General features: G+C 50.0%; 4 protein-coding genes and 3 long non-coding RNA genes across 23 annotated transcripts; 3 read left to right on the forward strand and 4 right to left on the reverse strand.

The window, feature by feature from the left end:
- Positions 1-10048: 10048 nt before the first annotated feature.
- On the reverse strand, positions 10049-152593 carry SEPTIN9 (septin 9). 11 transcript variants are annotated; one of them, XM_075770966.1, is made up of 12 exons: positions 151789-152593; positions 126717-126773; positions 69391-70047; positions 30170-30361; positions 26037-26165; positions 25545-25626; positions 24774-24911; positions 18271-18388; positions 15689-15784; positions 14741-14837; positions 13145-13196; positions 10049-12282 (listed from the first exon to the last, which is right to left on the reverse strand). In XM_075770966.1, the coding sequence occupies exons 1-12, from the start codon at positions 151808-151810 to the stop codon at positions 12147-12149; spliced, it is 1776 nt and encodes a 591-aa protein (XP_075627081.1). In that variant the 5' UTR covers positions 151811-152593; the 3' UTR covers positions 10049-12146. The 11 variants fall into 11 exon arrangements, with proteins under 11 accessions (XP_075627081.1, XP_075627083.1, XP_075627082.1 ...); XM_075770968.1 differs by lacking the exon at positions 151789-152593 and adding an exon at positions 138013-138043; XM_075770967.1 differs by lacking the exon at positions 151789-152593 and adding an exon at positions 137103-137133.
- On the forward strand, positions 111274-142589 carry LOC142604434 (uncharacterized). Of its 3 annotated transcripts, none has more exons than XR_012838309.1 (4): positions 111274-112250; positions 116600-116836; positions 136033-137866; positions 138908-142589. It is a non-coding gene; the product is annotated as an uncharacterized LOC142604434 (long non-coding RNA). The 3 variants fall into 3 exon arrangements; XR_012838311.1 differs by lacking the exons at positions 111274-112250; positions 116600-116836 and adding exons at positions 128967-134571; positions 135538-135614; XR_012838310.1 differs by lacking the exons at positions 111274-112250; positions 116600-116836 and adding an exon at positions 128967-135614.
- LOC142604435 (uncharacterized) lies at positions 150924-212068 on the forward strand. 2 transcript variants are annotated; one of them, XR_012838313.1, is made up of 3 exons: positions 150924-151158; positions 196161-196281; positions 208310-212068. It is a non-coding gene; the product is annotated as an uncharacterized LOC142604435 (long non-coding RNA). The 2 variants fall into 2 exon arrangements; XR_012838312.1 differs by lacking the exon at positions 208310-212068 and adding an exon at positions 202846-202954.
- Positions 182059-189247, reverse strand: CD7 (CD7 molecule). The gene is made up of 5 exons (XM_075770976.1): positions 188996-189247; positions 187390-187728; positions 185719-186066; positions 184242-184351; positions 182059-183218 (listed from the first exon to the last, which is right to left on the reverse strand). The coding sequence occupies exons 1-5, from the start codon at positions 189066-189068 to the stop codon at positions 183090-183092; spliced, it is 999 nt and encodes a 332-aa protein (XP_075627091.1). The 5' UTR covers positions 189069-189247; the 3' UTR covers positions 182059-183089.
- On the reverse strand, positions 190123-195807 carry LOC104643762 (uncharacterized). Of its 4 annotated transcripts, none has more exons than XR_012838305.1 (5): positions 195633-195807; positions 195140-195208; positions 194271-194393; positions 193271-193303; positions 190123-192131 (listed from the first exon to the last, which is right to left on the reverse strand). XR_012838305.1 is itself a non-coding variant. In XM_075770977.1 (5 exons), exons 1-5 carry the CDS (start codon positions 195769-195771, stop codon positions 192079-192081), a joined length of 402 nt encoding a protein of 133 aa, XP_075627092.1. In that variant the 5' UTR covers positions 195772-195806; the 3' UTR covers positions 190123-192078. The 4 variants fall into 4 exon arrangements, 1 of the variants encoding a protein (XP_075627092.1); XM_075770977.1 differs by having other exon boundaries at positions 195648-195806; XR_012838306.1 differs by lacking the exon at positions 195140-195208.
- On the reverse strand, positions 197272-203088 carry LOC142604433 (uncharacterized). The gene is made up of 3 exons (XR_012838308.1): positions 202948-203088; positions 198414-198581; positions 197272-197570 (listed from the first exon to the last, which is right to left on the reverse strand). It is a non-coding gene; the product is annotated as an uncharacterized LOC142604433 (long non-coding RNA).
- Positions 212069-261725: 49657 nt separating the features above from the next.
- On the forward strand, positions 261726-266193 carry UTS2R (urotensin 2 receptor). Its single transcript, XM_010297768.2, has 2 exons — positions 261726-261956; positions 264491-266193. The coding sequence occupies exon 2, from the start codon at positions 264636-264638 to the stop codon at positions 265782-265784; it is 1149 nt and encodes a 382-aa protein (XP_010296070.2). The 5' UTR covers positions 261726-261956; positions 264491-264635; the 3' UTR covers positions 265785-266193.
- The last annotated feature ends 20475 nt before the right edge of the window (positions 266194-286668 follow it).

Consider the following 286668-nt stretch of genomic DNA (forward strand, 5'->3'; position numbering starts at 1 on the left):
GTCCAGGTTGCGGCCAAGACCTAGTGCCAGTGACTGTCCATGTTGATGGCAGATCATGGCTGGTTCAGTAACCCCGTGCTGCCAGCCCTACAGTGAGTTTCCTTCCAGTAGCAGTTCAGCGCAGAAAACCCCCTCAACATCCCACACTCAAAATGGGCTTTGCTGGGTGAGAGGTGCACACGAGAAGTCCTGCAGGATGACAGGGAATTGATAGCAGCAGCTAGAGTCTGGGCTTGGCCGGGATGGCACTACCCAGGAGACAAAGATGTTTTGTGTTCACCTGTGCCTAGAGCTGGCCATTCTCATTTACATCTCTAAACACAGCACTTGATCTCCTGAGCATCCTATGGCCTTTACAAATTAAGGGCCAAGTTGTTCTAGCTTGGGGCTATGCTGCTGCTGTTCTTTGAGGCATTTTACACCCAGAGCTTTGGCAAAACCCACTGCTCAGTGCATCTTCTCCGGATTGTACCCATCAACCAGCCACATTGCAGAGCATCCCACAGGGAACAGGCAGGAGGACTTGGACCAGGATCTCTCCTCCATGTAAAAGAGGAGGACTGCTAAAGCAGCCCCCCCCCCAAAGAGGAACCTGCTGATCCACTGGGTCCTCATTCCTTCATCAGAGGGTCTTAAACTTGTCAAGATCAAGGGCCCTTTCATTGCTCGCTCCCCAAAGCCAGGAGAAAGCTGCAGATATACTATAAGCACTTAGGAGGAAAAACATTACAGCATCTAAAGGCACTTTAAATGATTTAGATACAAACTTGCCTGTAATAAGACATCTATTTTGGTTAATCTCTTAGTTGCAAATCTTGAAACTCTTGAACCTGCCTCAGGCTACTGTCAGCAGCACTTCATTTAACACTGCTTATTGGGAATAACTGCTATTTCCCACTGTAACCTCCAAACCTCTTAAAGTCTCCCTTATTGCTTTGCCCAAATATACTTGCCTTGAGGATACAGAGGGTTTTTTCTCGCTAAGAACTGTTAAGATGATTTGAACAAGCTGAATCAGAAGAGACCGTTTCCCAGGCGAAGCGGCCAAGGCTCAAAATACCTTCCCCATGATATTTAGGGAGTGATTCTCTTTTTTTTTGAGCATTTACTTGGGTTATGAAATCAAACGGCTGCGCTTTGATTACTCCTCACAAGCAAAGGAGTTGAAGAGACGGGGGTGTGTTCATCCTCCCAGAGACTTGCTTGGTATCAACCACCTCTGCCTGCACCTGGGGGACAATCCCACCTCCCCGCCTGCTCCAGGGATGCGGGGACCATCACTGCTCCACCATGCCCATGTTGAAAGCTCCCTGTGGAGACTCAGGGGGGGTGTGGGGGGGTGGGAGTAGCACCACCAATGCAGCACTTGTGTTTAAAGCTCAACCATGTCTTTATTTTAAGAGGATGCAGAGCCATGGTGGGTGCTGAGCTATGCAGTGCCCAAGCACTGCTCCAGCCCATCAGCCCTAGTGCTTGGCTCTGGTTAACAGGCTTAAACACAACCGTTCTCACTGCAGGCAGTTGGACCCTAGATCTACACAGCAATGACTGTATTGATGGGCTGCCACAGCTCCAACCCCAATAACTGACGGGAGATGCACTAACCCTGAAGCAGGGTCGATGACCACCCTGTCCTGACGACAGAGGGAGCAGCATTAAGCAACGACACATTTTGTCTCCAAGCAGTGATCACACATGTCCCAAGTAAGAGCAGCGGCAGCAGACCAGAGGTACAAGAGCCCTCCAAGCACGTGTTTTCGATATAGTACCTTTAACTATAATATGGGATTTTCAAGCCCAGTCCTGTGTCTGGGGCAATCAGTTATCTCTGCAGGTTTGCAGCCCCCGACAATGGTGCAACTTCAGTTACCACCTTCTCTTTACTGAGCGAGAAAAGGTCTGGCCACAAAGTACTTTTGGCCAACATGGCACAGGACAGAGAAATGATGGACCACAAGCCCTCAGAAAAGGGAACAGGCTCACACCATGCTGGCTCAGAGCATGGACAGACCTGACTTGGGACCTGCTTCTATTCCCACCAACATGCCTGAGAAAGTACTCCAGCATTAAGGGATCACAGCTCACAGGGGCTCAGAGACACTCTCCCATCCATCTGCACCAGGTTATACACAGAAGTTTTGATGCAAAAAAAAGAATCAGTATGAAATACGTATATATAAGGTGTACTTAAAAAAAAGTGTAGTTGTGTGGGTTCTGGCTGCTAACAGATCCTGTCTACCACATACATACACCCTGGTTTAGTAGGAATGAAAACAACCAATTAATCCAGTCCCTGCCAAACTATAACCAGCACAGCAGGAATTAGCACGCTGCCTGCAAAGCTAAATTGATATGAAACTCAGAGCGCTCAGCTTTGGCACACCGCAGCCCCCGGAAAGCCGCAGAGGTCTAAACTGCGTCTTTCCATCCAGCGCTCAAAGTCTTGTTCCCTCTGTGTCTCTCTGTTCTCCCCTTCCGCTCTGGAGCTAACCCTTAGTCTGAGCTCAGGTTGCAGATAAGAAACACTCCAGTAGATTTTAAAAAACCCCAGCTATTTCCCCCAAAGACCTCACTTTGCATAATCAAAGCCAAACACTCAAAACCCACTTCATTCTTACTCAAGGCAAAGCACATACAGCAAGGAACCCGCACAGCCCTGGGCTTTTGGAGAAAGCCATCTCATAGTACAAAAAGTGACATTTATACTCAAAGCAGAATAAAACCTCACTGAACCTACTTCTCCAGACATGGCAGCTCCCAACCACAGCTCCAGCTCTCGCAGAAGTCACCAGCAGGACAGACAGAGCCATCTCAGGAGCTCTGGGTCAGACCAGCCCCACACATCCCGGCTCAGAGCAAAGCTCTCCTCCCTACAACACGCCCTCAGCCCCATCACTGCTGAAAGCAAACAGCTGCTGCTGTTAAGCCCTCTGGAGAGTTTAGGAGTGGAGCACCTGCACCAGCAGCTGATAGCACTTACTGCTCGTCAATTAAGCTAATTTTGCACCAGGAGGGGAGACAACTGTGCAAGTGGCTGTCAGGCCACCTCCAGTTCCCTGCTCTTTGCACCGTGGCAGGAAGGTGTGGGCAGGTACCGGCGCTGGCTGCAGCACCTGGAGATGCCTCAGTGCCCAGCCAAGCCTGCCCGTGCCAGCAGCGGGAGGAGGGACATGTCGCAGTGGCCCCGCAAGCAAAGGAGGCTTGTAGAAAGAGCCCCTGGACACCTCTACCACAGCACAACTATTATTTTTGTGCTCTGTCTCGCCAGCAAACCTTGCGTGGCCCAGCGTGCTTTGTGGCCATGCAGCGGCGCTCCCTTTGTTGTCCTACAAAAGCCCACGTTGCGCATACTCCAAAGCTGACATTTATGATCTCACACACTGACCTGGCTGACAATAGCAAAAAAACCCTGTTTAAATCAGCTTTCTGCTGTAGCAAGAGCCACTAAGTGTGGTGTGCTCTGCTAAAAATAACAAAGATGCCAGATTGAGGTAGGGTTAGTTGGCAAGACCAGAATCTCCAAACCAGTGGGAAGTGTCCCAGCCACAGCTCCCGGCATGACCTCAAATCTGCTCGCTCCTCCACGACAGGCTGCAGAAGTGCTCAGAAAAGGAAACATCAAGCACCTGCCCTGTGTTTTTTCTTCCGTGGGGCTGAAGACGGGCCCGGTACCTCTGTCTACATGTGTTGGTGGAGATAAGCCATTGCAGCCAGTCCCGGGAGAAGGAGAACAAAGGGACACGGCGGGTGCCAGCAGGACAGGGGTTTCTGTCTGGGTGCAGAAGACACCTCCAAGGTGCCACCTACCTTCACCCATGGACGGGTCCCTTGGAGGCAGCTATGCTCAACATCCATAAATCTTTATAGCGGGACAGGTGGTCGTTAGAGATGCTTGTTCAAAGTCTTTCCAAATATTTTGTATCTTCATCCATCAGTTGGTTTTTCTCCTCCGCTAGATAAGCGCCCTTCCATTTTGGAGTGTTTCAGAAGTCATTTGCAGACATCTCAACTTGCTCAATAATTTTGTTCCTTATTAAATATTGCTAATGATCGGGTTTTAGACTCTTGGCCATACATCCACTTTCTGGTCTAGTATAAATTTTAATCTATCTTCCCTCTTCCTTCTATTCAAGTCTTTAAAAAATAAATTACTGGAATAAAAAGGAAAGCACCAAATAATTGAAAGGAGCAGCTAAAAACAGAAGGGAGGGAAAGCTGAAAAAAGTTATGATGATTGAAAAGTTCAATAAAATTGGAGGAAAGAAGGAAAAATTCCAATTGTTAATGGAACGGATGATGAAAAAGACCTTTTTCAGCTAAGTATGTTTAATACGAAAAATGTCAACAGGCTGTAATCATGATGCAGGCCCATTGCACTATCCTGCGCTGTTTCTCATTTGCGCAGATAAACAGGGCCCGCCGTTCTGCCTAGCTAAGGACTTTGAAAGAAATTCCTGGTCGGAACTGGCCCAACGCGCGGGGGCCGTGCTATCGCACCATGCTGGCTGTCATTGCTACATGGCAGCAGGTCCCTTCGGCGAGAGCTGTTTTCCCACCCCAGATCTGGCTCCCACCTCCACGGGCTATCCCAGAAACATCACCCCGCTCCGCTTTCCTTGGGTTTATTGGCTGGAGGTGCATTTTCTCCTGTCCCTGCATCCTTCTGCTAAATCTTTGCAGCTGATGTTTTCGAAGCCTAATCAATAAAATGTCAAACCCCATAAAAATTACTTGTGGGAAAAAGTTTTCTAAAAAAAAGAGAGAAAGCATAAAAGATGATGGTTTACAGAAAGCTATGAGCAGAAAACGGGAGGTTAGCATTGAAATGCTCATGCAGACGAAGCTCTAACAGTCTATTCCCGCCATAATAATGAGCACATACATGATTAATGAAAATATTTATCCTCGTAACCCACTGCAGCAAGTTAATATTTAATCCAAAGTCCACATGGAAGCTCAGCCTCTCCTGGTTCCTCACCTACCTCCTGAACTCTGCAAACTGACCCGAGATTTGCCTCTTTGGGGCTGATCTAAGAACCACGCTGTTTTTTTCTGGCTTTCTGCATAAGTACCCCACCTTTTGATCCTGTAACCGTTGTCACTTGGGACCTACAAGGTTTCTTAGATAATCCCAGAGAGTCCGTGCTTTGTAACTCGTCTCACTTTGATATTCAAGGCAAAGCTGGACAGCCCACACATGAAAAGACAGGCTTCCCTTTCTTCCCAGGCTTAATTTCATCTGCAAATTAAACATATCGAGACAGATATTTATAGAAGAATGTCCTGATCCTCCCGGGAGGGCTGTGGAGTCTCCAATGTGTAATTTTGCTTTAGGAATATGATTTTAATCTTGACTTTCTTCCAGGCCTGGTGGCAGAAGAGGAGAAGGGCAGGGAAGGGGGGATTGCTGGCGGCAACGCTCACCAAGTGCTCCTCAGCAATTGAAGCCTAAGGCTAACATGCTGTAATACGGTGTGGATGTACCCAAAGGGACTCAGGTTCTTTCTGCTTCCCTGTTGTTGTCCTCTGCAAAGCTATTTCAGGGCATAGTTCTTAAAAGGCTACAATTGTTACTTCAAAAAAAACCCAACCCAACAGAGTCTGTAAACTTTGCAAGCAAGAGTTTTCGCCTGTGACTTACAAAAAAACCCAAAAAAACCAACCCAAACAAAACACCAACAAGCCACCTTTAGAAATGGTGTACAGGTTAAAACACCTGCTAAGCCCTGCGCCTTGGTGATTCTGTGTGAGAGGGAGCTCACACGGCATCATCCATCCCGCTGTATCCCAGCCCCTCCATCCCACACTGTCGCTGCGGGTGGGCTCCAGCACCAAAAAAACTACAAAAAAAGAACGTTTTGGCTGACGTCGTTTTCAGAGAAGCCCCAGAGGGGAGGGTAAAGGGCAAAAAGTATCAGTCTTCCTCCAGCCTGACTCCTCCTGAAATCAGGTCTTGCTGCTATTGCTCAGAGCTACGGCAGAGAAGTGATCCCTGCCTGCCATCGGTGCTGTGAAAACCCCCCAAACGTTCGGTCTGCCATCCCGCAGCCTGGCTGAGTCGAGGGATCCCGGTGGCGAAGGACTTGCAGGAGCGAGGAGGTTTGCGCAGGGCAGCGGTGACAAACCGCATCCACTCTCCTGGAGCTGCTGCGGGAAAGCGAGGTGGGCACCGAGCACCGGCCCCTTCCCCTGGGCTCTGGGGACGGTTGCTGGGTCTCTTACCTTGGGAACAGCGGGGTCCACCCCATCGGACCTGTACAGCCCCCGTAAATCTCTGTGAGCCTCAGCTCCTCCTTGCAGGAGGCACAGCCAGTGCATGTGCCCGCCCAGGACCAGAGGCATGGAGCCCCACGGTGACATCCCCGACGGGCACGCAGCAGCCTGGGCTGAGCCCTGAGGGCAAAACTACAAACTCCTTTACACAGCAATTGCCTTTCTTCTGTTTTCCAACTAAGTGTTTTCTTCTATTTACCTTCTTGACAAAGAGTGACTTAATGCTGTTTTTCTTTTGCACAACATCAGTCGCTTAAACCTCCGTTGCCTTGCACACACATGCGTCTACGGCAAATTTGGCTGCTGGGAACCCCACTAAGAGGGTCTGGCTTGGAGTATGGCTTCGTTAGCGCAGGGTTGACTGTAATGACCAAGGTGGGGTGTCGTGCTGCTGTTTGTAAGGGCTTGGTGGGGATACCCAGCCCATCACCGCAGCACACGGTGCCATCCTTGCAGGATTATTTGTGATGGGAATAGTTCAGGGGAGGGAAACTTGCAGAAAAGATGGTTTCAGGAGTAATAAGAAGAGGGACTTTGGTACCTTACTGCATGCTCTGAGGTATGTCTTTAAGCTTCAGTAAACTTTTGGAGTCCCTGGGAAGCTGGTAATGTGCCTTTGAAGGAAGCATGACTTATGAAATTGCAGTTTTTAGCTTAGCTGGGTAATGTTAATGAGAAAATATCGTGGGCTGCGGGTGGAAGTCTCCTGAATCCCATAAGTTAGGAATAAATTATTCTGTTTTCCTAAATGAAGCAATGCAGTGCAACACTGCTCCTAAATCAGGGTGATGGTGAGAATTATTTATTAGTTTGTATAGGACCAGACACCAGCTCAGCCAGAAAAATACAACCTACACTGTAGCAAAGAGTTACAAACTTCAACTCGCTGTGGGCACGGAAGAAAAGTTTTGGCAGTGGTTTTGAGAAGGAGCAGGCAGGCTGGGGCCAGCACCCTGTGCAATGGAGGTGGCACAGGGAGGGAGACGGAGGGACAAATCCTCCTTTCTGCTGGAGCTGCTGCAAAGATGATCAAAAAAACCCAACCCACCCAGGCTTTCAACTGCAGTGCAGCAGCTTCACAGTAATTAAAGCTTGAGATCACCAGCTCTGCCTGTGCCTGCTGCAGCATGGCTGGCACATCAAAAGAAGACAGTTCCCATGAGGACAGGTCCCACGTCACCAAATTCAGGGTTTGATGCGCACGATGGGCACCGGTGTGTAAGAGCGATGATCCAGGAGTGTCTCTTAACAGCAGCTCATATTGAGCAGCTGATGACGCATCCCCCTCGCGTACCCCGGGCTCGCAGTGACTCGGCGATGCCCTGCTTTTTGGTAGCACAGGCTCATCCTAAGGGACCGTCCCTGGAGCAGGAGGTGGCCCTTTGGGGAGAGTGGGCTCCCAGCTCCGAGGGTACCGCGCAGCCACAGCATCCTCTCCTGCTGGCACCTGGCCTCTTACCCAGAGAGGATTTATTCCTCCCCGAGCAGGTCTCCAATGACGTTATTAATCAGGGAGACGGACGACTACAACACAGTTTATTATGTGCTGCGGATGAGTGATAAGTCTGGGTGCCGATGCCGGGGATAGCAATCAGGAGAGGGTGAGGGAAAGGAAGAGGAGGGAAGAGCAGCATTGTGGGTAAATATATGCACTTCTGGTGGTGATTACCCTCCAAGTAATTAGTTTTTAAATCAGGCAGACGTTTCAGGAACTACTCACTATGAGCTGCTTTAATTATTTATACTCCCTTTTATTCTTATTATTTATAGTCATCCTCTTTGGACAGTGATGGTCTCTGGGTCGGGCTGGTCAGGTGGAACCAGGATCCATCTCCAGCCCAGCCTGGCCAAGCAGCCATCTCCTCCAATGCCACCAGACACCCCGAGCCCCCGGCTGTGCTGGGGGGTCCTCCTCTCCCTCCCCCAGCCAGGCAAGGGGGAGCGAGCTCTGCAGAAAGCCCTGCTCGGATAGGTAATTAAACTCTCACTCATCTTCATTTCCCTCATTTGTTAAAGTGAGGCCACTCAATAAGCCATTAGTGCAAGGCCCTTTCTGTCAGCTACAGCATCGTTAGGCAAATTGTCCTTCGAGACAGCTGGGGAGGGCACGGGCAGGGGGAGCAGCCCCTTACCTGCCTGCTCCTCTGCCCAAACCCTCCCCATCCACCCCTTCAGCCAAGGCTCTGGGCAGAGGGGGGGGATTTTGGAATGGCAAACCCTCCCCCCAGCTGGGATTTTCCCAGAGCGCCACACAAACCCCTGCTCCATCAGAGCATCTGGTGTCGCTGCTCTCCCTTCGCCAACCCCACCTCGCCGGAGCTTCGTGACATCTGGAAGCCATTCCCTGCGCCATTCCCATGAATGGACCTCCGACCCGCCGAGCTCCTCCTCTGGGCTAAACAAAAGCCGCCCTTATTGCTGAGCTCAGGAATTTTGCCTGCCTTCCCCTCGCCCGAGTCACAAACCGTTTCTCAATCTGTCACCAGGAGAGCATCTGCCTGGAGGACCCCGGAGCATCCTCTGCCCCACCTCCCTCCATGGCTGTGGTCAGATATTGGCATTGAGGAAAACTGCAAAATCCAAACAGCAGCACAAGAAAAAAACACCGTATGGGGAAAAGCTGCTGCAGACGCGTCCAGAAGCAAAGCCCATGGTCCACGTTTGTAATTACTACAACTACACGTTAATTTTCCACACCCCCCCCCCCCCAAGAGCTTCTGCTCTGGGTCTTGCTCTGGTTACAGTAATGAGGACACCTTGATCTTGCTGCTTCTCCCCAGTAGAGCAGAGCTGTGGGGGTGAGGAGAGTCTGAGCTACAGTAACCACAAAACCACTGTATAGCACAAAAAAATGGTATTGCTAGACATTGGTTTAGCACTGGGGCAGTGGCAGGGCCCATCAACAGACGTTACTGCACACCTCACCGGATGCTGTACAAGATGAGCTGATTCACTGCTCTGAAACCCAGGTGCCAGCGGAAAAGCAGATGAAAAATGTCCATAAGCCTGTCCTGCACTCTGCACACCCATAGGAACCCAACCTGACTTCTGTCCTGCTGGTTTAGTTTTCATACAGTTCCAGAACCGCAGAATCCCAGAGGGGCTGAGGCTGGAAAGGACCTCTGGAGGTCATCTGGTCCAACCTCCTGCTCAAGCAGAGTCACCTAGAGCTGGTAGCCCAGGACCACATCCAGATGGCTTTTGAGTTCAGCTGACTTGGGGAAAAAATACAACAGGCACGTAAGAGATACAGACTAAAACACCAGACTGGACAGCGTCCTGGGAGAAGAAACATGATTTTCAGCAAGGCAAGTCCTCAAAGTAAAGCCAACTTCCAAGGGCACCCCGAGGCCAACCCTGCAGTCGCGAAAGGTTTTGAAGACCATCTGCCTGCGAAGCCGGAGCCACGTTTGTGTGACATGCAAGCTGCTGTCTGGCCTTGAACTAGGTGCAACCCATTTTATAATAAAAATACCAGCAGCTGCAGCGGAAAGAGCTTCACCATGGAAGCAGATGGAGGGGACCCACCTGCCTCCCTCGGGATGTGCAGACACAGAGGCTGTGCTGGCTCAGTCCCCAGGGCGCTCAGCACCAGCAGCTCCAGCATTTTGTAGCTCATCTGAGGTGGGAAGAGTTAAGGGGGGTTAGGAATGAAGGAAACATTCACCCCAAAGCCAGCAGGGCACAGCAGCTCTCCCATCACCTGCAGCCCCGCAGGGTCCGGGTAGTAACGATCGCACCATGGCTGGGAACAGACATTTCTAAATGAGCCTCCTTCTATTTGCATTCGAAACATTTATTTTGGGAAATACATATTAAACACTATTATTTATACAAAAATGGACTAAATTTGTCATAATGCTTATAACCCCCAAAAGGCCATTTTAATAGATCTGGATGAAGGGTTTGTTGTTTTTTTTTTTATTGTATTATTTTTTTTTTCTTCCAAAAACAAAATCAGGTTACAAAGGAGAAAGCGGCGTGTCTTGCTTGGCCCAGCTTGAGATATCAACTAGAGGAAAAAAAAAGTTTAAGATGACATTTGCAGAAGTGCCTCACACAAGAGATTTTTTTCTCCCCTTTCATAGTCTTTTTTTAGACGCTTGAAATATATATATTTTTTTCAGTTAATACACTTTTTTTGGTTTTGTTTTTGCTAAAATATAGCAAGTCAGCAAGTAGATAGTTGTTCTTCCCCAACAGCTCCGTTGTGCCGTTGTGGGGAGGGGGGAAAAAAATATGAGTCAAGGGGGAGAGCGGATTCTCCTGGCGATGCACCCCCCCCGTACACACCCCTTTGGTTGCTGGGGGGGGGGGTGTCACACGTGTGGGGAGCCCCTGCAAACCCTCCGCTGAGCAACGTTATCTGGGCATCCCCACCAAGATGAGAGCAACCTCCTCCTTCCTCCTGGTCACCCGTGCTGAAGAAGGTGGCTCTGCCCCCCCGCCCCCCCTCAGGGAGACCATTGGGTGGGCTCTGCAGGTGCCTTCCAGTGCTAGAGGATGGGACATGCTGTCATTTTAGTAGGTGCCCCCCCAAAAAAAGGTGATTTGCAGAAAGTTTTATCCCTTAGAGAGGATACGGAGACTGACGGAGCGGACAAGAGAAAGGCAAGCGGAGCCGGGGCCGGGGGGGCAGGACTGCAGAGCTCTGCTCCTGTGGCACGGCGTTATTTAGCCCACCCCCCTCGCAGGGTCTTATTTACTGAGACTCACTGAAAGAGGAGGTGCGGGGGGAGGCAAGAGCATGGGGGACCACGGGGCGCAGCACCCACAAACGCCGTCCCAGCCCTCCCCACGGCTGCAGGGCTCGGGCCGCACGTTCACAGTGCCCTCGCACAAGCAAAAGAGAGGAGCGTGATACACGTACACACGTCACACTGGGGATCCAAAAAATAAAAAAATAATTATAAAATACCCAACAGCCTCCTCTGACGTAGGGAAAAGCCCGAGAATCGCAAGGGTCAGACAAGACAACCCTCTGCCCCCCCTCCCACCGCTTTGCAGAGACGTTCCACTCTCAGCCCCCTTTGGACACACTCCGAGCCTTCAGTGGAAAAAAAACCAAAAACCCAGCCAACTGAATGAAAAATAAATACACAAGTGTTCCCAGGACGTCAGCCACATCTACGGTCCAAGGGAGAGGGAAAAGGAGTCTCTACAAAGCATCGCAGGCCTTTTGCAGGCTGCAGACAGACAAAACAAGCCCTCCCTCCCCTCTCCCACGCTATTGCAAGGTAGCAGTCTGAAAAGGCACTTCTCCCAAAGCAGGTCGCTCTGCCTGGCCGGGGGTCGGTGACAGGCGAGGTGACACCTAAACACTCCCAGTTTATTGCATGTAGGCAGGGTAGAGGGGTTGGGTTGGGGGCTGCAGAGGGCTCGGAGGAGGCAGCAGGAGACAAGGATGGCACCATCTTGCTCTCTTCCCACCACCGTACCTTGCTTCCGAAGGCTACATTCACCTGGAGAAACCCTTGCCTTCAACGGACGGAGAAGAACCTCTGCATGGAGGGGCAGGCAGGGCTCCCAGGGGCACCCCAACCCCACGGATCTGCTCCCCCGAGCTGGGCTGTCGGGCCAACACGGGGTGACAGCAAGAGCCCGACCTCCGCGGGGGGACGGTCCCCAACCCAGGGATGCTGGCCCGGGGGCTGAGAAGAAAACCGGTGCCACAAAGCCGGGGGGGGGGGGATGAGCGGTCGCCCCGCTCCGCACGACAGAGACGGCGTCTGGTTATTTGGTCAGTTAACATTGGCAGGGGGCTGGGGGGTGGGAAGAGGGACAGTGGCAGAGGATTTATATAAAAATAAAGGGGGAAGAGGGGAGAAATAGCGAGCGTGAGCGAGCAAGGTCCTGGCTACGGAGCGAGACGGTTACATTTCGTTAGCCACCAGCTCTTTGTCGGTCACGCCGTTGGAGAGCGAGCTCTGGCCCTCGTTCAGCCTCTTGACCCTGTAGGCTTCGAAGTGGATGTTGCTGGTAATATCCTTTATGTTCTGCATGTGCGTCCTGCGGGAAAGGGAGACGGTGGCAATCGCACCTCGCTGGGCACAGGTTTGGCCAGCCCAGCCCCTGCCACCCCAACCCCTGCCCCCCCCAACCCCTGCTTTCTAACACCCCCTCCTGCCCAAATTTCCCCTCCTGCTTTACGGTATCTTTAGGGCACGGGAGGGAAGCAGAGGCAATCGTGGGCAGCCGAGCCCAGCAGCCTTCACTGGCACCCACAGCCTGCGCTTGGGTGCACGGGAGTCTCTGCTGCATAAAACCCATCCGGGAAGACCCCGGTCCTGCAAGTCCCTGGGAGCAGGTTTTGTAGCCCCACACAGCGATCTGCCAGCAGCAGCTCACGTGTGCAGCGTTTATCTTGCAGCCAAATTTAGGACGAGCCCAATGTCCCTTCCAGCAAGCCAAGGGCGCTCAGCCTCCCATTCCCTGCAGCAGGGACGCCTCTTTCAGGAGGGACCGGTGACCACCCAGACCCCCCCGATGGCACGATCCTGGGACGCAGGAGGGTGATGTTTTGGGACCAGAGGTAGGATCTGGGGCTGGTGAGGAGGCACTAAGGCCAAAAGGCTTCCCAGCTGCTTGCAGGCGAGCTGGTGCATGCAGTCAGCAATCTTGGCGTCTGTCCTGACCCATCCGCTGCTCCTCTCCTCCCTTAACTCAGCACCGTAGCTGAGAAAAGCCCCCTGAAGCCATGTCCCATTGAGTGGGGTCAGCCCTCGCAGAGGGGGGATGGAGGGAGGGATGGGTGGGGGGATGGAGGAGCAGAGTGAAGCAGTGGCTGGTTCAGGCTGGGCCGGGCTCTCCCCTTTCTTTGGATGCCACCTGGTGACCGAAAGCTACAGGGACCGGGTGCAGTCCTACCGACCTGATGAGGAGGTCCCGCAGGTAGGCGAACTCACAGTGTGTCGTGTTCTCCACTGGTAGGAAGAGAGAGAAACCCATCAGCGTGCACTCGCGGCAGGAGGATGGCAACCACTGGGGGTAGAGAGGGACCTACGGGGCTTCACTGGCATGTGGAGGGCTGAGATGGGGGTTACCCCGGGGGCTACAGGGTGCAGGACTCAAGAGTCCTCTTTGCTGCTGTAAGGCTGGTACCCAGGTACCCACCCCAGCTCAGCACGGCCAACTGGCTGGTGAGGTCTCACTGAGCATTCCCAGTCCCTTCCAACCGCGTCCCACCAAACAAGGGAGCTCCCAGCAGCATCCCCCACCGCAACATCCCCTTCAGACCAACACAAGCTGAAACGGGCCCCAAACAAGGCATGGAAAGGGACAGGGTGAGCTTTGCAGTGAGCACCAGGCACGGCTCCACAGACGCGTTTCATCTATAGCTTCACCCCGAGCATCCTGTGGCATCCCAGGCACGTCGGTGACTGCTGCCCGGGTTGCCGGTGCTGTGGAAGGATGCAAAATCTTGCTGACGAGGGCTACCGCTGTCTGAACAGGGCTTGGAGCAAGGAGGAGTGTTTGCAAGAGGGAAAAAATCAAAGGGTGTTGCTCCACCACAATTAATCTGACAGCTCGCAGTTTACCAGGCATTTGAATTTAGAGGACCAACTCTCTTCTTTGATTTTTTTTTTTTTTTTTTACCCCAAACAGGCTTGTACATCATACAGAAATGGCAAGACAACAAATAAGGCTGTTCTGCAGAGGCTGCCCTTGGCCGTGGCTGGATCCCAGGGTCTCCCCGTGCTGAAGGCAGATGCCACGCGCGGAAGGCGAGTGGTTTAATGAAGCCCATTAAAGTCAGAGCTTCCAGGGACAGAGCACAAGAGGGCAGCAGAGCTTTAAAATACACGGATTTTCCTGGCATGACGGTTAAGCCATCCCTCAACACAGGATTCCTATTAAAGACTCATAAATAAGAGAAACCTATGAAATGAAGGGGAGGAAGAAAAGAGGGGTGGCACTGGAGATGTATCGTGGCTGCCAGAAACCAGGGACATGGAAACGTGTAGATGTGCTGGAGCCAGGAGTTTTCATCCTGCCTTTAAACCATGATTTAAAATGGGGGAGAAAAAAGGAAAGTGCCGATGGGATGAAAATGGAAGAGGGAAGAGATCCCTCGAGGGCACCAACCAAATGGTGGAGGGTACCGATGCCAGGGGAAGGTTCTAATCTGGGCTTGAGACACAGAGATGTCACTCGTGTGCCCTCACATCCAGCCATGAGGCATTTAACTCTGTGACCAGCAGAAGCCAGGCCAGAGGGGATGACAAGACACCCAGTAGTGTCCCCTCCGGGACTCAGCAGCCCCCCGAGGCGCACAAAGGCCCAGGAACTCAGTGCAGGAGCATTGGCCAAGGTGTTTCCAGTCCCCAAACACCGGGGAAGTGGTTTTCTTTGAAGGGGCAGGGAAGTACTATATAGACCTCGAATTCTACTGCTGGTTTTGGACCTCATCACCTTCTGTCAGGGCAGGGAGATGGGCTCAGGAGGCAGGGAAACAAGGACGAGGTACCTTCAATGGTGCCCCACTTGGTCTTCCTTCCAAGGATTCTTCTTCCATTAACCTGGTATTCCTGGTCACTGCCCACCACTGCAAACGGGATCATTTCCTGAGGAAACAGAAAACCAAGGTTATATTTTCCTCCTGAAAACCCATCAGGAAACCAGGCTGGTGAGCTAAGTCCTACATCAAGCTGTTTTCAGGAGAGTTTCATGGGATGAGCTGGTCTGTCCCTGATGCTCCCAAGCAGCGTTGCCTGCCAGGGACCGCAGGCAGCTCAGAACCCAGGCAGCAGCATCTCTTGCACATGTGCCCAGTCCTAAACCAGTCTAAAACCAGCCCCAAACCAGTCTAGCCCAGCTCATTGGCAGGCACCAGCGCATAGTCAGGGCAAAGGTATCGTGATGCTTCCCTGGGAATCGTCCCCAGCACCTGTCAGCCTGTGGCTCGGTGATCCAAGGTGGTGTCTTTGTACTTAGAGTCCCTAAAAGACGTTTTTCTTCCTTGAATTTGTCCAATCTACTCTTTTGAGTCAACAAACCGTCAGCTACTTCCTATGGCAAGGAACTGACAGCCATGAAAGCAGAGCAGCCTACGGGCAGATTACCTCCAGGTGCCGGGAAGGCTGCTCCCCTAGCCAGGGCTGGACAGACCCCGGCACTCCCTGGGGCAGGGCGAGGGGCCACAGGACCCTGCCCGCTGGGTGCTGAGGGCACCCGTGAGGAACGGTGCTGGGAGAAGGAACAGAGGACACCTTCCCCAGGTACCCTCCTCGCCCTCTTTCTGTCCCTGGTCTGAGCTCTGGCAGGATCCTTGGTCCTGGGCAGACCCCCTGGACAGGGGCACAGCAGCTTTGGGAAGAAAATAGGGGCATTTTGCCAGAGACCCCCAGGACATCACCAGCACCCAGAGCTGCAGGGCCCATCCAAACACGTCCAACCCACACCAGCACACACTAACCCTGAATTTCTCATTCACTAGCCGATCTTCAGAGTCTTCATCAAACTCCTTCTGAGGATACACGTCGATCCCATTGGCAAGAAGATCGGCCATTATCTAGGAGAGAAGAGCAGAGGAACATGTGAAGGAGACACGGGCAGAGGAGCTGCGCTCCCACCATGACGGCAGCTCCCAGCCGACCCAAGAGGCTCTCGTGAGCAATGCCCAGCAGCAACATCTCCCCTCTCCATCCTAAACGCTGCCCACCTTGGGGAGAGAGGCCTCTGGTCAACTGCTGCGCACCTACCAAGCGCTTGCCCTCCAATCTCTGCGAGAACCTGGTGCCAAGACACGGTTCAGGCTGAGCGAGATGAAGTTATATGAGCTGGGCGTTGCTTTGGGATCGCTAAAGATAGTAAGACAATACAAGCTGGACCAAGCAATGGGGAATGGAGCTGCCAGGCACGTAACCCAAAGTTAAGTTGCTTTCTGGTGTCTGCTTACGCTCCTTGGAAAAGGAGTTGCAGCAGTACGTGATCTGAAGGGACAGGGACGCAGACAGTTTGGAAGAGCAGCCTCTAAGGATATTGCCTCTCTGCAAGGGAAAGAGACGCTGAAATCTGATTCCCGGGTGGAGGCTCAGCTCACGGGGAGCACGGAGGATCAGCCTTCTCCAACAAAGCTGCAAACCCAAAGCCAGCCTGCGTGCCTGCTCCCATCGCTTCCTATGGCAATGAACTCCTCTGCATCAGCCCGACGTTGCAGGTTGGCAAAGGAAGCGGATCCAGCCCAGAGAAACCCCCCAGCTGGCATCCCACCCCCCAGCCAAACCCACACACTATTTTTAGGGGAACAACCCAACAAAGCCAACTCCGCAGGGCACAGGAGGCCTTTCAACTAACTCAGTGCAGCGCTGGCATCAACCTAGGCAGCCTGCAGCCAGGCTGGTGCTTCACCATCCCCTGCCCACCCCGATCCAAACCCCAAAACCTATCGTCTCTCCGACACAGCTACACCCCCAGATGCAGCTGGGGCTCTGCTTTCTGCGAGTACGCACGCAGGCGTGCTGGGGCAAAGGGAAAAGGTCCCGGTCTGTGCCCACCTGGCCCGGGTACCTGCCCTCCCGTTTGCACCAGAGCATCTGGAGCTGTGAGCGTAAGGAGGGCGAGCCCCTTGCAGAAGGGGCACTGCAAGCACACCATGTGGCTACATGTTCTCCCTCCGTCTGGAAGGATTTTGGGGGTCTGGTTACAATCAGGAACGCAATTAGAGACAGGGCGAGCTCATCCTGACGATGAGCCGGTGCAGAGCGGGCGAGCCAGGTGGTCTCCCCGTGCTCTTTTATTACACAAGGATGGCATCAGCAGCCAACAGTGCCCAGGTGACATTTTAGGTCCCAGACTGACTTTGTGGTCCCAGAGCCAGCCAGCCACCCGCAGGCACACAGATCCGTGCGCTCGTAACTTCCGAACGGAGCCAGCAGTCTGCAAAAGCCACTGCAGAGAGCAGACGTGGCACCGTGGACTCTCCCCACCACCCTCCTGCCCAGCTCCTCGCAGATCTCCGTGCAAGCAGGCTGACAGGCTGGTCAAGCCCAGCCTGGATTATCTCTGGGCTCCATTTCCAGCCATCGTCCAGCTCGCTGCAAAGGGAACCACGTGCAGAGTTTGGATTCAGCCCCCCAAACCAGACTGGCTATCTCAGTGCCTGCCCCTGCTCATCCCTAACTGGGAAGACACTGGTGTCGGATGGGGTGGCTCATCTTCTGCACGGAGACATCGAACAACCCCTGGCTAATGTGCCATCCTCTCCATAACCACTGAAGGTGGCCCCTAAAACTGCCCTCTTGGCAACACCCCCTTTCCCTTCGCTTCGGTTCCCTGCGGTTCAGACTCATGGACCAACGATGTTGGTGGCTTGCTCGCTCCTGCAGGCAATGCTGAGGCCATCACGCCTGCAGCCACGTCCGTCAGCTACACAAAGGGATTTACAGCCCCTTACCGAACCCCAAAGCGGGGCATCTCCACCTCTCGGCAGCACCAGGCACGCGTGCACAGAGGAAAGCCCACGCCTGGCTGTGGATTCAGACAGCCCCTCCTCAGCTCCCCACCGCCAGCCCCCAACCAAGGGAATTTCATGCCTTGCTTCCCCCATAAATCTTACCCAGCTGAGCTCAGCAAACCCACACTTTTTTTTTTTTTTTTTTTTCCTGCTTCCTGTATCGGTGCACGATGCCGCAGAGGAAAGGTTTTCCAGCCTCTGTGCACCATCTACCTCCCAAAATAACAGAAACCAGCCTGAAAATAACAACAACAATAACAAAGGAGGCAGGAGAAACAAACCTCGAGACTTAGAGCTCAAAACTTATCCTGCACTGACAAAGATCCAAGAGAAACACAAGGAACTGCTTGGAGCACAGGCTTTTCCTCCGGCCACGTGGGATCGCTCAGAGCTGCAGCCGGAGGAATGCGCCGGGCTCCGGGCCAGGCACTCGCCTTCCCAGCCCTGCCGGGGGAAGGCAGGGGGAGCAGGGAGGGGGAAAGGGGCACAAGGGGATGGGGGACAAGAGATGGGAGCCCCGATAAGAGCCGCCAGCCCCTTACCCTTTGTTTGAAATAGTCCCTCTCCTCCAGCGTTAACGTGTCGGCTTTTGCAATCACCGGGACGATGTTGACCACTTTGCTCAGGCGTTTCATGAACTCGATGTCTAGCGGTCGGAGCCTGAAAAATACAGCAGAAAAAAGGGGATTCGCACACCGACAGTGAGGCGGGGGCTGCTGCAAGTCCTTTCAGATAGGAAAAATAAAGACTTTTTCTTAAAAGCATGACAGCACGCATCCGTCTCAGAGGCGGTTTGCAGACAAACGCTTAAAACGTTTCCCCTTCAAAGTGCCCCGCTATCGCCTGCAAACCCTCGCAAAGCCCCGTGAAGCGGGAGAGGGCTTTTATCTCTGCACGGATGCTCGGCCACAGAGGACTGCGGGAACTTGCCCAAAGCTACACGTGTCCTTGGTTAAGCCGGGACGAGAGCACGGGCAACGTCGGCTGCGGGGCCAGCCTGCCCGCGATGTACGAATCAAAGCTGGGGAGAGACCACGGTGTGAGACCTCCGTCAGCCCTATCCAAGCTGTCACCCACGATGTGGAAACGGCCACGGGTGACTGTTCCTGCTCACACTCCCTCCTGTGCTGAGCACCTAGCCTGCTGTCGTGCATGAGCCAGGATTGCATCTCGCATCCATCAGTCGGGATTAAAAAAGGTTCTGCTGATTCTCCAGGGGCTCACACGGCACAGAAGAGAGGCTGCTTGTTCCAGAGGGCAAAAAATGTTAGAAAATCTCTGCAACAAAAGTCTCAGCAGAGGAAAGCTGCAGAGATTGCGTAACCCCAAGGATCAGCCCCTCGGGAAATCCCTCCCTGCTAAAGGCTCCCGCTGACAGCGGGGATGTGACCTCCGGTGCCACGCTGCTCCGTGTCCGAGGGCTGCGGTCCAGCCGCAGACAAGGATGAGGGCGCATGGCCGTCACCCTCCCTCGCTCCTCAGTCCTCCCCGAAGGTGTTCTTACTGCTGGGGGTTCCCAAGCCAGCCAGAGGAAAGCCCTCCTTGGGACACCTCCTCTTGCTGCAGGTCCCCCTCGGTGGCTCTGGAGGCGACGGGGACACACGCCCATGGAGGTCAGTTGAGCAGATGTTGCCCTGAAAAAGGAAACCCAGAGGTCCCAGGGGACACCAGGGCGCAGGAACACCTTCGGGGTGCTCATGCATTAAGGACCCTGTTGGAAATGAGCCCTCGCTGAAAGCATGCAGGGAGGGGGGCAGCAAGGCCAACAGCGGAGCCCCAAAAGCGAAGGGACACCTCTGCCACTTGCACATCCTTGTGACCTCCAGCGCCAGCAGGACCCGACCCGACTCATCTTTGGTGAAACTGGGGCAGAGAGAGGTGAAGCCACCTTTCGGAGGAGCCGTAGGCTTCAGCGGCAGAGCTGGGGCCAAGAGCGAGGCCCTGGCAATGGGGAAGAAACCAAAATAAATGGGACAGTGACTTAAAAAGCCCAGGCGCGCGCAGGAGTCCCGCGTGGAGGAGCACGGAGCAGAGCAGAGGGCTTGGGAAGAACACGGCCAAGAGAGAACCTACTGCCAACGTGCTCACGCCAAACCCCACCGTGGTCTTCTTGGGCCCTACGAAGGGCTCAGAGACTCCTGCAGACCCACCACGGCTTCTGCAAACTTAGCAAGAGTCACACAAGTGCAAAGGGGAAGGGGCAGATCCTGCTCCTCAGCAGTCACCAGGCTGCATCCCCACCCTGCAAGGCCACCCCTGCCTGGCTCCAGTGCTGAGGGCACCCCAGAGGGACATCCAGCCCCGGAGAGGCCCGCTCAGCTCCGCCTGATCCAAAAATAGCAGCCCAAGGCTGCTCCAGTGCAACCAGCACCAGTGAAGCCAGCTGAGCCCTTCCCTGGTCAAACCTGGTCCCATCCCAGGGATCGGGCTGGACCACGCCATGCCGACCTTCTCCCCGCACGCCAACGGCACGCACAGCCCAGAGCGCATCGTTAGCATGAGGACAAACGAGTTCCTAACACAGACTCAGGAGTTACAGCTCACCCTGGGCCCCAGGAAAGAAAGAGTTTGGCTATTAAAAAAGAAAAAAAAAAAGAAAGAAAAGAAAAAAACATAAGGAAACCCCCATGGACACATCTAAGCAGACTTGCTGCTGGCGAACATTGTTTGGAGCTCTGCATAATGTATTTCCCAGACCTCCAAGGAAGCAATGCAGTTATGTTCCTTTCCCAGCAGACTTCTTTCCCCTCCTCTCTCTTTGCTATTTTTCAAACAATTTTTCCCCTCTAAAAGCCTCTTCCCTACTGAGACTGTATTCCTGCCTCTTTCATCAGCTCTTCTTTTAGAGTGAAGACTGGGATGCACATGTAAGCTGATGCAGATGGATTCACAATCAGCCAGGCATCTGAGTTTCAGCTCGACTGACACGGAAGAGCCCCGTCACCGAGCCCTCACCGACACCCGGAGGATGCCGGCGGTGAGCAGGAGGCAGAGCCAGCCCACACCCCTGTTCGTGCCCACCAGCACCCAGGCAGGCACAGCGACCGTGTCCCACACCGGTCTGCACCCAAAGCCAGAAGAGCCCCAGGCACCTTTGACGCAACTTTCTGCTCCGATGGGCCTCATCCATGGAGGTCACCTCCCATGATCACATCCCTGCACCATCCTGGAGAAGAGGAAGGGAACCAAGGGACTCCCCAGAAGAGCAAACTCCATGTTTTTAGGATATTTTGCAAGTTTCTAGATATTCTACCGATTCCTGCTGGGTAGCCCCAAAAAACTTTAAGTGTTTAAAAGAAAGTGATTCTTTTCACTGAGAACAAGACCTGTCGCTAGACGTCACGTTCACATGAAGACACCAAAGGAGAACAAATGGCTTAAGGCGATCAGGAGTGCAGAGCTTGATTTGCACTAACAGCCCTGTACGGACCCAGGCTGAAACTGCCAAGGTCACGACGGGCCAAGCCCAGACCTAATTCCTCTTAAACTCCCGCTGCAAGGCACAGCCCAGGACAGCAGGGACTTCTGCTGGTATCTGCAGGGACCAGTTTCGGAGTTTAGCCACCACCAGTCCGCGACAAGCCACAGGCACAGCAGTGCTGGCCTCCACCGGGTATCTGAACTTGGTTCACCTGCACAAAACATCGACGCCAGCACCTGGCGAGGATTAGCAGTGAAATCCTTAAATATACGAACATGCAAAACAGCAAGAGAAAGCCAGTTATTTCAGTTCAGGTGCATGTAATCTGCTCCAAGCAGGTCACAAAAGAGAGGGTAGAGCTCAAGAAGAAAAAAAAAAAGAAGTCTGTTTTCTTCCCCTTCCCCAAACAGTCTCCAATATTAATAACTTGCAACTAGACACGTACACACTTTGGGCTTTGCTGGGAGGGGCTGGAGGAGCTCTAAGGGGAGTGGATGGGCTGGAGCAGGAGATGCAGGAAGGGCTCCAGCCCACCCTGGATGGTGCTGGTTGCTCCCCCATCCTCTCTTGCTATGGGGCCGGGGAAAGCAGAGCGGCTGGGGACACGTTATTTCTGCATTGCCTGCAGCCCCCACGCACGGACAGGATCTGAACAGAGACTCATTTCTGCTGGTTCCCTTGAAATGCCATTATAAGAATGAAAATTCACGGCGAGCTGCAGAGTTATTTCCTTTTGGTTGTGCCCCAGATCAAACTAACAGCAAGAATTTGAGACGTGCATTAAGCAAACACCAGCCCCATCACCAGGACCCATCAGCCTGTCGAGGGACCTGGGGGGCACCCGAGGGGGGCAGCTAGTGGGGAAAGGGGCAGCGGGTGGCGGTCCGTCAGGCAACAGCTCTGGTACAGGCAGAACAGGGGCTGCCGAGGCCGGGGCGGTGTTGCCGAGTCCCGTTTCAGAGCCGAGCGGTGCTTCACAGGGGTCAGAGCCGAGATATTTATTGGGTGGCAAAGAGCGGGGCTCGCGCGGCTGCAGCCAAAAGCCCCTGCCAGCACGTTACTTAGCCTTCGCAAACATGGTTTTACGGGAGTGTTACAAGAAGGACAGGGTGTGTGCGAACTAGATGGGTTGCAAAACCTGCCTCGAACTCCCTGTAAAGGGAGACTGCAGCGGAAACTTCTCTGCTGATTAACCCTTGAGCTGCCCAGATGGGAGGGCCAGACCGAAAAGGAGCCGAGCAATCCTCTGCTCCAGCCTCTCGATCTGTGTACCTGGTTAACTTCGGGGTTCCCCCCTGCCTTTTTATTTAAGAAAAAAGCAAGCTTTCGCCCAATGACCTGGCAGGCTTGGCCCCGGCTGCCTGCAGCATCCACGTGCCAGGGAAGGGACGCCTGTGCCGTGCACACCCACGTGAGCAGGGAGGGACAGGCGGACACGAGTCACCGCTGCTTTGGCTGCGTCACACGGTGAAGGCAGCAGCTCCCGAAGGCAACGCAAACAAGCAAACCCGTGCACGGTCCCAGGATGGACGGCACCAAGCGTCCCGAGATGGCACAGGCAGCACACGGGTGATGACACACGGGCACGCTGGGGTCCTCTGCAGCTGGGTGCGGATGTCCCTAGAGCCGGTCCCTGCAGTGCCACGAGCCACTGCCCCTGCCAGCCATGCTCCCCATCGCCTCCCAGGGAAACCAGAAGCACCGAAGCAAAGCCCTAGATGCCCTTCACATACACTTCCACGTGGGACCACGGACCACCTGCCTCAGCGGGGGCACAAACCTGCACTTAACATTGTGCGACAGCCCCATGACAGGGGGCCTCCCACACTCTCGTCCTCCAAAATGAGCATAAGCTTCTGCTACCAGCGCTGCCACAGCCGCTCCACCACGCAGGAGAGGTGGTCGCACCATCCATTCGTGTCCACGGACCATGGGCACTGCTGGGGAAAGCTTGTCCGTGGTGATAGGAAATGTACCTTGGGCTTCATAAGGGGACGGAAAGGAAACCCAACGCCTGCACGAGCTCTTGGAGAAGCAAAATTTCCTACTGACTTCTCCCTGCCGGTGGGGTTTGTCCCCCTTCCCTCATTCCTCGGCTTATCTCCATCCCGAGGCAGGAGGGGATGCGGGAGGCAGAGGCCAGCTCCGACGCCGGGGCAGGAAAGTGCAGCCCCCCGCGCCCCAGCCGGGCTATCAGGCTACAGGGAAGGAGGATCAGCGCAGGGCTCAGCAACAACGGCCTCCAACCGCCGGGCTCGCTCGAATATTGGAAACACATGTTCGCTGGAGAGAAAGAAAAAAAGCAGCCGAACTTCCACGCAATTGCTGTTAGCCGGCGGGTGAGAGAAACCAGAGCGCACGGCTGGAGAGGCTCTGGCGGGGGACACGGGGACGGGGCTCCGCACCACCCCCCTCCAAAATTTGCAGCCTCCATGCAGGTCAAGCATCTGCAGGATCCAAGCACTGGACGCACTTTTAAGGGTTAAACACCCAAAGCGATGAGAAAAAGCTCGAGCGTAGCAAATGCTGCAAATGCTGCAACGCTCCGACCTGCCAAGGCGGGGTCTGCAGATCAGGGCTGAGATAAGCGGGACCAACAACACTAGACTGGCCTAAAAATGTCATCTCCCTTTAAAATGTTTTCTGCTTTATCGTATTAAACCATAAACGTTTCGTCGGCCCCTCTGCTCCCAATCGACGGCCAGTTACACAAGAAGAGCATAACTGGCCCATGCAGTCATTTTATTCCGGCGAAGGATGCATTTTTGGTCTACCCACTGACAGAAGCAAAACAAAGTCCTTTCTATTGGAATAAATCTCTACATGGGGAAGAGGAAAAGGCTGACATTAATACAGCGCTGGCAGCTTAAGTTTGCTTTTGAAAACAGACCAAAAAAAATCCCCACGCAGACAGAGCCAGAAGTGGAAGGAATTGACACAAATCAAAAGGAAACTTAGGTCTCGTTTTGCATTGTGATACTTTAAGTCACATTTTTCAAGACACTTGAAGTGCCCCAGATTTTCACTTCGGGCTACGTGCCTAGGAAAAAAAATTAAAAAAATAGAACGAGATCTCAGCCTTTGATGCTGTCGCTTGAGAAGTGCCAGAGCCAGGAGAGCTCTGCACTGAATAAACTGCATCCCGCTCGCAGACTCGTCAAACAACCTACAAAATACCCTTAAAGGGTGCGGGTGTTCGCTCCCTTGGTAGCATGAGGACAACCAGCTTCTTCCCTTACAAAGGCAGGGGCACAGCAAAAACAAAAAAAAGTTCTGTTTGCAAAGGCAGCCTTTCCATCCAATTTCAGAGCTCAATGATTGTTTTCCATCCTCGGTCAAGGTGACCAAAGCAAAGCAAGCAGCTAACCGGAGCTCAGGGAGGCTTTAACAGCCCCTCAGAAGCAAACTCCATGTTCTTCCACAGTACAGCAGCTCTGCTGCGTTATTGCAAGGGCTGCAGATGCTACAGCCAGAGGAAAGACAGCTTCACGCTGTCCTCAAGCTCCTCAAGTCCCCAGGAAACACGGGGGGATCCCGAGGAAGACCCCGATGGCTGAGGTGCCCGAGACTGAAGGCAGGAGAGGGAAGGCCCGAGGGTCTGAGCGAGGGCGGCAGGGTACGTACGAGTGGCCGGTGGCTGGGATAAAGTATATACAGCAGTGCACTCGCGTGTCGGGGATCCGCTTCTTCCGGTTAATGTTGATTTCCTCCTGCAGGTACTTCTCGTACTGGTCATTGATGAACTTCATGATGGGCTGCCAGCTACAGAGAGAGAGAAGAACACGGGACGTTGGGTTTGCGTGAGGGATCTGGACCACCCTGAACCTCCCACCTGGCCTGACTGGGCGAAGCAGAGCCTGCTGGGCGGGGGATGCTCAGCACCTTACAGAATCCCATAAAACAAACCAACCAACCAAAGCACACTCACACTGGGAATGCTGTAGCTCCCATCGGCTCCCATTCATACAGCACCACATCATGGCACAGGAGCACGAGCAGCATCAAACCCCAGGAAGCCCAGCCCAGCTCAGACAAGGAGAAGGCACCTGCCATCGGCCCGGGGGGGGCCATCCCGCAGAGCCAGCCGCTCTCCCGGGGACTCCTGCCAGGGTTCAGCCTTCAGAGCCACATGAGCGAGGGCCAGGACCGGCCACGCCGGCACACAGCTGCTCCCGGCCGCGAACAAAGGTTGTCTCATGCCCGGAACAGCAGGATGTTTGTGGGCTCTCACAGGGTCCGGGATCAGCCCCGGGGAGCATGGCACCGCGCTGCCACCCACAACAACCCTCTCCCCTGCTCCCCGCGGAGTGCAGGCAGCACGGGACGCGGCTACGGCCCTCAGCACCCGCTCCGGGTCTGGATGCCCCGGGGCTCGGCCGCCTTCCCTCAGCTCACCAGTTCTCGTTGTTGATGTGGTCTCCAAAGCCCGGGGTGTCGATGACCGTCAGCTTCATGCGAACCCCCTTCTCTTCAATCTCTGAAACAGAGAGGAAAGCCGGTGTGTGAGGCAAGCGTCGAGGGGCACTCTGGCCAAGGCAGCCCTCCCAAAATCAGCTGGAGAGCTGCCCCCAGGGGAGCAACGCACCCTCACAGCTACTAACGGCACAAACCAGCCCTCCAAAGGGATGCAGAACCACATCTGCCCTGAAGTGCCACCCCCCATGGCCACCTCACTTGTTCCCTTCTATCACAGTTAAGTAAATGCCAGTGGATAAAAAGAGAAAATAGATGTTTTCTCAGCTCTGCAAGCATCTCTGGATGGTAAAAGCCCCTTCAGACAGAAAGGACCAGAGGTTTAGTGGAGGTCCACAACCGCCACGAGCCCCTGGAGACATAGGCAGAGCAGGACCAAAAGCCAGCCACCAGGTGGGATCTGCAGAGCCTCACCGTGAGTGATGGATTTGATTTCAATGGTCTTGGGGATCCGCTCTTCAGAAGTCGGCTGTACAGATTTCCGGCTAATTTTGGATTTGAAGAGGGTGTTGATTAACGTAGATTTCCCCAAGCCGCTCTGACCTGGAAAACAGCAGGATAAACCACAGTCAGCACTCACCTTTTTCAGGGGCCAGGGGATGGGGATGCTGATGGACTCGGCCTGCACCGGCTCTGTAGGAGGGAGGTAAGAGGTGCAGCTGCTTCTCTGCAGCCTCCCTGGCTCAAGGAGCTCCAGTTTATCCGGGCAGGAGGATGCTGTGGGCAGCAAGCACCTTCCCTGGCTCCAAAGCAGCCGGCTTGTTGGGAGTGAGCAGGGCAAGAGCCAGTTTCCTGCATCTAGCCAAAATCACAGCAACCCCGAGGACAGGCAGACACCGCCAGGGACGTTTTGAGGGCTGCGGTGACATCCTGTGACCCTGAAGAAGGGCACGAGGACCAGGATACCCCAGGAAGGGGCATCCCGACACATGTGTGCCCTTACCCTCCTGCAGCCTTTCCTGTCCAGCTCCACAGGGAAGACTGAGGAGCAGCTTGGCAAGCCCTTAACCGGACGGGACTAACGGCAGCAACAGCCTTCCAAACCTCAGCCCTGCGGCATCCGCTGCTGCTTCCCTGACAGGCTTGCTTTTGCAATCGGACCAGCTGCCTGCACAGACCCCTCTAAGCAGGTCTAAGCCAGGAGTTCCTCTGAGTCCCACAGACAACATCCCAGCAAGCACGTGAGATTCCACAACTTCAGAAAAAACAGCTTCTAAAGAGAAGCATTTTCATGCTTTATATCCCGGAGCTGAGGGCAATCTGTGCAGAAAGGACACCAGCCGCTCTCGACTCTCCAGACCAGTTGTCCCACAAGCTTGGAGAATAATTTTTCCAGAGCAAAGAAAACAAGAGCAACCCCTCAAAACCCAGGGGAGAGATGCCTGGGAGATGTCCCGTGCCCCTTGCAATCACTACAGAGCTCCTGTACGCACCACAGGGGCCCCTTTGACCCGGTTCTGCCGAGCCACCTTGCAGGCAGCTATCGCGGCACCGCCGCCGGCACGTCCCTGGCACCGTGGACTATCTCTAAGCATGAAGCCAGCAAGGATTTCACTTACATCCTCCATGGCCCTGACCCATCCAAGCTGCCAAAGGCACCCAACGCTAAGCCAACAGTAGGGTTAACCAGCACATCAGCACTGAGCGTCACCTCCTGGCCATCCTGCTCCCTGCTCAGACAGCAATTGGGAGCTGAGCTCACAACGCTACCCATGGCACGCTGCAATCCAGCGCGGGAAAACCCTGTTCGTCAGCCACTATCACTGCTGGGTTGCGGAAGAAACGCGTGAACCAGGCTGAGTTCTGGTGCTCCTCGAAGCTCTCACTGCAGTGCTCATCATTAAATGGAGCACGTGGGGAGAGGGGGAACGCGGGGCGACACAGCGCGGGGGAACGCGCGAGGAGAGCCTCGGTCTCTGCGTTCGTTCTGTCCAAGCCGCCAGCGCTGCACTGTCTGGAAAGGGACCATAGGCGAGAGCCGCCGGCAGCCACAGATGTGATGTCCCCCTCCAAACTGCGGCCGCAGGCTGACCTCAGCGAGCGACAGATGTGGCTGCACCCGACGGCCCCGGTGCAGGCAGGTGAGCGCAGGGCAGACCCGCTCCCATCTCCCCTGGTTTGCAGCCCAGCCTGCTTCCCTGAGCTCAAATCAGGTGGGGAAAGCGTAGTTGAGCCTCACTGTGCCCGGCCAGCTCTCCTCTCCTTCCAGCTGCTCCGCACCAAAAACTGAACACAAAAGATGTGCTTCGGTTTGGTTTTTTTTTAAGCTTAGACCTTTTTTCTCATCTCCACAACCTTAGAGGACACGGGACTAAGCTGACCTCAGCCCAGAGCTTCGGTTAGGCTGGAAAACCCCTTTTGAACAGGGACTCTGGCACACAGGGCAGAAGATTTTCAAAAAGCCCCATCGCAAGGACACGGTGCAGGCAGAGTGACCCATGCTGGCAGCAGTGCTCAATTCCCACCTCCCGTGCAGAAGTCACCTCCCTCCTTGCATCTCCCACCTGGGATTGCAATGATTTCAACGCAAGGACTTGTGGCTTAGGCTGGACGGAAATAAAGGAGCCAAACAAATCCCTAGAAGCCTGACCATCCCCTGGACAAATGCAGCAGGACAAGGACCGGCTGCTACGTCCCAGCCGCAGTGGAGCATCCCCTCCCCGAGGGACACCCCGCGAGGTGCCGCTCCTCCTGCATCCCTCCCTGCGTCTTCTGGGAGGGCCAGAGCTCGGCTTGTTTATGCTGCCACGAATTCCCCAGCCTGTAAACAGACAGCCCAGAGCCTGCCAAGGGAAGAACAATGTTTTCCAGCCGCGCTACAGCACAGGCTTTCATACCACACACAGTGCTGCCAAGGCAAAGCCGGGCCCTTTCCTGAACATCCCTCCGCATCTGCAAGGCAGAAAGCCGAGGTGCTGCCGTGGCACAGCCTGCTCACGGAAGGATGGGTGTCTCTTCTGGCAGGGAAATGGGGGCTCGGCTCAGGCGATCTCGCTTGCAGACTCTCAGGGTCAGTGCTCCGACCCCTCTGCCCCAGGAGTTCTGCTCCACTAGCAGCAAAGAGCTGGGTTTGTTAAAAAACCTTGCAAGAACTGGTTCTGCAGTAAGCTCATTTGAAGCAATCTCCCAGCCTGGGCAGTCCTCCCCATAGATCAATTTGGGTTTGAGAATATCAAAATGAGAAAGGCAGAGCATCAGCATAGCTCGCTGGGAAGCTACAGCACACTGGTATCTTTTCCAGAATTAGCAAAGTCTGGATCAGGCCCCCCCATAACCCCAGGAAGCCACCCAGGGTTGTGGGGGCTCCTAGCCCACGGGCATCCCTGCACAAACCTGCAACCCTACGCAACTCCTCGCAGGAGGAGGCGGGATGGCGAGATCCCACCGTCACACCATGGGTTCACTCTTCTCACCCCCCTGCACCTCCCCTGGGAGGTTCAGGCAGGGAGAGCTGCTGCCTGCACAGCTCCACCCCGGCGAGCACAGCCCAGCTCACGCAAGGGGCTCCATAGGCCCAGGGGACCACGGGCCAGACACCGGTAGATGGAAAAGGCTCACTTCTTTTCCCTCTCCCCCCTTGCCCAGTGTCCCGCAGCACCCGCCCAGCTCGACAGTATTCCCAGCATTTTGCTGGCGAGCGGCTGGTGCAGGCGCTGGCACCGGGAGCCCAGGGGCTGCAGGAGCGCAGACCCCCAGAGCAGAAGCTGCAGCCAGAGCAGCAACGATGCAGCCAGTGGCCTCTAGCTGAAATAAAGCTCCTTCATCCCACCCACCATTCAGACTCGGAAAACTAATGAAGACGAGCTTGTAGACAGCAGGATTTGGACACGCACCCTTCCAGCCCTCCCTCCCTGCACATGGACACCCTCCAGGATGCTCTCGTTCCCTCCTGTGCCACACCGCAGGTCCCCAAAGGAGCCACCGGCAGCAGAAGCTGCTCAAGCCGAGTGACCCAGCCACACAAACCCTCTTGCTGCTCTCGATTCCCACCAGTAAATCACACGCAGCATTTCTTCCCTGGTACTTGTAGCATGGCTGCATCTGCTGTCTGACCTGCTCAGCACAAGCTCATAAACACAAGAAAACTCACAGGCAGGAATTTTACCAGCAATTTGTTGCTGGAAACGCTAGCAAAGGTCAGGGCTCTGGTCAAGGCTCAGCAGCGCCCTGAGCCCCAACGTGCTCTCTGACTGCTCCAACCAGTGCAGGGCTCCCAGGAGAGCAGGCAAGGGAGCTCCGCAAGGCTTCGGGGAGTCCCGACACCCCTCGGGGTGTTCCCCTCTGGGACGTGCCTATGGGTAACGCACCCCAAGACATGGGAAGATGAGTTGGGACCATGAGCCACGTCACATCGCCAGCTTTAACGACAGCTGAATTCAAGCCAGCTCCTCAGGAGCAGGGTTTGCTGACTCCTAAGGCAAGGACCCCAAGGCTGAGACCAAGCTGCTGCTCCTGAGGAGGCTCCAGATGGGACAAACATCGTCTCAGAAGAACAAAAACAACTCGCCAAGCACGTTGCAGGCAGCTGGCGCAGGGGGAGAACTCACCCACGACCATGATGTTGAACTCGAACCCCTGCTTCATGGCTTTCCGTCTCATCTGCTCCAGGATGGCGTCTATCCCCACGTAGCCAAAGTCCGCGGCCGGTTTCTCTGGCCGCGTCGGCGCCGGCTGCTTGGGGCCGGCATCCCGCGGAGCGTCCGTCATGCCGGGTGCGTGGCTGGGAACTGCCTCTGGACCTGCGGAGGCAAAGAGAGGGTGCTCAGGGCTGGCAGGCAGTGCTGAGCACACCGGGATGCTGCTCCTGGCAGGGGATGAAAGGAGCTGCCTGCGGCATCCAAAGCGGGAATAAAGCACGTGCTGGGACTCAGGGCAGCGGGAGGCTAAGAGGAAGGAGGCACACGGAATCTTCCTTTACTTGTAATTACATTAAATTTGGGATTCCCCTTCTTAACTTACTGGAGTCACCTTGATCCCTGCCCACATCACCAAGCTTGCCACAGCAAAGGGGTGCTGCTACGGAGGCAGCAGGCACACCAGGTCCCACGAGCAGCCGATCCACCGTCACGGAGCAGGAGTCAGCACTGAGAAAGCCCAGGCACAAGTCCAGGAGTTTATTTAGTGAGTGACGAAGGCTTTTAGCAACAGGGCCCTGTGCCCAGGCGCTGCCGTTAAAGGCTTGCAGACCTACAGAGCCTGCCCTGCCCGCTCCTCTGCACCACTGTAATTACAGCACTATGCAGATTGCTGGTGGGAATGCCTTGCGGCCACGTTTCGGGGAACCGGATAGCTTTGCAGACACAGAAAAGTCCTCGGCATCCACCAACACGTGCCCTCCTCGAGCTCCAGCTGAGGCGGCACAGAGGCTGCTGGCCCCAGCTCGCTTCTCGCCAAAAAACCCAAACCCAACACATCTGCATCGGAACGGGTCATGCCAGACAACACCCACGCAGCCAGGAAGCTTTCGCGATCCTGCTCTAATTCTGCCGACATCCGCCCGAGGAACCCAAACCCTTCAGCTTCCCACAGACGGGGCGCTTGCCTCCCCTGCAAGACAGCTCCAGGTTAGCAAAGCACTTCAGGAGAAGCAAACGTACGCTTCCTGCCTCATTTAGCACCCTCGTAACAAAAATCGGGGAACCACCTACTCCCCCAGGCACCGGGCAGGAGCATCTGCCGCCAGGAAGGACAAACCGCCCCCCGACACGCTACCGGGCGACACAGTCTGCTCCCACCCAGCCCCAGCTGCCGCCTGGAGTGGATATAGCAAATATCCTGAAGGCAGAGCATGCACAAGGTCAGCCTGGTCCTTGCAAGCTCCTGGAGGCGTCAGCCGTGCACGGCAAGTTCCCCTGACGCAGGCGTGGAGAGGCAGGGTTTAGGAAAACCACTTCTGAGAGCCCTCCCCACCCCAGGCTGCTGCTGATCGATGCCCAGGTCCCTGCAACCACCAGCCTAAGCAAGCACTTTATTTTCATTAAGCTTTTTGCAACGCTTATTTATTATTTTTTATGATATTATTAATAAATCCATTGTTATTTGCAAAGGACTTTTTGCAAAATCCTCATCCTCATTCCTCCAAACAGAACATGACTCTCAGCTCATCTCCTCTGTTATTTCTGGCCTTTGACGAGGTGCTACCTGGTTTTTCTTTCCTTCCCTCCCTCCAAAGGGATTTGTCTGTAGGAGCGTGGCTGGTCCAAAGAGGCTCCTCCAAACACAAACCTGTCATCCCTTCTCCTCCGGCGACGGGTAGGAGCCGCGGGAGCAGCGTCAGCCCGGAGCCTGCCGCGGTCTGCAAGGCGGAAGCACTCATTTCCTGCGAGCGCAGCGCGCTTCCACGTGCTCAGATACAGGCCAAGAAGAAAAAAAATAATAAAATAAAAATAATAAAAAGCAAACCTAGAACTGATCCCAAAGACTGTTGGGTCACTTTGAACTCTTTATTTCCAAACCTCACTCCTAGCTGTTGCAGAGCAGCTAGAGAACAAACACGCCGTAGCTGACGCACACGGTAGCAGCAGGCTCCTCCCGGGGCACACACGATTCAGGCTACTGCACAGCTGGTAACGCGCCGCTGAGCTGCCCCTTGCAAAGCCGACCGGCCCAGCGTGCCCGAGGTCTCGCTGCAGATCCCAAATTAGCACCGTTCCAAAACGGCAAGGCCAAAAGTGGAAAAAAATCCCTACACATCACTAGAGAGACAACAAAATAAAAAAGACAAATAATAAATAATAAAAAAAAAAAGACTAAATCACGTGGAAAATACGCTGCCAGCGGCAGCAGTGCTGGGTTATGCAACGGTTTTAACTCCTGCAGGCGCCGCTTGCGCACACGGGAGAGCCCGAAGCGCGCCGGCCCTGCAGGACGGCAGCCTGGGAAATTGGTGCAGATAAGGGCCAGCAGCGCGCACAGAGAAATCAAGAAATTAAACAGAGCCGAAAGCCACCCTCTGGTTGCGATAAAGGCCAGGAGCATCTCCAGCACCTCCTGCCTGCTGCTCGTCTATCAAGCTCCGCTAACGAGCAACCGGCAGCGTGCCGAAGGGGTTGACCCCCTCCCCGGGCAGGGGGACGCGCAGGCAGACCTGTCCCCAGCACCCGAGCAGACGCTGCGTGCTGCCTCGCCGCGTTGCCTTCAGTGCAACCGGGAGGGCTCGGGACGCCCCAGCCCCCAGCAAGACAAAAGCCACAGGAAGCGCGGGGCGATGGCAGACAGCGGTTTGTCACCACGGAGCACGCAGGCGCGCTGCCACCCGGGATGCACTCGAGCAAAACAGCCGGCAGCGCGGCCCACGCTGCTTTAGCTCGCCTGTGGGGATAAAAGTGATTTAAAGGACATTTTCTTCTAGCACCTGGCTCCTGTTTGGGAAAAAAAATAAAGTAAAAATGAATGCATTGCAACCAGGAGGGTCTGCAGGACAGCGGGGATGCAGAGACACAAATGACCCAGTGGCACCAGCAGAATCCCAAGGGAAGTGCTGCAATGCAGACCTTCGCTTTTCTTTTTAGCTTCCCGGCACTGAGCTGGTCTTTTCTTAGCAAGGACCCAAGCACCCCTCTCGGCTCCAAGGGGTCCGTGCCAGCAGAGGCAGGATGCGGCTGAGCCGCAGGACCACTGTGCGGCACAGGCACACGGGGCTGCGGTGCTGGGTGGCAGGGAGCGCTCTCGGGAGACGCTTATCAAAAATAGAAAGATCCTAGAAATAAATTGGAGCAGAAGCGGTGGCTGCCCTGGGATGCGCCGCGGGGAGATCCTGTACTTGTTTGACCCGTTGTGCTCTCCGCAGGGACGGCGCCAAACCTGCGGTGCTCAGTGCCAGCACCGCTGAGCCGACCCCTCAGAGTGCTGCAAGGAGGGACGAATTAATAAAACACGGCACACTGGCAGAAATTCCTGATCGCCACCGAGTCCCTGGTAAGAGCAGGATGAGACCTCACGCACCATTGCTCCACCAGTGCCACCATAACACGGCTGCTTGCTCCTCCTGCGGGGAAGGAGGCTGGGGAAGGGCGCAGGGTCCTCGCTTTGCTGATGGGGACAGAGAGCCCAGCGCCCGCAGCTCCCTCCAGCTCCTGTGCTCCTGGATAAACACAAGGCAGGTGGCAACATGTGCTCGCGCAGTATTTAAGCCTCCTCTGCCAGGGAAACCCTCTCCACGCAGGCACAGGAGATGCCGAGGCCATCAGGGCAGCGCTGCACCGAGCAGGAACGGACCCACGGCGCCAGGCTGACTCAGGACAGCTGCTCCAAAGCTCGTTTTGCCAAAGACTCTGGGCTGTTGCGCTGTAATTAATGCATGTCAGACATAAGCCAAGCCCAACATCTGTGAAGGAGCAGATAAAAGGCACCCCCGCAGGGAGGGGAGCCCCGGGAGCCCCCCGGGAAGCCCCTCGCTCCTCCAGCCAGCTGGACGCTGTGCGTGGGCGGCCGCGGGATGGGCTTTGCGAAACGCTGCTGGCGAGGGGCTGCCAGCAAACCGAGGGCTTAGAAATGCTGCGCTGATGCCAGGCGGCTCCAACCCATGTCGGCTGCGAGGCAGGGACGCAACGTGGGGTGCGGGCTCACGCCGGGGCTGTGAGTCCTCACTGAGGATTTGGGAAAGGAGAACGGTGTTTCCACTGCAGATACACAAAGGTTAAACAACCCTCGCAGAGGCTGAACCGGGAACGTCTTGTGTACCCCAGGTCCCAGCTAGACCCAGCAGCGCTGCGCTCTGCTCCAGCGATGCACGGGGAGCGGGATGCTGGCGATCCGGGAGGGCAGAGCTGATCCTGGAGCGGGGCCGGTCACGGACCCGGCGCTCAGCGGCTGCGTGGAGCCACTGGAGAGGGGCCAGGAGGCTGCACCTCCACCACTGTTGCCCACTTCGTCTTCCCGGCCGCCCGCTGCATCCTCCCAGCCTCCTGCCACCAGATTCGCACTATTCGCACGATATACAGCGGCACACGCAATTGCCAGAGAAATGCTAACGCTTGCTGGGTGAACCGAAGAAACATCCTTGGGATGCAAGGAGCACCAAGCACTTGCCACCTTTTGGTGACTCTGCAGCTGGTTCTGCAGAGCTCCAAGAACCTCAAAGACCAGGACCCTGCGGCGGCGATAACTCTCCCTCCCTCCACGCAGCAGAGACTTGAAACAGTGTGGGCTTCCAGATTTGTCAGACAGGTTCACACAAACACAGAGAGAAGATTCATAGCAGCGGATGGCGGTATATCAGGGTGTGAAAACACAACCCGCTTCCCAGGCAGCTGAGCATCCACAGATGTTTTCAAGGGAGAAGTGCTAGACCGACTAACCTTTCAATTTTTGGGAGCGGTTGGGTGTAACAGAGACGCTTTTAGAACCAAAGAGTGAATTTATAGTTCCTGGCTACAGCCGGCTGGCGGGACTGCAGCAAGCACGGCCTCTGGGGCCTCTCCCCCTCACACACCAAGCCGGCAACCGCTCAGCTACGGCAGCTTTGGCATCTTTCAAGCAAGGGGGAATGGATATTTTGCAAGAGACTCAGAGAGGGGCGTAACTTCCACGGACTTTCCAAACCGGTACCGACCTCTCTCGAGCCAAGAGGTGAGAGCAGCTGCTCTGCCGTGCCCTGAGGATGAGGGCGAAGGCCTCAACCACCCGAGCAGGGACCTTGTGCGCCTGACCCCCCCCCGCACCCCTCCTGACACGAGCTACGGAAATGGATCCAACCCACGGAGGAGGTGGCAAAGCCACAGCTTTCCCCTCCAAGGGGACAGGAGGAGGAGGGAGGGAAGGAGACAGCAAAGCCGGGGCTGGAGGCAAACCCAGCGGGGCCCAGGCACCACCAACTCTCTTTGGCTGCCTGGTCAGAACCATCGCGGGGTCCGCTGACGCCGAATGCAGCGGATCCGTGCTGGTCCCACAAGGACACGTGGGTAGCAGGGAACACAAGGCACGGCTCGGTCCAAAACTGGGGGGGGGCAGCCAGCACCCTGGATGAGGGCTCATCCTGGCACACAGAGCTGCCACCGCTGCAGACCCTGCAGCACTGAACTGGAACTAAGGGACGTTTCTATTATTTGATTGCAATCATCTGAGCACAGCTGGCACAGCCAGGCCTGAGCTGGAGCCTGTCCCTCACGTCCCTGGGCACCAGGCTATGGTTTCAGGCTGGCCGCCAGCCCAGACCCACCTACCAACTGGTTATTTCCTTCTCAGCTTGTGTTTCCACCCAGGTGCCAACAGACACGACCTAGAAATAGCAGAGGATGCTTAACTACACTTCATTAGACCAAAACCACCCAAGAGTTCTCAGAGAGGCAGCCAGGTGCCTCCTGAGCATGCAAGATGCTCCAGGCACACGGGCTTTGTTTCACACAGGGGGATAAATCCATTTTCAGAAATCAAAAAAGGAAGAGCAATTCCTGCTCTGGAGCGAGCGCTTCAGTAGACAACCGGGCAGGGCCGCAGCACCGAGCCGCTGGCATGCACCGCACGCAGCCACGCAGGTTGAGCCAACCCCGCTCACCGTGCACGCTTCCGTCCCCACTCACTGTGTGCTTCCCCTTCCCCGCTCCGGAAACGGTGCTCTGCAGCATGCCCCTCTGCCGCTCACCCCTGGGTCGCTCTTTCATTTACAAGAGATGGAGGCTTTGCATCCCAGGCTCTCCACGAGCTGCTTCCCTTCCCAGCTTAACCCTCTGGCTGCCGCGGGCTCTGGTGGCGGGCGTTTCTGGGCTGGGATGCAGCAAACTCGTTCCAGAGGTCACACCGTGGTGCCAGCTCTGCCTGGACACAACCTCGAGCACTCGCAAACCGCTGCCTGTGAGCTCACACGCGAGCCCCCGTGCCGCCTCGGTGCGCCCCAGGTACAGTCGACCACCGCCCTTCCCCGGCTCAGACACGTGCCACCCTTGCAGCGCAGCCGGCAGTCGTACATCCTCATTTCTCCAACCACGTGAGGCAGCAGCTCTGAACCACTTACGGAGAACTGCCAGGAGTTGTTAATGCTGTTCTCCTTCTGTTTGCCCAGAGAAGTTTGAAATGAAGGAGATGATCATAAACAACCCCAAATCTTGCCTGCTCCAGTCTTAGAAACCAAGTCCCAAACACGCAGAGGTCTCCGGCCACGCAGTCCCAGTGGTCACCCTCCATAAGCAGCTTCCCCCCAGAGGTGGAACGAGAGCTGACCCCAGGACCAGCCCCGAGACCGGCCCTGCCTCGCCGGGGACACCACCGGCGCAGGGGAACTCTCCTGCACACCAATGCCAGCAAAAGCTTCTCCATCAACTGGCCCCACGCTGTGAAACGCCGGCAGTCAGCGTAGCCCTTGTTCCCCACAGACAGGCGCGGGGTACCCATGCTCGGGAGCACCCACACAAAAGCAATTCCCCGGTGGGCCTGGGGAGGGGACCCCCCGCCTACCCGCCATCCACCCTGGGCGATGATGCTCAAGCACAGGAGGGACGTGGAGACCCTTCCCAGCCCCTGGGCAAGAGAAAGCACCTCTCACCCCTGTCACCGCTTCTCTGCAGAGCTCCAGGCTGCGAAAACAAAGAGGCAGGCAGCGCTCCGCCACCTCCCTTGGCCCATGCCACGCTGCAGGGCACCCCGGCACAGGGCACCCCGACACAGGGCACCCCGGCACAGGGCACCCCGGCACAGGGCACTGCCCGGCCAAGCGTGCCCAGAGCTGCCGTGCTGGGAGCCAGGGCTGACCCCCGCCTGACCGAGTCACCAAAAAACCCAAACCAGCGGCACCGGGGTGGCCAGCACCCTGAGATACAGGAGTAACAAGCAAGGATTTACATCCTGGTTTTTTTTTTTTGACGATGTTGTTTTTTAAATTTTGGGGGGGGGGGGGTGTTGTTTGTTTTGTTTTCCCCCCTTTGTGTTGGGTTTTTTGGGGTAAGGGGTTTTTTGGGGGTTTTTTTGTTTGTTTGTTTAGGTGTTTGCTCGTTGTTTTAACGAAGGGCACTGCATCCCAGACACCCCGAGAGCCCGTTTATGGGGGGCAGCAGCAGCAGCAGGGCGGGCGGGGCCGCCGGGACCCCGCAGGAGGTGCCCCCCCCCCGCCCCGCGGCCACAGCCGCTATTCATCCCCGGACAATGCCGGCATCGCGGCCAGGCGGCCGCCGAACAACGGCCCCTCTTGTGGGGTGCAGGGGCGAGAGGGACCGGGCGGGGGCTGCGGGACGAACCCCCCCTCCCCCCCAGCCGCACCCGGGTACCCCTGCCCCGGCCCCCCCCCCACCGCGCTCGGGTGCCCGTGCCGGGGGCCCTCCGTGGGAACCGGCGGGACGAAACCCCCCGCGCTCTCAAGCTCTCACCCAGAATAATTCACCCCCCCCCAAAAAGCACTTCCCCTCCATCAGCCCCCCCCCCCCCGCGAAGCCCCCGCCCCCGGGCACCGGCGACTCACCCGCGGCGGCGGCGGCTCCAGCAGCCAGCGGCTCCCCGCCTCCTCCCGCCTTGCCCTCCGCCTCCTCCCCCATCGCCCTTCCTCCTCCTCCTCCTCCTCCTCCTCCCCCACTGCCCTCCTCCCCCTCCAGCCCGGCCCGGGGGGATGGAGCCTCTTCCCGGGAAGTTTGTTTCGCCGCAGGGCGGTTTCCATCCCCCAGCCGCTCCGAGCCTGGCCCGGGTTAAGAGAGGGAAGAGTTTGGGGGCGATGCGCAGCAGCGCGTCCCCCCACCCGCGGCCACTCCCGGGCCCACGCGGGAGGTGGGGGGGGGGTGTGTGTCTATGTCTATGCTGGGGAGTTCCACGGGGAAAGAGCCAGGCTGGGACAAACTCGGCAGGCTTAGCACACCGCCATCAGCAGCCATCCATCCCACTGCTCCAGGGATGAAGGGACAGGGGCACGTCCCAGTCCCCAGCACTCAGCACAGCCCTGTTGGCACCCGCCAGCGCTGAAAATTGTCATTTGCTCTCAAGCATCCTGAAATTCTCCCAGCAGAGACCGAAGCCCATCTCTGGTGGGTGTTAGCGCTGCTGACCAGGGGCTCACTTTGCTCTGTGGCTGTTTGAAGACCCCTGGGCTGCATCTAGCAACAGCCTACAGCCATCAGCCTGGCTGCTTTTTAAAATCATGTCAATTAAGCTGACTAAAGATACTATCTGTCTCCACAAGCCCTTCCTGCCTTATATCTTGATTACCAGAGCTTCACCACCACCTCTCTCCCACCAGCGGAAAGAAGGGCCCCAGCTGCAGGAGGGACGCAGCGATGTGCACGGGGCTGGGCAGGTGGGCTGCAGCAGCGCCAGGTCCCGGCCAGTCCTGATGTGGGTCGAAGCCCCCTCGGTGCTGTTCGGGGTGACGGTGGGAAGCCCTGGGCAGCAGGAGCGGAGAGCCCAGCAACGCCTGCGCCACCCAGACTGCGCGGCCGGGGGCAGAAGGGGCTCTCCCTCCCTCCACAGCCACGATGCAAAGCCAACCTGCCTCTTCCGGACCCCTGGTTCTGACATGTTACTTTAACCTATCCTACGATCTCGGGATATTTTTTTTCCCCTAGCTCCCTGCAGTTCTCAGACCTGCGTTCCCAGCGAAAGGCCTGTAGGCAACAAAAGGGTTAAGACAGATTTGCACATTTGCAGTCCTCAATACTCAAAGGACTCCATTTCCCTTGCGCAGCCCCTGCACGGCCCACAAGCCAGGGGCTACTACTTGTCCATCCTTTTTGACCCGTTATCAGCATCGCCAGCCACTGTCAAACTCCTGCTCCAGAAGCAAACCCTGCCCCGCCGCCCGTGACTCTCGCGTGGCTGTCACGTTCCTTCTGCCCTTCTGGACCGCTGGCAGCGGTGGCTCTTCCTCCTTCCCCCCAGCACAGCCACCACGAGCCAGGCTGGCAGCATCCCCTCCCCGCGATGCCCAGCAAGGCTGGTGTGGGCTGCCCTGGAAATGATGGGTGGTCAGGGGGGGCGAGACTTGTGTTCCCCCACTTCAGCAAGTGCCACAAATACCAATTTCTGAGAAACCTCCACCTCAGCACCCAGGCAGGAAACCCAGCCTCAATCTGCTTATGCTGCAGCTGTGCGTAGCTTTCTGCTGGATTACACCACTTTTTATGACTTAATAAAGCTTTAACCCCTATCAATGGGCATTAGTGTTTTAATCTCCCTAATCTCCAGGAAAATCCAATGCTAGATGCCAAACTGGGCTTGCCAGAGTAGCAGCTGGGTCTGTTTGCAAGTCACTCCAGCGTTAGCTGGAAAAAAGGCAGGAGCAGAGCAGGAAAGCAGCTCAGCCCAGCTCTGCAAAGCTCCACCGCGCTCACTCAGGTGCTGCGCTTGCACCGAGAATAAGGGGGGGACGACACCTCAAGCGCACGGCTTCGCAGAGGCGATCCACTCTTCATGTCCCTGCCGTTAAATTAACCACATCTGTGATGCTGTGCAGGTGCTAAGCATCCAGCATGGGGTTCACTTGCCCAAACCAAGCCCGGCAGCAGAGGGGTGAGCACAGGGTGCTACGCCACCTGAACCAACGTCTCTGCTCCTTGGTGTTGTTTTCACGTGTTGAAACTATGGGCATGTTTTAGTCTTGCCTGCGAGGGGAAAAATAAAACAGAAAAGTTCCCCCCTTGGTCACTGAAGCTCTGCAAAGACATTTGAAGCAGGACGGGAACTCACACTGCGCGCAAGTTGTTTTTCAGATTAATTCGTAGGAAATATTTTGTTTCAACTCGTATCTCGTCCTTCCCAGAAACAACCCGAGGTGGGGGAGCGAGCAGCTCAGAAGGACAATGAGCTGGCATCCTTGGCCTCGAAGCAAGTTAAGTACATTGGGCTTTGCTAACCGTGCTTGTCCTCAGGAAGGCTCTCGGGTGGCTTTGGGGCTGTTTGCACAGAGAAGGCACTCGCAGAGCGACAAATCGCCACCTCCAGGATTTGTTATCACAGGAGCATCTCTACTCCTGCACGGAAAGCAGGGCTCTACCATACTTGTTGTCCCACTGCACGTTTCTGGCTGCAAGACCTCGCTCTGCAAACAGGCAGGACGGGCTGGCGGAGAAGGAAGCAGCCTTACCCCTACACTGCAGATGAACAGAAGGATTAAGTGACTCGCCCAGAGTCAGGCAGAAAACTCAGAACAGAAGCAAGAACTGGATCCAAATCCCCCTACTCAGAATTTTAAAATCACAAAGTCATTGTTCTTCTCTTTAAAAACAAAAATAAAATTCAGAGTTAGGAGCCATTCCCTCTTGCTGTTTTAAGTTGTACCAAAGGATTTGAACTAACTACAGATCCAGTTCTTGGTTTTACAACTAATCCAAAACAATGATGTTCCTGCCTGCCTCATGCACTCCCACCTGTACTACTTTACCTGACATCTCTGCAGGTGAAAGCAGGTCCCCACGTCACCGCCACACTGCACAGGGCAGCGGGGCCGAGCCCCTGCGTCAGCGCAGGGCTGGTAGGACTCCGTGGAGAAGGTGCTCCACAGGTGCTCCAGCACTGATGCTCAGGAAAGGCTGGGAGGCCGCGGAAGGAGCAGATCACCAGTGACGGTTTCCATAGTACCCGAGTTTTGGGGAAAGTCCCAACCACCGTCCATTACCTCGTACCAGACCACTGCCTGACCGGACCACGCCAGCCCTGCTCCACGCCAGCAGCGCTGCAGCTCTGCCCTACGCCGGGCAACGCTCTGCCCTTGGCCAACTCCAACCACAGGTCCCCAGCTTTGAGGAAAAACCGACATCTGCAAAGAAAGACAGCCTCACCAGAGCTTATCAGCCTGCGAGGGAGACCTGCAGGGCTGCCAACAAACATGCTTCACCCCAAGCTGCCCAGCTCTAAGAAAATATCAAATCTCTTGAGCACAAGGAGCATGAGCAGGACGTCTGTTCTCGCAGGAATGCTGAAGGGACATTTCCAATTTGTACTGCACCGCAGCGATCACCAGTTAAAAGTGCGCCGTTAGGGCTTAGTAAATAATTTTTATTGTTTTAATAGTGCGGCAATGCTGACCACCTGCAAGTCCCCAATGACTTTGACGGATAGCTGGAAATCCTGCCAGCTATATTTATAATCTCAGATCAATAAGCAGAAGGAAAAGCACATCCAGAGACCTTGGTAAAGCACCATCAAGCTCAGTGGAAGGCAGCATGACTGAGAAAAGGACGTGGGTTTGCAGATCACGAGACCAAGATTTAATTTTTTAAACACTGAAAGAGAGACCATCACTTTTAGCAGGAGCAGAAACACTTTTCTAAGAGCCTGGCTGCAGGTCTGCAGGTGTTACCACCCAGGAAGGGCTCTGGCAGGTAGCCGCTGTGGTACCTTCTGAAAGTGCAGGGTAACTCTCCAGAAGGTCTGTAACAGTTAAGATGTGCAGAACGATGATATTTCCTCCCTTCTGGCTGTACTGGACTCCCAAGTCTATAGATGATGCTGCTGGGTTTTTTCTTTCAAGCTCCCTGGCTTTTGGCATTGAGCAGCTTCTCTAAGCAGCCCACGTCAGAGAGACATCTCTGCAGGTATCACGCTGGTTCCTTCGTAACAGGAGTAATTTAGTGGTTTAAATCTCCCTAGACAGAGACAGCAGTGGAGCAGCAGGTACCCTGGAGTGCAGGCGCTGCTGGGAACATCTCGGGGACCTGCAGGCTCCATCATGCAGAGCAGGGAGGTCCTGAGCCAGCACAGGGAGTGACCACCATCAACTCCCCCCACGCCTTGGCCAGGAGCAGGCAGCAGAGCCTGCCAGCATCACTGAACCGGGGCTGTTTCATCGAACCCATGTAACACATGGTGCCAGGACCGTTCCCACTCCCACTGCACCAAAAACCGAGGGCTTCTCCAGCCAGACACCACCAGCCCGCTCCCATTCTCCAGGAGGGAAGGAAGGAAGGAATTATTTCACATGCTGCATCAGCCAGCGTACGCAGCTGGCACCACGTCCTTGGTGTGAGTCACCTGCTCCCCGAGGAGGCCATCCCTCACTTCCCGGCGTCACATCCCAGTCCCCAGGGAGGCCATGCCTCACTTCCCCGTGTCGCAGCCCAGCAGTGCCCCTGCAGCAGTGTCCCTTCCTCCAGCACATTTCTTCTGCAGAGGATCTGCGGTGTCTGCTCGCTTGAGCCGGGAAGGCAGGAGGCTCCTCACTGTGCTTGAGCAATCCATCACTTTCCAGAAGGGAATGGGCTTTGCTAGGAAGCCACTCCAGGGTCACAAATATTTGGAAAAAGCAAGGAAAAAACCCAATTCCTCCCAACATGCCCCCCCCTTGCAGGGGTTTGGCCACTGATGTGCTGGTTCGGACAGCACAAAGCGCACTCAGCATCTTCCTGGCTGCTCCCCCCATGCCACAGCTCTGAGCGCAGGTTTGGCTCAGTGGGGACCAGTCTGCCTTGGCACCGAAACGCTGCAGCTCGAGAGTCACCAGGAGAGCTCTGCAGATGGCACAGCTCAGCCCTGCTGGAGGAAACGCACTTCGCTCCTTGGGCTGCTGCCTTTTCTTTACGAGCAATCCTCATCCCTCCTTCTCGAGGCCATGATCTGCTCCCCAGACACCCCCAGCCAGACTATCACGAGGGACAAATTACCCTCAAAAGGGTAAAGCAAAATCCTCTGTACATGGCCCTGCCAGCACCCCAGAGCCCCCCTCCACCAAACCCCGCCCTGCAGAGAGCGGGGGGACAGACGGACACCAAGGGGCACCTCGCAGGGGTCCAGCCCTCCTCCACCGCTGCCCTCTGTTTCTCTCACCACTAACAGCGTGATCAAAGCAGACTCAGCAGCGAGGGCAGAGGACGTTTGGTAAAAATAAATCACCTTTGCAAGGGGGAATGGTATGGAGTGAAAAATTCAGCCGCCTGAATTCACCCACAGCTCAAGCAAACTTTCTCAAGTAGTTTAAACTCTTTTTCACCCCAAAGTGGCATCTCTTAGATGGGGAGATGCCCAGGCAGTGGCATGAGGATGCTCCAGCGCTGCCCAGGCAGTGACATCCCTGGGGGGTCACAGCATCCACCTGGTACAAACCAAGCTGCAAAGCGGGTGCTGGGGTGTCCTAAGGGTCCCTGCAGACCTTCTGCACATAGACGCTGTGCGATGGATACGCGTCTGTGCAAGCTGTGCATAAAGGGCCTTTCTCCATCCTTTGTGTGCTTCCCCTTTTAAACCTTTACATTCCCTTTGGAGGTAAAGAAGAAAGAATTTAGGGCACCCTAACCTTGAAAAGAAGGAAAACTCCATTCAAGCTGCCAAGCTGTCTCCTGCAGCATAATTAATAGCAACCCATCCCCAGCAAGCTGCTTGCAGCGCCAGCTGTCTCCTCTGATGGAGGTGCTTTTCTGCGAATAATAGTGCTTTGTATTTTGATGGGGAAAGGTCAGGAGGATGAGGGGGAGGAGAAGGATGGGTGGCAGGGAAATGCGTGGCTTCCCCACAGCTCCCGGCGCCGTGAGCGAGTCCCACTCGGTCCCCATCTGCTCCTGGGGTCAGATCTGGGAGACGGCGGCACCCCTCCGTCAGCCTTGGGGCGATCGCGCCCTAACACTCAGCGGAGCAGAGGGCCACGGGGAGAATTCAGACCTGTGGTCTGCAAGCACCCTGCTGCCAGGAGGCCTGGCGAGCTCCTCCTGGTGCCACTTTGACATGGCCCAGGACCCCCCATGGGGAAATCCCTGCTCCGCTCTTATCAGCAGCCGTCCCGATAACAGCACAGGATAACAGCACAGGATCCGCGCCGCAGGGGGCCGGCCCGGCTGCTGGCAATTAAGTCCTCCAGCTCTCCTGACAAAAGGACGCTCCTGCCCCGAGCCCAGCGCCAGCGCCTGGCTGGGCACCAGCACCCCAGGGAGCACCACTGACACAGTAATTGCTTCTCCGAGGAGCAGACAGCAGCTCTCCTGCTCTCGCCAGCTGGACCCGTCTCTTTGCTCGCTGTGACTTCCGTCCCCTCCCTGTCCCACCCACGTCCCTCTGTGTCCAGCCTGGTGCTGCCCAGCACCAAGAGGGCTCTGGCCCCAGTGCAGGACTGGGGTGCATCTCCCTTTTCACCAGTTTATCTGGGGGAATAAAGAGAGAGAAAAAATGCCAAAGGCAGGCAGCAGAAAGCAGCGCCAGGGCAGGTCCCTGTACCACATTACATGCCAGGGTGGTCCCCTACCCAGGCATCAAGGCTTTGACACTTCAGGCCCTGGCTGTGCCGGGGAGGACGCAGCTCGCAATGCCCCCGCTTCCACCCACAGCCCCGTTGCTTAGCAAAGGGCCATTCATCACCACGATTGTGTGGGATGAGAAAGGGTTAACCCTCTGCAGCTGGGCCAGAAATACCATCCAGGACAAAGAGAGACTTCATGTCACCCGCATCCGCCCAGCACAGAAGAAGGGGCCTTAATCCGATTCCCAAAGAAAATGTGGCTTTTACAGCCTCGCTCGGCCAGGCCCCTCCAGCAAGTTTTGCAACCGCGGCAAGTGTTAACCCAGTTTGGGAGGGAGCCAGGAAATGGGAAATCACTTTTCCATGAGTTTGAGAGAAGGGAGAGCTGGGTGGAGGCGGCTGGACCCAGGCTGCGTCCCTGCAGCGAGACACAGAGGGGATGCAGACATCTTAGCCTAGCAAGGTCTGATGGCCCGAAAGCAACCCCAGGACAGCCAGACCTTGGCATCGATTCTCAGGGGTGAAAACACCACTGCAAATTCCCACTGGGTGATGCTCCACCATAGTGATCACTGATGGCAATGAGGTGCAGGGGGAGAGACCCATGAGCATCCCGACACTGCCCGGCATTTTGGGGACCACATCTCAGGATGATGAGGGTGAGCCAGCAGGAGCCAGGGAGCTTCAGGGTGTTAATGGCAGAGCTCTGCCTGCCTCTTCCCCGCAGGGACAGGGACCCAGGGAGCAAAGCCAGGGATGCTGCTGGGAAGCAGATGGTGCTCATGCCCGCTACGGATGCAGATAAACCGTCTTTGCCTTCGTGTCCCAGTCGATGCCCGGGCACACACCCCATAGCACTGCATCCCTCCCCACGTTACAGCATGGCCCTGACAGCTACGTCCCTGCAGCAAACGGGGTTTGCCAGCCTGGCCCCTCTGCCCTGGCTCCTGCCCACCTTCCCGGCCCCGCACCCTCCCGTTACCTCAAAATGCCACGTACCCACTGCCCACGGGATTTTTGGACAGGCACTCCTAGGATGCCACTGCGCTGTATGTGCAACGTTAACTCTTTGAGCCCAGTTTTTGTTATTATTTTTTAACAAACGCAGTAGCTTTACTGTGCACCTCTCTGCAAAGTGCCTACCAAATTTTAGAGATAAACGAAACAAAGTAAAGTTGTATTCAGAGATAAAGTCACAGCACCCAGCAGGCGTAACACTCAGGAGGGCTGTCCTTCCCTTTCCCACGTACCGAAGCGAAGCTCAGACACGTTACCCAAGGATCAACATTTCCAGCACGGGTTTTGCTCAGCCCCACCGTAGCTTCGACAGGGCTGGATACAGCATCACGGCCCTACGGAAATCACAGCATTTAAAACCACAGGCTATAAAAATTCCAGCGTGCTCAGAAAGGGGAAATCTGGATTCCCCATGGAGAGTCGTCCAGGAACCACCGCTGCTGGGTTATTAGCCACCAAGCCATTAGACCCCGCCACATCTGCTTATGTTGAGCTATGGCTAGTGTATACTGGTGAGAATATACGGGCTTAACGGCTGTGAGGTCAAATACATTCAGTACACCATCACCAGGGTACCCACGGGCCCAGCGGCCACACAGGTATTTTGCTTTGAACATGGAAAATTATGGACTGCAACTGCAAAAGCATTGACGGGGTCACAGCTCCCAGGGCTGTCGCGGCCCTCCATGTGCTCCAGACAGTTTCTTCCTACCCCGACACATCCTTGACTGCACTCAGGATGCCTTGACAGCAGGGCTGTCAGCCGGGCACACACCCTGGACAGCCGTACTCCTCCTGGATGCTGTATCCTACAATCTAGAATCACACCTGGACGGGGTGGTGGCACTTAGAGGTTCAAACATAATCACAATTCTTGCTTTTTTTACAGGCTGACACCTGAGCCGCCGCTGGTCTCAAAACCAAAGCTCGATCAAGCGTTTCCTGCACATGCAAATCTCCCATCACCTGACCCAGGCCCAGGCATCTTGCAGGGAAATTCAGTCAAACCACCCAACGGTCGTTAGTGCCCAGGACACTTAGCCAGCGCATCTCCTACAGCGGTATAAAATCTCTTCCCACCCTAGACCTGTACCACCGTCTGCTCCATCCACCGCACCCACCATCCGAGGCAGCAGAAATTCAATAAAATTAAGCAACTTGCTTAACACAAGGAATATTTAACCCAAAACTTGCCTGACACTACGGTAGGATGTTCCTGCGCTCCTCTGGTCCGTGCATTTGTGCAAGTTCACCCTTGAAAGCAGCGAGAGCGAGCCCAGCGTGCTGCGCAGGGCACGCGGCTGCTCAGCTCGCAGAGGGCTGGCCATCCATTGCTCCTTAGAGGGCTTTGGGGGTGAGATGGAGTGACCTGTGATTTACGGAAGGGCAGACACAATGCTCTGTCAGTGCCCTCCGGCCCTAAATGATGAAATCTCAGAGAAACCCTATATAAACAGCTCAGCGTAGGCTGAAAGCCACGGCACGGGGCAGCACTATTGCCCCCATTGGAGCCCAGTTGCTGCCCTGATCTGCCTTTGCAGAGCCAGAGATAATCTCGGCCCCGAATACACCACCCCAGATCCATCCCGACTGCTTCTTCCCTGAATGAACTGTGGTTGCACCGGGGATGGATATAAAAAGTCCGGTGCGAAACCGTCTGGCACGAAGCCTTTCCCGCACAGGCAGGATCAGCGGGTCGCAGTACAGGCAGGAGCAGAAACCCCTCCCGGCTGTCTCTGTGGGCTGTGAAGGTGCTGGGTGACACCATGTCACCTGTGTAGAAGGGGAAAAGGGCAATTCCTGCAGGCACACAGCGCACACGGCCTGGGCTGCCAGTGCCCTGGACCCTGCCCCTGCGGGCTACGGCATGCGAGAGAAACCGGGCACTTAGCAAGTCCAGAGGGTCCCCACCACGTCACTTAAACATGCACGTTCCCAGTCTTCCACGATCATGACTGGTGAGATAAGACTGAGGAGGTGCCATTAAAAATAATAAGAAAAAAATAAAAGTAAAAAGGGAAAAAGAGAAAGAGAGAGAGAGAAAGAGAGAGAAAGAGAGAGAAAGAGAGAGAAAGAGAGAGAAAGAGAGAGAAAGAGAGAGAAAGAGAGAGAAAGAGAGAGAAAGAGAGAGAAAGAGAGAGAGAAAAGAAAAAACAAGAAAAAAGAAAAAAAAGAAAAAAGTAAAGGAGGGGGGAAAAAACCCCCAAGCTCCCCAGCTGGGACGGTTTGCATAGCTACAATGCTGCGACACACGGAACAAAACCGCGGGCGGGGACCGCGGTGTCCACACGCAGCACACCCACGCGAGACCGGAGCGCGGCGTGACCCGGCTGCCGGCCCCGCGGAGCGCCCGCCTCCTCCGGAGCCCCAGCCCCAGCCCCAGCCCCAGCCCGCCCGGCCGCCGCTTCTCCTCCTCCCGCCGCGGGGCTGGGAGGGCACCGCATCCCCGCTGCCTGCGGGCCGCCCCCCGCGCCCCCCCCAGCCCCGGAGCCCCCGGCCCCACGCACTCACCGGGGCGGCCGCAGCTCCCGTGCGGGGCCGGAGGCGGCGGGGAGAGAGAGGGAGGGAGGGAGGGAGGGAGGGGGCTGGACGGGGCTGGTTCAAAAGAGCCAATTAAAGAGAAAAGCCGGGGGAGACGCTCTCGGGGCGGGGGCAGGCGAGGCCCGCTCCCCGTGGGCTGTCCCACGCGTGGACACCTGCGGCGCCGCTGGGGACTGCGAGCGGCCGGCATCCCCTCACCCAGGCTGCGGGGCCGGGGGTCTCGGGGGCAAGAGTCCGAACATCTCACCCCCTGGAAGGGATCAGACCTGCCCGGGCAGGCAGCTGGGCATCCTCAGCCCCCTGCCCTTTATTTTAGGGGGGGTGAGGATACCTCAGGGTGTCCTCAGGGCTCTGGGGGCCTCCAGCGCACCCCAAAGTGCACCCCCCTGTGCAGGCGGGGACACGTACTCTGGGCTCAAGTTTGGGGGTTGCTGTGTGTGCGCTGGGGCAGGATGGGCGAGAGGAGAGCAGGAGGGTGCTTTTGGGGAGCACTTCCCACGTGGGTACTGAGCCGGGGCGGGGGGGGGGAGGATTCCCCCGTTGGCCTGGTGTCCCGCACCCCCCACCATCACTCCCAAGGGTGCTCAAAAGATAGGTTTTTCCCCAGTGCTCATCAGGACAAGGGGCCATCAAACATCAGGAGATTCCTTCCCCATCGGTTCACAACCGACTTCCAGAGCAGAAACCCTGGAGAGAGACAATCCCTCCCTTACGCCACCAGACGTGCTCCCCGCGATCTACGGAAATGGGTTTCCCAGGGGAAGCAATGCAAGAGCATCTCCAATGCAGCCAGCAAAGCCGAGGCAGCCACGCGTTCACCCCGCAGGCGAGGCTGCAGCAGCCCCTTCCCGCTGCCTGCGCGGATGCAGACAACCCCAGCTGGCCCCTCTGGCTGGGGCAGGGCTCCCAAATGCCGTACGGACCCTTTTACAATCAGCACTCTCACCCTCGCCTGGCGTTGCCAGCAACCAGGGTCCCTTTTCGCTGCAGGGCTGCGGGAGCTGGGTGAGGGCAGCCTGCCTGCAGTGGGGTCCCAGTCTGCTGGGAGCTGACACCCCAGGGAGCCCCCATCACCTGGGTCACATCGGGGTTGTTGCTGCCCCGTTTCACCCCCAAGGACCCAACACTCGCCCACCCCCCCCGCCTGCTCAGGTGCTGAGACACAGCCCAGCACATCCTCATCCCACGGCGAACCCGAGCGGGCGGCACAGCCAGCTCTGCCTCCTCCCTTAGCGCAGGCCCTGACAAAGCATTCCCCTGCGCCGATGCCTGCATCACGCCCCTGGTATTTTCCCCTTGCTAAGCCACTGCTCTATTTTTTTCCCCTCCTTACCCTTCAACCTCCCTTGCACTCATCGCGTGGCCAGGGCTCTGGCTCGCCTGCTCCATGACTCCCCTCCGGGAGAATGTGGGGAACCCAGCACAGCCCTCGCCACGGCTTTTTATTCCCCGAGGCTGGGGAGAGCTCAGGCAGAGAGACTTACTCAGCCAAGGATTACGAGGAGGACAACACACGCTGCTGCAAGAGCCAAGGATGCTTCAGCACCTATTTCAGCTGCCGCCCCAGCGTGTCTCCCCCCCAGCTCCCAAAAAGTTTCGCTCAATTCTCTTCGTAAAGGTCTCGCAAAGCAAATCCCTCCTGGCTCTGTGCCTCCCTCACCACCAGGCATGAAAAGCACTCCAGTTTCTCCCCGGGTAACGCGGGTAAAAGCCTCTGACATCAAAGGCACCACACAAGAGTTATCCCCCCTCCCCGTCCCTCCCGTGCAGCAGTGCTGGGGCTGCCTGCCTTGAAAGCACGGCAGCCTTGGCGGTTAAGGCGCCGACTGCACTTGAGACATAGTTTGGATTTTTTTCTGTCTTTTTTTTGTTGTTGGTTTCGGGTTTTTGGTTTTTTGGGGTTTTTTTTTTAATACTCTGTCACAAACTGGGGAGCTGGGGGCAAATCTGAGCCAGGTTTTCCTTCGGGGGGCAACGTGAACAGCATGGTGCTGATGGGGGTTTGCCCGCTGTCTGGCGTGCGGTCACCCGAGGAAAAGGGGAATAAAAATATTCCCTGTGCCAGTCCTGTCTGCTCGTTGCCCAACATTAAAGGAAGCCACTAACTGTCCTGGAGCAAAACCACAAGCACCCTCCGAGCGAGCAGATTCACATGCATTTCTCAGCAGCCTCCGCAACTCCGTCCCTCCATCTGCAAAACAGAAACAACATCCCCCCCTCCTTTGCAAAGCACTTTGATATCTCTACAGCTAAGCAGCGCGAGGGAGGGGTGTTCACCTTCCTGGAAACAGGGAGCAGCATTTACACCCAAAACAACAACAGCCTCAACACAAAATACCGGGAGAGAGGGAGCAGTTGCAGACGCAGCAGGAACGGCCGTGGATTCAGAAGATGAGGAGGACTAGAAAATAGCTTCAAACACTGCAGGGATTTCAAAAAGTCATAGGACCACATGGTTTCTTGGCCCATTTAAGAGCGTTCTTCATCCCTTCATCCCACACAGCAGTTGTTCTTGCCAGATCACCGCCTGCCCGGGCTGCTAGGTTAATTTTATTGCTGGAACACTGAAACAACCTTCATTTGCAGGGGGGGAGGTGGGAGGGCTCTGCCGTTTAACACTTGGCTGCGTTCATGCTGTGATTAATATCACCCAATGCACAGATACCAGATGTTCTCGGGGCAGGCTGGAGCGTATCCTAAATTGCACCAAGATGGAATTTTTGGGCAATTTTCAGGGAGTGCTGAGGGCAGGCACTAATAGGAGAGAAGAGATTTACACAGATAGGCAAAAAAAAAAAAAAAGAGCCTGTGGGGTTGTGGCACCGGTCATAACCCCTGGGCTGGTTGCAATGCCACAGGCTGCACTTCTTACAATCAACAGCTTGTCATTTTGGGGGCAATTACTTCAATTCCTGTTCTTCAGTGGGTCACGAGCCTCTGATTTCCATGTATTCACAGCACAGAAGACTTCAGTTCTGCCCTTGCCTCTGCTGCTTCCCTGTAGCTCCAGGAGGGAATTGCTGGAACAGGAACAGCCAACTCTCGTAAGGTTTGACCTCTCCATGCTGCTTCCCCAGGGTCCCACCACAAGCCCACTCCAAAGCCAACCCCCCCCGACCAAGCGCCTCACTCCATCAGTAGCTTCTCCCCACCCCTCTGGGGCTGCCCGCTGGGAGGAGCGCCCCAGGGTCACCTACACGGGTGTTCGTTTAATTAGAACCAAATCCTATCGTGTTGGAGATGAGGTCATTCCAGCTTTTTGGAGGCCAGGCAGTGCCCTGGCATAGAGCTGACCTCGATCGGGGCGACTTCTGGCTCACTGCTGGGTGCAAGGTGATGGGGCGCATCTGCTCATGGCGAGTGGAGCTGAGACCGGTGGACTGTCCATCTCCAGCGTGACACAACCCAACTCTTGCTCTAGGAGGGGGAGCACCTCGCTGTGCCGAGTGGCCACGGAGCAGCATTTGCAGTGAAGTCCCTCTGCAGCTCACTGCAGCTCTGTGAGCACGGAGGGATTCAACCAGCAAATACCAAGGTCCAAGTCAGGAGGGAATTTGCTGGAGCATCTTCAGCATGGTAGAACTATGTGATGCCCAAAAACCTCACCATGGGACTTCAGAGACCTTTCTTCTCTTTGCATGGTTTCTTTCTGCTCTACATGCTCCCTGCTGATCCCACGCGTGGGCCATGGCTGATGTCCTCAGAAAATAAATACAGGCAGTCCCAGGACCTGCTGGTTTTCTCTTTTCTTCTTTGCCCAGGTTTGGGAGCTTGGAGCTGAGGTTTGGGTCGTTCTCAGGTTCCCCAAACCAGGTTATCCCCATACTTAATATTTAACCACACAGAGGTGGCCAGGCTGTGGTTCACGCGCCACGTTGACAGCGCTGGGTGCTGCTGATTATGTGACTGGTGGCAATCACTAGCACCAGTGTCACCAGGGTTCATACCACAGGAGACAAACTGGAGAATAAAAAGAGGGTCCAGGGCAGAAAAAAAATAGCGCTAGCTGTGCCTCCTGCCGTAGGCATGAAAAGAAGCAATGAGAAAGAGCATCTCCCCTCCCTGAAACTCCATCGCTCCCCGCTGCCAGAGTCAGGCACGCTCGCTGCCGGCAGGGAAAGCGCGAGAGCGTGTGCGTGTGTCCGGGCAGGAACCGCAGCAACTGCAGGCGTGAGAAATCCCACATCCCAAGGGGCTACCTTTTTGTTTCTGCTGAAACAGTAAGGTCTGGCTGACACCTAAAGCCTTGTCCGGGGGGTTCGTTAGGGCAGGAAGGAAGGGGAACCTCCCTGCAGGCTCCCAGTCTCTGCCATAAAGGACTTCACCCAAGTGAAGTCTCTCTCTGTCTCTCCTCCAGCTTTTCCCACCACAGACTCGTGTTGTGCATACAAAACCATCACTGAATCGTGAATTTACACCCAGAAACCAAAAGTAAAAGATCTCTGTTATTCACTTCTTTGAGCAAAGATTAAATCCAACCAAATACATCAGCTTTTGCAGACAGGACGAGCGTTTGGCAGCCAGCAGGAAAGAACGGGAACGTGGGAATTCCTCCTACGACTTGGCAACGGGCTCTTCCCCCGGCACGGGAGCTCTCTGGGGTCTGCTCAGCCTCCGCCAAGCTAAGCAAGCCCCTCATTCAAGCGCTCAGTAATCTCACAGGACATCCTGTAGCTCAAGGAGGAGTTTAGATGAGGGGCTGGATGGATTCAAGCTGCCTAATTGCTGGAGAGAGAAATAGGAAAGGTGGAGCAGCAGACCTAGAGCTGAGATGTCCTAACCTGCTGTTTGGAGAAACACCTCTCTTCCTACTGCATACAGAAGGTGTCTACAGCAAATTAGCTACCAAGTTGGCTGTGGTACGCTGTAACATGAGGTCTGCCTGCGATGGGCTCCATCGTGACATGAAAGAAGCTGCATTATTTCCAAGTCCCTCCTTTTATACCTAGGGGTGTTAAAAAGCAGCACGCCAGGCGAACAAGCACGTGACGGTCTGCACATGGTCCTCTCCTGGAAAAGACTCTCCCCAGAGGGTGCTTCTGCCCCTGCCCACGTGCACGTGGTGAGGGGACGTGCCTAGCCTGGCCCCTGCGTGCTCCCGGCAGCAGCATCACTCGGGCAAGCTGTGGCAAGCCAAGCTCTGCTGAAGGACAGCTGGGTTTTGGGTGCAGCCACCGATGGTGTTGGATGTGCGATGCAAGCTTCTACCCCAGGTCCAATACACTTGTGCTGGGCATCTTCATTCAGCACCACCCCACCACCAAGACAGGCCCTGAGGCTCTCTAAAGACTGCTGGGGAGACAGTCACCTCTAAGAAAGCAGAGCTTGGCTTTGGATGTGAATAAAAAACCCCATTTATTCAGACCTGCCATGCATGCTTGGCGCACGTGTTGATTTGGGGGGTCATTTGTACCTCTTTGCCTTTGTTACACCTAATCCCTAGCTTTACAGCACCCACAGACCTAACATCGTAACAGCAGATGATACTTTCTGGTCCAGTGGAAGGAGATCCTTTCACGGGACGTATTCAGAGCAACTCTCCTGGACACAAACCTGCAGGACACCAAGGGTCCCCCCCAGCCTTGTCTCCATTTCCTACAAGGACTGGAGAACGTGGCTAGGGGACGCTCCAGACTACAAGTCCCACTGGGTGCCCCACGAGTACCCGAGGAGGGGAGGCAGCACCCACTGACCCACAGCAACACGTGTCCCTGGCTCTGATCCACCGGGCACCACGCTCCCCACCAGCTTCCCAAACCCTCGTCTCGACACAGCCAGCACAAAGCAGCTGCCGAGCTCAGCCCCGTCACCCCACGAAACCAGAACAGCTCCGTAGCGACCCAAGCGCCGCTCAGAACCACCCTCCTCCCCAGGCTGCGATCTGCAGATAAAGGCAGTGGCTTTGCTCTGCGACACTTGCAGCCTCTTAAAGGTCACGGGCCCCGTTAGGCTTGAGGTTTTCGGTTCTGCAGAATACAGCTCTCGTCTCTGACGCCCTCTTGTAGCACAGAGCACTGCCGACTTCAGGATGTCCCTGGGGGCCCAGGTCCTCCCACATCCCTGCAGCACCAGGAACACTCTTGGGGCACCGACCATCGGTCACATTTTTGATCCTGAAGGAAAAGCATCACTCAGGGATCCAAGAACAGACCCCGGATCCAGAGTTTGGGATCATTCGAGCTGGGGTGCAAACTTATTTTTTTAGATGAAGGGCAATGAGAAAACCAGCTGTGCCTCCAAGCTCACCAAGGGAAAGCCTTCTACCTGAGGAAAGCCACGTCCTGCCAGGACACTGGACAACTCAAGCTCCTCCAACCCCCATTACAAATCGGTTCCATCACGCAAGGGGAGGGAATTTTAGGAAACAACCCTGCTGGAGAGAAGGGCTGGGAGAAGCTGCCACTACAACGCTCCTGTGGTCTTTTATGGCCCTGGTAATTCATTGGCTGGCAAGACCTGACAGAACCTGTGAGATACAAAGAGAAAAGGCACCTCTGCTCCAGCAAGGGGTCCCTGTGAGCAGAAGAGAGGGTACACACCAGGTATTGCTGTGTCTACCAGAAAAGTCAAAAACCCCACAGCTCAGCACCCCTCCTTCACCCTGTGCGCTGGTGAACAGGGACCAGCACCCCCATCCCACCAGACTCTTCCAGGAGCTCCAGCACACAGATGCGGAGCTTCTGGAAAGCATCCTTACCATAACCGCTTTAACAGCCCTCCGGGTTGCCAGGACCAGGAAATAGGTAAAGCCTAAGGCAGGAAGAACAGGAATGCAAAGTCAAGGCACAAAAATATCTGTTTTTCTCCTTTTATCTCACAGGTTCTGTGTTTGAGGACCAAGGAGTATCAACTCCTGACAGCTTGGCCAGGCCAAGCTCTCTTGGACTTTGCTCTTTTGAGGGCAAAGGCTGGGTGTTGGGTTTAGCTCTTGGGGGCTCTGGGCAGGTCCAGGACAGCCCCACTCTACCTGATGCGGGATGGATGTCCCTGCCCTCCCCATCCCATCCCGCTCCCCCTGCGGGGCAGCGCACACGACGTCTGGGCAAGGCAGGATCCCAGGGACTCAGGGAGACGTGCTAAAACTCACTCCTTGCCTTGGGCCCCAAACTGCCCATTCATTTCACATTTAAGACAAGCTGAGCAATCAACTTTGGCCTCCCTACAGACCTGTGGTCCGGCAAGACGAGCGCTGCCCTCTGCCCCGCACGGAGCCTTTCAATGAGCCATTTCCAAACCTCTTCCCAAACCTTTCCGTGCCTCTCCCACCGCTGCAGCCCCAGGGCTCCACGTCCCTCTGCGGGAGCCGTGGGAAGGAGGGCACGTCCCGCGCAGGGACGCGCTGCCCCGCAGTTACAAGGAGGGAAGGGCTGGGAGGGGGACCCCGGGGGTCAGCCAACAAGAATAAGAAAAATAAATCAACTGCACAGCGATTTACACAGTGGCATTCACTCCTTCCTGCAGACCCACATTTTCGCCACATCTGCTCAACAGAAGCTGGGGACGCTGAATCGCCTGAAGGGCTCCAGGACACTTCTGTGGACGGATGTTTCCTTTTCTGATGCATTCCCCCTCCATCCGCCCTCCCCGAGGGCACTCGGAGCCCCATGGACCCGAGGATGCTGTGTGGGTATCTGCATCGCTGGCTCCATCCGTGAGGTTTTGCTCCGGGACGGGGCACGCAGGGCAGCAGTGGGCTTTGACCCAGCACCATTTGGGACAGCAAAGCCTTTTCATCCCCTCCCTGTCCTGTGAGACCACCCTCCCGGACCCTGCACGGTGTTGCACGTAGGCAAATGGGGATGGCTCCAAGGCAAATAACTGTATTTCTGCCCCAAAACAGCCCCGGCATCTGCCCCCAAAGTCCTGCAGCCCCAGCGCAGCCTGCGCAGCCCACCCCCCCGCTCCTGCCCCCATAGCCCTGCCGGCACGAAGCAATGCCCAAGCTTTAACCAGCCCCAGCACGTTGTGCAAGAGCAGTGGTCACCGCTGATGTATTCCGGGGCTGCATACACAGCTTTCAGCCAGCTGGAACTACTTTGGGGATTTAAATCAGCCTCATCTTCCCCTCCCCCAAGTTTGCCGGCCAAAGCTTTCCCGGGGAAAAGCGCCCCATGGAAAAACCTGGGAAAACAAACAGGGTGTGCCTAGCCAAATCCCTAGCCCCAAGGGGGTTTAGTGGGGTTATGTGCCACAGGGAAAGGTGAGTGTCAGCAATCTGCACCGCCGGCCTCCCCAGGCACAGAGCTGCTTGCTGAGGGCGGTACTTACCCCTCCGGATCCCGGCTCCTGCCGAGCGGCCAGGGCTCCCACCGCCCCACGTGAAATGGTACAGGAAAAGAAAGGGTCAAGGAGAAAAGCCGGGGAGGAGGATGTTCGGAGCACAGCATAATGTTCCATTCATGGTAAACGCACCCGAGAAGGCACCCACATGCTCTGCTTCGGCTCCTGGAGCTGGAACAACGCCTCCCAAAGTGACTCAGGTCCCAGCACAGGCATAAGAGGTCTCATTTTTCTTCCATTATGAGCAATTTTATGATTGTCAGTGACTGTTAGGAGGAAGTCGGTGCAAGTGAGCTCAGACCAGCCCAAGGTGCTGCAGAGAAAAGCTCTGAACCATCCATACCCCGCTTGCTCTGCCTGCACGCCTGCAGCTCCCACCTCGTTCCTCCACTGCAACTGCGGGCTCCCAGCCACACGGTGTAGGTATTTTTGAGCCAATTGATAACATTTTGAATAAAATTACCTAAATCTCTATGCTCCCAGCCAATAAACTGGGGTTTGGAGAAGCTTTCCATAATGGGGCAGTAATCCCCGGTGAGCTGAATTACATCTGAAGATGCAACATCCACCAGAGAGCTCCAGCGAGAACCACCCTGCTCCGCAGAACCGCTGCCCTCCCCTCCTCACCGCCTGCCCTTCCCCACGCTGCCTGCACACAAATACTCTCATTTCTCTTCTACTCTCGTGCATCTCTGTCCCGGACGGACAGACACCAGCTGCTATTCCCTGCCTGGCCAGGTAGATGGTGCTCAGCCAGCACAAAGTGGGAAAATCATCCCGGCTGGAAGAATGAAGTTGCCTCTGATGAAGCCAATAACTCATCATGGTTTCCGCTGACAGATGCGGAAGGTCCCGCTCCAGCCCCAAACGGGACCGACTCAAATCCTGATCAGCTATTTTAGACTTTTGCTTTTCACTTCGGGCTGGAAGGTGGCAGATAAACTGGTAACAAATATTTCATCAAAACCAGTGCTTTCTCAACTCTCATTTTCTGCTGGAAATTCACTCCGTTGACACTTTGCCCCCCACCTTTGACCAGCTCTCCCCACACATTTCCCACAAAACCAAAACACAGCAAAGCCCAGTGGAGCAGGAAACAATTTGCCCATTTTTTTTTCCCCCTACAAAGTCGAGGGTGTGGGGGTTCGGGGGGGGGGGGCACCGGCAGGGTCCCTCGTCCTGCCGGAAGCTGGCGGGTGCAGGCAGCGGGGGGGTACGGGCTTTCCATCACATCACCCCAGGGTCACTCTCCTCTGCCGTGCCGGATGTAGGACGTCTAATATTTCTCCAGTTCTGTTTTAACACTCACACCATCTTGGGAGCAGGAAGCTTAAGCCATTTCCTGCAAGGCATTGCTCTGCCCTTCAAATATTTTCAGCCTCGGTGCGAGCTGTTTTAAAACCAAGCCTGGCAGCTGGAAGTGCGAAATCAGAGGAGGGGCTTGTCGAGGGAAAATTCAGTTTGCAAAACCTACCCAGTCCCTGCTGCTGCAATAAAAGAGAAAAAATAATTTTACATGTCTAAAAATGAGAAGGAAAAGCAGAAACTCAAACAAGTTCTCTGTGTGTCCCCCAAGGGACGCAGCACTGTTCCCCAGCAGAAAGCCGCAGCCACGTCCCCCTTGCCCCTGCAGCCCGCGATTTGAGGCTTCCCCAGCTTTGCTCTTTCAGCAGAGCCCAAATGACAGCTTTGGTTTGCTCGCCCTTCAACCAACTATCCCATAGACTGCCTGTCCCACAACTGGGCTGAAATAACCCCAAACAGATTCCGAGCAGAGAAGCCAAATACTGATTCCCTGAAGCTCCACAGAGCAATTTCGGGCCACGCCAGGGCAGAGCTGAAACCCCACGGAGCCAGGTCAGCAGAGCTCAGCCCCATCCCTGTGTCTTCTCCCCCTGCCCAGAGGAAGGCTCCAGCCCTATGCAGCATCCCAGAGAGCCCCTTTTCTGGAGAAGACCACCCTGGCCACGCTGCCCAGGGGTTTCTGGACAGAATAGGACCGAGACTGAAGACTTTTGGATGGAGCCTGTGCCAAGCAGCCAGGAAGAGGAGAGAGGTAATGTTCTCCTTTCTGCCTGCTCTGAAGCTAAGGACGGACACAGCCAACAGCACAAGCCCGGGGATCACCCCTGCTTTTGCAACGGCTTCGCAGAGGAGACGCAGCACGAACCGGGCTGGGAGCCATGGGGCCAGGAGGGCAGCAGAGCCAGGCTCTCCTCTCGCTTCTTCCTCCTCTGCTCCTCCCCTTCACAACCTGTGCTCCTTACTGCTTTCCTCTCTAACCAAACGGGGATTTAAATAAGGAGCTGGTTTTACCGCACTGTCTGAGCTCCAGAGACGTGCCCGGGTGAGGGCAGGGAGGTGCCAGATGGTGATGGGGAGCCCTGGGGCAGGAAGAGCAGGGTACGCTGCTGCTGGTCACACCAGGACTAGCTTCAGCCCCAACACAAGAAAAGAAAGCAAATCCCCCAGGATCCAACACAAACGTGGGCTCTGGGGAGATGCTGGATGATGGTGGCCAGGGTGGGAGGCAGACGGATGGCAGCCCATCGCCTGCTGCTGTCCCCGCCTGCTCCAGCCCACGTGTCACACGTGAGCACTGGTTATCTGCTCCCAGCTCTTCTTCTCTAGGTGACATGCATGGACACATGGCCTTGCTAGAGGGAAACAAAGCCAAGCCACAGGGCCCATGCACAGGTCTCTGCTTCACCGAGCTCCCACCCGCAGAGCTGCTCCTTTGCAAGACTTTTCTACCCAGGAACTGAAGTCACGAAGCAGAGAGGAAACCCCAGAGCTCCTTCAGGGCCACACAAGAACCCTTCACCTCCCAACCTCAGGGCATGTGTTCCTGGGCTGTAAATAAACTTTTATTTACTACACAAAGTAGGGCAAGGAGGACCGTTTCCCCAAGGGATGGTGGGAGGAACATCAGCATTATGGCAGGATCTCAGATTTCATCTGACTCCACAACGTGACTCCTGGAGACCTCAGCAGGAGCCACACAGGGCATGACGACACCTCTCCTGTGGCCACATCCCACCTAAGTCCTGCGTGTCTCATCCTTTCCAATCCAGACAGGAATCTCTCGGGCACGGCTCTGCCCATCAGGACAGAGGACCGTCAGGTTTGGAGAGAGCACAGCTGGAGCAAATTCACATCCCACAGAGCAACAGGCAACCGAGGTCCGTCTTCTACAGATGATCCACGATGGATCTAATGCTGCCCTCCAGGACCACCCGCGTCTCCCTGCTCCCAGCACTGATGTGCTATGTTATCAAGGTCTTCTCCGTGTTTCAGAGCGCTGAACTACCTAAAGGCTGGGCATCATCCTCAACATTCAACTGCGTCCTCTTGTCTTCTCCAAGGCCACCAAAGCGGGTAGACAGGGGATCTCGGGGGCGGCGTGACCTCAGGGAGGGCCTCAGCAGCCTGTGAACTCAGCCTCCCACTTCCACCCCCTTTATCTGTGCGTTGGGCTGCAGGAGGAAGTGAGTTCAGCCAGAGTTTGTCTAAACAATTATGTTTTATCAGAAAAGCTGCTCAGATCTACTCCTTTTTCCCAGGACAAAACTGGACAACTCCAAGGTAATCTCCATTCTCCTTCCTATCTGCACAAGATGGAAGCTGGGGAGGACGACATGAGGCAAAGAGCATCCAAACACCCTGCCAGCGCCTGGTCCTCCTCCCTCAGTGTCAGCAGTCTCCATTGCTCATAAATCAGGAGGCAGCATTCATCCCCACATCTGCTCCCCACACATCCCAAGGTCGCCTTCCAAATCCTTTTTTCCCCTCCAAACCACAGTTTTTTCAAATTTAGGAGAAAGCAGGCTGAAGAGCAGAGTAGACCGGAGAAGGTTTTGATACAGAAACCATTTGATACCCTCCCTCTCCTTCTGGACAGCTGAGGACCTCTCTCTCTGTAGAGCCACTCCAGCAAGCTGGGCAGAGCAGCTTCTCCCACCCTGCACCTCTGCAACCAGGACCAACAATTTCCTTATCACCAGCTGAACCTCAAAGAAGAAAGGACTCAATGCAAGGACCAAACCCGAGGCATCTTGCCACATTCACCACCTCCTTGTTACAAAAGGAGAAACTGGAGCGGGTAGAGGGATTCACCCAGGACAATGAGCAAGTGAACACCAAAGGCAGGATCCTGACCAGGTCCTCCTGCCATCCAACCTTTTGTCATCTCAGTGTTCTTCTGGCTCTCGGTCCCTTAACATATTTCCACTACAAGTGCTTCTGAGTTCCCAGTGCACACCCCAAGGATGTCACGCATGCAATGGAGGACAGCAACCTCTATGCCCTAACAGCATGAGCCTGTACATTCATAGCTTCAGAGACTGTAACCAGGGACTCATCCTGTATTTCCACGTACTCGAGCCGCGGAGAAGGGTTCAGAGGACACCACCGCTTCGGTGCATCAGTAGAAAGCAACACAGCCCTCCAGATCAGAGCAAACAACAAGCAGAGTGAGAAATTCCCATCCAGAGTCATAACATGCAGGGGAAGCAAACACAGGCAGGGGCTCCAGCCCAAGCTGGGTAGGGCAATACCTGTGATGTCCATCCAGATCTACCCATCACACATGAAATATGCCCCAGGTGCATTCACGCTGGAGTTGAAAGCAATGCCCTACAATTTAAGACTTGTGAGCTACCATACAGTTGTAACTGAGAAAGCTCCTTTCAAAGCTTATGTATCATTAACTTTTATCACTGCCCTCTCCTCCTAGGCACCATACTCTTTTGGATTCCCATCTAATCTTCTTTCCCTGAGATCTCCCCAAACCGAGCTTTCCTTTGAGAGAAGGAAGGAATGTCTGTCCCACTCTACACACAGCAAGAGAGGAGGAGAGGGGAGAAGACAGAGTCATCATAAAAAGTTAAAGTACTATCGATAAGCATCAAAGACAGTCTGACCTGTGCACTTAAGTAAATGATTGTCCACAGTGACCTGTTTGCAGAACAACCTGACACAAGGGGACCAGGTTTGCAAGGGGGGGGGTTGTCAAGCGCTATTGCTAACAAGGGATTAGTGGCTTGCACAGTTCTGTCCTGCTGCAACATCCCTTTTCACCTCCATCTCCTTGACTCTGGAGGGTAAATTTTTTCTCGCCCAAATGGAGATAATCTCCAGCTGAACTGATTGCATAGGCTCTCTATACATTCAGCAGAGAAAACCAAACCCTTTGAGGACACAATTCACACCAGCCTAAGGGAGACATCCAGGTGATTAGCTCAAGTGCAGACATCTCAAGCGAGACAGGCTGAATGTCACGCAGTACGTATGGAGGAAACCACGTGCTCCCAAGGGATCCATTGGGAGCGTTCCCTGCAAAGGTCTTGCTCACAGATGGATAAAGGCTGAATTCACAAAGAGACAAAAGGAGGTAGGTGCTCAGCTCCCACTAAATTTTTTGGGACTCCTTGGAAACACTCGCCAGGGACCACACCAGAGCTGCACCACGGAAAGCTTCTGCAGACCCAGAATTCAGAGAACGCCCAGAGGCTGGTAAGACCACCCAGCTCAGATGTAACCCGGACACTGTCTCTTGGGATGAAAAGCTAAACATAAATCCAAGGTTATGCTCATATTTGCTAGAGCATCAACAATCTTTTAACATCAAGGTGTTGAAAGATGCTTTGTTTCAGTCATTCTTCATCCCTGTTGTACAAATTGCCTTTACTATGCATAAACCAACCCACCGCTTCCACACAGAAGCAACTGCAGACAATACAAGTCAAGGAGGAACCAGGCAGCCGAAAATCCCCATGTTGTCGCTCCTGAGCTGGCACAGCAACCTTAGATGGCTTGTTAAATTTATTTGCTTTTCATAAATGCATAAACATGCGCAAAGTTTTGTTGTTTGCAAAATGTTTTGGACCAGACCCTTTGGCCCAGCTTTGTCTCTCGATATGTCCGGTACTATCTTTGTGCCAAGATAAAACAAAACAATTCAAGGGAGTGAAATATTTATGTGTGTGACCCTACAGAAATCCAGGGAACTTCTACACAGAGACCCATTCAGAAGCCCAACGAAATGAATGGCCCAAATTCAACTAACCCAAAGGAAAGCAGCCCTCTCCCTAAGTCCCTCCTTTAAAACCTGTAACAGATGTAAGAAAAATTGGGCCGAAAGAAGTCTGAGCACAGGCTGCAATCCAAGACCAGCTGCTTCTTCCATTTATAGCCACATTCACTCCAGCTTCATCGCAGCATCTTGGACAATACAACAGTGCCTGTGTGCCTGTTTGTTTGCTGGAGGAGTAAAGAACACAACTGGCTTGCTGTCAAGTTATCTTTTTTGCTCACAACAATGTTTGATCTTCTCAAAACAAAGTTATCTCTCTATAATCTCAATTTAGTTCCTCAAGTCCTCTCTTACAGTTTATAGAGTTGGCACCGTACCCAGCCTATGGTGTCCCTTCAACTACTGGCCAACAGAAACATCTCAGGCAGGGACAGAGGTCTAGAAATAGTTTAGAAGAAAATGATTTCTTAACTACATAAGGTTCATCACCATTGCCATCACTTCCCTCCCCCACCAGACAAGTCACAAAACGAGTGGTCAGGCTTTACAGCAGGAGATCAAAGCAAACTCTTTGTTTCATCTTGGTCAAGATAACGGATTTTATTTGCCTTATCAGCCTGTGGGATGATTAACCTAAATGTGAGAAAGCTTGAAGATGCCAAAGGAGTTGATGGGAGGGGAGCATGTTCCCCAGCACGACTGCCATGGGCTCCAGACGTGCAGATACCGCAAGATAAACAGAGAAACTCTTGGGTCTGGTTCGTACGCACCACCCTCAGCCAGGGCTGCATCTCCCATCGCCTTCCAGTGTCACTCAGACGTACGCAAATCCAACGGCAGGCAGGAGCGCTCACCCGCCTCTCTCAGCGCAGCAAAGCCACCTCTCTGCCCAGGGGCTGCCTGGAAGGCAGCGGCTGCCCCGGTTTGCGTGCGTGGAGGTGCAGAGCCAGGAGGGTCCTGCAGCTGCACAGGGCTCACCCCCCAACACAACGAGCACAGACCCCACGAGCCTGCAGAGAGCCGACGCTCCAGGTGTCGTGCAGTTGGTCACCTTCTGCCTGGAACAGGAGGCTGTGACCTCCACAGAGACACCTTCACCCTCAGACGCTTCCTGCAGGGTTCGGGAAGCAACGACATCGATGCGCGACCCAGCCCACAGACCCAACCTAGCGATGGAAGAGACCTGCCGGGTCGTTAAGCCCAGCACCAGGACGACTCTGCAGCCCAGCATCCGCGGGTTCGCCCTCTCCCGGTCTCAAACGACACGATGCAAGGAAGGGAAGCGGGAACTGTAACGTTTCCTATGGGAAACTATTCCTTCGCATAATGAATCTCCACTGCGGAGATCACTGCTTTTCCTACGGGCCCTCAGGGACTTCCAACAGGGCAAAGGAATTCTCCGTGTGATTGCACCCGGGTCTGGCTGCCTGCGCTGGAGGCTGGGGGCAGGCAGGCTCGCTGCCCGGGGCGTATCCTGCCTGGCTGGAGCACGCACGTGGCACCACGATGGCATCCATATACACTGTGCCCACGCAGACGTGAAGAAGGGGACATGTGAATGCCAGCGTGACCGGAGCTGAACACGATGTAATGACTTAGGGAACAGCATTGCTGGGGGGCAGAGATGCGCAGCAGAAGTACCATCACATCTACATCACCTCGCCTCCTTCCTGACATCCTCAGTGCCCAAAATACACCCCAAAAGGAACTGAGGTGTGCTCCCCTGCGCAGCCAGGGACAGAGCGCACGGTGGGAGGGGGGAAGCAGAAAGCGCCCAGCCCCCCGCTGCCCTCCCCGTGCAGGCAGGACGCACGTGGCGTCCCGGATCAGGCAGCGTCTCTGGGATGGAATGGGATCGTCTCCCCCGCACACGCTCCTGCTCCTTCGTTCCAAGTTGCTGGCGCTGCAGGTCTCCATTTTTCCAGATTATCTCATTTTTGGCACCTGAGTTCAGAAACTGGGACTCTGCCTTTCCCACTCAGCCCCTCCATTTGGGCTGTAGGCACTTTCCCCATTAAAAATAACAACAGCAACAAAAAAAAAAAAAAAAGGACTATCCGTAATGTAGCCCAAATGTGTCAGCTGGTTTTAAGGAAATGTTTCCCTACAGCTTTAATCTCTTTGTACAGTTAAATTGCAGTGCAGCTCAGGGAGCTGGAAATGATTACTCACTGCGTCTCCGCTCGGCCTCTTCGTTGCAGGGAACGTCGCTGTGTTAACAGTCGTCCAAATCCCTCTAACCCCCAGCTCCAGCAAGGCAGCCCAGCCCCGCGCTCGGCGGCACCCTTGCAGGACAGCACAGAAGAAAAATCACCCCAAGGCTTTGCTTCTCCGTCCCTGGGTGTCCCTGGCAGGACGGAAGCTTGAGGCTGGCTGGGGGGGGACACTGGGCTGCAGCCCCCACTGCGACTGCCCCAGCACACAGCGACAGGTCAGCTGAGTAGCTCAAAGTTTTCTTTTTTTTTTTTTTTTTTTAAAATTTTAGCTCAACTCTAAGGGAGCTTCTAAAATAGCAAGTTCTAAAGAAAAGGCTTTCCATAGGGGTCCAAGGTTGGAAAAAAAGAGTGAAAAAGTTGAATTGCTTCACTCTCGTGATGTCATCCTGCTTGATCTGCAGCAAAACAGGAGGGGGGACCCTGCTGCTTTTTAAGAGGCACCTGGCACCCTGCGTGGCTGTCTCAAAGAGGAGCATCAGGCAGCAATGGGACAAAGACTCCAAAAAAAGCCAAAAGCTCAGAGATGGTTCAGACGATTTTGCACATCACCATGGTGGGACACGGCTACCGCAGAGGAAGGTCAAGTCCCTGTTTTAGGTGAATGTTCCCATTATTTATTGTATCTGCATTGATCTATCTAACCAAGCTCCAGAGCACCCTTGTGAGAAAGGACCATGGGGGAGGAGAACTGTGGCCCTAGCAGTTGCCAAGAGCAGGAAACCGGGGCGAGGGCAGGAGCAGGCAGCAGTCGCGGTGGAGAGCCTGCCTTGCTGGCAGCGTGATGTCCCGGGGCCCCGGGCAACGTGACCACAGCAGCTTGTGTGGAGACAAAAAGGACCATCAGATCAAACCGGCTTTCACTTCTCATCTGGGATCGCTTCTAATCCATCACCTGAGATCCCAGAACTGAGCCCTCACCACAAACAGGTTCAGATTTGGGGGGAGCAGAGACAGAGTATTAAACCGAAGTGGAACACATTAACTTTTTTGAGACCAATAACGTCTTCCCTCCTGTCCTGACCACCACCACGCTGCAAGGCATGAAGAACAACAGAAGAACGAGCTGTTCAACCACGTATGCACAACGTCAGCATGAGCAACAGGAGGCACCAGCAGAAGGGGACGCTGAGGCAGGAGGACGCAGCAGGATTAGCCACGATGGACTCGATGCGGCACTTCCCAAGGATTTGCCTGTCCTGCATCCAGCTCAGGAGGAGCCCTCAAGACCCCTCCTTTGCAAAGGTGCAGCAGATGTCTCTGGATGAAGCATTGCTGCTCCCACAGTAATTCCCCTTCCCTCTCCCGGGTTGCCTTGCCCAGCGGCAGTGGAAAGGAGACCGGTGGGGCTGCCCCCCTGCCCAGGGCCGTGGGGCACATCCCAGGCAAAGCCGCTGCTCCCGAACAAGCCAGGGAGGAAGAAGAGGGTCAGAAGCAGAAGGCGATGGGGGGCCGAGCAAGCCAGCACCCCGCCAGCTGCAACACCAGCAAGGGTCACCGAAGCAGGACCCAGCTGCCAGGCGAAGGCACCCGCCACCCGCCTCAGCCCCCTCCCGCCATGCCGGCTCGGCAGCGCGGCGCTACAGGCAGGAACGCGCTCCGGCCGTGCTGGCACGGGCACTGCGCACCCTGCTCAGACCTGCCCCGCCAGCGCGAGGGAGCAACGGCCTCGGCCACCAGCTCCAGCCTGGGCCAGCGCCCCAGGGCCGGGAGCGAACCGCTGCCCACGGCAGGAGCTCGGCAGAGGTTATCACCACCCACAGGCGGTCACGCTTGGATATTAAGATTTGCTAAGTCCTACGCAGTGAAGACAGACTCCTTCAGTGTCCGAGGCTGCGGGTTCAGAAACAGCACTTGCCCTCACCTTTTTTTTATGTTTATTATTAATTGCTTGTGCCTCTTTCTGCCCTTTGCATATCCTCCCCTTGCCTACGCCCACAGCACAACCCTGCTCAGATTTCCAGCTGTAGCAATCCGCATCACCCGGTCACATCCCATCCCATTTCCTGGTCCCACCTCGGGGACGCCAAGTCCAGCTTCGCGTAGGATGCTGGTGCAAATGTACATCGCACCCGTGATGTGCACCCATGTCCCGACTCCCTGTCACCAATGGCCCAACTCAACGCTAAACCCACAGAAGCGCAGCCAATGCTCCCCAGGGAGAGCAGGAGAGCGTGAGGACTCAGAGATGGAGAACAGGGATGGGGAGGAACGTGTCTTGCTCTTCTACCCCATGAAGACACCTCCTGCCCTCCTCCCACCTAGAGAACCACAGCTCCAGAGCAGGCTCAGCCCACGCCACTCGCCGTGCCACCCTAACGAAGTTGAGTGCTATAATTACTCCTTTCCTTTGTGGTTTGCTCTGAACTGCCGAGCTCTCTGTGATTGCCCTTCTCCTCCGACCGGCCTCCTCCCGCACAAGACGCTCTCCTGCACACCTTCGGCAGCAGGACGAGGGGTTAAGGGCAAGGCAGCCGAGCCCTGGCAGCTGGGGGGAAGGCAAGTCCCACCACAGGGCTGAGGGCAGGTGGAGGCAGCTGCCTACATCCTCTGCTCAGCTGTTTGCACTGGAGAGCCACCGAGCAATGGGATCAAGGGGCATCCAGTGCCACGGGAGCATCTCTCGGGTGCCCCAAACCCCTGGAGCAGCGAGAGGGAGCAGGACTTCACGCCGCGTGTTGTCTCTGCTGCAGACATCAGGGAGCCAACGTTTTCACTTGGGGGGGTTGTGGTGAGCTGCAGTGGAGATGGCGAGCGTCGGCAACGTGCCTGCGCCCATCAGCAGGGCTCCCTGAGGGCCCCTGCGCAGCCTCCCCAAAACTCCTCCATGTGCTTCACCAGGGACAAGAAGAGATGCCATCCACCTGCCCAGCATCACCCCAGGGTGGGTGCTGTGGACCAAGAGGAGGAGCACCCTGAAACGGGGTCTTGCACAAGAGCAGCCCAGGACAACACGTCATGGCAATGAAGAAGGTTGGATATGACCGGGAAGGGTACACGGGCTCTGGCAGCAACTCTGAGCCGTACGTCCATGCCGACATGGAGGGAGAAGGAGCCAGAGCCCTCCCTACCCCTACAAGTTTGTCTCCCCGTTCTTCTTGGAGGCGTTTAGACTGAAAGCCCCTTTTGTACCAGGACCAAGGGCCGGTTCGCTCTGCAAGGCAGACCCCAGACAGCTGGGCTCTTGGGTAAAATTCATCCCCAGCAGCTGTCCTGGGCTCCTGGAGCCCTTTTTGATGCAAAGAGCCCTGCTTCTCCCCCTCCGCAGGCAGCTGGGGGATTCAGCAGCTTAGATGGTCTTCTGCTCTTAAAGTGCCCAACCATCCACAGTTCAGAGCTGGGGAAGCTCCGAGCAGCCCAAGCCCAGCAGGACAACGCTGAGCACCCACCCACGGGAGAAGATGGGTCTCCTGGGCACCAGACACATGGTGGCTGGGGACAGAGAGAGCCCCTAAGGGAGGCCCAGGCTGAACCCCATCCCTGGGCTGGGTCTCGGAGCTCAGCCATGCCCAGCTGGAGATGGACCAACTTGCTACCTGCTGCAGGCCTTTGTCCACCCTTTAAAACCCAGCTCAGAAAAGCCACACCTAAGCCATACACCACTCAAGTCTTATGGATCTGGTATCAGCTCCACCACTGACTCCTGATTTGATTTTAGACCATACACCTATGCCGAAACCCAGCCTCTCCGCAGACCCCATTACTACCCTGTGACCAGGGTGAGGAGATGGAGCAGGGAACCATCCCGTGGTGGGGCAAGACAAGGGCACGTGGTCCAGCTCTGGGGCCAGGCACGGACCTCCCAGGTCCTGGCTTGGCCACCACACGTCATCCCGCAACCCCCGGGAGAGGCACAGGGTGGGGAGGGGAGGTGGTGCCCTCCGACCGACTGCTGCATCCCTCACAGGGGAGAGCTCGTGGGTGATGGGGAATGGAAAAATAATTAACAGGCCAGAAGAGGAAAAAAAAAAATCTCCAAAACATTAGAGAGAATAAATGACGGCTGGTGGGGGAGGGAAGCTGGCTTTAATACGGGATTAATTGAAAACAAGATAGAGCTAATATAAGCCAGGGCTCCAGTTTAATAGTGGCTCTGGTCCATGATGTTATTAGACTTTGGCTCCAAGGCGAAAAATCTGAATCCTGCTAATGAAGAGGCGGTTTCTGCCCCACAACCATAAGCAACAATACTAAACAACAAGCCGTCACTACGACACTTCCACAACCACCGACTCTCCAGCACCTCAGAGGCTTTTCTAGATGCTACGCAGGCGGGTGGGTCCACACACGAGGCCTGAGCTGGCATAAGTGTCATTTTCTGCAAGCGCCTAGGCTTTTGGCATTTTCTTTTTTATTTTTCTTATAGGTTTGATAGCATTTTTTATGCAAACTGACAGCTCTTTCAGCTGGGATAAACCCAAGGCCAACAGCCATGTATGTAGACACATCTGAGCACAGACCCAAGACCAACTTCCAAAGGCATCACCACCGGAGCCGAAAGAGCAGCGCACAAGGCTCAGCATCCCCGCTGGGCTCTGAGCCCGCAGCGAGGGACGGGGGCAGGTTATCAGCCAGCGTCTCACCCAAGCAGCTGCCCGGAGCTGTACTCACCTTCTTCTCTCTTTGGTGGGCTCTCCATCGGCACCGCCTGCGGCTTTGCCTCTGCCTGGGGAGGCTGAGCAGCCAGGGGAGGCTCCGAACTCTCTGCTTGCCGTGCCGGCGGGGCTGGGACCTCGGCAGCCTTCGCTACCTGAATTTCCACGCGCTTGGTAGCAGTGTCGGGCACAGGAGCGTTGGACGTCTCGGCTCTTCGCTGGGGCATCTCCGGGATCTTTGATGCCGGTGCCTCCACCCTCCGGAGACCCGGCTCCTGGGGCTTGCCGAGGGTGATCTCAGTCCTCCTTGGGGTGGGCTCGGGGGGTTTGTGCCCCAACACATCTGCTCTTTTGAGGCCAAACCTTGACAACCCTGAGGTGGAGTTCTCCACCTGCTTGGATGAGATGTCAATGGAGATTTCTGTTCTTCTGGACACCGGCTCGGGCAGTTTGGGTCCAGAGAGCTCCACTCTCCTCAGAGAGGGCTTGGGTGATCTTTGGCCTATGGGGTCCACATGTCGTGCAGGCTCCGAATTCCTGGCGCCGAGTTCCTGAAACTTCTGTGTGGAGCTGGACACAGTGGACCTGAGGAGGGGGTTTGGGGTCCGTCTTTGTGGGGTGGAGGAATTTGAAGACTGATCTACCTCCTCGACCTCAAAAGATCTTTTCAGAGCTGAAAAACATGAAAAGAAGTTCAGAATTTAGTTACCATCTGCCTGAGCAACTCAAGAGACACTTACAGCCACTGCCTGAGGCTCACAACCCCACTCCTGCTCCTCCACCTGAGGGTTCACAGCCCCATGGAACGCAGGTGGGGACTGAGGGCCAGGCTCTGCCTCTTCAGCCAAGTTACAAACCCAGTAACAGAGCTGGAACCAGAGCCAGGAAATTCAACCCCAGAGCAGAAACCACCCCTGTGCTGCCCTCCATCCCACCCACGCCCCACGCGTGCTCAGAGGGGAGCCCCATGGCGGGGCAGAGCACGGCACAGGGCTCAGAGGCACCCAACACCTCCCTTTCCCTCACGCATCCAAAGGATGCGCAGATAAACACAGGCTTCCCGGTGAGCGCTGCCAGCAAAATCCGAGCTGGGAACAGGAAAACAATGCCAGGAGAGCACCAAATCCATACAAATGCAGCAACAAAACCAAGGTGGCAGCCACAGAAGCTCATTTCCTTAGAAACAATCCTAGATGTCACCCGAGCCAAAGACTGAAGTGCTTTGAGAACACTGACATGAGATCCCGATGCAAGGAAGGGGCCAACTGGGAGGCCTTAGGGACATCCCAAAATCTAAGCAGCAGCATCACCCTCATTTTACCAACAGGGAAGTTAGGAAGCAAAGAGATACGGAAGCAACATCAGACTGGATGTTCCAATTTACGCATGAAGAGGCAGCAGAGTCCCACCTTCATCGAGCCCCAGCACCGCACAGGATCTGGCCGCGCTCTCAGCTGCAGTAGAGCAGACGCACAGGTCTCCCCCGCACAGCGGAGCACCACTCAGACAAGTGCCTGTCGTTCGGCTCTGCCCGTCACATGGGTCCCCTCAGCATGCAGAGCTCCCCAGTCAGGCAGGCATCGTAAGAATGAAACCCCCCCCCAACACACACCCCCACCCCCTGCGAGCCAGGAGCGTGTCCAAGGAAACCTGATGGACGCTGGTGGCAGACCCTCGGCTTGGGGGCACAAAGTATCGCCGAAGGCAGTGGTGCTCCCATCCCAGCCATGCAGTTGAAGGCCAGTAGCTGCCTGACCATGTTCTGGCTCATGCCTGGACATCCACGTGTCCCCCACCAGCCCTTCCCACCCCACTCCAGACCTCGTTAAAGGAGCAGACGCCCTCAAGCCCAGCAGACCCTCTGCTCCACTCAGGAGCCAGCCAGGTGGGAACGAAAGGCTGAACTGCACGGGAAGGGGGGAAACACAGAGAACCGCTGCTGGATCCCATCTAAACACCCCGTGCCACCCACACCCCGTGCCACCCAGCACCCAGGCAGGCAGGGGGTCAGGGCAGGATGAGGCAGAGCCCCGGAGTCCCAAAGGAGCTCCCATGAGGCGAGGCTGAGCCGGAGTGGTGACAGCCTCAGCGGGACAACAACCACGCTGCTAATGATCAGTAACGATCCTTTACATCAAGAGGACAATATCAGTGAGATTTAGCCTTTAAAAACCCAGGCTTGGGATCACACAAGACGCCAAGAGCAGGGGGGGAGAGACTGGAACACAGTCTTCCCTCTTCCAGGGTTGTTCACCCACCTCCCAGCCACCCCTGGGGTGCAGCTGGAGGAGACCCACCACGCAGGAAGCACCTCCGCTGCTCCACAGGGCTGCTCTGACCCCCCGGGGCAGGGCCAGGGGGCCTGGAGACCTGGGGACCCTCCATCCCTCGGACACATCCGTTCACTGGAGAGGAGCCATCTGGCACGGCTGGGTCCAGGCGGCGGGACGGGGAAGGGGGGCCGTCCACGTGGCAACCGCCCCGGCTCTGCTTCGCCAGCAGATTGCAAACGCAGCTGCTGACACCCGCCGCCCCCCCTGCTCCAGGCAGGGCAGGCAGCAGATGCGGCTGCCTCCGTCCCGGGCAGCAGGGGCTGGGGACAGCGATGGCCCCGTCCGTGCCAGCAGCTCCAAGGGGTCCCAAAGGAGACGGTGAGGAAAGTAAGACCCTCGGAGCTGGGGTTCACGTGTGGGACAAACCGCACTACAGGGAGGCGCACGGGGGTTAAAGTGTTAGGATACAGGCTCTGGGCTGCTTTTCCTTTTTGGAGGGGAATACCCCAAACCTGCTAAATACGAACGTCAGGCTGCAAACCCAGGCAGAAAGGGCACTGCGGAGCCTGGGACCAGGAGCCTCCCCAGGACCCTCCGTAATAGTGACCCAGCAAAAGCCCCTCCCGGGAGCCCCTCTGTGCTGGGGTGCTGGGACGGGCTCCTGGGGAGGGGGTCCCGGCTGGCGTGGGCAGGGAGGGATGCACGGGGCGATTCGCTCAGTATTCACCGGATGGAAACAGCACCACGGCCGCTTTACAGCGACAAAGAGAGGAAAGCACCAAAGCACAACATGTAACATCCACCGTGCAAAACCCAGGAAGGACCCCACGAAGGGCATTTAGTGACAAAACAGTCTGTCCTGCATCTCAAACATATTCAGACATTGGTAGAAGGAGAAAGGGAGGCAGTAAAGAAAAATAAAGAACCTTTTCCTCCATTTTATCTGCTCTGTTTTCTGAATCCCACGGAGCCCTCCCAGCCATGTCACCACTCGCTCGCAGAGGCGAGATGCTCTCTGCGGCAACCTCTGTCCCACGGTCTGTGCTTGGCGCATCGCGTGCACTGCAGGTCCGTGTCAGCACCCCCAGAACAATTAATCCAAAAAATGTCCCACACTTGAGAGCTGTTCCAAAGTGTCCATAAATCTCAGGTCTCCAAAACTGAGCTGGAGCTCAGACTCTCCAGCACAGACTTTTCTATCGTTTTCCTTCTCCATCATACCTTTAATCCCGAAAATAACATTTCAGCTGTTTTTCCCCTAAAATCCAAGTTTAAAACAATGCACCAGTCAAGCCCAGTTCCCATCTTGCAGGAAAACAAAGAGAGTGGAAGGGACGACCTGATGGGGAGCCTTTCCCTGGCCTCGAGCAAAGCCGGGCGGGCAAGAGCAGCGGAGGACACGGCCCGGCCAGGCGCTGCCAGCTCCCTGATGGATGGGATCTCAGTTTTGTCCACGTCAGGCTTTTAAAACCTGCTCGTCACTACTCCAGCCAGCCAGCTCAGTCTCCATTTATTCCCTTCAACAAAGCAGCCTAATAACCCCATGACAGATGTGTCTGGAGGAAGAGTTTGAAAGTAAATGCTCTCAAGGAACCCGATAGCAAAGGAAACGCTGGCGAGCATCTTTCCTCAACAAATATCCCTCTGGAAATTTCTCAATACCACATGGTTTGGGGATTTCTTTTTTGACCCAATAACAAGCTTTGGATACAAAGAGCCGCACTGACCTCCGGGACTCATTGCATGAGCCACCTCCATCATGTCAGGTCCTTTGAGTCCCCCTGCCACCCGCTACTGCCAAAAGCAACGGTGGCATCGGCGACCGGGTGGTGGGTCACCAGATGGCAATGCTGGAGCTGCTGCACATGGTCCGTCCTTTTGACCTCAGACCCCTCGAAGTGCCCCAAGCCCAGGGTAAACCTGCCCACCAACACCAGCACGGTCTTTCTGGAGCACAGCCATCCCCTGCCCTTATCAAAGGGCTGGACTGAATACAACACCCCAAAATGGCTTTTCTCCAGCTCTTTCTGGGCCTCGCTGCAAAAAGGAGAAAAAGGTCAAAGCGCAGCCGTGAAAGAGTTCAAAAAAGCTGAAGGAAGAGCTGCAAAACCACGATTACAGCCGCAGGGGACTCAAGCCATCCAAACAACGCCTCCCGTGCCAGCGCTGTGGCCCCGACAGGGAGTAAGGGGGTACTGAGGGGCTGGGCAAGGAACCGCCGCCCCAAGAGAGGGTCGGAAATGGCTCAGCACAGTTTCTGACAGCAAAATCACAAGGACTCCCAGGTCCCAGAGGCATTCCCACCCCAATGGTGTCACTGATTTGCCTGGGGACAATCCAAGACCTTTCACACCCGTGGCTCTCTGTGGGATGGCGTGTCCATCTTGTGCCTCTGGTTCCACGGGGATTTTGGTACTCAGCTTCTCCTGCCGGCACATTTGGCCACTGCCCTGAGTCCATCGTGGTCTGGAGACGGTCAAACATCCCATGCACAAGAAAGGAGAGGGACTGCGACCCACAGAGTCTGTGTTTCCACACCCACTGCCATGAGTATGATCCTCAGGGATGCCACCTTCAGCGATGGTGGCCTTCGGTGGGACCAAGCACGGCTGCAGCTCCCCTGCTCAGCGTTGCCTCTCTCCTGCTCCTTGCACAGAGAAGAGAAAAGGACCTCAGGAAGCAAAACAACTCTCAAAAAAAAAAAGAGAAAAAGCTTAAAAATAGCCTGTCCTGCTCAGAGCCAAGAAAGGAAAGCAAACAGCCTCTGCTCCAGATGACCCTCCTCCCGGCTTCCTGCGGGGAAGCTGGCGTATTCATTACAGCAACAGGAGCCGAAGGCAGGGCAGTGCCGCGGGGCCCCGCACCCCGCTCCCACCCGCATGCTGCTGGGGTCCCACGCCAGCAGTCCGTGGCTAATGCTCCAGCTCCCCGTGGGGCTCTGGGTCTCCCTGTCCCCAACACCCTGGGCCAAGACGTCCCTGTCCTCAGCAGGGTTATCCCCGCTGTGATGTTTTCCAGGAGATTTTCAGTGCTAGCAGGGCTTCCCCAGCCCCACCAGCAGCAGCCGATCTGCTGGCCGGTGTCGGAGGCAGCTGGCAGGGAAAGAGGCGGAGGTGCCGAGCATCGCCCTTCCTCCTCTTCCTCTGGAGGTGCCCGTGCCGTGGGGGGCGAGCACAAACCCGTGTTACCATTGACATATGCTTCCTTTTAACAAATTCCAAACCAATTCAGGCAGCTCTGGCTCAATCCACCATCGCTGAAGGCAGCAGCTCCCCTCCCACAGCAGAGAAAGCCCGAAATCCCCTAAAATGCAATTTCCAAGCACTTCCTTTCAGACGGAACCTCTGCCCCTGCCAACCTCTGCCCATGACCATCACACCCGGGGGGGGGCTGGGAACTACTCGCCACGGTGTCCCTTTGGGGACGAGACCTTTGCAAAGCTCTCGAGGTAGCGGCGTTCTGCTCAGCATCACCAAGCTGCAGCCCTGCTCCACAGGGCCAGACGGGCAGGACGAGCTTTAAAAAATACCAATATTAATCCTGGCAGATGAGGTAGGCATGGACTTGCCGAGACAGACCTGATGCAGGCAGCTCTGCCGGCTGTGCACAACGGCATCAGCTCCTGCAAACCCGCAGTCTTGACCCAAACGTGGTCCCTGCCAGCCAGGCGCTTTTGGGGCAAGGAATGCGTGCTTTCAGCCCCGGCTCGAACGCTCCCCAGGCAAGCACAGGGCCTGAGAAGTAGCAAAATATTTACGTGTCTTTCTATTTTGTGCTGCAGCGCTGGAGATGTCTGCTCGGTGCGGCCGCTGCACCCTCCCGGTCACCCCATGGCCAGGCACCAGCAGGTCACACGCCACCAGTTAAAGCTACTCTTTAGGGATCTTGCAAATTGGGAAGAGAGGGCAGAGGTCCGGTTCAAATCCCAGTAGCTCATACGACAGCCAAGATTTTTTCCAGAGAAGTTGCAAGCAAGTGACATGGCCGGCGTCTTGTCTACACGCTCCTCTCCCAGATGATGAGTCCCTCCTTGGGGGTCCCAGCCAAGCCAAGGACGCCCAGATGCCATGAAAAGCTCTGGCTCCTGCCCAAGGTCTTCACATCTCCTGGTGGGAAGATGTGTAACCGCACTGGGGTTACACGGCACGCCATCCACCGTGGCTCATCCCACTCCATAGCCCGGCTCTGGGCACCCCGCAGGACCCAGGGTGGGTCAACAAGGGAACATCTGCTCCTTCTTTCTTCCCTTTTTCAACAGAATACCCAGTCGAGGGGATGCTTTATACAAGGAAACCTCTATGCACAGAGCTCGGGAGGAGACCAAAATAAACAGCGAGGGTAGCTGGCTCCTCTGGGACCCGCTTCGCAACCGGAGCCTCGGGCTCTGCCGCGGCCGCAGCGCCCAACTGCTTCCCATTAAACATCCTCTGTCCCTCACGTGGTCTCTGTAACCCAGGGGTTACGTTTGCTTGCTTGCTTAAGCACGGAAAGCTTTTCTTGGGTTTTTCGACACATAGGAGCCTTATGGGACCAGGGCAGCCAGGCGCCCCGTTATTTCACACGATACAATGGTACCGTTTGAGAGCGCTGACTTTCTCTAAACTGCTACCAGATGGTCACCTCCTGTTCCCGGGGAGGAAAGAGGGGGAGGCTGCAGGTCTCATCTTTCAAGGAGCTCTTGGAAACCTAACACAGCATTAACCACTCACGGCCCTGAAAGCTTCCCAGACCCCTGTCACCAGGCAGCAGGATGCTCACGGCGGTTTTCAGGCTCAACTCATGTGCACAGAGCGCGTTCGCCCACGTTACTGCGGGGCCACCTGGGTTTGGCTTAACGTCCGCGCCGCTGTTAAATAGCTGCTGCCATCCATAGCAGAGATGGATGCATTTTAGTGACCTAAAGGCTCAGTTACAGGGACAAGTAGGATGTTCTTCATGTAACTATAGGGTGTATATACACTGTATCGTAAACCTAAAGGTCCCGCAGCAGAAGGGGAAGGGAGTTGTACCCCTGCTGCAGAACCAATGCAGGAAATCTCCATCCCATCCTCAACAAGAAGGTGCTCCCAAACACACTGAGCCCCTCCGTGGGGTCAAAAACATGGGGCTGAGATGGGAAATTCACTGGCGGTGAGGGCAGCAAGCAACGCTACACGTGCTGGCGGGACTTTGCGAGTACACCGACAGCTTCAGAACAGCCCGAGAAATTCGGATCCTCTCTTACATCTGGAGAAATGAAGGCAGGAAATTTTAAAAGCACCTTTTCCAAAGCTACCAGTCATCCAATGTAAGAGAGAAGAGTAATCAGCGTTGCTGGATCCCCTCCCTGTGCTCACACTAGGAGGTTACATGCCTTTTTTTTACCAGTAAACCAACTTCGTTGCAATACATACACATAAACACATATATAAATATATATATAAAGACAATCTGCTGTTATAGCATGACTCTCATGCTACCTCGGGTCAGGTCATGACTGGTTTATACACAGAAAAATCCTTTTTCTGACTTACAAACAGCATTCAAAAGAAGTTGCAATAGATTGCATAGTCTGGCACGAATCGTGCGTAGAAGATAATGCTGGGAACGTGCTGCCAATATGCAGTGCCTTCCTCACCTCTGCAAACGGTACCAAGAGCTGAGTTACAGAGCAAATGTGAGGATAAATGCAAGTTCAGGGCTCTGACATTAACCAAAGCTTTTCAAGCAGCATTTCACTCACACGCAGTAAGGTACAAAACAGCCTCAGACCGATGCAGCAAACCCTCATTCACCAGAAATGAACAGGCAAAAGCAAAGTTGGGACTAAGAATAGAAAAACATAAAATCCACACTCAGATTAATTCAAAATCCCAGCTTTCCAGTCCCTCTAATGCAGTTCTAGAAACGTTTTTGCTTTGATTCTCCATTACACTTTGGTTTTTATAACCATTAACCCTCAGCAAATGCTTCCAGCTCAGACCAGTATATTTTACATCCCTTATATTCATTTCATACTTGTACAGAAAATTACATAAAATACAGGGTATCCAGCCCAGCAGATTACATTACTGGCTCTGCCACAGGCTCTCTGCAGCTTTTGCCTCCGGTCTGTGCTCCAGTTTCCTTTCATAAGGGGAGGAGGAAAGAGAGAAATAAATCTTCTCTGCGCCTCCCAGGGGACCGCAGATTTGGTTTGGTTCACTCATATTTCTAAAACACCTTAAAGTTATTACCCAGAAGGTAAAAGTATGCTGCAGATGGTCTTGCAGACCCCAAACCACCAACTTCCACGCTGGTACCACGCGGGGTGTAGGAAGCCATAAGCACCCGGACACCATCCCCCCGAGTCGTGGTGGCTCCCAGCACCCACGCAGGGCACCTCCAGCGTGACTCAGGTGGGCGAGCAGCGACGGGGGACTCGGTGATTAAATCATTAAGTGATTTTAAGGCTCCGCTTGAGAAGACGCTCTGATGGGTGGTGTTGCAACACGCTGATTAAAAAGCTACAGAACAGGGTAAATTAGTACAAGTGGGTAAAGGAGGGACCCGGGAGCCGTTCAGGCCCACAGCGCTGCCTGTGCTGCCCGCTAGCCCTGCCTGTGCTGCCCGCTAGCCCTGCCTGTGCTGCCCGCTAGCCCTGCCTGTGCTGCCCGCTGATTGCTGGTGCCACTGCAGCCAGCTCTGGTGTCTCTGTTGGAGGGGACACCCAGCACTGCAATGTCAGCAGTTGTCCAAACGTCCTGAAGGCTGGCAGAGAGCAGACCATTCCTCCTTTGTCCTCCCTGGTAAACTAAACATGCTTGAAAAAGGAAAAAAAAAAAATAAAAAATCCATCCTTTTCACATTTCCCCATATTTACACTTCCAATGACTAGATGAAAGAAAGACTGATGTCCCAACCCCAGGTCTCTCCATGCTCTTTCCCTCCCGAGCCAGTCCAGCAGACCAGTGCCAGCGTGACGCTGTGTGCCCATGCCCTCACCCCTAACCCCTGCCACAACTCCCAGGGCCGGGGCAAGCTGGAGAGCACCCGACCCACCAGGAGCAAGGGGCCGCACAATTTTGTGATGCTTACTGAAACTGCCACCTCTACTGCCGGGAGGACGGCGGCACAGATCGATGTGGTCACGGTGTCCCCCGCACTACAATCCACAGGAGACTGCCTGATGTCGGTGGTGCCTACACCAAGACAACAGGTTGGTACCCCACCCCAACTTGGGTGCCAGCAACCGGGCACCTGCTGCAGCGCTGGGAGGATGAGGAGGACAGACCATCATGACACCCATGGTGTCTCACCTTTCAGCGTGCAAAGAGCCAGCTTAGACAGACCCGGCACCTGGGTCACCGCTCCGAAGGTGTCCCCAGGAGCCCCAAGTGCTGAGCTCCGTCCAGCAACCTCACAAAAGCAATCAGGGTAAAAGCCTGAGTCACAGCCATCAGGAGAAGAGCTCTCATTAATCTGGGGGCAGCTTTTCAGAATAAGTTGAGGACAACAATAAACCCCTTCCTTGCCCAAGGGCTGCTCCTCACCAGCACCACTTGTGCAGCGGGGAAGGGAGCGAGGAGGGCTCTCCTGCACGGCACAGCAGGTGGATGCAAACTGCTGATGCCTCCATGGGTAAAGCAGAGGGGTGCCAGGACCAAATGACACCCTGCAGGTATGAAATGACACAACTCTAGCCCCGTGCTGAAGGGCATGACAGCCCACCCCTGTCCCACGAAGAGTTCCCCTGATGGACACTGACCCCCACCAAACAGGTACACCGCCATCAGGAACTGGACTCGGACCCATCCACTCATTTTACAGACTTCAAACAAGCTTCACCGGGATTTAGGGTCACTTGGCTTGTTGCCTCCATGTCCCACCTCTAAAGACCAAGAAGGTGCTAGAAGTCACTGCAGAGGAGGAGGGAGGGACGTTGGGAGAGGGAAAGAGCCTGCGTAATGGTCCTGCAGAAAGACGTTGCCTTAAATATCAATTATCAGTTAGAAACATGAATATCTGGAGTGATTATGGACTCTGAAGTCTCCATTATTGTCTTTGGATTGATGACAAGTCTCAGTCCAGGCTTTTGCAGCTGCTGTCTGGGTCCTGGCTCCTGGGAAAACGGGCTGAGCAGCTCCCTGCAAGGAATGGCTGCAAAACAGAAACTAAACCAGCACCCAGACAGTGCGGCCACAGCACAGCCGGAGGTGCCAGGACTCTCACTTAGCAGCAGGTCACTCAAACACATTAGGCATGACCCAGCATGTTCTAGAGGTGCTTCCTACTCACTCCACTGGCATAAACCACCAACAGGCAGTGAGCAAAGAGTAAAGCTGGAGAATTCTTATATTTTAGGTGAGCTTCTTACTAAGGGAAAGGTGCTACCAAGATCCCAGAGACTGACGAGTACTTGAAAGAGCCAGTATGATGTTCACGCGCCAAAACCTTGACCTACCTCCTGGCACCAGCAGTACGCTTGCACGGCCAAAGTAGTTACCCTGGCCCTGGTGTAAAGACTCATCCTCTCTTTGTCCCTTCCCATCCAGCCACTTTTGAAAGGTTTCTTTATGATTAGCGCAACACTGTGCTCACTTTGCCCAAGACTCATCTCAAACGGACAGCAAGACCTCACCTGTACCAGCCAACGCTGGAAACCCTCCATGCTGTCGCAGAGCCAAGGACACTCTGCTCCATGCTGCAGTGGTTGCCCGTCCCCAAGGACATGCAGCCCAGCCCTCTTCGCATAAGATGACTATAAACAATGACCTCTGGATGATCCTACATCCTAACAGGGGCCAGAGGCTATCCCCAGAGCCCAGCTCACGTGGACGGAGAGATCCACGTCCTGTTCTTCCTTTTCCCACTCCCTCACAACCTTTTTATTCCCAAGGAACTAAATATACACGGGGGGAAAAAAACCAAAACAAAACACCACAACTGCAGGTCTCCACTGCTGTAACCAGGCAGACGCAATTTTTCCACTCTGCGACTGAAAGGCCAGTCCTGCTGGAGAAGATACAACTTTCTGCTGGGGAAGACACAACTTCTGCCTTCCCACAGGCACCTTCCCCTGGCTTCTGACCCTCCCACCAGGCACTGATGTAGCAGAAAACCCCGGTCCACCCCATCCTTTTGTCTCAGATTCAGAAACACAGATAAAAAGAGTGGCAAAGAAAGAAAAATTCTCCAAAGTGCCTGAAACCTTGTCTTTGAGGATACCAGCTTTGAGGTGACCAGCTACCTTGGAGCAGCACGCTACCTCCATCAGCTGGGAGAGCAGCGTGGGCTCTACCCATGCTGGGCTGGTGATGAAGAGTACCAGAAGAGCCTAGTTAAAGCACAATTTCTTGTGATAGCCCAGGAAATCCAACAATTGACATTCAGAAGCTTTGCATCACTCCTAGGGTTGAGATGACCCGAGATATAATCTGAAAGATCTTTTTGCGTATCTTTTTCCAGGCACTGAACCTCCACACGCGTAGGACCGTTAGTCACCCACCCAGACTATCAGCTCACTCCCACGTGTGTAAGCCCAGGCGAGCGCTCATCCTGCAAACCCACGGCAGGGCTTACAGGAGAGACCCTGAATCCAAGTGAGACGCTTACGCAAATACAAAGCACATCCCCTCTCCGGAGCTTTTCACCATATTGAATTCAAGCCACATCACCCACATAACATTGCGACCATCCCTCTGGCGCGTTCCTGCTAATATTAGCAGCAGGGTTGAGTCCCAGCATCCGCAGCACGTGGGCAGCAGCTGCTCCCCGTGGCAGCAGGCAGCAGGCATGCCAGCCCCAAGCAGCCTGGGGGACACATCACGGCCACGTGTCCCAGAGACATCCCGGGCATTTGCTCAAGTAAATTTTAAGGACAAGCCCATGAGATTCATGCATGTAGAAAAACTTATTTCTAATACAGCCACCTCCTGAAAACAACCTGGCTGATATTTTTTTGTCTTTAATAACTTTTAAAACCCAAGACATAACTTAGCACAAGTCAGTAGCTCCTGGAGACACAATCTGTGGCTGAAATACTAGAAATATCCTGTGTCGGGTGGTGCAAGAAGTACGTGTCTATAGGAAAAGCGTCCAATAGTGGGGAAGAAAAAAAAAAAAAAAGAAAAAATAAAACAACCAGAGAAGCCTTCCTATCAGCACTGACGTGTCCTGGCAGGGCCGGAGGCTTCTTGACCTCAGTGCCCAGCCCCATGCAGCAGACGACCACTCTGACCGCAGCACTGCCGAGGCTCGCCCACCAGCGAGCACACGGTCCTCAGGGGAGCTGGGCTACAGGGAACGAGTAGATCAGGGATTAACGACCATCGACGAAGGCTGTCTCGTGGTTTCTGCCGGAGCGAAGCTGCAAGCCTGTGTTCCCCCAGGTTCTAGCTCCGGACATCACATTGAACCCCACCACACCACCCTACCACGCATTTACAGCCTCACTCTGCATTTACCACCTCTTGCAGCTTGCACCCGCTATGACATCTTGTGTTTCAATATTACGAGGAAACGAACTTGGCGCTGACTGACAGCATTGGTAAAGGCAAGGAGCACTCAGCATCACTGCTGCCAACTCAGCATCAGCGACTGCCAGCAAAAATGCTCCTCAGCTACCCCTGGGACTGTGCTCAGCAGCAGCCACATCCCACCGGGATGAGGGGCCGGAGCAGATCTCTTCTGTCTTACTACGAGGTAGTAGATCATGAGTGCGCAGTACTTTAAATCCTTGGCAGGAAGACAAGTACCATGCTGCAGAGTTATCTTTGGGTGTCATCACAACCAACCAAAGCTGCAACCAGGAACATCCGCCCCTCTCCGCAGTTGATCATCACAGACACCAACGCTCCTGTATCACTCAACCTGAGTAGGATCAGGACGGTTTGAGGCTCACACAACATTAACACGCTGCACAAGCATCCCACCACCCAGGTTGATTTACTGCTACAGGTTCCCTTCCTCGCTGTTCAGGGGTCCGTGTCTGAGACTCCGGGGAGCTGAGTGACCCACAGCCCCCTCCGAGGCAGAGGTGAGCTTGGGAAGCGCTGCCGCAACCACAGCTGAACCAGCCACGCTTCCAAAAACCAGCCAAAATCTATAAACCTGGGGGCAGAACTCTTATTCTCTGCAAATCCTGGCAAACCACAGACCTAATAATGCTCTCCCCCATTAGAGACGAGGAAGCTCTTGCCAGTCAAACAAGCAGGATTAGTGCCCTCCTCGCAGGACGTGCGTACTGCTGCCTGGATGCGACCGTTCCCATCGCATCATCGGGGGCAAGGAAGAACGCACTCTGCTGTGCTGCGTTTCCCTCTCACACGCTGCTTTGATGTGAAAACTAAACTGGAATTGAGTATCCCGTGCTCCTTCCCCCTCCCGAAAGGCCCCTGCATCCTCCTCGGGCTCACGGAGGCTGGCAGCTCCCACGCCAGCAGCCCACAGCCGAGCCCCAACTCCCTGCCTTCTGCAACCCAGCAGGTACAAGAAACCTGTCAGCCCTACGCCGGGGAGCGATGCTGTAAGGAAAGCAGGCAGGGATGCTACGAGAAAAGCAGGCAGGAGCGACCAGGGTGATTCGGGAGGGCAGGCAGCGTGTGACCGGCAAGAACAAAGAGGGCTCTGGCTGCCGGGTGATCTGGTGTTTCTGCTCCGCGTATTTTTGGCTGATCTTTCCTGCTTGGCCAAGGGCTGCCTGGGGCTGAGATACCCACCCAGCAGACACGAACATTGCATCTCCTGCCCTACAGGCTAGAAATTAATTGCCTTGTTCTTGGGAAGCTGCTATACAACCCAGAAAACTAATTAAATTGTGAAACAGTAGCCCGGATCCCTGCTCAAGGGCAAGGCCAGACCTTTTGGCTGCAGATGCACAGAGCCTTCCCCAGCCTCTCCCTCTGCACAGGCAGGAACTATAAAGCGCTCCATGGACTGAAAAAAAAAAATCGCACTGCGGAGCGGCTCGGTGCCACCAAGGAGCACACACAGCTCGAACAAGCTGCCCCAGGGCTCACAGCAGAGCCTTTATCATATCCAAGTAGGGAATTACTCATTCTTCAGAGATTTAAATGCAATTGGGGCAGGCGAGAGGAAAGGCTGTAATTACATCAGCGCTCGGGAGCCCTGCGGTGGGGAAGCTCACGAGTCCCCAGAGGACAGTTACAAAGGCGACGTTGAACCCCCAAGTGCCAAATGGCGTATTCGGGTCACTCTCTGTGTCCCAACACTTGTTAGTCCCAATCTTCCTAAGGGACGTGACTTCTCTCAGCCTGCTGCTAAGCCCTCCACTCCCAACTTTAGCTGAAGAAAGCCCAGGGTCCAGAAAAAAAGAGAACGTGAATGTGGCTAAACCTTACGACAAGGGCTGCAGAGACCCCAGCTCTGCCACCTGTTTCCTGCCTGACCTGGAAGAGGAACCCTCGTACTCTCAGCTTCCTCAGCCACCCAGCAGGAAAAACACCACCGCGCTCCTTCCCGAAGGCAAGGCTGGATTCACCAGGAGACAGGGAAGTCGTCTCAGCCTATAGCTACACGCACAGCCCCTGGATAAGCTTTCACCACGGCCCCCAGATCTCCGCTATTTCTTAGGGGTTTTTTTTTTCTAGAAACCACTGCACAAAGCTCAGTTTGGGCCGTTGCCAGGATGTGAGAGTGCGCAGGGACGGAGCTGCTCCTCCAAAGCTCTGCTCAGGAAGATGAGCTCCCCCAAGCCGATCTCTCAATGCCTGCTTCAGACACAACCCCCCACCCCTCTTCTGCCTGCCTTTAACTCTCATACCCATCTGGCAGCAGCACGCTTCTCCGCTAGCTTATTTTTTTGCCTGAAAAAGCCAACATGCTGGGCAAAAACCACAGACGCCCGGGGAGGAGGCATCCCTGTCCGCACGCCAAGGGGATTGCAAGGAGATACTCCATCGGAGAGCAAGGCAACGCTATCGGGCAGCTGGAGCTCTGCCACGGGACAACTGCAAAGCTTTCTAGGGCGGGCAGCTCCCGCTATGGACATATTTGAAACTTGGGTTCGTTATCCACCTCCAGCTACTCTAGGGCTGAGTTTGCATCCAAAATCCGAGAGTCGACAGAAGGGACGGTGCTTGGGGTTTCACAGACTTTTAGGCGTGTCAGGCGTGTGTTTTCAGCTAAAAATCTACGCAAACCAACTTGGGAAAGGAAGGAAAAGAAAAACATCCCGTAAGATCCTGCCGTAGCAGATAACACCCGGGCGCAACGCTGCTCTGAACAAAAGAGACCGCAGCCCGGCGGCAGCCCCCACAACCACCGACCCCCGGCTCCGGCTGCTGCCCGGGCATGGGGGCTGGCTGCCCCGGGGGCGATGGGGGCTGGCTGCCCCGGGGGCGATGGGGGCTGGCTGCCCCGGGGGCGATGGGGGCTGGCTGCCCCGGGGGGGACTGGGGGCTGGCTGCCCCGGGGGCGATGGGGGCTGGTTGCCCCGGGGGCGACGGGGGCTGGCCATGCTCCCAGCCCGACCCACCCGGGCGGGTGCGACCCGCGGTGCAGTCCCGGCAGAGACCAGGTTCCCCCCCCCACCCCGGCACCTCCGGGGCGGCGGCAGCGGGAAGAGGCGGGGGGACCCCGAGTGGGGCTCAGCCCCGCTCCGCCCGCAGCCCCCCCCAGCCCGGTAAGGAGCGCGGGCGGCTCCGCGCTGCCCCGCCGGGCACGACGGCAACTTCTCCCGCTTTTCCCCCCTGTTTAACCCGCAAAAGCAGCACCCCCCTCACCGCACCCCCAGGGCCACCCACCTTCGAAATCGGAGATGATGCCCTCCAGGTGGGCGTTGACGGCCGGGTCGGCCATGGCGGGACGCGGGGCGCTGCCCCCCGGCTCTGCGGGGCGCGGGCGGGCGGGTACGCGCAGCCGCCGCCGCCTGCGGCCGAATGAATGGCGGAGGGCGAGCGGCTGCGGCCGCCCCCCGCTCCGGCGGGCAGCCTGCCATGCCGCCCGGCCCGGCCCAGCCCGGCCCAGCCCAGCCCAGCCCAGCCCGGCCCGGCTCGGCCCGGCCCCCTCGCCGCGCACTGGCTGCTCCCCACGCCCGTCACGCCGCCCTCACACCCCCCCACACACCCCACACCCCCCCCCGCGGCGCCGGCCCCTCCGCGGAGCGACGGGCGGGACCCCGGTGGGTGGATGGGGCACCCGCGGGAGCCGGGCACGGCCCTGCCCGCCCGGGGGGGAACAGCTTGTCCCGTGTGCCCCCAGCCCGGGGAGGAGCACAGCGCCTGTGCCCGTTCAGCACGAAGGCCCTGGTAAGAGGTAACAGCCCAGGGGTGCCCCACGAACGGGACGGTGCCAGCCCAAACGCGGGGGTTCCACCAGCGGTGTTCTCGAGCGCCGATAACCCGTTCGCTTCGACAACCCATTCGCTTTTCAGTTTGCCCTTGGTTGGATAGGAGCAATTCGGCCACCCTCCTCTATTTCTATAATTTCTCAAAATCAAACCAGAGCACTGGCTCGCAGCGCTAACCCACCGCTACCATATCCAAGCCACTTCTGCAGCCGGTTCTGGAAAACCACCGCCGAAGCAGCCGAAGAGGCTACAAAACCTGCCCCAAAGCTGACGCACGGCCGGGCACGCCGGTGCCAAGCCCCACGCTCCTGCGGCTCTCCGGCCACAGCCAGCGAGGCGAGCGCCAGCTCCGGGCATCGACACCGGCCCCTTCCACGGCACTGCTGCCTTCTCTCCACCTCTCACACCCTCTGGGTTTGTGCATCACTCTGCTCCTTATCTGATGTTTCTCCCTTCCCATGTTGATTCAGATCCTGGCCTCTTGACCCCTTTTTTATCCTCCCCACCCTGTGTTTTAGTAGCATCATTGAAAAGTGATGATACCCACTGAAATGTGTCCAGGCACATCAACAGGAAAAGAAGAATTAATGGGCTGGAATTCTAGTCCACTTTGGGTGAAGCATAAAGAAAAATTATGCAAAACAGTAGTCCTGTTGCTGTCTGTTACTGCAGAAAGTACATGCTTCATCACTTACGTCACACTTTTAATTTTACATTTCCAAAGCCTGCAAACACCACAGACTCCCCAAGAGCGTATGTGAACCAGAAAATGAAACCAACAGCACCAATTTCCCAGACTCAACAAGTTCCAGGTTCTCTGTACTGTTAATAGCTTGAGGTTTTAATCCAAGGAAATGCATTACTTTAAAACATGAGAACTGTTTAGTCTTGAGAACACACCTTTAAAACAGAAGTATGGTATTTTAAGGCAGACACAGTGGTTTTCCTCCCTTTTCACAGACAGCAGCGCTCAGCCTTTTTATTTCTTGCGCTCCTAGCAATGTCAGAAACCACCACACCACAACAGCGCAGAGAGGAGCAGGCTTTGCATCTCTGTGCAATCGCAACAGGTAAACGCCTCCTCGTGCAATACACCGCCCGTAAAGCCCCGCTGCCCCAACGCCATTACCTGTTCCCGATGCCTGAGGGGAGAACAGAAACGAACGTGGACCCGCGGCTCTCGTGCCGCCGGGCTCAGCACCCGGGTGTCGGGTCCCTGCCGTCCCCACATCCACGCACGCTCTGCAGGGAGCGGTGGCGGCTGCCACGTTGCCCAGCATCGCGTGCTGGCGGACCCGCACCCGTGGCATTGATTTTCGAGAGAAAGTGGCTTTATTTTTCTCCTCTCAAGAGCTCATAGGCAGGTCACATCGGCAATCCATTTCAAGCAGATAAAAATGTAGCTGTAATAATTAACGTAGTTACTGAGGGAGAAAAAAAGCTACTTTGTTCAAAACTGTCGATGACTCCCTTGCTGGAGGAGCAGAACCAAGATTAGCCTTTCACCAAGGCTGTTAAGCATGGTAACTCCCCAGGGCACTCTCGTCACAAGGTTGTAGAATGGGTTTAAAGGAGGAGGAAAAAAAATGAACTAAGCAAGACAAACTAAAAATCAATATTGTAAAAAAGATGAAGAAAAAGTGATAGGGTCAATCTAAGGAAGGAGTGAGCACATTGTTTGATGTTCAGAGTCTCCCTCCCCTTGCAAATGCCATGAGATTCAGTGTCAGACCCACTGCTTGGAGTTTGGTGGCACCCTCTGAGCTAGGTCTCAAGGGGATCGGTGTGGCACTGTGATGGGGACTCTGGTTTTGAGGCCAGCCGGAGGCAAGAAGGAAATCCCTAGAAAAAACCCCATTTGATGGATTGTGAGCAGCGAGTGTCACAATGACATCCGCCGGTCTCGTGAAGCTGGTGAAGAAGCTCCAAGCTCTTCAGCAGAAGAGTTTGAGGCAGTTTGGTTTAGTCCCAGTTCCCTGGGTCACTCTGCGTTTCCTAAGCAAAGATGATGTTATCATCCTGGATCTAATAAAGGTTTAGCAAATCAACAGGCCTAGAGGAGAGCCCCAAGAAGTGTGAAATAAAATATCCGGACTATAAGTAGGAGTTCATTTTCATTAAAACCAGCTGGTTAATATTGCACCCATGAGCACCTAAGGCACTGAGAGGGGGAGAGGAAAATGGAAAATTACAGCAACTAAAGAATAACAAGAATATCCAGAGCTCTAATAGTAAATATTTAAAGCAGGAAGGTATGTAAACAACTCACCCCACAGCACATAACCCAAGTGCCTGCTAGTAGCGGAGGAGCAAGCTTTCCTCCAGCAAGATAAACCCATCCTTCTCTCTCCTGGAGACTTTCTTGCACCTTTATCTGATTGAGCCACAGTCAGAGGCATGGCTTTACAAGAGTGTAAGACCAAAAAAAAAAAGATAAAAAAAATCATTCACTTGTCCAGTCTGCACATAACAACTAAACACCATTTCATCTGGTTTTCTACCTGCATCCTGAACCCAAAAGCTCGCGTTTAGCTAAACATTGGTTCTAGAAAGGCAGGTAACCCTGAGAAGCTGAGGACCCATCCCAGAGGGATGGAGAATCAACCACCTCCTCTGGAATTTGTTTCTGGGGCTCCCCGTCAGTGCAGCAGAAGTGTGTGTCGTACTGCTCATCCAAACGCAGTTTCGGCACAGGCCCTGCTTTGCCCTTGTCTGGTAGATCGAGGAGATTAAGGACCCTGAGCCTTCTCCTGATGAAAGATTTCCCACACTGATCATGTCACCTACCTTTCCTTTGATAAACTAATCAAGTTCTGCTCCTTCTGTCCTTTGTGTCAAGTATTTTTTTTGCTCCCTTAGTCACTTACCTGGCTTTCCTGCTCCTTTCTCCCAACATTTCACAAGTGCTTGCCATTGGATTTTTATTTTAATAAAGAGAGAAAACTCACTTTTCAAAAGAAAGAGAGCAGATCACATCTCTTGTGTTGCTTGCTGCTCCCCTTGCTTGCACAACCATGGGTCTCACTAACCGTTCTTATTGTCTCAGAGGACTCACCTCGAGCTCCTGGTCAGCTGAGACCTTCAGGATACTTTACACAGCAACTGCTGTCCAAGACAATTCCTGTTCTACAAACCACTGGCCACAGGAGGGTTTTAAGTAAATAACTTTCCTTGCTGTATTACATTACGATGGAAATATTTCTTGCTTCCTTACTAACCCAGGCCACCGAGGGCACTGACTGCCCAGCCCTTTTTCCTTCACCATCACTCTGCTCTTCAGATGAACAATAAACTTCCTGCAAAGTTGTTTTGTTGGCCTAGAAGTGATTTCCTGTCCCCAAAAAGGCAGCCTGTCAAATCTGCTGATCACTTAGTTATAGATACCAAGTTAAAACCAGCTTGATGCCATGATAGCTGGCAGATGCATAAACGTTGACTCTTGTCCCCTGGGTACCTTATTACCCCCGGGCTCTCCTGCCCTCCGGGCAGTGATGTACCTTCTCCAGATAGATCACAGCACAACCTCCTCCAGCAGCAGCCAGTGCCGGTCACTGCCTCTGCCCTGACATAGGCATGGGGGGGACCACTATGCAGAACAGACCTACAAAGTCACTTCAAGGAGGAAAAAAAAAACCATAAGAGAGAAAAAACCCCAAGGAGATGGTCGGTATCAGTGCTAGAAGATTCCTTATCCAGACAGGCTAAGGCAGAAAAAAGATTTTCCTATCCATGTGCATTTTAAACAGCACCGTACAGTTTTCTTGTAAGCTGCTAAGAATGCAGTTTTTCAGGCAGATTTTCTTCCTCCCACAAGCAAAGTTTTTTTCTGAGCCTGCGCTGTTCTTATCGGTCTCACGATCTGCTGCAGTCATGAGAGTCAGGCTCGGTTAGAATAGGTGCCATGAGTCATTGTGGCTACCTGAATCTTAAATTATCTCATACACAGAGGCAGGTAATTCATCCACAGCATCTTCCCTTTCCTCCTCCTATTTTAATTAGAAAACAAAACTCTTTATTGATTCTGGTCTCTTCTAGAAATGCTTTGAGACTTACTGACCAAAAGTACAATGTAGGAGCAGCTAAAGAATACTACGAACCACTTCATATTTCTATTGAGAAACCAAATATCTTTTCTTGCTGATCACAGATGAAACACATCCTTGCCAGCCTTTCCGGGTAGGTGCAGTGCATGGGTGGAGGCTCTTGCACCATGCGACAGCAACCCTCAACATCCGCGGGCGGTCCAGCATCCCCACGGAATTGCTTCAAGCTGAAGAACAGGACAACGGCCACTCGGCTGTTGTCAGAGGGGCAGCACCAATGCAGGGTAACAGGTAGAAACAGACGTGTAACAACCCAGACAAGGCAGATTTTGAAGGTGAAGGAATGGCGAGTCACATCTTTCTAAGCCAAAAAAAAGGCTGTTGCAATTACCTTCGCCTCCGCTCCTCGGCTCCCTGCACTTTCCAAGTTCTCGTGCTTCTGCCCAAAAAACATTTCTGCTTCCAAATCCACCAGGAAGAGGTGCAGTGGTCTCCATCTTACAGGTGGGGAAACTGAGGCACGTAACAGCCATCACTCAGAAATGAGGAGCTGGCAAGTGATAAGACCAGACCTGGCCGCGGTGGTGAGCGGTGCCGAATTCGGCCCCCAGCTCCTTGGGAATTGCCAGTGTTACTGCCTGGGGACGGAGGGCACTCTGGAAGGAAAACCAGAGACGCAGTTCCCATCACCTCCGCCCATGCTTTCATGTAGATGACGGCATGAATCCAGCCCTGCTGATTACGCAGGAATTGTTGCGTGAAAAGGCTCTTTCCCAAGACGTCAGGCTCTTCCTGATTCCAAAGAAGTAGGAAATACAGCGAGGACAGCCGTACTTCAGTGCTAGTCACGCTTCCCTTCCTTTGCAAGGAAACTAACTTCACGGGGAAAGTTAAAAAAATTCAAAATGGGTTTGCTGATTTGAGATTTCTAGCTAATTAACTGATTTTCTTGATGAAAGAAACACGGCCAGGTCTCATCCCTTAGTGCCACAGAGCTACACGGCCCCTGCTATAAACGCAGAGCCAAGGTACCGCACAGAAAGGGTCAGATAACTTTGAAGACCGGATAACAGAAATAGGATGAAATCTGGAAGAATGATGGAAGGTCAGTACCTAAAGGGCTTTTAATAAAGTTTTTGCTCATGAAAAGCACGTCAGCAAAGGACCTCGCTGCAGCGGTGGGTCTCAGCGTGACCGCAAGCCACCGATGCCATGCAGTTAAACCAAGCGTACTCCTAGAACATAGTAAATGAGATACTTTCAGCAGCAAAGCAGGAATCACAAGTGTCCTGTTTTGAGTCATCCTGGCTACCCAGCATCAGTAAAAGCGAGCAGAAATGAAGATGGAGAGGGGATGGGACTGCTAGAAGCATCACACAGAGATGCGTCACAGGAGAGAGCTGCTGCGGGCAAAGATCATCGTTGCCAAGGGAACAAAAAAACCCCGATCCAAACCCAAACATGGTTATGGCATAAACAGGTCAAGAAGAGCTGGAAATGAGAAGATTTTAACAGCTAGTGATGGGTCATATAAAGGGACCACTGTCAAATCAAGGGGGCAAAAAGCCAAACAGGTTTCAATGTGGGCACGTAGGAAATACAATGCGACATGGGGAAGGAGACGGTCCCCGAGCCTACAGCTGCTCAGATTTTCACTGCGCTAACAGAGGAAACAGCACATTTGGTGTTCTGGGACAGCCCTGGAGCTGAGAGGCCCAGGGGAGCTGGGCGGGTGGAGGAACAGCCACAGACACAAGGTCCCTGCAGCCTCTTCTCCCCCACCTCTGGCAGGGAGACAGCTATGAAGAAGATCAAGGCTTTACTTCGTCTTGGTTTTAACTCTGTTAAGTCAGTGTGCAAAGTACGTACCAGCTTGTTCTCGAACAGGACAAGGTAATGTGTTGCATGTGGTTACACTGAGCAGGGCGAGCAGAGGACCAACATCCATCCTCTCACCCTGCTAATCTGAAAACAGAGCCGAGTCTTTCCTGCGCCCCGTGTGTGCAAATTCTGGATGGTTCCCAACAGCTCCCCAGCCTCCATGGGGACCGACGAAGTCACCCTGGGTTTACACCAGTGCTAGGGTGGGACGTGAATCAGGCACCCGGTCCCAGTGCCTGCCAGCAGGAAGGATGCTGCAGGTTCGCACCCACCACGCTGGGATCCAGCGGCACGTGGCTGAGCTGGGGGGGGGGGGGCACAGCTCTGCCCCCCACAAACACCCTCCTATGCACTCCGAGCCTTGTCAGCTCCAACAAGCCATTTGCCCGTTTACCCAGTGACCTGCACGCATGGGACAAGCTCACTGCGGGCCCCACCAACCTCACGCCGGAGCCCAGCTTGAAGCATTTCACGCCGAGCCGGCAATTCCGGCTATTGTGAGTGCCGAGAGCCTGGAAAGGGAAATACCGTCCCGATCCCGGGCCAGGCGCATCGCCCCAGCCCCGCACACACCCAGCTGGCCCGGTGCTCCCGGGAGGGCAGGGGGGCCGGGGAGCATCCCCAAAACACCGGCGGAGCGGGCTGGCAGCTCCAGTGCCTGGGAAGGGAAGCACAACTCCCTGGTGTTGATTAAACAGCGGGGGACGCTTGGAGGGGAAGGAAATGGAAAGAGGATCAGGAACTGCATCTGCCTGAACTTCACACAGTTAAAACAAACTTAGTCTCACGCCCTTGTTCTTCTCAGTTTCAGACCAGACTTTGCTACGAAACTGGGAGGTGCAGTTTAGGATTCAAGCAGCAAACCAATTTAATTAATATTTTTTAAATAAAGTAATTGATTACTACATTTTAATATTAAGACCAAAGCAGGCACAAGACGTAGCATTGCGTGACAGCACAGATGTTTTAATAGAAACGAGAGGCTTCAGAAACCTTGCTCATCCTCTAATGAGTTTAACACACACATGGCACAGCACGTTTCCATTGCAAAGCCTTCCCGTGCGGCTGAGGGTGCCTCTGACTCCAGAAGAAACTGCGGTGCCTGGACCTTGAGGTAGGGAAGACACCCCCCCCCCCCCATTTCCACTGCCTGCACGCTATGGTAGCTGCAGGGGGAAAAAAGGGAGGCGAGGGTCACCCAGAACACCGAACCCCTTGGAAAGAGGCCATTTCCATTACTGCAAACTTCCCAGCAAGTCCCTAATTAGGGAGAATTTACAGGAATAAATAAACTGGCAGTGCTACGCGCATGCACTCCGCTTCCAGATGTGCATGTCTCATTTTCATGTGGTGTCCGAGGCAGGGCTGGAAACTTCATCCCCGCACAGCAAGCGGAGGCGGCAGGCACGGCGTGGGCTCCCGGTGCCGAGCCCACCCCTCCAGCAGCCCCGCTGGTGCAAATCCCACTACACCCCACACCCCGGCTGCCTTGGGCACCATCCCTCACCGTGACCTCCAGTGCTCCCCGCATCCCTCCCCCGTCACGCAGGGCCACCGGACCCCCCGTGGGACCCTCCCATCCCCGCTCCAGCATGGAAGAAGCAGCTTTCACAGCCACTGCCTCTGCTGCTCCCTCAGCCGCCTGCTCACGACCTTTTCAACCCAGAACTTTCCAGTCATAAATATACCAGGTTGCGGCAGGAAACTTGCTTTTCTTATATTCTCCCTTGCTTCTCGGAGAGCCATTTCCAGCAGCTCACGCTCCCTCTGCCAGCCCTCAGTCATTTCTCCCTGCTCCTCTGAGAGATTTCAGGCTCGCAACAAAATCTGCCGCAGCACAAGGACCCTAAAACTCCCCGTAAAGGCTCAGGAAGTGCCACGAGCTGCAGGTCCGGCTTTGGGAGCAGCTGTACCTCCTGATCTCCCTGCTTACCATCAAAGGGTTTATTATTATTATTCCTTTTTGACATAAACCAGTTTGATAAGAACAATTCCCAGACGGAGTCGCAGCCCCACACCCACTCGGCTTCCTCCAGGCAGCAAGGAGCTCACCGCACGGTGGGAGAGGGACACAAGGGCAGGCGGAAAGGAAGGAGAGGAAGAACAAACACGATTTTCCTTTCTTTTTAAAGGCTTTGGCAAATGCCAGCAGGGATGCTGAGGTACGGCAGTCGGTGCCCCTGCAGCACGGAGCACCGCCAGCGGCTTCCCCTTTGCTCCAGCTCCACCACGCAGGGATGGGAAGGGCGTACAAGTGGACAGGCATCGCTGATAAAGTCCAGGGGCTGTGTGCTCCAATCTCCACGTGGATAGGAATTTGGGTGCCCCTGGCATTGCCCTGTGATGGTCTGGCCAGGGGACCGTACCCTCAGCTCCACCGCCTGCACCGCCGCTGCCCCGGAGGTCTTGGCAGGTCCAGCACAGGCAGATACATAAAATTAGGCAAGATCGGTGCTGTTAACAAACTCCTGGGCTCAGGGAGGTCAAACGGAAAAGAGATGGGCCAGCCTGGATCCGAGGAGGGACCAGCTGCCTTCAGCAAGGGCAAGGTCTGCCTTGGGTTTTACATCTCATTAAACTGTCCTCTCAAAAAGTTGACTACAACAGGCTCACACAAATCCATAATCATGCTGGCTCCAGCCAGGCCATGCTGGGCAGCACGAAAGCAGCAACCCCGAGCTGTGCGTTCAAGGGACGTACCCCAATGCAGGAGGCAGCCCGGGCGCTCAGACTCCAGCCCCCTCTCCTGCTGGGGAAACAGGGCGGGCAAAGGGGACTGCAAAGCCCCCTCTAACCGGGCCACCCGTCCGCTCCCAGCGCACCAGCCCTTGGCTCAACCCCCATCTCTCAGATGCCCAGCACTGCTAACACAGACTCAGCCTCTTCTACAGATGCATAAGTTGCCCGGTCACTTTAAAAATCTGGATTTAAAACCCCCCAAAAACCCCAAATAAAGAAGAAAAAACCCAAACCAAAAAAAAACCCAAACAAAAAAACTGATTCAACATGAAAGCTTTTAGGGGAATTTCCTTCCACTCTGCCTTTCACATGCTCAGCCACTTCTGCCTGCCCCGTGCACAGCCCCGTGCCCGCGGGCTCCCCGCTGCAGGGCACTTGTTTCGCTGAGATTAAATCATTACTGCAGGAGGGACCTGAGCTGTCACCACCCCCCTCAGGCTCACTCTGTCTTCTAGAAGAAACTGTCAACACCAAGCCTCATCCAGAGCAGGACAACGCTTGGGCTTCCCCCCATCCACGCCTGCTCCAGCACGGCTTTCCAAGAGCCATCTCGGTATGAGTCACAGCCGGCACACTCGGCTGGGGGACACTGGGGATTTCAGCCTCCAGAAACAAAAGAGGATCCAAAAAAAAAAAAAAAAATCAAATCAGTTGGGAGATGTGCTGCAAGCAGGCCAAGAGCAGGGGCCATCCAGCGTTTGCCCTAAATGGGAAAGGGGCCCATGAGCACGCCGGGGGCAGAGCACCAGCCACGGAGAGAGATGGCACCAAGCCAGGCAGGAGAGGAGGAGATTTCCAGCGAGCAGTACGAGGGGGAGAGAAACTCCTCGCTGGCAACATCCCCCTCGACAAGCACGGACAGTAAAACCCTGGAGAGGGGCTGAGTTTGGGGGTCCTGGAATAGGGCGAAACTCAGAGACACTTCAGCAGCATCTGCGTTCAGCTGCGGGACACGGCCCTTCCCCAGCGGTGGTACAAAGCATCTTGCTGCAGGCTGCCGGGCAACTAGCTCCAACGCTTTTGTTTCTAAAGGAGGATAGCAGAGTCCCAATGTCCTGAATGAACAGAGCTGGACCTGCTCCCTTCGCAGTGACAGACAGGGATACGTTATCTCTCCCCGCACACAGCCCATCCTCAGTTCGCACCCATAACCCCTGCGGCCAAGCCGGGCAGGGAAAGGGGAACAGGGCAAATTCCTCTTCCGATGAGATGTGGCCACCGCCATCGCACCGAGCCAAGCCACAATGGGAAGTTCATACGGTGTTCGCGTGCCGCTATCGCTTCTGCCATCTCCAGACTCCAGGCAGGCTGTCTCCGCTCGCCACCCCACCATACACACCGTTATCCGGTGAGCTCAGCCTCACCATGCCGGCTTTTTGGTAATACTTCATCTTAATTTGCAGTGCTAGCACCTATAATAACCACACCAGGTCAGGGAGCATTGGACTAGATGTTCCACCAACAGAATTAAACTGCCCTTGTTTAGGAGAAGTTAAAATAAGGTAGAAACAAAATCTGAAATGTTTTTCCTTATAAAGGAATGACGGGAGGAAAGTGCTGCACGCACTAAGCATCAGCCTTTCTCGTTCAGCAGGACCGGCAGCGTCTACAAGCTCAAGAGAAATTGTTCTTCCCGGACAAGTAATCATGGGGCAGACCAACACAGCCGTGTTTATGTTAACACAAGGGAATAAACTGCCAGACCTGAGCTCTGTCTTCACATACCTTCCTTCTCCCTCCCGCCTCCAGAACCCCCCCCTGCACCGCAGTACCCCCAGTCTGGTTGGTTTAATGACCAGACGACATTCCTGAGAGTCGAATAAAACTGCCCTGCTGCCTCAGTCCTTGACCCCCAGGTCCCTGGGGAGCGTTCCTCTGCAGAAACACCCGCCTTGACGTATCAGCAACACCCTCCCACACGCAGGACCCTTAATCACTCTGCAGACACACACTGTTGCCACCAGCTCCAGCCCTCCAGCCGCAGGTCTGCACATCCCCTGCCAGGGGCATCCCATCTGCAGCTCCGGCTCCACTTCTGTAGGTGGTTTCCAAACAAGTCTTCTCCACAAACGCTTGCTTGTAACTTGGGGGAGCGTTGCCTGCCAGCTGGAGGACGGACAGCTGTTTCATACGCTGCAGAGAAGTGCTAACAGCCCAGAGCAGCGCCGGGTGCTCGCTCGGAGCCAAGGACAGTGACCCAATGCAGAAGCAGGGTTGGGCTGTCCCCGTCCTCACCATCCCCTGCACAGCCCAGGCACTCTGCAAAGGTTGGAAGCGCGATGGCAGAGGCATGCTCTCGTGCAACTCTGGTGAGCCAGGCCTTGTGGGAGCAGCTAGAGGCTGATTTGCACGCAAGCAGTCAATTACTTGGAGAAAGAGGTGCCCACTTGGTCGCTTGCCAGCCTGCAGACAGATTTAAGACATGCAGGAATTGGACCTCCGGTCCAGATATCACTGGGGCCAAATGGGCCACCTCCTCTACTGGCCTCTGGAAGAGCCCCTGGCAGCACAATAAAAGGAGTATTTAGTAAAGCTACAGACTCGCTTGCAAAAAACTTGAGGACGATGAGCCGTTTTGCAGCCAAGCTTCATATAAACACGTTGATAATGATGTTAGCATCAGAGCTGGAGATGAATAGGGCTGCACGGCAACAGCAGGCCTCTCTGTCTGCCTCAAGAAAGCCCCTTTCTTGCAACACACGTGTTTAATCCATGATCTGCGTCTGCTGCCAGCCACATTCATACTAATATCTGCTCACCTCATCTATCTTCTATATATCCATGGATTTAGGTGAGGCAGGAGCGCAGGCAGAATTGCAGCACTCGCTTGCAAATTCCACTCTGTTCTCTGCTATCCTGCTCCTCAGTGAAACCTCCGTCCTGTCTTCGTTAAACACCTTCAGCAGAGTTTAATACACAGACGGAGGCCAGCAGTGTCATGCAGCTACAGCACCCTCATGTCAGATATGACTAAAAGCTTCAGTGTCTTGCAGCTTTGATAAAGCCCATCTGAAACAAACTCTCGGACATGAAGACCCGTTTCTATACCCTACCCAAGAGATACAACAGCATCCCTCTGTCACACAGGGCAGAGAGGCCGGGGACATCCTAGCACTGAAAGCCAACACCACCCCTTGCTCACAGAGACCCTCCTGCACCTCTCAGAGAAAGGCTGTCCCAACTCTGCTCTGAGGACAAGGAATAGCCTCACCAACCATGCTGAGGTGCTTGTTAGCTGAGATATGAACACACCAACACCACCATCTGATCATCTTTGGTCTACTGAGGATAACGTTAGGTTTGGGACACTTAGATTCTCTTTTAGTCACGTTGGTGCAGTCCCAGAATAAAGCCTGCATGCTCATCTCTAGCCGATTGGTCTTGACTTGGCTGTCACTTTGATTTGCATCGCTCAGCAGCTTTGCTGATTGCTCGAGAAAACGCAGGTTCGTGTAGTTCAGCTCTGCAGCCATCACAACTGAAGACTTACGAGCTCCTGGTCTCTGAGCTCAGTCAACCGTGCGTTGACTACAGTCAACTTCACAACTGCCCAGAACACAGACACCAAACACTTGTCCTGGCAGAGAAGGAGATGACATCAGCAGAAGTCAAACTCCTGTAAGCGCACTTGTAAAGACACTTTGCTGGATTCATAGAAACAACCCTTCCTCCTCAGTCATTGCTGCCACCCTCCATCCTTTACACATGCTGACCAGCTACAACCTGCGATGATTTTCATGGTCATTCCTGTGTAATAATAAACATTTTATTAAAACTATGGAGCAAGCACTCCACAACACGATGAATATTCATCGTGCTCCCTTCCACCGCAATGAGCTGGGATCCCGACACAGTACAAGCTCTCCAAAGTCTTCCCTACCCGCTTGCAAGGCACAAAAGCGTGGGAGTTGAACAAGGATCAGTATTATCCACTAAACCACAGGATGATCTTGCAGGAACTGGCAGGCTGGATTGCTTCCAGTCACTAAAGGCGGCAAATAGTCCAGCCCAGTTCTCACATGCCAGATATGTTGAGCATCTGCGGACTTGAGAATGCAAAGACAGTCCACCCCCATTTTGAGAACCAGGCGGTCTCCCTCCGCACACCCCTAGTGATGTGTGTTATTCAGAGGTAGAGCGGATCTATCAAAGAATTTTCTTTATTTTCCTGAATTAGGCATTAAAAAAGCATTTTGAATGTGGTGCTTTCCTTCTACACCTAGCAAACTTCTGGCTGATAGAGAGAAGAGCTAGCAAAACTCAAGGAAGGCTGACAAAGGAATAAAACAAAATAAAAAACTCATAAGGAAACAGCCACAGCCTCTCCACACCGAGACACAGTCAGGGCTTTGCCTGGTGAGCTCCAACCAGAGTTCTCATTGCACAGCAGAAGGAGGGTTAGCAGGGGATGAACTGAGCATCTTGCAGGAAGAAACACTTCAAGCCACAATTCTAGACGCCCCACACTGTCTGGGGCTTCCTGAAAAGTTTCCCATCCCAAAGAGAAGGGCCTCTTTGCATCTCATTACCACTCCTGATCTTTTACATGACGATATGACGATAACTCTATCTTTCAGCCGCATCCAAAGAGAGACTGGATGTCTGTCTGTCTACTATCGCAAGGGCTCCCCCAGCCCACACCAGTCACCCGAGGATGAATTTCCAGCCCCAGCTGTTAGGCCTGTTAGGCATTTACAGGATGTACTTGGTCTGCATTTCCCTTGGGTGCTTCTCCTGAAGGACCTGTGCGGCTCTCCTGGAGCTGCAGCACTGGGAGGTCCCGTAGGAGCAGCCACAGCATCACCCCTCAAACTTCCCAGAGCCCAGTTTTGAGGACAACAAAATCTCCTGGCCTGGCAATGAAAGAGCCCCACAACACATTCTCTGTGCTTTTGCTTCCTTTCCCCTCTGACCTTCACGCCCAGAGCTAGAAGCTCCTTGCAGCCAAGCCTGCTCGGAGCAAGCACTTTCTCAGCTTGAGAGCCAAGAAAAGCCCCCGTGGATTACAGCCTGTTGCTGTATTTGTTGTCAAAAAAGCACAGCGTGTCAGAAATCACTAGAAGGGCAAGGGGCTGTTATTTATGACCCAGATTTATTGCTCCTCTCCTTCCCCTGAGCCCCTGGAAATCTCAAAGTGCCCCGGCTTCAAGGCAAGCCCATGAAACGCAGCTCCTCAAAGCCTGCGTCCTGCTGCTGCGCTTTCCCGCTCCACCCAGCCCCCAGAAGCTCCCAGAGGTGTGGCATGCTTCTTTGCCTGCCAGCATGGAGATAAACCTCAACTCCTACGCCTTCCTAGAGAGAAAAACCTGATTGTGGTGCAGCGGGTGTGCAGGTCCTGCAGCATCCTGAACCGATGGAAAGTTGCGTCTGCAAGAGGGGATTAGGAAGGCACAAGGAGGGGAGGGACTTCAGGTGGAACCACACAGGCAAGTCAAAACTCCTGAGGATGACCTTTGCTGTGCAGGTACCCCAGCCCTGTTGGCTTGAGCCTCTTGCTGTGTCTGCATCAGCTCCCAACAACTTCTTCAGCAGCGGCAGGCGCTGGGCTGACCCAAAGCCACAGCACGCATCCTGCAGTGGGATCCCGATGGCTCTGCTCTGCCCGAGGTGGCTCCGATCCCTCCCCAACATCACGGGGCTGCCCAAACTTCTGGCGCAGCTCTGCGTCTTGCAAGGGACTGTCAGCAATTTGCAGATCGCGTGTTCCGGCCCCATCTATAGAACAGGGATGTTTACATAACCCGAGGAAAACGCCAAGCGCAGCAGGATTGTGAAGGAATACGCATTCAGCTGCTGGAGTTGGTAGAGCTCTGACAACCCATGTCAGTTGAGAATCTGCGCTTAACTCTTCATACTAAAAGGGCAACTTCCTATTTAAATAGAAAACAGTAAAGTCTTTGCAACGTAAGATGTTCCTGTTCACAACAGATACAGCTGATGAGCAAGGTATTAAATCCAAATGGCCGCTTCCAGTGCTTCCTGAGAGAGACCAGCTCCCTGCAGAGCAAATGCTCCATCTCTGTTGGACACCACCAGGTTTGTTGTTTGGTTTTAAGGCAGTTTCTTTTCCGAGCCAGGAAAAGGACTGAAAATCAGCTTGGCTTTATTGTTTAAGCCAATGCAATATGAATGAGGGGGCTACAAAAGGGATATTTTTGATGGGTTATTCTGATGATGGATCTGACATATCTGCTTTAAAAAAAAAAAATCTCATACTCATTTGTGAGCAGCAGTCTGCCTCAGAAAGCAGCTTAACTGATATTGGCAGCCCTTGACATCAATTCACTTCCCTAAAGACAAGAAAAAGACTTAAGCCATCCAAAAGGCAATGAAGAGGCAAGTCAGGGACCTGTGAGCCAAGATCTAAAGCGATCGGAGGGAAAGGCGTGACAGTCACCGGGAGCTGAGGACCTCGGGACAGGCAGAGGTACATGGGCTTCGGGTGGAGGTGGTGCCTCCACGCCTCACGCACCGAGACGTTCCCACACGTATTGCCGCACACCGTACATCCCACAGACGCTGCTGGCCTACACGGTTTCATGCAATTCCTATTTACTGTTTAAGCAGAGAAGGAAGTGTGAGAGACAGTTCAATTAACTCAAACGGCTTCTCCCAGATGACCAGAGGCAATTACGGAACAGTCCCGCTTCTGCTCGTCCTTCCCAGCCGCGCGGGACTGCGCATCGGCTCCTGGAGGGATGCGGGTATCGTTTTAGCTCAGAGAACCAACAAACTGAATTTCAGCTCAAAACACAACGTGAACTTCTGCTAAAGTTCAGACAACTTCTGCCCCCTAAAGCTATCCTTGGTTTTACACCACCGTGCCCTCTGGATTTTAAGCCAGCAGCAGGGAAATTCGACAGTAAAAGCTTACACTTTGGATACATTTGTATGTCAACAGCTAGCACTTTTTATTTCATGGGAAAAATCTGTCAGCAGAACGTCCTGAGCACAACCAAGGTGCCTTTGAACAGTACGTTGGACACAGAACCGGATTTCCCATGATTTATGTTGTGCGCTGATCGCTGTTGCCAGGGCGCAGAGGGGCTCCCACCAGAAACAGGGTGGTGGCAGCCACCGGGTCAACGTGCAGCCTTGTATAAGAGGGAGTTTATCAAAGAAAAGGAATAAGTTGCTCGGTTTTGATGGCTGCTTAGTGCTGTATGATGAACTCTTTCAACGGCCATGCTGTCTGCCGGTTGTTTAGATTGACAAAGGGATCCACATCGCTCTGCGGGTGACCAGCAGCAAAACAAACCTCCTCTTGCTATGCACAGGGTCTGGCAGACGAGCAAAGCTTGGGTGAGCAGGCAAGCTTGAGCTTTACGAGATGGAGTGGGGTCCGGGTCTCTGCTGGCCTCCAAGAGGAAACACTGTACGCAGCAAGAGGAGGGGGAGGAAGGCACCAAGCCAAGAAGGGGAGAGCTCAGACTGAGTCCCCACCCCTGCTGCTGCTGCACAGCCCTCCCGACCCCCCTCCTTCTCCCTCTCAGGTCCTTTTCTCTAGAAAACTCCATCTTTTCTTCCACCAGGTCTGCAGCTCTCCCATCCATAGAGTTCTGACTAAACCACCGCTGCATCGCCCGCTGTTGCACGTCCCCTTCCTCCACCCCTCAGTCCCCCGTGCCGCTGGCTGTCACCTTCTCGCCTTTGTACAGGGCAAGACTAAGCGTCCTCTCCAGCTGCAGACAAAGAGTCCCCTCGAGACGGCGAGGGAGCTGTGGAGTAGCACAGAAGCGAGTAGAGGACACCAGAGGTAGGTCTTAACCAATCTACAGATCAACTATGAGATAAAAGGCCAGTTTCAGCAACCCAGCTTCAGTACGGCCCTGCGTGCACGCGTGCGTCTGAGGCACGCGGAGACCAATGCCGTGACATACCTCTTGCCGTATCATTTTGGAGCAAGGCTAGGAGCAGGCATCCAAACTACATATCTCAACCAACGCTGAGGGCGTTACTTGAGATTCAGCAACATCTCCCATGTTCTCACAGCACAACCAGTAAATAGGCTTAATACAGAGCCCAGCACCACCAGTAACACCAGTTCGCTGGAAAAAAACTGATGAGCAAAGGGGAAAGCAGCCCGGAGCACAACCTGCACTTAAACAGGCAACTCCAGTGGGTGTCCCAAGGGGTGAAGAGGTATGAGAAGAGGAACCAGGAACAGTCTTTCTTCATGGAAATGCTGCCTACGGCGCTCAGCTCTCGCTGCACAGGGGAGCGGGGAGGGAAGGGTTTCCTGGTTCGTGGCCAACACCACCGTTCCTCTTATGGAGGATATGCCTTCCCCAGGGTGTGTTTCAACTGAAAGCACGAGACACACAATTTCCATAGCTCACTTTCCCTCTCCACCCACTGGGCATTTTTCACGTTTTCTGGAAAAAAACTGCCTCAAAACACAACCAACCAACTGCTCCCCAGCCACGGCAGTTTCCAACAGGGCCCCCTTCCCTGGAGAGCAGCTGCCAATGCAGATGTCAACCAGCCCTTTTTAGGCAGCTGAAGTTAGCTTTGACCAGTTCTCCACTTGAGTGGAGAATGCGAGAGAGAAAAGAAATATTTTAGGTGCTGAAGACCACCCCTTCCTGACTCAACAGTTCAGCTGCTCTCAAGGTTGCCTGCTTTGCCTCCACCCTGACAAATCAGTGAACGCTTACTTAAACATGAGCCCTCCTGGTGAGCTTTTCTGGAGTTGCAGCTCCAGCTTTGTCACTCCAAGTCCCATTGACCTCAGGGAGCCAAGAGAAGCCACAGGGGAGAAGGAAAGCAAAACTGCTAAATGCTTCAGAGTTGGGGAGGGGGAATCAGGGAGACAAATTGTGGGAAATGGCAGGCCCATACCAGGAGATCATTATCTCCAGGGAGAAAGGGAGCAATGTTTAAAGACTTCAGCTGAAGGTCACCAGCAGAAAAGGATGAGTGGGTTTATGTCACCTTACATCTCACCACTGAACAGAGGAGAGCTGGATGGCTCTTGCGGACAAGCGGGGCAGAGAAGAGATACGTAAGCTGGTGTTTGGTGGTGCTCTAGCTGTGAACATGGCACCAGCAGGTGATTTTGCACCGCTCAGCACCAGAATCCCTCCAGAGGACAATCTGCCTGCACGTGCTGTACCCCCAGTGACCAAGAGACGGACATCGCAGCCTGGGCATAAATCCCATATTCTCGCTCTCTGACCCGCGCTCCCCAGCAGAGAACGATTCGTGTCTCCAGCCTGATGTTCAGCTACTCCCCAGCCCCATGTCTCAGGTCAGCACCAGCCGCTGCCTCCACCCCGCAGGGAGCCTCGTCCCAGCCCCGCACAGGGGTGCCGGCATCTCAGAGGGGTCAGATCCCAGCTTTATCGTGATAAATCCCTCACAGCTGTCTAGCAGAGGATCCTGAAGTGCCTGTGAAAAACGGAAAGTATCTACCTCATTTTCCATATAGGAAGTTAGAGCACACGTGTTAAATGATTTATGCAAGGATACAGAGCAATTTAGTGGAAGAGCAGGAAAAGGACTCCAACAGCCCAGCTTCTAATTGCCACGAGATTATTCCCTCCCGGTGCAGCTTAAATCCTGAGTCACTGGTAAATAAAAGCTGCGCCAAAAAAATGGATCTGCTGAGCCGAGAGGCACCCAGACGCTTTTAGCAACATCGTGAGAAATACCTGTCTGTTTTGGCTGAATAAAATCCCTCCGCATACGCACCTATCGGAATTTACTATCCCCCGCTGTAATCCTCAGCAGCTAGTTGCCTTTTTACAGCCGAACACAACCGCGGCCCCGGCTTTTGGAGGTGAAATTCAAGCCGGCGGCGGGCGGGCGCAGGGAGCTCCCGGGGGAGCGGCCGGGGCTGAGCGCTGGGGCCGCGGGCAGAGGCTGGGGGCAGGGGGAGGCCGCCAGCCCCGATGCTTCCCACACACACACACACACACCCCCACCCCCCTCCTCCTCCTCCACCCCCCGGAGGCTCCGCCGCAGCCCCGGCAGCCGGCCGGGAAGGGGACACCGCCACCTAACGGCACCGGCACCTCCAGCCCCGCCGGAGCCTGGCAGGGAAACAGGCAGCACCCAGCGCATCCCCTGCCCCTCCTGCCCGGGGTGGGCACCGGCAGACAGCCCCCCCCCCCCCTTCCCCCCCCCCCCCCGTAGTGAGGAGCACGGTGCGCATCCCAGCATCGCCGCTTCCCGAGGCTGAGCGGTCCCTGCCCTCGGAACTGGGGGTTCCACGAGCTGCCGGTGGCAGGTCACCCCCTGCGCAGGCCGTGGGCACCCCGTTCCCAGCCCCAACACCCCCCTGGGGAGAGGGATGAGTCACTGGGAGCGAGCGACTGCGAGTCAAAGAGATGTAAGACTGAAGCCTCTGGGGATGATGGTATCTGCCCTTAGCCCACTGGAAACCAGTGATGGAGATTGCTGGGGCACAGCTGCTGCCAACCTCACTTGAAATGCAGGATGAGCCCCTCTGGGATCTTGCAAAGTCAGTCCAGGGACCTCAGCCATCTGGGCTCAGCAGGTATGTACTTCTTAGAGGCACTCAGGTGGTTAGCGAAGCCAACCAAGATGCTTCTTCCGCAGGGTTCCCCCTCCACATATGTGCTAAAAAAGCAGCAAGGATTTTCCGGAGCACTCTTTACAGGATACAGGTTTGCAAACGCCAGCTGAAGCCCTTCAAAAAGCCTCTTCTCCCTCTTTTACAGCCAGTGTAGTCCAGGAAACAGGTCTCTGGCCTGGGAAGTGGGAGATCTGACGCTGATCACTTGTGCAGCCCCAGGCGATTCACTCTGTCTCTGTACAAGTCATCAGGACCTTGTCTCCAGGTACACTCACAGCAGTCATCACCCAAAAACTCTGCCCAGAGCTGGTTTCCCTACAGCACTGTCACAGCAACATCAGTTACAGACCAGTGAACACAACACACTCCTGGGCAGGAGGAAGCACTGCCATGGCCTGGAACAAGCCTCCCAAAGCCAGGATTCCCACCAGGCCAGACAGCGGGGTACCAGCAGTACGATGCTCTGCTTAGATGAGAAGATCTTAAAAGCTCTTTGTTTACAGAGTGGGTAGAGCCAGGGACCAGGTGGTACAACAGCTCACGGACTGGTCCACACCAGGTGCTTCTGAGGAAGGTGCAGAGATACAGATGCTCGCACAGGACCAGGCTGTTCCCTGATCTCAAATAGGGACCTGCCCAAACCTTGAAGTCCAAGCGAACATCTCGGAGACAGCAAAACAGAGGGAGGCCATGACTTGCGGTAGCTCACACAAGTCAGCGGCCCAGGGACAAAATGCCCGACCCAAGCACTGAAAGCAGCCTTACCCACACGGCTGTGCAGCTCTGCCCAACAGGGCTGCTCTCACCGGGCTGATGGCAAAGCAGAAACAGGCCCCTGGGCTCAAAACCTGGGTCCAGGTCTTGATCCAGGCTCCCCAACCTGCAGTTTCACACCACTTGACTCCCCAGGAGCTGCCTTCCAGCTTCTTAGGTGTCCCTCAAAGCAAGCGCCCCTGCCAAGCATTCAGGATTTTACCTCTTTCCATTTGTCCCCATAAACCACCCAGGTGGACTCAAACACACACTGCCCTTGGCAAAGGCTCTGGCTTCATCGGAGATGCTCAGCCATTGTGAGTCCCTCCATCCCGTGTAGGCTGGGCAGACCTGGTGCTCCCTGCCACTGCACAGCATCAGGTGCTCAGAAAACACCCAGCACCCACTGAGCATGTGCCCCCGGCCCCGAAACCCCCCGTGTCAGCCTCCCTCCTCATCAGCAAGGTCTTGCCTAGGTCACCAAAGGCCCTGCTCCAGCACTATGACCAAGAACTTGAAGTGTGGAAAGAAAAAGCATCTGCAAGTAATAAAGCAAGCAGGCCCTGCGCTCATCGGGAAGGGAAGGGGAGCGTGTTACGTGCAGGCAAGCAGCCCCAGCTGGCAGAGGGTGGGCTGCCAGCAAGGGGGTGCCCCAGGTTGGGAAACCACGGAAGGAGAGCCCAGCATGGGGGGAGTCAGGGAGAGAGTCATTTCTGAATATGTGGACCAACACCTTCAGCAGCAGCCATATCGAGGGTGCCCGCGCTTCTGTGCCTTGATCCCATTTCTCCAAACCCAATGGGATTTTGAAGAATCAATATTTCAGACAACAAAAGAACCAAAATCGGAGTATTTCTCTGCTCCAGTGCACCAGAGATCAAATTTGGTTGTCTTGATGATAGGGTTTAATTCTGCAGATCAGCCAGGAGTGAAATGCAAACATGTATTTCCACAGCCTCAAGCCACAACCTTCCTGCCAGTTCGTGGTCAAAGCTGCAACCTGGAGACGTTGCAGAGCTAACGGCAGGCTCCCCCACAAGCCCTGCACCCAAGGAATCACACTTACCGCTCCTCAAATTGGTTTAACTAGAAACCAGAATTTGCTCCAAGAATGACTGCTTTAGTTTATAAAGTATCTGGGTAATGATGTAATCACAAAATTAATACGGACCTGTTTACCTAGCCTCAATTTCACATGGACATGGACAAGGCCAAGGGAAAAAAAAAAATCTTCATTTTGATACAAAAAAGACATTTTTTGCAATGAGAACAGTCAATCACTAGAACAACCTCCCCAGGGACATGGTAGAGTCCCCATCACTGGAGGTTTTCAAGTTGTGATTGGACATGGTGCTAGATGATCTCACCCAGGCTCTCTTTCCCACGAAACACTGGGCCAGGTGATCTTTTGCGGTCCCTTCCAACATGGGCTGTTCTACAATTCTATGAAAAAATGTGCTTTCAGGTTTATGGCGTGATTATTGCCTGTAAAACTAATGCATTTTATTCACCTGTAAAATCATGCCCATTCTCTCCTGAGCCACAAAACCGAGCTATTTATAAATCTCTAACACTCTTGGCACTGGCATCCCATCGCTTTTTTGAATGAAGGGCTATTCCGCCTCACCTGCCACTCGAACAGCAGCTCCATCCAGCAGCAAGGGCTCACAGTCTTCCTGCACCGGGGATGCAGTACGCTGGTGCGAGCGCAGGACAAATAAATCTAACAGCAGCAGCCTGAAGTGCTAGAGGAGAGGCAGAGGAGTTGCTATACCTCACTCAGAGATGACCACGGGGAAATGAATTTTCAGCGTTGGTGCTTAGGAAGGAAGCTGCCCTTGCACAAACAGAAGACGCTGTGAAGCGGCAGTGGGCACAGCCCAAGAAACTCAGTGTAAAGGGATCATTGTCCATGGACGTTGGTTAAGCACGTACGTAAAAGATGCTGTCTCCATCAGCTATTCAGACCAGCCATCAAGCACTGCTTCAGATCCCCGTTTTAGAGACTCACGACTCCCTTTGCTGCAGTGTCAGAACAGCTCCAAGTTCCCAGCTGCGCTGCTGAGCTCCTGCCCGCAGGCGGGCACTGCTGCGATCACCCCTCTGCCTACATCACCCCTTCGCCAGAGAGACCCAAGCACCAGATCCTTACCCAAAATCAAAGGGTAACGGGATCACAATGTCCTTTCCCAAGTACTTACACATAATCTGGGCAGAGCAAGAAATTCCACCTGAATTTTCTCAGGTATCCGACCGTCCCTGAAACGGGGCTCGCTGCCCATCAGGACCTTCCCTACTGCCAGTACGATGCCAGGGTCCGGCTGCAGAGCCCTGAGCCCAACTGAGTGCTCACAGCACAAGGCATCGCTGCTCTCTAACAAATTATTCTGTCCATTGGTTACAGCTGCAAGTACCACGTGGAGAAGCCAACAGGACATAGATATTGTGATTCTGAGATCATTAAGGCAACAGAAGACATGTGTTGACCCAGACATACTTCCCTAACTACGTACTTGCTCCTAACTCAGCATTATGGTATGCTGGACCTTGGAAGCACCCTGACTTGCATGAGAAACGTCCTCCCTCACCCCAGCAGCATGGGAAACGCTCTGCCGGGAGGCTCCGAGTCATCCAGCAAAGCACAAAGCAGGAGGGCAGGCAGCAAAGGAGCTCCTGCCCCGGCGTTAGCCAAGTTCAACAGAGTGTTGAGGAGCGATACCTGTGCTGTCAGGCAAGAGATGAGTTGTGCCCCACAACAGGATTGTATTTAATGGAGATGAGCAGAAATGCAAGCAGGTTTAAAGGCAGACATCAGGAAATGGATAATGCTTCATACCTTGACACGCCTCAGACAACTGCGGGAATGCATCCGCTGGCCAGGCAGGAGCAGGCAGCCAAGAGCGGGCTGGGAGCAGCACAGAGCACGCTGCAAACACAACCGTCTGCAGAAGCAACTTCGCAGCCTCATGAAACCCAAGCCCTTCCCTGAGAGAGGGCCTGCACGGACCTACTATTAAATGAGTCGAAACCTGCAGTCACAACAGGCTTCTAGGATGAAGGTAAATGCTTGAACAAAAAAAGCTGGTGAAAAAAGCTGCACGTAGTTTTTACAGCGCATAGCAGGCAAGCCCACGGCCTCGGGGGATGAGGATCACACGCTGCAGCAAACATGGCCAGCACCAGGCAGGGACACAAGCAGCAGGACACCGACGGCAGAAGGGAGGGCCAAGGACAGCCACCAAGGCGGGACACAGGAAGGTGTCCCTAGGGACCAGGGCTGGATCAGCACAGTGTGATCTAACAGGAGGTAGAACCACCCAGACTGTAAATGCCCGATCTGGTGTCCCACATGTGTGACGTGCTGCAAGCCAGGGGAAAAAGGAAAAATGTTTGGTAAAAGAAAGCGTACAGCTGTGAGAAAACCACTAAGAACACACGTCAGGCTTTTATCTACCATTTCCTAAGAATAACAGGGAGAGCAAGAAACCTGAGACAGTAAAGATAGCTGGAGTGACCAGAAGCAACCCCAACCCCTCTGCCCTGCTACAAACATTTTAAATATTAGCTTCTATAAAAAAACCTGACCAAACAAGCACATTCCCTCCCAACAACCCTTCACACCTCCAGCATCGACATACAGGGTCGCTGCTTTCCTGCTCCTCGGTCCAGGCACGTGATACTTCCCAGGTGTCCCTGAGGACCACTGCAGATGCTCTGCCTTGATGCATTTAGTCTGAGAGCTGCTGCCTGCGCAGCCCCCAAAAGCCGCACGCTGCAAACAGGGGCCGTCTCCTCACTGCTCGGATCATTTAGGTGTGTAGTATGACATATAGAACCGTGTTAAACTCTATACGAATATGCACACACAGACATATCCATAGCCGATAAACAGAACACTGAAACATGAAGAATGATCACCAGTGGGTTAAGAAACAGTTCATCCTTCCTTCTGGAGTTCAGGATTGCCTCCAAGCACCTACAGCAGTCCCAGCTGCTGGGCCCTAACACGTGCCACTCACTGCCGTCAGGTGTTACCCACTCATCATCATTTCTTAACTCTTAAAATGGGTTTTCACAGTGCAATTTTAAAGATAGCATTAATAATTTACCTGGGAGATCAGACCTCCTTTCCCATCAGGGTTGCACCCATCCTGTCACCTTCATCATCGCAGTAACCAAAACCCCCCGGGGTGCTGTGGGCCCTGCCTTTTCTTTTGAGAAGAGGTGAGAGACTCCCTAACATTAATAATTAAGGCTTTGTAGAAAGATCTGGACTAGCCAAAAGAGCCATCCGCTAGGAAAAGACAGGAGAGCCATCTCCAGGCCGCTGCCACCAAAGCAATCTGCCAAGGCAGAGAGAAGGGGCAGATGTGCGGAACACAGCAGCCCCAGGGCACAGCTCCCCGGCCCCAAAACCGCTGCAGGAGGATGCCTGGAAACAAGTTCATTTAGAGCTAAGGCTGTTCATGCAGCAGTAGCCCATGGAAATGCGTGAGAGAGATGGTTTAAGCACATTAAAAGGGACTAGCAGGTTATGAGAGATTGTTTCTTAGACCGGCACCCAAAGGCACCGCCCGAGACTGGTACCTTGTAACAGAGACCGAGGAAGACCCTCGCTGCCCCGGAGCAGACCATGAGCCAGTCGCAGAGCTGTAGCATCACCCTGCGCCTGCAATGCCTTCCCCCGAAGCACGAGGCGCTTCTCATCGTCAGATCCTGGATCGGGGGCACCGCTCTGCACAAGGAAGCCTGTGACTCTCCCCGGGGAGAGGAGACCCCATGGGACGCGCTGAGCTCTAGCAGCTGTGGGAAAGCAGCCCTCAAAGAAGAGGCCAGGCCCAATTCCCACCCGCCCCGGGGTGCCCTCGCACCATCCGGCAGCCACACGCTCAGCTCAGGAGTCAGCTAATTCCCACCCACAGCAGAGTATTAATTAAAAGCATGTTTAGGGCCAGAACAGCAACTGGGACGTGGCCCCCAGCGCTACACAGATCTGCTTTCATCTGAGTCATCTTTCCGTTAGTCACTAAAGCCAGAGCCCCGGCTGTCCCGCTGCCTGCACGGCCACGGCGAGGAGGAGCCTGGGGCAGGCTGAGCTCTGCTGCCCGCTCCTCTCCTTCACCAGCACGGCGGTGCCAGAGCCCACAGCTCCGCGAGACCCCCTGGGCACGTCGGCTGGCACAGCCCGCTCAGGTGCCGGCAGTGGCAGGACCGCTGCGAGCCGAGCGGCTCGCCCTGTGAATCTGTGCTGCACCATGGACCTGGGAACCAACAGCGTGGCCTGGTGACACTGTCACTTTTGTGTCCCAAATCTCTTCGACCACAGTTTTCCTCTGCCCCAAGCACGGGTTTAGCATTCCCTCCGACACTGCCCCGCTGAGCGCCCTGCCTGCCCTGAGTTCTCCAAGCAGGGACCTGTGGAGAAGACCCCAGCCCAGCCCTACCCGGCCCGTATTTCGTGCTGGAGCCACACATCAGAAACACGACTGAGATGGCCGGCACGGCTCTGGGGTCCCACGCAGTACATCGCCCGCTCGTGCTTGAGTGCTGCCGCGTTCAGCATCCCACACCAAGCCCCTGGGCACAACCGCCTTAGGTCAAGGCACACACTACGCCTACTTACGCCTGCCCCAGGCCACCAAGCACACCCGCGTGCCTTGCCTGCTGCCTGCCTCCCTGCCCGCAGCTCAGCCGCATCTGAACCACCCACAGAAAAGCCGGTTCCAGCAGAGGTCAGTGAAACACGTACGCGCTTGGACATCATCAAGTTGCAAGCATTGCTCGTGCTCCTGGGAGTCAGCAAGAGCTCTTGCATCTTTGCACAGACATTCAGCCAGGGTCTCCCTGCCCGTTGGGGTCCCAGGGTGCTGCACACCCCAGGAGCGGGTGACAGTCGGCCCAGCTGCTCCGTGCAGCAGCTGAATATGATGTGCAGGTCACGGACCAAGAGAAACCCACTTTGGGTGCTGTTCTGGAACAAAAAGCTCCAGATCACATCACAGCACATCACCCTTTTCTCACCAGCAACCCTTTGCAGAGCCCCCACCCCGCCTCTGTTTGGAGAGAGGGGACCCAGCGCTGCACCGAGGATGGGACAGGACATGTGAAGGGCCAAACCACAGCAGCACCAAATCGTCCCTGCCACCCCAATCCTCTCCCCCACGTCCCTGCCTCGGAGGCCTGCACACAGAGGCGATCCCAGCCCAAAGCCCTGTGCTGCTCCAACACCCAACAGGCTCCGAGTTACGAGCAGCTCTCAGGAATGCTTTGAAGTGGCTCAAACCAGAGGAGAAAGCACGAGCAAGAGATGGAGAGAGGGACGAGAAGGTGCCATCCGCGCTCTCCAGAGGCGGTGGGGAGCGGAGGATGCTCCCGCAGGTAAGTCCCTGTCCCATGGCACCCGGTGCCCCCCAGACGGGGCCCTGAGGAGCTGGTACAGACCAGCCATAGCAGCAGCTTTCTCCGGCCACAGTTTCACTCCACCCTGGCTTGAGCATTTCCTCTCATCCCTGTGGTTTCCCTCCCAGCGCCGATGCCCAGCAGCCGGCCGGGAACGCCCAGGAGAAGAGGCCTCGTGCCTCCCCTGGGCTGCCGTGCCGGAGGAGGGCGAGCTGCGCCATGCCGTGCGGGAGGAGGGAGACCCGCCGCTGGGCTGCAGCACACCGGGACTGCCAACGCTGGCACAGACACATGCTTTGATGGCGGCCGTCCTGCTCGCGCACGCAGGGAGCGAGCCTCGTGGGTGACGCCGCACCGCCTGTCCCCTCACCCTGCCAGCAGTTACGGTCCCAGAAACATCTCGCTGCAACATCGCTCCCCGACGGCTCGACGTACCCGAGAGCAGCTTTTGGAACCACTCAGACATGTACCATTAGGGGGGATTTGCAGGGAAGCTGGGGAATTAAATAGAGTTATTCATTCCTCTGCTAACTGCCCCCCACCCGAACGCCCCCACACGTGGCCAGCAAGGTGAGGCACACACCAAGTCACTGGCCACCAGCTCCGGCATCGCACGAGGAATGGCCACGGGACACGCAGGCAGCCCCTGCCCGGCCGAGCAGGCAGGATGGCAGGGCAAAAAGCTGGGGGAAGATACTTTGGCAAGCAGGGAAAGCTCAACCACAACACACACACAAACTCAGGAGCCAACCTTCAGAGCAGAAATGCGTCTCCATGCCAAGAGCTCGGCTATTTTCCTCCCTCTTCCCGGCTCGCAGCTCTGAGCTAACAGGCTCAGCATTCATCCCCCCGCGCTGTGCGGCACATGGGAGCGGAGCGGAGCGGGGGGAGAGAGGCTCAAATGAAATCCAGACCTAGAAAGCAGTTTCTTTTTCCCCCCTCGCTTCCCCCCTCTTCCCCCCCGGCTTCTGCTGGAACCACCTTCTGTCTGGAGGGCTCAGGAGGATGGGGGGCGGGGGGGGGGGAAGAAATGCAGAAAGGAAGCATTGCAAAAAAAAAAAAAAAAGAAAAAATAAATAAAGGAATCAGCTGAAATCCACTCGGAGCGTGGCTGTTTCTCCTCTTAAAGTGCAGAAGCTGCTGGAAAGGTAGGAGGGCAGAGGCAGAATCTAACATATTAAAAGATCAATAGCCTACCTGAAATCCGGTCCCTCTCCATTACTACGGGATATATTTAGCATCCGCGTGTCACGGCCGTCCCTTTTTTCGGTGGCGTCCCCTTCTTTCCCCCACTCTCCCTCCCTCCTTGCCTTGCCTCCTCCTCCTCCTCTTCCAAAAAAAGCTCTTTGTCTGGTCTAATTTCTTCAATCTGTTGCAATCATGAATGCATCCAAATTACCACATTTCCATGTGCTGATCATATGTTTGTGCTCCAAACTGAAGTAGCTTTGTCTCTTTGAAATGAAAAGGAAGAGTAAGAGAGGAAGAGAAAGGAGGAAGAAAAAAGAAAAAGGGGGTGCATGACCCAAAAAATCCCGTAACTCCCTGAAATACTCCACCAGGCGCAGGAAAACTGGAAATCCCAAGTCCTCTGTAAAACAGTCTTAAAGCTACAGCATGTGAGCATCCAGGGGAACACGCCAGCCTCCACAGCTCCCTCTTAATATCCACCAGGAGATGCTTAAGGAACTTGGCTCCTCACAATAACAGAGTGAACAACTCATCCAGCTTCTCAAATCTCTCCCCGTTTCCCCCGTCTTATTTTCCTGCTATTTCCTCTATCCCCTCCTCCTTCCTTGGCTCCAGCATTTTAAAAGAGCGCAGATCCTGCGCGTTCCCCCTCCCTGCCAGGTCTGAAGTTCCGATTCATGCATAAACTATTCAGCTGATGCAGGCTGACTTCATTCCCAGCACAGCATCATGGGCTGCCGCTGCTGCTACCAGGCAGGACCCGAGCGCTGCACATGTTTACTCGCCCTGTGCAACCCGACGGAGAGCTTCGCTGCCGGCCCTGGCACCGAGCCCCCACTTCGCCTTCCTCCCTCCTCTGCAAAGCGGCGATAAGGGGAGGATTTCTGCAGCCAGCCTGAAAGCGATAGTGAAAGTCTCTGCCCTGGGTAGAAGCTCTCGGTCGTTCTCCTCGGTCCGACGGTGGGATCTGAGAGCAGTTTTCCCTCCCCGCAATGCCCAGGCAGGGCACGGGGATGCAGAGGGAGGGGAGCAGCCCCGCGGAGCCGGTCACCAGATCCTCCTCTCTCCAGCCGGGATGGAGGGATGCACGGCTGCGGCGATGGGCTGGCCCGCTTGGAAACTTCCACTTGGCCGGTGGCCAGGGCAGGCAGCAGGGACGCCGTGTTAGCACCTCCGCCGAGACGGTGCCCACGCTGCCCAGACCTCCCCGCGCCACCCTCCCGTGTCATCCGCCGCCGATTCTTATTGATAGTGCAGAGCCTGAGTCACCCAGCCAGATGTACGGGCACAGCCTCTGCCCCAGAGCCGGCGAACGAGCCATCGCTCCGGCAGGCACGGCAGGGATGGCAGGGATGGCACTGCTGCTAAGCGGGCCAGGTGTGCTGGCAGGAGCGCTCAGCACCACACGTGTAACATGTTTTTGCCTCCAAATGCTCACGGTTCACATGGAAAATCACAAGTGTGATAGCTGTGACAGAGCTCAGCACCTTCCCCCGTAGCATGGGCAGAAGGGCAAATTGTTTCCTGGCTGGATGACTCATCTCCCATTAAACTCCCAAGGAAAGACTCCAGGTGTTGCTGGGACCTTTGTACAGCCTGGACCTACCTTGCATTGCTTTTCAATGTGAAAAATCCCAGGGAACGCACGTGTTTCCCCATACGGCAGCTGATGGAGAGTCAGTGTCACCGAACCAGAGGAGGAACCCGTCTAAGGCCAAGCAGCAGGGTCAGGCCAGCACCTCCACTGCACAACAGGGAGCTGGTGGGAGGCAGTGCCAGGACGGTCCATCCCATCTAACCCCCAGTGTGTTATTCCTTGGGCAGGGAGGTTTAGATTCCTTCCCAAATTCCTGTTTATTCTCTATTTGCTATTAAAGCTCTGTGCGTTCCTGCTGCCAGTGCCCAAGGCGTTAGAGAGGGGACAATAAGCAATGTTTTCCCAGGCACAGACCAAAACCATGTTTCCTGCCTGAGACCTCGAAGGTGCCAAACACAAAGCGAGGACCCAGGGGAGTGGCACAGCCTCACGCAGCACAAAATCCAGTCCACTGCCTCCGCCGAGCAGCCTCTATTGCTGAGCTCCTTACGCTGGAGAGGAAAGGAAAAGCTCAGGGGAAGTACCAAGAAAGGAAGAAGGTGAATGGAAAGGAAGAAGGGATGGGAGCAGCACACATTTGTAGACTTTAACCCATGGAGACCCAGGTGATCAGGAGGGAACAAGGCAAAGGCATCATTTCTCACGGCGCAGATCATCACAAGGCACTCAGTGAAGGAATCCAAACAATGATTTATACAATTAAACTTTAAATTCATAAAACCTCCAGGTTGATGCTCTCATTCAGACTTCAAGTCCTCAAGTAAATTTTAATGGATTCGCTTTCAAGGCGCGGCCGCGTGTCCCCATTCGAAGCAGCGTTGGCAAAGCACTCCTGCCACCGCCGTGGGTGGCAGTGGCACCGGGGTGTCTGCGTTTGAGAAATTCAGGTGCTCAGCCACGCCGTGCCCACAATGCCAGCATTGGGGCTTGCTCCCATGCGAAGGTGTGGTTCCAGCAACCCGCCTGTTACATGGCTGGGGGGTCCCTCACCCTCCTCGGTGTTTGAGGAGCTCCCCACGTGCCTGTTTAAATGAGTATTTGGTGGTCTGTGTATTGTAGAAATCTATATAAAGATAAAACATATTGCATTTTTAATACTACTGCTAAAAGGGTTGGGGGGGAAGTCGAGCACATCTAGGGTTTGGGAAGGGGACAGAAGAGTCCCCTGGCTGGGGCTGTTTTCTCAGGGTTCAAGGCCCCCCAGGGCTGTCTTTTGGCAGAGCCAGGAGAGTGAAAAAGCAGGAGCAACTTTTAGGAAACCACCGCTACCTGCCATATAAAGATAAACCCAATTTCCATTTGCAAACAAGAAGCTGAAACAAAGCAGGAGCCTTGCTCCGCTGCAGCCCTGCACGTGCTGAAGCTGGCACAGGGGTGCACGCTTTCCCTCGCCCCACCTCGCAGGTTTAAACATTTCCACGGGTGTCAGCCAGCAGGAAGCACTGCCATGTGCAGAGAAAGCTAGGAAGGAAATCACAAGAAAGTAAACCAAACCCTGCTCCAGGCTCAGTTTGAATTTTCTCTCTCCCACCTTTTCTAGGCTAGCCCAGCAACACCCGAGCCCTCTGCTAAGCGACACGCTGCTTGCTGTGCACCAACACGCAGATCAGCAGGGAAGGTGCCGTGAAGACAACACAAGCACACCCCCAACCATGGGCACGGCGGTCCTGCCGGAGCGTGGGACTTCGGTGGGCAGCCAGGAGAGGATTTAGGACTACTGACACTGTCACCAGCCATAACAGCGGCCACCATGGTACGGACGCCTGCAGGCATTCAGGTAGATCCTGTTTACAATTCCTTGTCTTTCTCTCTAGCTTTATGCTGAGATTACGTTCCTGTGGCCTTCCATCCAACGGAAGAGTTATTTTCTTTTCTACTTGGTTCCCATAGTCACAGTCGGCCACTTCTACCACACTTTTAGCGAACCAGTCAGGTGTTAACCTTATAACCCCAGCCCTGCTGCTGAGCGAGCTGGAAAGGATGAACGCTGCAAGTCCATGCAGGGATCAGAGGTTCAAACTGCATTGACAAAGGTGCCGGAGCAGCCAAAGACCTCCAGGGCCTGGAGAGGCAGGAAAAATGGGGATACAACTGGTTCTTTCACAAGCTCAGCTATCTGCAGCGTTAGCGAGCTGGGAGGAGAGTACAGAGGGGGAGGACAGTGCGGCAGAGCAGAACATACCTAAATCAAATTATGTTCAGTGAAGCATTTTCACATGAGGAAATACAGGTCCCAACTCAAACAGTGCAATCAAGTGTTACTCCATTATATTCCCTCTATGCCATTTACCCCCAGGCTGGACCCAGCCAGCAGATGACAGTATCTGAGCCTCCGCCGACTGCTCCAAGAACATTTCATTTACATTTATATGAGCCTTGAAGACACGGAAGAAAGAAAACGCTGGCTAAAATTCTCCTTTTTCATCTAAAAAAAACCCCAACAACCAAACCAAGGAGATATCCCTCTGTCCAAGGGAGGTACTTATCCTCTGAATGCTGCTGCCCCGCTCTCTGCCAGTTATTTTTCCTTTGCCTCCCCACTCCTCCTTCCCCCCTCTCCCAGCTGGGCAGACGTGGAGCTGCCCTACCCTGGACTGCGGCTCCTGGCTGCTCCGCACGTGCTGCCAAGCACTATTTTGCTCCTACCTGATTATTTCTTATGAAATTCTTTATTTGTTCAACACAAGGAAACACAGATCCCCACGAGTTACTACTTTTCCTCAGCCAAAGACCCTGCCCAGGACACAGGATTCATCTCCCCTCCTGCCCCGAGCCTACGCAGCCCCTTGAGACGATGCCTACACAAGTGTCCCTCTGTCCCGTCCCCTCCTATGGAGGGATGTATCTTTAAGGAGAGCCCCTGTTAGGGCTTCTCCTCCCTTGCTGGCTCTCAACCTCTCTGCCTGAAAGGCTCAAACTGCTGGAAATCCCTTCCATATCCTTCCCTGGGCTTTCTGCTCGCGCCGTAACACTCGTGCTGAAGTATTAATAGCAGCTGGCAGTGCAGAGCGAAAGGTGAGGCAGGAGGACTGGACGCACACCCTCCAGGGAGAGCACAGGGAGTCTCAGATAAATGTTAACTCTTCCACAATCCTCTGCTTACGTTTTCCTTCCTGGACTCCTCCTTACCATCAGTCTTGCCCTCTCAAGACTCACTCCCTGAGTCCCCAAACTGGGGGAGTTACTCTGTACCTGAAGGTCTGTGGCCATTCCCCACTGAGCAGTCGCTGGGGGAAAGCAGGATTGCTGATGGTATTATTATATTTGCTCTTTGGAATGCCAGCTGCTTGCTCTGCACCCTCCTGCCTCCGGGGCAGGTCACTGCAACAGCTCCTGTCTGGCAGAAGGAGCCGTCAAGGAGCAAAGTCTTCAAGAGAGTTACCACCTGGGTCTCATAAGCAGACAGATTAAAGGAAGGAAGATTGCACCAAGCCCTGCAAACACCTGGGGGAGTTGCCTTTCTTTTCTCTGGGTTTATTTAAGAAGGCAGGGCACAGGTTGCATTACACACTGCTCCGCTCCACCATCCTCAGAGCAGCTTGCCCCAAGGAGCCCCGGAGCCACCCCAGCCGTGACACAGTGAGCCCAGCCGCCTGCACGCCACTGGGGTCGCAGCCAGCTGAAAAGCTGCACAATTATACCCAGGCGTGTTATACCCCGGCAGCACGGGCTCGCGGGGAGCAACGCTCTGCTCCTGCGTGTTCAAAGCAGCTCCTCTGGCGTGGAGGGAAGACCTCCCACAAGGACAGACCTGCTCAGATCTTTGTTTCACCTTTAAAAAAGCAGCTCCTAAACACAGGGGTTTTCAAAACGTTGCTGGCTACGCAGCGATCACAGGCAAGGGGCTCTCTCTGCATGGATTTCACTGTGTTACTGTGCTACAACACAACGGAGATGCTGCCTTGGTGCAACGCAGCCAGAAGACCCCACCATTGCTGTAAGTCCTGATTGCTGAAGAAGGGCCAATCCACTGAAGGAGAGAAAATGCTCCAGAACCGGGCAGCAGACCTTATTTTTGTTTAGTGACAGAACCACCCAGGCCTGACGCTTCTCCGAACATCAAAACATGTTTTGACCAGAAAGTAAACTACAAAAAAATTAAACCAAGGAGGGACCGCTCCATTGAGTCAATCAGGAATGCCTCTTGCTACTGGCACTTTCCTTGGATCTCAGGCATTGCTTTCACAGCTACCAAAAATTCAGCAGAGAGACCGCATGCCTTGCAGGTCAGCCCCGAACATCTGCAGTGCTTTATCCACTAGCCCAACTGCAGAGCTGCCTTACAAACAAGTCATCTCTCTGCAACAAAGGGCACAAAAGGCTGCGCTCTCGTCCCTTTTGCAGTCCTAGACACAAGATAAATATAGCAAGGAATAAATCGGTGCTCTCTGCCTAAGGTGCAATTATGGGTTTTGGTAAACACTAGCCACCGCCGGATGCGCCGGCCTCGGAGGCTCAGAGGATGCCTGTGGTGGGCAGCCAGGGCTCGGGAATTTGCCTCTGCCCACGTGATGAGGGACACCAGACTTTGAGGGGAAGAGGGAAAGTTGAGCAGCCACGAGCTGGTCTGCCAACATGCCCAAGAGCAATTTCCAAACTGACGTTTCAGCAACAAAAAGACGAAGAAAATAAACACCACGGAGAGACGCATGTATTCAACCGACAGAAATGTGACCACACACAGATGCTTAGGTAACCAGCACTGCATGAGCCAGCACATGCAGACCAGGTCAATACCCACCAGCCCTCCTTCGGTTCATTTTTCCTGTGCTGCTAAGGGGATGGGTGCCAGGCGCCGCACCCCACACACACGCTTCCCTAACCGTCTCACTGCTCCAGTGCCCGTGGACACCTTGGCTGGAAGCATGTCCTTTCATTCCCCAGCCCCGGGGGGGTTCCTCCCCGCCTGCTCCATCAGCTCCTGCACGGGCATCTTGGGCCAGCCACGTCCCAGCGTGGCCATGCCCCTCACAGGACATGGGCTGGGGCTGGCAGAGGTGATAATGAACATATTTCTCTCTCCCAGGGCACTGTGCTCTCCTCTAGAGGACTGGGTTGCATGTCTTTCCTCCATCCTTCACAAAAACCCCCATGTTCCACTGTCATTTCCCTTCCCCGCTCTCCCACCTCCTCTCTGCCGCAGCTGATGTGAGGTTCTCTGGAAAGGGCATCAGAAGCTTACTGTGGAGACGCCTGGTCCCAAGGTGGGAAATAACCTCACTTATGGACTACTGCTCCTGTCCTGGAGGAGTTGTACTCTGCACCTCTACATCTCCTTCCTTTGGGGGAACCCTGCGGACCTCATCCGCACATCAACAAACCCATATCCCATTCCAGTGAGGAAGACTATTATCTTAAAATAGCAGCTAAAGCCTCCAAACATTACGGAACATTAAATCCCCAGCCATTCCTGAAATACTGATTTATGTATCACTGTCTCTGGTTTCCTCACACCAGAGCCCACAGTGCCAGGTGCTGTATGAAGAAAGCATCAAAACATCTATCTACTCACCTGTGACGTCCAGTAGCCTTTTGGGACTATACATAAGAGTGGAGATGGCTCACGTGTATTGTAAGGGAACAGGACAAGGCAGTGCTGAGCGCATCCCTTCAATAGCAAACAGCCCACGGCACCTATCGCTACTCCTTAATTTCTTAGCCATGCGCACAAGCGCCTGCGCTCCCTCATTCACTGTAAGTAATGCACATCTCTGCTTGAAGCACATGGGAGCCCCCCAGGACTCCCCAGGCACCCTGGAGTCCACGTGTCTGCCTTACGCAAGCACCCTGCTCGTGTGTCCGTGCAGGAAACCAAGCACCTGAACCGAGAGCAGCCTTTTCGCTTTAACTTCTTGTTGCCTGGAGTTCAGATTTTCTGCAGAGCCGCAATCGTGGAGCTGCGCTGCTGCAGAAGGGACTCTCCAGGTTGGCTGGTGACCAAGCTTCACCCTTTGCTACTTCATCCTCGTGATGAGAAAGACCAAGAGGACACGTGTCAAATGAGGGCTTGTCACTAGGGAGCCCGAGGAGAGCAAGCTGTGCATGTGGATGCTCTTTGGCACGGAGATCTGCACAGCTGGGGTGACCAGTGCGGTGCTTTAAACAAAGGGGAATAGAGGCTGCCCAAAGAAACTCATGACCTCATCTAAGGACACATCCAAAGCAATGAGGCTGCAACCACAGGTCTGTAGTTAACCCTTCAGCTGCTCCACCAAGGTGAAAGGCACAGTCTGTGCTAAAACCATCACACTGCAAAGAGATGTCGTGCACCCCCACAGCTTCCAGCCGGACCAGAAGTGCTGCACTCTCAGCCCGCACCCCAGTATTGCGACAGGAAGCTAAAAAAGGGTGTAGTAAAGGTTCGGACAGTCTGAAGGTCTGAACCAAGGTTCCCAAACTTGGTTTGCTCGGATAGCACAATTACCTGTAGAGAGCTGTGCTGTGGTGGGCTACCCGTGTCTGCAGGAGATGCAGGAGATGTGTGACAGTTCTGGCAGCATTTCCCTGGGGAAAACTCAAAGACTTAACGGGTTTTACAGCACTCTGAACTAGCTTACGTAACGGTAATCATGTACGCTCGACTAGGGAGCCCCTGGCTTTTGATGTTTCTTTTGTTTATTTCCACTATTCTGGTTAACCTGCGACCGCACATAAGCCAATTTCTAAAGTTGTTCCCTTACAGACTCCAGGCATAAAGAGAGGAGACGATCCTCAGCGCAAGGTACTAAATCAAGAGATGGCAACAGCAAGATCTATTGGCATATCTACCTTTAACTCACTGCGTGAATTTGGAGCATCCCAAATTCCTGAACCCTGCTGAAATCAGATGTTGAAGTGATGATGCCAATTTAAGCTATGCCCACAGCTATGTGTGTTCAGCTCTTCCACCCACCCGGCCACACATCTTTCCATTTCAGCGCCCATGGGGAAGGATCCCCAGATTCACGGGCAATGCAAAAAGCACTGCTTCCATCTTCTCTGCTGCTCTATTTCCCCCAACTACGAAATGGGAACATCAATAACTATTAAAGGGAAAATGCAAGACTTAACCAGGGAAAAGCAAAATAAGACAAGACCTATCTGTGCACATCTTGTTGAAATTTTCATATCAGACTATATTCCCTGCTCTTTATTAATTCTAGCTACCAGCTCCTACAGAGACCTCCTGGGTGCGCTGGGCAGCATGGCAGTGCAGTGCCATCGTGGTCCTAAAACTCATGCCCCGAGCAAAAGCTCACAGGCTCACACCACGACCAGCACCTTTGAACCATCTCGCTCATCCTGCATCTCCAGCCCACACTTGTCCACCTGCTGTGGTGTCTGGCCCTTCTGTCTACCCCCATCAACCTAAAGGGTGGATAAGGGGCTCAAGCTGGTGCAAACACGCCTGGCATGGGAGTTCCTCCACTTTATACCCAAGAGAAGTACTTAGACAGTACGAGACACACTGCCGCGATGAAGGTTTCATGACATCAGTGAGCGTCCCTTTCTAATGCAACCCAGATAGCTGGCCTTGAGCTTCGTGACTCTCTAAATTACGCCCTACGCTTCCAAAAAGCACTGAGACAAGTTGTGGTTGATCCTTAGCCAACTGCTGATGATGCAGAAGTGGGGCCGCTTGCACCCTGTCTTTTTTGGATGGAAAAGCTGTGCCCGCCCTGGACTGCAGCTGGCCCTGGCAGCCCGCCCCTGCTCCGCTCGGCTCCAGGCGGCCGTGCAGCCGGACGAAGGCCGAAGCAGGACAGCTGAGGCACCTGCTCCCCTCCCACCCCTTTGGGACCTCTTGTGAACAAAGCACCTGACCCACAAATAGCACTGGTCCATGAGCAGTTCTTCTGCAACACAGCTGGAAGGCATCCTCCTCCCTGCATTCACCTACACAGAAAAAAAACCCAAAACCCAAACCGTGTTGGTTTAGCTAAATCAGTAAACTCTACCTTTTTCTGGACCCTCCTGCATTACCCCCGCCGGGGAAGTCCCTTCCTCTTAGCAAAAACTGAATTCTAGAGGCTGGAAACAAATCAAAGTACAGAGCACAGCTGGCTGCCCGAGAGGAACACGATGCCGATTTCTTCCACTCCAACTGCTCTGGGGCTGTTTTCTGGCCGGCTCGGGAACACATCGCTGCTCCGGATGGCAAATGTCAGCACATATTTCTCTTTCAAATTCACCAGGTACAGTTGTAGGAAAATGAAGTGGGAGTAACTTCCCTGACATGCCACTCTTAACTCTGCAAAAATACTGCCCTGAGCTACGCACATCAGGCAACAGCGGCATTTTAGGGGCCACAATTTTGATGGCGCCTTTTATAAAGGACTTCTTCCCACTTCTCCTTCTCTGCCCATTCCCAATTGCATGTTGAACAGAACCTCCAAACCACTCACAAAACTCAACCATATGGGCAGGGTCCCATGCCCTAATTGAGGGGGACAGTGCCAAGCCCCAGCCATCTTCCTTGTCCTTCCAGTCCTCTAGCAGAGGTCCTCCCAGCTCCCGCTATCAGGCTGCACCCCAGGATGGTGCTCCTGTCCATGGCGAGCCACAGCCCTGAGCCGGCCCATCCTCAAGCTGCAGGGGTGAGGACCGATACGACTAGCAACGCCGTGGAAAGAGAGAGCCAGTGGTGATCTCAGCTCCACACATCTTCCACTGAACGGGCCCTGGTTTAGCTCAGCACCTCCAGGGTGCTGGACATCAGAAGGAGCTTCTGTACCACTAACTGTGGTCCTCATTACAACCCTGAGACACTTGAACACTGTCTTAACTTGGTGTCTCCTCCTTCCCAGGGCATTCCTCAGGTATGCATGATATTAACTCCACTTTTGCAGCTAAAGAAAAACAAACTGAGACAAAGCACAGGATTCCCATATCCCTAAACATAGTTACCTAAAGAAATTATGGTCCCCTATAGTCCTATGGGGATATGGGTTCCTCCAAGAAGCTTATTCTTCCCATCCTAAAGTAAGTGCTCTCAGACACTTTCTGATAGCCTCCAGCTCTCTCCTTGACCAGCCCAGACGAGTCCCAGGCTTACCTGGGACTGTGCAACAGGCCTATATGAAACAAAAACTGAAGCTCCAAAGCCCTGGAACTGCTGCTTACTGAACGACGCTGGATGCCAATGCCATACAACCGCTTTCAAAGGGACGAGAAAAATTGTGAGGAGTCACAGAATTTCCAAAAGAGAGGTCAGAGTCAGATCTCCAGGCTCCTACCGTCACCACATGCCCCGAGGCGATACATGGTCTGTGGACGACTGTGTAGCTATCCAGATCCCAAGAGCTGGTGGCTGTGGAAACGCATGTCATCCTTTTCTTTGTTTAGGGTGGCAAAGAGCCCAAAGCAACCCCCTTCTGCAATGCTTCACTTGCAACCACTGCTCAGTCATCCCAACCCCAATTTATCTTTTACAGGAATAAAAGCTTCTGAGTGCAAGGCCAGATGTGCAGAGGGGAAAATTTGGACCTGAAACAAGGGGAAATTGAGCTGCAGTTATATGGAGTCATAAATATTTACTGCAATGTAAACTGGAGCACTGAGCTGCTCATTTGATTTTTAACTTGAAAAAAAATATCAAAATTTAAAAGGTCTCTCGCCAGAAAAATGGAAAATATATAATTAGAGTCTAAAGAAAACAAGCTCGAACAAATGCGCTGTGTCTTTCAATTTAGATTCTCTAGACTCCAGCTACCTTTGGAGCTGTCCCAATTCCCCTTTCTGTCCTCAGACATACATATATGAAAACATGAGGTGCCAGGGCCAGGACTGCAACCTTAGTTTTGCACATGCAGAAGATAAACACGCACTTCAGTTCAAAAGTACCAGCTTCTGTGCTGGTGGCACAGTTTTGAAGCAGCAGCTTTGAACCGCAGCTCAGTTCTTGTGTGAACAATTGCTGCCATGAAGCTTTACCACCCACACCAATACAGCAGCTCCACACTAAATTATCACTCAATGCATTTTTCCTGCCATTTGACATTAGTTTGGAGTGCAGCGGCCCACTTTGACCATATTTACAGCTTCCTACCGATACCTCACAACATTAGGGTTGGAGATGGTAACTGAGAAGCTTCAGGTGCAGAGCAGCAAGCGTCCCAGCAGCAGGACGGCGTCACGGCGCGCCGTGTCCCGGCACCCTTGTGAGTGCCACAACGTGAATTCCTGTCCCTGTGCTTATCACTAGCGTTTGATGAGGGCCAGGCGGGCAGTGCCACAGCTCCCAGGGCGTTCAAGCGCACGCTGAACCGGACGTCTGTGACTAATCCCCATCCCACACGTGCCGATGCCTTGATACAGCAAAACGCTGAAGTCACCGCTCCAGGAAGGCATCCCGAGGGTGGCTTTCTCCTCCCACCCACACAGAGGGAAAAGCTGAAAATGTCTGTTTTGATAAGCTCATCTGGGAGCTGAGACAGGATATGAGGGCTGAGAAGATGAATTGAAATAGCAAATCGAGCCCGGAGGGAGCAACTGTGAGTGACAGAGAGACCAAGGGGTCACCACAGCAGCGGGTGAAAGCCCTGAACCAAGGATAGCCAGGAGCAGGGTGTCGAGAAGGAGAGTGGGGTTTTTGGGGAGACAGGCTGATTGCAGCAAGCAGCAGAGACGACTGTCAACATCCCAGAGAAAACAAGGAGGCAATCCCAAGGGAAGGTCACACATCCCAGAGAAGGAAACGCGAAGGAAGATCCTCATTGAAGCCAAGCATCTGCTACGAAAGATGAACGCCTGTGATCAGAGAAACATTTAGGTTGGAAAAGCCCTTTAAGATTATCGAGTCCAACAGATGCACAAGTGACTCCGACTCTGGAGACAGATGCTTCCCACAGGGGTTTGGACGGTGGAGCAGCACAGGTCCATCGGGGCAGGCAGAGCCACCCAAAGGGGTCGTCTAAGGGAAAAGCCCCGAAATGGGCTGTCTCAGCTTCCTTTTGGGTATTTTAGATAAGAGTGAAATTTTCTACTCACAGAGGATAATTTGGGTCAGGCCAATGCAGGTAAGCAGCAGGGACTTGTCCTGACCTCCACGCACACGCCAGCGGAGCGTACGGGCTCGGGCACTCGCAAGCACCCAGACGTCTGCGACTGCTTTCCCGAGGCTGGGAAACACCTTTTGCAAGAAAGAAACCCTCCCACCTGCTTCCTTCTGAATCAGAAACAGCTTCAGAAACATTAAGCTGCAATTAGGAGTGTAAATTTAGTCACGAGCACATATAATCCATAAATCTCCACTTCCAATAAAAAATAATAGCTAAGGAGAGTACGAAAGAGCTGCTAATTACAAAAGCTGTATTTCAACCTCAGGCCATTCCTGCTTTCTGTTGCCCTGTGTTAGACCCCTTGAATTGAGATAGGGCTTTCTAATTATTCTCTCTGGATCCATTATTCAGTAAGTAATTAATCTTTTATTTTATATTGCTCTCTTTTCATAGTTTTGTGGAGGGTTTGGGGTTTTTTTAAAATATAAATACACTGCTCTCTACAGCATAGAGAGGTCCGCATTTAGCGGCAGCCAGCTTTGCATTTCAAACCATGGCCACCAGACAGGAGGCAGGAGATGTGATTTCTGAGACTTACCTCTTACATTCTCTCTTCTTTATTATTTTAATTTTTTATTGGATGAGGAAATTTCAAAGAGAGAAATTCATGCAACTTACTTGGACTTGTCTGATCACTGAGTCTCCGAAGTCTCCCGCTGGAGGTCCGGGTGATTCCTAAAGCAAGAAGAAGGTTTGAATGGGCCAAGGGAGTTCACGTGAATACGTACGTGTGGAACAATCTCCCCACTATGACTCTACATCTGGTGAGGCACATTTTCTGTTGGGAACCTGTTATGCACAATCACCTCTGTGATCAAAGGACTGTTATATGCTATTTTAAACACAAAAATACCTGAAGAGAGACCTCCACCTTTCCCTGAAGATGTCAAACATTATTATTCAAACACATCAAACCCACAAATGTATTTAGGGTTTCTGGAAACACCAGAGAGAACTTCAGAAATCATTACGTGGGACATGCACCTCCACCTCTTGCTCCAGGATATTTTAACCTGGAAACAAGTGCAGCATTTCCAGAGACAGGTTTCCTTGCTGAGAGAGGAAAGCACAGGAACTGAAGGACCAGCACGTGCCCTGCACTGGCAGAGAGCTCAGCAAAGAGGTTCCTGCAAAGAAACCGCTTCCCAGAGGTGTTTGGCCTCTCCAGCCAGCTCAGTCGCGAGGACAGCGGTGGCTCCTGCGTTCAGCATCACGGGAAAGCAAGGGGTGGCTTTCTGGCTAGATTGCACCCAGCGTCCTGGGAACACGTTGTACACGAGAACCCTGTCACGGGGTTAGGCGGGCTGAAGCACAGGCTGCATCAGTGCTCCAGGCAGATGCTAAGCCAGAACACAGCATTCATCATACTCATCGGGGTAGCACACCGCTAATTCACGTGCACTGTGCTGGAGAAAGATACGTGGACATCTCAAGCCACCCGCCATCGTACATTACTTTGAAAGACAAAACACAGACACATCTGTCTCCTCCATTCCTGTACCCGTTTCAGAAAGTAATCGGTAACGCCCAGATGCCTGCCTGCCTCCCGGACTCCAGGCAAGACAGCAGGACCTGCTGGCTATGGCAACATTTCTAATCCATCAGCAACTCATTTAATTTCTCTGTCATCCCAGCTGCCTTTTTGTAAAGCGGTGATTGCCACAACGCTTGTTTCCCAGGTATGCCAAACAACTCCGCAAGAACCAGAAGTCGCCTTTGGTTAAAACCTAGCCATACGCAGAAACCGTATGTTGGTTAGTGCCTCAGTTTCTTTTTTCTTAGCACAGGAACAGTGGACACAATAAATGCAATGAACCACCTCACACGGGATGCTATAACTCCAAAACTACCTCAGATAAGATGATTTCCCAATAGTGGAATTCCCAGAACGTCTGGAAGCTCTTCAGTCTCTGGTGGGTCCTGCTAGAGGAACCACCTCAGACACCAGATGCTGGAGCTGTCGAGCTCCAGAACAGAGCCACAGAGGCTCCTCAGCTCAACACAAACCCTGTCTCTGAGCACACCAATATTTTCAATTGGGATTTCTACCCTGCAAACAGGTAAGAAACTCCCAGATTTTTGGGGTGATGTTGTTGTTTAATGATATTTAATCTGTCTTCTCACCGTCTACCAGATTGGTTGGACAATAAGCAAAGGGATTAAAACAGCACAATTTAAGCTGCAGAACGTCTCTAAACTGTGATTCGTAACATAGCCACAACCTTATAAACTTGTCAGCTGGAAGAGTGCATCCTACCAAAAAAAAAAAAAGCAAACATATAAAAGACAGGAAAACTTTCATACCAATGAGCCCTGGGATGGAGGGAGGGAAGGGAAAAGAGCTGCCTGGCACTCGACATGGAAAAAGTGTCTCACGCTCAGAAGCCTCTGCTTTTATATATATATATAAGCATGCGCATTTTCTCTCTCCCTTTCCTTTTCTAATATAAAAAGCCTCTGTGCCTACAACATCACGTGGCTGAACCGCAGGGCCAGTCCCAGGGACGTGGCCGTGCTGCCCGAGCATGGCGACGCAGGGCGAACCCCTGGCCCAGCACCGCCCGGAGCCGTCCCCCCGCTCAGCTCTGCCCCCCAAAGAGCTCTGCTCCCCAAAGGGCCAAAAATCAAGCCAGGACCGTCCACCCGCGTGCGTGAACACCCAGTCTGCCTTCAAGAGCTTTCTCTGCTTTGCAACAGGGCAAACTCAACGTGTCGTTTCCGTTACTGACAGCGAGAGAAGGGCTGAAGTTTCTGAGCTTGTGCGCTATAACCAGCATTATAAATTTTAAATATATCTTTTTCCTATTAAACCCAAGTCCCTGATTTTTTTTCTTAATTATTTTCTCCTCTCTAAACGTCTACTGTTTCTTTGGACACTAGCAAGAATGAAAAGGCGTATTTCCTCGGCTGAGTTTTAAATAGCACTTCTTCAGACAAGCTGCAAGAGCGCTCGAGTCCTGGCTGGGCTCCTTGCAGAGAACGAACACCTCTGCTTTGTCTGCGTGCAGGCAAGGTGCAGTGCTGAAACCTGGCTTTCATATTGCTCGAAAAACCAGATAAAAACGTCCCTTATGGGTGGCACGCTGAGGAACGCAGATATGGAGCCATGCTGAGCTAGTTAAATACATCCCTTTTATGTTCAAAGACTTCATTCGGTCTGCGGCAAAGAGGGATGGAAGCAGAGCGGGGAGCTTACAAGCTTGGACAGGATCGCACCGAGGAAATAGGCTTTATTCCCTTCAGCAGCGACTCCAGTGGAAAAACACACAGAGGACTTGGAGCATCCAACGCAGCACAGCCATCACAGCATCCACGTCCTGGTTGAGCCCGTACCATCTATGCAAACGTTTCTGAGCATTTGCTTATCTGCCCCATCTCACAGGTTTTCTCTGGGGGTCTGTAATTACTATTGACACCCTTTTTAAATAGATATACCCAAAGGTGGAAAAGCTGGATTGATTCGCTCTGTATTGGAGACAGCGTTAGAAGGAAGTTCTGACAGCTGTAGCTTCAACCCGCTAACAACATTAATAATACATAACAACACTGTTAATCCCCTTTCAACAAAAGGGAATAGAAGGAGCAAACAAGTAATTTGTACAGGCTGTCCAGCGCCTTAACAGCAAATCTGGAAAGAGGAGGGACCGCTACAAAGTCCAAGCCAAGCTTGCTATCTGTGATGCCCCAGTGCCCCTCCACCGAGGGAGGATCCAGACACAGTCCTGGAAAGCAGATAAACACCAGAGAAAGCTGGCAGCCTGGCAAGACAGAAGAGAAGATCTGTCCAAAAAAAAAAAAAAAAAGAGAAAATAAACGAGAAAGCAACAGCTAAAAATATGCTGCTCTGAACACACTGCCAGGAAGCCGGCAATGCGGGCAGGACCGGAGAGCATCGGCATGCTGAGCACGTTCTGGGGTTACCTCTATTTATAGCACGGAAGCAGCAGGCTGAGCCCCGGGTTTGGGCTGCGGGGCTGTGAAATGAAAAATCAAAGGTTTCCACCCCAGACACAGTGTCTATGAGTCTTCCCTCTTAACGCAGTTCAAATACCCTCAGGCCACGCTATAAATTTATTGTAGTGCACTGGACTAAGAAACAATGAAATATGCTTTATTTAGCTGAAATTAGGAATGCTTCCCCACGTCCCCAGCAGAATGACTTCAAAATGGAAGAGCCCAACAGTTAAAAATCAGTCAATCCAAGAAGAGTTCGTTCAACCCAGCGGATGTGCCGCAGCGGGACAAAGCTATGACATTCGCAGAGCTTTACCCTCACACCTCAGCTCACTGGCTGAGCAATATTTTTCTTCCCCGTTTTATAATGAACAACTAATTCCCTCCAGATCCACAGGCTGAGACCATATGGCAGCAGCAGCACCGAAGGACACCGGGCTTCGCTGGGGTCTCCTTCACAACTGCTGCAGCAAGAATCACTCCAACGGGGCTGTGTTGGTGCAAGCAAGACTTCAGCTCACGTTTAAATCACTCCTTCCAGACAATTTTGTGCTTCTTGCAGCTGCTGATATAAGGCAGTGTGGATATAAAGCATTTCACTATTGAAACAGGAGCATTTTATAGATGCTTGCCCTGATGTAGAGGGTGCAGAAATGGTGCAGGGCAGCAGGGAGACTCAATCCAGACTGCCTGGAGAAGCTGTCCTTGCTACAGCGTGACTTTTCTAGTTGGCTTTGGTGAATCTGAACCTGGTGCTAACAAGGGGACCACCAGAGATGTTCAACTCAATACAGTCAACACGTACGTTCTCCAAAACGCATCAGAGTTTGCATGATACACCCCAAACTTTCTATGTAGGCATATAATAGTAACACGACAGGCCGCTTGAGATTTATTTTCTCCTCACAGTAAGTGATCCATGCCACTACACTCATACGATGTAAAAATCAAAAGAACAAATGAGCAATTTCCATTATCAAGAGAAACCACGGGGTGAGGACAAACAATGGAGGATGTAACCCAGGAACTTGCGCTCTCTACACAGTCCAGTAAAAACAAAACCCAAACAAACTAAAGAACCCAAACCAAACAGAGGTCATGTCAGAAAGGGACAGGCCAAAACCAGCAGGAGACATCCCACACCATGCTGGAGTCAGCAAAGCGGCACCAGCTCATCTGACCCTTGCTGCTGTTAAACGTATTTACTAGTGGGTCCGAGATCAGATAATTCAGCTTCCTTCTTCACCCAGCACGAACGCGGCAGGGTGTCCAGACAGCTCTGGAGATGTGTCTCCATCCAAGACCAATTTCCTCCCACAGACGTTTCCGTGCTCCCGGCTCCCCGGAGCTCTCTCCTGGAGAGTACAGGTCTGGGCCAAGTCATGGAGCCATCCCTAGACTCCACCAACTTCGGCAGCGGCATGGTGAGAGACAACCCCCCCCAGCAGAACACTTCAGAGGTGTCTCCAGCACCTACACAAACACCAGCATTTTAGAGCTGGCTCCCTCCAGGGCAGGATCTGCACCAGCCTGCACTCTGCAGAGGCACCCAGTCCCACCTCCTCTAATCCATCTTGCCCTTTGCTATGTCCTCAGGCCATCCTGCTGTCGGCTAGGGAGGATATAAGATGACAGCACAGATGTCACCTCGTTTGCCCTGCAGCAGATGCAGACTGGCACAGGTACCGGCGCAAACTGCTGGGACAGAGTTCTCCACTCCCTTTTAGGATGTGCATATCCACGGCAACACTCTTAGGACCATCCGTTTGGGACCATACATGGTGTGAAATTATCTCATTTCATCTACTTCACGGGTACCATTGAGACAGTGGGCAAGAGAATTACCTTCACCGGCAGCTGTATTTCATCCTGCTTCACACAGACAAGCTCTAAAAGCTCCTTAGATAAAAGAAATGGAGAAGACTTCATCCATAACAAGGCCTGGAGCTGTTAGCAGAGGGAGGATAAACCACACATGGTTTGATCCACACTGCACAACCACCACCTCGGTGGCTGCTCCAACATACCAGACTAGCTGCTGGGGACTGATCTGCAAAGTTTTAATGCTGACATAGGACATCACCTTCAGAGGTGGAGTCCTGCACATGGAGATGTGGGCATCACTGGAGACAGCTGGGGACAGAGAGGCTCTGGAGGAGCTGAGGACTATGAGGGAGAGACGTCTGCTTGCAGAGTAGCAAAGGAAGAAGAATCTATTGATTCAAGCCTGAGTCCAATGAACCACACAATTACAACTTCACTTCTATTAACTTGAAATCCACTTGCAACATTAACCTCAAAAGGAATACGTTTAAGAAAAGGGAAAAAAATTCATGTTCATTTCCAGCACTAATCAGAAACACGCACTGAAGAATAAAAGACACTTTTCCAGATTCTGTGTAATAGAGACTCTTTCCAAAGAAGCTGAGCATAGCTAGAAAAAAAAAAAGCCCTTCAACCCATGTGCATGGTTTCATTCTGGATCAAATCTCTCTGGCAGCAAAGGGAGCTTTCACTGGGATGGAGGGATGCCGATGCAATGGAGGGATGCCGTTCCCATGGGGTACCGATTACAGATTGAGGAGCAGACCACTACCTTCTCCAACACAGCTAACCCCTCATGGGCGCACCAACAAGCTGTATGTGTCTAGGTTGAAGGCTAAGCATAGACCATACGGTCTGAACCACCAGCAACCATTTCACTTATGTGGGAGCTGGATATCATCAAGCTGGGGCCAGACAAGACTGCTAATCAGCACAGCACCATTAACACAAGTGGAGCCATGAGTTCACACATAGAAAGAACCCAGCCCGGGGCTGGATAACAGATAACCCTCAAGGAAAGCACAGGAAAATCGGTCATAGCAAGATGCATATATTCCTACCACAATGTTATACTTCTGGCAGATGCCAAACACATTCTAACACCAAAAAAATGCTCCAAAAGCTTTTGCTAATGCTAAGAGGCAGCAAGAATTAAGCCTCAATTTTTCCAACATTAGAAAGGCTTCCCCAAGCCCAGAGCTCCTGGCCACAGCAAAGAGCTAAGTTAGGTAGAAGGACCAGTCTTGCACACAGTGGTAGAAGATGACAGGAGACCCAGCACTTTAACTTTGGCTCAAGTCCAGGCTTTGATTCACAATTTTAATTCAAATTAAACTGTAGTAACTCTCAGGAAAATCAATTGATGCATCCATAGAGCTCAAGGCCAGAAAATTGCCTTGACTGACCTGTAAAACCCACACGGCACATTTTTATCCAGTCATCCTGAATTCAAGCTCGTACTTGAGCAAAGTTTTGGCTTTTCAGAGACATTCAATCTCAACGTCAAGATTAAAACATTGGAGTGACCCCAAGTGTTTTGGCAAGTGGCTCAATAGTTAAAAAGACCTTCAAACAGCAGAAAGACCATGGCTCTTCCCCGCACTTTTCTTCTGAGGTGAGCAAACTCAATCCTCAGATACTCATTTAACAGAAATAAGATCATTTCACTGCTCTTTGTGATGGTCTGTTCTTTACTGCCCACAAAATCCTCACAGCTGATAGTCATTCAGAGATATGCTGGACAACCATGAAAGCACACCAGAAAAAAAAATAAATTAGCACAAGCAGTTTTTCATATGAAAAAGCACGTTAGTCATCATCTGCGATCCTTCTGGTTGGAGTGTTTCAGTAATCTGCCCGGGCAGCAGAGGGGATGCCACGTCACCACACTGACACATCGGATGACTTGTACAAATGCGTATTTATAACGCGAGTATCCACACAAATTGAAAGGAACTGGAAAAACAGGCCTTTTGCATGTACTGTCAGTTTTGCTGGGTTATGCGATTCTTTTACTTAGCAGCAGGAGGGAAGGGAAAAGAATTTATAGAGGAACAGAAAACTGTTGTCAAGCTGTACTAATTGGGAATGGACCTGGTAACTGCTGTCAAGTCTAAAATCACTTCCAGTTCACTGTTGAAGCTAACCAGACTGCCAAAGAGATCTTGTCCCTCTGAACTTACCCTGTCTTCACCATGCTCCTCATTTGCTCACAGTCCTTAGCTTCTGAAATCCAAGAGGGAGAAGCAGCAGGACCTAAGAGCTACACCAAACAGCATCCTCACGGCATTTTCACTAAACAAGGAGGTTCTGCAAGAGTATGTCACAGAGCTCGCAAAGCCATCGTGAGAGCAGCTTGGATCTGGTCCCATCTGTTTCTGCAGAACCTGCAGCATCCCAGCAGAGATGGGAAGGAGGGAAGGCGTCTGAACTCAGCCAAGCTGCAGCCTTGCTCAAAGAAGGAAATATTCAAACTCTTACATTAACCAGCTGCCACGAGAGCTTCCAGCAAGTTAGAAATGTGTCAGTTAATCATTAACATTAATAGCACAAGAGTTCCCGGGAGCCTGAATGGATGAGGGATAAGGCTTAGCACGCAGAGCATGATGCAAATGCAAACAAAGAACAAAACAAACGATCACTGCTCATCCTTTGTCTTCCAAAAAACCCTCAAACCTTTACAGCATCCAGACTTGTGAGTGCACCTAACTTTCTCAGGTTTGTCTGGCAATGACCATGGATTAGCTGGGAAAAAACACTGTCAGATTTGAAGGAGGGGAAAGGAATTTTAAAACTGCAATGTGGTATTTCCATATGGATCAAATACTCCCCAGACACCCCGCAGCTCTCCTCCCCACTCCCCGTAACACTCTGGCTCTGACCGTACAGGAGAACTCCTGGTGCAAACTGCCCAGCCCAGCATCTGGCTCTGCCGCGCTCTGACACTACGCACAGCTTTAGCACACTAAGCAGCAATACGTTACTTCAGATTAAAAAAAAAATAATAATCCTTACTTAGATTTTAAATCAATTTCTTGCCGCCTTCATGCAATCTCAACCCAATCTAAATTTTATTTTTCAGCCACAGCATTTGCTCAGTAGCCACTCACCGCTTCCCTGCTCTTGTTTCAGACACAGAACTCCCAAAACTCCTTGTGTTTCAGAGGGTTCCCCCCCACAACAAACATCACTGGATTTATCATCGGAGCCCTGTAAGCCCGGGGCTGCCATCAGGATGTAATACAGACCCCTTCTGTTTGCCAGGCTCTGAAAGGCAAATGTTGATTTTTCCCAGAGAGGGATGGGGGTGTATAAAGGAGAAAAGCTGAGAACAAAGAGGCAGTGGCTCACTACCCAAAGGGCTGCCGACGACAGCGGGCAGAGGTTGGGGTCCTCCTGAGCCCGGGTGACCCACCAGACTGACCCACCGGGCTGCGTGGCGGAGGCGTGCCAGCGCCTGCAGCTAACAGGACACCCAGAGCAGACCTGGCCCCTTCAGACTCCCCAGCCTGAGTGAGCAACTCCACATTCACAGCCGGGGGAGATAAAGGGCAGCCTTTGGCTTTGAGACCAGTGTCTGACTCCAAAGATGCTGCAAAGGGAAAAACTCAGCCAAGGATTTTACTTCGATGCAAACATGCACGTCCAAGTCTCACTCCAGACTCGTGACAAAGCGCCCTTTTCCTCCGCCCAGTACAAGAGATGCTCCATCAAGTCTGGCCACTTGACTGAGAACAGGTAATCTTGGAAAAGCATTCAGCTCAGCAGACCACGGTCACCTTTCTCTCTGCATCGAACATCCACACAAACGTACTTTGGGCTACAAACGCTACCTGCAGCCCTTTCACCCGAGCATCCCTAGCGTAGCAGCAGCCAGAACACACACACGCACACTTTGCAATCATGTGTTTGTACAGTGACGAGTCTGGATCGCTTTGGTAGGAGCCCTGCGATCCTCTGATACTATGCAGGGGCTTCCTGACTTTCAGGCAACCAAGATCCAAGGTGCAGTTCAGAAACCAGCTCCCTGGGTAGCCCTACACAACAAATTTAAGCTCAGAAATGCAGCTGCTCCCTTGGGACATCAAAAATCCACATTCTCACATTTGTCTTTAACCCCAACTCCAGTAGCATCTTGATTCTCTGCTTGTTCCAGGCTAACCTGCCCTAGGAAGATGCCGAGGTGGGCGGCCAGGGAGGACCAGCTCGGCTGCAGGGGCAAAGCCGTCTGCAGAGAGAGGAGTCAGGAACCGCTCCGCTGCCATCACGGCTCTACCACGACTCATTGCACATCACTTTCCTCCTCCACATATCCTTTTCTCTGCCTGTAAAATGAGGTGTCAAACACTTCCCCTGCTTATAGGAGCAGGAAGGATATCTTATTTAATGTTTTTTACATTTTAGCTGTAAAGAATGATTCAGGCACTATCTATAGATTACTGAGATGATGTCCATTGTCCTTAAACATCAGGGAAGGAGGGAAGTTACAATTTGAGACTATGATGAAGCCCTGGACCCATACAATTGCGGGTTTTCTCCTCTTAAGTCTGCCCTAGAAGTAGCCAAGGCAATCCAGTTTCATAAGCTAGTAACATTCTTTGAATGTTTTCCCTTGTATCTTACAATTATATTTAATAGTGGCTGCAGCAGGGAAATTGGAATAGAAGAGAACTTCAGCCAATTTTTAGGACGTATTTGAGTGCCTAATGTTGCAGATCACCTTACACTAGAGTTTGCAAAAGCGCCTTTACAAACTGTAGTTAACTTCACCTCTATCTTGAGGGCTGAAACGCATCTTAAAAATGTCAATGCCACATTTGCAGTTCTCTCTTCCATCTCCAAGTCAGACACCCACAGAAAGGCCGACCGCAGTCTCAAAGTCAGCTACACGAGTAGCTTAAGGCTTTATCTGTGAGGGGTCAGCAGTCCATGCTGAGATTAAATTTCCTGTGAGCTCCCCCTCTCCCCCCAGTCTCTCCCATATGAAGCATTTAAAGGCATTTGATGGAGGACCAGGTTCTCAGAAGGACCCACTGCCCACGCTGAGCCCCAGAACGTGTCTGCTGTGTCCTGCTCCTGCACATCAGAGGAGCAAGGCACTCAGTACAAAAGCACTAAATGAGTTTAAAAACAAGATGTAGAATCAATACATAAACATTCATATCTTATTGGTTCATCCTTTTAAATCTTTGTACAGGACAAAATAATTCCAGACCCAACACCTACCTTTCTGCCAAGCCATGCTCGCCAGCAGTCAGCTCTACAGAGGGGCAGCCAGAAAATTAAAAATAGGTTCTTTTAAATAAACCCCAGCTGTAGGAACCACCTCTACTTGATACTACTCCATGATTACACACTCTTCTCCCCAGGTACCAAGCGGTCCCAGTGCAACTCATTCCTCTAATGGGTTTCTGCAGCTGCCAGCAATGGAAAGGTGAAGCACCTGGCACCGCCGAACAGCTCAGCCCTGGCACAAAGCAGAGTGAAATCACTCCTGGCACAGGTGAAAACTGTTTCAAAGCACGGAGCACTGCCTGCAGCCTCTAAGGAAGCTTTTCTCTCTTAAAAGAGGGCTCACAGAAGGAGACACAAAGCCTATTCTGTAGGCGTTGGTGAAAGGCAGCATTGTACGTGGAACATGGCATGCTCGGGGTAAGGGAGCCGGGCAGTGGAGGTTCGGGTCCAATCCAGAACCCCTCCCTCAAGTCACTCACCCCAAAGACACAGATGTGCAGCCTCCACTGTAAAAAATCCTCAGAGAAAAAAAAAGGCAATTTCTGCTATTTCTGTAACAAATACACACATATGCACAGAACCGAGGTCAGCTTTGTGCTGGTGTGGATTCTCCCCTGGAAGCTCAGCCTGCAGCTGCTGAGCACCCCAAACCACCATGCACCAACTCCCAGCACCGCCGAGGCCTTGCTCTGTGCTAAGCAGCAGCACGAGAGGATTCCCAACGTGGTGAAGGTTATGGACTTGCACCTTAAGCCGTAAGTAATGAACCACACTGCGTGCAAAGCGCCGTAGTGAATGCACAGGCTGCTGCCAGCCAAACCTGAGAGGTTCCTCTGTCTGGAGACTCAGGTCACTTCTGATGACCCCTACACCACCGTCAGAGTTTGTTAGACAGGCTGACCTTTGGTGCATGGCATCCTTCGCAGTCAGAGGACTCCAGGGGATCCGTGACACTGCTATGTCCCTCCAGCCCAAACCTGCCCCGACCCTTTGCTTCCCCCCACGGGAGCATCGCCCAGGCAGGAACCTCCCTCCCCCGTCCAGAGCTGCGGGATCGACTAGGGGCTGAGGGAGGATGCTCTGGGGGGTGTCAAAATTCCAGCCTTATCTCCAGAGGCTGAGATCACGGGTAGAAAAATGTTTCTGTGTTGTCTCAGGAAGCTTCCTCCTGGCACCCCTCTTCCTCTCCACGAAAGCACCTCTTTGTGAACGGTTTTGGAGTCAAAGAACGTTCACTGGTACAGGCTAAATGTATTTACCGTTTGTGAGACATCAGATCTGCAACGGTGCCTGTCCTCAGAGCGACCCAGCTATTCCTCAACCAGCCATGTCCTGAGCAGGTTGGGGGGGGGAGCAGCCCCAGCTGCACAGAGGGATGCTGTTGCTTCTTCGGAAAACTGCCAGCACACCAAGCAAACTGCTGCAAACTGGTGGCCACGTCCTCGAGCGTCTGTAAAGGAAGGATGCCCACTATTTTGGAGACCTCTGGTTATTATCCCAAGGCCTGGATTTGACTCTGCTCTGCCACAGATACCTGTGAGCCTCAGGGCAGCACCCGCCCGAGCGTTTGCACATTAAACATCTGCAGGAGCCCCGGACACCCTCCCCAGTCAGCAGAGGAGCCAGGCACTGCGGCCCATGAGTCACCTCCACCCCAAGATGGAGGTGGGAGATAGGGTGATTCATCTGACAGCCCCTGGCTGGAGACAGGCTGCAGGGACCAGCTCTGATGCAGAGAGCTGCTTTTAGATGGCTCAACTTGGGCAAAATTAAATTCCACCTTGGTTTTTTTCCAGGCCTCAGTCCTCTAATACAGGATATTAGCTCTCTCCGAGCTTGATGATCAACATCTGAAGACAAGTACAGGAATAGGAAGCACTTTTGTTATCTGCACAGTCATTAGACAAAGGAGCAGGAGTCAGGATATCTGATTATACCCCAACCTGGCCACAGGAACCCAATGAAGCAGCTTGTTTCTCTGCAGACCAGGTTCCTCGGCAATAAAGTGGACGTAAGCATATATCTTTCACAAAGGATTTCACTTGGGAAGGCTTTGGGAGCACAGGAGAAAAGGGGATGGTTATTCACAAAGCACGTGCCCTGGGGACAGACAGCAAGGTCACTGCCAGGTGGCTCTGTGCTCCAGGAGAAGGTGAGAAACAGCCATGTCCCTCTCCAGAGGGAATCGTCACCGCTCGCGTCCTAAGTTTCCTGTGAGTAAACAAAACATTGACCTCCAGGGCTCCTGGGCATCTGTCACCGCCAGTTTATTCCATAAGAAAGTGAAATTAAAAAAAAAAAAAACAAACAAACCTGCAGCTGAAACAGTGTTTAATCTTGCAAAGATTATGATTACATGATTTGAAAAGCAGAGGAGGCTGTTAAGCCCCCCAAAGCAGAGGTCTTTACTTGGTTTATAGTCTCATTTTGCCCATAATCTATAGGCAACAGGGCTTGGATGCTTCCAGGATGTTCTGAGGGGCTGTGCCAAGGCAGTTTTTAATCCAAAACCTGATCTCCCAGCTGTGTTTTGACCTAAGGATCATCCATTAATCATCAGACATGGGAAATAGAGAGTTTATAAAAAGATGAAGATGATCCCAAGTGGGAATGAAATGCCTGTATTTTAGACAATATTAGAATTCAAATTAATCCTGATACACTGGAAACGGACAACAAACTGAAACCCCAAATAAGATGCAATGTGATTCAGCAAGGAGCGGCACAAAGGTCTAATCTACACATCAGACTCCCTCAAGTCAGCGGTTGCAGGAGGATCCTACAAAAGATTCATATCCTACGTGGGCTGAAGTGCCTGATTTTATCATCATCAACTACAGAAATACCATAGGGTGACAAGTGCTCCAGGCAGGTGCTTGCAGGAGGGTGGGATGGTGGTGACTGCAAGTTGAGGTGTGGAAGGCAGCCTGTCAGAGCCCTGTAAATGAGATGGCCAGCAGCATCCGGACTCAGCGCCAGAAGTTCACCTCATAGATGATGAGAATTAGAGCCATTGCCTTTGCAACCCTCTAACGCTGTGCCCTGGATCCTCAATGTGAAAATCCACCAGGTGCCAGGCAGAGCAGCTCTGCTTCAAGAGTTTGTCTATCTGGGGTCCTACCACGCCCTAAGGTTTCCCTCCTGCGTAAGGAGCCAGGACCGATCAGCTACACGAAGAGAACCAGAAAACCTGACCACGCGTGGCCAGCCTTGCAGCTAGCAGCCTGCTCCCATGAGATCCGCACGGCTGACTGCTCTCGCAGACTGCCCCGTCCCTGCAGCCCTACCAGCACCGAGGGAGCAGCAGAGCCTCATGGAAACACCCAGAGATCCCCCACTCCAAGGGTTAACAGGAGGTCCTCCAGGCTGTGGAGGACATAATCATAAGCCATGATTTTTGCCTTGAAACTGTATCTTGGAATTGGACAAGGTGCTGCACGCCACCTGCTCCAGCTCCACGTGACAGCCAGGTATTTGCTTAGAAACGCAAACAAACCCACCCCAGCAAGCTTTGTGCTCTCCTAGAAATTCAAACAAGGTCACCTCCAGATGGATAGCAGGACAGCACGGAACAGTCCTAGGTAAAGCAGCCCTGGCAGCCCACAGTCAGCGGAGACGAGGCTGTGAGGAAGGAGAAACCCTGCCAACGAGTTGTGGGTTATCTGAGCAGCCTACTCTCCATATGCAGTCACCGTTTATTGCCATACTGAGCACAAGATCAGTATTTTTAACACCGTGTCTCCTCCTTTTCTGACCCGCTGTTCTCTACCCAGTGACACCTTTTGCAACAAACCATGTAGATATAAAAAGAATATGCAACTTCTGGTCCTGAATGCTCCTGACCTAAGAAACCAGAGAGAGTTTTCCCTGTGGTGGTCAGTTCTGCTGTCCAGCTGAGAAGAGTTAAAACCCCACACGTACTAAGGCATGTTAAAGGAGGCATGGGTCCCACACGTAGGGGGTCTGGGCTCCGTCTGACAAGTTCAAAGAGAGCCCTGTGCCCTCTACCTGGGCTATGATTATACAAGGGAAGGTTCGAAGACAAAGCTAAAAACTCTTTATGGCTCCGGTGCTATTCATGGGGAAGGTTAATCCCTATGCAGATGTCCAACCTTGCTGTGAAGTGTTCACAGAGCAGAAATTACCAATAAAAATTTCTTTCTGTAGTCATGAGAACTCACACTACCTCACCAGACTATTTATAACAACATTTATAAAATATAAATGCAATTGTAACATAATTCAAGGGTTACCTGTATGGCTCTAACCCTCTCAGAGGCTATCACAGTTGGCTTCCAGCAATTCTTCCCAGTATGCCCCAGTAAAACTTCTGGCTGTTCTAATTCATCCTAGCACATAACTCTGAAGAAATTGTTTCCTGTCTTTATGTTTTCTCTTACATCCTTACAAGATTTGATGCTTTCTACTCTTCCTCCCCAAGAGCTGACCAACTTTGGCCCAGAAGCACGCAGAACCTGGCTCACCTCCTGCCCCCGTCTTCCTCGCCTTCAGTACATGTTGGGACAGAGCTGCAGAAATGCTCACAATGTCCATAAATGCCCCCCATTCAAACCCCAGGGCAAAGACCAATATGCCATGGCTCACACCCTGCTCCTGGGGTGTCTGAGGAGGAAACACGCTCAGTTCACTAGCGAAGTTGTTTCCTTCCTTGCATCTCTGCTCCCTCCCCTCAAGCCCGGCAGCACTGCGGGCTGTGCCGTCCGCTGGGTCTGCACCCACCTTGCCCACCCTTGCTCCTGCTTGTCCGTGCTCCTGTACTGGTCTTCCCCCATCAATCTCCACTGGTGGACATGGTCTGCCAGCACGGCTTCTGGTTTTCCATCCGCTGACCCATGCCCCTGCCTACACCTGACGCTTCTCACCCCCGCTACACCTCTCAGTAGCAGTCTGTCCATCAGATGGAGGGGCTTTGGGCACAGTAATGTCTCCACAGGGATAGGAATGAGGACACTTTTTATTTTTACCCAGGCGCAAGGTCACATTTTGCTCCTAGCTCCCCAGGGGCTGTGTGACTATGCCCTGGACCGACCTTCCAGTTCCTTGCTTCCCAGTGTCCGGAGCCACTAACCCTCACTCTGTGTTACAAACTCTGCCAACAGCAGCCCTCAAACTGTCCACCAAGGAACAGCAGTAGTCTGTAAAAGGGTTTAATGCAGATGCCTGCAATAATAAGCACCCAGTACACTGACACGGGAGGTTTTTCTGGCTCATATCCATTCCCAGGGGCTCCCATACTTATATTCATGGCCCAAAGGACATAAAAGGCTCAGTAAGATCTGGACATTATTCCAGACACGTATTATGAAACAAATTTTCACTATTCCCTCTCCACCACACTCAAGCACAGGGCTCTAACTTTTCCCACGATGATCTTAAACTTAGCAAAGCCAAACACACACAAACAAACCCCCACAGCCACAGACATCCTCCTGCCCTCTCCCCACTGCACACACTGTCTGAAAAGCCTGGCACGTATTTTGAGACATCAACGTCCAATGCTGATTTCCTACAGCACGGCTGGTCCGTGAAGGAGCACGCACAGAGAGAAGAGAAGCTCTGCCGCAGAGGCAGGTTTGAAACCTCCACCGATGGATCAAACTCGCAAGGGCTGAGCTCATCCTTCCCAACATGAACTCATCGCTCCCAACATTAACTGCAGGAATCAGCTGTCAGGTTATTTCACATCACTGTTGGGAGGTTTATCTGACAAAAGCCCACTCCAGGAAATAAATCACAGCTTTGCACTGCAGCTGCCAAGCAGGACAGGAGAGACCACCCAAGCCATGACATCCCCCGACAACCCGCAGCACTTTCCGTGGGACTCGCCAACTGAAGCATCTCACTTGTCAGTACAGCAATTTGGGAAAGCATTTACAGATGCAGATGTAGCTGAATGACAATTAACGTCAAAGGGCAATTAGCTACAGTAATGTTAGTCCTTCAGGCTGCATAAGTCTGAACTGGTCGGTAAATACTCAACTGTTCTGAGAGTCATAACCTATTTGCTAAAAATAAATATTAAAAAAAGAGGCATTTGAAATCCCATGGTAGGATGTGGTGGTTTTGGTACAGCTTGGGCACAGCTCAAACTCGCATTTCTCAGTGTTATGCCCAATTTGATAAAACATGCTCTCTTAGACATGTGAAGGGAGGACACCAAAGGGGGGGGAAAAACCCCTTCATGCAGCAGGCAGGGGTGCAAGAGCACTAATAAAGGTCTGAATGTAAGGATTTCCTGGTGCTTCTAGCAATTGACCTTAGATAAAAGCAATACAGGGCATGTGACTCCTTTTCTCACTAAAACATTGAAAATCAGCTAGGTCAGAAACATACCAAAAACCAAACCAGAGAATGAGGAGAATTACAGCATTTCAGGATTGCACTGGCAACATCATCAACTTTCAATGCTTCAAATTAAATTCTATGTGGGCAATGAATTATGTTTCATCCTCTTTCCTACTGATTAATATATATATTGCTTTTAATTAAAAAAAAAAAAAAAAAAAAAAAGAATTGAAAGTCATATTGGATGGAAGATGGAAACTGAATACCGGAAGAGCAAAGCAGCTGTAGAGTGTGGGTGGCTGACACCCCCGGTGACAGACCCAGGCGGGCTGGGAGCTCCCCACCAGCCGAACCTGTGGGTGACACTTGGTCTTCTGCAACCCCGAGTTGCCCCTATCCTACAGGCAAAGCAAAGCCTCCAGCCTCCTTAACTCACAGCTTTTCATCAACCTTAAACTCACTCGAACAAAGCCCTGCCACCTCCCATGGTCTACCACGCGCAAGTCCTTTGTCCTGACTTGTAATGCGCCAAGATGCGTTATTCTTCTCAGCAACTTTTATTTCTACATGTCCAGGCACTTACAACTCAGCCACTGAGTCATTCAACAGCAGCTCTCGGCAATAATTGCTGAGGGCATCTTGTCCTCATTTCCTTTGTTTATTCTGTCCATTACATAAAGCTACAGGCAAACCCCACTTCCCTTGATAACATCAAAAATAAAGCAAACTTGCACCCAGGGGCTGCTCTTGAGGATCAGGGCTCCAACTCGCTCCCCAGGTACATGCTCTCAGAGTGTCCCTGGCACCACCACAGCTTGCAAAAGGACGTGACTCCAAACGAGCAGAGCATCAGGGACCCTCTGTGTCCCCAGCAGCTGCTTTGGGTTCAGCCCTGTGAGGCCTCGGGGAGAGCTGCTGGGTGCTGAGCTCTTCCCAAAGGGAGCTGGTTGCTCTGCAGATCGTCCCTTGGCAAGTGCTTTCTCCCCTTCCAGGGACTGGAGCCAGGGTTCCGTTATTCCCTCGGTCCCCAGAATAGCCATACTCCCACACCAAGAAATTATGGACTTTCCTGAGCATTACTGTGACCTTTTCCATTGCCATTATGCCTTTAGCTGTCTCCTCCCCCTACACTCCTTCTCTAAACAAATCTCAAAGCTGCACAAAGTTCTTCCTGTAAATAATACTCATCTGGCATAGACAAAGGAAAAAAAGAAAAAGAAAAAAGCCTTTTGCTGCTAGTTCCAGCTTGCAATCGCCCCTCCAGTTTAACTTCCATCTGCTTGACCTGGGAGCCTCAAAGGCTGCACGGCATTTGAGGGAAATGGAGGGGACAGTTACATTCTCCGGGCATCAGATTCAAACCTGCCCTCACTGAAATTAGAAGTTCAGGTCATGGAGTAACTTATATCATGCTTCAGACCCCTGTAGCACAACGATCAGCATTAAAGCTTGAGCAAGAACAACACAACGAGCCTTTTTCTGCCCACCCAGCTATTTTCACAAGCGTAGCACCACTGGACAAAACTTTTCCTTGCCTGTCCTCCTGGTGCCACCCCACGCTGATGCTGGCCGCTGCTCTAGAGCTGTCTGAACCCCACCATGGCCGGAGAGCGGCTCGTTTGTGCCTTCCAAGCACAAAGCCAGGATTCCCTTCTGGGCTCTTAGAGTGATAAACCAGGCATCCCATCCCACAGCACCTGCAAGAAAGGCCTTTGCAAGCCTGCATTACTGCCTGAACGATGCGATTCGCAGAAGGAAGCGGTTTCCCAGGCAGCAGTGAACCCCCCCAAACATGACCCCTTTAAAGGGAGCTTCAAGCCACCCTTGTCCCCGGTAAGTCACTGCAGGCCAGTGTGGGAACAGGCTGACTCACCAGGACCGTGCTGCCTCTCCCACCGCATCGCCGCTTGCAGCGTGCCATTTCCGTAGGGAACAAGGGCTGCACGGGCACGGCTGCTCTTCCTGAGGACGTCGGGACCGGCAGGAAGGGAAACTCCCAGGTGTGTTGTTAAACGCACTGGTGTGGCCAGTTAGCATCACCCCCGGGGACGGGGGGATCCCACCCTCCCGTGTGCCACCAGGGAGCTTACGCACTTCGCACGTCTATCTGACGGGTTAAATCTTCACAAACCACTGCGACACAAAGTCCTCTCCTCTTTACAGACTTTGCCCTGGATTTGGATCCCACCTTACGCTGCAAAACCCATGGCATCTCATCTGAGAGGGGACAGGTTAGCCTCGCGCAAAAAGCCCCGCTCGGTCTCTGCAAAGCGGCAGCGTCGCTTTTGGGAGGGGTTGCCCTGCCTCAGCGGGAGCCGTGAGCGGGCAGGGAGTTATTCTCTGCAGCAACATCTCCCCGTTCCACGCGGCACCGCTTCTCCTTGCTCACCCCAGGTGGGCATGGGAAGATGATCAGTGTTTTGGGGAAGTCGATAATCACCCCGTTGGGCCCCACATGGCTTTTTGTTATTCTCTGCATATGACTGCGCGTTGCGGTTTCTTATTTGGCTTTCTCCACAGCCTGGATTCTCTTGCCTCTCCAAACTATTTCCTAACAGATGTTGGGATGTTTTGCTACCTGAAGCAAAGCTCTACCACTGCCCGCACATGCCAGCCAAACCTGGCAACGGTGAAGCACCCAACCAAACCCATCACGCTGATCCTGCCACCCCAGCACAGCGCAGCGTTGCAATAGAAATTTTTTTTCGTAACAAGATTACATCAATCATCACGAGCCATCAGAAACATGTGATGGCAGAGTGCATTGACCTTTATGGCAATATATTCTGTCAGCGTGCAAATAAAATATAACAATCCTGCATTTTTGATTGCACATCTCACGGTCCCACCTCATTTTTTGCAGCAAGGATGCACAGAGGTAAGCTTGCCAGGACTGATGCCGGCTGCCATCAACAACTCTCGATATCTGCTAAGCCACGGAAAGAGACTGTGAGGCCCTGAAGGAAGCTGAGAACGGTCTGTCCGAGGATCAGGGCGCTTTCATCCATCACAGACTCCAACAATACGTAGCGCTCTAGGAAAATAACAGGCTTTACTACCACAAGAGAGGGCAGGCACATTAGAAATCTAATTCTTTAAAGCATAGACCTTTTTAATTTTAAAAGTAATCAAAAGAATTGTTAAACGGTTCTAGCTGTTAACAGCTAGAACAGCGTTGGCGTGGGAGCACGGTCTGCGACACTGCCCTGCTCATACAGCCTCTGCCACCCACCATACACCAGTCAGAGAAATTCGGGGAGGACGGACATGCACGTTTTTACCCTGCAGCACTCAGGGCAGCGGTACCCATTCCCTCTGAGCATCTCCAGACGTTCCTATAGCTCAAACAACAACCCGGGGGCAGCAGCCAGTGGGAATGTCAAAGGCCACGTCCAAGCACGCACGCAGCGAAGGGGGAGTGACCCAGGCAGGGACGGAGCAGGGAGCAGCATGATGTGACAGATCAAGTGGTAAAAAAACTAAGTGAAGGCAGTTGGGGAAGAAACCCCACAAGGCAGCATGTGCGAACGTGAGCGGGCACCGTGGCTGCTGATCACTGGTTGGAAAGCGCGAGTGCGAGGAGTTGGAGATGCAGTTGTTTGAAACTGTGAGCAAGTGTCTGCCATGCAGGAGCTGCATCATGTTTGTTCTCTCTTTTCTTTGGGGGTTTAAAGCAAGGATGAGGGCCACAGACATTTGGTATCAACCAGCTTTCATGTGGATCTGAATGATACACACCATCCACTCAGCTGACCAAGCCAACCTGCAGAGCTTCCAGCATCCTGAAAATAAGATACAAAGCCCTTTGTCTGTGTACCAGCCTCCTGCTATTCTTGGATTATCAAGAAGCCAGTTCATTTTGTAGCCCTTGTTATTTTCCTTCCTGCCATTTCAGTAACACAGGGTGACACAATGCCAACACAAAACCACATAGTGCAAAACTTCCACAGCCTCAGGCGAGGGACCGGTGTTCCTGGGGCAGTTCACCCCGTGATGGCCCTACCAGCACCACCGGCCCTGCGCCTCCCTCTGCTCCAAAACTCTCTCCTAAGCCTTCTCCTTTCCCTTCACTGCCCCCACACTCGCACTGACTGTACAGATGCTCCAGCTCGGCTCTGCCCCCGATGGGAATGGGAAGAAGCCCAGGCCAGGCTTCACTGCTCTGCCGGAGTGCCGAGACCTGGAAGGGGGAGAAGGCAGGGATGTGGGGAGCAAAAGAGCTGAAATGGGATCCTGTGAGCAAGATGAGAGAGGAGCCAACTGTAAACACCACAACAACCCAGCACAGAAAGTTTTGCCTCCAATAAAAGCAGAGAGACACAAACATCAGCCCAGCATGCTTGGATCTGCAGGGAGCTGCTCCATCACCTTTGGCTCTGGTGAGAGCTCTGTCCCACCAAGCAGTGAGGACCCAGGATGAAACAGAAACCCCGGCATTTTTTCTGCTCCTGCTGCTCTGCAGAAGCCTTCTGGAAGGCTGATGCATCTACTTACTACACCATCTATTTGCACAAGCACTACGCAGCCGTGTCAGTGCCTGCTGTGCCTCTTCATTAACCGGTTCGTTACTGCAAGACTGCAAAGCGCTTTGCTCACCATCACTTACTCGCAACTGAGACACCAGGGACGTGCTTCGGCGGATCAGGCACAGGCAGGGCTGTTTCGCAGCGAGGAAACAGGGTGGAAACGGGGCAACGGGACAGTTCATTCATCTGAGCTGGTGGAAGCATTTCTTGCAGTGAATTCAGGTTTTGAGCAACAGGTTTGAACAGCCACCAACTGAGGATCCAGCTTCTTGTGATTGATTGCAAATCCTCAGTACAATTTTTATTTTTTTTTTTAACAATAGCTTGTTGGCCCATCGATATAGTTTTGGGGAGTAAAAGCTAGATGTGAGTTTGAGCTGAAAAAAATGGCTTTTTTGTTTTTATTATTTAAAAGCAATTTCAAATTTGCGTTCAAAATGACAATCAAAAATTAAATTAACGTTTTTGGTGGATCCAAGCAATATTTTTTCCTTGATACTGCCATTTGGCCAGTGAACTAAATAAAACAAAAAAAGAAATTAAAAAGATTATCAATCTGAACAACTCTGCTCATTTTTCCGTGGCTTAGACAAACACAAGGCCAGTTAGCTGACAGGAGACGGGTCCAGTTCAGCAGAGAACAACGGGGCTCTGCAAACACCGGCTCATCTCTGCCCCACCCGGCAACTTTTACAAGCGAGATCAAAAGCCCCCGAGGGAATCACGCTGGGCCTCTCTAGCGCAGTATCAGCCTGAAAAAAAAAGATTCGGTCTCTATTTTGGAAACCACCTCAGCAGACCAGCTGCAGCCGATGTACCGGGGCGCCTCGCAACAGGCAGCGCTCGTCCAGCCACAAGCCGTGATGCTTATTTAGGGGGGGCCAAGCCTACCCGCCACTTCTTCATTGCTCTTTGACAAACTCCTTCGAGCGCTCGCTGCGGCACGCGTCCCTGCGCTCTCACAGCCGCACGCCGCAGCTCTCGCTCACCCCACCAAGAGCTCGCTTGCTTTTCTTCGCCGCCACACGTACCGGAGCACAAACAGGGAGCCCTTTGGCGGGGTACAAACCCGACGTACCCCCCTCCTAACACCTGTAACTGCTGCTGCCTTGGACCGTTCAGCATCGGCAGGATGCGGCGTCAGCACCGAGGGAAGTCGATGGGTCTGTGGCAGGGAGGGGGATCCTGGGACACGATAAACTAACCCATCAGAGGACAGAGCTCTTTCCCCAAAGCCTCCCAGTCTAGATATTACCAACAATTCCAATTTGACTTGTATTCTATTCCCCGTGTTTTATAGGCAATCATTTTGCAAGTCACGATATGGCAAAAAAAATTGTCCCTAAATCCTAATGCGAGAATCAGATCATGGTTCTCTCTGTTACTCCTGCATTCGTTCCTGCAGCCTTAGCTCATGTATGAGGAGTTATTTCTCTCTACATGCCTAAGGAGCAAATTAGGAGTAGGTAAGGGTGGGTCACACATAACCACCGTGGATAATTCTGGAGGTACTGTAATTAGGGCAATCCTTATTTCAGTGCGTGCCAACATCTTACATAAATCTGAAACTGCAAACAGTCCTTGCCCAAAACAATTTGCACCATCCCTTAAAATACCTATAAATCATCATGTCATTTATCATGAATCCTGTCTATTACTTCTTTGGTGATACAATTGTGCTTGAGTCATGGAAAATGAGAATCAAAAAAACTCTTAAAAAAATAGTAATCCAGGACAAGTAAAACATCTCAGAAAAAAACAACTTGCCTTGCCTTAAGCATCTGAAATAATAGACATCCCTAAAGCAAACATGTAAGAGCTGGCCTCGATAGCGGTTATTGCTCATTTTTAACTTGCTGTGTAAAATCCCCTTTTCGCCCTCTCCCCTCCTCCTGCTGCTGCTGCTGCCAGGAAGTTCCAGGAAAAAAAAGTGCTACCAGGCTGAGCCGCACGCGCCCGCGGCTACGGCACAAAGGTCTGAGCCTCTCTCTGCTGGTAAGAGGTAAAGCATCCGAAGGAAAACTCTTTATCCCGACCACACCTATGTGGCATGCGCTCAAAAGTCATAGCAGATGGGTAATGATTTCCCCTGAAGTAGTCTAGAAAAGGTAAATCTAGCCTGGGGTGGGGAGCAGCCTGCTAACAGGAGCGCACTGCAACAGCATTTTCCTGCGTTAACGGAGGACCACCAAGCTGGAGCTTCAGCGCCGTGAGCTCAAGTGAGATCCTCCAGCTGGGTTCAGCGGGACCCAGTCTGCAGAACAGATCCAGAATATACTGGAGAGGAGCAACCAGGGCCAGTGAAGGATGCTCCCTAACCTCAAAAAGTGTTTAAAGATACTTATTGTTTCCTTTTGCCATCATTTTTTGGGAGATTCTCAGCCAGGCACCGTGTTTCCAGCCTGTCAGGGGTTGTCAGCAACGTGCTTGGGAAGCGTAGTCTTTGCAGTTGAGAAGTCACTTTGTCACCTCACCAGTTTCTCTGGCATCGGAAAGCTCAGAGGCTCTGCAGCACTCTGTACATCTCACGTCTTGAAGTAGTAATCTGGATTCCCGGTGAAATTCCCCAGAGCTGGTCACCACTGCTCTTCCCCAATCTGTAAAACCACCAGATTTATAGGACGAGGAAGGCTGGCTCTGCCCCGCACAGAGGTGGCAGCTCTCCAAAGGCGGCCTGCCCAGCGTGGTGGGTGATTCATCGAGTGCCTTTCGCTCACTTTAATCCACTACAATGTGCTAATAATCATGCTTAGGCTTTCTCAGGTTCCCAGCACACGGTCCCTAATAGAACCTCCCTGGCAGTTCATTTAGCAACACTAATGAGAGAAGAGAAATGTGCAAGAGAGAAACGTTACTAATTAATTCCGACAATAAACAGGCAGCAGCATCACACAGGAAATTTTCCAAGCAAAGACGAACGCCCGGCTCCTGTGGCTTGTGAGCTCAGGCAGAGTCCGGTTGCCCATGACGTGGCTGGAGTGACTCGCAGCATGGCAGCCGCCCCAAACACCCCCGCGGTGCGGTCAGACGCGTGACTCAGGACATCAGGAGGCGGCCAGCACGATGACACCACGTCCCCGCAGCGATCAGGGTGAAGCAGGGCAGAACTAGACTTACAGAGCACGGGGTCACGGGCTGGTAGTGGGAGCTGAGCAGAAATCAGCTGCAAAGTCCTGCACCCGGAGGAGCTGCGAGAAGCACCTGAGCTTTACGGGGTGAGCAACGGACCTTTCGTAGATGTGTCTGCTCTATCATGCGCCAGCCACTTCTCTGGACCGCTGGCAGGATTTCACAGAAGGCTCAGAGAAATTATATCAGTCATGGATGCTTGGTCCTGTGTCAGCTGGGGAGGAAGGAGCCTGCGAGAGCAGAGGGCACAGAGCCCTCACCCCGCAGGGCAAGACCGGGAAAGCCGGGATGGGGAGCAGGGACAGGAGAGGCCCACAGCATTTGGGGATCCCAGCAGTTCCACCCCTGATTTGGAAGCCCCTCCAAGCCAAAGGCAATCCGTGTCACACGCACACGACGCCACCGTCCCGGTTTAAGGTCAAGCTGCCCGCGCTGGCACAGGTGCCTCCTCAACAACAAGCTCCGTGCCACCAACGCCGAGTTTTGCCTGGAATAAGCTGCCTCCCTGGGTTTGTTTTGCTTTTTAAGCCTTTACCGCCGATCAACAGGGTTTGTTCATACGCAGTGAAACAGCCGCTTGCTTGGAGGTAGAAGCGCTTGTGCAAGTTATACTTTTGGGTTTGTTTGGGGCGTTTTTTAAACTTTTTTTTTCCCCCCCAGTAGACACAAAGGAAGAAAGCCGAGAGGAGAGGCAGCGGGGCGGCCGCTTTGCTCACCTGAATACGAGGATTTCTTCATGCCGTCGCTTCGAGCTGTGACATAGGAGCGGGGCGAGGCGTGGGGCGAACGGTCCGTGGGGTGCCGCGGGCGCGATCCTTTTGTGGGCGCGGGCAGGGACGGGGAGGGGACGCGCACTCCCCCGCCGCATCCACGCGTGTGGCTCCAGCCGAGGGGCAGCCCAGCGCTCCCATTAATTACCGCACACCTTTCCTAATCTCGCCCGTCGTTCCGGGCTGTTCCAACTCTCCTGGCACCGGCAGGGGTAGAGGAGGGCGCAGCCTTCCCGGCGGCTGGACGTTATCCCCCCTCGGAAAACAAATGGTTCCCCGGGGATTACCCCTGCCGACTCCCAACCCTGGAAATCCCAGGATATTTAGCCGGGGCAGCAAAGGGAAAGGAGGGGATTTCATGCCTCCAGCCCGGCGCACCCCACGGCTTTGCTTCAGCCCTTGTGCTGCCGGAGCGGCTCAGGTCAGCCCCGCTCTCAGCCGGGCAGTCTCTGGCTCAAAGCGCACGGCTGGCCCGTCAGCGGTGCAAACACCTCTTTCCTCTTCAAACCCACACGTAAAGGGCTCGGTCAGGGCTCTAAGTTAAGCGAAATGCTTGTGAAGGCTTTGCGACACGGGGAGAGCTACGTGCGAGCGGTTCCTCGCTGCTTGGGGGGATGCAGGGAGCCACGTACCCCATAACCAGCTCCCCAAAGCACCGGGGTCTCGCAGCTCCCCCCGGTTTCTGGGGAAGGCTCCATTTTTATATTCCTTAGGCGCTTCAGCACATGGTTCTGCCGGGAGAGCAGACATGCTCCTGATCACTCCCTTGTGAAGCCTCACATTGGACAATTAGTTACGCAAATGCAATAAGCTGGGGGCATTATTAACGCAGACAGGAAGAAAGAGCAAATTAAGCCTAGCTATGACTAAAGGCGCAGTGAAATGCAGGAGCCTGAACTGCTGGAGGAAGGACTGGGCTGATAGCTGGGAAGATTTCCGCAGCCTGCGTGGGTGAGTCACCCGTGCGAAGGTGCGGAGCACAAGTCCCATCCACATGAGAAACTGCCACCAGCTCAAAGGCATGATTTCAGTAGGAAAGGATTTCTGTTTGATTTTGTAGTTTTAGTCTTTTTCACAGGAGGAGAAAACCCATTCTGCCCCCTAGCCCTAACCCTGGCATTGCACAGGGACAGAGAAAGAGTAGAGCTGGACTAAGATGATACAATCCCATCCGTATTTGTTACCATTTCCCAGCCATAGATTATCACCTCTGTATCAGAGAAAAATGTCTGAGCCCCTCTCAGGCATTTAATGCAAAACTTGAAGAGCTAGTCAAAGTCGCTGGGGGATCCGGTGCTAAGCAGCCAGACTTTGCACTGGAACAGCTCAGGAGCACTCGCACGCTCCCAGGTTCACAGCAGCAACAACTCTACCCACTGCTGCACGGCTACGGTGCGTTACTGTTATGCTGCAGTCTCCAGCAGGGAGATGTTAGCAAAAAAATTCCATCATCAAAAAAACTTTTGAAGCACAAAGCTTTGCTGCTTAAGTAAACATGCATCTAAGCCCATAGTAACAATATATTACTCTTTCCATGGGTGCTTTTGAAATCATTAGTCACAATTTATGGAGGAGAAACAACAGCACAATGACTTGCCCCACCTTGTACACAAGTGAGGGCAAAGTCAGGAGCAGAACCCACTCCTGAACGCTAATCCCCCCACTCTGGTCCTGCCTGCGTCTCGATGGACATGACTACTTTTAATACTTAACATTCACAGGGATACACTTTATAGAAGACCGAAAGACAACTCTGTGTTCTTCTCAAATGTGGGTATAGGTGCACATGTGCCTGATTAAGCGTGTGGTTATGTGCGCACATACATGCGATTGAGCGTATGGCTCCGGATGTGTGCGTGATTACGTGTGCAAAGTGTACCTTTGCGGGGCTGCTGGTGAGCAGCGTTTTCGGAGCTGTGGCTGGGGTACAGCCATCTGATCAGCTTGACTGCACAAATACAAACAGCAAATTGTGGAGCAGGCTTTCTACCGCAGGGCCAAACAAACACGATGAGACAGAAAATGGCTGAAGGGATTTTTTCCTGAAATACTGTCTGACAAAGAATCCTTTTCTTTGGCTGCCCAGCCTCAGAATTACCAAGAGAATCAGTCGCTTGGCTCAGAAGAGCAGGTTAATGTTTAATACAATGCAGAGCCCACAGGCTTCAAATAGGTAAGTCATTTATAGCTTCCCCCCCTTTCATAAGATTAGTGAGGGAATTTATTGTTCCTGAGAGTGAGGGATTCAGACTGCTGGCTCAGCCCAGCCGCAGCACAGGCAGGCACCGCACGAGCCTCACGCATCCAGCCCTGCCAAAACAGCTTGGCTCTGACCTGGCATACGCACTCGTCCTGCGCCAGCCCTGGCCATCCGCTCTGCCGAACACATCCCACCCCGGCACTCCTATGCCAGCCAGGGTGCTGGCAGAGGTGCAGAGCTGGTCTTTTTTGAGAGGCCATGTCAACCTTACTTGCCTCCACCTGTTTTGCCCAACTCCACGCACACGGCAGTGATCTTTTCAACAGGCAAGCATGGGTGCACTCCTGAACCCAGCGGCACCTGCACCCACTGAGGCTGCAGATGCTGCACCTCCTGCAGCAGCTGGGAGCCTGACCCAGCTGTGATGCCCTCAGCAGCTCGTTCTTCATGACTTACTCTGCACCACATGTCTTATAGTTTCACAGCAGGCGTGAAAAGCCTTTTCTGCAAGTGGTACATGCTGTCTCTCCCCCAGCAGCATCCTCCAGGCAAGCACATTCCCCAGCACATGAGGGTCCTGCACAGAGATACATGATCTCCTGAACTAAACATAATGCAGCGATCAGAGGAGCAAGAGAGATGAGCACCACCAGCTACGTATGGCAGGCTGGGGCAGGGAGCCAGAGGCCCAGGAAAGGATGAAGGTGAGGGAGAGATTGAGGGAGGCAACAGCACCAAGTAATGCATACTGCAGTGGGGATGGAAGCACAGAAATAAGGGAAGGATGAGCCTCCAGGTACAAAACCCCTACACTCTCATGGACTAGCACGAAGCTAGACATGGGATATGCCGAGCTGTGTAATTGCATCTCTCCAACTGACTCATTCAACCTCTCAGACCAAGTTTCTCTTCTTGCAAAAGGGGAGGAAGGTTGAATTTTCCCAGGGAGAGGTGTGGGGAGGCTGTGCGTTACTCAGTGCTGCCCTGTGGCTCGAAGGCATTGCCTGGTAGGCAAAAGTTGCTGTTATGGCAGAGCGCAGAGCTCCCTGGGTGACCAGAAACAAGGATAAGCAGGAATTTACACTGCAGAGGCCTGCCAGTGAGCAGCAGCACAAGCCTGAGCCTCCTCTTTGGGGAACAGTATCTCTGATTTAGAGGTGGAAACTCAGGTGTCAGGACTATAAACCACCCACATCTCCCTCTCCAGCTCTGTTTGTTTTACATATGATCCTGCAAGCTCCTTTTTCCTGACCAATTGCTCTTGCGTCTGCGAGGCTGGAGAGAGGATGCAAAGTTTTCCGTCCTGCTCTGCTCCAGCAACCCATCCTGCCAGCACAGGGAGGCAGCTGCCGAAGCAGGCACAAGGTGAGCAGTGGCACTGCACCCCAGCCAGAGAGGTCACTGCAAAAGCCCTGCAAAACGCAGCTCAGAGAGCCCCTGGATTCAAGGGAAAGGAAGTCAGAGGGGAAGGAGACAACACAGAGGAGACTTGGTGACTTTTGGCCAAGAAAGGGCTACCTGCACTGCCCAGAGCCTGCAGTCGCCCTGGCAGGCACAAAGGGTGAGTGGCTTTTGATGCGGCTGCGTGTGCAACGGGGCCTGACTCACCCCGTGTACTTTGGTAAGTCCAACAACTCGGATGCACAAAGTCAGCAAGAGCTCTGCACCGGCGGGCTGGCTGCCGGCAGCCCAGCTCAAGACAAAGTTCAGTCCCTGCTCTGCTCTTGGCAGTGCACAATTCCTGTTGTTGGTGCTCAGGACAGCAAGATGCTTGTGAGAAAGGGCAAGATCCAATGAACCAGTGCTGGACACTTGCAGAATCTGCCCTCCTTTCTGCCACCTTCTTGAGGAAATTAAAATATTATGGCACCTCTGACAGCTCTCCCTTTCCCCTACGGCTTTAATGGAGTGCTTGCTCACACAATGCACTGGTTGTGCCACGGTTAATCCTTAAAATGCCCTGGTTAAGTTCATCATTATCCTCATTTAGTTGAAAAAAAAAAAAGAAATGAAAACACAGGTTTTTATTTAACAGTTCTGAAAAAGGGTTGCCCAAGCTAGGATTAAAACTCAGAGCTTTCTAACTTGTTACTTCACAGCTTGCAGAATATCGGGTCTGCCAGCTCTGAGCTCCGTGGAGTCAGTCTCATACAAAAAAACCCCATACCTGCCCAGATCTTGTGGAGGGAGATAGAAATCAGTTTGATGATCCAAGTTTCTGAGAGCTTTTCTGGAAAACGCAGGCTTTGCCGAGCACAGCATGCAGCAGGTCTGCAGGACCGATCGGCAGTGACCTGGAACTGCTTCTCCCAGCACCTGAGGATAATTCAGCAGAATTCCCATCCAGGGAGCCTCCAAGCCCTGTGTCAGTAGGCACATATAGATCCTGAAGCTGGTCCCATTCAGCAGCCTGGCTCAAGCTTTGCAGTAAGGGAAAAATTTATTAAGTGCATTTGGGGTCCCTTGTTATTCACAAGCAACAAAACCACTGAATCGTAGAGATGGAGCAGTCAGGTGCACATGAGAGGAGCTCAGGTCCACATGGATAGAGAAACTCTTTCTTAAAACTATGGCTGAGGCCACAGTTAAGTCCACATAAGCGAACATGGCCCATTTACCTGTCCCCGGTGACAGTGGGGGACAGCGATGGCCCATTTACCTGTCACAGTCAACTCCCTGTGTTCACCAATGAGTCCTTGTGTACCCAAAGGCACACGTGAACCTGCTCACCAAACCCAGGAAGACTAAATGCAAAGAACGGTAGTGACATAAGCCATCCCCAAGGACCACAGCTCAGACTTGCCATACTCCAGTTCTGAGCCACTTTCTTCTTGCCAATGGCCAGGATTTAACGCAGCTCTCCCCTTCCCTGCTCCAGAGTAGGAGGACGCAGATGTTCAGCCTCTCAGCATCAATTCACAATGCTCGGATACAGGAGGCAAGGCAGCTGTGTTGATCTAAAGCCTCATACATCAGCCCTCTGCTTTTTCCAGGGACTGATTCACTCAGTTAGGACACAGCACAGCTAGCAACGGCCAGACTCTCATTGTGGTCTTAAATGCATATGGTTAAAAAGTAAATAATTTAGCAGTGTTTCCTAACTCCTTTCCTTGTGATTCTATCTGACAAAGCTCCAAAGACCCACAGCATTACAGTATCATCATATATGGTCTGATGGTGATGCTGTTCTCCTCTTTGGGCTGGTGGTTACGGTGAGGAAGCAAATAACTTAATGAAGCAATTACTCATATCAAATCAGCAGGTTTTGTTCTTTTCTCCTGCCTTAATTATGAGGAACCAGGAAGAATGTCCAATTACTCAAGGCAGAATTTCATTACCAAGCAAGATAACATCTGCTCAACCACAAGGTACATCAGATGGCCATTTTCACAGAACAGCCTCTCCCATGGTTAGGGAAGGGAATACTGCAACATGAAATTAAAGCTGAAGAGCGTGTTAACAGACAATAAAATAAAAATTAAAGGCAGCAGTTAATGCCCATTCAATAGAAGGAAAATCCCTGAATGTAAGGGAAGTCTGAATGAAAGTTCACAAGTGTTCTCCATTTTGAATAGCCCCAGTCTCTGAAAACAAAACTCTTCAAAGGTGCTTCATGAGCTGACCCACACGAACACACACACACACCCCCCTTAAGAATCATTGTAAAATCCTTAAGCTGCTTGCAGAAATGCCAGCTGAGCACTTCTGAAACTAGCTGCAAGTTTGAAAAACAAAAACAGGTCAAAGTCAAACTCTCAAACCCCTCAAAGCTTAATCCATTTTTCACAAATACACAACCTTGCCTTATGACTTTTATGGTCTGAGTTTTAGTTGAAACTACAGGAATGAAGCAACAACCATAGCTTTGTGTCAGTCATGTCCTTCCAAAGTGGTACAGAAGAGATCTAGAGCTCACTAGCCACCAAGCGAGAATATCGCTGGGTTTTATCCAAGCATCACGCACAACCCAGATCAGGCTGGATTGTCAGGTACATTTTCACAAGTACAATTTGGAGAAGTGAGCATACAACCCTGGGGAGGGAGAAAAGGTGGAACGGAGGCAGAGTGCTGGAGCTCTGAAAAACCCGGCTTACTGGTCCTGCTGCACTGGAGGGAGGCACACAAAGTGTGGGACTAAAGTGCCGCAGGGGAGAGGGACCGCACACCACCTATTCCAACCCCTCCTCAGCAGCAGCAACCAATCTGGCTGCAGACTTGTGCATGTGCCAAGCAAACAGCCAGGCATGATTGTTTTGCTGCTGTTGTAACTGCTTATGTTTAGGAGAGATCCATGGGCAATTAGGGAACGGTACAATCGTGGTTAGAGCTATGCTTAACTGCCTGCCATGATTTCCAAATCCATCCCTGAAGCAACTCCCAGTCCTGCAAGCATGGTTCAGTGCGTATTCTTAAATGCATGAACTTACATGTTTGCTTCCCATATTTGCAAGGGTGCAGGAGGCACAAGGTGCCCCCTTCCCCCTGACAGCTCTTATGGAAAGGCAGACCCAGATGCAGAGGGGGCTCTGCCTGTCGCTTGGAGGGAAGACACTGGACTGGAGCCATGGGGCCTGCTAGAACTGGGAAAGGGGAGCAAGGAACTGGAAAAAAGAATCAACAACGATAAAAGAACCCACAGAAAACATGGATAAAGGAAAACCACAGAAGGATCAACAAGAGTCTGCCTATAATCACTACCAAAGCAATTACAGAATTAGGGAAGATTTATAACAGACTGAAGAGCGGGATACTTGGCATGTGAAATGGAAAAGCTGTAAGGAGGGAATTCTGTATGCTGGCACTGAGCTCAAGAGCCGCAAGTGATGCAGCCTCAGCAGTTCTGTCCTACACAGAGCAAACTGAGCAGCATTTTGGATGTCTTTTCTTGTACCTCTCAGCTTCCAGCTATAATTTGGTCTAGCCATCGATTCCAAGTTTTAAAAACCAAAACAAACAAAATTTATTTGTGCAGAATGTTGAAAAAGTATGAGTGATTAATAATAGCCACTGTTTCCTTAATGCTGTAACACAGTACAGCTTCTAGCCAGCACTAGCAGCTCTTCTGGGAGGAAATTACTGTTATACAACTTTACAGGTGGGGAAACTAAGACACAAAAGGGTTACAGAAAGCAGCTGGTTTAACCCAAATCTAGAATTATAGTCCTGGAATATTATTATACATATAACACTCAGTATTCATGGAAACTGAGGCACATTTATTGTGATATACGGTCACCCAACATTAGCCATCACATCTCTGCCTTGCTTGCTAAGGACATAATTCCACTGGTTTTTCTCTTTTCTTACACTGGCACAGCTTCATTTCTCATTGTTCTTTATCTTTCATCTATATCATCTACTCCAGAATTTAAAAGGACGATTTTGCCATCAACTACAGCAACTAAAATGCCTGCACAAGACTTAGAGCAGCAGACAGACCAGCCTCTCAAAACTAATACGCTCATTTCCAATCAATTCATACACGAACAAGCCCTAAGCCTAAGATTTCCAAGTTAGTTGGGTACGAATACCTTTGGAAAGCTCCAGAAAGGCTCAGGGGATTTTCCCATTGACAGCAAAAGGAGCAAATGAACAGGCAGGGGAGCTGCCACAGGCAGCGGCTTTAAAAGGTAAAAATCGGCTTCATCCGAAGCTCAGCAGTGCCCGTAATGAAGCAGCCAGGGCTGCCTTCACGCCCAGCTCAAAGCTGATCAATCAAAATGAATCATCACGAGAGAGAGAGACAAGCAAAGAGGTAATTTAAACACTGGAACAAGCCTGCTGCAGTTCAGCAGGTAACAGCATGATCAGGCTAACATATCCACCTCATAGAGGGACTTAAAAACAGGCTTGGGAGGGAGGGCGGGGGGGAGCAGCTACACCAGCCGGGGTCAGCGAGAGGCTCGTGCTGCCCGGATCCTCCAAGTCCTCACAACGGTCAGTCCCAGTCTTGCTGCTGGGAAAGAACCTTAGAACCTGAACATGTATTTTCACCTTGTGCATTTCTTGAAAATAGAAAGCTTTACAAACTGTGGCAATTTTTCAGCGCCAACACACTTTGCAGGCAGTTCCTGTAATGGCGGCACCGGCGATAAATTGAGTAAATACAGTCGCGCTGTGCAAAGCTGCCTTTCTTCCTACTGAGAAAGGGACAAGGACAGCATTAGGGGCAGCTAAGAAAATAGAGCTGGAGCTTGATTCCAGTTCTGTACGAACTGGCAGGAAGTGTAAAATTGCACTGGGAAACTACTGCCCGAGAACAACAGAGGACTCGGGTCTCGTTGCAGCCCAGACCCTCAGCCCTGCCAAAACAAGCCAGGCAGCATCAGGGGTGACTGATCGCTGTCAGTGTTTTAGTGGTTTTTTGGGCTTTAAAAAGTCAGCTAGGGTTCTAGCTAGAGCATGAATGGTTTCCTAATAGAAATGATTTCAGAGTCTGGAGTGGTTTCAGGAGGAGCTTGCTGAGCTGGCTGGTGCCAGGAGCTATGTGAATGTAGCAGCAAGGAATGCTTTCTCCCTCCTCATCCCCCCGCGCCTCTCGGCTGCTCCCGAGACGAGGCTGCGCTGAACGAATCGGAAAAAGTCAGTTGTCATCCAGAAAGCCCAAGGGGGATCTGGCCTCCATTTCCACACAGGCTGCAAAGGGGAACTCTGCAGAGTAGCTGGAGAAACGGTCACCTGCCGACAGGGTCGCGGCACAAACAGACCCTCGTCTCGCCCATGGCCAAAGGAAAGCAGCTCCACTCCAAGGAGAAGGAAAAACCAGGAACTATAAAAGGGATATTGTATAAGCCCTGGTGCAAAAGCCTTCCTGCTGTTGTTACATTTTAATAACTCATATTTCCGAGAGGAGCGGGGCCGAGTGCTGCCTGCCGTGACTGCGAACAATGGCACCAGCCAGACCCTGCAGAGGTTTCTCATTCATTGCTCGCCCAGCGAGCTCCCAGCCTGGCCCACGGCCCCGCTCTCCTCCCAGGCTCGGCAGTCTGGCACAGCTGCCGCCTTCATGCAATTGTTTCCCTGTCTGACAGATTAATTTTCACTCAGGTTTTTGTTACTGTCTTGCCCTCTCGTGGCTGGCCCATAGATCATCCCCCGCGGATGGATGCACTAACACAGTCCCTGCTAGATGTTATGGTCACCGTCCACAGCAGGGTAAGAGCTTTAATCTGTTTAACTTTGCAGCCAGTATTGCACACTGCTCCTTTTCCAGTGAGGTAATTCTGTGTGTATTTAAGTCAACTACAAACATTACTTTTCTGCCTTTGCTTTTCTTTCCTTACTGAGATAAAAAGCACAGAGAGTAACTAGAGATGCATTCACCTGGCAATGGCCTTTAGCCATCACCATTCTGAACAGAGTACACCTGAATTCTGAGAATCAACACTGACTTGGTGTGGAGAAAAGTAGCGGAACGGAACAGTTCAGCTAAACTGCTCAGAGATGCAGCTTCAGGATACCTCATATTTCAGTGTTTACTCACTGATCTGAGCTCAAATGGATTCAGTTCTATCCCCCACCTCCCCTTCAGGCAACTCATGACTAGCAAAAAAATTTTAAAAAGTGTTAGGTAAATCATTCTTTCCAAAACATTCATTAAATTCTGATCTCACCAGAACATCTCTACAGCCACCTGTTGTAGCAAACACTGCAAGTCTTACTTGTGCTGGTTGGTCTTTGTGGCCACATGAGCTTTCCCAAGGAGTCATAGAATGGTTTGGGTTGGAAGGGACCTCAAAGATCATCTAGTTCCAACCCCCCTGCTGCGGGCAGGGACACCCTCCACTCCCTGATAAACAGTCCCTCACCATCTTTCCTGTAGGCCCCTTCAGGTACTGGTCAGCCACAATTAGATCTCCCCGGAGCCGCCTTTTCTCCAGGCTGAACAATCCCAACTCTCTCAGCCTGTCCTCACAGCAGAGGTGCTCCAGCCCTCTTGCAGCCAAAAAGAAAGGCCTGTAACGAAGGCCTGCTTATATTATACATAATAAGAAAAGGTAGCCAAGAAGAAAGGCCTGTAATGAAGGCCTACTTGTATTATATGTGATAAGAAACTATTCATTATTACTTTAGGTAGAAGGCTAACAATTCTTAGAATGAGCACCTGCTACACATCATGAGAAAAAGGAGGAGCTACAAGACACTTCAAGGTCCTTATGTACATACTTTGCAGAAAGGGAGGACATTAATTGCCTCCAGCAACATCCTTATCTTTCTAAAGGCGTATAGCAAACAATTACCAACACCGAAATATTGAGAAACTAGGGGAAAGGTAATTTGGGCCAGGGTCCCCACGACCACCAACCCATAAGCCCCCACCCAAATTATCCCACCTACTCAAAAGATAGAGGTGGAGAAAGGAACTGAGCATGCGTTCTAGTTTGCATACTAGGCGAAGAAATAGGAACCAATTATTGTAACAGGGAGTGTACCACTTTGTAATCTTTATAACATGTGTGTATAAATATGACAAGAGAACCAGCATTAGGTGTGCCTGATTTGAGGAACTATCCTCCTGACACCCAGCGCTGCAATAAAGGAAATGCCTGCTTCTTAATGCTAAATTGGTCTTAAGGAGTTTTCTTTCATTCCCGAATTTTGGTGACACTCTGATCAGCTTTGTGGCCTCCTCTGGACTCGCTCCAACAGTCAGACCTAAGGTTTTTCAGTCTGACCCCAAAAATACAAGCTTTTGTGCAAAATTTTTAGCAGTCACCAGATGGAGCTATTCCTGATATTTCCATTTCTATAGGCATTTAGATCATGAAGAAATATGGGAAAGTCAGCTAGCAGCATGGTGCCCGTTTTTACAGAGGTTGAGCATAAATCAGTATGATCACTGTCTACAAATCTCTGAACAGAGTAAGTCAAACCACTACTTTCAAGCTATACACAAGCAAAAGAATACATATTATTAACATATTGCTTTTTCCATTAAAGCCAAAGCATTTTTTAGAAATAATTATTAGCAGCATAAGTCCAGTGCCTCATGGCTTACTGTCCCAAGTCTGAGAGGTCACTAATACTCACATCCTTTCAGCAACATGGTAGTAATCATCCCTGCAGGTTTTCAAGCAGCAAATTTGTCTTGCTGCTGAACTGTGCCCATTTCATTGACACTTCAACTTACCTAGCCACAAAAACAGCTTGACCAGTGACAAATTACACTGTTTATACAACTAACATTTCCGGAAGAGCATATCTCTTCCAAGAAACCACGAGCACTTGCAAACCTGTCTTTTTACAGAGAGGAAGAAAGCCAATGCAAAAGTGGTGCATGTGGCTGCCAGTTATAATTGAAATAATTTTAATAATTCATGCCTCATTACCTTGCCACATGGCAGTTCAGAGACCACCTCCTAATCCTTTAACCCTTTTCTCCTGCGTCCTTTGGTTTGATTTCTTAGTTTAATCAGTGAAGAAACAAAATAGGGAATGCTCATCAGCACTTGCCCATGGGAACAAAACCCAAAGGGGCCAGTGAGTCTAAGATCTTAATCCCCTTCCTCCTGCCCTCCTAGTCTTCCCGATTTGATCCATCACTGTCAGCTGAAACAGCAAAGAAATTAGTAAATTATGTATTATATACCCCAAACTGTTGGCTGAAGCTGGAATTGCTTTACGGTGTGTATAGTTACTGTACCACTAAAGGCAAGGGGGATTTGTTTAGCAGCTTTATATGGGCAGGTAAGAATTGCTGGAAGCTGCTGATTTCACATTGGGTGTCTTTTATCCTGGGAGAATTGGCTTTTTTCAGCTCTGAATTGTCCTCTGGGTACTCAGGCCCATGGCTGTGCCCTTTCTCGTAAGGCAGAATTGCATTTTGTAAGTCACAGGAACAAAGCATTATATTTTTTAATGGTTTCGAAGCCTTCTTGTTGGCCCCTTAGCCATTTAGGGAGATAACACCTGATATCTATGTACTATTTCTGTCCTACACAGGGACATCACAAACCAGAAAGTAAGGTGTAAAATTATTTAGGACTGCAAGTATGGTCCTGTTCACTTTTGAAAAGGAAATAACCTTGTAAAAACACATTCATAAGCACAGTGTGTATTTACACACAGGAGGTGTCCCTCCTTCAGAAGCTTAACTTATGTGTATGAGGGAGACCAAACTACGTATATGCAAACATGCATCGACATGTGCAAAATAATAGCACTAGCACAAGATTTCAACACCAGAAATGCCAACAACAGCGAAGACTATCATTTATAGCTAGTTACTCAATACATTCCAGCAAGCAGATACATAGAGCTATAGATAAACTGACTGATAGCCTAATGAAAGCTCTAACAAAGAACATTGCAATCTCTGTGCTCTTACCACCTCACCTACAGCACACTTTACCCAGCCTACTCCAGGTTGCTGGCTTGCTGAGCCATGTGCCTCCCAGCACAATGCAAACCCCATCTCATTAGCAGCTAACCAGCATACGAGTTCCTCTACACCCCAGGTCCCATCTGCATCTCCACAAAGGTGCAGGGAAAGCCATGGAAGAGCCGATGGCACAAAAGGTGGCAGTGCTCTCGAACTCCAGCAGAAGGAAGTGTATGTGCCTACTGATTTTGACATCGCATAGTCTCCTGAGAAACAAATCTCAGTCAGATTGCAGCCAAGCCAGAGCAGGGTCACCTTGGGGAACTTTTCAAATAAATACAGAACTTGAGCCTCAGGTGACAGAAACCTGCACAGCTCTAGTGACATCAGAAGAGGTGATTTATACCAGCTGCCCCATGGTATTTCAAGCCTATCACTAAAGTTTGCCTGTTGAGCATACATGGCTGTTTCCATGTCCTGGCTGCCGGTGATTGACCTGCCCACACTCTTTCTATAAAATGCTTATCAGAGGAGTTGCTGTGCCTATGGATGGTCTGGATTTGAGTGGGCGGGGAGTCGTCCATGCCTTTTCCCAGGATGGATAAATGCCTAGCAAAGTGATCTTTACAGGGAATTTATTAGGCAGCCTGAGCAGCACCCCAGAAAGCTGCATGTTACCTCTGAAGCCCTAAAATAAGATCACTCTGCCTGCTGGGTGAGGACAAAGGTGATCAAACGCAGGTTTCTTTCATGAATAAGGTCTGAGCTGAAGCACTCTCTCTTCGCTTAACAGGAGAAAGACAAGTACAATCAGTGTGACTCATGGACAAGCTGTTTTGGTAATGCACTGCCCACAGGCAGGATGCTCAGCTGAAGAGGCCATTTCAACCTTTAGACCCCATCTGACATGTCATGCTGCTCTTCACAAATGTTGCAGAACCAAGATGTTCAAGTGCGTTATTTGTCTTCACAACATCGAGAAGAATTCTTAATTTCCCTTTTAATCATGACTCAAACTAGAAAGCAGTGCCCAGTGACAAAAACATTAAGATTTTCAAGCACCATCAGGTTGAATTTTCCAGTTTGTATGAGAGTAAAAGTAAAGGTCACAGTCATCATTACAGCTGTCTCCTTATTCAAAGCAGAGTGCTTTATAGTAGAGTTTGGCCCCACTTCTAATCAGCATTCAGTACTGGAGAGCTTGGGGCTCTTCTTGCCTGGGCAAAGGGCCAGGAAGTGACTCTGAACAAAAAAAAAGTAAGCAAAGTCCATTCTAATTTCACTGAGCAAATCAGGTGAAATACAAAAATAAGTCAATTAAACCACAAAGCTCTAATTCAGCTTTATAGCATTCTTTCCACTGTAACAACATTAGCAATTAGTTACAGTGAAACAGGCAAGCCAGCTGATCTTTATTTTGGTTGTGTTCTTTTAAGAAGGATGCAAACAGTGCCTCAGAGAAACTGCTGCCAACATGTAGCATAACTCATACAAAGGATCAAAAAGGAGCCATGGATCATGGGATGGATCACAGCAGAAGTCCATCTCCTGATTCACAGGGAGGTGCCAAAGCCCTGTGCTGAACTCCTGTGAAAGATTATTTGCTCCAAAATTCATCTTCTCTCAAAGCCAGCTGCGGATCCCTTCTCAATTCCCAGGCACATTGCACCCTTCAGTCTTCATCCAGCTTTCTGTAGCTGAATCTCCTCCAGTTCTTCCCTGTCAAAACCATGTTAAAGTCTTTTAAAGGTCCCCAAGCATTATCCAGTTCAACGTGAAGAAAGCAAACTGACCATTTCTCTCCTCCCTCCCTGGCTACCCCAGCCAGCTACACTGCCAACTCCCAGCACATCCTGACCATATATTTAGTCTGCTGTAATTTGCTTTGCATTGTCTCGTGCAGGTTCCAAGCACAGGGATTACATATCCAGCGAGGCATCCGGCACTCTGTAAAAGCCTGGAGTTTCAGAAATTTGACTCATCATGATGCTGCTGCTGTCAAAGGTTGAGAGACCACCTGGTCCAGGGCACCGCTGTGAGCCAGGGAAGCCCAATGGTAACCCCAGATGACAATCCCAAATCCACATCTGTCCTGACAGAGTAGGGTGAGCCCTTGACCTTGTTCATGGAGGGGACCAATGCTGTGGGCACACCAAGGGCCCTTGGCAGTCCTACTTGCTACCTTCCAAAATGAACACCCTGAGCAGGGCACAGTCACAGGCACTTTGTGGCACAGAGTCTGAGACATGGTAGAGTCACCATAGAGCCCTTAAGATGGCCAAAAAATCCACTTGGAAAAAATACATTTCCAACTCAGGCTCCTTCACTGCCGTAGATTTATAAGGAAAAGTTGGGTTGGAGTACGTGGTTGGACAGAAAATGGCTGGAGGCAAATGGCTGTCACTGATGTCAGACACATTCTCCTGAGGAATCCAACCCCTTTCACTTGTTCACCTATGAAGGGGCCAGAACCTGGCTGTAAATTAATACCCGACAATTATTCCCAAAGGACTCTTGTTCTGCTCCTGCACCAACCTGTGTTTCCAATCTAAGCATGGCGGTAAACTTGTTAGACCAAAGCAGATCAATAGTCTTGAAGAATCACCTGCAGTGACCCAGCACAGAGTAGATGTGCACCAAGGCTTAAGAGCAGACCGGGGTGTGGTGGAGCAGTGGCATTTGGCATTCACTTCTGGATACTTCATGACTGGATTTAACAAATATCTCCAAAGCTGAGCATAAGTTACTTCACAAGAACAGGTGATTCAGGGGTTGTTTAAACTGACCTGTTGTCTCTCCAAGTTGGAGACACATATGGACCAGAATTCAGAAGCAGACTCATCACTGCTCCCTGTCCCCTACAATTTACACCCCTGAGCCAGCACGCTGCAGGTGAGTGGCTTGGGGAAAGCAAGATCTGATGTACAGGAGCAGGATGTGCTTATCCTGAGGAGAGCTCTTCTCTCAACACTGCTCCACACACTATCAGGAATCATAATCTCTGCCTGGGGCAGAAACAGGTTCTTGTGCTCAGTGCTTGTCAAGCATTTAAAGGTGGTGCAGTCAGCAACGGGAATTCAGGCATTCGCGCACCACAGGTGAAAGATGTGTACGCTGTAGAAATGACTGGACCCAACAGAGACACGGCAACAGCTTGCACCTCTGAAAGTACATAAGGGAAGGGGCCTTCGCAAGGGTCTTGGTCATGTGAGGAAACCCTGGAATAGTTGCTGTTGGTCAGATTAAACAGTTCTGCAGTCTCCCAGGCAGAAGGTCTGCTCAGAGATGAGCAGTAGCTCAGAGGCAGCATGTCCTAGTGTCCACCCCACTCCAGACCACCCTCCAGCACTGAACCACAGCGTCAAGCAGGAGCAAGGCTAACCTGACCCTACCAGGTTAGAAGAAAATAAAACATGGGTATTTTCTCTCTAGAGCGCGTTCCCCTACAAGCCTGTTCACCCTACAACATACTGGTAGACAAATTCCTGAGGAAATACCACCCTCTTGTGTCCAAGTTGAAGCTAGCAAGAAATGCTTCCGAAAGCATTTCCAAAAGCAGGGGAGCTGCACGGTGGTTGGTTGGCTCATTATTTTCGAATTTAGAGAAGTGGTCTTCAGGCTGCGGACATGGGGCTTGGGGGGGGGGAAGGCGGTAGCTGAGGACCTGCCCTCCAGAGCATCTGCAAAAGACACTGAAGGACTGTACACTACTGTTACCAGTTATAAATTCACTGAGTCTCAGCTCCACTTGAAATGTTTAGGAGTCTACAAGTTGTAAAAGCTGAAAAGCACTGATGCCGCAAAACCAGAAGTCAAATACCATGGAAATTAGTTAACTTTGCATACTAGCCTAGCACAGAGATCTTCAGGCTTGACATTTGCTCCTGCCATCAAGCTGCCCAGCATGAACGACAAATGCAGGAAAAGATCAGTGCAGAGGAATTGAATACTAATAGCTCCATTATTACCAGTGCTTTGCTACTAACAGTTCAACTTTTACCAAAATTCTGTTAGCTTGGTGTCTCCCACCTGCAACTTTTCTGTGCTTTGTTTCCAAGATCCTGAAACAGTTCCTGCGCTCCCAGCACTGTGTGTGACAGGGCACGAGCTGCACAAGGTACAAATGTGAAGGGGGACCTGCCAAGGCACAGTCCTGTGACCGCTCCTTTGTTTAAATCGTGCTTTCACTTTTAAGTAGGATGTTAATCTGCCACTCAGGTCTCACCTCAGAGATGAGCTGCCATCGCTAACCACAGTTTCATGTTCTCTTGCATTCTTACTCTGTCCTTAGCCCTCAGCAAAAGCCTGTCTGCAAGCATGACTTGAGTAAGGTGAACTGTTCTCCTTTGCAGAAGCGTTCCCCCAGCAGGCACAGGGCTGTTCCTCATGGGGGTGATGTGTCTCCAGCAACAACTGCTGCCAACCAGCGGCACACCTTGTGCCAGTTCTTAGATAACGCTGGCACCGATCATCTACACCTCACACCATCGCTGAGGTTTCTGAATGTGGGTTTTGGTTTTTTGTTTGGGATTTTTTTTAATTTTCCTTTTGTTAATGGGCATTACTACATGCTTGTTCTATCACACATAGCACTAAGTATCATAGTAACTCTTGAGGGAGAGTCACCACATCTTCCAGTGTTTGGCTGCTTCATTTGGTTTAATCTGCTCACTAGCAGTCAATGTAAAAATATTTCCTACTGTCCCATCCAGGATAGCTTGCTCATTCCAGGAATGCACAAGATACCATCTCCATTTCACATCCCCTTGGCCTATGTCTGTCCAAATCCTGTGCAATAAACACACAAGCAGTTTAGCTTGGAAAAAAGTGATAAGTAGCAATAAAATGGCCTACTGCAGAAGAGAGATCTACAATGTGTACACCATTTAGATTTAATCAGAATGTTAATATGCTTTAAATGGTATTTGAGAATTTCAGATGTATTTAATAAAAGGGGATTTGCATATCTACCACTGAGTTTTTAATCCTTGATAAATGTGTAGAATAATCAATTATTCAATGAACATACAAGAGTTCACTGATTAAATCTCAATTATAAAGGCAAGTCTTACCCACTCTATTTATTATGACTGTTCTTGCAGCATTGCCTAATTAAGCCATATTTGATTATGGGGTGAAAAACATTTATTGCAGATATTGTGGCTCTAATTGATGCATATCTGTGGCCTGGCTGTTAAGCCCTAATAAATACATTTTAAACAGCTAATTATTTAATTAACAACAGCCTCTTCCAATCTCAGTATGCAAAGCATACTGAAGTCCTTTCATTGAAGCACTAATAGGAATGAAACTGCTGGAAGCTGCTTCATCATTTTCACCCCTCTCCCAGACATGTCAGTGTTGCTGGGATGCTCCCAGCTCCACTGCACAGGCTGGGATCCACCAGTCCAAACTTATCTGCAGCGTGGGCATCTACATCTGAACTGATTATTTGACTGCTATAGTTCAGGGAGAGGACCAGGCTGTAGCAGGGGATGCTGTGTTTTCTTCTGTAGGAGAGATCCAGCTCCCAGGGATTTTTTGCTGCAAGTGTCTTGCTGCTTCTGCAGACTAAAAGCAGCCTCAGACATACGCTTCTCCATTGTAGACAGCTGAAGGTCAGCAAGATGATGCTTGCCTCAAGTATTCTTATATCACTTGTTTAATCATGTTTTTTTGAACTCTATCATTTCTCATCCATTTCTTGAAAGGTTGGCAAAACATTCTGGGTCAAGCTATTTCTAGTCACTAATTGGCCCATGGTATAATCAGCAGCTGTGTGCTGCTCCCCATCTCCTCTTAGCACAGAGACAGATAAAAGCAAGGACTTCTAGTAGCTCTTCCATGGGAGGAGCCTGTTTGCATGAGGAAACTTTGGCAGCTTTTGGACCTCACTACATGGGGTGTCTTAAGGTTAGTTTCAGGCATCAGCTTTCAGTACAGCAACTGGAAATGTTGCTCAAAAACTAAGACATCAAGGGTGTGCCCAAGATTCATTTTCCTCCAACTATGAAAATTTAACTCTTCTTCCTTGCTGAGATCCTTGTACCAGAAAAGCTACCACACAAACAGTTATAGGAAAAATGGAAAGAATTGGGATGAACTCTTACTACATATACACACATATCCACAACACCAGCTCCCAAACCTGTAAGCAAAGTACACATTGTAAGAAGATATTTAATGACAGCTGCTGAAGCTCAAGAGCTCTTTGACTCTCTGCTGCTTGTCTGCAGGATTTGGAGTTTACTTTACTAAGCTGCTGTCTTTTGCTTATGGTTTAAAATAAACATTGCTCTAATAGTTTTCTTTTTCTTCAGATCAAAACATTCAACCCACTGTAACTACCCAATGTTAAAAGCACTTGACTAGCTCTTATCTTTTTAACATGTTTGCTGAACTAAAGTAAGATTTGCTAATGCAAAACCAGTGGGATACAATCACAGCACACTCCAACATCAGCCAATAAAGTTAGAAAAAATTTTTGCTAACAGCTAAGCAAATAACCCAGCAACTCCTCTGAGCAGTGTGCAAAGCAAGTCTGCCTGCCTTTCCTAAGGGGGAGTCCTCATAGCAAATGATCTTTGAAAATACCATCATTTGATTATCCGTCTGTTTCCTATCAGAATTATGTGCTTCAGGTTTTTTCCCCTAGAAGCCAGAAATAGTGAATGTTTGCAAAAAACATCTGACAAGGAGGATGTCAGGCACCATCCCCAGCCCTGGCCAAAGCCTGCCCTTCTCCTCTGGAACCAGCCTGCCCAGACTGCGCTCAGAACAGAGGCTGTTTCTCTCACTTGGGATCTTAGGTAACAAACACTGCACCCCTAATATAACACGGTCTTACTCTAACAGATTCAGTAGAGAGGAAGCTGTGCACAAGCCTATACCTCACCCAGAGATACTGTTCTGACCACACGGGTGCCTCTCGTTCCCCTTTGTGCCACACAAAGGAGAGCACAAGAGAGGTAACAAATAATCTGAGCTGCTTGCACGTATGCGTGCTGTAACTGTTTCTCTTCATGTCAAACACCTTGGTTTGTTTGCTAATGAGTAATCAAGCATGATAGGTGAGTTAACCTCTTTGGGAGGTATGGCCCTTTATAAAGTGCTAAAAGAATAGTATCTTCATGTTCTCAAATTTGGAGCCATCTGTTGTCTGCCCCTAAATCCAAGTTTTATAGCAGCAAATAGCACACCTGCCTTTTAGGTGGGAAACATCCTTAGTCTCTTTAAGCAGCAAGTCAAGTGCTTTGCAGTTTCTGAAAAATTAGGCACTGTAACATATCAAATCAAAATTTCTTATGTAAAAACAAGTACTCAATACTAATAGTTTAGAACTCAGTTCAGACTGGCTCAATATTGTCTGTTTTGTTACCATATCTCAATGAATTCCTCAAAGGAGAACACTCTCTTATTTTTATCCTGGGGGGTTATGTGGAAGCAGCAGCGATCTATTACACACTGGAGTTAAATGCAGGCCCTTTGGAGTAAGGCAAATACTGAAAAGAAGTGCAGCTACCTGCATCATCCACCCAAGGCTGATGGTCAAATTGCAGAGATTTCTCTAGAGTGTGTTCATCTGTTTTCAGTAGTGAGCTTATTTTCCTGGGAGGAAGACTCCAAGTTAGAGATTTATCATTAAGACTAATCTTTAAAAGAATTTTAATGAAGCAGAATTCCTAAATGTAGAAAATTAGAGAGGCTTCTGTTTTATCCCTGGTATCTAAATCCTGTAGGCAACATGAAAGTCACTGAAATACTTCTAAGCCTGAATAATGCAAAATGTATGGATGAAAATCTTCCTCTGATGAATATTTGATAGGAATAGGCTCAGGATGGAAGGTGGAGAGCATGCCTTCACACCCACATGTGTCTGTATGTACATGCAGAAAGCTCTAGAGATTTAGACACTGCCATTGACATGCAGGAGCACAACAACCATCAGCTTCTGCTCTCATTGCCCAGCCAGGCAGCATGTCCTGCTCACTAATGTTCACTGGTAGGTGAAGCAGCGTGTCCCTTGAGCCTGTTTGCTCATCAAGCCCCTCCACATGATGCGCCTACCTGCTCTGCCTTAAACTGCTTTAGGAGTTATGTTTTCTTAAGTGCAAATTGCACATCAATAATACTTCCCTTGTAACTCTTTTGTGTTGCTACCAGTTCTACACAAGATTCATTATGACTTTCTCCTCAGGCAGCAGTACCTTCTTCAAGGTCCCCTGCTTTGGGCTGAACTCTACCACTGATACTACTCAAAGAGCAGTTTTGTTTGCCTGGCACTCCTAGTTACATGCTTTATTTAGAGCACAGTTCAGTATCGGGTCAAACAAGTTACAAGGAAATTAAACTCTAGCAGACTTTATGAATTATGCCACCACCAGCAGACTTCAGGAACAGGTTGGACAAGCACTTAACTCCTGGGATGGTCTAGACCTAGGTATAGCTAGTTATTTTCTGTAGTAGAGATGTGGATCAGATGAGCTCTCAGAGTCCTTTCTAGCCCTATGCTTTTATCAGCCCTGATCTTTGCTGGCCCTAGCCCATTACTCCTGCTTTAACAGCCTTCAAATGCTTCTTCCTATGCTTAACACCCTATGTCTTTTTCCATTCTCTTAAAAGGACGTATCTTTAACAAGCCAGAGGGTTCCCTCCCTCATTAATGGGGATGCCCAGAGGGGTGGCAAGTGGTGTCTCAAGCCAAGCATAGGAACAGATATAACAAAACCCGGTATAGTATTACACCATTAAATACCAATATCTGATCAAGGGTTTTCCTGTTAAGTATCAATGCCAACTCCTACTATAACATCCACCACTTAAAGTCTTTTAAGCGTGCTTTCACAGGTATGAAAAAAAGCAAAAAGTAAAACCAGAGTATTAAGTAAAGATTTTCTTCTAATAGCCTCTGGTATTTCCTTTTCCTCCAGCCGTAAAGAATCTCATAGTAACAACCCCTCTCCTCCTTTCTCCTCAACTGGCCAGGCTGTTTAATGGTGTTAAAGGTAACTTTTAACTACAATTTGATGGAGTAAATTGAAGCACCTCATACTAATACTTGTTGTTCTTGCGGTTCTTTGAAGGCATGTCCTGTTTTGTTGCAAAGGAAACCAGTAACACACAACAGCGGGGAGGGAAAGACCAAAGCATAAAAATGTAGCTTCCAACTCTTACAAACTAAACTTGCTGCCAACACAAACATTACGGAAAAATTCACAGCACAGCATCTAGTTGCTCAGCCAGTGCACATGCCTGCCTTTTTGACCACAGCATAGTTGGAAGGGGTGAAATTATCTTAGGGGTTGATTTAAACACCTGCAAGATGCAAGTTGCAGCATCTAAGACAGCAACCAAGACATAGCAGAGCTGCAGAAGATTATAATAGCACCTCATTTGCTTGGTAGCCTGGCTGAGACCACATCCAGAGTAAACACAATGCAAGTTCAGAGCCGTGCTGGCTGCTGGAGACAACAGGGAAGTACACCACCTTCCAGCCAACACTACTGTGCATACCTTCCTCAGAGCAGAATGGCACCTTCACTCCCTGCCTTTTGCAAACACCTCAGGGACTGCAGCTATGAACATCTCTCTCTTTCCAGAATGCCTTTGCACTGACAATTATCAAAATTAATTCAGGTTCAAAAATTCATTGTATACCTGCCCACATGAGCTCACGTTTCACATATTTAACACAGCAGGTTAACACCCAGAGCTAGGTTGCTCTCCTGAGACCAAGCTTCTGCTGGAATACAGAAATAGTGCTTCACGCACCCCTCTAATCAGGATCTTCCTCATAACCACCACAGACTGCCCCAAGGAAACACAAAGTCAACTATTGTCTATCAGTATTCCTAACCTAGAGCTGGGGGGCCCACAATTACAAGAAAACCATACAAAACCAAAGAAGGTAATGTAGGACAGCACTAGAGGACATTTTTCCACATTTTTTTTATAATACAGTTTTAGAACCAACAAGAATAACACAGCACTAACCTAAAAATCCTGGCCAGCAGCTCAGACAAACCAACCTGCTCTCCTTCTGTCCTCTGTTTTATACTGTGAGCCCCTGTGCACCTGAGAAAGCCTCAGCTGCACCTCATTGCCTGGCCATTTCAACGGCAAGGAACCTTCAGTGGGGAATCAGTTTTCTGCCAGTCTGAAATGGCCTCTATACCCAGCTGCGTACTGCTAGGAAATTACGGTCTCTTAAAGAGGAATCTATGTACAGCTGAGCACACTTAAAATTTACTATGAAAAAGTCACTTCAGCCAGCAAAGGACCTTTCAGAACTGATAATATATTGTCCAAGCAGATGCAAATAAGCTACAGGTCAGTCCATACATGACTCGGGCTGAAGATCATTCCGAGAACCTCTTTCATATGAGCATGTTAGCATGAACCTTGGGATGATCAACCAGCTGGGCCACCTGACAGCTGACAGCATTCAACAGCAGACCATGACCATCACGTCACAGCTCAGAGTGACTGGTACAGTCTGTGGTCAAGAGAAGTCCAGGGCTGGCAGGCAGAAAGCACAGCAGGTCAATGCACAAGTGTAGCTGCAGAAAAGTAATTGCACAGCTTTTAAATGAACTGAGTATTGGGTAACATTTTCCATCTCAGATTATTGATCTATTGAGTCTTGGGCTTGTCCCTGAAAGTATCCAGTACTGCAATGAATATCCCTTCTTTCCCTATAACCCTTCAAACATAACTGTTGAATGTGTTTGAATCTAGCAGACAGATAGCAATGTATGTTGGAGCATAATTTTCCCCATCCAGCAGTTGTTTTTCAATAACTAAACCAGCTTGCTTAAATTAAAAATAAAAAAAAGGAAAAACAACAAAAAAACCCCAAACAAAACCCACAAAAATTCTTGTTTAGTCTCTGTCTCTTAAGCAGCTTCTTTGTTAATACTCCAGACTGTGGTGGTTCCCTCTCTGCACTTTGTCACTGTCAGACTGGGAGCTCGTGATTCTACATCGTGCAAGGGACATCTAGACAGCAGTTGAGACAACGTGGCTTTAACCTAGCAAGCTCAGGCACTGATAACAACATAGCTGGGCCATGCTGGAGCTCAGTGCACCCCAGATGCCGGTGGATTTATCCAGGATCTGTACAAACACCAAGTCTTGTGAAAGGCAGCACTGCTCCATCAGTAGTTGAGAATTGCTAACTGATCTGCCTACATGAACTCCACACTGCGATACCGACGTACCCCGGCAAGCCCTGAGCACGACAGTATGTTGGAAGTGGTCTAACCGTCGGCAGAGTACCCGAGCCCAGAAGGAAGCTACGCTGCGACTGCCAGACTGCTGCTAATATCTCAACGAGCAATACACAGAGGAGAGATGTACAATTATAAAGTGGAAATGCCCAAATAAAGTGATGCAGCATGTGAGCTGAAAGGCTCTTTCAGCAGTATATATATAAGTGGTCATAAATATCATCGTATGCCAAATTTCCACTCCAATGTCAGAGGTGCTATTTGACATAAATAAACAACATCAAAAGAGAAAATCTCAGATCATATAATTCGTGACTGACAGAACAAGGTCACTGCCTGATAATATATTTTGGTGACAGAGATATTACAGTCACCAGCCACAGAGACCAGCCACTTACAACGTGCTACTGGCACATGCCAGACACAGTGTGAAGTTAGAAGGTGCTTTCTCTTAGGTCTTTGTGCTAGGAAAAATGAGATCAAAGATTAAAAATCAAAAATCAAAATGCATAATGCTCTGAGCAGATCAAGCCCTATTCGAATACTGGCCTTTGGCAGCAGGACTGCAGCTCTGCCCAGACTGCAGGAGCTATCAGAGCTGAACGTGGCTGTGGTAAGCCTGCGAGGCACATTCATGTGTTTACACAGTTCTTAATTATGATCTGAACCCCGTGCTTGACATACGCTTGCTAGTAAGCCGCGAGGAAGACCACTGTTGACGCAGGCTGGTCTTGGGCCAGCAAGGAAGGGTTTCCACTGGCTGCCCTAATGGCCACAGGCGGCTGTAATACAGAGCAGAGCACGGGAGGGCGGCAGGGAGGGACCGCAGGCCAGGTCACTTGCTGATGGTGGTTCAGAGAAGGACCAGCGAGCCTGTGTTCAGTGAGCTTACGCACCTGAGTGTTTCTGCTCTGCAGAAGCAGTGCGACAGCCCTGCCTAGCACACAAGAACCGCAATCTCCTGCCACAATGAATCTCTCAGGGTGGTGTTAAGCCAGACCACTGAGCAGCCCACTCTGTAGCAATGCTGACTGACAGAGAGAAAAACACCACCTCAAGCATCCCTGCAGCAGCCAGACTTCTGTATCTTTACCACAAAGACCGCAATTTTTTTCTTGAGGCATGAGAGCAGCCTAAGAGAAGTTGGCAGAAGAAAGCATGTTATTAATAAATGTAACTATTTTTATTATGATTATTTCTGCCTCTCTTTTTGTTCGACCGAAGTGGTGCCCTCAGGTCCGAGTGTTAGAGTTTGCCATTGAATAACTAGCATTGAAAGAACAGCCCAACTCTGCCTCCAGCCAAGTACGCTATTTGCTAACTAACTTGCCATGATCATAACTGTGAGATTTACCAAGAAAAGAACCAGGACAATAGACATCCTTTCGAGGATGGAGGCCTCCTGATTCACCTAATTCTGAACAAGTCTTAAAGTTGCAAAGCTTCAATTTGGACTGTTCATTTGAGTTCCTCTGTGAGCTGAAAACCTCCTAGAATCTCTATGTCCTGTTCTGGCTAAGACAGAAATATAATTATCTATTTCTGCACACAACAATTTTATTTCCAAAACAGCCTCCGCAAGGAAGGAGCATACAGCTCTCTGAAGGAGGCCCATTTTTAATTTTAGCCTTGACACAGTCGTTTCTTCAACCGCAGTGTGTACACACATACATGCACAGTTTCTTGTTAGTGGCTTTTTTTTGAAACCTAGAACTGGTTTTCTTTTTTGAAAGAAACAGTTTTGAGTCCAAAATCTGTTCGAGTTTAGTCACTGACTGCCACCACCTTCCAGAGAATACAAAAGATTGTACTATGAGCATTATAGTGCATGAGAATGAGAGTAGCAGAGAAATCCACAGGGATGTTACAAAGTGTTTCTTAAATAAGTCTCCTTCCCAGAAGTCACAGACATTTGGGCAAAATATCATCTCACTATCCACCCTTATAAACCAGATGAGAATGTAGCTTTACACCTTAAATGTCATTTACCCACAAACTTGCTGTCAATTATGTCACTGATCAAAGATAAAATAACACAGGTGCAAACCATGAGCAGTTAACTGGCCTTTGTGGTTCCTCACAAGGCACATGTAAGGCTTGTCTAAGAGTTGTAAGGTAATATGTGCAGTGAAAGAGCACGCCAAAAAAACCCAAGTGCTCTCTTTTTTTCCTTTTTTTTTTTCTTTTTTTCTGTCATAGTGGGGCTGAGTGATAAATTCTGCCATCTGAGGATGAAATGGTTACTCCAGTTGATAAAGTGTTACCCAAGAGTAAGCTTTTACAACTTGTATGACAAAGGGCTGCATGATTTAGCCCTCCATGTCTTAATAGATTTGTGGATGCATACTGGCTCCTAAATCCCAGGGCTCATGCAGATTCCATGGAGAAACAAACTTGTAGTTTTCCACTGTGTTAGGAGGAGATGGACCAAATATCTGAGGGTGACATAAACTGCTGAGAGAAACAAGCTTTCCCAGAAAATTACTGTTACTAATTCACAGAAAGAATGAGAGAGCATCTTCTACTTGGCGTCTGCAATGTTTAGATATTATTCTCGTTACAGTCAGAAGCACGAGAGTATAGCAGACCGTTTCTAATACCGCAGGTGGACATCTTCTCTGGGGACATGGACATGTTCTCTGGGGAGAGTTTCAGAAACATGCAGCCAGTTGTTGCAAATACCACCCAAAAGCAAAATAATTGTTCATGTGGATTAGTTGCACAAGAAGGAAATGGCACCATCCAGAGAGTTTATTCATCCCCACTAGCAGTTTATTGTTGCATACTGGAGTCCCCTCTTGTCCACAAGCTGGATGGATAATCTACTTGTACAAGATAGATGATGACGACTCTGTAAAATTTTAATGTTAGGAAAAAGTGTTTTATTCACTCTGATCAGTATTTAAGCTAGTTGCTTTATTTCGCTTTCTTAAATGCAAAGATTGGGGTCTCTTAATATTAAGCCACTCCTCTGCATGTGAGGATGATGTAGACAAGGTAGGATGCTCTGTCTGTATAAGAGAGTTAAGATCAGTGATGTACTACTGGTGATTTATGAAAAAGTAAGTTAAAACCTGTTGAGATGTCAAGTGAAATTTGGAAAGTTTCTTGCACATTGCATTTAGCCAGTATCCAGTCATTACTGAAGCATTCGAAATAGTGTTAAAAACCATGCATGACAACACAAATACTGTGAAAATTAGATGTAGAGCAGTAGAAGCATATTAACCAAAGATGTTAGATTAAAAAAATGGCACCAAGAAGGCAATTACAACACTTCAGTGCTCTAAACCATGTGAAAACCAAATCTGTGAACTACCAGGAAAAAAAATGCATGTTTTCAACATGACTGTAAGCTGACTGCTAACATGATTGCAAGTTGACTGTTACAAAACATTTAAAAAGAAACTAAATACCTTGAAAAACAAGTGCCTGCAAAAGGTTGTATGCCGTGAATCAATTTTTTTTTTTTTTTTCACTAACACAGGGACCTCGAAAAATCACTAGTCAGTAGCTTGTCTTCACCAGACCTAGCAATGCTGGACATATTTTGTCATATCCTCCAAATACTAACAGAAAGTCTCCTACAGGAGTTATTGGATGAAGATGATCACAAGCAGTAACCAGTGATACACACAAGTGGAAGAAACTAACTCCAGGCAACTCTACCAATGTAGGCTTCAGAAATACATCATGTAGCATTTAAAACTGCTAGAAGCATATAAACATTTGTTTGCAGGATAGTCACTGGGAATAATCCAGTGTCCTACAATATATCACAAGCCACAATAAGAGGAAAACCTACTTCTATCCTGTATACAGTACTCCTGGAAAATGTTTTGTGGCTCAACTTGGCTTATCAATCTCTTTAGCATCTGAGTTCAAGCACGTACTTGTCTGACGCGCCTTAGTCAAAGGGTTAAAGTTCTTCAGTTAAATTTTACTGAGTCTATGGGCTCCATCAGCAGTAATCTATACATGCTGACTGGTCTCTCCAGTTCTGCAAATAACCAAAAGTTATTTCTGATGAGCCTTCCCCTTCCCAAGAGCTCAGCTCAGGCCTCTCCATATAGACCTGGCACCCTGAGTCACTTCTGGCATGGCTTGTACCTCGCTGTCATGTTTTCCCTGCTTCTGACGTGCTGTCCTTGCTCAGCTGCCTCGGCTTTCTCCGTCCCTGTTCGGTAATCTCTGATAATCAGTCTCAGAGCCTTACACTGTGCTTCCCACCTCTTCTTGAAAATCATGCAGGGACAGGAGACAGAAAAACAGCAAAGACAACAGGGTAAGTCCAGAACACTTCTGTCCTCAGCTCTGGTGATGAAACATGCAGCTAGTTTGCCTTCCAGGAAAGCTCTGAGACCACGCTGCATCGCCCCCAACTCTCTCGAGCAGCCAAATGCCCAACCTCTTCCCCTGACACCGTAGAGCCAATTTCCCCAGCAGTCCTCTTCCAGTGGTTCATTCACCACTGCCTGGGCTTGAATCTCTACCTCTCTGAACACGTACAATTCATGAAATGTCTCACTATATGTCATTTTCCTCAGCTAGGGTTTACTTTTTTTTTTTAAATTTACACCAAGCCAAAGAAGTCTCCTCCACCACTGTTTCCTTTCACAGGTTGTTGTTTTTTTTTTTCCACAATTGTGGTCATGCTTGCACAGTAATATTGCTGCAGAAAGCTGATATCAAATGCCAGTTTGCTCACCTCAAACCTTCGTACTTTGTCTCTCTGGGAGAGGGCAAATGCCCTTTTCTACTAAACCAGCACCTTTTTTCAAAAATTAAAATGTGATGAAAAGTGACTGACTATGGGCACTTTAATTCCTAGATCGGTATCTAATTTGTTAGAGTATCTTTCCCCCCGAGCTGGGGTTGTCCAGGGACAAAGACAGAAATGTCTAAATGCTGCGGGGGACATTTAGACATGGTCTGCTTGGTCTTGCTGCTGTCCCTGTGCTCGGTGAAGGGGCAGCACTGCCTTGCCCAGGCAGGGACGTGCATGGCCGTAGCTTCATGCCAGGGCCAGCCCCAGCTGGAGGGGATGCTGTGGTGACAACATGGCAGCGGGCTGCCCCTGTCAGCCCTTCCTGCAGTGGGTTAGCACAGCCCCCAGGCCTTCAGGCACCATGCAGGCTCTGGTGGGACAGCCTCCCTGTACCATGCTGTGAGGAAAGCTGTTATTCCCCGAACGGCGCCTCTCTTAACAAGGGGCTGCAAAGCCTTCATTGTCCCTCAGGGTCTGCACTGAGTCAGGGCCTTCCACATGACCCCAACGCAGACGGCATCATCCCCTCCAGGGACCTCCTGGGGGAAACCCTGCACAGGGAAGGGGCAGAGGGGCTGGCGGGGCTGCCAGTCTGTGGCCTGCCCACGCCATGGGCGCCACAGGGCCTCCCGTTACCATGGCAACGGGGCCTGCTGCAGGTGGTGAGAGGATATGCCTGTGCATGGCGAGAGGGGATGTGGGATCCCCGAGAAGGGACATGGGACCCCGCTGGGACCACGCTCGTGGGGACATGCAACAGGGTCAACAGTGGTGAGGTGCCACCTCCTGCTCCACATTTAGCGGGCCCTGTGGCCCTCAGTCCTTGTGAGCAGGTGCAAGGCACTGTTCAAAGGATGGGCCGAGCTTCCTCAGTGCTGTCTGTGTCTTACCCGTCGCCATTTGACATTTTTAGCTCTTCAGGAATTTTATCTTAGTAGTTATGAAAGGATTGCATGAATACACATGGTCTGAAGTGTTCTTTGGTGTTTTCTTCAATGATTAGTTTTAAAACAAGAAACGCTCACATGTAGATTATGTAAATAAAGTGGAAAATGGTTATTAGGTTGTCTATTGAGGTGCTGTTAGGAGCAAGTTATACTGCATTTTGCAAGAAGACTTTGAATCACTCTGTTTAAAACAACCCACCGAAAGAAACAGTCCATTCAATAACTAGCATTCATTTGCAAGATATATGAAATAGTCTTTAATACATACATAAAAATATTGAGCAACTGTACAAAGCCCTAGCCACAAACTTAATTTTATTCAGGTACAGCTATGTGAAGATTGCAAGCTCTGCAATCAACAGACACCTCTGCTTACAATGTAAACCCATCCCTCCACCAGCCACCCGAGCGAGCAGATGTCTCCCTCGGATCTGGTGCACAGCGTTTCACGAGTGACATTTGGAGGGAAACGGGCTCTCCCAAGTGGCAGGCCTGGCTCGGCAAGCTGAGATCTTGGTGGAGTTCCCCGCTAGCTATGTGGTCTCATCAATGGAAAAACCAGCCCTAATCCTTCAAAAAACTAAACAAATACATCAATAAAGAAAAAATCTAGTCTCAGCCTGTGCCCAGAAACCACAAGCCAACCCTGTCAATTCTGCCTCATAACAGTGCAATTTGATATTCTTCTGGGCATGCAAGATTGTTGATTTTCCACAGTGGACCCAACTCTGCAGAACCAAAACAGCCCTGGAGGAAGCTGCAGCCCTTCCTTATCTAGAGGAGGGTTAAGCTCATCGTAACAACCTGGTCTAAGCTGCTACTAAACCAAATTTATTTTCTACTTGACTGATGTGAGGTTTTGATAAATTCTTTTGTTAAGAGTGATTTGGGATCAGACTCACCCGTGCCCAGACTGGAATGTAGGCATTGGCTTTATCCCAGTTCAGTCTACCTTGTACTGTACAATGTAGAGTCATTGACCTGGAGAAATGCATTCTGCTGTGCAGTCCTAAGACATCTGGAGTTTGAGACAACACCAGCATGTCACAAATACTTCTGCTGTCCCACAAAGCCATCACGCCCCAAGTCTAGTAATTTTGCATGTCAATCACATCAAGACCCACACCAGTCATGCCAGTATTTCTGACAAAGGCAGTAATTTAAAATTTAGACTGGATTGCATTTTTGTGGGACCGTTATGATCTTTGAATAGGTAAGCCCATACATATCTAGCACTTCACTTGTAATGCACTCTGCCACAAAGTTTGTGAATTCTCTTCAGAAGAGATTTCTTTGCTGTAATTCTTGAGTCGTTTTAGCTACCTGAGCTCTTGGGCAGACACACAAGGATTTATAACAGAACTGTTATCCATGCATATTACTAAACAGGCCTGTTATGTTCTTCCTGAGCACTTACCAAAGGTCATAACCAGGCCTTTCAATCTAGTCCACCTTCCCTGAAAGGGTTATTTATCAATCAAAGAAATGAGCCCATACCAGCCAAATGCATAGTCCAAAAATACTACATTCCACACTATACTGCAAACACATGCACAGGGTATTTGCATTTCTCTACATTTTCTATACCTTAAAAAAAAAATAATATATTCACAAGTGGTCAGAAAAGCAGAAATAGCTTTGGCTCATGTGGCCAGTTTTTCTTTCCAGTGAGGAAGGTAGATGGTAGTATTTTCAGTTCAACTACTGCATCAGGTTGCTAAAGTAGCTCTCAGAGGCATGTAAAGGAATGGTCGATCCACGCACAGTCCCAGCTGGCAGAAGCTTAATTGCCACTAGAGTAAGTGTTGGTTCTGACCAAGGTGTTGGTTCTGACCAAGGTGTTACGTCTAGAACTGTAGGACATATCTTCATATACTGCATTTGGGTTTTTTTTCTGGGAATATTTCTTCATCTGCAAAGCAAAGCAAACCACTGTTCAGAATAGAGCTTGAAAAGACCCTGAACAAGGAGGGACTCAATTTACATCTTAGAAGACCATCTGTCTGAAGTGGAAATGTACTTTTAAAATTACCTCATAACCCAATGAGGTCTTAGAGGATTAGGTGGAAATTGTTCTATTACTTATTTAACCTATTATTTAACTTTCTATTGGCAGTCTGATATAATTTCACTGAAAGTTCCTTCAAGAGTTCGGTGTAACTGTGGCCTCAACATAAGTAATGGTTATCCTTGGTTTGTTACCGATAACACAAGAGGCCAGTTCCCACAGTGCCACTTGGCTTTGCCAGCATGGTGTTATACTACTGGGTTTTAGCAGTACTGAAGTCATATGTGGAGGGACGAGATAGGAGCCTGGCCTGTGATCCACACTCTGTTAATTTTGTGTAATCTTTATGGTGCAGAAGGATCTATCAGAGACAAAGAATTTCTGGGCACATTCTGAAGAATATGAATGTAATGATCCCAGCAAAGGAAAAATTTCTTGGTCACCTTGTTTTCTAGGACAGGGCAAAATTATTCTCCTACAGCAACTGTCAGACATTAGGATATTTTACAATGTTTTGTTGTCCTTGTGTCTCCCTCCAAACACTCTCTTACATCTATTACAAGATTGGCATATACAGCTCCATTCCCAATTGACCAAAAAAAAAAAAAAAAAAAGAACAGTGAGGTGTTCTGTTCTGTTCAGGGAAATGCAGACAATACATAGCTGTGTGTTGACTGGGAGGTTTACTTAAGGTTTGTTATCAAAATGCAAACAATATGTCATTTACTAACAGTTACAGAAACAGAAGACATGGTCTTTACTGCCAAGACTTTACAGCTGGGAGACATTAAACAAGGGCAAAGAGGAGACAATAGAAAGCCACAATTCCTTACGTTTATCAAATGCTTGCTTGACTTAGTCACTGTTTACAAATAATATCACAGGCACCTATTCAGTTTTGCTTTAGCATGGTAACAGCATACTTACATAGACACGGTACAAGGCGCAGCATATCAGCGTAGAAAACAGTAGTGCTAGCGTGATGATAAGACCATAGATGCCCCAGGAACTATTACTGCAGTCTGTCTGCTCCACTTCTGCATGTGAAATTATATTATTCTTGTAAGTATGAAGAGGTAGAATTATATTGTTATTATGAAAAAAAAAATTATTTGCTGTTCAGCAAGAAATCAGATATCAACAGCATGCTACACAGCCACATTGGTCATCCCGTTAGTATTCTCACTGGCATTCCCTGTGCTCTTCTATAGGCTGGCGATGACTGCAGGTGGCATGTGATGAAGGGTCAGTGAGGAGCACTCCGCAAAGGCGAGAGCTTCCAGACCACTGATCAGAAGTAGGACCACACACTCGTAACAGAAAATGTTTTACTGCAATATTACAGGGACACTGGGGGCTCGGCCGGGGGTACGTAGGATTTCTGTAACAGCGAGGTTTGTCAGACCGCAAGCAGTGCAGACAGAAGCAGGAGGCTACTGTGATCTGAAATATATACACTGAGTAGAACAGTGCTAGTGGAAAGGGTTACAGTTCTCTAAAAACTCAATTAATCCATCTCTGAATTACATAATGTCTGGTAATCACCCTGCCGCTTTGATGTGCAGCTGTCACTGTCCCCAACTCATGTTACTGAGCTGTTGCACCAGTTAGCGGCACAGAATGAGACCGCAGTCGTTTTTGCAGACTGCAGATAGATCCTTTGCAAATCTTAGGGCCTATGTAAACCTTATTTTAATTACCCAAAGATCTCATCAAAGCCCAATGCACAGGGTTAAATTGCACCAGTAAGATCAAAATCAAGCACTATATAGCTGGGTTTGTCTTCATCTTAGCAAATGGTTACACCAGCATCCCACAGAAGAAGAAGAAATCCTGTCAATGGAATATGCTCACAGTGTGCTCAGCGTATAGTAAGGGTGTGAGATCATCTCTGCTATTATCTGTGGTACTTTAAGTTAATGCCTGAGAACTTTTTCCATGCTCCGTATGGGGACCTATTTTTAAACATAAAGACTGGCTGTAGGGAATGGTTTCTAAAAGACATTTTTGTCACATTAAGGTCAAAGAACTGATGCTAAAAATATTGATTCATTTCCTAAAACTGACAGATAATTCACAGACACGTTGAAGTGTTTGTTGTCTGATTTTGACTTTTTTTTTTTTTTTTAAGATGCAAGACTATAGCAAGTTTTCTCTTTCATAATTCCCCTCTGGTTGTACAAGGCAGGTAAAACATAGACCCTGTTTCTGTGTCCTAGTACAACAGGGTGCAAAGGAGTCTGAGCACTCTCTCCAAACTTTCCCAGGTATTAGAAGAAGTCTAGCCATAGATTAGAGCTCTTCCTGTCCTGACTGAGGTTCTGCAAGCTTTTTGTCCACAGATTTTTTTAGTATTAAAACATGCCTATAGTTAGTTATGATTAAACAAGCAAAAGGTCGGTACCTTTAATCAGCATCATGGTGCCGCTTCTGTTCACTGAGAGGAAAGAGGAATTTTTCACCACCCCAGCACACACATATATATCGCTGTCATTTTTCCATAGGTTGTGTAGAGTTATCACTATTTTCTTTTCTTGCTTTGAATACTCCAAACGATTAGCAAAAGCAGGAAAAATAGTCGAAACGTTCTGACTTGAAACATACAACACTCTTTCAGGTTGCATGTGAGTCTTGAGCAAGAAAATCCCTTCATCTTCATGTGAGCTTTTCAATGCACAGGTAATGGTGATGGACTGGCCTTGCTGCGGATTGACATAGAGCGGTGACTGTTCAACAACTCCACTGGTTTTTGCTAAAAACAAGAGAGATTAATGGCATCACAGTGCATTTTCACTAGGGAGCAAAAACTGAGATCACAGACAGAAAGAACAGACCACAGAAATTTAGATACACTTTTTTTTTTTTTTTTTTTTAAGGCTATCTTTATGCATGCCTTCAGAAGAAAGATCTATGTCAGTACACCCTGGCATGTTTTCCTGCCCCAGGATCTGAAAGTAGGACTGACCAAACAGGTTTGAAACAGTGTTGAAACTGGTCTTCAAAAAGTAATTATTAACAGCTTGCTGTCCAGCTGGAAAGACATTTCACTGAGAACAGACCCTGTTCCTTTTGACGTTATCATTAATATGGATGAGGGAACGAAGACAGAATTTATCACATTTGTACAAAAGATAATTCTGGGAAGGTTGCAAGAATTTTAAAGAGAATCAGAATAAAAAAAGAGGTATGAGGTAATTTAATAAAATAATTTGGAGAAACAGTACATAATCACAAGATGGAATTCATTTGGGAAAACACAGTCAAGAAGTTTGAAACGAGAAGCCTAAGGAAGACCATGATAAATCTTCATAGACATAAAGGACTGTTACAGAACCAGCAATCAATTAGGTTTTGCGTGCCTTGGGGATAGGAAAGGAAGAAAACCCTGTAATTTTTGGTAAAGATGTTCCAGGTTTGATGGTCTCATCAGAAGGGTAGGTACATAGAGGAATAAGCTGCCAAAGAATATTGTGGACTCAGCCTTCTAATGAGGAAAAAAAAAAAAAAGAAGAAAAAGAAAAGGACAGAAAAATTCTTCCCCTTACTAGAAATGACTGCCAAAAGGAGCACTTCTGCCCATTCATCAATGGTTTATTAAGAAATCCCCACGTCCCTTTATCTACTGATGCCCAACTTGCAAACCCTGCTTCCCAATTATTATCAATTTGTCACTTAAGATGAAATACTAAAACCAAAACAGATTTGCAAATAACGCTACCAAAAAAAGGCTCATTGCTAGTTATTCAAAAAGATTTGACTGATTGTTTTGGAAAGAAGTATAGGTCCTCGCTGTTTCCAAACTGCTGCAGCAAGCTATGACTCATGAAAACCTGTAGCTAGGATTAAATTAGTCATGAATTGATGTTCTAAGGGTTTTCTCAGTACCGTTCTATCTAATGTGTTTTCTTCATCTTTTCAGGGAATAGACCCACACTTTCCCTCAAATCCTTTACCTGAGCAGACATGCTTAAAGTTTTGTCAGACTCTCCCTCCCATTATGCTTCCTTCCAACCTCTGATTTAAAATATATATCTGTATTTATTAATTCATGACATAAAAGGTGGAATTGCAATACCTTTCACCACTACTATGGTTGTCTTCCCATTCAGCTTTTTATGATGGCCTTTGTTTTTAACAATATTAATGCATAGGTAGATATTGGAATCAGATTCCTGTACATTGTGCAGAGTTATCCTGAGATTCCTCCCTTCCTTTGAATACCTGGTGCGATTAGCCAAAGCAGGAAGGATATATGAAGTATTCCGCTTGGAAACATATAACACATTGACTGGCTGTATGCTAGTTGTCAAGTGCACTCCCACATCATTTTCTGAACCTTCTAGTGAGCAGGTTATGCTGATGGAGTCTCCTTCCCAAACACTGATAATGTCTGTTGACTGTTCATTTTCTCCACCTAAAAATAAGAAATGCAAGTGAAATTATAATACCAGAGTTCTTCTTGATCTATTAATATCAAAGTAGTTTTAAAAAACAACTACTCTGTCAACAGAACTGCTCTGTAAAGACTGAACCTTGGTCTTGCTATCCTACATACATCATCTCTTGGCTGTCCTGAAACCCATAGCACCTTTCATGCCCGTTAACCTGTGCAACTCAATGTCTTCCCAAAGCTTAAAAGGCCTTGGCAAAAAAGTGCCTTCTGTCACTCATGCAAAAATTTTAGTCTGCTGTGTAGATTCCCAGTATGATCCTATCAGTTCTCAAAATACAAGCTTCATTGAACTCAGCCCAATAATTAGAGCTGGTTGAGGATCTAATCTGGAATTCAAAGGTATCAAAAAATGGCAGAGAATGGAAGAAAATTACACCTTTTTTTTCTTTTTTTTTCCTTCCCTGTTTTTAGAAAAGAGGCTTAACCAACATCAGGAAACTGGATAACGTAGCCTCTCGGGAAGAGAGCTGCAGAAGGTATAACTCCAGCCTATACTAAGAAACAAAGGTGTAAAAATATATGCTGAGACCATCTGAGAACGGTAAGTACTTATGCAAGGAACAGAGGGATCAAATGGGAACCATCCAAAAGAAATTACATTAAAAGCAAGGGAAGAAAAATTAAATATAGCATATTGTATATCTAGGACAAATATAGTGTAGAAAGGTTAGGCTTATTCAGTGCTGACAAGCAAAGTTAAGGATCGCTATATGCTTAAAACAATTTATTTTAATGAGAGAACAAACACAGAAAGACCAGATCATGGGAATTTAGATACAGTAGGTCAATCCAACCTGACCAGACACAAGGATGTTCCTCCTACAGCACTTAGAGAAGGAATTAAGGCAACCCAGGAGCTGTCAGCAATTACCTTCCAAAGCAGCAGAGAAATGAGGCGACAGAGAAGGCTGGAGAAGTACACAGGACTCAGCCTTTACAAGCAGGGAAGGAAACCCCAGGAAATTCATCTCCATCAGCCTAAAATCAGTACTTTAAGTTGACCCACACTTACATGATTTAAAAACTCACAATAATTTTTCATTTTTTTCTAAAAACTCATTCTATAATTTCAGAGAATATTTTTCAAAGTTCCACCTGGTTGTGCTAATGGTGAATTTGCCAGGAACCTCTTTAAGACAACAGACTAAAGGGGGGTGGGGGGAGAAGGGGAAGAAAGAAAGAAAATACTGAAACTTGTGAAATGTAAGAGTGTCTATGTTGTACGTACCATTCTGGCCAGGGAAGCATGGGAGAAGCAGAAGAAAGAGAGATGTAATTGGGAGACTTGATATCCACAGCATTTTCAAAGGTCTTTTTAGTTGTTCTCTATTATCTGACTGAAGAAAGAGTTGTATGCCACAAGTTGGCCAGTTTTCTTCCAGCTACATCAGCTAAGAGAAGTTACTACGGCAAAAGCAGCACATTGCTATCACAACAAATGTGACAGAGAGGGGGAAGAGAGATTTATCTCAAGTGTTGCATCTTGGGTTTGACTTCACACTTAAAACGCCCAGCCCACGGTTTCCTACTACCGAACAACCCCCAACCCTGAGGGCAGGATTGGAAAGTGTCTATGGCAAGCACCTACCTCCCTTTTAGTCAACTGAGAAAAGGTAGGCTCAAAGTTGCTTTTCACAGTGCCAAAGTCAGGCAATTATCTCCCTTTGTGGCCTTACTGGAAATGTAGGAGCTTGGTACAATCCATTCAGTCTGTCAGTGTTCCCATGGGTTAGCAGGCTGCCTGTTGGTGGCTGCAAATGCAAAAGCCTTGGCTTTGTAAGGAGGAAGTAGATGAGAGACACTCCAATACTTCAGGTAAACCTTAAATTATCATACAAACCCTGCTCACAAAACTACAGGTTTAACTGCATCTTGGCAATGACAACGTGCATCATTTCCAAGCAACAGCTTGGTACGTACCTCTCATGTGCCTCCTGGCTTAGCATTCAATAACACGTTCTGTAGTGTACACAAGAGCTGCTAACCACCAACAAAAGAGAATCTCAGCTACAGGTCACATTAGCTCCTGCTCCCTCCCTGATATGATGAAAAGCTCTTCCTGCTTCCTGAAGAGTTTCTTGAATGCTTGAAAGCATAGAAATTTCATCAATTATTGTAAAGAAAACAGAGATCAGGCAGGTTGTGAAATGAGCTTTCAATTAGCCCTACAAAGGCTCACTACTAGATACAAAAGCAGAAGCCCAGAGACATCTCTTACTCTCTGTCTTTGCTTTTGCAATATTTAAGAAGTGAGTCATGACAATAATACAGTATGAGTTTGGCAGTCATGTGATGGTGACATTTTGTAAAGGAGACTAACATACCAAATAGCAATACGATCAACCAATGAATAGCCAAGTTTAAGCTGATGTTTTATTGCAATGAGGATAATAAGACAAAACAAAAAGAATCATTACAATGAAATTACAGCCATCAAATTATTGCATTTAGTGAGCCAGACCACTTAGTATCTTTAAGAATTTTTTTATTTCATAAACAAATATTTGCCTATATTTGTATATTGCAAACCAACACAATGCAGTTACTTAGAACAAACACTGTAGATCTTTAAAGCTATTTATAGCAGTTTTTCCTGAGATGTGGGATGATTAGTGTCTACCAGTGTAACACAACTCAAGAGAGGCAAAGTGAAACAGTTGGTAGTGATGCCTCTGAATATCACAATCTGCATAATCATCAGTAGAAAGAAGTGATGTAAAGGAAAGCATGCTTGAGCGAGGCATAAAGATCGGTCTGTGACTTGTGTCTTGTGACTGATATAGCTAAGCAACTGGGCATTGGTGTCCAGATAACCTTTCTTCTCCAAACATGCCCAGCTCTCTGGCCCCAACTGGTGCTAAAGAATAGAAATTGAATCTGCACATCATTAAACCTGAATCCCTCAGGTTAATACAGCGTGAGTTCTCAAATATCACTTTGTCCCTTTTTCAAAGAACTCAAAATCTGAGTTTATACTAAAACCACCCAGTGTCAGACATCCATATGGAACACCATATATACACCCACACACAGATTCTTCTACAGTTATACATAGACACATTTGTTTTTCTCATTAAAAGACCATACAAAAGAACTGCCTTGGCCTTCAATTTTAAGACAGTGTTTTTCTAGGTATAGGAAAATAACGTGTCCATCGCCGGAGATCTCCAGAAGCACAGCTTGATTGCGTAAGCTGGAGCACTTGGCACTTCCTCAAAGGTGCCCAGAGCCACGACTTAACAGCAGAGGGAAACAGAACCAAAAGCAACGCTCATGGTAGCTGCTGTAGGGTCAAAAAGTGAAAGGGCCATACCTGATTTGAGTGCTCCTTTCCCAGGCTATAGCAGCAGATATATTACTTCCTCAAAAAAACATGGCTTGTGTCCTAAACAAACCTCTTCCTCAGTCCTTTTAGACACAGCTCTACTCTACTGAAAACTTACAGCAGTCATGTTCTGGGAAAAAACCACGAACTGCAATCCTGCTAAGGTACTGTATAAAGAGGAAAAGTCTTTTTCCTTCTATCTCTAAATCCTTGCACAGTGTATACTTTTTACAGGTAACCTTAACTTTGGCTTATTGAATAAACATATGGTAACATTCATCATGATATAACAGAGTTCACAACTGAATCAATCAAAATACCATACTCAGCAAATACTTACTGAGCCCTCCCATCCACCCTCACATGGGAACAAGCACGCAGAGGAGATGTCCTCGACCTGAAGGTGGTTGCAAAATCAAACGTCTGTTCAAAAGGCCCAATCCCTCTAACTCAACAAACCAGTCACCTGTACAAAATGCTTTTTGGGATCTAGAGGCCCCCCTGGGAGTTAAAAAAATAAAGACCTATGAGCGTGCTATTGCATTACAAAATGGAAGACATGCAGAGATCATCTGCCTCAAGTTTCGATGCATCCTTCCTGAGCACAGATGCAGTTCTCTGAAGAATTTCAGATGAACTGGCAGTTTCACAGTCATGAAAACCATTCAGAGAATTCAGCTGGTTTAAACCTGTGCTGCTGAGCCAGCCACAAATCTTGCGATGACTGCTGTCCTCAGCAAAGAGCCAGGAGAGGATGGAAGACGAGGGAGCTTCTTGAGCTGCTCACAAAGGCCTGGAGCTGGATGACTATGGCAATGACAGTCCTCAGTGAATGCATGGAGGATTTGGTGAAGGTACATTTGTGAAAACTACGATGAGGTGTCATATAAAATGAGCATCTGTTTCTTCAGCTGAATGCTGTACATCATTACTGGGGAGTATGCTGCTGGCATAGAGGCCTGGTTTTCTCATTTGTAGATTTTTTTTCAAAAAGGTGTAAGGTTTTCCATGTCAGGAGTCCCTTTGGCTTTTCCAGTACCTGCAGAATTGAAGGAAAAATATCTGTGAGGCCAAAGCCACAGGTTGTTTTCAATGAGAATTATAATTCAGTTGCCTGTATTTAGGCTTGGAGATCTGGAGTGTGAAGTCCTCAGGGCAGCTACCCTGTCCCACCTGCTATCGGACCACATCTTGCTCTGAAAGGTGAAAGGATTGCAGCTTCATTGCCCAGTGAGTTCATGGCATCTCTGCTGAAACCCTGCCCTGGTTCCTGTGCCCCATCTGCCTTTGCCTTAGAGGGGCTCTAGGACAGGCCTGAAACATCACTGGGTGTTACACCATGGGGAAAGACCTCCGGAGAGCCACCAATGGTAGGTTTTTTACCTGTCACACCAATATATGTATTACTATGTCTTAATAGCACAACAGCAGTGAGACTAGCATTGTGCTGTCTTTACTGGGTTTTGCAAGCACTTGTGCAACTCATTTTTCAGAGATAGCCTTGCATTTTATCTAACTGTAGATTTTCAAGCATCTCAGCTTCTTACCACTGGCTTCCTTTAGAGTTACCAGAGAGAAACTGGCACCTTCACAGAGTTATTAATCTGTTTCATCTTAAAATCATTCTAAGGTGAGATGAATCAGCATCTCAAGACAGCTATTTCTCCCCATTCACTAGAAAACGAGCACAAGATAAAAATCTCAGGCTTTAACTAACTTCTAATCAACAAGTTAACCTTAAATAAATTCAGACTTAGAAATTTAATTCTTAGACTCTTAGAAACAAACAATCAACTACCAGGGGAAAGTCAACGGGACCATTTGTTTCTAAAAAAGGATGGGCTAGTTCAGTAACTGAGAGGAGATGTCTCAGCTTCTGGCATTACACAAGGTCCCATAAACCCTGTAGCCAAATTGGCTACAGGATATAGGGGGAAGCTGTGTGTCAGGGTCAAGGAGTGTCTGTCGAAGTGTGTAAATGATCAACACACGAGTACTGGAACCACTGCAGTCACATAGGGGCTAAAGTCTGTTGACTTAGCCCATGATACAGGGATGGCATCCACTGAACATGGTCCTAGTAAACACATCTAATCCTTTCACTGAACACTCTCCTGCCATTGTAGTAATGTGATTTCATCATTTACCATAATTAAACCCCAAAAAGTCAAATCTTACCATTAAAAATCCGATGGAGCACTATGACAGGTCCTGGAAAACAATAGCAAAAAAGTACCAGCATTAGCAAGGATTTACTTAGAAGAATTAAAACTAACAGACTTGCAGTTGTTTTTTCCCAATTTATATTTATCTGAAATTCCTGAACAAACTCACTGGTATCCATCTCAAACCAATCCACAGGCTTTGTGTTTTGTTCACAAATCCCCACCACGTATGGCAGGTGCGATACTTTGCCATATAACAGCACAGTTGCATCCCAGGTTCTATACTCTGTTGTAGCACGACTATTTCTGAAGTAAGAGGTGGTTTAATATTATCTCTTTTTAAGAATACTACAGTCTCTGTGTTGTGAAGGATGAGGGAAGAGAAGAGAGCAATACCAAGGCAGGCAGATATTTCCAGAAGATTTTATTCACATTGCTCCCTATTTACTCCATGGAGTCTATCTCAGCCCCTTTCCATGCATATTAGTTTGCAAAACAAACTCCCTCCTTGGACGTATTTAGGAAAATATCCTTTCTTAAATTAAAACTGACTCTTTAGTGGGCAGAGCTGTGAGTGGGAACCGTTCACCTAAAGGACCTGTCAAGCCCACGTCTGGATGTTCAGCGGTCTCCTGGGCTGGGCTGCGTCCCTGCAGGGGAAGCTGCACAGCGATGTTGCAGTCTGAGACTCCTCCAAGGAACTGGATCCCACTGAGGTATGGCTGAGCAGTGCAATCGCTTGGCTGTGTTACTGTAACAGTTATGAAATTTATTCTGTGCTTATTTTTCATAATAAAACCTGCCAGCTGGGGACTATGTCATGGCACCAAAGCCGAGGCGCAGTTCATACCTGCTGCCCAGCCTCCCCCTCACAGTGAATATCATTTAGCAACTTCATAAACAATGTTATGGAAATGAGATCCAGAAAGAAAACCCTCTATGCTTTTTCCATTACCAGCGCAGCCTGTAAGGCATGTTACCCACAGGAAACCTAACATTTTGTCAGACTGTACCTTGACGTTTTCGGTTCCGTCGAACACAATACGTTGCCAGTGCTGCTGCACAAAACACGAGAATCAGTACTGGGATGATGATGCTAATGCAACTCTTTTCATAGACTGAAAATGGAGCATCATCTGCAGAGTAGAAGAAAATAAAGAGTCCAAGTATATCAAACAGATGTGTCAAGAAATGACCCTGCCTCACAAGCACCAGCTAGGAAGAATTGAGCCTGGTGCTTCTGCAGTGTACCCCACAAAAGCTGATAATGAGAGAAGGAACTGATGAACAGGAGAACAAATAGCCTCTGCCTTACGATATCTTAATGAAGATACCTGTAACCAGAAAAATTACTCTATCAACACTTGAAGCTAATCCTTGACTCCCCACCACATCAGAAACCTTTGAATATCCATCTCATCTGAAATAACCAAAAACAAGAGGTGCGAGACCTTGTACCCTGAACGTGGAAGAAGGTCAATAGCTCTTGTGAAGTCTTTTAGTGATCTTATTATTTTTAGCCAGTTATTCTGCTAAAACAAGACATGCAATAAGTAGAAAATAAAAGCTGGAAGAATTCTTTTCAGGGCAGTATCATTCTGGATGGAGTCTGGATAGTGTGCATGTCAGAAATATTCAGCTAGGTAATACATCCTTAATGATGAGTTCAAAGGCCACTAAGAAGATTTTGTTCATTTTTTAAAGACCTCAATGCACAGGAATTTAAACATATAAATATCTAGAAAGGTTATTTTAATACTCATCTAATTTGGAAGAGAAATAATAGAATCAGCTGGCACACATTCAAAAATTACCAAAGAAAAACCCCAAAACAAAAAAAATCCCAAACACCACAGCAAAAAGTGAAGAGCCATGCACCTACCACAGGCTGTCCCCGGAACAGGAGTAGTGTTTGCTTGTCTCAAGCAAAGATGTCTTGTTCGTCTATAACCTAAGGAAGACAACAGGGATTTCCACAGTGACAGAAATTTGGATATAAAAATAACTGTATGCAACAAATGTCCTTTTAGTCTGGAGGTAAAGTCTCATCTATCACGTACAGGGAAGTGGAATTCACGGAAACTTGTTGCACACCCATCACGCACCACCTCCCCTCAGCATCCCTGTACCTATAGCTATATAGCTACCATTACAGAAACTGGTTACTGCGGATATATATTTCCAGGACTGGGCACCTACATGGGCTAGGGGAAAGTCTCTGAGTCTGGATGGCCACAGCACATGTGGGTCCAAGGGCACTGAATATACAGTACATCTGCCTCCCCACCACCACTCCGTGTAGAATTGTTCGCATCAAGCTGTCTGGGCAGAACTCTCTCAAAGCAAAGGGCAAGCAAACAAATGAAGAGATTAACCTAGATTTCCCTCACCAGTGATGTTGGCTGGTGATTTTCCATTTTTTTCATCTGACGTTTCAGTGTAGCACTTCAGAGGATGTTTGGTCAATGAGGGGTCTGTTTCTGCTCCACAGCAAATTTTAGTGGTGTTAAACATCACATTTTCTGAAGAACATGAAAGATAAAAGAAGTTTTAATTATAAATATGGATCATTTAGAAGATCTTCAGTCAAGGGTTAAAAAGATTAAAGAGGTTAATAGGTTAAAAAATTGGATCCTTCATGCACCACAAAAAATTGGAGATTGCTATAATCATATTTAATTCACCAACTGTTCAAATCAACCAGTCATAATTTAGATTTTCTTCTCACTAAAGCTGATGAACTGTCCTATGAACCAATTATTGAAATCTTCAAATTTGAAGAAGGCAAGAAAGTTTTCACATATAATTTAGAACACCAAAATATTTGTTAAAAGCTTTTTTGCATTTAAATTATATTCAAATAATAATTATGACAAAATTTTGCACTTTCCGTTTACCCACAGGAACCAAAGAAGAGGAACAAGAAAGACCAGCAGCTGTATACATCTCAGGGACCCCGGAGCGCATTTCTCGCCCAGCCTGCATGCTACTCCGCCATTATATAACTTATTCCTCTTCTAAGAGGTAGGAAACGATAATGGCTATTAGCCTGAAAACTCCATCCTGCCTACACATCCCACAGTCCACCTGTTACCCTCTCCAGGGACACGGGCATCTATGTCTACAGCAAATTCCAGTTGTCACTGTGGATGTGTTAGTGTCATCCAAGCTTTACACAGAAGTAACAGCACGTAGATATTTAGCAGTAGTAAGCATAAATCTAGGAGAGGACTGGTTTACAGTGGTTGGAAATTAAATACATGAGGAATTGTTAGGTTGAACAAAAGCATATGCAGGTTGAGAGGTTTTTTTTCCTTGTTTTCTTCTGTCAGCAATAAGATTAGAAAGGATGCTCTAAGTCTAACAAGAGCGGTGATGAAAGCTGCTTTCAGAGAATCACCTACAGCCAGGAGAGCAAAGCCAAATATATATTCAATCAGATGTTAACTGGGGAAATGTCATCGACATGGATGGAGTTCAACTAAATTATATCCATGCAATCTGATCCACTATGAAGTTCTGCCCTCTTGAAGCCACTTGCTACATGTACGGACACGCATTTTTATCTCTGAATTTGACAGTTTTATGACAAAGCTGGAAGGATACCTCCTGGTTATTTACTGAACTGTACAGAAGAGCAACACAGAATGGCTCTTTAGGCTAGACCTGGATTTCAGCATGTGCTGACTCAAGTAGATGGGATTCATACCTTGTAAACTGGCGCAGATTTTGTCCATGAGAATTTTTGTTTATTAAAAAAAAAGTATCTTCATAAATCAGGGTAACATGAATTTATCTGAACCTCTAGCATAGTTTTAAGCAGTGTTTGACCTAAGAGAATTTAATTTATTTTTGTAAATGACTTAATGTCTTTTTTCACAAAAGAAACTCATTTTGACAAGTTAGTTTACTCATTAACCTCACCGTCTGCCCAAATAAATAACAGTTCAGTTTCATAACCAGAAATATGTTTTCCATATGTTGATAGCCGGGCTTCCTGTAGAGCATACCTACATCCTCCAAGATGCTACCACATGAGTCTCCTGCTCCCATGGCTTTCTCCCAGAAAATGGTATAAATTCCTTTGGGAAGAGTACTTTCTTGCTGAAAGCACATAATGATGTGTGTTTCATTGGTCATCAACTGAATTATTTCATTTGAAAATGTCTCACTTTGTGTTTCACCAATTTTTACAAAGTTTTCGTAATTGGATAACTTGCATATGTTGGTCTCACAGTCCTTACAGTGGTAGACTGTCACACTTGTTTTGTCTTGTGTTCTCTCAGCACAGTTGTCACTGGGCATGGCAATATCTAAATGAGAAAACAAAGAAAAATTATTTTCTACCAGTTTTCTCCCCAGACTTTTATTGTTACAGAATGGGATGAGTTTTGGTGGGCAAACCCAGTCATGGCTTAGGAGACATTGGCAGACAATAGGCAATTTTTATACAGTACTGGTCCCAGTCTCCAAAATAATTTTTGGGGTAGAAACTTTATATAATTCCCCCCACTGCTGCCACTGGGGTTTTCACTAGGAAGCTGACAGCTTGGGAAGTGAGTTGAAAGAGATTGCTCTTGTTGAGCTAAGATGTCTTCTTCCCAGACAGGTTCAGATGAATCATCTGTTCTTATTTTCTTTCCTTCCAAAAACTCCTTGGCACAATCCTTTCAGGTATATCTCCAGCAGACATCCAGATCCCAGGACAAACGAAGTTCACAGCTGAGCTGCCAGATTACATACAGCTGCGTGGAGTGTCCCAGGTCACCACCACTGATTCAGTTCAGTATTCCTGCAGGCAACAGTTTTACAGCCAAGCCAAAACGCACCAGCAGCCCGGCTGAAGTGCTGGAGTATGCTGGTGCTGAGAGCTGACAAGGGGGTTTAATCATTCAGACTCCCCTGGTAAAGAGCCAGTCCTTTGAGAGAGGACTCACCTCATCTGACTTCAGACAGATCCAAAAAGTCACCCCTCCCAAGTTAGGTGATTGTTAGGTCAAATGAATCAACCTTCACCATCTTAATTTCTTTTCTCACCTTAGGGGCTTTGTGGTCTTAGTTTTAACTGGACACAACTGAACTTTCTAATAACAGTTAAAAATTTTTTAGCTACTAACATGCAGTGGAAAGCACTGAAATCAAACAAGGAGACTCACTTGGATGGGGAGCTGCAATGGTCAGAATCAGGAAACATAATCGCGTGAAGTGGGGACAGTCCATCAGGCTGCCCTGGGTGCTCAGCTCCAGCGGTGTAGGACACTCTTCTAGATCCTCCACGATCCTAGAGCAGGCTCACCAGGCTCCTTCCTCAGTCATCTCCCTGTCTGGGCATCAAATGCATTGTTTAGCATCCATTATCTCTTTCTTATTATCTTCCTTCCATCAAAAAGAAAACGACTTCCAGGCCAAGTGCCGTAAAGCTTCTTGTAGCCAAGAATAGCTGGAATCCAAGCAAAGAAATGCTTTGTTGCTCGGCTGCTACTACACTCTGAGATGGCTTTTGCAAATGCCAAACTCCGTCTCTGGGTCAAACACAGCAATAAAAGACACATGGTCTTTCTGCAGGGACTTGTTATCACTTCCAAAACACACAAAAAATTAGATAAAGATGTTTTGTGATGAATGAGTGTTTTGCTTGACCTAAGATGAAGTGTTTATTGTCAAATTGAATTTTATTTTTAATTTAGAAGACCTAACGGAAAATATCTGTTCAAATTAAATGAATGAACAAACAAACAAAAACTTAGTATTTCTTTTCAAAAAATGTTTTGGATTTAGCCAGAAATTTATCCTCAGTCACTTCAATGAAACTATCATGAATTTGTGAAATATGTTTTAGTAAAATAAAAATTTAACTTTCCAAAGGAGGAAAAAAAAAAAAAAAATCTGGAAAATTCACCTAACTTTCCTCACTAGCCTATCTCTGGAAAGCACAAACTGCTTTTCTGCTAGGAGCTTTTCATTCAAAGCTTTCATTAAAACAACTTTTTTTGGTATGTCACTACCCGAGAAGTACCTTAACAAACTTTCAAAATTAATTATGCATTAATTCTCCAGCAGAAATTAATAATTGCTTATCTCCCATGACCTGTGTACTAATTTAGAGCTGCTGAGAGTCCCACTCCAATTCCTAGAAACAGATGACAGAGGAGGAACGCAACCTGCAAAACGAGCCCTTTCCAGCGCCGACCGGCGTAGGAGACAATCTTTGAGACCTCCTGCAAAACTTCCTGTGGAATAACACCTGCCCCCCCTCCGCAGTGCCCCACGCTCTCAACAACCCCACGCAGGGCCCAAGCCCAGGAGAGACTGGACCGAGCCGAGGTGCTGGAGCTGCTCCACGGGCACCCCCAAAGGTGTGGTCCGACCACTTCCACTTCACACCACACGAGGGAGCAGTTCTTCCATGTTATGCACAGTGCTCCTTCTCACAGGCACAAACTTGCAAGAATTTCTTTTTGCCCCACCAAGTATTAACAACACTCAGAGCATCAAATGAGCGCAGGATCTTTTCTCATCCTCTTTCCATACATCTAAAAACAGTTCCTATCTTTTCGATTTTGAGCGTTGGGTTTTTGGGGGGTTTTTCTTTTTTTTTTTTCCCCCTCTTCTCTCCAAAACCACATAAATCAGTACCATTTCACATATTACTCACTTTATCCTGTTTTCTGCTTTGCAAAGCACCAGTTTACGATGCCTGCCTCCCTCTCCCCTGCAGGCAAGCAGAGTGCCAAGAGACCATCATCAACCTTAGAATCATTGAATCATAGAATCATTTAGGTTAAAAAAGACCATTTAGATCATTGACTCCAACTGTTAACCTAGCACTGCCAAGTTCACCACTAAACCGTGACCCTAAGCACCACATCTACGTGTCCTTTAAATACCTCCAGAGCCCCCAGGTTGGATGGGGCTTTGGGCAACCTGGTCTAGTGGAGGGTGTCCCTGCCCACGCCAGGGGGTTGGAACTCGATGGGCTTTAAGGTCCCTTCCCACCCAAACTATTCTAGGATTCTGTCATTGTACCTCCTTGTCGTCCCTCAGAGTACGTTCGCCAGCCTGATGCTGTCCTCACACACCAGCTGCAGCACATCTGGCAGATTTATTTGCCCAGAGGTTAAGAACAATAAGTGGGTGTGTTTTTTCCCCTCCAGTAGTTTTCTATCTGAGGTCTGTATCTTCTGTTCCCATTCATTTTCTCTTCTCTTTTGTGGTCGTCTTGCCTCATCTTTGCCCCTCCTCTCATTCTGCTCAAAGGACATCTCCCCTCCTCTTCTCTCTGGTGACATTCCTTCCTACTCCCTCTCTTCTCTTCATTTTCAAAAGCCAGAACACTGTCCACCAAATCTCTGCCCCCTCCCACTGGTCTGTCTTACAATCCTCTTTTTTGGCAGCTGTCTTGGCCACCTCCTGCCATCAGTTTTAAACTTACTTTAACAACAAAGCACTCGAATCTAAAATGAAACATGCTTTTTGGATAGAAAATATTTTTCATCAAGTTTTTTGCTTGCTTGTCTTTCTTTTCAAGGCAATACAAACCTTCACTTTTCAGAGCTACTGAAGTTGTCTGCACAGCTGTAACGAAGCAATGCCAGACCCTAAACGTGGATCAGCCACAAGCAGTAGATGAACAAAGTAACAACCAGGAGGATCTGGAGCTCCTTCACCAAACACCAATCATTCACACACAAGCTTTCTCCAGGTCAGACCTGACCCCAGGAACAAGCCAACCTGAGATCACTGGCAGGAGAGAGTGGATTTAACCAGAACAGAAAGTCGTAGAGCTTTAACAAGGTCTTTCGGTTTTGTTTTTGAAAGGATCTATTTGAGTAAAAATCCCCTCCTGAAACTCTCCTGCTTTTCCTTCTCCCATAACTTCATAGCAAACACAACACAACAAACAACTCCAATGCTTACCAAGACAAGAAAGGCAGTCAGCTATTAGAGGAATAGCATCGTTTCCACCAAAGGAAAAGGTCCTCTCTCAAAGTTAAAACATAATGACCTGCAATGCTCTGGTTAGACACTTGCATTTTCCTGCTCCAGCACAAGTTAAAGCAGCTCAGTGCCCCTCCAGCGTGCATTCCCAGCCTTGGGCACAGCTGAGCTGAAGCTGCCACGTCAGTGGGAACTCCCTTGGTGACAAGCGCAGAGCAGACCCAAAGTCACGGCCACAGGAGACGGCAGAGCAGGGCCACTCCCCGGCATTTAGAAGCTCTTCCCTCTCCAACCGACCGTGAAGTGCAGTCACGGACCCACGAGATCCAGCGCTATTCTCCAACTGGAAACATTGCGTTTCCCTGCCCCTTCTGTCTCTTCCAGCCACACACCCTGGGGGTCTATAGCTTTGTGAGCATTTTAGTATATGGCTTATACGGTCAGGCAGAACTATCTCAGTGGAATAATGCAATACTTCTTCAGAAAAGTTTTATCTGGTACCCTAAGTATCCCATGGAGCGGACTTAAGTTTCAAACAGTTTGAAGAAAATAGTGCTATTAAAGGAAGTAAGGACACAACAAAATAAAACCCACAAAATCTGCAGGATCTTCTGAAATTCTTTTTTCCACTCTAAGTTCTTTCCTGGAAAAGGAGTAGAATTTACGTAAGAGCCGATTCCTGTATCACTTTCAGTACCGGCTTCACCTTGTTCATCTGCTGAATACCACTCTCAGCAAGGTTTTCCAATTAAAAAAAACCACCCAAACCCGAAATCACAGGAAGACATAAACCAGCCACTTCCAGAGTGAGCCTAGGAGTAGAGTTTTCCACAGTTCTTAGAAGCCAGTAGAGAAAGCAAGCAGCAGAACACTGTGCTTGAGCTGAGGAATCTCTGCAAAAATCCTGAAAGTACACAGCTTCCCAGCAACTGCTCTTAAAAACATTGTCCACAGTAACCATTAGAAAATGCTACAAACATTTTATTTTCTGCATGCAGCACATTAAGACAAGTAGAACAAACTCTTTCACAGGTTTCATTTATTTTAAAACCATTATCCTTACCGATACTTTCTGGTTTGGTTCTCTGTTTTGTTTTATTCCGAACCCAAAGCCACCAGGGTCACCACAGGTCCCTTTTGGGAGCGGAGCAGTAGCCACAGGGAAAACAATGCACGATCAGCTCCAGCTTGGATGACAGCTTCTCCTTGAAAAGGAAGAAAGTTGCAAAGATTTCTACTGCTACCTTCCTGGCAAATTACCCTTTGTTTGCAAATATGACAGGATGGCAATTTTGGAAAAGGGGATATTAGCAAAATATACTAAGGAGATATGAGGCAAAAAAAAAAAAAGGTTAAAAGGATGTGGGAAAAATTATTTGGGAATTACATGAAAATGCTGTCATAGATTTATTCTATTACTTCAGTGGTCACTCACACTTTTATATAAGTGCACCACTTAATGGAGCTGTTAAGTTTTCGCAATTCACACAAGCAATGTGAAAGCAGTGCAGAACAGCATGAAAGTTGGCAGTCAGGGCTGTGAAAAGCAGTGTTAATTATTTGGTAAGTTCATGCACATGAGTAATACACATTCTTCCTCATAGAGAAAATGTGAAACACGCTAGTCATTTCCATTCTGCCTTTTTTCAGTGCCTGTTGCTAAATGCAGACTTAGAGGAAACAGCAACAATTTGTAAGAGATAAGACTGGCTGTAAGACAGGACCTCTTAAAGAAGAAAACAGTGCGAGTACCTCAAAAGTTGTTTGCATCTGAGGAAGCCTTTGTGTCTCTTCCCTTCCCTTCTCCATGCACCTGAGCAGCCTTTCCAGCTCCCAGTTCATTCAGGTCCCCTTCCAGAGCCCTTCACAGGAGATGCAGAAGGCACTTGGATCCCAGAGAAAAAGACCCACCACTGGCTTCTCCCTTCTTTAACAAGCAACTGGATTTTCACTTTCACTTTTTATGGAGTGCTGGGCAGCAGTGCCACTGCGCAACATAAAACAAGATAAGCCTACGCTGCTGCAGGAGACTCTACAGCTGGAAAGCACGGGAAAAAAATCACACACCCCAGAAAAACCTCCCAGGAACCTGCTTATGGCTACCTGGGTAGTGAATCTGCCTCTCTACGTATTGCAACAGTGATGTGAACGGACCGGATTTGAGATCTGCTCCTGGCTCTGCTACTAACTTGCCATGCAAGGGGTCCCAGCGCAGGAGAGCCTGCAGCACTGAGCTCAGCTCAGGTTATTCCCTGGCAGGGATCAGTGTTGAAACATACCCTGCCAAAACACACGTGCTTCAGCAGGACTTCTGCTGTTTGAATTTGTGCCCATCACAACACCTGGCAGGAGCAGTCGGGACCAGAGGGAGGGCAGAGAGTCTGCACAGCCCTCACTAAATCAAAGACACCTCTCTAATTCCTCTTTGCAACTCAGGTAAAATAATGCTCGTTGGCCTTGGCAAAGCACTGTGAGATTAATGATACAGGTATTCATTTTTCAATGGGCCACTTTTACACTTGCTCTTTAATAGAGAAAATTATATTTATTAGCTCTGACCATGGAATGAAGGCGTCAGGAACCTGTTCTGCAGGATGCACAGCCAGTACTAAAGAGCTTTTAGTGCACACAAAATACCCAGCTGCTGTCATATAGCTTGTCCTGGAAGCTAGGATTTTGCCCGTGGCAAATCAGTTTTTGTCTCAAAAACCCAGCGAAAGTCAAAGTGGTGTGATGTTCAGGGCACGTGGCAGAATCGACAGCACAGGAGAACACCATAGAGCTGGTTTGGGAATTTAGAGCCAAAACCTGCTGCTGGCTCAGTGTAGGTGGCTGAGAGAAGAGCTGCACAGGGTAAGCAGCACCTCACAGGAAATAAAAGTGGGGAGCCTCATCTCAAAACCAGGGAACAGGCAGGAGACAGACCGAAATCCCACTCTGCAACCTGCTACTAGGAAGTAGCTGCAGGGACAGTCATTCTCGTCTCTGATATTCAGTGCAAAGGATACCAACCTTCTGAGAATCTGATTCAAAATTTTAATTTTTCTCTTGCCTTGATTCATTCGTCACAGAAAAAGAAGTTATTTTCCAAGTATAAAAATATGTTAATACTCAGCCACACAAAAGGCACTTCAGATTAGCCTCTTCCACAGGGTTCAGTTCCTCTCGCCTCGTTTTCAGTGTTCCCTGTGAGTGATACCCAATTCCTCAAAACATCTGCTTTCTACAAGCAGGGAACAGAAATGTGGGGGAAACATTCTGCCTACGCTAAAATTTCTAGGAACAGGCAAAGAATAGGCAACTTCAGTATCTAAGAACTGTTTTGAGAAGTTTATTTTCATTTATCAGACAGAGCTTGCATGGCATCCTTTGACTATAAATTAAGTACCTGATAAATAGAAAAAAATAGTATTAGTTTATGTCTTGAGTGAGGAATTTCCCCTTCTCTTACCCAGAAATATGATTTAGGCATTTATTTTTCTTTATGGGCTGCAGAACCTTCTTATCTTGGATTATGAGATGAGACATTCTGGAAATAAGATCACAAACAATATGCTGCATATCTGCTAAACCATTTGTAAAGTCTCCAGAGTACCTGTAACAGCTGACCATCAGCCTGCTCCTGCACATGCACCAATTTCTGTTTAAGGCAAAATTTCCAAGTTCCTTACACAATTTTGTCCCCAAAGCCCAACCAACTTACAGACAAGTTACTTGATGGATGAAGGACAGAGAGTTGTATTCTGTTTTACTGACGTCTCACCACCATCAGGGTTCTTACTAGACCGTATTTATACTGCAGTAATCCTAGAAACTCTGCTCCTCAGACTTCATTTTGACTTCCAAAAGAGATAACCTCCAACATGAACTTTCTCCTATGGCCAAGGAATCCTCTACTTTGATCCACCCTGATACCACGAAACTCCTTTCCTTTCATCCAGAAATACCAGCCCAGAATATTAACTTTAGCTAGACCTTTACCCAGAAATTCAACACGAGAAATGAGCCAGCAGACATGAGATGAAAATCACATACTATGAACACAACCACCTAGAGTTTTTCTTAGGCATATGCACAACTACAAGTAGTGTTTTGTGCTTCTATTCCTTTTTGCTTCAGAGAATTATTACTCAGGGATTTTTGATATATCTTATTTCATGTTCTGGGAAATTGGGAGAGTAATAACAACACCAAGGGATCTATCCCAAGTCTCAGCATTAACAGTCGTTGTTCCCTTATATTATTGCTTCGCCACTAGTTTTGGTTTCCAAATTACACTTATCTACAGAACTTCCACTTTCACGTTTGGAAGAGACTGGTCAAAAAAACAGAACATGATGTAATTCATGGCTGAAACAAAAATGAGAACCATAATTGCTTATTACAGTCAATGTAATATCATAAAAGTTATCTTTATTGCTATTCAGTAGTCATGCCTCATACATAGATGTGAGCATGAGGAAAGATAAAACTTTTTCTGGAAAAGCTGCCTTACAAAACTGAGTACACACAGTAAGTTTTGTTCAGAAGAATGGTAAGAGATGCTATGAAAAGCAGCACATCTCATCTATCTTGGCACTAGTGACTTACTGAAAAAGAAACAAATGAAACCACCCAAAATTTTGCTAGAGGAAAGAGCTTTTTTAGGTTAGTCTAAGAACCACATTGTGAACTTCAGGCAGCTATTAATTTCAGTTAATACACTGATTCTTTAAAACCTTTAAGAGGCCATAATTCATCCCTGATGCAAGTCCACTGCTTTGAAAAGATAGTGCTTGATTCTTCACTAAGTGGACAACTGAGCAAAGATTCACCAGATGCAGTTCTCTGAGGCTTCCATATCACTGTATGAGCAATTTCCACCCTCCCAATTCTGTATGCCACAGATGCTGCGCTGTTCAGCACTTAGGCAACATCTGTCCTTGGAGACCCCCTTGTGCTAAGCCCCCTGCAGACAACCCATGGGGCAGCCCCTACCTCAAGGTCACTGCCCTTGAAGCAGAAGATAGACCAAGGGCAAGAATGAGGACAGATTATCATCTTAACCCCACACATAGATGGATTGTAAGCCATAATTTTGACCTTTGACTTCAAGATCATGGTCAGTAACAAAGATGCATGCTGCATCTACTAGAGGAGCTACTCTTTGCTGCTGCCTGGGGTAGCACAGCACTGGGATCCCCCCGTGCCAGTTATGGCTCTGGATGCCATATAAATCCTCAGCCTCGTTAGTTCCCAGGCTAGCCAGGGCTGGTGGGCCATGCAGGAAAGCTGTGTACCAGCTGAGCAGGACCCCACCACCAGGACACAAGCATTTCACCAGCTTTATGACATTTGATGCAAAATACTGTGAACAAGCAGGGAAATGGTGTGGTATTTTCTACTCCAGAAGACTGCAGGGTGCTGGATGAGTCAGCGGTGCTTTATCTTGATACTATCAAACTTTTGTTCCTTCAACAAAATTACATCACATCAGAAAGCTGTCGGAAGGCACAAATTAAGGTGATCTTGAACGTCACAAGGCGGCAAGGACAAAGCTAGGATTTGCTTGCCAGGCCTGTGCCATGATGCGGCATGCTGAGCATCCACTGCTGCCAGGAGCTTGTGCCATGCTCAGCACACATGCAGCCACACAGAGATGCTGCCAAATCACCCTCACCCATCTGCACAAGGTCTCTTCCACCAAGAGCCTTAGAGAAACTGCAGGGACTAGCGACAGCCTGGAAAACATTTACGTTAGTCATACATTTTTTACAGATCCGAACCATACTCTTACTAGCATTCAAATTCACTGCAGAATGACACAGTCACCTTTTTTGACATTCCCTAGTATCAGGCAACATCTATTACGATTTTTGTGTTTAAGAAAAGTAATAGGAGAGTTATTTTGAAGCCTGTAAAAAAAGCTGCTCTCCCTACATGCCAAGCTCACGTACTACGTGTGCTTCTGCTTTGTTTCACTGTTGACCTGTTCAGAGCTCAGTTGTTGGCTGAATCGGACTGAAACAGTAATCTTGCCATACCTGGGGAGACAGCAAGCCTGAGTAAAGCAGGTCTCTTCTGTAGCTGAGTCTTGCTTGTACTGGCCCATAACAGCATTTGGAAAATTCCTGGATAGGGTGAAAACAAGCTCTTTTCTTGCAATAAATATTTAGAAACTCCAGTGTTCATGGCAATGCCCAAAAGCCTCTGTAACACTTGCAGCCGAGCTTCCCCTAAAAGGCAGATCATTTCCTAGAACAGCACTAAGCCCTCCAAGGAGCACAAGCCAAACAGGAACCGTATTTGTTGTGAACCTTTAACCTATGAGTGTTTTGTTGGCTTTTTAGGAGAAACACAACCATTTTTCCAAGCATCCGTGCACCCCGAGTGTCCAATGGGTCTGGTTTTGACTGGGGACACAGCTACAGCACAATTAATACCCAACAGCAACTCAGAGATCAGAACAAAAGGGAGGAAAGATCCAAAACACTTCCAGCTTTGCAGACACACTCACAGTCAACAACACTATAGACAAAGCAGTTCGGCTGAGCAAATAAATTAAAACAGGATCCAAAGCTTTTGTGAAAGGAAACCAAAAGAGTTTAACAGAATTATTATTGCTTAATCACAGAACGGCAGGGGTTGGAAGGGAGATCATCTAGTCCTGCCAAAGCAGAATAACCTAGAGCATGTTGCACAGGATTGTGTCCACATGGGTTTTGAATCTCTCCAGAGAAGGAGACTCCACAATCTATCTGGGCAGCCTGTCCCAGTGCTCGGTCACCCTCAGAGTGAAGAAGTTTTTCCTCATACTGAGATATTCCTGTGTTCCAGTTTATGCCTGTTGCCCCTTGTCCTGTCACTGGGCACGACTGGGAAGACTCTGGCCCCATCCTCTTGACATCCACCCTTTAGATATTTACAAGCCTCTCTGTCTTCTCCAGGCTAAAGAGCCCCAGCTCTCTCAGCCTTTCCTCATAAGAGAGATGCTCCAGTCCCCTCATCACCTTTGTAGCCCAAAGCTATTACAATTTCCCCTTTAATAACAGAGACACCAAGGACTGTAAAAGAGAAACTGCAATTAAAATACCATGGTGACCCTAACTATTCTTTTTTCTTCGCTGCTAAACAGGACATAAGGAAATCTCTTTTCTCCTGGAAAATTGGATGTCTGAGACCATGACCAAAGCACACAAATTACTTTTCCTTCAGTACAGATTTTTAGATACACAAAAAAGCACAGCTTTTCACAGACTAAAAAGAAGATAAAATAGATGGAAGGAACATCAGTGTTCCTGAAGCAGGAGTCAGCACATGCTTCTCCAGTCTCTGCCAGGTTATAAGATTAGGGATAATATTTGGTGATTAATGAAGTTTGGGTTTACCCTTTTAGGAGCAGATCTGTAATTACCAGGAAATCAGTATTGAAAAGATGAATAAAGGCAACATTTTAAAAAAAGACTTTAAGCCTCGCTGATAAAGCTCCAGTGACAAGCCCTTCCCATGGGGCAAAGTTCCCCGCAGTAGCTACAAGCACGTACTGTTACTTTCAGGAAAGAGTTTTCAAGGTTTTTGAAGACAGCGCTGAGTGGTGTGGGCACACCATGGTCCCCACCCTACAAAGAGAGAAATGGCCTGAAGAAGGGGCCTGCGTCTAAGTTAATAAATAACGTACTGTTACCTGACCATCCACGGTCTGTGCATCAGTTTGCTTTAGGATTCTGATATGAACCAGCTCATTCCCTCCGAGAGAGAGAGGTGTTAACAGATGGGTGCCTCTGTCATGCCTCCCTTCCTTTAACTATAGAGTGAACTCTGAGTTTTATGTTCCTGCCATATGGCCAATACGACCTTCTCATTAGTAATCACATCAACCTCTTCATGGTTTCTGGGTGCCACTTCACCCCATTTTCATCATTTACCATTTTGAATCCCAGCATGAATGCAAGAAAATATCTCAGCTTCCCCCCCAGGCAGCCAACGCTGCTCTAACATACCTGTGTTTGGTGAACTTCATGCGTAACCAGGAAAGGTGCCTGGGTCCACCAAAGTGTGCATAAAAGAGGGAGCTTAAACATCTGCAGTCACATCCTAACTCCTAGCCTTTCCTTAATGACTCCAGGCATTTAGGAAATGAACAGAAGTTAGTGGATATTCCACCCTCCTACTTTTTTTTTTTTTTTTCCTCCTTTCTTCTGCAAAGGAGCTGCTCTTTTTGCTTTCATGGAGGTCCTTTGACCACCAGGAAGCTGATGAAAGGAAAACCACAGCACTGCTCTATTTGTTATTGGCTTAGAAGGCATGGCTTCCCATATTTTAGACTCACCACACAACTTCCTTCTGAGACCAACTCAGCAGCTTGGCTGCTACTGCTTGAATGCCTCCCCGGGAAGAGCAAGTTTTGAGAGCTAGCACACATGCCAAAGCATCCTCAACACTCCAACGCAGCACCTTTCCTCCTTATTTGCTGCATCTCACTGCAGCTGGTCATTTCCTTCCCTACCAGCCTTTCCCATTCCCCAGGAGCAGGGGAAAAACCCATTGCTGAGCAGAGTTTTGAGATCTGCCTGTTCTCAGATGGGAAAAGGCTCCAGTTTCACTAGCAGGTTCAGATAATTGTGGTGATTTTTTTTTGGTTTGGGGTTTTGTTTGGTTTTTAAAATCTTTATTACTTCTTGCATAACAGTGCCAAATTGCAGTTTGGCATGCCAATAAATTGAGTAATTCTATGGCAAACTCTGCAGCTGCTGGCACCGCGGGAGCAGGCAGAGGAAATCTTCAGGGCCTGTAAACACAGGGTACACACGAGGATAAAATCTGCTGCTTTCTTTAAGTTACAACAGGAAAGTGACCTGTAGAGTGAGTGACCCCACTCCTTTCCTTTTTCCCTATAAGCCTAGATAGCCCCACAGAGCCATAAGCTCTTTTCCTTGACTTGGCCATTCCTTTTGGCACATGCAATGACCTTTTCTGGTCCCTCACCATCACCATGCAGTGCACAGCCACCCTATGCAGTGTGACCTGCAGCCGGTCACAAGCAGCAGTTCCAGCTCCGCGCTGCTACAAGCTTTTGTTACATCACGGATGAGCAATGTCTCCTCCCAGTCCATAGTCCATTAATTCACTCAAGCCGCCATTTGTACTTTGCCCCGATCTTCATGGCACAACCTACAAACCAAAAGGTCCTAACAAGTTGATGGTGTTTGCAAATTGTGCTCCGAGAAAAAAGTACTGTTCCCGGAAAGCTTTGTGTGCTTGGTCTTTCCTGAGTGCTGCAGCACACTGAGCTCTTGTAGTTGAAGAGGTGAACAATCAGCTTAGGGAGACACAATTTCAGGGGTTTATTTAGCAGACATCATACATGAATTATCAGCCTTCAGTTTAATCACAGTGCTTGCAATCAGCTGCTGCCCCTTAAGTGCATCTGTGGATGATATGGTCCCAGTTCAGGACTGCACCTTCTAGATTAGAAAAATACTCCAACACTGGGTCGTTGTCCACCATGACACTCTCAAGTTCCAGGCTCAGGGCATTAAGTTAGAGCTATTTCCTTTGAAAAAAAACAAACCCTCAAAAAATTCCCCTATCTTTTTCTGGCAGGCATGTTGACCTTGGCTAAGACTCCATATAACAACCACAAGGACAAAGTTGAATTAATGTCTCTCTCCACTACGTTCTTTCATCTACTTCCCCCTCACCTACTCTTAGCTTTAGTCCAGGCTGCCGCCTTCTTTCCAAAGTTCCTCAGGCTCAGGCATTTCTACTTCCTTCCCCCCGCCTCCTTCCTTCTTCAGATCAAAAGAATGCCTCAGTGGGACACCAGAAATAAGTGCAGCAAGACCCGGAAAGGCAGGCGGAGGAAACGACACCTTCCACAAGTGGATGCTGAAAAATTACAGACATTTTAGGGCAGCCAGCAGCATCCCATCGATACACAAAGCGCGCAGCCTCCTCCAGCTCCCTCCAGCCGGGGATTCCTGCTGTGAGGTAGATGTGGTACCTGAGGTTTCTGACTGATAGATGAAAGCCTAACCCTTGCCTAAGGTTTCATTTAAGGTAATATCTCTGTATATGATCTTCATATAGGTACCTTACTTGTGACACAAATTTTAAGTTTTCATGGATTAGTTCCCTCCCCCTTCTCCCCTTGGTTTAACATCTTAAAAATGCCAGTGGCATATTGAGATATACAGTGGGCTGTAAAACACCTCCTTAGCTGAGATACTGATTTTCTATTAAATGCTTTGACTGCCCACACTGTGACTTCATTATTAACAACAAAATTATACATCTTGTCTCTCATTAGGTAAAAATTTTTAAGACTTTTAAAACTATATCCTCCAACCAGCCTATAAATAGAGACATGCAACTTCCTTCAAAACAATTTAAAAAAAATTGGTATTTCCCTGACCATCGTTTCCTAAAACATAGATATATTTCGAGGAGGCTTAATGCCTTTAAGATAAGCAGCATCTGCTTGCAGATTTTCCCCATAGCCAGCAAGTCTGCCAGGATTTACACAACAGAGTCCAAAAGAGTCATCCCGTTTCTTTGCCATGCAATCAGGTGGACTCGCAGACAGACAGGCAGTCTGCCTGCCCCAGCCAGTGACCACGGGCACATCGGCCAAACGCACCTACATCAGCCCCAGCACTTTGCCCTAGAGACAGAAATCATAAAAACCCACAATCCAAGGCCAGAGATGGAACCGACAACACACCTTTCTCGCAGCCACGCCACTGGGCAAGCGTCAGACTGCGGATAACAGAGTACCACGTGTGGCAGCGGGGTTATAGCTCAGCCCACGGCAGCTCCGACTCACTGGGACAAGGAGTGTTCTGGAAGAACCCATTCAATTTTCTCTTCCTCTCCCCCCACCCCCCAGGTCATTTTTCATCTCAATGATTGTCTTCTGTTGCAACAGAAACACTTCGCTAATGCTCAAATCTATTTTCAAGTTAACGGAGGCAGAGGAGATTTACAGGCTAGGTTATTGCCACAGCACCTGGGTAGAGGGGAGGCAAGCCCCCCCTCATGCCCAAGACCACTGTCAGGTATCGCCAGAGAAGCTGCGAGCATCTCGGCCGTCCAGACTCACCCCATCACGGGCCTGGAGGCTGCACTCCTGCCCGCTCCTTTCAAGCAGATTATTTCCATGCCCACTCTTGCTCCTGCTCAGGAACGTGACTTCCACAAGCCCGCTCTTTCTTTGCCTGCCAAGAAGAAAAATTAATCACTGGGGTTTTTTCTTGTAGCCTATATGACAGCTTGACTGTCTTATTTGAGCACTTCTTTAGAAAGTCACCACTGAAGAATATTTGCCACCAGTCCCATCCTCCTTCATCTATTTATTGTATTCTGAACTGTAGAGACAAGGTTTAATTAAGTAGGTGTCTTGTTCTCTTTGCTTCACAACTGCCCCACAACCGGATGTGGTAAGTACAGCCAAAATAAAGTTGAATCCAGCAAGCAGGGATCTAAATACAAGTGTATTGCTGCCATGAGCTACACTGGCTTATAGGAACTGCTGACATGGTGATGGCATACAAAAGCAGCTGAGAGATCATGTTTCGTTCTCTGGGACAGTTGGACTCATGCACTTTGGACCATAACTGAAAGCAATTCCAGCACAAGTCACGAACAGTTTGTGGGAGAAAGGGACTCTCATTAAGGAATGAGTAAATTATTTTGGTTCCCCAAAACAGAGGCTTATACACCGTGAGACAGGATGAGGACCACAGGAAAAAGCAACTCCTAATGACCGAAATCTCAACTTCCAGTATTTTTTTTATTTTTTATTTTTTTAAACCACATCATCTGATATCCACAGGAGGCTGGATCTTATCAATAGATTTACAGGTGTGAGAAAATAGTGGTGCAATCCTTTCAACCCTAGCACAAAAGGATTCATTCACCTTCTGCCAGCTAAAAACCAATACTTGTCTGCACGTCGCCCTGCCCTGCCAAGGGCCAAGCAAATATAGCGCTGCTTGGAGCGACAGGATGGGATTTCCCTTTCATGAGAGGAAATGCTCAAGCAGAGCAAAAATCAGCTTTATGCTGTTGTCAAGCTTTCCCCATATGTTTTCTAGCAGATGCAGAGCATGTCTGGGAGGATGAACTGCAGCAGCAGCAGCTCTGTTCCGCTCCAGGCTTGGCAACACCAGCCCTGGCCACGTATTTTGTTTTTGTTTGCTTTGGCCAGAACAGAGGGTAGAAATAGCCAGCTATAAATTCCTTTGGGAACATTTATTGGACAGTGAGTTTTGGTGGCCTAGAAAAATTTATAGGCTCAAAATATGAACACACTTCCATGAGCAAATACACACTACATAACAAGGCTGCAAGCTTAAAAGCCAAGACCATCAAACAGCACACCCCAGCTCTTAGGTGGTCACACAACATAATCTGGAGCAACCTACCCTTCCTCTATGCTGGTTTACCCTCTGTAAAAAGCACAAACACGTCTGGGCTATAGAGGTGAGCCCAAGAAATTTGTCCCCAAGATAGTTACCAAGTGCCACAACTTACTTCTAGGTCTGCATGCTTGACAAGTACTTCATAGCCTATTCAGCCACCTTCTCTCTAGAAACCAAGCAACTTGTTCGCATTTACGTCTGCATCTAAAGAATGCAGATTTCACAGCTTTGGATGTCTGTGTCGCAAAACTACAATGATGGAATTGTAAAACAAGTCTACTTATACAAACAGTTGTGTTATTGTTTTAAAGTGAAGAATGCAACTGAATATTTAAAAGGCAATGACCTAGCTGACACAATCATTGGCATCTTGGAGCAGCTTATATGCCTTCTGAGGCGTTTAAATCTAGATATCGCCCAGAGAATAACAAAACCCAAAAGGCAACAAACATCACAGGCAAAACCTTTCCCAGATACATCTGGTACAAACTACACTGGGGAGCAGATCGCTCCCTAAGCATACAGGGCACTCCTCAAAGAGCAAAGCCAGGGAAACCATCCCAAGACCACGTACAGAGTTTTATACCTGTTGTCCCTGAGTTTCAGTCCTCGTCTCAGCACTACTGACCTCTCAGGCCACCTTGGGCAACAGCTCACAAGCCAAAGCTGCAACCCCAGGAGCTCAGTATGAAAACAAGAAGTGGAATGATTTCTCACAACACAAGTCAACACAAGAATAGAGAATTTTTAGACATCTTTCTTATAGGTGTCCTACTGTGTGCTGGCAAAAACCAAGAGTGTTGCTCAGCAGCACCAACCAAACCTGCCAGTGGGAATTAGTCTTCAAAATTAAGCAGGGGCAGTAGAAGGCAATCACCAGCACCACAGATAGCAAAAGAGAAGTCTATAAGATCTCATAAGACTGGAATAGACTGTGTGCATGCTACTGTCTACTCTCCTAGGCAAAACCAGAAAAGACTACACACAGATAGATCAGCGTAGAGGGAAAAGAAATTAAACTACTATCAGTGAAAAGTCCATTGCAAAACACAGGAGGTGGGTAAGACAAAAGACTCTCCCATGAACAAGCCATAACTTCTGGATCCACCAACTCTGACCAGGGAATAAGACTTACCCATTGCAGTACAGCCACTTTAGGGAAGAGGTGGAAAATGGGGTTTGAGAGGGGCTGTTGCCTCCTGATGTCTTGTTCTGCCCTAAGATCTCTCTCCAGAGGTCCCTGGACAGAACATTTATTCCTCAATCACCGCTAGCAAAAACTGTCTGGGGACACGCTACATCCTCTGGAACTCTTGCTTGTATGACTCATACTTTGCAGCTGACACTACTGCTCTTAATTTGGCCGTTTACAAGAATAGAGTTTATCTGCAATGTGGCTTTCACTCTCAGAGGAAACTATTTTATCCCTGGCACAAAAGACAGGGGATTTTGCACTGCTTCCTTGATCTTCTGTCTCACACTGGAGTCCAGCAATCCAAGGAACTCTCACACTTCCCTAAGATATTATCATTGCTTCCAGCCAAAAATGAAGAATCAGTTAATGTTTCCCTTTTCCTATCTACGTTCCAGAGGATAAATACACACAGATTTAACGATACAGGCATCTGATCTTCTGACACCATTGGGCCTGTTTTCTGCTCCCCTACTATACAAATTGCATTGGTACCAGGAATCTGCAGATTTTTAACCCTTTTTCCTTCTCTTTAAAAGGGCTGTTTAATCACAAGCCTATGATGTTATTGTATTTACTGCACACTGAGGAAATAGAATCTGTCAATCCCATTGCAGCCCAAGCCCCTCTGTGGCTGTTGCAGATGGGGAGTCAGGTGGGGAACACCCCTGATGCTCCAAGGGACTTGCACCTCCTCTCCAATACAGTTCCCCCACAGCCACTGTCTATAGCAAGGCTCATTGGTCCACCACTTCAGGCAAGGCAGAAAAATGAAGACATTCCCTTTGCAGCACTGTTTCCCTCTCTGGTGTGCTCTGGACTGAGCTTACCTCCTGCTCTCTCACCTGGACCAAGCTGATGTTGGGGTCTCCCTTCCACCTGTGGAGCAGCTTCAGCTCATGACACAAAAGGATCTTGCAATGGCTATGCAGATGTCGTCATTTCTGAAGCATCAGAGCAGATCTCAGTGCCATCAGGCTGAGAGACAGGAACCTCAGCTGAAGATTGTCCATCTTTCAAAAGTGAGGCAGCTGTGCCAGCAGGAGAACCTCTCTTACAGCTACATCCCAAGCAAAGAGCTGTCTCTAGAGCTATTTTCCAGCCTAACTGCCTGTCAGATCTCCAGCTGTCATGATTTCCTCCACATTTTTTAACTCCTCAGAGAAGAATCACGCTCCCCTTGTCTACCAAGGTTGCACCACAAGGAAATCTTGCCATGGTGAGATGCAATGGAGACAAGAGACCCAACATGGTTCATGAACCACAAACTCCCCAACAAGAAATACCATTCCAAAAACAGCCTTCATTCCAACACAGCTTCTGGCCAGTGCAGACCACACCAGGAAGGAAGGGAACAAATTCTTCCATCTTCACAAATTAAGCATGACCCCAGATTTATTGACTTCATGAGTTTTCTCCTTTCTAGAGGACCTTTAGCCTTGGGTGGTGTCATCTTTTCTCATCTATAGAAAAAAAACCCCATACTGCTTAACTGATGTGGAAGATAGTTTCCCAAACAGCTAGGTCTTAAGATACTATTTCTACAAAGTGTTAACAGACAGCCTGTGCTCAGCCACCATCCCCCTGCCAGCAAGCCCCACAAGCACAGCAAGGCCATGACGAACTTAAATGAAGGGGAGCATGGAGATCATCTTCAAACATAGCTTATAAAAGCTTATAAAATAGGACACTGTTCTCCAGCTGAGGTCCCACTGCCTGGAGTAACCATTTATTGCAGTCATGTTCAGTTTGGGGTCTCTTACAACCACCAGTTCTTGCAGAGCTGCCGCCAGCGAGTCACTTCCCAACCCAAAATAGCACAGTTGCTTATTCAGATGCTGCTGGCAGACACAGGACTGTGCCCACAAATGCCAGGCAGACTGAGAGTTAAGTACGTGGCCACTTCTGCCTCTTGGACCAAGTACACTGGAGAACATACGAAGTAAGGTGGGTTCCCAGCTAACGCATGCCATGAGGTCCAAACGTGCTGCTGCCTAGATGGGCCTCAGGGAGTCTCCACAATGCCATCTTCCACCCAGCGAGAGGAATCCATTGCCTATTTAAGCATAAACTTGTCAGTAAAATTATTAGACACATCATCTAAAGAGCAGTTTGTAAGATTTAAGGATTCCACTTCTCCCATTTTATTTCAAGACAACAGAATGAGGATGCCTCTCGTCATCGGCTTTTTCATGTGACATTTAGCAATACTTGTTTATGGTTCTTACACAGAAGATCAACTTTTACATCTACATCTGAACAACATTCTTGAACAGATGACAGAAAAGCTATTCTGGTTTAATTTTTTATTGCTAACAAGATAAGGACATTGTTTATAACAGACTGTTACAGTTTAACCCCAGATGGCAACAAAGCCCCACGCAGCTGCTCACTTACTCCCTCCCCACAGTGCAATGGGGGAGAGAATCAGAAGGGTAAAAGTGAGAAAACTCATGGGTTGAGATAAAGACAGTTTAATAAGTAAAGCAAAAGCCCCACACGCAAACACAGCAAACCAAGGAATTCATTGCCCACTTCCTGTTGGCAGGCAGGTGTTCAGCCATCCCCAGGAAAGCAGGGCTCTGTCACACATAACGGTGACTTGGGAAGACAGACACCATCACTCTGAACGTCTCCCCCTTCCTCCTTCTTCCCCCAGCTTTATATGCTGAGCATGACATCACATGGTATGGGATATCCCTTTGGTCCTTTGGGGTCAGCTCTGCTGGCTGTGTCCCCTCCCAGCTCCTTGTGCATCCCCAGCCTCCTCGCTGGTGGGGGGGGTGTGAGAAGCAGAAAAGGCCTTGGCTCTGTGTAAGCACTGCTCAGCAGGAACGGAAACATCCCTGTGTTATCAGCACTGCTTTCAGCACAAATCCAAAACACAGCCCCACACATACTAGCTACTATGAAGAAAATTAACTATCCCAGCCAAAACCAGCACAGGGAGCAAGCGAGGAGTGGAGCACATTTCCTGGTCAATAGCAGCTGGTTTGTGCCAACTGTCAAGAGAATCTTGACCCAAAGAGGCAGTAAAAGTCCGTAGAGAACATATCCTTCTCAAAATACCTCTTCTGCCTTGATTGACTGGGGGTGGTATCCTGAAAAAGGCATTTTGACTTTCTGGTTTTAGCCCAGGCTCCCAAGCACCGGTGCGTATATGAACCAGAGAACACGTACCTGCCAGGAAGGGGAAATCACCTCTGAGTCCACCTTTCCTATTGTAAAAGGAAACAATTAAACATCAGAAGAGCTTGATTTTATATACAACGTGGATAAAACCATTCTCTCTGCAATTGAATACATTCAGTTTTAAGTCAGTAAAATGAGATTTCATTCCCCATGACTTGTTTGATTGTATTTTCATAGAATCATAGAATTGTTTTAAGATGGAAAAAGATCTTTAAGATCAAGTCCAACCATTAACTGCCAAGTCCACCACTAAACCATATCCCTAAGCACCACATCTACGCATCTTTTAAATACCTCCAGGGATGGTGAACTCAACCACTTCCCTGGGCAGCCTGTTCCAATGCTTCTGAATCCTATTGAAGCAACATATGCAGGAGATGCATGAAGGATGTGTTTCATTTGGAAAGATGATTCAAAGGGATTTTTTTTTTTTTTTTTAGTTTATCTAAGCATTCAGAGGATGTATTTAAACAAGATTTTTTACATAAGCTGTCTAAGCATGAGACAGCTTAGAGAGCATGAACTACTTCAGGCTGAGCTGAAGCATAAAACCTCTATTTTACAGTAACATGAGCTTTGTCCCACCCCACAGTAAACACCAAGTAAATCACCCCATCCTTCATTTGGGGGCTAGCTACAGGCAAAACCTTGTAGCTAGTGCACCTCAAAGTACCCATCCTACAGTTTCCGTTTTCCCTGCAAGGGACACTAGCCATTGCTTGCTGTGGGATGTCTTTATGGTATCCAAATAGGAGAGGAGGAGGAGGGTAGAGAATCCAGGCTGATGCTGGGCAGTGGGGTTCCTCCAGGGCCCCTTTGCCATGCAGGAGCCTGCCCTGCTCAGGGTGCCACCGTCCAGAGCCCATCAGCACAAGGTAAAGAGGATCAAAGAGTAGAAGACACAGATCTGCACCCCAGAGGAGCCACTGCCTGACTCTGAGGCCAAGACACACAAGAGTTCTGAGCTTTAACTCTTCACAAGTCCATGTTCTGGGTGGTGGGAAGCACAATGCAATGTCCCAGTGGTTTAGGGGCTTATGGTAGACCTCTTGTGTAAAATCAACAGCCACGTAATGCAGTATTTGTGGATTTTTTTTGGTTTGCAACCAAAGGCTTCCTTATTTGAACATAGCTTCTCTTTCCTGCCCAACACAAAGATGACTTTGACCTATTTATCCAAACAAATTCTAGTTGTTCTCAGCTGACATTTTCATACCAAAGTCTGACTCTTGCTGAGGGCACAGATTTTTTTCCAACTCCATTTGCCATAACTGGGCCTCTCTGAGGACTTGCACCAGTTCCTCTGACGTTGACTTTCACCCTTCTGAACATTTCCCTCCGTAGAGGGCTTTTCTTCCAGAAGGCACAGTCAGATGCCAACATGCCACAGGCCAGTCCCTCAAGATACTCGCTTATTGACGCACACGTGTTTTCCTCATTCCTGTCATTCTTGCACTTTTTTAGCTGAAGTCTTGTCACTTGTGCAACACAAGAGAGACCTGAATTTCAGAGAGAAACATGACTTAAGGCAGTACAAGCCCAGCAAGTCATAGCTTCGTTATTACCCAAGTTTGCTTACCAAGCAGAATTGTAAAAATGAAATTGGAGGACAAATTGAAGTCTTTCAAATTTTCATTCCTGCTCCTCAAATAGACATAGACCTACAACACTCTGTACTGCTTTTTTCCCCTCTCTTAATACAACAATAGATCCATTATCCAGATGCACATGTGCAATGACGCAAGCAGGAGAGGAGTTTTGTTTTAAGGGAACTGAAGGAAGGAAGGGTGAACAATCAACTCAATATCTGACCATCACAGCAGTGAGTTCCCAATCAACTGTCAACCCTTCACAACAGATTTTAGGATTATGGAACATACGCCAAAACTGTAGCTCAGTAATACCTGCAGTTATAAAGTGAAACAACATCAGGGATTATTAGGAAGGAAATACAGAACAAAATGACAACACACAACAGTGTGTGGACACTGCGTGCATATTAGCTCATGTTCCAAAATGATAACATAGAACTCTAAAAGATGTAAACATGGGCAATGGATGAAACATGAGCTGCAGGAGGAAGGACCCAGAAAAGCAATGAAGACCTACAAGAGATGTCCATGAAGCTGGGAATGACCCTGAGAAACAAAATAGGGAACATCACCTCCTCTGTCCCTGCCAGGCAAGAAAGTGGGGTTCACAAAAACCAACATTGCCCTACATGTTTAAAACACAGTGCCAACCCAGAAACCATTAGTTCATTTGGGATTAGACAGATCTATGGAGGAAAGGCACAATGGAAGTTCTTAAACACTACTGCTTCGATGTGAACCCCAGCTCAGGGAGTCTCCAACTACTGCCTGCCAAGAAGGTACATCCCAGAGGTACGCTGGCTGCTGAGGCCAGCTGAGGTGGATAGATGGTCACTCTTATAGAGACCAGCAGAGCTGGTCTGGTCTCGCCAGGTGCCAAGTCAAGATGTTCTTTGTCTCTGAAGTAAACAGAGGTATAAGTGGGCTTGGAGTTTGAACTTGGTTCCTTTTTTCTGATCAGAAGAGCATGGGGGGAAAGTTGATTAAATGGCTGAAGCAGCAAGCACCAAATCCGAACAGCCCTGAGTTTTTGAAGGATTAGGGGTGGGAGAAAATAGGGTTAGCCATAAGGTACTGTATTTGGATTTTCCATACACAAAACCACATAAAAATGAACTATACTATTTAATACCACATTATTAAACACTCTTGGAAAACATCCAAGCTACATGCAGAGTTCATTTAGTCCAACATAAAGCTGGTTCAAATCCAGAAGTCATTGAAATTCACACCATAAAACTGCAGCAAAACAATGGCAACGTAAACATTCAATCAGGAGCTATGCCAGGACCCCAAACTCCACATTTCCTTTAGATTCATTCCCAAAAAAGATATGCGCTTTTATGTCAGACCATGCTCAGTTCTCCTGAGGGATTCTTTAGACCCTTCCTTCTACTTGCACAACTCTGATTTGCTGCAGATCCCAGATAAGATCTGTTTTTTCATGGAAGCTTCCAAAAAAGGAAAGATCCAGGAAATAATTTCATTTAAAAAATGTCATCTTTCAAGATGCTTAATACTCCTGTACTCCACCCAGCAATAAATACAGGTCTGTGAAACCAAAAATGGAAAGTTACTCACATAGTATTGCTCCTACTGTCCCTTGCAAAGGTAAACGAACGGGTGAAGACCTGGAGGGATGCACAGTGGCACAAAGCACTTCCTTCAGGTGATCATGGAATAATCCCATTACAGTTGCTGAGAACAAATCTAGAGATAAGGACCTCAAACTGGATCACTTTCAGTTGCAAAGGATTAAAGCCCTTGGGTTGGAAAGCACTCAGTCTCAGCCACCAGTCTGGCTCCAAGGCCACTGCTTCTCAGGTGGGTTACATGTGAAGATAGCTATCCACACACCGACTTTGCACCACTCAGAGACCTTCCTTCCCATGGTCCTGCTGGCACCAGACCATGGTGAGGCAGGCTGTCCCCCTGCAGCCCATAGAGGACACCACACCAGAGCAGGGGGATGCTCAAAGAAGGCTGTGACCCCATGGGAAGGCTGCGCTGGAGCAGGCTCCTGGCAGGACCTGTGGACCCATGGTGAGAGGAGCCCACGCCAGAGCAGATTTGCTGGCAGGACTTGTGACCCCATGGGGGACCCACGCTGGAGTCTGGTCCTGAAGGTCTGCACCCTGTGGAAGAGATCCACGCTGGAGCAGTTCATGAAGAACTGTAGCCCATGGGAAGGACTCACACTGGAGAAATTCGTGGAGGACTGTCTCCTGTGGGAGGGTCCCCACAATGGAGCAGGGGAAGAGTGTGAGGAGTCCTTCCCCTGAGGAAGAAGGAGAGACAATGTGTGATGAACTGACCGCAACCCCCATTCCCCATCCCCCTGTGCCACTGGAAGGGAGGAGGGAGAGAATTCGGGAGTGAAGTTAAGCCTGGGAAGAAGGCAGAAGGAAGGGGGGTTTAAATTTGTTTTTTCTTACTCTACTCTGATTTGATTGGTAATAAATTAAACTAATTTCCTCAAATTGGTCTGTTTTGGACATGATGGCAATTAGTTAAAGATCTCCCCCTGTCCTTATCTCAACCACAAGCCTTTTGTTGTATTCTCTGTCCCCTGTCCAGCTGAGGTGAGGGGTGATAGAGCAGCTTTGGGGGGCACCTGGTGTCCAGCCTGGGTCAACCCACCACAGCACAGACCCTCCCTCTGCCACGGCTCCGGGAGGAGGAACAGAGCTGAAAGCTGCAGGGCTGGAGCTGCTCTCAGTGGTCTCCCACAGTTCCAGCCCATGGGTAACAAGAATAAAGGGAAGAGGTTGATTGTGCAAAATGAAGTGCCAGGGACAGCTGAGGGAGAAGCCACATGCTGCTCAAAGCAGATATGTGATTTTCAGATTTATCTCACATGTTTAGGGTATTCCCCTTGTTACAACTCCATCTCTAGCCATTTCAAACAATTACCTAAACTTCCATTTCCTTCCTCTATTGCTCTGGCTCCTGGGTTCAGCTGTACAGCAGATGTTACTCTCAGAGGGTCCAAAATAATCCAAAATTTCCATGCCCAGATGAGTAAAGTTGCATCCTTCAAAACCTTCTACTTCAAATTATTGTAAAATTATGGTTTATGATTTCTAGATTTGTGGAATAGTTGAAGTAACAGCTCTATCCCAGATCTGTATTTCCTAGTTGTGTTTTCTAAATATAGTGCGTAGTCCTGAAGTGCAATAGCATTAAACTTGAACCCAATGTCCCAGGATGAAATTGTTTTATAAACATATGCCATAAACCCTCAATCTCAAAGAGCTTATGAATAAATAACCATTAGCTGTCACAACAGCATGAGATGGAGAAAGGGAAAGGTCTAGACTACAAGTCTAGTTTATTATAAACAAAACCATTACACAGTGAAAGGGGCTGCTAACTTACATTAAGATGTTTAATAGACAGATAGGGGAAAAAGGGGGCTGGAGTGACGACTACTAGATCTACGTGGTTCATCAAACACATCAGCACGGCTCTCCTAGGGTGTTCATTTGAGAATGGCTGTGTTCCTATTTGCAGGAGATTTTTTAGTATTGTTCACTAGCAGCTGTTTTCTGTTTTCCTGTAAGACTGGAAAAGCCTAGAGGGCAAAGCAATCAGGCTCCATTTGGTTTAGTGGTTATTTGGGTTTTGTTGTTTTGTTGGGGTTTTTTTTTGGGGGGTGGGGGGTGTTTGGTTTTTTAAAGATTAAAATCTGGTCTCTTTTCTCTTAGAAAAAAAATTAAAGGGAGCACCATCAGCGCACAGCTCCATGCAGGCCACTGCCAGGCACGCGTCCGCTGGCGAGCGGCGGGGCCCTGCAGTCACAGCCTGCGCAGATGGGCACTGCTGCACCGGTGCGGCAGAGGGAGCGATGGCAGAGCTGCCGGGCACCCCTCTGCCCCGAAAAATCCATGCCTGGGTACTCTACCATCTTACACAGATAGCTTACTCAGTCACACACCCTTTTGTAGGGAGTCAGGACACGTACATCCCCAGGGGCTGGCAAGAAAATAAATTCACATATTACAAAATTTGACTCAACTAGAACCATCTGCAGTCTTACAATGCCTTCAGAGCTCAAACATAGCAGCTTACGGCTCAGTGTTTCTCACCCTGCTTTTTCTGAGAACCAATTAGCACTAAAAGACATCATTAGCACAAATGTGGAGCAGATGCTCCTTTCAGGGGGGGTCCAGCAGAATTTGCCTGTGGCCGTCTGCAGCATTTGGGTACCCTCATCCCCAGTCAGACCACAGGAGCAACACTCACCAGGTGTGGGACAAGTCAGATTTGCCCTGATGATCAGATAAGATCAGGTGAATGAAGGAAAAGGAAAGGCAGAGCAAATAACACCATCTAGCAAAGAAATAAACAGGGACTACATTTGTTTTTTACTGTTTCCTTGGATGATTTTTTTTTTTTAAGCTAGGGCAAAATTATATAGGTCAATGTCTGTTTCCTGCAGAGTAAGATATTATAATGCATAAAAAACAGCATTGACTTTCTGTAAGAGCCTAGGATGTCTGTACAAGGCTTGACATCCACAGAAAGAGCCTATAAATTGATTGTTTTGGAGAAAGGAAAGGCAAAGTTTGGTTTTGTTCCCAGTGAGCAAATGCCCTTCACAATGGTTTTCTCATGACGGAAGGTTTTTTTAACATAAATAGAAGCAACAACACTTCAAACACTGGGAAACCAGCTAGCTGAAGCACTGCTGAAAGGGGAGATAAAACCTCTCCTAAGTCATCAGAGCTGCTGACCAAGCTCTTCCAGGTGGGAGCATTTCTCAGCTTTGTAAAGACAGCCCAGAGCCCAGGTTATTTCTGCTAAGAATCACAGCATGCATCTGTACTGGGTCCAAACACCTAATTTAGGCAGAGCAGGAGCAATGCTGTGGCTTTGCACTTCAGCCATTGCTAGAAACTCACTTTCAAACCCTCTCACCCTACTTTTTTCTGCACCTGAGCTGCCCTTATCTCTTCCTCTGCTCTCCATGAGCTCTTTCCACCACCCGCTCCTGGACAAGGCCAGATCACTCTCACTCTCCTTATGCTTTCATTTACACTAAACCCAGGCACTTGCAGCTACTGACTTTTTCTGCAGTTTCTACTGTAGAAAGGCTTTGAAGCAGGGCTGGGTAAGATACAAGAGCATTTATAGATGAAACCACCTGGAACACAAGATGCTTTTCATTCCTTTTCCACAAATATGCTTGCAAGAGACTAATTTTTTTTTAATCCTTTTTTCAAAAGGGTCCAAAATGTGAAAAAGGATTTTGGTGAAATGGTGCTTACATACATGTGTCTGGGAGACAGTACTCACCCAGTCTCTGTGTCACAGTGCCAGTCCTGGCACAGGCTCACATTATATTCAGAACTGCGCAAATACAGAAACAAAAGACTGACCAAAGTTATTTCTAGTCTTAGTAATCCTGAAATCACAACAACTTATTTAAAACAAAAGCAGAGGAAGGAACAACATTCTCTGAACCTCAAATGAGGAATCAATTCTAACAGAGCCAAACTAATACCAAGCTTCTCTTCAGTGACCAGTACCTGCTACAAAACCACCTGAAAGCTCTCCCCTTTACTCGTCTTCCATCTCAGCCCCACCGCTGTCCCTGCAATGCGTCTGTGCCTGCTTTAGTACTCAGCATCTGGTAAAGATTGTACTGCGCACAGAGCAGAAACATCACTCAATTTTGACTCTTACTCCTCAGCAGGGATGGCATGGAGAGCAATAACGTTGTTCCTCAGTTTGTAGTACCAATAGATTTCCTTCCTCCAATTGCTAGTTTGCAGCATTCCCCCTCCAGCTTTGCATTCCCATGAAGTGTTTGCTGACCTGCTTCGTGGAGCCCAGCGCATCACATACTCCTCCTGCTGCGGGCTGAGTGCAACACCGCAGCCCGAAGGAGGCTGAGCCGCAGCACCCTTGGGTCCATGCAATCCAAATTCCAGCCAGCAACTTGCGCAGCAGCTTTGTGCCTTCCTTCCATCATCACAATCTGTGGCATAAAAAGGAGATAAGAGCCTTCCTCTAGAGGAGATGCAGCTTGGCTTGAGGATGAAAACAAGATTTGTAGGTGCTTAGCATTGTTACTGTCACGTGTAAACAGCATACATAAGGCGTACTCATTCCCTAAAGCAACAAACAGTCTGGTCCACATAGCAATCCAGCATCTGCTCCAAATCCATTGGCAGACACACTTATGGGCTGCTGCTGGAGGCACAATTGCCACAGGAAAGGCCCTAAGCTCTTTCTGAAGCTTTGTTCCTGTTCTCCTTCTGATTAGCCCAAAAAGATAGTAAGAATTAAAAAAAAAAGTATTAAATGTACTAGTTGTTCTAGTGAAAATACTCAGGAGAAGAAACCCATTCAGCTTAAGTGCCTTACACAATTCATTCACCTCTGTTGCAGAGGATGGCGAGGAAGGCTCAACTTTATCAGAAGTATCATCAAAATTAAGACCCCATTTACAGGCAAGCACAAGAGATCCACCAGATTCACTGATTAGGTTGCTGCTGTGACCCAAAGGTAAACGTAGCATGACCTCAGCCTGCATTCTCTTTAGCAGTGCCCACATCAGCCAGCCTCCTTTCCATGGAGCAGCGATCCCACGGACAGACACAGATTGTGTCCTCCAGCCTCCTCCTGGCTGATGCTGGCCCCTGGATAACCTCTGCATGCTGGGGCTGGTCCCAAACAGGACACAAAGCCACAGATGCTATCATGTGGCACAGGACGGGGCATTCAAAGCAGCTGATGGGAATCATGCAGAGATACCACCCCACCCCCAAACAGTATCTATATATATATGCAGGTATTAATCAACGATTTGAGTGGATAGCAGCCCTTACCAGCTCAACTCCAACAAAACCGGTCCACCAGAGCAGGCAATAGCTGCTCAGGGACTGCGTTCCCTTTGCTTTCCACCCAGAAGCAGCAGCTTTCCTGGCCAAGTGAAGGAGAGAAAAAACTAACTGACACCCAGCTATTATTCCGAGTTTGACCCAGTGATTAGAACAGAAACAGCCCTCAGCTGGCACGACACTTCTGCCTCATGGCAGAACAAGACTGGGATTTCACATCCTCTCCTGGAACAGTTTGGGATAAAAAAAGCTCCTGTGCCAGTCCCAGCACTAGCCACTTGATGGCCATCCTGCTTCACAGAAGAGTGGCACCGGGGTCCCTGAGGCCTCAGGGCTGGGGGCCTGCCAGGGACCCCTGAGCTAGCAGTCATGGAGCACAGGGGCCCACAAACGCCCCCTGAGCAGAGCTCAGCAACCGCTGCACTATGCTGAGGGACCACCGTACAGCACAGCCCCCCCAGCTCCCCTCCGTGCTGATCGCACACCCCTCACTCTTCAAGACCAGCTACGGCACTGGAAGCAGAAGGGAGCGCAGAAAATGTTGAGGAACGAGCCCAGAGCAAGCACCATGTGTGCTGCCACCCAAGGCCCAGCTTGCTGCCCAAGGCCCTGCTGCTAAGGCTTATACACGAGCGCTGCAGAAATCCCAAGCAAGAAAGTAACCTCACAGCCCTCATCCATGTTACGGGAATGTGCAGTTTTGTTCTGGAGACTACATCAGAAACAGAAGAGGAACAGGTCTGCAAAGGCCACTCATCAGGTCAAAACGGTGCTTTTCCCTTGCCCAAAGACCACCACGGCAGGGAACACCCCCATGGTCCCCTCACACTGCCATGATCACCCCGAAGGTATTTTTAAAGTCAGTGTGTTTACAAGAACCACCCAAGCTCCAGGTCCCTGCTCTGACAAGGTAGGTAACACAGCCAGGATGCTCAGGGAAGGAACTTCATGAACCACCAATTAAACTTTGTGATAAGGAACTTATGTAACAGAAACTAGCAATGTTACATAAGTAAAACAAAGTAGTTCTGTAAATAGCTCCATGTAATGGAAACAGTCTGTTGCTGAGGGGAACTGCTCTGGAGCCGGCCTGACCTGCAGCCCGGGAGCAGGCCTCAGCGTGTGCTGGGTGTTTCCTGAGCCAGAGAGACGCCGGGGGAGCAGAAAGACCTGCCAGGAGCCAGCAGCTCTGGTGGGAGACGCTGACACGGCCTAGGCATTGGCAGAGCCACAGCGGCCACCCCCACGCCTACCAAGGGTGGCTCAGGAAGCACCAGCGGCCAGGAGCACCACAACTGCGGCGGGTGAACTGGGCACGGCAGTTGGCACGCAGGAAGGGCGACTCTTCGAAGGAAGGGCGTTGCACTGGCCGAATGGGAGACTCAAAGTACATAACCCAGCACAGGCACCAGGCTGTGACAGGCCAAGGGCACACATCCTACCTGACCCTCCGAGCAGGATGGTGGGCACTCATCTGAGGGCAAAGGCTGCCTCTCTGACTGGGGGGTCTGCACCATCTACACGGCGGTGGCCAGTGCCTCTACCCAGACGGAGCTGCTGAAGGGAGAGGCTGCAGTGCAGACCTCGGGCTGCAGGAAGTGTCCGGACCTTTCTCCTGGGGCAGGGACAGGCAGCAGACCTGCCTGCAGAAGGTGTGCCCAGGTGGAGGACCTCCTGCAGCGGTGGCTGAGCTGCAGGAAGCGGTGAGAAGGCTGAGAAACATCAGGGAGGCTGAGGAGTTAGATAGCTGGTTTCAAGTGCAGCCTGCAGCGGATCCATAGCCAAACAGCCAAAAACTCCCTCATTGGCACAGACTCCTCATTGGGAGGAGGGCCAAACATGCAGAAGAATGGAAACTTGCAACAACAAGGACCAGCAGGAGGAAGAGACTTCCCCCAAGGCCTGAGGTGCCCTCACAGAACCACTTCACTGCTCTGCAGACAGAAGAAGGAAGACAATCTCATTGTCATCACAGAGACATGGTGGGATGACTCCTATGGCTGGAGTGTTGGAATGGAAGGATACAGGCTCTTTAGGAAGGACAGGGAGGGAAAATGAGGAGGGGGGGTGTCACCCTCTATGTCAATGACCTGCTGGAGTGCATGGAGCTCCACCTCGGGATGGGTGAGGAGCCGACCGAGAGCTTATAGGTCAGGATTAAAAGGAGGGCAGGGACTGGTGACATTATAGTGGGGGTCTGCTACAGGCCACCTGACCAGGAAGACCAAGCAGGTGAGGGTGTTGGCAGATGAGAAGCTCAACATGACCTGGTAATGTGCACTTGCAGCCCAGAAAGCCAACTGTATCCTGGGCTGCATCAAAAGAAGCGTGACCAGTAGGTCAAGGGAGCTGACTCTCCCCTTCTACTTCACTCTCATGAGAGCCCACCTGCAGTACTGCATCTGGCACTGGGGTCTCCAGTACAAGACAGACATGGACCTGTTGGAGTCAGTCCAGAGGAGGGCCATGAAGTTGATCAGAGGGAAAAATATTATTGCTGCTACTAATAATAATAGCAAATTTACTAATTTTTGCAATTACTGTTTGAGTTGAAAAATAATGAAGTAGATCATTTACAGGCAAAATAAAGAGGGGGAAGTGCCTGTTTAAAACCCTGTCAACTGTGACTGTGCTTTCAACTCAGCTGCAAGAGTTAGGATAACTCAGCACTTAATTTTTGGAACATCCATTCAACCCAGGTGAGATGAGCCATTACACACACCACCAGGTGCCACTTCACATACAAGCACTGGTAGATGTTCCTGAACAAGGCTCTGTTGACACACTAAATCCTTGTTTTCCCTGTGCTTGCAGTCATATGAACTGGAACAGTGAAGATTTCTTCTTACTTACCATCTCCAGAGGAGAACAGTGTCAGGGTGGCTGCAAAAGTCAGCAGGTTTCTCCTTTCCACACTGCTTGTCCCCCACTAGCCAAGGGCTCATCCTTAACTGGAATTTTAATATGGCAAAATGTAATGCAAATGCATGCAATGACTGAAACCAGTGGAACTACTCAATCATCCATAAGACCTGACACCTGTAGCAATTACACCTTTTTTTTTTTTCTCACTCATCCAAGTGACAAGCATGGTGCAACAAGCTGAAGGCTTCTCCCTCACTTGGTGGGAGCTGCCCAGGCCAGGGCAAATCCTCAGCCCACAGGGACTGACAGTGCTTTGCACTGAAGCAATGGGAGCCTGCAGCAGCCTTCAGTCAGGTGCACATTATTTAATTGGTTTGATGGGATTTTCTGGACAGCTAATCACCACAACTAATTAAAAACCTGTGTAGCATGTTTAGTGCTACAGCACATTAGAGATGTTAAACTCCTGAGAGCTCCTCTAATAGAAATGGTTGGTCCTCTAGCTTTGTGCGTGCAACACCCCAAGAGGAGATGTCTGCAGGCGGGTGAACCAGAGGACATGCAGGGTGAGTGCCCACAACAGCACACAGGAGGAAAGGTGAAATGTTCATATACATTGTGAAAAATATCCACAATTCATGAAAAGAAAGATTTGAAAGCCATGAATTTTGGAAGGAACAGAAGTTCTCATTCTTACAAGCATAGGCTGTCTCACTAAACAGAAGAAAATAAAAAAGGAAAAAATAGTTTTGCTTCACAGTCTGAGTTTATTAACTACTCACCAAATAGTTTGTAGTTTCCAAGATTCTCATGGCTTCACGAATCCTTTTCATAGTTCCTCAGGAACCAGCTACAATGTTTAATAAAGCCCAGTCATGCTTTCACCCCTGTGCATACATTGGGGTGAGATAACTTCATTAAAAAAAAAAAAAAGCCAGTAACTCATGCTGACATTCTTTTTGATAAGTTTTCCAAAGAACCAGTTTTTGCCCAAGGAGCACACCAAACAGATGACAGTGCATGCAGAAAGATACTATGTCACAAATATCTTGAAATGAGATACTACCATACTCACACCATCTTCCAGGCATTACATCTACCTGGTCTGATCTTCTCCCAGAAGCCTCTCTCAAAATGCTTTGCTCAAAAGTCTCAATCACAGCAAGCCCCACATGGCCGCAAATGAAGGATCATCTCTCATTTCATCTCTCTGCAGGCCCTTCTTAGTAGGATCCTGATCACAGCCAAGGACTCTGCACAATACTGTAATACATATATCGCCAAGCCATAAACCACAGCAAGCATTACATGTATGACTTGAGCCAGGCAAAATTACCATTTCATTCCAAAGCAGATGCTCCATCCAGAAACTACATCCATTTCAGTCCCAGCTGGGCATATCAAAGTCCTGACTATGCAATGCATTGCAGCATCCCCCCAAAACTGTGCTGCTTTGGAGATAGAAAGGTGCTAAGAGAGTTGTTGTTTACCTGCCAGATCAGGATTGTGTTGACCAGCATGAAGAGGGGATAAGGGTTGTGGGTTTTGCTGGATACTGGAGAACATCTCTGCCCTGGAAAGGCACCACTGAAGCAGCTTCATCTGCTTAAAGACTTTCTGCAACATGATCCTAAAACCACAATACTTCATCTCATGGCTTTCTGCTGCACAACCCAATTTCCAAAAGCTCCAGCTAAGCAGGCTGCAAACAAGCTATTCAGGAATTCCAGATACATCCCTTTTTTTTTTTTTTGCTTTCATTTTTATCCCAGTGTCAATACAGCAAAACCTCAGTAGCACAGATTTGTCAGGCTTCTCGCAGTACCACTGATGTTTGTTCAAATCACCTCATCTAGCAGATGTATCTAGCATCAGTATAAGGAGCTAACGGTGGTCATGGAGAAGAGTGTCAGCTAAAGCTGCTCTTGCTCTACTTTGCTTATTGTACAATGAGTATAAGCTGGCCAAGGAGGGGAAACGAGCTCATTTTATCACTCCACTGACTACAGCAGAGGTTCACAGTAATGCAATCACTCCTCTGGCAGCTCAGGACACAGGAGGAGTATTTCCACAGGAAACAGTAATTTTAAAATAGTAGCATACTTGCAAATCAACGGGCTTCAGGGAGGGGCTTCCACCTCTGCTGAACACCACCACCACCCTGCTTCCCCAAGCACTCTGCTCTCCAGCAAGGGCAATGGGGGCATCTGGCTCAAGGGCCTCACCACCATCTCCAACATCCTCCTTCCTGCAAAGGACAGGTCAAAGAAGCCTTCCAGGTCCTTCGGGTGCTGAGTTTGCCTCGTGCTTCTTATTCCCCTTGTCCCCATCCAATGACCTGCAGAGATGTCAGTAGGACAGATCAGGTAGGTGTGAGAGACTGGGACTTTGACCATACAGAAAAACCCAGAATGACTTCCAGACACCATGGTCCTAAAATGCAGAGTGCCTGCCTGGTATGACAGTTTTGAGGGGTCATCTTTGAACTGGATGGTTTTTGGCTTGGTAGACCATCAGTCATCATCATTCAGGATGAATGCACCCATAAGCCCACACTCTAATGAGGAGCATGCCAACATTTTTGAAACCTCAGCCCATGACAGTTCGGGTCTCAGTCCATATCACCCCAGCGCTCAAATACCCTGGGGGTATCTCTCCAGGTCCACAGCTCACTCCTGATCCAAAATTTCTTCCCAATGTACAAGTCCACCACAGGCAGTAAGTCAACAGTAGAGCCAAAAATGCCACCGAAGCGCATCCAGCTGCACACTCTTTGGTCACCAACTGTGATGGTGAAGCCTCTCCCACTGAGCAACAGCGCTGCTCACACATTTAAACACCATAGAAAACTGATATGAAAAATGTCCTGGAATTCTCCAAACCTCTTCTTTCCAAAAGAAACAAGACTCTACTTGCTTTCCAGGGAAAACAGGAGGTGAAATTAGAAGCGGCCGTTTGAGGAAATATGACTCGCACTGTTCTAACCAACTTTGTTTTTATTCTGCACCTCCCCAGCCTGAGGAGTCATGCTTTGAACTGGATAATTCCCTTTTTGGTGGTTAGATTATCGCTGGGGAGAAAACAGTTTGTTTTGTTGCCTTGTTGTGCTTTCTAAAGGTTTTCCCACTGGCTTTAAAGGTAAACAGTTACCAGGCTGGGCTGAATGGGATTCTGTATTTGCTGCTTTGGTTTTTAAAACTTGAGCCATTTTCATCGCTTCCCCTGTTCCCCTCAAAGATTGACATTTTGGCAGTCACAGGTAGAAAATCCACACTTTGAGAGCAGAGGTGTAACATAAAACTAATGCTTCTCTCAATAAAACAGCTGTCTGGCTCGGCCAGGGAAGATGCCACTCATTTCTGTGGTAGCACTGCTGGCAGTTGGGACTGCAGGGTCATTCCAGCAAAGCTCGTGGTGAGCATCTCCAGCTCACAACTGAGACAGGCTTGACCACGAGGATCTTGGCTGGGGGCTTCAGAGAGGTTTCTTGAGCTTGGCAGTCTCCCCCAGCATTTATTGCAGCCTCTGCTCCCTTTCATCAGCAAAACACAGGATAATGTGTTTGTTGACAAACTCCCAACCCCGTTACGAGGATAGCGTGTGTTAAGCAGTTATTAAATGAGGTCCCTGAAGACTACACTCAAGACCATAGTACGCCACTTGGCTTCTGAAGAAGCAGTGCAACTTCAGCATACTCTAAAACGGCTCAGTATCATTTGTCAGCTCAGCACAAATGCCATCAGCTTCAATAGCCTTCTCCTCCCTCCTCTCCCAAGGAAGATATCCTCCCTGTGCGACAGCTCAAGGAAACTTCTCACCCAGCCCAAACCCCCACTGGCTGCACAGAGGCTGCCGTCAGATGAGTTTAAATAACATTTTTACCCTAGTTCACTAAAGGAAGTTGTGGGAGAATCGGATTTAAAATTCTCATCTGATAACAAAGAAATTTAAACTTTGTTATAGAAGCCTGGAGATCTTTCAGAGAAGAATGCCACAGAAGCCGAGGTGATCAGTGGCGTTTTGTTTTACACTAGTAATGTAAATGTATCCTATTATATGAGCACTGCTGATGTTGGACTTCTTTTGCTGAGGGTTTTGGAGAAAACATAGCCTCAGGCTGGTTGCCCCAAAATATCACAATTCTTTTGTTGAAACTTTTCCAACTTCAGGTATTTTTGAGCATAACATTATTATCAAATTATGAAGTCTGACCTCAAACAAGTGCAGAGGAATATTCCTGATTTATGGAGGTAAATTAAAGCGGAGAAGAGATGACAAGCAAAGGAGAGACCATTCCACACAAGATAAAGTGCTGTGACTTTCCTTCTTTTGAGAGGCCTTTGACAACCACCCTGACAGATGAAAAAAAAGAAATAGGCTGTATCACCATCTCTGAATAATGCCTAAGCACGGGTGAGCATGGGGCAGGGAGATGTTGCCTGCTACATGCACTGATTTTTCAAAGCGTATGGAATAAGGAAAGCCATTGTTAACAATACTGTCCCTATTCAATGTGCCAGAAGGAAAACTCATCCCGTAGGACACTGGAGTTTGGCAGATTGACTTTGCCTTCTTCTAAATCCCCCTAGGCAAGCTTACGCAAAAACCTTCCAATCAGTGTTTGCAAGCAAAGAAGTTTTACGGTAACTGTCACCGCAGCAGACCATTAGCCCTGTATGGAGGCACCAGCAGTGATGGCTTTGAGCCAGGAAGGAATGGAGAAATCCACGCTGGTGATTCCCAAATACATCACTTCAAAGTCATAGTGAATTCCTGATGAGCTGACCAAGAAGGCAGCCTTCATGTCTGCAAATAGCTGCTCTGCTGGGCACAGCACACAGAAATGCCGGTGAAAGAACATGCTGTTCTTCTACGCCAAGCCAGGACAAGGTCAATACTACAAGGAGGGACCTGCCAAGAGCCATCAAGGGAGATCAGGGCAATGCTGCTCTCAGACCCAAAGCCCCTAATGACGTTTGGCTAACAGACAAGCTCAGTGGCAAGCAGACCCACAAAGCCTGACCCCAGCTTGTTCCTCAGCAACCCCATTACAGTCCCAACCTCTTCCACAACAACAGGGTAAAAGCAAGATGCACATGTTGTAAATGGTGCAGAAGGGGAGGAAGTATCATACAGGCTTCACCAGCAGACAGAGGAAGCCATGAGAAATTAGCCTAGAAATTGGAACTGCAATTATGCTCAATTTGATTTAGCAATATCATTATAGTTTGGGTATTCTTTCCTCATACAGGTTATATGTCCTTCAGCAAAGAAATTGGATTCAGGACATCATTTGCCTTGCTGTACTGTCCCTCCTCCCACCACCAAACAAAATTAGTTTCCTTCATTTCCTTGCTCTGGAAGCACCAAAAGCTGTTCCCCACATCACCTCAGAAACCAGAGCTGATTACCATTCAATCCCAATACCACAAAAAATAATGACACAACGGCCAGGGAACAAAGCTGCTGATGCTGGAAGCAGCACAGACAGGAGATGCACTATTAACTGTGCCATCACCCCGAGATGCAAGGGAGGTATCTGTTTGCACATTTGCAATTCTTTGTAGCGTAGCACCACCACATCTGTACTGAATCATGCAAAAGAAAAAAGAAAAGAATTTGGCACATGTCACAAGAGATCAAAATCACTGCCCTTGCATTACAACTTTGTAAACTTTAATCTGCAAATCTTCTAGCAGAAACAAGGTAATTACTACGTCAAAGAAAAATTTTTAGGAGTACCCTTTATCAGATCACTTTCAAAAAAAAAAAAGAATCACAACTTCAGTCCTTAGCAAGTAAACACAAGCAAAGAGTCATGACAACAGCAAATGCAGACAGTGCAGGCAGAACAGCAACACTCACTTCCCCGAACCTGTTCCCATTTTCTGCTTGGTTTTAGTTTGACCATGTCCAATCACAGAGGTAAGACTTCTTCCAGCAGACTTCCCCTGTTTTGGCCCTTACAGACTTTAGTCGCATATCCTTTCTGTGCCATATCCGAGCTCAAACCAGTCTCCAAGCTTTCATGGCTGTACCTGTGAAACAGAGTGATGGGCCAGCTCAGTCAATACACCACCAGGGACACAAACAACGTGAAGGACCTAAATGCAGGTGACAGCTGTCCCAAAGTTAAACAAATCAAAATCACAACAGATGAAGAGGCAATTGCAGCTGACAGCTGCTCTGCCCATAGCTGGTTTGCAACAGGCAACTGTTTATCAGCAGCACGCTTCCTCTGGACCAAAGCTGAGGCATTGGAAGAAACAGGTAAATCTGTGGAGACCAACTCTTTTTCTTAACCACAAAATGTTTGAAAGATTTGTTTCATCCAGAATTCAGAGGCTGGGCTGGGGAGGCGGGGGGGAGATTAAGATCTGGGCAGCAAATTACTGAAAGCACAAATGGTAGAATGCAACACCCTTATGAGAGGCAGGAATACAAAAGAAATGCTTTAAGGGAGATTACAATAAATCAGAAGGACATTCAAGGGATCAGGAAAAATGGGATGACCTGCTCAAAGGACAGAGTCATGAATCCAAAAGTATAACACATCCCATGCTCTCAGGATTGAATATGGTCTTGCTGATCATCCTACTTAATCTGGCCACCAGGATTTCTCTAAGAGACAAGAATATATTTGATGTTTCCTCAAAACATCATTATGGGCATGAAACCAAAGGATTTTACATACATACAAACACAGAACTGCACACACCCTCTTAGAAATACTTGTAATGGAAGAGGAACATTTCAAGCACCCCAATTCTTGAATGGTCCTCAAAGTTGTTTCAGCAATTGCAGTTGGTGTATACTGAACATAAGCATCTTTATCTTCTCCAGCTACATACAGTGTTCTCCATGATAAGAGCAATTCACTTTTACATTAAAGCAATTTTAATAAATTGCACTCACTCTTTTTAATCATTATGATGATTAACCAACACAGATAAGTATTGCTGTACTTTACAGCAGAAAGACCCAAAAACCTTGCAAATATTTTTGTAGTTTTATTCCCCAGCAGACTTCTCCTTCAGGCATATAGAAATTCTTAAATACTTCTGGAATTCAAAAGTGATGCTTGCACCACTCTGCTAATGTGACCACTTGTTTTACAATATTGCTGTTGAACGGCTTTCTCCTGGCTAGCGCACACGCTCCAACTTAGGTGTTAATTTACTCTTGAATACTAACGCTGTGACTCAGTGGGATGTTGAGTCACCTGTGATGCAAGACCTGTCCCCACAGTCCAGTTCATCATTAATGCAGCAGCAAACATACTCACCTGCTGCACAAAGAGTGTGGCCAAATATGCCTTCACCAGAACTTCCCTCTGAGATGAGCCATTGAGCTCTTGCAGTACCAGAGAAACCAAAGGGAAACATGGCAGTGGGTTTCAAGAACAGCCCCGTACAAGGGAAAGCTCCTTGCTCTCTGCAGAGCAGCTAGATAAGAGAGATTTATTTCTAGTCTTATTAGTTTCTAAGAAGAGACACCCTATTTCCAGTTTCTATCACCATTACTGTCTCCGCACTGCAGAGAATGCCTTCTGCTTTCTGGTTTTGGCCCTGACCATCTCAGGTTCACATGGCAGATATGGTTGTTAAGAGTCCCAAGCCTTCTGCTGGCAGGGGACTCCAGATCTGTACATGTCATGGAGTCATCAAGAGCAGAATACAGCCCAAAGGGGATGCCACCATGGCTGAGATAGGGAGATGACTCAAACCCTGGCAGAGACCCAGTCCCCTTCTGCAGGGACCAGCAGACACAGGAAGAGCCTCAGACAGCCTCTTCCTACAATCTGGACCTTTGCCCTTTCCTTTCAGCAGCTCTCTGGAAGATTCACAGCCCATTTGGCTTGCTGCAGCCTTTCATTGCAGGGACAGCTGTAGATGAGGACATCCCAGTCTGTTCTTCCTTCCCTCTTGGGATGAGCAGTGCTGCTGTGGGGATTTCTCCTCAGCTGGGGTAAGACCTCAAGTCTTCTACACCCAAAAGGCTCCTGCATACCCCAACTCAACAGCCAAGGACTTGTGCCAGGGAGAAGAGGGAGGAATCTAAGTAGCCCTCACCTTTCCTGGGAAAGGGGAATATAAACCCGTAAAGATTATTCACTGAGCAGATTAGATTTCTTCTTGCTGGGAAGGTCACCGTTTTATTTGTCACTGGATTTTATTTATTGCTGCAACTTGCATACCGAATCTCACAACTTAAACCCCTTTATAGCACCCACTCTGTTCCCAAGTGACTCTGCTCCAATGTACCTGTCAGACAAGGCAGCCATCCCTCAAGCAATGCCCCCCACATAGAAGTCATCAACCATATGGGTCAAAGAGTCAGGGACTGACTTTTTGGGGGCTGTAGATATGTGAACAGCTATATTTGAGTTCAGGAATGAATCACCACCCCAAAGCCAGGGCGATCCTCTTCCCAGGGAGATGCAGGTGCCATCATTGCCTACTGTATGCTCAGCTGTCTCCAAAGCACGTATGGCTGACTTGATGTTTTTAAAACATATCGTTTGTTGGTTCCCCAATTAGGTGTTGAAGCTTTCCTCTGCCTCTCACCGATGAGCCTGAAGGACTGGCTCCAACAAGATGTGTAGTTTTCACATCGGTAATTTAAAGGAGCTGAATCCCTTCCAATACAGCTTGTGCAGGGCCATGCACGAAAGGATTAATAGAACTGGGAGCTGAACACAGACCTCCTGAGTCTCAACTCGGTGCCGCATCCACATCAGTCTCTTCCTATTTCTGCGGACACAGTAAGAAAAGTCTTCATAAAAATAAAGAAGTAATAACAGCGATGAAAAGAGTGTGCACACCCTGAATGTGGAACTAATCCCCGAGGATTTGATTACAGATTACTCCCTTGCCATTGTCAGCTCACTCTCCAACAACAGTTATGAAGTTTTCACCAGTCAAGTCAAACCTTTTAGCAGATAGAAACATTGGCAATGTTGCATGGGAAACACTGAATTTGAGGCTTTATTTCACCACTACACAGGGCCACACAAGTTACCCTCCATTGCAAGACACTAAAAAAAAAAAAAAATAGACCCTCGTGAACAAGTGTTTCCTATATTAAAAAAAAAATCAATTTTAAAACTCCCCCCCCTCAATGCTGGATTATTTAATAGAAGAGACTGCAAGAGAGGGAGGGTTAGAGTAACAGAGAGCCATTCACATCAGAAGCACTGAAATCGAGGTCAGGCAAGGTAGGGCTGCTGGGGGAACTAAACCAAAATTGGCAGAGGCATTAATCAAATCAGTCATCTTCATCTCTGCCTATTGAGGGATATCGCAGAACTCATTTCAGGCAAGGACTAACGTTGTTATAGCATGCAGAGTTGCTGCTGAGGTAATGTCTAGTCACCCAAGAGAAAGAGTTGCTTACCTGTGATTCAATCTATAACCTAAGTCTCTATGAGAATAAGTGCCTCAGCTTCAGATGCCAGCTGCTTTGAGCAGGTAGATAAGATCCAATATAAACCATGACACACAAGTCCCCTGCAAGCACGGCACATCCCACGGCAGATGGATACGCAGGAGGCAGGGACAGCCTTGCTCTTCCCCTACAGCCCTTGCAAAAAAATACAGTCCTCCAAAAAAATAGGAGAGTAATTTCAATCCCTCCTTTGCTAGTCAAAGTCACAGAGTCCTGGCCCACAGCACAACGTCCCAAGGGCAACTGTAACACAAACAGCCCCACGGGGTCTTTTGCTTTCTTCCACACACGTTTGCCCAGCTGAATACAAAGACGTACCACAGCCTGTTCCCCGGGATGGCTACGTGCTGCTGCCTGCGGTGCAACGCTGGGCGATGATTTGGGGCTGGCATCAGGGTGTCTTTGCATCTTGCTGCTCACAGGCACTAAGAGAAGTGGTCCAGGTTACATTTCTGGAGGTTGCTGACAGCTACCACACAGTTACATAGAAATGGGGAAATTAATTTTTTAGTGCTTTCCGTCTGCTGCTTCAAATTTACTGTCTTACAAAGTGAAACTGGCTATAACATGCTGGCAAGACTTTTTAAAAACAGAGACAGATCTACCAAAGGGAAAAAAAAGAAAAGAAAAAAAAAATCAATGTAAATCCTGACCTTGGAAGAGGTGGCAGAGGTGAATAAAGAATTTGATTTAGCCACAGGCCTGACCAAAAGGTCCACCAAGACAAAGGATGATTTTTTCACTGCACTTTGAACTATTTGCTGTAACAGACAGACTTCTAGGAAGCCTTCCTGCCTGTTCCACTCTCTGCGGTAAAATCTCAAGGTTGTGTTTAATAACAGAATAGGAAAAAACAACTTGGCTTTAGAGGTGGGAGGTGGTGAATTTTGTTTGTCTTGTGGTTTCTAGAAGTACAATTGTTTTTTCTTTTTACACACAGGAACAGTTTAGGAAATTAGCACAGCACAATACAACAGACACAAGGAGACGTGAGCTAGAAAAGAACAGGGGTTGAACAAGCTGTGGCAAAATACAGATATTTGTTTAAACAGTCCCTCCAAAAAAATTTTTTTCTCCTGCCAAAATCTTTGTCTCCCCTCTCCTTGCTTGCTCTGAAGTTTCCCAGAGTTGTGTCGGGGCTGCTGGAGGGCAGAGCAGACATCTACATTTCCAGCACTGCGTGAGCCACGCTGGATGAAGCCGCTGGTTCTTGTCCCCATCAGCTCTACGCCAGTGGTGGCAGAGGGGTGGCTGCTCACAGACACCGTCCTCATCAGCTTCTGCCCTGTGCCTCAGCTGCAATCATGTGGGAGCCACACAAGACCTGCTTTGACCCAAGATGGTCAGAAAAGGGCCTGAGAGAATCAGCTGTCTGGGGTAGCAAGCCTAAAGGGACATCTAAATCCCTCCCTCATTTGCAGCCACACGGCTCTCGAGAGCAGGAATCAGTCGCTGATTTAAACCACGCGCGCGATCTGCAATAGGAAGACACAGTATCTTCTCTGAAAGTTACTCACGAACTGAAGCATTACAGCACAGCTTCTGCCTGCAGGGATTGCACAGCCCCTGAGCAAACTCCTGCTCCGGTTAAGCCCGGCGCTGACCCTCAGAGGCCGCCTGCCAGCCAGGAAGCAGCACTCGACATGCGCCTACAAAGACCTGGCAGAGCCCAGAGGATGCTGCACAGCCTCCATCCAAGATAAAGCACATGCACTCAGAGGAGATCAAGGCCATGCCTCTGTCATCTAGTCACTTATTTATGAACTAACACTGTCTTTCAGTTTAAGCAGCTTTTTCCTTACCTCACCCTCACCTCCCTGCCACGTGCATAGGCAGCTCCCAGCCCTCCTCCCAGTCTCCCCTCTGCTAGACGGAATACGCCCAGCAAAGCTTCCCCAGTCCCCTCTGGGGAGACGGCCATGCCTCACTCTTCCTGCACCTGCTCAAATTCCAGATTCTTGCTCTAAATAAAGTCAGCTCTTATTCCCAAAAACATTTAAGACCCAGCTGCAGCCTGCAGCTAAATTCCCAGCATAATATTCAAAACCTTTATCTTCTCAAAATGAGACATCCCCTTTGCGACAGCTCACCCCAGAAGAGGCAAAGCAGGGAATACCTCCAGATCTTTCACCCCGAGATGGTTTCAGAAAGAGGTAGTTCAGGGTTCAGAGACTTCCATTCCCCATCCCAGTTCTGCAGTCAGGAGAGATGAGGGCTGGCTTTGCAGTAATCCTCCTCTCCTGCCTGTGCATCTAAATGAACTATGCAATTGGGAAGCAGGGAGTCCAAGCATCCTCACCTGTGCCTGGCTCCTGAGCCAGCCTTGCATCCTGCGGCAGGAACTGCTGCCCTGCACGATGCTGAACCTCTTCCCGGCTACTGCTCACTCTGCCAGCCCCAGCATCATGAGAAACCCGGGGGGGGGGGGGAACAACCAAAACCAAAATCAAGGTAAACCCCATCTTCCTCTTCCCTGACCATCCCCATTAGAGCAACAAACTCAAATCACAACAGGTAGTAACAAAGCCAACATGTCTGTAAGGAACATGCAAGGAGAGACTGGTGCCCTTGCGATCTACCACAGACAGCCTTTTTGGAGAGGACAAAGATGTGCGATATGAGAAACACCCCGAGGTGCTGCTGTCAGGGCTGATGCAAATGACCAGCGACTCCCATTTTGACAGACTGTTAAGAGAATTCATGGAATTTGATTTCTGAACTGCTTGCTGCAAGGCAAAGACTATGCACATCACTTAGTGGAGTGTAGTGGACCGTCCTCTCACAGCGTCATCCACACGGACACCCAAGAACAGCCTTCGAGAAGATCCCGGGGCTGCTATCAAGGGAGCTGTCAGCAGTTAGCCTGGCCTGCAAGGCCACAGCCCCTCAAATGTTCTACCTCCCCCAGGCAAACAGCATCAACACCTTCAGAAGGAAAATACAAACTGTTTCAACCTCAGAGTGTGAGTGCAGGCTCGGAGCTGGCTACCAGAAGACGACAAAAGTCTTTGCTGCCAGTGCAGCTGCAGTTTTCAAAATGTTAACACAAAGCAGAAACAGAGGCAGGTGAAACGTTCAGATGAGCTGGGCAACCCATAGAGCTTAAAAACTTTCATCAAGACAATTCTTCATAAATCACTGTTCTGAGCAACAGCAGGGTCCTACAGGTGCTAATGGCCTAAGACTAGAAATATGGGGGGGGAATGTTTTTAACTCCATTTTCTTCCTTCTTTTTCTGCTGGTAGGAACATGCAGAGCACAGACTTTTGTAATCCGTTCATGTTCCCTTAGATGTGGGTCAGTGCTGGGACTCGTTCCCTATAGGAGCCGCCCAAAATCTCACTCGATCACAGTCTCATCCGTACTTTAGAAAGAAAAGCAGCTGGACAGAGCGCAGCCCAATGTGGAGAAGTGGGCAGAGCACCTACTCGATTGCTGTCACTAAAATCATCTCGACAGATACATGGAGCAGAGCAGAAACGTGAACTTGGGCAGGAGCACCTGGATTCAGGGAGCTGTTCCCAGAAGTGAGGCCCTCACAGCTTTCTGCTTTATTGGGACCCATCACGCCTTGGGGAACTGAATGCCGTACACACTGAAAACTGGCTAAGGAAATTGGGAAAAAGAAAATTCCTAATGGGAAAAAGGGAGCATGCCTGCAGGTCAGAATTTGGGACTGGGGACTGGATTGCTGTTGCTACTGGCACAGAAGGGCTCTGGCCACAGGCTACAGCTATTTTAATCCCATCACACTGTCCTCCAGTAAAGCCAGCCGGGACAGCCTCAAATGCATTAGCTGCCTCCCTCCCCATCCCACCCTGCCAGGGTGCTTCTAAAGGGCACACAGAGCTCCAGTGTTTGGGACCTTTGTCCAGCAGGACTGAGACACACAACTCAGTCCTCAAAATACAAGATGGTGCAGAAAAGTTGTGCTCCTTGCACAGAAGTGGCTCCAGAGCAGTCCTGGACAATTATTTCCTCCTCAGAAGGTCTGACAGGGGATCTGAGCACAGTCCTGCTGCCCCAAATGCTGCCAGGTACGAGGATGGGGGGAGCCATGGGAAAGGCATCCCGCCTGCATCCCTCCAGTTCCAGACTTCACTGCTCCATTCCCTCACTCCATCGACAGATGATATCTGTAGCCACAACCTCCGTTCCATTAAAACGGTAAAACTGTCCGGTGCAACACAGACGTTACCATAGGTTACCGAGCAGTGGGGTCTCCACAACACTGTCTGATCAGGTTCCAGACAGAAAAGATACCCCATACATTGACCTCTCCCAAACATGTGCCATCCCAGACGTTTCACCTCCCAGCATCCGAACAGGCAGCTCGTAGCTCCAGCATTTCAAGTACGATCAATCAGTCAGGCTCCAGGCACAGGGAAAAGAAGAAAGCAATATTTGATAGCATTTGTATTTGGCTCTGTACACATAAAAATAGAATTCAGGCTATTAAATAAACCAATTTATCTTTATGGGAGCATTCTCCTGGTTAGAGATAATGCTCAGAAAGCCACTAGACTCACCAATACAATTCGCACCAGGAAGCATGAGGCAGAAGGTGGTGCTGAGTGAACTTAAAGCATCACTGCACAGGTTAAAACAAAGACCATTCATTTTCTTGTAGACACTGGTTTTCTTTAGATTAGGGAAATGCTTACACACACTCATCAATTAAAACCAAGCAGAAGAGAGTAGATAATTAAGATATTTTCTTCCTGGTTTTAATTTCTTTTTGGGCCTAAGTGATAACTTTCCTCATAAAAGTTAAGACATTTGAGATCACTTTCTACCCCAAACTAGAACGGAAAGCTGGACTGCTGAGATCTCTCGTGAACTGGAAAATGAGACATCAAGGAGTCTCCTGGATGAGAAAGGTTGAAATTGAGAGTTTCTTTTCAATAGAAACACAATAGTTTGCTAAATCCAAACACCTTTTTGCTTCAGATGAAGCAATAGGAAGAAAAGCTTTAAAAAATTCTTGTCTCAATGAATCTTTACCATGGAAGATATCAGTGGAACCACTTTTTTCAATTATAAAAGCCTCTTTACTGACATTTCTCATCTGTTTTATTAAGGGGCTTTGGGAGGTTGAGTATATGAATTGATGATTAACTTGGCAGGAGGGCTGTGAGTCTCACAGCTGGAAAGCAGCGTTTGACCAGGGCAATTGCGTCATCTTTACATCATCCGTAGGTAGGGTTATGGCAAGAAGACAAGTACGAGACATGTGGGGACTGGTCTGCTTAAGGGATTTAAGTGTATCTATAGGAAGGATTTCAGACTAAGTGGTAACATCAATAGCATGGTTGGTAGCTGCGTGTTAGTAGGTCAATACCAGTGGGACAGATCCTTCTCTTTCTGAAGTCAAAGTCTTACTAGCTACAATTTTGGCTCATTATCTTTTGGTATTTTTTAGCCAACTTTACCGGAACGAGAAGAGAAAAAACAAGAGATACCTGTGTACAGGCTGCTGCTAGACAAACAGAAGAGAAGTTGTACCACATGCTGACAGCCAAGTGCCTGCAGGTTCCCCTCATGGGCGGTATATTACTTCATAGCTATAAATAATGCAACAGAGCCGTCTGCAAAGAATTAGCCTGTGGTTATTCTGTTATTCAGTGCACACACAGCCACGACCTGGGCTCGTTAACCTGAGCAACATGAGAAAGTTATGAGAGATGTCAGCACAGCTCAGACACTGCCATGACACGGCCAAAGGAGAGGTGGCAGGAGGATTTGGGCAGATTACGCTTCCCGCAGCTGGGAGCCCGTGCTGATAAGAACAAGCATCAGAGCGGAACAAGAATGAACTGCAGGTCAAGGGGGCAGGCTATCTCCTAATTTATGATGCACAAGCTGTTATTGCCAAAGTATCACATTGTTTAGCTTGTTTATTTTTTTCCCTGTGGGAAGCCTGTCCATTGCAGCAGCACAGCGCAGGCTGCCGAGCAGCCCTGGGGCAGTTGAGGGAGATCGCTTTGAAGCGGACTGGAAGAGGGTAGACATTTTATCACTCCACATAAACTGCATGCATAACATCAAATCCAACAGCTCCTCACTCTGGGTTACTGCAACCAGGGGCTCCTTTCAGTTTCCTTTTCCTGTGGTTTCCTTCTCATTGCTTTACGTAAAGCAGCCAGACCTCACCCGGCTCGATGCTCTGTAGCCCCACAAAAATCACTGCGATACCATTCACAGCACACAAGCCTGCCTGGGGACCAGAAGCAGCATAATCACATCAGTGCAGACCTGCACCCAAATTAACTAGTTGTAATGAGCCCACTGGGCTAACTGGCACCACACAACACTGATGTGCTTGTCCTGCTTTGGGGGCTGGAGCTCAGCATGGAGCCAGACACACCGATTTGCTCAGAACTCCCTCCTGCTGCTCACCACTAAACGATGCCACACCAACAGGCAGGGGTGCATCCAACAGACACTTCCGTAAGAAACAACATGAGGTTTCCCTTCCACCTGCCATCAGGAACAGCCCAGGACAGACACACTATCTGGTGTGACTGGTTCAGATAAGTGTCTTTTCTCCTCCCCTTGACCTTCATGCTAGAAGCACAAGGTGGGTCTTTGCGTGCACGTAACCCTAACACCAGGCTCCAAGGTCCCGGCACGCTAAACATGCGTCTACCCAGCTTACGCTTACCTAGGCGAGTACACTATTTTGAGGCTTCACCAAGGTCTGGGTGAGCTTTAGTAACCTTTAGAGAAGTCAGTAGACATTCAGGCAACTGTCTGAACTGGAGCAATCCAAAGAGGAACCTGCCAGAATTTGTCCTTCCCCTCTCATTCCTCACTGTAACTTCATCGTTCCTCTGTGCTCTCATCTTTTACCACGCTCTCCTACAAGCCACTGGGTCCTACTTGCCATCTGCCAAGGCACCAGATTTTTGCTACTACTGAAGATGTCACAGACACAGGGACCGTTAGGACCCGTTAGCACAGGGTCGGGAACAGCAGTTCTTAGCAAGGTTAAGTGTGGTGGTTTAACCTCAGCTGCACGCCAGGTGTCCACCAAGCTGCTCTATCGCTCCTCTCCTCAGGAAGGCAGGGAGGGGAGAAAATAAGATGGAAAAACCAACCCCAAACTTGTGGGTCAAGATAAAGGCAGTTTAACGTAGCTGAAGCAAAAGGCCGCGCGCGGAAGCAAAGCAAAAAGCAAAAGATTATTCTCTACTTCCCATCAGCAGGCGATGTCCGGCCACTTTCTGGGAAGCAGGGCTTCTGTACCCGTACTCGTTACTCCGGAAGACAAACATTATATTAAAAAAACCAACAAACCAACAACAACAACAAATGGCCCCACCCTGTTCCTCCCCCGTCTCTGTTTCTTATTGCTGAGCAGATGTCATATGGTATGGACTATCCCTTTGGTCAGTTCGGGTCAGCTCTCCTGGCTGTGTCCCCTCCCAAGATCTTGCCCACCCCCAGCCTGCTGCTTGGGGAGGGGGGGGACACGGGGGGGGGGGGGGGGGTGACGGGGGGAGAAGAAATGTTGGAGAGCCAGCCTTGATGTGTGCTGGCACTGCTCAGCAGCAGGTAAAACACTGGTGTGTTATCAACACCTTGCTGGCTACCAATACACAGCACAGCACTATAAGGAGAATTAACTCCATCTCAGCCAGACCCAATACAGTCAAGTCTCCAAGCAGCCCACAAAAAATAAAGAAAACTCCCCAACAACGCACACAAAGGAGAGACCTTGAGGCTCAGATGCTGTCTATGCTGCCCAGTTACTAGATGCCCACCCATACCAGTACATTTGGTGATTGCTCATCTGGGGCGCAGGGAGTGCAGATGCAGGCGGAAATGGAGCAGTGACAGAGATGAAGCAGTCTGGCAGAATGCAAGAGCTGTGCAAGATGAGAGAGAAACAGGTGAGGTGGGATCTGGCACACAAGAGAGGAATGAGCAATGCAGATGGAAGTGTCTGAGAAATGTTGCCTCCCAGGTGCTGGCACACACCAGCAGAAGTCACAGCAAAACTCATCACGTGTCTTACAAGAAGCGCTGACCAGTGAGAGCTGGGATATTTTTTGTCAACATGCTACTGATTTTGAGAAAGAAGGCTAGGAGCTCTGGTCAGGGTGGGAGAAACCCCTTTCCTTCCCCTCCCCCCCTTATATAATCTGAAGTCTCAATAAATTATCCTGATGGAAAAGCTCTGTGTTGTTCAGCTGTGAGGAACAGGGAACAGCCAGTGCAGCTCTTGGGAAATGCTCCAACAGCGGAGTTTCTGCAAGTTTACTTGTTCCTTTGGCAAAACTAGTCACGCAGGATGCTCTCGTGGGAAAGAGACACCGATCTATGCACATCTCTTGTTCCAGCTGGGAAGGAGGGGAGAGTATCAGCTCTAGTTCAGGAGGGCATGGTTTTTCACCAAGCTCTTTCATCCACTCTGCTTAGCAATGAACTGCAGCTGAGTGAGCTCTAGTGTTTGGTATCATGGACCTACAGCAAAGAAGAGGGAGCACCAGTAATTTAAACACTGTCCTCTTAGAGATTGTTGTAAAGCCGAAAATAGTACAGCCATTCTCAGAAAAAGTCACAGGAGCATTCCCCATCTTGGCATCTCCCAGACACGGAGGGAGCTGAGTCAGCAGAGAGGCAGTATCTCAGCAGGTTTGCTGTCAGACCAAGTTCTCAGGCACCCCTGACAAAACCGGTCACCTACATTTTGATCTGCTTTATCACAGTCTGAGCCACGACAGCAGGAGATGGAGGGTTGCACTTTTACATGAGATGTAAAAAAAGAAAAGCCACACTTTATCTTACCCTGGGAAGAAGAGAATGAGGAAAATAGCGATGAGCAGAAATTACAAATGCAGAAAATTCAAGGCAGAAGGATGTCTCAAAAGGGAAAGGGCTGAAGTGCTTTAGCGTTCAGAAGACCGCACAGTGCCACAGTGTAATCACCTGGAAACAGGTAGGGACAAAGTGCAAGGGGGGAAAAAAAAAAACAACCCAAAACCCACCAAAATGCTTCGTTGTGCAAAACCAGGACCCTGAGAGGAAACAGAGTGGTTCCCTGCAGAGAGACAAAGAAGAAAGGATTTCCCAGCGCAGGGACTTGCTGAAGGGCCAGACTGGAGCTGGCAACAGACACCTCCCTCTCGCCCAGCTGGATTCTTCTAACAAGAGAGAAAGGGCAGGTCCATCATCCGGGTGGGACACTGGGTGTCTGAGCAAACACAAAGACCCTTCCTTTGCCACAGCTCAGACTCTGCTTCTGAGGGTTCAGAAGGTGCTAAGGCCATTTCACTTCATTCCTCTCCACTTCAGGTGCCCTCCTACCTTCCTCTTTTACATCCTAGAGCTGCCTCCCTGCCCCTTCATCACCAAATAGCCCAGGAAGCACATACACACAATGAGTACAGAGCAAACCAGCTTCTTTGAGGACATCTCAACTCAGAAAAGCAGCTGCCAAGCATGGCAGGCCGCTCTCCCTTGCTTGCACACGGGGAGAAAGCAACGCAATGGTTTTCTTCACAGCCTGTGGTTTCCCATCCATCACCCATCCCAGTAAGGGCAACCATTCAGTCAGGACGGACACATATGAGAGACAGACAATCACAAGAGCGGAGGGGAAGGAAAGGAAAGCAATTCCCCTTATAAGAAGGCAATGGAATGATTTGAGGCAACTCATAAAATCCAAAGGGTTTAGCCATTACAGTTTCAAACTCAAGCAAAGTGCAAGGGGGGTAGCAGTAGGATAAATAGTGAAAAACAGATTTGGGACTTAACCTTCTCTAGAACATGAGGAAGGTGGAGGGGAACATTCAGGTCTCTCATATGTTCCTTACACTGCAGCTGCTACTTACATAGTAGCAGAGATGAAGTAGGAGATCAGATTTTACAACATTATTGCCTGTAGCCCACCAGTAGCTCAAGCATCAGTCCCAGTTTTAATTTATTATAAGGATAAAGCCCTTCTGTTACTTCTGCTACCCCCTCGCCACTGGGTACAAGCACAAAACACAGCAAGACCTTTCATTAGCAGTAACAAAACTTACAGCTTACTCCTCCTCTTTTATGACTCCTGCTGCCTCTCAGCCTTCCTGGACCTACAAGGTCCCAGCAGCTCCCAAACCTGGAATTGCCCAGCCAAAACTGATATCACTCCTCCATAGCTCAACCCCCAGTTACAGCTGAAACAGGTATCTGCAGCCCACCTCTCCTCACAGCTGGCAAGCATTAGCCACTCACGCTCACCAAGCTTAAACACAGCCAATTTACATTAACAGCCCCTGTAGGGATTTATTTTCCAGGCTCATGTGTGCAAAATTTACAAAAAATGCTTCTAAGAATGTGTAAAGGCACAGAAACCCTCAGATTCATGACAAGATTGATGATCACAGAAAGCAATCAAAGAGCTGCAAAGCAGGCAGCCTGGAACAGCAAGAGCCTGGGCACAACCAGTCCTAGTAGGAAAGAATGTTCTGTACAGTAGAAAGATTTTTTTTTTTTTCTTCCTGGTCATTGTTCCTTTTTCTTTCTGAAGTTCTCCCCAGATAATGCTGGGAGTTATGTATTAAGTGCTGCAGATGTCAAAGAATGCTCTCTGGTATGTTTTAACAGCTCCTTTATCCCTTTTGAAAGGACCCGGGGTCAGCAGTCCAGACTTTATATTTTCAAATGAATTTTTAAAAGCCACATTCTCAACCCAAGTATTCTTAAGTCAGTGTAATGCACCACATGTCCTAAACCATAGATTTCTTTTTATAGAGTGAGTTAAAGGCCAGACTATCAATGAAGTAAAATAAATAGACCAGACTATGATCTCCTCTCCTGTATGAACTTATTTCAAGGATGCCAGAGTTAGAACTGTATTCACCCCAAAGCTGTAAAGAAGCCCAGGGATGAAATAGTTTCAGCATTAGCTGTTGCACGTTACTTCTTGCTGAAAGCTTTCCGTGTAGCAGATGTCTAGAAAGTGGTTAATGTGATGACAGTTTTCCGAAAAGGTTTCGGTGATGATCTGGGGGACTATGGAGGAGTAAGCATGACAAATTAGGAGAAACTGGAATAAAGAAAAGAGTGAACAGGGACATGGATAAGCATATTGGGGAAGAGGTAGCCCAGGTTTTCAAAAGAGAAGCTCTGCCTCAGGAACAGATTGGAGCTCTCTGAAGGAGCCCATGAGCATTGAGAAAAGGGAAATACAATTACTGCAGTTTGCTTGGATAATTAGAGAGCATTAGAAAAGGTCCTTCCACAACTAATCTTCCATGAGACAAGAGCAAACATCATCATACAATTAAATAATTGATTAAAAGATAAGAAACAAAGCATGGGAGTAAATGGTCAATTTTCAGAGTCGGCAGAGTCACCTGTGGTGTCCAGCCATCCAGTGTCTTCAGAAATTATCTGGAAAAAAGGAGTGAAGAGGAAAATGACAAAGTTTGCTGATGATGCAAAGTGATTTTGGAGAGCAAAGATGAAGCCCAACTGAAAAATTAAAGTTGTTGGCTTCTGGATTCCAATAATATCCTAGACTCAGAGCTAGGTCTGCATGCATAACAGGGCACCCACAGCAAATGCTCCTCTACACTTAGAAAGACCGTGACAGCCCTCTGCAATATAATTAATTTGAGGCAATTAAAGCAGTCAAGTGGTCCCTGCTCTGCGTGCCCTGGTTAGCAGGGATGGGAAGGGTGCTGATGTGCTGCCCTCTGCGAGGTACCCAGGCAGGCACCACGGACCAGCATGCACAGCCCAGAAGGTGCGTGCGAAACCCGTCTGCAGCTCCGAGCGTACACGAGAGGCAATCTTCCCTCCCCATTCACACACGGAGCAGCCTTCACAGTGAAATAAGAGTGGCTTTGAGCACAGCTACAATGCATAAGCATGTGAAACGAAGCACTTCGTTTCCCTGCAAATCGCTTCATTTGTACAACCCTGGGATGCTACAGAGTGAGGCAGGATCCAAAACAGGAGGCAGCGCAGGTGCAGCTGTAACAGCCACCCCAGCCATGACAGCTCAGTCGCAATCTACATCCCACATCACCCTGAGGGGAATCAAGAGGTGATGTGTTCAGGATCTGGAGACACAGAAGAAGAGCACTTCAACCTACTACTGATTTTTGCATTCAGTGGAGTTTTTTATGTTTGGGGATTTTTTTTTCACTGATGCAGGTGTTTGTATATTTTGGCATTTACAGTCTGAAAAACAAGGGATGCCAAGGGATGCACAAGGGATGCTGCTCCCTTTGACTCTCCAATAAAACAGCTGTGGCTCTGGCACCGCTTCCAAAACCCAAAAAACCCTACTCTTCAGCCACACGCACCATCAAAAGGCCACGGCACGATTCAAAGGCAGCTCCCCAGCCCACTGGGAACAGTCTGTTTCAAACATAAAGATTTTACAAGAGCTTCAAATGTGCAGCAATGGTACAATAACAATGTTCTGAAGCCACTAGGGCATTTTACACTGCAGCTTTGCAGTGCCTTTTCTGCGGTGGCTTTGTGGTGATTTTTTTCGTGGCTGCTACCATAAGCTTTTCTGTGATACGGCACAGCTGGGCTCAGCTACCGCTGGGAAAGCAGCAGAGATGAAATAAAATATTTGCAGTGAGGCCAATCCAGACAAGATGCTGTGTCCACATGGAGAGTTTAGGTGAGGTGAGATGAGTTTTGCAGAGTACCAGGCACTCCAGGAGTAAGAGGAAAATGATCTAATGGTGCTGGAGGGTGCTGTCAGAACGGCTCAGCACGGTCGAGCGGAGGCAGGAGGCGAGAAGCACAGCCAGGGCAGGATGAGCCTCCGTGCACGCAGCGTTTCCCTCGGTGTGGCCAGCAGCCTCAGCCACCACAAGGATGCAAACATGATGAACTGAGTTACGCCAGACTGGTCAGTCCGACGGGGGCAGAAAGGCATTGCTCGGGCTGCAAATGGGCAGTTTATCTTCCCGGCGTGGCCTTCCCTGCACACTCCATCACAGAGCAGCCCCTCTCGCTCAGGATCAGTGCTGGGGGCAGCCCTCAGCAATCCCAGCCCCATCCTCAGTCCCCACTGTTTGCTGCCTGCAGTCCCTTCCCATGGGGTGGTGCAGCACTCAGCTACTAGCAAGCCTCCATTAAGCAAAGTGTTACTTTGGACCAACTCAAACCAGAAAGAAGTATTTTGAAACAATAAAACACGCTCTCCACTGTGAAACCAGCACCTGCTCAGTCTTCCTGCTGCTTTTGATCGAGGAATTAAGCCCCTTTTTCTACGTTAGTTACGTTTCCAGGAGAATTTCCCTCTGACATAAAATGCCAATGGTCACATCCTTGTTTAGGGTTTATTAACCGCAGAAGGAAATGATGGTGGGAAGGGACAGCGGGCAGAGAAGCACTGTGCCCCAGGAGAAGGGAAGCGAACGCTGCCTGAGGGGAACATGTCCCTGCTCAGGGTGAAGTGCCACGTCCGCTGCCCACTTGACCCGACATCCTTCAGCCAGTTCCTACTTCAAAAAGCCAATAGCGGAACGAACGCCACACAGCCATCACCCCTGTGCTCTGCTGGGTCCATCACCGCTGCCCAAACCTCGTCCTGGTGACGCAGAGGTCCCTGCAGAGAGGGACTGTCTCACCGGCACAGGTGACGCATCTGCTACCTGCTCCTCATCACAGGAAGCAACCCGTGGAGGGCAAAATGCTTTATTTAAAAACTGGCACATGGTTTTGAGCCTTTCAACTAACACCTGTCATTTCTGGCAGCGCTTTTAGCTCAAAGTCTCTTTCTTTCAAGTACCCTGCACGCAGTCGTTCCCTCACGCCTCAGCAGGGACTTCACAGTAGCGCGCAAGGCATGGGAGGTAAATGCACAAAGCTCATCATACCTGAGGACAGATGCTCCACTGCTGGATTTTGAGGAGAAGCAAGCCTTTATCTCACTCAAATCACCTGGTCGGTGGGTGACCCAGCCTGTCCTGCAGCCCTTTCTAACCACAGATTGGTACCCAGTGCCACCACCACGGGATGGCAGGGCACGTCTCCATCCCTTGCCATGGTGCGCACTCCGCAGACTGAACTACGGGGCCAAACCCCTTGTGCCCGGCAGCTGTTTGAGCTGCTGCTGCCCCCACCCCGGAGCAGCCCCACCATAGAGCCCATGCTGCAGCTGGGGATGGCTAACAGAGGGGTGCAGAGCCTCTGCCCCTGCTCGGTGACCCCCAAACTTCTGCTCTGCCACCGCACTGCTGGGAAGGGCTGGATGCTTCTGGTCAAAAGATGCCCTGGAAAGACTCGAGGGAACACAGTGTGTAGCAAAAAGAGGGTAGCAGCTCCAGGTGGGGCTGAAACAGCATCATGAGGACTCTGGCTCAGAGTTTGGTGACACTGTCATAAGGGGGGGCGGGGGGGGAAGGACATTACTGACTTCAGAGCAATGTGAAGACAGACACTAGAAGTCAGCACTGAGCTATCACCAGTGAGAACAGAAGTTGCTCGCCAGAGTAAGCAAGAAAATGTATTATGTGGGAGTATAATTTATTATAGAAAACCAGGTTTTTAAAGGATAATTTGAATTAGCATCTGCTGCTTCAGGGAGGTGACCCCTACCAGCACCAGCTGTCAGTGACTGTCACCATCCCCAGTCCTTACAGCTCTACCCCCATGTGTGCAGGATGGCAAATGCCACCACAGAGTCCGCAGTGGCGTAAACTCTATGCAATGACATTTGCTGCTCTTTACATGCTGCCAGACAACCTTTCACGCTTCATCTTGTGTATCTTATAAGAGGTTTTTGAAAGCTCCAGCAGAAATCTTTGCTGCCCGGCAGAGGCGGCAAGAGCTGTGGATATGTGCTGCCCTCCAGGCTGAGAAGACACCTGGGATCTTCAGCTGGAAATGGTGGGAGCCTGATTTCTTCCCTACAAGTCTTCTGGCCCCAGAAGACTTTCCTAAACCCTGTAATTCCTGGCTATGAGGAACCAGGCTGAGAAATACAGAATAGCCTCCCAGGAGGGAACAGGGCAGCTGGAGAGGAGGAGAGGATGACTGAGGTCACTGAACCAAACCGCAAAGCAGTGGCGTGGTCAGCACAGCCATGCAGACTAGAACGTGGAGGTGCTGCACAGGATATACCTCATAGCAAATAATGGCAAGGAAACTTTTGTCTCTAGTCTAGCATCAGGTTTTGGCCCATGGAAGGTGCTTCCCTCAGTTTGGATGTACTCCCCAGGGCTTTTCTGATGATGATTTGGAGGATTTCCGGGACAACTCTGCTGCAATTTTTCTTGTTTGTTAATCTTGATAATATTGCAAAGCTTTCAGTAAAGAGACATCAGTAACATTTGTCTGTGTCCCCCTATCCCAGTCACTCTCAAAATACTGTCAAAAAGATGATCAGATTATAAATTGGCACAGAGGAAAACGCGAAATATTACCCAGTCCAAATCCTCTTCTGTGCTGAAGAGGTCTCCCAAAAGGCATTTGTAAGAGGGATGCTCTTCTTGGCATTTGGAGGGAAGCGATGACCTCTTCTGCCTACCACAGCCTGCCTGCCTTCCCCTGAGCAATAAAACCAGCTGCAGCTCCTCCAGGAATTGAAAAGGAGGTGGGGAGGCCAAAGGATAAAGCAGCTCAATAGCACATCTCATACCTCGCTAATAAAAATGTAAATGGGGCTGTGCAGACTGGGGCAGGAGGGGAACTGTCTTCATGACATCATGGAGGATCCGGCAGGATGGCGTGATTTAAATGTTTTAATGAGGCAGCTGTGCAAATGGCACGTCGGCCGCACTACACAGCGCAGAAGGCTGCCAGCAAAGTCACCAGCTTATTTGAATGAGCAGCACCCAGCTATAAGCACTGCCGAAACAGCACTGCTAAAACCTCTCCAAAAACCAAGTGAGGGTAAGACGAGTTTATGACTGAGCCCAGGCCCTCGTGGGCAGCACCCGTCTCTCCCACCGCAGACAACAGCGCCTGGCTGGGAATGTGTTTGCCTGAGACAAATCCATAAGCAGACATATTAATCACTGATGTGAGATATAAACCCACCTACAGCTAATCATGATTTTCTATACATGATTTTCTATGCATAAAATATATGTGCATTAGCAAAGGTTTCCAGCATCCTTCTCTCTGTCCTCCGCAGTTCTCTGTACCCCAAAGAACAACTCTTGATGCAGCAGTAGAAAAGAGGTGAGGAAAACTTCTCCTCAGCAGGTCCTGGATGCTTTGCCTTTTCCAGACATCTCAGATCCAGGACACAGGCAGTTACATGAGAATTTCTAATGGTGGCAGAAGACCCACGAGCTTGGGCAGGGGGGAAAAATATAAAAAAAAAAAAAAGGCAGAACAGATGAATTATAAAGTTTGCACATAAATGTAATCAGTTAGGGGAAAAGCCTCTGAAAACCCATGTTCCAGTGAGACATCGCTGGTACTCTGATGAAAATCACAGCACATGGGTTGGGTCTGATTATTGTCACTATTGTGATTCGCACCTGTAAATACACTGAGGAGTAAATGGATTTGGCACAACAGACTTGTAAAGCCTAAATATGTTGTAAATCAATGTATTGAAGTTCTTGTCTGCATTTGCACCAAGGCCCTTTGGCATTAGGTCCTGCTCATAAATGAGCACAAGAGGTAAAACAAAATCTGTTTTACGTGCACACAACCGAGAAGCGTAGCTGCTGCTCTGCTTCCCTCTTGGCAGAAACTTTTACGCACAGATGTGCTATTTGGTCGAGCCCCAGTTTGACGTGGTAACCCTGAACACCTCGACTTCTATCTTAGAAAAAGCACCTGTAGTAGTTTGTTAATGTTGTTTTCTGCATTTTGTTTCAGGCTGAAGTCACGCAGAGGGCTGTGCCTGAGGGAGCTGTTCTGAGCGTACATGGGCACAACTCAGCTGTACACGCTGCAGCGCACTGCTGTCCCACCTTCCGGCCTCATTCAGACATCCAGCTGCTGTGCAGTCAGGATCTCCTTTAATTTACCAAAATCAGGGACTAAACAGAGTTCAAGCCAGCTTCTTCTCAGACTAACCAGCCCACACATGCAAGGTGAGTGTGTCGGTACAATAGACAGCAATGAAATGCAGACACACCAGCTGGGATACATCGGCACGCTCATTTTCCAATGAACATTCAGTCCCTGCATGTGGGAAATAACAACTAAGCCGAAGTGCTTCATTTAGTCTGATGGACGCACAAGGCCATCTGGTTCCAGGTATAGAAAGATCACCAGCTTCTGCCTGCCAGCGGCAGGAGCTGCACCGTCACAGCTGCTGCATGAGCACAGCTCCAGTAACAGTCACCCAGCCAGGGCTTTCCTGACCATAACCTGAAGGCAATCCAAGCTGTTTGCAAAGAAAGCCGAATCTGGAATGAGCACGGACAGTCTGTGACAAATCCAGCCTCAGCCTAGATCATCACAAATGCTCAAGAAAGTTTAACGAAGTACTCGGTCATTCAAAGCCAGCGGCCCTGGAGCAGGAGGGAGGATGAGTCTACATGAGATGGCCAACTCATCACATCCCACTAGGGCAACACAGCAGGATGGATGGATGGATGGATGGATGAATGAAAGCACAGACATAGTGACCATTTTTTGAATTCCAAAGTTATTTAGAATACAGATGTGGGTTTCCTGGAGGGCAGGAAGAGAAGGAATTAAGGAGGCTGTAACTCCCCCTTATCACCCACCATCAAGGTGGTCTGGGTCATACCTAGCAGTGGAAGCTCCCTTCCCACCTTTGCGGAGCACGGTGGGATCTGGCTGTGACACACTCTGTTTAACAGCTGTGTCACCTCTGTTTAACAGCTCTGCAGCGTGCCTTGCCGGTTGGACAAGGGACAAATTCTGCCTGCCTGGTGGGTGCATGGGATGCTCAGCCAGCAGTGCATTGCCATCCTACCAGAGGACTGTGTGCATCAGACCTCCTCTTGGAGAACAGCCTGCACCTCAGTGCGTAGCAAAAGTGTTTGAGCAGGAGGATCCATGCAGGAGGCAGCAATGCTCCCTCCCTCGGAAGCTCCCCTGATCCTGAGTGCCATGGAGGAGCCCCAGCTCCATCCTCCCCAGAGGGACCAGCAGTGCCTGTGCCAGCCCCAAGCAGATGAATCCTTCAGTGCGGAGAAATTGTCTCCACTTAGGTGTCAAACACCAGATGTTAAATCTGTCCAGTGCCTCGGGTCCCTGACACCGTCACAGGAGCACTGCCAGCCCAAGGCAGGCGCCGGAACACCTTGCAGAGACTCAGACCGGTCTGCAAATGTCAAGGGCTGCCGAAACAGAGGCCAAATGGTCCCACTCATGCATGTCACACAGGAAAACGAATGCCATCCTGACTGCCACCCAGAGCTCAGGGCTGGAGTCGGATCAGCTGCAGAGATGGAATAACATCTCTTCCTAATATGGCTTGTCTGTAAAGTATATCTGACCTAAGAGGAGCCCAGAGTCTCCTTAGCGGGATGGTACAATCAGGGCAGCGCAGAAGAACCAGGGGAAAAGCTCCCTGAGCTCACTGCGTACCCTGCACGAGGGTAGCAGAGCCACAGACCCCCACCCTCCCAGCTGTGGGCAGCACTGAGGCAGCTCAGCCTTGCTGCACTCTACACCCCTGCCCCACTGTCACCGCACAAAGTGACCCCGCTCTCTCCAGTCCCTGATGGGCATGAAATGAGTCCTCATCACACGCACCTTCCTGGGAATGCAGGGACCTCAGCCTGGAAGGGAAAATCCATGTTGTGAAAACCAGCTCCTGATCACATCAGTCTGGGAGAGCCCTTTAGCCCACTCTGCCACACTGCACTCCCATATGGACCACAGACCACCTCCCAGCACCCTATAGCATGCTTTGGACCTCACAGGAGTCCAAAAATTGTAACCTGTGTAATAACAGAGGTGATCTGTGTGATCTTGAAGGGATCTCTGTAACAGCAAGGTACAATTCAGGAGAGAGAGAGCAGCAATAGTTCATTAGAGACATAAGAGCAGTCCCAAGAGGAAAGCTGGGAGAAGCTCTGGCCCCTTCTGCTCCTTCCATCCCTTCAGGACCAGCCTTCAGCATGCTCCAGGGCTGGAACTAGTGCAGGTTTTAACTGCAGATCCCAGGGCTTGAGCCCTCTGCCCTTTCCCACCCAAACTCCAGGGCAGCAGCAGGGAACATCTGGGTTGCTTCCCCGGCCCTGGACAGTGACAGTATTTGGGCCAGAAACACCACAGACGTGGTAGCTAACAACCCAGCACCGCACCTCAGTCCCCTTTCAGCACCACTCCTCGAATTGTCCATGCATTTACCCCATGCATGGGAAAACCTGATAGCAACACACAAATCCTCCCGGGTTGGTAGAGAGCCTAGCAAGGGATGAACATCCTCCATGAGCAGAGCAACTATAAACCCGGTATCTGTGTAAGGGATCCTGGATGAGGGAAAACAAGCCGGTGATTTCAGCCCCCGGATTCTCACTTTCACACAAAGCAGCCAAGAGTAAAGCCATACCGACTCAGAAAGGACAACTGAAGTTTCATATTGCAAAAAAACAGGAAGAAAAGAGACAAAAATACCAGAAAAGCTCGGTGAAGTCTCCAAATGCGTTGGCCGAGTTTGGGTGGCTCTTTCACTGGCGGGGACAGATAGCAGGAAGAGTGAAAAAAGCAGTTGGGGACCAGCTGGGAATTCGAATATCATATTTGCATGTATTCAAAGACCATGAGTGCTGGAACAGAGGGATTTAAATGCAACTTTCCTAGGAACAAGAGGTGAGCAGGGGACTGCCATGTCCTGCGCAGCGAGTCACAACACTGCTCTTTCTCAGGAGCTGCTGCCATTTGTGTGTGCTCCCGACTGTCAGCGTGGCTCTGGGAGGACCCAGGCTCAGCACGATGCTGCAAACACTTGGTCTCCTTTGGGCTGATCCCAACGTTAGGACAGCTTCTCATAAGCTACTTGGAATTTCTCTGTGACCATGATAACATTTGCAGCGGAGACCAGACGCATGGTATATCATGACTACTTCTGGGTATTAAAGGGGGTCATGCATGGAGATGGGAAAACCACGTCAGGCAGCTGGGACCCACATCTTATCCTGAGTTTGCACACGTTTCTAGACCTGACCCAGATCAAGAATGCAGACACATTCATGAGATTCTTCTCTTTTATCAATTTTGACTGCATTTGTACACACTCTTCCCTACACAGAGAGAGAGCAGCGATTTATTATATTTTTAAAATGCGACACATCATAGACAAACTTACACTTCCAGCCTGGAGCAGAAGGAAGCCCATGGCTGCGGGCAAACCTGGTCTCAAAACTGCCCCAGCAAAAGTGGAACATGCTGAAGGAGTCCTGCACAGACAGCAGACAGTCGGTAGGGTGCACAGCCGGTGGGGTGCACAGCCCAGCTAAAAAGACACAAGAGATTTGACTGGTTCGGTTGAGGTTTGAATCAGTAACCAACACAATCAAATTCACATAGCACTGGCATAAATCCTTACATCAAAGGGGAGAAGTTGCCCTGTGTTTAATAGAATAATAATGGTTATTACCTTTGCAGTAACTTCAGAAGGCCCCTATGCAGAACTCAAGCCCTGTAGCAGTGGACGTTGTTTGAATGATTAAACAGACCTGTTTCATATCTCAGAGGGCTCCTACCTTCATCCGTTATTGACTGTGCAGTTCCCAGTCCCGTTACAAATCATGTGGGCTGGAACTCCTGTCTTTAGCTCTAATAGCATCTGACAAATGTGAAACCCCCTGAAACTCAGGGCACCGGGAGATGAGCGAGCTCAATGATCTCTGTTTCACTGCTGAGGAAAATAAGGGGAACAGAAATAGCAAAACTACAACCACAAACAACCCTCCGAGCCAGGGCTGCGAACCTGACACTGTCCACGCTGCTCTCAAACGCCTCTCCAGACAACTCCTCTAATGACTCCAGCAGGACACGGACCTGGGAGTCCAGCTTCCCCCAATGGCAGCCCCGTGGGCACTGAGATTTCCTGATAAACAAACACACTGCTATAACGTTTTTTCAAAAGGTTTAAACACCAAAAAGGAAGTACCAGGTTGGGACCAACGGGTCCAGGAAACTGATGGGTTAGCCAGAAGCCTTCCCCCATCCCATTCCCTCTTGCTTTCCCTGGCATAGGTCAATACCAGCCCAAGTGTCACCTCAGTGACAGGGGAGTGATGGGAGCGGGACAGTTCCAGCGTAGGTACCTGGAGAGAGACCTGCACACACCTACCACGTGCTGGAGATTGAAGCAGCACGGCCGAGCCATGCCCAGCAGAGACATCCACCTCCCCAGGCAGCATCGCTGCATTCACACAGGGCTGCTTGTGCCCACGTGCCCTTTGAGTTGCACGCAGGCAGTAACAAAGGGATTCAAGAGCACCAGCGGGTTGTCCCTGCTCTGGATGTTAAAAGGAGACTGCCACATGAACGACCTTCTCGCTCCCAGTGGGCCACCCACAAATAAAGCACTTTGCCAATGGCTTCACCATCGGTGCTCATCGAGGGACCACTCCTGGAACCATGCAGTCGATGGGCAGCTCCATCTCACCCGCACAGCGGCATGAGAAGCAACTTCTAGCCCATGCTTTTCCAAAGATTTCTAGGGGACAGCCACAAAATGCAGATTTAGAGCAAATCTTTAAAACAAAACACCCGTACATTTGAGGGTATTTGGGCTGAGGTTTTATTGCTCAGCCAGCCCTTGTTAGAGCTGCTAATGTAAAAATCTATTTTCATTGCAAAAATCAAGCCTCCACATGAGGATTTGCCACATGAGTCCTCACCACACTCAAAAGCCTGCACAATCAGAGGGGCTCTGCTTTGCACACCAGCTGCCTTGTTGTGCGGACAGCCACAGCCGGTGCACACCAAGCGTTCCGGGTGCTACCACAGTCACCCTGGGCAGCTCGAGCAAAATTGGGTTCATGCTGCAGGAAGACAAGGCCTTAGACACAAGATGCATGTGAAAGCACACGGATAGCAGAGTGTAAAAGGCTGAGAACAAGGAAGAAATGATACAAGTATCCAGGGAAGGACTTGGAGGAGGAAACAGCTCTCGGTTAGTAACAGCAACGCAGGATGGATGAGCCGGCGCCGGCTGGTGTGCCAGGTGCTGTTTCCTCCCGGGAGCCCCATGCTGGGAAGCATCACCTAATTTCAGTGGTTGCCCAAATGCAAACCGGTGCAATGGGCCTGGCAGGCATCTCCCACACTGCCGTGCCCAGCAGGAGACACCCTGGGAGAAGTGGTGCTCCTTCTTCCCACCGGCATAAACCAGAAACAATGCACTGCAGTCCACAGAGCTAAAGCAGGGAACTGGGAGGAAGAGCAATCCCATCGTGTGCAAGCAACCAGTGCAACATTCAACTGCTAACAAAATAATCCTGGGTTTAGCTGCGGCATTTCTCAGTGCCAGCCCCTTCCTCACATTTTTTCTAGGTGCCTGGTTGATACCGCTCCATCTTTACCCTCCTTGCCCAGGGAAAGGCAACCAGCCGAACCCCAAACAACCTGGATAACATTTTGTTACCACCAGTCTGAAATATCTCAGATGCTGTGGTGCGTGATACCACCACACAGATTCGTCTGTTAATATGCCGTCCAACCCAAATAAACTTTGGCTTCACTTTGGAATTGATCTCCGAATCGAGGAGCTCTGCCGTTTCCCTGGGCAGCCGACCCTCCCGCAGGAATTTAACTCTCCCCGGCCCGGCTGCTCTCCTCCTCCGACACAACGGTTTTGCTCAAGCGACGTTAGGTATGGGAGCTCTTCGGTGCAATGTAAGGAGAGGCGGGAGGGCTTTTGGTATCACCGGTCCTGGGATGAAAACAGCCTTGACATCTTGCATCCCCAGCTGGCTCACGGCCAGGCGGGGCGAGCTGGCTAAACAAGGCACGGCTATCAAAATGCTGCTGCTTTAAAAAGGCTCTTCGCTGGCTGCAGTCAAAACCACGCTATGCCTAACGTCACTGAAAACAGAAATAGCAGGCTGAGAGTGAAGGGAGGAGAATGAGAGTATTAAGAGCGCACAGATTTCAAACATACTTGGCTAGGTAGCACGCTCCCTTCCTGCTGCTGCCTTTCCAGATGCGACGGAGCACGGGGATCTCTCGCTGTCTGCCTATGAAGAAGGATTCTCCTTTTTTTCTTTTTTGCCCTTTTTTTTTTCAAGTTTCAGCTTTAATACTACTAGATTCATTTTTATTTTATTTCTTGTAGGAAACTTCATCTGCTGGATTTAAAAGCAAGGTTTGAGCAGGAGGAATTAATTTATGTTTGTAGCTACTGGAATGTGCATGGTACTCCTGTGTGATGATAATGTAGAGGGAAAGGCAGGATTGGCTGACAATATTGCTTAGACCGTAAGATGCTTGAATGGCTGCTTGGAATAACAAGCTCTCTGTTGTGTGTGTGTGCATGTGCATGAGTGTGTGCATTTATGTACGAGTAACTTTAAAACGATGCAAGGTTTCCCCAGTTTGCTTAATTTTCCTCCTCTGGGAGTGAGGACTTGCCTAGCTGTGGGCTCTGTCTGGAGAGATGTGAAGTGTCCGAATTGAATTAGTGCTGTAGTAATTTTATGAATGAAGCAAAACGCAGGTTCAGTGGAAGAGGAGCAGAGCGGGGAGACGCGGCGTGCTGAGCTCTCTCCGGCAGGAGCTGTCACACCAGGGAACCACACAGACGGGCACGGCACAGATCTGCTACAAGTGCCCGGAACACAAAGTGGGGCAGCTACAAGAAGACAGCACCTGGGCCATGGAAACATGCTCCTGAAAACGAGCTGTCACAAATCCAACTGAGCCTGATAGCTGCGTGTGTGAACAGCTTCAGGCTTAGCTGGAGGATCCCATGAAGAGCCATTCATTTCCGATCAACTGTGCTGGCGACTGTGTGGCAGAGGAGCAGGCAGAGCTCCCCGAGCATCCGCGTCTCCTTCATGCACGCTTTTGCTGCCAGCACAGCTTGTACATGAACATGGATAAAGTGGATGATGAGGGAGCAAGTTGGTGCATGGACAGGCTGTCTACACATGCCCAAAGCCAAGCTGGAGGGGACTGCACAGCACGGCAGGGGAGGGAGGAGGCAGATTTGCGTTTGCAGGGTCCAAGAAAGCTGAGATGCTGGTGAAGCTGCTGGAGACCAGCTCAGAGGAGCGATATCCTGAAGGAGCACTGACCACTGCAGAACCACGCTTCATCTCTCCACCTCAGATGTCTGCACTCAAGGGACTTGGGTGGGAGATGGGCTCTGTATTGCAATTTTTCTCTTTTTTTTTTTTTTTTTTTTTTTGGCACCTCTATCCCAATTGTTAAGCGAGGAAAAATCTCCCTCTGTACCGGATTGCCCTCTTTTATACAGAATTTTTGCATGACGTCTCCATAGCACCCATACCCACAGCAGGTGGTAATGGGAAGAAGAGAAGATGAGGGCAAGTCATGAAGAGGATGAACATTGTCCATCCTCAAGTGCTACAGAGGTCACTGTCAGGGTCTTTGACACAAGAGCAGTTGAAGGAGGGCCTGGGGCTGTAATGCTGCTGCCAAGGAGCTAATGGGAGGAAGAAGGCAAAGGAGTCAGAGCCGGTGCAGAGGCAGAGAGACACTGAACTCACTGAGAGAAGCTGCAAAACTTAGCAAATTCCCAGGACAAAACAAACCCAACCCGCCCAGCAGAATGAGGCAGAGGGAAGTCTTTGCCTGCTGATCCCAGCAAGCACTAGGTGGTCCAGCACCCCTTCTCACAGCATTTTCCAAACAAAGAGCAATCTGAGCTCCGTAAAATACATAGTGCAAATGCACTTCTGCGCCATGACCTTTAGGCTGGCACAGGCTTTTGGTATGCCTTAAAATTTGGGCATTTTAGCTACTTCTTCAACGTTTCTCTCAGATAGGTTTGATGCCCCCTTGCCTACACACAGAGCCAGTATAAATTCAAAGCAACACGGCCATGATTTGTATAGCGCTGAGCTTGAGCTAACCAAAAGCTCCTGCGTACAGAGTGCCTACCAGCCTAACACGCTGCAGAGCAATCTCACACCTCGCTGCATACGGCTGTTTAGACACGTTCACAGACAGGTCTGTCTGAAATATATCTATGCACGGACACATGAAAATCTGTGGGATCACACTTGACAGAGAGCATGAAAAAGCCCTGCGTTTACAGATATATAAAACCCACAGTGAAACCTACACCTTGCTCTACAGATATAAAATGCCTTTTTTCTCCATCAAATACAACTTGAGACTGCAGGTCACAACATAGCAGGAGCTTCTCATTCAAGAGAACTTGCTCTGTGAAAACGCTGCAGAAATGCTGGACAGGACTTTGAGTATATATCACTTACACAAAATAGGCAATTTGGCTGCAAATGGTAAATCCAAAGCTTGTTTTCCCTTTTTGGGGGGTCTTTTACTCCTTCAGAATTACGAGTTTAGCAAAGAGGTTTAAGCAATCATGCTGCTAGGTCTGTAAGTTATGAATTTAGGAAGGACACCTTTTTCCCCCCAACCCCAAACTAACTTTAAGGCTTGCAGCAAGCAATTCCAATGATCCACACAATCTTTTTTGTCTCTTTTCTACGGATGCACTAAGACATGTTATTCCTCAAAGCTGTGCTATTGTAATGACAGCATGAACTTTACACATGAGCAGCCTCAGTGCAGACCTTTGGCACGTGCAGACAGTGCAGATACATACTCAGGAACAGGTAACTTCTAAATGATCATTTGTGTTGCTCTGGCAGATTTCTAATATGTTGGTTTCTGATGTCTTTCCTCTAGTGGAGAATGCAGATCTTCCTTGGATGAGACCCCGCTAAGTAAATGGTTCACCATCTCCCAGCAGTTGCATTTCTCAGAGCAGAAAGAACAGATCTTCAGACCCCTGTGGCATGAACAAAGCCTCTGGCATTACAAGACCAGGAGGATGTCCCTAACCGATGAGCTGGAGAGCCACTTTTCTGCAACCCCCTACATGGTGACAGACACAAGCGAGGGCAGCCTGTTCAGAATCAGACCCAACGCCTCCATCAATGTCACCGAGGACGGTGTGCCAGCCGCCGGCTCCATGGAGGACATGATCGCCATCTGCACCATTGGGACAATCCTCTCTCTCATGTGTGTGATTGGGGTGACAGGCAACGTCTACACCTTGCTGGTGATGTGCCACTACTTGCGATCATCTGCCTCCATGTATATTTACATCATCAACCTTGCGCTGGCGGACTTGCTCTACCTTCTTACGATCCCCTTCATCGTTGGGACCTACTTCATTCAGAAATGGTACTTTGGGGACATTGGCTGTCGCATCCTGTTCAGTTTGGACTTCCTCACTATGCACGCCAGCATCTTCACCCTTACAGTCATGAGCACGGAGCGCTACTTTGCTGTGCTGAAGCCCCTGGACACAGTGAAGAGGTCCAAGAGTTACCGAAAGGCCATTGCTGTTGTCATCTGGCTGGTATCACTACTGCTCACTCTCCCAATGCTCATCATGATCCAGCTGGTGCAAAGGGACAACAAAAGCATCTGCCTGCCCACTTGGAGCAAGCTGTCCTACAAAGTTTATCTCACCATCCTTTTTGGTACCAGCATTGTGGGCCCAGGAGTAATCATTGGCTACCTTTACATCCGATTAGCTAAGATTTACTGGGTGTCACAAACGGCATCCTTCAAGCAGACCAAGCGGCTGCCGAATCAAAAGGTGCTCTATTTAATCTTCACGATAGTGCTGGTGTTCTGGGCTTGCTTCTTGCCTTTCTGGATATGGCAGCTCCTCTTCCAGTATTATGAATCCTTCCCTTTATCTCCCAAGGTGATGAAGAACATTAATTATCTGACAACCTGCCTGACCTACAGCAACAGCTGTATCAACCCTTTCCTCTACACCCTGCTCACCAAAAACTACAGGGAGTACTTGAAGAACAGACAGCGGTCCCTTAGCAGCAGCAGTGGGTACTTCCAAAGGCGGAATCGGTTTCAGAGGATTTCAGGGAGATCCCTGTCCACGAGCAGTCAGCACTGCACAGAGACGTACGTTCTTGCTCACGCTCCTTTGGCAAACAGCAGTGCCTGAAGGTAAAATATATCTCCAAGAACAATGGATATTGACTTCAATGTTGCTTTGATTTAAAGTGTACATTGTAAAGGCAAAGCCTTAGCAGATCCATAATGTGCACACATTTAGTCCAGAGGTTGTGCCGTATATCTGTTCTCATTTTCTTCATTGCCCCTGATTTGATGCTAGCAACATTCAGCTGAACATCTATCTAAATAGCCTTTTGCTTTTTATCTTTATATTTTATAGTGTACGTCTCTTCAAGTAGCCATCAATAATGAAAGCCTATAACAGGGCCGTGTTTTTTAATAGTATCAGCTGTCTTAGAGTTTAAAATTATGTTATCCCATGAATGGCTGTAGTTTGCTCTTTCTTTCCTTTAGCAGTAATGCTAAATTTGTAGTTGTATGAGGATGGAAAACAATGAAATAAAGACAAAGCAGCTGATGTTTGTGACATGCAATCTAGTTTGAATTTGGGGTAGGACTGGACAATGTGGATGAGGCATATCCAGGGGTGTTTGTCCTGGTTTTGGTCGTATTCACATTTATTCTACACTCATCTCTATGCACTGGGCTTGATTCTCCATTCACACAGGTGTCTGTAGTAGAGTTACACCATGGTTCACATTAGCAAGACAGGCTTCCCATGACGGTGCCACTGTTCGGGAACACTCAGCCTCCCCCAATGCACTGACAACAAACACATGAGAATCCATGTGGGGGAGCATCATCTGTCCTGGACAAGCATATCTGCCCTCTGCCCTCCTCCAAGGAGGAACTGGGAACCTATGATGTTGTTATTCTCAGGGCAGGCATCAACAAACTGCAACATCCAGCCTGATGGACAAGACCTACATCACCAAGTCCAGGGGGAAAGGACCAGGCAGGATGGGGGGAAGGAGATGAGATCTCCAGCGGGCAAAGCTTTGCTATCTGAAGTCCCTAATATTCTCAATTACAAAAGCAAAAGTTCCCTATTAGTAAGAACAATTGTTCTGTTCACAGGAGATGTTTCTGCTTTACTGCTACAAAAAGTGAATTAGTCCTGCCTACACCAAGAACACTTTGCCTGTTCTGGATTACACTGGTGATAAAGCATCATTAGTATAAATACATATTCCATGATGTTTGGCGCTTCTCCAATGAGTCTAAAAGTACCTTCTCTGGGATGCTGCCAACATCCGTACAGGAGTCCTCTGCTTGCATTAGCCCCATTACCTCATTAGCAAGGATACAACGATGTAATGCCAACACAAGTCTAACCAAGTTACAGAATTAGAAGCAAATTAATGCTTAGGAGTAAACTCAGAACTGCAGTGTGATATGCCATTTGGCAGTGAACCCCCTTTGCGTATACAGAAACTGAATTTAGGTTTTAACCACCTATTCCCCTTCAAGGCATTTAAATGGTCATTGCTCACGGGGACAGAGGAAGCTGTGCTTCCAGCCCCCCTGGGTGATACGCTTGGAAAAGAAATTACCTCTTTCATGCATGGGCTTAAAGTTTGTTATGTATGGGGAAGATTGCATATGTCATGAAAGACAACTCTCGTGCATGCAGTTTTAATGTTGAACTGTTGCAGGAACTGGAAGAGCCTCATGTTGTGTTCCCAACCAGCTCCATGCCCACCATCCGCATTGGTCCTGCAGGTCAGGGCGCCTTACCGGCACCCTACTTGCAGTGCAGTACTGCCTGTTTGCAGAACTCCCTCAGGCTGGAGCCACGCAAATCAAAGCCCATTAGAGACCGTAAAGCATCGTTCACCCCTCCTTAAGGAAGAGGGAGCCCATGCATGGGAGGTGAAGGGGCTTCCTTTATTCATTAACCCATTTTCCACTTACATAGTCAGTGTTTATTATGGATCAGAATGTAAAATTTAACCTCTTTTTTTTGGAAATTGCACTTTTAATTTCTCCTTGCTCAGAAATAGCCTGATAATCTCAACACAAGCTCAGCACGAGCAGTTCCCATCGTTGAGAAGGAAAGCTACTGGGGGTTGAGCCTGTAGAAAGCACAGTCCATCTTTTCTAAAATCTGATAGTCAAAATGAGAGGGCAGTTTGCAAATCTCAGCTCATCCAGGCTTTGCACACCAATGAGGGCAGTGCAAAAGAGTTACTGAAAGACATGGGAGTAGACCTGTCTCCAGAGTTAATCAGTCGAACCCCTTTGTCCGGAGTGGTACTGCCCTGATTAACTTCTCCAAGCCCACCACAACCACGTCGCAGAAAATATTTGCAAAAAGTCTGCCGTGCTTCTGTAGGTGCAACAAGCACCCTGAAAGCAGCGTGAGCAGCCTGCTGCGGGAGCGTGGCCATGCCAGAGGTCCTGCTGTGCCCTGGGAGATGAGCTGGGCTCAAGACGGGTGCAGGGGTTCCCTGCCTCCCCGGGAGGATGCACAGCCTCAGCCCTGCGCTGCACAGTCTCGTTTCTCATTTGAAGCTTGTGCTGTGCTCTCAGCAGGGTCTTGCAAGTGTGTTTGTCAAATCAGCACAACAAAGCCAAGAGAAAAGACAACACCCGCAGGTTTCCATCAGTACTGGGTCATCTTTAAATGATGAGATATTTCATTCAAGCCTTTCAATTTCCACCCCAGCCTGGGGTTATTTTGCTCCTTAAAACTCTCACATCCATCACTACTCAGCACAGGCAACAATAAGGGAATATTATTCCAAGTCAGGTAAAAATAAGGCTTGGAGGAGCCATCATATGCCTCAGCTCTGCATCCCCAACTAACTTCATGGGGCATCAGGCCCATTCAGATATTGCCCATCAGACAGCTGCCCTGTTCCTGAAACCAAATAGCAACCCAACCACAAAAGCCTGCTGAATATAAATGGGGGGGAGGGCGAGCAGTCAGTGAGGAACTGCCTCCTCCAAGACATAGATTAATCGCTTGGTTAATGATAGCTATAAAATAATTATTGTGCCCTATTTGCCTTGCAGAAATCAAAAATCCAAGAGCTGATTTTTGCATAAACAAAATTTGAAATCAGTGTGAAAGGGATGTGTGTGTGTGTACACATGTCAGTGTGAATACATACCGCAGACCATGCCCCTACACCTGCACCCTATTTGCATGGTGGTGTTCTCTGCTGGGTGAGACAAGGAGCTCCTGAAGTCTTAAATCCCCCCATCTCCAGGCATTTGGTGCTCCGTAGACTGGATTTCACCAGCTGAACTCCAGGTAGCAGAAGTCAAAACTCCAATTTTTTGCTAATTTAAGCCAGGGAGCATTTAGCAATGCCTCAAGACTCAAAGAAAGTATAGGTGTAAATATACCATGGCAGGGTGTCCAAAAAAGGGCCAGGACAGAGATGCTGGCCGCTGCGGTGCTCCTACCAGCTAGGAAAGGCCAGGTACCCACTCTGGTGGCTGAAACAGGCAGCAAACTACGGCTGGGGCCAGGCAATGTTTTCAGTTGGATAGTGTCTTTGCCAGAAAAGGATGATGTTTGTGTTTACCCAAACTATCTGCAAATCCACCCAGAAATTTAAGAATCCTTCTGGAAATTCTTTTTTTTTTTTTTTTTCTTTTTCCAAATACTGAATTGTCTCATTTCAGCCTTTAGGAGGCAAAACAACACAATTTCTCCCTTCAAGATGAAGTTTTATTCATCAGTTTCCTTACACTTAATTTTAAACGTCCTCTGACCATTTTGTTCAAACCACAGGACTCTTACAACAAGTCCCACAGCTCAGGTAGCAAAGCAGAGAGCAGCTGCTCACCACGCTGTGCATCCCTCTGTCCAAAACCCACCTGGACGGGGTGGGCACCCATGGTGGGGAGTGGTGCAGCGCCCACCTTCTGCCCAATTCCCACTCACAGAGTCGCAGAAATCATAGGCACAAACCTTCCTCCTTGCCCACCTGATCAGCCTGATTTAAGCTGATCGACAACCCGTGTCTGGTCTGAGTCCCCTCCTTGTTCCTGCAACCCAGCAATTGCAAGGGCAGAAGATGAGGCTGCTTTGGGCCACCCTTTTAACCTGTGCAGGTGTCCCACCTTGCTCCCTTGGAGATAACCAGGCCAGCAATTCTTCAGCCTACCTTTAACCAGACAGAAAAACCTCCATGCATCCTCCCAGAAGAGGATGTGGGCAATAAATCAACACACACCTTTTTTTTTCACTTAGAGCTGCAAGATGGGCAAGGACTTTAGCTCTAGGTCACTAGCTCAGTACGTGGCCAGCTTGACAGAGGTGAGATTTCCAGATCACAGGTGATCTCATTTCTCTGGGGTGCTTGCTGGGAAACTTCTCATTTCAGTGTTTGCTTGAGGGCATTAGAAGAAGAGACCAATGGCTGAACAGATCTTGGAGAGCAAATCCACACCTTGGCAGAACTGCCTGGAAAAAAGCATTCCTCTTGCTGGTGCTGTCCCACCTGCATCTTCTGTGACTGCCACACTGGGATGGATGCCTCTGCTGAAATCGTCTGCCTCAGCCTCCCCCCATGCAGCACCCAGGGCAGCTGCTACAGCAACACACACTCGGACTGGCTTTGTTTGTTTGTTGGTTTCTTCTTTTCAAAATGCATGATCAAATCCTGAGACCCTCACTCTGGTATTACTCCTTCTCTGGATCGAACGCCAGCTGTCTCCAGTGTAGGACTGCAGAATCCTTTGGAAGAAAAGTATCAGACCCCCTCTCATATTTGGCCAGCTTTGCTTTAAAGCGACACCCAGGCACGCCGAATATTGTCCTACGCACAGCTAGATCCAGGCCAGCTCTGCCTGGGCATCTATGCCATCTATTTATTCCATGATCTGTCATATCCTGGAAAAAAGCGTCAGTTCTAAATTATTCTGATCACTTTTGCATCTCCAAATTCAATATCTCAACTGTAAGTCCTGCTTACACCCTGGTACACCTGATTTGCAGTTAAGGGTACTGATTTAGGCACATCAGAAATGTGGTGGAATCAAGGCAATCAAGGAGGCAGGGTTAGCAGCAGAGAACAAATTACGCTGCAAGAATATAGAGGCATATTTGCAAGTGGGCTGGAAAAGAAGAGGCAGAGCAAAAGCAGGCCATTTGTTGCTGATTTCCAGTTTTTCAGTGTAGTAAAACTGAAAGCTAACTGCAAACATTGCAGAAAACAAATCTCGCATTGTTGAGTGAGTGCCAAGCAGCAGATAAATCCACTGCTGATATTATCAAAGAAATGCATACGAGGAAAAATAGTCTTAGTTTTACATACCCAATGATGGACCCTTTTACTAGTCTGGAAAGAGACCTCAGAGCTATAATAAGTCACCAGCTTCATGCACAACAGCAATGCAAGAAGCAAACGTGCCAGTTGTCCAGAAAGGCACCAAACCCAAAACTGGTTCAACCCAGTCCAGCCATTTCTGGTTTAAAATGGAGAGATTTTCCTCAGTGTATCACCACAGCAGACTGTCACATGCTATGACCAAAGCTCCTTTACTGTATCAAGCAAAGTATCAAGCAGCTATCAACGGAAAATGCTCCAGGTCTGGATGCTACAGGGCAAAGCACATAAATCCCAAACGTGTGTGTGACTCCTGCAAGTCTCCCCAGGCAGCTTAAAGCTGCAGCAGTCGGGCAAATGCAGTAGGTGCTGTAAACGTTTTAACAGAAAGTTTAGTTCATCTTTATTCTGCCTGCCCAGGAACAAACACCCCATCAACATAGTTTGAGATCAAGGAGTCCACCATTCAAAAAAGTCAGAGTTTTATATGCATGCTGAAGGCTTGCTGCTAAATCCTGTCTTCCCAAATGTTTATCACCTGGAAAGCCATCTGTCTGCAAGGAGGGCTCATGGTTTTGCCACAAGAGAAAGTGCAAATATCATAAATTTTGTTTCAAAGACCAAAACACTCAAGCATGCATAATTTTAACTGTCATTAGATTTAATTACACGTCAAGCGGCTGCTGTTACTAGTTTAATGCTGTCTAGGAAAACAATAAAATAACACAGTAACAGCAAATACATCTAAAAAATCAGTGAAAGAACTTGCCTCAGTGATAGAGTAAAACGTCCACTGCCACAGGACCAGACAGGACAGGATTGTCGCAGCAGCCCTGACTGTAACTACTGTCCTAGCTGATTCCAGCATCACCCGTCTCACACGGGCATCCTGTAACTCCCCTAACAGAGTTAATTCCTTGGCACCAACTGCAGTTCCAGCCACAAAACATCCAAGACCTGCTTTTTTCCCATGTGCCAAAGGCAGTGTGGAGAAATTCTTTTACCAAACAATGATTAGCTTTGAATTTAACAAGGCCTATGAGCGATTACTGTGTACGGAGAAGATATCCTAACCTTGAGAACTGAAACATCCCTGCAGGATTGCCCAAACAGCATTGATGAGGAAGAACAGCTTGGTCGGACGAGAGTTGGGAAACATCCAAGGAGAAGAAATTGTTCTCAAGACCATAAAAGGGGAAAAGGAGTGGGGGGCTAACTCCCCAAACAACCACCAACAACCACCCGAGACCCCCCCCGCGCATGCGTAGTGTAGTTTTGCAACGCCAGCATTATGTAAATGCAGTAGATAGGCGGAGACTTCTCGGAAAACGTATGAACATTCACATCTTTAAGGCATATAAAGGATCAACTTTTGGTTTAGGGCATGCATGATAGGCGGAGCTATCCCCCGTGCATCCGGCGCCATAATAGAGAATGCCTGCTCTTTAATACTGCATTAGTGCCAAGGAGTTCTTTTCCGGTTTTTCGGCAACAGCAGCACAAGTGCTGCACCCACCAATGGACAGATCCTGAAAATAAATTAATCCTTGCGGGAAAGAAAGGCAAATACCAGTAGTGAAGGATGAGCATCAGTCAGGTAGGTTTTTGAGCAGTGCAGACATGAGGATCAAATATTATGACCGAGATTTAGAAATCTTAATCACTACGCCCCAAAAAGAAAAAAAAAAAAGAAAAAAGGGAGGTTTCACCCATAGCACAGTGACAGCAGGTAGCCACATGCTTTGGGAACCAAAGTAGCAACACTCCTTCCAAGGTTTTCTTTTCCAAGAAATCTTGATTGCTTGCAATTATTGAATCTGGTGCACGAATCTGAGCACACGTGGGCAGCAATGGCACACTCCGGCTCTTCCTGTGTTTGCGTTGATCGAAAACACTAAGGCAAATGCACCCAGCCGGCCTCCTGCTGATTACTTGTTTAGTTTATAGTTTATTGCTCGAAGGAGAGTGTAACATAATTAATTCATTAACTGCAAGCATTTTACAAACAGAATTGTCGCATCCAAAACATCCATGCGAGTTGGTGGGTCACTAGTACTCCGTGGTATCTTTGGAGGCAAATTTCTGTTCTGAATCCAGAACAGGGACTGGAGAGAGCTCAGTACCGAGGACAACCAGGCTATGGCAGCAAGGCCACAGCAGCCCTGACCCAGCTGAGCCTCGCAGGACAACCTCTCAGGGGGGGTGGTCAGAGGTGCACCAGGGGAGCACTCCAGCAAGTCCGCTTTGGAGATGCTGGACCTGACTTCAGAGGGGAGAAGCAACTCCACCAAGTCAAGGGAGGAGAAGAATTTAGTGGATTTCATCCTTGCTGTAGTGGTTTGCGTATTGCCAAAATATTCAGGTAGTTTGGCAATGTATAGTAAAACATGGAGCAGAGCAGCAGGTGGGTCCCACCTGGCGTTGGCTGGAACGTGCGGGTAGTCTGAGTGTGAAGGTGATGGGCCAAACCACGCAGGGAACCCAAGACTGACACGGAGATATACTACAGTACGGACAGGTTTAAGTTTGTACAAAGTCTGCCTATCCTATGTTTTCAACTAAGGCTATAAATCTCTTATTTCGTGCAAACTGCGTTTACCAAGGAAAACCCATGGAGCCAAGTCTCTAAACAATACAAATCAGTTGATTTTCACCAAAATCAATGCAGTTGTTCCAATTTAGGCTTAAAAAAAAAAAAACACCACCCAACCAAAAAACCAAACCAAACCAAACCAAAAACCCCGCCCAAAACATTTTTGACCTTTTGACTCCACTAAGCATGAATTTCGGTTGTCCATGTTAATAAAAGTCAAGATAGCAAATGATCTCATGAATGATAAAGTACTCCATTTACTAGGGCTTGCTAGAGCTTGCAGTATTCAACTGTGAGGTCTACCCCAAGTCACGCTAGAAACAGTGCAAAACAATATAACAGAAGGTGGAACTTCCAAAGCTTTCCAGTCCTTGGAGCATCAGAAAAGGGTTCATTTCCTCTCTTTAAGGGCAGCCTGTGCTGAACCTTCCTGTGCTGGTCCAGCCTTCTCCTTCATGGCTGGATTTCAGTACAGCAGCTTTGGCCATCTGGCTTCATTAAACATCATCGTGTCCCCAGTGTTTTTTGATGGACCAAAAATAGTAAAAGCAGTTTCCCATTTAGCAATCCCTCATTAATCAGCGCTGGCTGGTGGGTTGATTACAATGTAGTTTAGCTAATTAAAGAAGAAAATATCTTTGTAAGCTGCTGCGGCTTGATTTGCTTTCTGCTGCCTAAAAATTTCTTCCTTGATTTGAAACCTGTGTCTGAAAAGATCCGCTTTTGGGCCAACCTGCAACAGAACGTACCCTGAAGGAAACACCTAATGCTGCCACACTTCTGCACCACAGCAAGAGAGAAGCTTTCATTTATGCTATCCCTGATCAATGGACGGAGCTAAAACTTAAATAACCTCTAAGAGAAAACAACGAGCACCAAAGCACCATGCACAGCAGGACCAGCCACGGGATTTTGGACACTCAGTGTTCGCTCAGACCCCATTGTAGCTGCTCTTTATGGCTGCCCTTGCTCAGAGAGGTTGGGCTGGGAGGTAAGGGGCATGCCTGTGGCCAGATGGGAGAGGGCTCCAAGGCCCCACCCCACCCACAGGCCTACCACCCAAGGTAAGGCTCGCTGTCCAGATTAAAGGAAAAAGTTTAACTGAATGAAGAATGGTACTTGGCCACCAATGACCTAAAAAGTTACCTTTCTCCCATTCTGCAGGAACACTAGACTATTAAAATCCTTGTCTGAAAAGAGAAGCCCATAGGCTTTGATGCCTGGGTTTGGAGTGCTTAAGGATTATCTTGGATGTTTTAAGAATCACAAATATCTGCTTTAGACAATTTTCTTTGAGAAAAAAACCTCCTTAAAGCCTTGGCAGTGAAAAGCAAAAGCCCAGTCTATATCCCCACACCTGAACAACAAAATACCGTTCCCAGGGAGAGGAGGTGGTTCCTGTACCCTCCCCACACCAGGATATCAGCGTGTCCCCACAGAAGAGGGGAGCAATGGGGACGTGAAGACTCTGCGCTGAAATTGAAGACATTTTAGTTAAAGTGGCTCCAACACAGACTTTCATGTGAACCCAGGCCAGCTGATTAATTTTTCTGTGTTTAAGATCCTCATCACTAGCTTGCCCTTTTTTTCCCCCCAACCTTTGTCCCTCTTGCCTATTTAGAGTATCAATTCCCCAGGACGCTGATCACCTCTTGCAAAGCCTGTAGGGATGTTCAGTACAGCAGGGTCACAAAGGTGACCGATGACTTCAAAAGCAGCTGCGATACAAACAACAAATTTCAACTGCTAACATTAAAAGCAAAGGTATTTACTACAGAAAGGCTTCAATCCTGTATGAAGCTGGTGCCGTGGTGTCAGATGCCCATGCACAGATAGCACACATCATCTGTGCTCCTGAGCGAGGAAGCAGATGTCATCTCTGCAGTTGGAGAGACCTCGTTCTCCTGCCTCCGGAGGCATTGGGATAAATATCCTTCTTTTTTTTTTTTTTTTTTTTTTCTCCCTCAGTGAATAATAAAGCAATACTCTGCCCTACTGTGAAAAGAATGGATATCTCTGGATATGTGCTCACAGAAGAGCTGCACTGGCAGGCTTGGAGCTTCTCTGACTGGTCAGGTAAATCCATTACTGACATGTAAAAATGCTGCCCAAACGAATTAGCTATCATTTTGCACGTCTTGGCTAAGGAAAGCAGGCTAACGTCAGATGACCCCAGTATTAGTTAAATGCAGTTGTTTCTCCTTAGAGAGGCAGCTGATATTGCAGGTTTGGGAGGATGAAGTACCACAGTACATCCCAGCGCTGCGCTCACACCCACTCCAGCTGCCCATAGCCAATCCGAGCCTACAAGCTACACCTGAAATTTGGCTTTGAAGGGTTTAGGAACTGTAGAAACTGCTTTTCACAAGGCTTCTCCACACAAGCCTGCAAGCATCTGTATGTGTTACTCCCCGCTGTAGCTCAGCAAACTGCAGAAGCGCTTCTCTGAGGGAGGAGCTGGGAACGTCAGACCAGAGCAAACCTCCCCAGCGCAGCGAAATGAGATGGCGCGCACGGAGGAAAGGACTTTTGCAGCTTTGGGTAACAGCCTGCCAGACAGGGAATGAACGGCTGTGTCTCGTGGGGGTTAGCAAACTCCTCCAGAAAAGCACGTATCTCAAACTGCTTAGCTCTGAACAGAAGGAACAGTGTGTCAGGGTGTCCCCTCCTGCAGGAAGGTGAGCTCCCATCCCAGGTCTGGACCTTGAACAAGTACCACCACATCCCTGTCGATAAAGAAAAGCTCACAATATTTGCTTTCCTTACTGAAGTCCTTTGAGATCAATGCATGAAACCACAGTACGTTGTATACTTCTTGGATCTTCTCTTTAGCATAAACTAACACAGAGTTCTATGTTTATTTCTGAGCAAAATAATTTTCAAGAACAGAGAAGATGTGCCAGGCTGGTTGGGAAAGGGAGTAAGTCACATTGGGGTACAAGCCAGGGAGACCGGGGGCTCTGCGCAAGGCCACGCTGAGCCGAAGCCGTCTACCTGGCATGGTGCAAGACAGCTTCAGCCCTGCAAGATTTAGCATCTCCTCGCTGCAGGACCTGGGTGAGCTTCAAGAAAAACCTGCCCTCCTGGGAGGCAAGCTGAAACGCGAGCACTGCTCAGCATGCAGCCGCTCACACAGAGGCAGGACAACCCTGAGTTATCCTTGGCGTGTCTCCCCCGGGCTGAAGTGATGTTTATAAGGGCGCTCTTTTAAATGAAAGAAAAATATACCCAAGCTGAATTAAATGGCAGATGTTTCTTTAGACTGAAGTTTGGCGGGGGATGCAGAACAGGATTGTTCTGGCACCATCCAAGGCGGCACTCTTGTGGAGGTTTCTCTGTCTCCATTTTATTTATTTATGCACTTCTTGTGAATTTGTAGTTCTCATTCAGGGCTGTGCAGAGCCTGCGTGGCAGAGGGTGGAAGGGACTCACGATGCCTACTGATGGGGGAACCTAAAATTGTCTATGGACAGCAGAATAACCACGTAGGAGAGTGGCTGCGTATCAGTAGGCAGACGTATGTGGTCGTATCGGTGTGAAAGTGTTTGGAAGAGCGACTGCATAGTCCTTTGGGGCATGACAGAGGCAGACGGGTGCGGCATGCAGTGCACACATATGGCTGTGCACACGAGCAAAAGCACCACATTCCTCCCAACCCTGCGGCAGCTTTGTTAACATTCCTGGTGGATCAGCAGCAAAGATAACAGAGCCGTCTTTCAGTCCTGGAAAGAGCAAGTGTATGCTTTGGGTAAAGGGTCGCAGGGAGACAATCAAGAGCCACTCGCACTGACTTTCATCCAAGGAATTTTCCAAGACTTTCCCAGAGAGCTATATCACATCTACTTAACATCACTCCCACAGCCTCTAAGCATCTCCGGCTGCAAGGTGCCAAAACCAGCTGAGCAAAGCCGGGGGAATACAAGAGCCTTGTACTAACAGCACCTAAACCCCCCCCAGGGAGGAGCTATTTGTCCTTCCTCATTCCTGTAACAGAAAGCGATACCACATTACACTGAACTTCTGTCATCTCTGCATCCGTTACATAGGAAAAACCTCAACAGCAGCAATATGTCAGAAGCACCGATACAACTGGCAAACCCAGCTAGATGCATGGTACAGAGCAAGCCGGGAACAAGGGCCCAGCTCTGCACGCATCGGGTGGGGAAAGCATCGCTTCCAGCATTTTCCTACACCTATAATTACGGGAACGTACGAATGGACGTAAAGACTGCCCAGATCCATCGTGGCCCAGAAGCTCAGTCTATTAACAGCCAGAGGCATGAGGGTGAGACCCCATCCCAGCCTCAAGCAGATGACCTCGATGTCCATGCCCTCCTCTAGCCTATGTTGTAACTGCACCACACGCCTCTTTGCCGTCCTGAGAGGGACTTGCCTCTCAGTAGGGGCCAGACCTAATGGGGGCTCTCCACACACAGCCCCGGGATAGATCTGCGTCACACAGGAGTCATAGCATCAACGTGTCTGATCCTTTGATTTGATTCATGATTTTGTAGATAGCACGGGAGTTACAGAAAATGTGGCTGGTTCTGAAGACCAGTATCGCAGGAACAGCATGCACCCTCTGTAACGAGTGGAGCCCGAGTACTATTAGTCAGTACCTGACAGCAACAGAAAAAACAGTATAATTGGCATCGTACAGTATGTGGTTATCCTACAGGAAATTGTACCTTGCTGGACCAAGCCACAATAAAAGAGCTTGATATAACGGTGCAGCTCAATGCACCGGGGCCCTACAGGAAATCACTATTATTTGAAGCACAATAAATATGGGACCAGTTCAAAGGCCACTGCAGACAGCGCAGAGCATCCCGCTGACCTTAGTAGGCTTTGGATCAGCCCCCGTAGGACTGTGCCTTCCTGCTGCCTCGAGTCCTTGCCCATGGTTTGCAGCACACGGGTGCACATCACAGAGCCCCAGGTCACTCGGGCGTGAAATGAATGCTGCCCATTTTGTCAGAGATACAGAGACAGGGAAAGCAGGAGACAACACACAGAGGGAGCAAATTTTTTTCCCCCCTCCCCCTGACTACCAGTGTTTTCTGTGACAATCCCTATGGCATTCAATACATCAGAAATTAAAGAAGCTACTGTAGAGAAACAGTAGGTGTGTATGGGTGGGAAAGCTTTAAAATAAGCACTTTAAAATTAATTATTAGATAACAGCGCTGTATCTGAAGGTACTCAGATAGTGGCACATTAACAGCTGGCAGGACTGACGGTGCCTATTCTGCTCACACAGGCACAACAGAAATATGTGCTTTATCTCCTAGCCATGCTGGGTGCAAACCGCGTTTCTCTGAAGATTTTCATTCACCCTCAAAGCCACTTTGAAAGCATGGAGAGCCGTTTGTCTAATTACGCACCCAGCTCTTCCCTTGTCTTCCCTCTTCCTCAGCATTGCAGTTTGAGCAAAAATGCTGGGTCCATCCTCAAAAGCATGCTGCTTTTTTTGCAAATCTCACACACGTTCACTTGTCTCCCTAATTCCTGGCCCCTCGCTCTTCTCATCAAACCAAACAATTTAACTGCACAAGATTGCCTCAAGAGGCTAGCAAAAAGCTTCACCACAGGCTTAAGACGTGGAAGCTCATCCAGAGCCAGAGAAGCGTATTGCAGCAATTCAAGAACTGCTGTAGACCAACCCCTAATTTTACTACCTATAAAATAACTCCAAGGTTTTTCAGCATGGCCCCCAGAAAGAGGAAAGGGGTTGTCTTCTATTTCCTCGGGCAGACACATTTACAGGAAGAGTAACTTTCAAAACTGTCACCGATCAGTCAAATCCCTGTAAGCACTTTGAGAACAACCTTCCTGCAGAGCCAGGCTCTTGCATCAGGCTCAGATATCCACCAGCAGCGCTGGGCTAGAAGTACGGGGAATAAAGTCCTCTCTCCTGCCAGCAGGACAGGCTGGCCCCAGGACATCGGGATGAGGAAAGCATCCAGGTCCTGTGTTTTTTGAGGCCTGAGGAACAAATTACCATTTCAAGGCATGGTGTCAAGAGACAGATATCAAACACTTTGGCTGTTGGTGCTACTACAGCAATGAGAACAGATTAAGTAAACAGATGTCTAGAAACCAAGACCATATACATCAGGCGAGAAAGGAATCTGAATTTTTCCCTAGAGAAATGGATGTTATCATCACTGATTTTTTAGCTAGGAGTCATTCTGGAATGTCATGTTTTATGGAAACGTTACCTTGGCATTCACTATGGGCCTTTTCAGAAGAGCTTGGTAGTTTAAACTTTCTCACAAATGGACACTTTTCCACCTTGTGAAGTCACCAGCCTTTTTAATTTCTTTCTCCATCCAAGATAGAGCAAGGACTGAAATCCCTGTGGAGTGTGAGGAGGACTTGGCCCAGTGCGAGACTGGGAGAAACCCACACTCACACAACACCCGCTCCGGAGAGGAATTTTGCTCTCATCTCCCACAGGCAGTGAAATTTATTCCAGGTTTTTGTTTTCTTTCTCTTCCCGCTCCCCCTCCTCCCCCCCCACCCCCCCCCCCGCAATGATCCTAAGTCTCCAGTGGGACTCTGCATTTTGTTTTATTCTAATCAGCAGCAACACTAGTGGCTTTCAGACTGCAAAAAGCAGAGTGAAAAAGCAGACAGTGGTGGGAGAAACAACACACAGACATCCTAGTGCCAGCACTGATGTCATGCTGAACAGATATTTGAAAGAATTTAGTGGCTTAGTATCATTTACTCCCAGAAGCAGCAGCTATCCAAAGCACTCCAGCATGATTTGCACTTAGAAATTCTGATCTCTACGTGCCCAACAAGTGGAACAAACTCTGGTTCGTATCTCACAGTGCAGGGACAGGATGGGTTGAAGTGTCTTGGATTTTTGGTGTCCAACTGTTTTACAGCAATTTAAAGATCACCTATACTGGCCTAAACGTGAAAATTCCCCTCCCCAGGAGGTGACCTGAGTCAAGGGGAGGACTTCATGGGGTAACACCGAGCAGGACCCCCTTGCGTCTCTGCAGAGGGTCGGGCTCACTCAGGCTCCCTCCTCACTCCCTCTGCAGGGACACGGTCCGCTGGCAGCGAGGTGCTGGTCGAGTCTGATCTCACAAGTAAAGGGTGGGGACGTGCTACAGCCTTAGCAGAAAGGAAAAGAGTCAGAAGGGAGAAGCAAGTGATACTCAGAGATGCCGTCCCCTTCTTATCTTCCAGACCCCACCCCAGCAGAATTAGGGACAGGCTGCAGAGATTGGGGATGGAGCCAGGCTTCCCTTGGACAAGAGGGACCTGTCCTGCGCCCTCCTCCAGCGACGTGCTCCAACCCCAGCCCGTGCAATGACCAGTGCAGCTGGGCAAGAGCTGTCTCAGCAGAGAGAACCCCACAACGCTCCCGCCACAGAGGGAGCCTTTCCAGCAGCAGGACCCTCGATGCAGCGGGGAGCGGCGGTGGGGAGTGCCGCTCGCACGGGGTGCGTGTACAGGCACCACGCTGCACTTTGCACAAGCCACTGCCAGCACTGCAGAGGCTGGCTTTGCTTTTCTCCACCATGAGAGCTGGTTTTAATTAGCGCCTTCACCTCAAAGACAACACGTATACTTTCAGGATGAAGTGGGACCACTGACAGGGCTGGTGATGCTGGGAGAAAATATCCTGCAGGATAAGTAAGAGCACTCCTACTCCTGTTATTCCACAGCTTTAACAGTGTATTATCCACGTTATTCTCAGCAGGTAAAACTCAACGCGTGCTGACAGTGGGCAAAGGACATCTGAATCACACCCTGCTTCTGCACCGTTCGGTAAAAGAGGATCAGATAACTTACAGCTAATGATTTACCTGACAGACTTCACATTCAGAAATTCTCTTTTTTGAGATGCTGAGATAAATGTTAAAAAAATAAAATAAAATTATTCTCCATTTCTATTTCCATCAGTTACCTCATAAGGCTTGTTACTTGGCCATTGCTGCTTTCTGTACCGGGAGCTTTCTAGCGAGCATCACAGTGATAGTCCAAAAGCACAGCCTGCTCGCGTGGCAGACTCTCCAGAGCCCAGCGCTGCTTGGCTGCATGCAGCAGTGGGGTCACTGGGGGAAAGTCATTAAAGCTGCATCACAAAAGCAAGTGAAAGGCGCAGCCCTCCTGCTGCTCACAAGGGTGTTTTTTTACTGCAGCCTGAAAGCCCTGAGGGAACCAGAGCAAAGCCCCCAGGCCGGCCAAGAGCTTCCCAGGGGTGAGCATGATGCCGCTGCCCGATCGGCTCCTGCCGGTCCAATGCAAACAAAAGAAAAGGGAGGCTTTGCTGCCTGCGCTTTCCTTTCCCTGCCTGTCTTCCACCTCTGCTTCTCCCACTCCAGCACACGTTCTCCCCTGCGGGCCCTCGCAGCAGCCAGTGCGGGATCCACGTGCCACCACCCAGCAAAAAGCTCCGGCACCCCAGCAGCAACACAAAACTCTCTTCTGCCTTAAACATTGTGAAGGACCAACCAACATCTGACCAGCGGTTTGAGCACTTGCGTTTAAGCAGTGTAGAGGCTTTAAAATGGGTCTCGGTACAGCAGGGAATCCCACCCGAAGCCTTGCCAGCTCAGCTTCCCCATCATTAAGATGATGTAGCAAATTAAATCTGGAACAAAGGGCTCTGTACCAAGCATGCATTCTGCATGCGATCTAGCACACGATACTCGACAGGCACACACCTTGTACCAGGTTTTCTAATAGCATGTGTCACTGGTCTCCTGGTCTAGTGCCACAGGTTGGGAATAGGTATGTTGCTAAAGTCGTAATCCAAAAGGGAAACAGGGAAAATCCTGTGGGCAAGACCAAAATCATGAATGACCGTATCCTGGAGAAACCTTTGGCAGAAAAACCAAATATGGGACCCATATTCTGTGGCTACCCCAGCCAAACCCAGACATCTGGTCATTGTAAAGTAATTCCCTCTTTGCCTTGCTTCACATATGTGAAGGACTTGGAAAGTAAACACTGCTTAGCAATAACAACAGCAGATAAGGGAAGAGCGGAGACACCAACAGATGCTTGCCTGAAGCATCAGACAAGTGGAAGATGCTATTGTACAATATGGCTGTGCCAGTACCTCTGATACTGCAGCTATCATCAGCATCTCATACAGCTTTAAATACAAGTGGCAGAGACAGACAGACACACACCAAGCTACAGTACGTAAATGCAACCAACGAGTGGCATCTATATTCTTTCATCCAGCATTTATTAAAGATCAGCTTTTCCTTGCTACTCCCAGTTGAAACAGATCAAATAGTTGCACAGGAATGGAGATGATCAAAACGTAAAGAGAAATGGTGTTTCTCACCACAGACTTAGCTGGCTGTAGGATTAACTTCTCTTGAAAAGAAGAAAGAAATTGTACCTTATGCTGAAGCAATAAAGCACGCTTTTCCCTCTCATGATCTTCTGTAAATCTATTCATCCGCACTGTGAAACAGAAGTCAAAAAACTCATTAAACTACCAGCGTAACGTATTTGTCCCACAACACTTTTGGCCCCTCAGTTAATGAGTATGGGGAAGAAAAAAAGGAGAGAGATGGGAACAGTTTGCTGGCACCACTATGGAGATAGCAGTCACCTTCATGCTCTGGGCAACTGATGTATTAACGGTCTATTAGAAGTGACAAGTCCCAAGAATTCATGCAATGGAGACAGTCCTCATTTGCCGTAATAAAACAGACTGGGAAAGCAATCGTCATGATGCTATTAAGGGGATCCTGAACCCAATTGTCCCTCCTGTGACGTGGCTCTTTTGCATCCAGAAGAGATACGTGGGCATCAAAGTAGTATAAAATAACTATAATCAGCAAGTGCAATGTGGCCATAGCCACATCTTGGAGCGAAGCAAAGACAATAATTTCTCCATGTATTATCCTTCTTTTCCTTTCCTGATTTATAAAAGACCCAGTTATTTTCCCAACAGATTCATTTCAAGAAGCTATTTCTTCAAAGTATGCTCTGATTTTTTGTTGCTCAATTTGGACCGGACACCAATGTCAGATGGGATTGCTACTGGTCCCACACTGGATGAAACACACTCACAGAACTGGATTTCTAATGAAAATTTTCACACTTGTAAATTGACAGATTTGCTTCCTGCAAATAATCACAGTAGCTTTTCCCAAAGGCATTGCTGCCAGCAAAAGCATTAGCTCAAGTATTTGGGGATTTGACCACAAAGAAGGACACAAAAAACAGCAGAAGCAAATGCAACATTTAATTTGACAAATATTTACCAAAAATGGCACCCAGCCTCCGTGGCAGCCATCCCACAGTAGTTATACTCCTTGCACCCTTGTCTAATTTAGAAAACCTGAATGGAAGGAAATCGCCAGTATTCTTTTGGGGAAGCAAAATTTACCTTGAGTAAAATCGAGCTCATGCAACCAGACACCAAAAGCCCCGCCGAGCCCCCACGCAGAGCTTAAGGACAAATTTTGCCAGCTGTAGGTTACAGAAGGTTGTGTTTAATAAGTGCCGACTTGTCAGTAAGTCCCTGGCAGCAGTCTGAAGGGAAAGCGTGGCAGGTTTTGAAAGGCACCAGTCTGAGGGAGCTCACAGATTTGTACTTGTCACTGATGACAGTGAGAAACCCTTCAAAGCGCACGCTGAGAGAATTGGTTTATGTAATTATAGAGACTTATGTCTCTTACAGTTCCAGGAGTTCACTGCTATCCTGGAGCTCTTGGCGCAGAGGAGTCGACAGGAGAAAAACTTAATGTCGCCTTTGGACGGAGATGATGGTAAATATAGTGACCAGCTTCAGTGTTTGGTTAGGTGAGAATAAAGCAACCCCTCCCTTGGAGGAGGCTGAGACTGCGGGAAGAGCCTCACCGCAGCAAATCACCCTGGGGTGCAGAAAAAGCCATCGGAGCTGGGAACCAGCGACCACATTTTGTTTTATTTCCACAGGGCAGATAGAAGCAGCTCGTTATTGAAGGCACTGAGTTTGCCAAAACTTCTCATTAATGGTGTGCATTTATGTGGTTAGTCTGCAACGATTTTCATGGTTTGAATGTATTACAGACAGTGTGTTGAGGTCTCATTTAGGGGTAGGGTGTCTAGAGTAAACGTCTACAGCTATAAACCTCAAGAGTCCTAGCCACAGCCCTGAATTTCCCCAGTGTTGTATAACATTAAATTCATCATTTAAATTGCACCCCAACTGAGATTTCAGTGAATCAAATATATGGAAAATAAATGTCAAATTCCATCTATGTTATTTTGCGTGTACACAGGGCAGAAATAATGAAACCATAGAGATGTAAGTCAAGGACTTTTAAAACCAGATCTGTCATTGCCCTATCAGGATTACAACAGGACCTTAAGTCACCAACTCCCACAGTTTACTACCAACTCTGAGATGTAGAGTGATATTTTTAAACACTCTGGTTCCCAAAATCCCTGGACTGTTAGAAAACCTCATCTTCCTTTAAAAAAAAAAAATAATGTATATATACCATTAAGTTTCTAGCCCCTCAGGTTGCACAGATTAGCTCATAAGCATGACGAAGAGAAACCCAGGTCTATTTTCTCATACCATCTTGTGATACCTAAGCCAGTCCCAGGCCAGACCTCTGGCTCAGCTCAAGACTAACGCTCCTGTTCCCCAGCACCCACGGATTCACTGCCTGCCCTCGACCCCTGACTCAGCACACGCATCTTGAGAAAACCTTGTACCAAAGACAAGGGCAGGATAAAAGAAACAAGGTGATGAAAAAGAGCAAACTAAACAGGCCATTCGGGGTCTTCCTGACACAGCGTTTCCTCAGTAAGATAGCAAGTTTTTGGAGAAAGTGCCACCAGAAAGGACCCAAATCAAAGCCCTGTGGTGGGAGGCTCACAGACTGCAAGGAATTTGAAAAGCTGGCTTTCAATTGCACTTATATGTTGATTCTAACATATAGGTACATACACTTTGAATTTAATGCCTGAGCTGTGGGCCAGGGCAGCAGCACCTTCCCACGACAGGAAGGTTTGCTCCGGCTGTGGGACTTGGTCCCTGAGGCAGGAGACTGAAAAGGCTTCACGTAAGCACACTGCTGAGGTTTGCTCTAACTGGAAATGTTCCTTCTGTTATTCTGAACAGTCTGTCCACACTTCACGGCATAAACTGCTTTAGAAATTACAGCCCTGGAACGTAAAACCGGGGCAGGCTGGCTGCTAGCCCTGGCTGCTCCTCGCAGCCTCTTTGCCAAAGGGTATCTGGTGTCGGCAATAGAAAGAGGGGTAGAAGCATAAAAAAAAAAGCAAACATCAAGCTCCAACAGCCATCCATGCTACTGACCAGGACCGTCTGCTTTGTGCCGCAAAAGAGGGGCGGACAGAGCCCACACTTCAGACAAAGCAAGTCCTCCAGCAACTCTTCTGTAGTGTACACTCCCCTCTATTTCCACTCTGCATCTGGATTTTGCCCCAACGCCACACAACTGAGCCTCTTGAAATGGCTTCTCGATCTGTCAGCATCGAGGTGGAAAGCATGCAAGACTATTTGGGGTGAGAAACGCTCAGAGCTGCGGAGTGCGTTTGGGGCAGGCTCAACCCAGGAGCCGAGAGCAGGGCAGTGCATGGACCACAAACGCACTGCCCCGGCCTCGGCAGCAGGAAGAAGCAGGATACGTGTCAATCCATCTCAAACGTGGCCAGTGCTTGGGAATGCAGCCAAATGAGGCAGTCTGATCCAAGACCTGGCCTCCAGATGTTCCCAGATAAGATAAACACCTTTGCACCACAGTGATCATATCTTTTCCTCCCCTCTGCTCGCTCCTGACTTACCAAGGTTTGAGGGGTAAAGTGCATCCACATTAAGAGTGTTCAAATCCAGTCATCTACCTCATACTAAGGCAAAAAAAAAAGACCCACACCAAAAAAAACCACAACCCAACCCCAAAACAAACTATAGCCCAACTAAATCATGATAGAGGGTTGCATTCCTCAGCTCCTGTGACGGCCCCTGTTTTATCAACATACCAGCCAGAAAAGAGGTTTTGGCCCCAGATGATATGCAATAATTATCTTGACAGCAGTACTTGAATCTTCTATATTACTCCCTGTGTTTTTAACATTAAACTCTCTAT

Source organism: Balearica regulorum, chromosome 18 (assembly GCF_011004875.1).
Source record: "Balearica regulorum gibbericeps isolate bBalReg1 chromosome 18, bBalReg1.pri, whole genome shotgun sequence".
NCBI lineage: Eukaryota > Metazoa > Chordata > Aves > Gruiformes > Gruidae > Balearica > Balearica regulorum.

What these genes read in the sequence shown, in the direction of transcription:
- SEPTIN9 (XM_075770965.1), bottom strand. Translation starts at nt 113,116, where the DNA reads ATGAATGCTGAGCCTGTTAGCTCAGAGCTGCGAGCCGGGAAGAGGGAG. An exon ending in GTTCAACATCATGGTCGTGG is followed by an intron (nt 26,166 to 30,169) that starts GTGAGTTCTCCC and finishes GCTGTTTTCCAG; the next exon opens with GTCAGAGCGGCTTGGGGAAA. An exon ending in TAGTGAATGAGAAATTCAGG is followed by an intron (nt 14,838 to 15,688) that starts GTTAGTGTGTGC and finishes CTGTTTCCTCAG; the next exon opens with GAAATGATCCCGTTTGCAGT.
- UTS2R (XM_010297768.2), top strand. Translation starts at nt 264,636, where the DNA reads ATGTCCCTAACCGATGAGCTGGAGAGCCACTTTTCTGCAACCCCCTAC.
- CD7 (XM_075770976.1), bottom strand. Translation starts at nt 189,068, where the DNA reads ATGCTGTGGATATCAAGTCTCCCAATTACATCTCTCTTTCTTCTGCTT. An exon ending in ATGCTTCCCTGGCCAGAATG is followed by an intron (nt 187,729 to 188,995) that starts GTACGTACAACA and finishes TCTTATTTTTAG; the next exon opens with GTGGAGAAAATGAACAGTCA. An exon ending in GCGCCTTGTACCGTGTCTAT is followed by an intron (nt 183,219 to 184,241) that starts GTAAGTATGCTG and finishes TTTGCTTTGCAG; the next exon opens with ATGAAGAAATATTCCCAGAA.
- LOC104643762 (XM_075770977.1), bottom strand. Translation starts at nt 195,771, where the DNA reads ATGTTTAACACCACTAAAATTTGCTGTGGAGCAGAAACAGACCCCTCA. An exon ending in ACGGAACCGAAAACGTCAAG is followed by an intron (nt 193,304 to 194,270) that starts GTACAGTCTGAC and finishes ATTGTTTTCCAG; the next exon opens with GACCTGTCATAGTGCTCCAT. An exon ending in GCTCCATCGGATTTTTAATG is followed by an intron (nt 192,132 to 193,270) that starts GTAAGATTTGAC and finishes TCAATTCTGCAG; the next exon opens with GTACTGGAAAAGCCAAAGGG.